The sequence below is a fragment of the Orbicella franksi genome, chromosome 9 (genome assembly GCF_964199315.1).
Source record: "Orbicella franksi chromosome 9, jaOrbFran1.1, whole genome shotgun sequence".
Taxonomy (NCBI): Eukaryota; Metazoa; Cnidaria; class Anthozoa; order Scleractinia; family Merulinidae; genus Orbicella; species Orbicella franksi.
Genome location: NC_138153.1, coordinates 27,978,790 through 28,254,694, shown reverse-complemented (window position 1 = coordinate 28,254,694; position 275,905 = coordinate 27,978,790). Strand labels below are relative to the sequence as shown.

General features: G+C 39.5%; 18 protein-coding genes and 1 pseudogene across 27 annotated transcripts in view; 14 read left to right on the top strand and 5 right to left on the bottom strand.

The window, feature by feature from the left end:
- Positions 1-619: 619 nt before the first annotated feature.
- On the bottom strand, positions 620-29,557 carry LOC145496510 (sister chromatid cohesion protein PDS5 homolog A-B-like). The gene is made up of 41 exons (XM_081476204.1): positions 28,728-29,557; positions 27,231-27,425; positions 26,396-26,482; positions 26,199-26,293; positions 25,484-25,610; positions 25,066-25,146; positions 24,735-24,875; positions 23,639-23,754; positions 22,439-22,533; positions 21,357-21,463; positions 20,914-20,952; positions 20,703-20,764; positions 20,309-20,398; positions 19,284-19,397; positions 18,713-18,745; positions 18,564-18,612; positions 18,408-18,456; positions 18,135-18,271; positions 17,224-17,451; positions 16,564-16,654; positions 16,333-16,402; positions 15,758-15,881; positions 15,011-15,166; positions 14,257-14,334; positions 13,811-13,947; positions 13,486-13,609; positions 11,580-11,714; positions 11,127-11,196; positions 10,444-10,555; positions 9,783-9,909; positions 8,918-8,965; positions 8,659-8,730; positions 7,655-7,714; positions 7,256-7,362; positions 6,377-6,505; positions 5,424-5,666; positions 4,663-4,785; positions 3,712-3,766; positions 3,192-3,224; positions 2,989-3,078; positions 620-2,261 (listed from the first exon to the last, which is right to left on the bottom strand). Exons 1-41 carry the CDS (start codon positions 28,830-28,832, stop codon positions 2,232-2,234), a joined length of 4,164 nt encoding a protein of 1,387 aa, XP_081332330.1. The 5' UTR covers positions 28,833-29,557; the 3' UTR covers positions 620-2,231.
- A 2,075-nt stretch (positions 29,558-31,632) lies between these two features.
- LOC145497285 (DCN1-like protein 4) lies at positions 31,633-39,571 on the top strand. The gene is made up of 9 exons (XM_081477111.1): positions 31,633-31,800; positions 33,198-33,318; positions 34,036-34,118; positions 35,066-35,142; positions 36,028-36,119; positions 36,330-36,438; positions 36,884-36,988; positions 37,460-37,562; positions 38,539-39,571. The coding sequence occupies exons 2-9, from the start codon at positions 33,239-33,241 to the stop codon at positions 38,607-38,609; spliced, it is 720 nt and encodes a 239-aa protein (XP_081333237.1). The 5' UTR covers positions 31,633-31,800; positions 33,198-33,238; the 3' UTR covers positions 38,610-39,571.
- A 16,718-nt stretch (positions 39,572-56,289) lies between these two features.
- On the bottom strand, positions 56,290-72,697 carry LOC145496495 (SWI/SNF-related matrix-associated actin-dependent regulator of chromatin subfamily A member 5-like). The gene is made up of 23 exons (XM_081476183.1): positions 72,581-72,697; positions 71,637-71,726; positions 70,136-70,296; positions 69,456-69,556; positions 69,266-69,366; positions 68,882-69,061; positions 68,140-68,295; positions 66,909-67,040; positions 66,555-66,623; positions 66,218-66,327; positions 64,331-64,467; positions 63,700-64,064; positions 62,299-62,431; positions 61,600-61,745; positions 61,264-61,386; positions 60,395-60,508; positions 59,992-60,105; positions 59,732-59,854; positions 59,352-59,603; positions 58,769-58,861; positions 58,304-58,423; positions 56,856-56,975; positions 56,290-56,706 (listed from the first exon to the last, which is right to left on the bottom strand). The coding sequence occupies exons 1-23, from the start codon at positions 72,635-72,637 to the stop codon at positions 56,623-56,625; spliced, it is 3,081 nt and encodes a 1,026-aa protein (XP_081332309.1). The 5' UTR covers positions 72,638-72,697; the 3' UTR covers positions 56,290-56,622.
- Positions 72,698-72,851: 154 nt separating this feature from the next.
- LOC145496494 (RNA-binding protein 26-like) lies at positions 72,852-88,150 on the top strand. 2 transcript variants are annotated; one of them, XM_081476182.1, is made up of 18 exons: positions 72,858-73,118; positions 74,021-74,139; positions 74,564-74,775; positions 75,881-76,376; positions 77,097-77,516; positions 77,931-78,110; positions 78,918-79,234; positions 79,873-80,022; positions 80,638-80,709; positions 81,118-81,252; positions 82,682-82,756; positions 83,396-83,458; positions 83,579-83,683; positions 84,305-84,409; positions 85,029-85,244; positions 85,861-85,947; positions 86,379-86,534; positions 87,265-88,150. In XM_081476182.1, exons 1-18 carry the CDS (start codon positions 73,060-73,062, stop codon positions 87,361-87,363), a joined length of 3,066 nt encoding a protein of 1,021 aa, XP_081332308.1. In that variant the 5' UTR covers positions 72,858-73,059; the 3' UTR covers positions 87,364-88,150. The 2 variants fall into 2 exon arrangements, with proteins under 2 accessions (XP_081332307.1, XP_081332308.1); XM_081476181.1 differs by lacking the exon at positions 87,265-88,150 and having other exon boundaries at positions 72,852-73,118; positions 86,379-86,774.
- Positions 88,151-88,601: 451 nt separating this feature from the next.
- Positions 88,602-95,729, bottom strand: LOC145496501 (dolichyl-diphosphooligosaccharide--protein glycosyltransferase subunit MAGT1-like). Its single transcript, XM_081476191.1, has 11 exons — positions 95,566-95,729; positions 94,242-94,411; positions 93,705-93,822; positions 92,981-93,063; positions 92,616-92,673; positions 91,961-92,101; positions 91,748-91,837; positions 91,376-91,439; positions 90,946-91,020; positions 89,484-89,574; positions 88,602-88,857 (listed from the first exon to the last, which is right to left on the bottom strand). Exons 1-11 carry the CDS (start codon positions 95,704-95,706, stop codon positions 88,842-88,844), a joined length of 1,047 nt encoding a protein of 348 aa, XP_081332317.1. The 5' UTR covers positions 95,707-95,729; the 3' UTR covers positions 88,602-88,841.
- Positions 95,730-96,481: 752 nt separating this feature from the next.
- Positions 96,482-103,756, bottom strand: LOC145496503 (zeta-sarcoglycan-like). Of its 2 annotated transcripts, none has more exons than XM_081476194.1 (6): positions 102,982-103,756; positions 101,515-101,731; positions 100,980-101,081; positions 100,104-100,311; positions 98,924-99,120; positions 96,482-98,491 (listed from the first exon to the last, which is right to left on the bottom strand). In XM_081476194.1, exons 2-6 carry the CDS (start codon positions 101,698-101,700, stop codon positions 98,324-98,326), a joined length of 861 nt encoding a protein of 286 aa, XP_081332320.1. In that variant the 5' UTR covers positions 101,701-101,731; positions 102,982-103,756; the 3' UTR covers positions 96,482-98,323. The 2 variants fall into 2 exon arrangements, with proteins under 2 accessions (XP_081332320.1, XP_081332319.1); XM_081476193.1 differs by having other exon boundaries at positions 103,635-103,756.
- Positions 103,757-109,421: 5,665 nt separating this feature from the next.
- Positions 109,422-112,102, top strand: LOC145498607 (uncharacterized; annotated as a pseudogene). Its single transcript, XR_014050874.1, has 2 exons — positions 109,422-110,136; positions 110,623-112,102. The product of XR_014050874.1 is annotated as an uncharacterized LOC145498607 (transcript).
- Positions 112,103-113,977: 1,875 nt separating this feature from the next.
- On the top strand, positions 113,978-126,668 carry LOC145496486 (uncharacterized). 3 transcript variants are annotated; one of them, XM_081476170.1, is made up of 8 exons: positions 113,978-114,064; positions 114,257-114,322; positions 116,829-117,287; positions 117,592-117,794; positions 117,864-118,194; positions 118,288-119,018; positions 119,303-119,515; positions 120,012-126,668. In XM_081476170.1, exons 3-8 carry the CDS (start codon positions 116,834-116,836, stop codon positions 123,462-123,464), a joined length of 5,385 nt encoding a protein of 1,794 aa, XP_081332296.1. In that variant the 5' UTR covers positions 113,978-114,064; positions 114,257-114,322; positions 116,829-116,833; the 3' UTR covers positions 123,465-126,668. The 3 variants fall into 3 exon arrangements, 2 of the variants coding, with proteins under 2 accessions (XP_081332296.1, XP_081332295.1); XR_014050555.1 differs by lacking the exons at positions 113,978-114,064; positions 114,257-114,322 and having other exon boundaries at positions 114,347-117,287; positions 120,012-125,594; positions 126,277-126,668; XM_081476169.1 differs by lacking the exons at positions 113,978-114,064; positions 114,257-114,322 and adding an exon at positions 114,347-115,259 and having other exon boundaries at positions 115,298-117,287.
- On the top strand, positions 126,667-137,163 carry LOC145496490 (NACHT domain- and WD repeat-containing protein 1-like). The gene is made up of 7 exons (XM_081476176.1): positions 126,667-127,111; positions 128,319-128,727; positions 129,088-129,290; positions 129,602-129,932; positions 130,309-131,036; positions 131,500-131,712; positions 132,091-137,163. Exons 1-7 carry the CDS (start codon positions 127,055-127,057, stop codon positions 135,391-135,393), a joined length of 5,244 nt encoding a protein of 1,747 aa, XP_081332302.1. The 5' UTR covers positions 126,667-127,054; the 3' UTR covers positions 135,394-137,163.
- A 1,359-nt stretch (positions 137,164-138,522) lies between these two features.
- On the top strand, positions 138,523-151,939 carry LOC145496489 (NACHT domain- and WD repeat-containing protein 1-like). 3 transcript variants are annotated; one of them, XM_081476172.1, is made up of 10 exons: positions 138,523-138,665; positions 139,875-139,957; positions 141,737-142,166; positions 142,489-142,691; positions 142,764-143,097; positions 143,661-144,385; positions 145,186-145,401; positions 145,563-147,260; positions 147,765-148,589; positions 149,048-151,939. In XM_081476172.1, the coding sequence occupies exons 2-10, from the start codon at positions 139,907-139,909 to the stop codon at positions 149,843-149,845; spliced, it is 5,280 nt and encodes a 1,759-aa protein (XP_081332298.1). In that variant the 5' UTR covers positions 138,523-138,665; positions 139,875-139,906; the 3' UTR covers positions 149,846-151,939. The 3 variants fall into 3 exon arrangements, with proteins under 3 accessions (XP_081332298.1, XP_081332300.1, XP_081332299.1); XM_081476174.1 differs by lacking the exon at positions 149,048-151,939 and having other exon boundaries at positions 147,765-148,982; XM_081476173.1 differs by lacking the exon at positions 138,523-138,665 and having other exon boundaries at positions 139,257-139,957.
- Positions 151,940-154,592: 2,653 nt separating this feature from the next.
- Positions 154,593-178,635, top strand: LOC145496493 (protein diaphanous homolog 2-like). The gene is made up of 28 exons (XM_081476180.1): positions 154,593-154,760; positions 154,895-155,086; positions 158,091-158,198; positions 158,469-158,599; positions 160,978-161,116; positions 162,012-162,136; positions 162,896-163,001; positions 163,608-163,718; positions 164,232-164,350; positions 164,699-164,815; positions 165,529-165,644; positions 165,854-165,918; positions 166,248-166,364; positions 167,160-167,187; positions 168,305-168,436; positions 169,169-169,530; positions 170,241-170,457; positions 171,111-171,238; positions 171,449-171,517; positions 172,023-172,109; positions 172,622-172,774; positions 173,148-173,277; positions 173,912-174,037; positions 174,311-174,474; positions 175,100-175,168; positions 175,914-175,989; positions 176,706-176,813; positions 177,730-178,635. The coding sequence occupies exons 1-28, from the start codon at positions 154,716-154,718 to the stop codon at positions 177,969-177,971; spliced, it is 3,582 nt and encodes a 1,193-aa protein (XP_081332306.1). The 5' UTR covers positions 154,593-154,715; the 3' UTR covers positions 177,972-178,635.
- A 2,331-nt stretch (positions 178,636-180,966) lies between these two features.
- On the top strand, positions 180,967-186,132 carry LOC145497848 (uncharacterized). Its single transcript, XM_081477707.1, has 3 exons — positions 180,967-181,611; positions 184,171-184,399; positions 185,251-186,132. The coding sequence occupies exons 2-3, from the start codon at positions 184,171-184,173 to the stop codon at positions 185,937-185,939; spliced, it is 918 nt and encodes a 305-aa protein (XP_081333833.1). The 5' UTR covers positions 180,967-181,611; the 3' UTR covers positions 185,940-186,132.
- Positions 186,133-186,471: 339 nt separating this feature from the next.
- LOC145496630 (solute carrier family 25 member 43-like) lies at positions 186,472-193,210 on the top strand. Its single transcript, XM_081476338.1, has 6 exons — positions 186,472-187,548; positions 188,673-188,919; positions 189,671-189,801; positions 190,349-190,390; positions 191,225-191,359; positions 192,211-193,210. Exons 1-6 carry the CDS (start codon positions 187,270-187,272, stop codon positions 192,388-192,390), a joined length of 1,014 nt encoding a protein of 337 aa, XP_081332464.1. The 5' UTR covers positions 186,472-187,269; the 3' UTR covers positions 192,391-193,210.
- Positions 193,211-195,633: 2,423 nt separating this feature from the next.
- Positions 195,634-200,987, bottom strand: LOC145496631 (ubiquitin-conjugating enzyme E2 A). The gene is made up of 6 exons (XM_081476339.1): positions 200,768-200,987; positions 200,536-200,616; positions 200,413-200,438; positions 200,203-200,292; positions 198,189-198,277; positions 195,634-196,176 (listed from the first exon to the last, which is right to left on the bottom strand). The coding sequence occupies exons 1-6, from the start codon at positions 200,809-200,811 to the stop codon at positions 196,048-196,050; spliced, it is 459 nt and encodes a 152-aa protein (XP_081332465.1). The 5' UTR covers positions 200,812-200,987; the 3' UTR covers positions 195,634-196,047.
- Positions 200,988-202,212: 1,225 nt separating this feature from the next.
- Positions 202,213-206,308, top strand: LOC145496629 (protein mab-21-like 2). The gene has a single exon (XM_081476336.1). The coding sequence runs from the start codon at positions 202,587-202,589 to the stop codon at positions 203,937-203,939; it is 1,353 nt and encodes a 450-aa protein (XP_081332462.1). The 5' UTR covers positions 202,213-202,586; the 3' UTR covers positions 203,940-206,308.
- A 14,042-nt stretch (positions 206,309-220,350) lies between these two features.
- Positions 220,351-226,818, top strand: LOC145498606 (uncharacterized). The gene has a single exon (XM_081478507.1). The coding sequence runs from the start codon at positions 220,450-220,452 to the stop codon at positions 226,816-226,818; it is 6,369 nt and encodes a 2,122-aa protein (XP_081334633.1). The 5' UTR covers positions 220,351-220,449.
- Positions 226,819-234,956: 8,138 nt separating this feature from the next.
- Positions 234,957-236,261, top strand: LOC145498605 (uncharacterized). The gene is made up of 2 exons (XM_081478506.1): positions 234,957-235,137; positions 236,143-236,261. The coding sequence occupies exons 1-2, from the start codon at positions 234,957-234,959 to the stop codon at positions 236,259-236,261; spliced, it is 300 nt and encodes a 99-aa protein (XP_081334632.1).
- A 16,123-nt stretch (positions 236,262-252,384) lies between these two features.
- Positions 252,385-264,230, top strand: LOC145496497 (uncharacterized). 2 transcript variants are annotated; one of them, XM_081476184.1, is made up of 8 exons: positions 252,385-253,013; positions 253,050-253,758; positions 255,641-256,561; positions 257,651-259,032; positions 259,365-259,410; positions 259,543-259,956; positions 261,481-261,558; positions 262,258-264,230. In XM_081476184.1, exons 3-8 carry the CDS (start codon positions 255,754-255,756, stop codon positions 262,449-262,451), a joined length of 2,922 nt encoding a protein of 973 aa, XP_081332310.1. In that variant the 5' UTR covers positions 252,385-253,013; positions 253,050-253,758; positions 255,641-255,753; the 3' UTR covers positions 262,452-264,230. The 2 variants fall into 2 exon arrangements, with proteins under 2 accessions (XP_081332310.1, XP_081332311.1); XM_081476185.1 differs by lacking the exons at positions 252,385-253,013; positions 253,050-253,758 and having other exon boundaries at positions 255,346-256,561.
- A 28-nt stretch (positions 264,231-264,258) lies between these two features.
- The window catches only part of LOC145496491 (uncharacterized), a 14,696-nt gene continuing 3,049 nt past the window's right edge, over positions 264,259-275,905 (top strand). Inside the window, exons 1-5 of one of the 2 annotated variants that reach the window (XM_081476178.1) lie at positions 264,259-264,799; positions 264,878-266,104; positions 270,928-270,979; positions 271,366-272,537; positions 273,087-275,905. The exon at positions 273,087-275,905 is cut by the window's right edge and continues 3,049 nt beyond it. In XM_081476178.1, coding sequence (XP_081332304.1) covers positions 271,472-272,537; positions 273,087-275,905 — 3,885 coding nt within the window. In that variant the 5' untranslated portion in view covers positions 264,259-264,799; positions 264,878-266,104; positions 270,928-270,979; positions 271,366-271,471. The other variant, XM_081476177.1, reaches the window with a different exon arrangement.

Below are 275,905 nucleotides of genomic sequence, written 5' to 3'. Positions count from 1 at the left end.
TAATGCACAAAATAGGGCTAAACGAGGAGAGATTGTTGTGTTGTGTTGCCCCATAGGGACTAAGAGCTAATTATCATTAGAGGATAAAGTATAAACAGTATTCTGCAATAAATTTCTCAAAAGTTGTAACGACTTGTATACGTTGAAAAAAAAAATGTTAGATAATTCACCTATTTCGACACATATACTGGGCCGTCGGGGCGAATGCAAAGCCCCGACGCGTAAGAGGGCGCGGTGGTCGTGACGCAGCCTTTGGCAGCCTTTTTCTCTTCCCAGTGATTGCCTTCTCACGTGTAGCAATTCAACTCCCAGATACTTCCAACCGAATGGAATAAAACTAAGCATAAGACCAGAATACGCATCGCAGACCTATTTTTGAAAAAGTTACTTGCCATCGTATTCCCATACAAACGCTGTTCTGACCCTTGGCCTACTGGTCAAGATGGTGTCGAAAACCATGATTGGGCCTATTGGACTCCTGTTAAAGTGGGTAATTAAAGCCAATCAGAAAAAGGCGCGGGAAAGGTGCCTTCAATGGTTTGTATGGAGTTTCTGATTGGTTCACTGCACTGCTTGCGTTTGCTGTCGTGCCCGCTTCACGACAAAGTAACAACGAATGAGTTAATAGTTCGTTTATTTATAATGTCGTTGCTTATAATTCAGAAGTAATTGACAAACTGCATAAATATGAGTAAGAATCAAAAAATTAGCTAAGACAAAACCTAGTTCACACCAAAACTAAGCCAAACATAAGGCAGTGGAACTGTGCAATAATTTTGTTTTTCCAGAAAGGATAAAATCTTTCCTTCTATGTCCGATAAGTTTTACTTTATCATCTCGTTAAAGGGGAAAGGTCACGTTTTGCTAGATCAAAGCCAACTGGCCAGAACAATGGGGTGTATTGAGAACCAAATTCCTCGTTTCTCATTAGTAGGTTAGAGCGAAATCAATTGAGTGTCCAATCCAGTCCTCCACAGGAAACAAAACAGGGCCACTGGTACATCTACCGATAATTCTTAACGCGCGAAAATCTTGACAACGCTGGCGAAAACATACTGGAAATTTCTATGGACCCATTCTACAGTTGAGGAATTAACTGGTGGCCAGTTACTGTTACTTATCCTAGTCTGGCCGAGCTTACAGAGGTGCGGCCAGTCAGAATACTGAGAATAGGTCATTTCCCAGTTCCCTTGTGCCTGTTTCAATTTGATTTGCATGAAATGAACCTGTGGGCGGAAATCATTCTCATATGAATGGTTTCGCAACTCGCCTTGACACAGAGGCAATCTGGAAATGGCCTATTCATAACACGTCAAAAAGCCTTTTCCCTTCCCACTGGTGACCTTGCCCCTTTCACGAACAGAACGTAATTTCTTTCCAAAAAGCTTACACGTTTAAATAAAGCACAACTTAGTTACTAAATCTCTAAAGTATATTTCAGCTCACTGGCGAGCTGAAGCTAACATGAAATACTTGTTAATTCAGACGGGATGCATCCCGTCAAATACTTTAAAGCCCGTGATGTGTTAAATTGTGTACGCCAATACTTAGAAATCTCCTAAAACGAGAGTTTTAATTGGCAGCAGCAACAATGCAAAAATAAAACCTACAAGGATGGACGAGAACGTCAGTTAAGTTCCTCTGCACTTCTCCCCTTCATATCTGCACCCTCCCCCCTTACCCCTGTAACCCTCGTCTCCCACCTCTGTATCCCTGTATCCCCTCAAGTTCCTCGCCCCTCTGTTCTCTTTGCCCTCTTCTGCTAAAACTCGGTTTTACTGCATGTTAGTTCGGAGATATTCTGCAGACTCGATTATTTCCTATATGGATGTATTTCCACACGAGAGGTCACATTGTCAAGAGTACTGAAGATTCCCGATTCCAGTGGACCAATGAAAGTTCCGTGCGAATTCCTCTCGAAGACGGCAGCGCGACCTTCGCATCACCTTGATTTAGCGAGAAGTCGTCGTGTCGCGTAGCAACGCCGCTGAGAACGGCAACGGGCTCAGTTGAGTCAGAGAGGACCGTCAAGGAAGTAAAGACGGCCAGAAACCAGTTCCCAGGATGCAACACGTCAGACTTCATTCTGAGCGCTAACTTGAAGTAGTAGCGTTCACAAGAGGCACAGCTATGTACAACAGCAATATTAGTGGCTTGGAGTCTAACGTAAGGATTTGAATTCTTGGTTTCTATGTACAGTGACTCTTTCATTATCATTATCATTCTCTGTTTTATCTTCTCTTGCTGCCCTTCCTTTTCACCTAAATCAGAATGAAGAGCAAAACAATAAAAGAGGATTAGACTAGATTACCAGCCCCTGTTCGGGAAAGGAGCCCACGCGCATATCCCCGAATTCACTTCTCGGGGAGGAAAGCAGACCGGACTCCAGAGAAGAGCCTAAACTTAGGCCTCCTGGAAATTTGCTATACAAGTTTGTTACAATACAGTGGAGTCAGGCGTTCACAACCATGCCACGGACCCCAGTTTTAGGCACTCAGAAGACAAGAATGAGAACAACAACAAGAAGACGCCAACAGTGATCAAACAACAATAACCGACAAGCAGAGAAGAAACAAAAACAGCAAGGCAACAGCAAGGAAACGAAAACACTGAAGAACTACAAAATAACATCACAACAACAAAAACAAAAATAACAGTGGAAAACTGTCATTTTCACATGAACCAAGTGCAATGCCCTCTTGTAAATACCAGCACAAATAAAATCAAATACAATACAATGCAATACAATAAAATACAATATAGAACAATACAATTGATGAGATTTCTTGAACTCGTTAATTGCCTTCATATTCAATCAAAATCTTTTAATTAATTGTAATCTACTTCAGACCAAATCAGTCTTTAACCACGTTAAAGCAGTGTGGTGAAAGGTTAATACATAAATTCTCCCAAGTGGTACCATAAGAAATAAATGCACACGAGTACAGAGAATATATATGCTGACGTAGTGTCGTCGGAAATACGTACAACCAATGCTGGTTCTTTTCGTTTCGTTGGCGACGCAGCCGACACTTTACTCTTTTTCCCTGGACTAGGTTTTGATTCGGCGGTATCTTTCTGTAAAAACAAAACCACAGACCTTTGTCAACATGAAGGCATTGAGAGCTGCTGCAGAAACAACGAAAAAGCATGATTTGCTACAGGACAATTCTCAGAAAGAGGAAACTAACCTTTCTTTTCAGCTTACTGGGACTTTTGTCCGCCTGGAAACACAAACAAAGCATTAGTGCAAATTAAAACTTAACCATAAATATTCCTGCTCTCAACCAGTCACCATGAAGTAATTTTCTCAGTGAACGATTTGAAAAGACACAAATAAGAACCTTGATTAAGTGCAGGGCTGTGACTAAGTTTTGAGTCGCCTCTAGCTTTGTTCTCCACACCCGTAGCAAACTTGTTTCTTTGTGGATGAATTCTTTCAACAACAGGCAATTTCATCCGTAACATTAAGGGAAAATCAAGCATACTGAGCCGTACCAGGTGTTACGGGTTATGGCCCTTAATGACAGCCCCGATAGTGGTAATTTAGGTCTAGCATTTTCGACAACGAATGTATTGATAAATATTGTATCAGTAAAGAATATTTTAACTGTAAGATTAAGGAAAGAGCAACACAGATGAAACAGGTAACGAGGAAGGTTATGTGACTTACTAACAATAAATACTCAGATATCAACTAGCAATACATACTATTCCATTGACTTGGCCTCCTGATTTGGTTTTGGGACTCTGGTTTGAAATTTGTCTGGATATGGGAGAGGAAAGCAAATAGTTATCAAATCATTGAGTCAAATAACTGGAGAAATCATGAAAGAAAGTTATTTCTTTGACATTACATCTCAAAATCATTGGCCACTGCATCTTCCATGATCACACACAGGACTTAAAAAGAAGGCGAAATTAAACTTGGAGCGGGAAGTTTTGGCAGAAATGTGATGAAAATACTTGTGATTCTGAGGCCATGCCTAAAAACTAAAATACTTATTTCACTCTTAAAACTGAACGCCTTCTTTCAGTAATGTTGCAAAATTGAACGATGTAAGAAGCAAAGTGTGAACGAACTAATTTGAAAAACAAACTTTGGTTCCCGAAAAAATTCTGAATTGCTTAAAATCCACCAGTCAGAAAGCTGATACCCTAAATGATGTTAGGCGCGAAAAGCTTTATCATTGTTATTGTGAATTAGTTACTTATCTTAAATTTAAAATTTAAAAAACTATTCCAAACGGTCACTTCTGAATATGTATGTCGAAATATACGAAAAGTCAAGTTAAACGACACAGTTTTATTTTTGTTTTATTGTCATGCTTATCATCACAGTTTGTGTGTTATTTCTTTTTTATTTATTTCTTTCTTTCTTTATTTAATTGCAAAAACACATAATTACTTACATTGTATTAAGCTACTTACAACAAAACGGCACAATACTTACTCTAATTACAATACAACACAATACAATACAATACAATATTTTTAGTCGACTATTTACACTATTTACCATGCGTTACTTACCTACTTACATGTGTGTTATTTCTTGTTAAGCTATGATGGCGAAAGAAAAAGAGTATTTATGATGACGTCAGGGTGACGTCATTCTGCTCAATAACATCTCTACCAATCAGAGTGTCTGTTTATGATTACCTTGTACTGAGAGGTTTCTTGGGCGACTCCAAACTGGAGGTACCGCTGTCCGGCGCGGGCTCATCTTCTGGCAGATTGTCTAATTCGGAACCCAGTCTTCTTATTGCCCGCGCTTTTCGGGGACTGTTTGTTAGAGAAGAATAAACATGACATATCTGATGGACGTAGCAAAGAAAACGTAAAGCGTGTGGTTCTGTGCTGTGCCTTACCTCGTAAGTCCTTTGATAAGCATTGAGTTTATCGTTGTCTGATGTTTGAGGGGCTTATTTTTAAAGTACGGTTATTTCGAGAAATTTAGCGCTTAAAAACTAGTCGGACTTGTATTTTGAAGTGAGTTTGAATGTGAAACATCTTTTTGGTAAACATTAAAATACTGTATTGAATATTACGAAGTGAACACAAAACAAGTTATAATAATAAAACATCAAAATCTCTGAACACACCCAGAAGGCATGAAATACGAAACACCTTAAGTACGGGCGGTTTCAAAATCGGAAGAAATTGCCTTGTTCTCTAAGAGCTCAATGCCAAGGTAAGTGACAGTCGCCTAACTATTAAAGCAGAAACACAATGAAGCTGGAATGAGACCCAAAGGGGTTCATATCGCTCGAACTTATCCCAGTTACCCTAGCACAAAACGACTAAGAGTATTCATCCAAAAACACCAAAACCATACAATACTTTTGTTCATCAACCACCCTCCGTCCTGTAAAAAAACGTTAGGTCGACAATGCGGCACCACACTTTCAAAATACACTCACCTTGGCGAGGACTTGGTAACCGAAGACAACTTCTCCGCTGACACAAAGGGTGAGCGCTTCTCAAGACTTTTCGAAGGTGATGGTGCCTTCTTTGCTTCAGGTTCTTTATCTTTACGTTTCTTTGCTGAGTTCAGTTCCTTGCCTGACTTCTTGTCCTCACACTTAGTATCTTTTTCAGGTGATTCCTGTCTTGATTTCTTTGAAGCGGATTTTTCAGACGATTTAGGAGGTCTCCCTCTTTTTCTAAAGAAAAGCGGTAAAAGTAACCCTTTGAATGAACTAAGTTAGTAACATTAGTTACGTGTGTGAAACGTTAATGTGTACAGTCAAACTACCCCTCAACGACCAACTGGAGGACAGAAGGAGGTGGCCGTTATAGAGACGTGGTCGTTATCACGAGGTAGGGATGTAATATAACACGGTTGTTTTTTCGAGACTGCAACACTATTACCATTAAAAAAATGCTTACTGGGGCATATCAATACGTAACGCAATGAAAATATATCAATAATAAAAAACCAAACAGACACAAAGACCAACGACGCGCGGTATGGATCATGTTTCGTGACCCTTAACAACAAAACATGGGGTTTTGTATACACCACTCGTCAGTCGTTGATTACCTGGCCGCTTTCGAGAGGCTATTTCAGCAGTTGGGACGACTTCTAGTGGCTCTTGCCGTTGTGGAGAGGTGGCCGTGGTAGATTAAAATAAGAGTGAATGTATGGACCGTCCGCCGGGACCAAAAAAGTGGTCGCCGTTAGTGAAGGTTCGACAGTTGTGAACACGCGTATCTACGTTCTCCTGAATTGTAATAGCCTGCCCTCCTTTCTCTTTATTCATGCTAGGCGAGCTGTTGTTTTGAGCTAGTCTGTACAGAGTGACAAAGTTGTCTACTACAGTTGCGGTAACCTAACCTGATTGTACAATAAGTGCATGCTCGTTCTTCTCACCTTGGAGATGGCTGCTCATCAGCCGGACTAGCAAACCCACTTTCTGCAGTTTCGGAGGACGATTCGTCCATTTCTGCTTGGATTTCTTTTACTTTGTCCTTGAAAGCATTCTTAGCAGCTTTTGAGCTTCTAAAAAAGAACAACGATAGCAACAAATCTAGTTTTTCTAAGAAACATAGCAAGACCTTGCTACGCACACGTAACTTAAACACAAGCAACTTGCATTTCCGTATGTAGACTCGTAGTAGTAACTAAAGATGTTAAAAGCTCTATGGCTTAACAATTAATAGGTTATCGCCCCAGCTTATTTCCAGTTTTTGGAACATAAAACACCAGCAATGTTAATACACCCCTCCCCCTTGCAAGATGGGATGTCAGCCCACTGCATCTTACTCCAAGTATTTTGCCAGGTAACCCCCCTACGTAGCCTCCCAAGCAGATGCTCTTAGGGCTCGTCACGCGTTCCCTCCACACGAAGATTGGGGAGGACGATTACGTGACGATCCCAAACAGCGTCTGCGTACGGTAGGAGGCTATTTTGCCAGATTGCTCAAACAATTCAAAAGCAATCATATATAATCCTGGGTAGAGAGGTCATCAAGTGCTCTGAGAGAGTAGCTTGTCTTGCACGTGGGCTAATCAAAAGGCATTTTTGGCTATTTTGGTGTAATGATTAGCCCATATTACAGCAGATATTTAATCTAATCAAAAACAAATATCAGTTTGTACACAAGGAAGAAATCAACTTCCTCTTATACTGTAAGTCTACTCATGGCAAGAGAGATATTTCAACAACATTGTTTACCGGTGTCCTGAAAGAATGAAACAGCTCGTAGCAGTTAAACGCCACAATAACACCAGTTTCCTAGTTTCCCTTACCTGCTTTGTGCCTTTCCTTGAGTTTTCTTATCACTCTTTGCAGAAGTTCTTGACGATGTCTTTGAAGGTGTTGACTTCGATTCTGCCGCTCCTCCTTTCCTTGGTCCCTAAAATACAAATCACAATAAAATACAAGGCACAGTAGAGTGGAAACTAAAGAAAAACAACTATAGGGCAGAGGGAAGGGCCAGACAGACTGGCCCTATTAGGTTCAGGTGGGAGGGACTGAAAAGTGGTAAATCGAGCACATTTTCTTGAGTTCTTAGTCTCAAAGCGTTCCCACAGAGTTCTACAGCATAGACGCGGCCGGTAAACTTGCCCCACGCTTCCCTTCTCCCAAAAGTTAATTATGAAAAACAAACAAACAAACAAACAGTTATAAGTTTTCACAGGTCTTACCTTTGAAGAGGTAAATTGAAATCCCTTTGGCAGATAACTCTTGGTGTTAGGACTACCTACCTAGAAATTACAATTAGACGATACTTTAACACTTGAAGGACATAAGAAGAACTTCTCAGAGTCTGTGCACTCTTAGAGGTGAGAAAAAGCATCAAAGCAATTTCATGAAAGTAAAAAAAATTAATAAGTGAAATGAAAGCGATTTTCAATAATGTACAACGCAACTGTTTTTGTCTAAGTTCGATTAATGTTCTTTTTTTTTTTTTTTTTGCTGGCAATTGCTTCTTACTTCGAAACAATATCTCCAGGCCAGTTGATGATCGGTTTCGTTATTCTCCTCACCTGTCCGCTTGATATGGTTTGGATGCTGTGAGGAGAAATGGAATGTTGATCGTTTGAAGTGGATTGGTTACAGTGCTACTCACCGTACAGTTGATACATGAGATAGTTTTTGATTCAATTTTGACATCTTTTTACAACTTTCTGAAAACTTTTTGCTGGCTTCTGTTTGAACCCGCCAATCAAAACATGGGAACTGTCGAGGGCGGAGATGTTAAAGTGTTTAATTCATCTTCACACTCATGAGAATTTCAGAAGTCACAACCTGCGAACGTTTGAAACTAGCAGAGAGTTGTCGCAGTTTGATTGGCCATTTGAAATGGAAGCCATCAGAAGTTGTCGAAAAGATGTCAAAGAGTTGTCAAAAATGAATCAAAAACTTTCATAGGTGGCAACGTTAAGGCGCGTAGCACTGTAAGCACTAACATTCCACTCAAAGAGTTTGTTCCTTTTCGCCAAATAAATATCACTGCAAAGGACTTTTCATGCACGCAGATCTTACTAGATGATCTTTTGGCGACAACAAACGTTAAAAAATCGCAATATCAAGTGTCGTGAAATGATGCTCTTCTAAAATGTTCAATTATGTTGCTGCAAAAAATTGGATGTTATAACAAAGTTGTTACAGCAACAGAAAAGAACACCAAAGTTCCAAAAATTCTCACCTCTGAAGGAACAAAGAACCTTTTAGGTAAAACAGGGTTGCCTGGAAATTCTTTTAAAACAAAGTTATGGACCTACAGGAGTAGAGATGTCAAGATCAGTGAAAATGTCACAATATATTACCACAGCAACAGGCATGGAACAAATTTTTGACATAGCTTCTCACGCAACGGACCACAACATTGAACAGAGTACTGCGTGACAGTCAATTAAACGGTATAAGGACACTGACTTGCCAGTACAAAGTGTAATAATCAGTACCTTGTTTGTGAGGAGTCCCAGAGCCAGATCACAAACGGTGTAAAGATTCTGTTTGAAAATACAACGACAGTAACAGAGATTAAACAGATTAATAATAACAACAACAACAAAACTACCAATATAACTTCATAAAAGCAACACCATCCTTGTGCCTCTGAAGGTATTTCCTCGTACCTCGAGTCCTTGCTACTTAAACTGCGCAAGCTTGACGGAGCAAGCGACTCTCGAGAGTTCCGTCACAGGATCATCGACTTTGATCAGTATTTAAAACAATAAAAGTGGTCGGAAGTAAAACATCAGGGACTTGATTGAGCCCCGTTTTGTCAGCCTGGCATGCGCAATTCAGCCGAGAAGATCGATATTTTCAGACATCTAATTGAATCTTTAAACCGCTTCCCGACTGCTAGTCAAGAGGAACGAAAACTCTGGGAACGATAATGCTTGTGTCATGATACATAAGTTATTTTTACGATGTCATGGCTCTTTAACGGAGCAAAATCTTAGGCCCTGTCCACACTACGCCGTTTTCGCTCTGAAAACGCATCAAGAAGAAATCTGAAAACGCAACAATCACCGGTCATTTTGGATTTGTGTTTGAGGAAAACTCGGGCAGGGAAATCACGTGATTATCGTGACGTCATCATGTTCGGAGAGTTCCATTTTCAAAATGTTTTCCGTGCATACTAAAGCGCAAAGCCGGCGTTTCAAATTCCAACGGTTTGAAGAGCGTTTTCCAAAAGCTCCGTTTTCGTGACGGATTAGTGTGGACGGGCCTTACATTAGTTAACATCTACTAGCAAAGCTGTAGACAACTTTCTGTAAATCAGAACTGATAACTCTGACTAATCGTATCTTTGCACTTTACCTTGTTCACTTCTTCGTCATCTGGTGCCTGGACATCTGTAGTTTCTTTAACGTTTTCTACCAGTTTTTTGAGGAAGCTGTAATTATCTGCTTTGGCTAAAATCGGCTCCATGAAGAACCAAAGGTAACTAAAGCATGGGAGGATAACAGATAATTGATTCAACTGAAACAACTGAAACAAGCTAGAAAACACTGATTGAGATGATCTAACTAAACCCAGGGGTTTCAGCAGGAGGGTGGCAGGTTTTGACAGGTGGGCGAAACTGTTTGAACTGAACTTCTTTATAAGAAAAACTTTCCTCTAGCTGGTCAAACCAGGTGGGGAAAATCGCTCTCACAGCCGGTTAATTTGCCCCATGCCCAGCCCTTAATGAAACCCCTGTAAACCAACATTCACACAACTTTTTTACACTATAAAGAGTTTACACAGCATTTGGTTTTAATCTTGTTTGAGTGTGTTGGAGGAGGGTTGCCTTTATCCGGGACGGGGGGTGGGGAGAGCTTTAGTTCAGACCTGGCTTAAATCATGGGGGGACTAGGGGCTTATGACTGGGGGAGATACAAGACCCCTGGTTCTATTTCACTTGTGCTTGCGTTCAAGCATTACAAAGTGTATAAACATCACATGAATGAACGCAACAATGATGGGAAATATTTCTCACTCTCTGAACTGTACTAGAGTCTCATGATCATCTTGTTTGAAGTCTGGATGATGAGCCAGCATGTGGATAACACAGGGCAGAGCGTACTCTGGCAAAATAGAGTGTGAACAAGCTAAAAGAAAACAAAGAAAGAACATAACTAACTTGTAAAGCCTTGAGCAGGAGAAAGATGTGTTTTAGTAGTTGTACTTCACTATATTCCAGAACAAGTTCCATATTTTTTTTTAGGGCAAGATAACTGAAGCCATTTTTTTCTCCTGTGAGGGCTACCTAGTTCACGTGGGATATTTTGATGTGTCCCGCAAGGATATGGTGCTCTTTACGCCATGGAATAAATCCTTTATTGACCATGCCGTTTCTCCTGTTCCGTCTTTAGGTATGAACGTCACCATTTTCGCATTCCGTAAATGCGCAGAAAATCAATACAATTTGGGCAACATCCCGCCATCTTGACCTTATTCTTGGTCAGGAACCCATGCATTAAACTTGAATTTAGCTGCTCAGAGCTAAGTCAGTGGAAAGTGGCATCAGAAGTAGGCTGTTTGGTGTTCGTCTAGCAGCAAACATGGAACTTAGTCATGTTAACTCAGTTGTCAGTTTAGATTTATAACATTGGGCTTTGAGCGTAAACTCTTTCTTCGTAAATTAGGCAACCTCAGCCTGCCTACGTCTGTTTAACTCACCTTGAGCTGCTGAGTGTTGCTTTAAGTAATCTCGCCTTGTCTTGACATTCTTTGTAATCATTTGTCTAACCTGCAGAGCACGTTGTTTGCAAGAAAGTCGAGTTCAGTCCAAACACCACAGCATAGTAATGACCCTACGGTATTTTGAAGATAGTTCTATATTCCTATCACCTGTCGGCTATGAAAATGCTTTACTCCATTATGAGATGTTTGTTTTGGATCATTCTTCAGTATTAAAGGCATACACGGTGTCACTTGCAGCAAATTCTCAATTCCCAGTAGCAGCTAATTGCTAACTTCTCTCCACTTTGTAAAACAATTTTCAACAAAAAATAAGTGTTTGATCCTCTGAAAAACTCAAGTCTTGATGAAAACCCAGATTTTCCCAAGATTCATTACAGAACATGTATGAAAATCTGTAATGAGAATTTGGATGTGAAGCTTGTGCTTTACCTGGTTCTTTCTTTCCTTGACAGGTTCTGGTGCTGCCAGTGCAAATATCCCCAGATATTCCAAGGGAAGTTTCAGTAAATCTTCAGCTTTGTGAAGCTTTTTTGTAAACTTGTCCCGAACTTCGTAACAAGAATCCTAAAAATACAACAACATGAAAACTATCTGAAAAAAAGCCCTCTCAGTTTATCCACGACCATTGCATGTCCTCTTTCTCTTTTGATCACCAGAATAATCAAGGTCAAGGTAAGTTTACCCTGCGTTGCAACCGGACGTGTCACAAAATCCCCGGTTTAGACTGTCTGCAGGCCAAAGCCAAAGGGTAACGCTGATAGCATTTACCATACTATACGCAGCAAGTGTCCTCACAGGAGTTGAGAGTTTTCCGCATTCTGGCTGTGGGAAAATTACGGCGAGAGAGCATGGTGGGGATGGGAAGAACAGCAACCTTGGTTATTCCAGATATCCTTAAACTCGTATCGAAGAGTAATAGTGTTCTATTAACATTCCGTTGTTTTGAAGAGGAGCTATTTTAGTGTGAGTCAATGACTAATGTAACGTTTTGCAGAAAACCATCAAAGATGTTAGCAAGATGTCTATTGTGCATCAACTTGACAAATTACTCTCCATTCTGCTAGTAGACTAGTCAATAGTCTGCTGGAAGATTAGAGAATAACCTGGTAGTAGATTAGTTTTTTCCTGTGGTATACAATATAACAGTATGAGTAGACTGTTGGCTAGACTCACTAATGGTTATGGGACAAACAGGGAGTCGCCAAGCAGAGTGAAGCAAGGCCGTACAGCACAAGTATCTCTCCGCTCGTCAGAGCTTTCCCAGAACTAAGGAGTTTGTTCAGCTACATCCTGAGGGTCTAATGACAGACTACTTGCAAAATTTTCTGTACACACATTGGCGCCTTCCTTATGCCTTGCTCAGGAGTATACACAGCACACAGAAATGTAACCCAAAGAAACTGAAGTTATTCCTTTGTCTAATCCACCTTTATAAAATTACCAACTTAGAACCAAAAGCTCACAATGTGCACCAGAGAACAGAAATAACAATTTGGAGGTCACAGGTCTCAGCCAGTCCAGGCAATTCTGACCACTGATTGATGCTTTTTGATGGTGGACAAACCTGTAAGTTCAACTCCTCAGTTTGTTTTTGTACATAGTCAAGTGGTCTACTTCCTGTCAATTGGGATTTTGAACCTTGTAATGTTAAATTTGAAATATTTGTTTATTTTTGACTGTTTGGCTCCGTAAGCACTTGTGCTAAATCAGTTATAGAGGTTAAAAGTGACTAAGACACTAGGTAATTACATGAATCTGTTCTCTTTGGGATTCTTCTCAGTCAGACCAGCTGTCTTCAACTTAACCACTCGATAGACCAATTTTGATATATTAAAATTCAGCCTAACATAGACCTGAGCACGAGGCTCTGAGGAATAAACCCCACAAACTTTGTAGTTCTTCCCCAGAGCCTCGTACTGAGGTGTTTTATTTTTACAAACTGAATTTCAAAATATCAAAATTGGTCAATTCAAGGGAGAGACTTCAGTGTACACGTCACTGTTCATTATCATAAGTCAGCACTTGGTTGACTGCAATCTTTTCAAAACACCGTTTGCTTTCTAAGACACATCAAATGCATTCAATTGAACATTCAAGTCTTATTTCAAAGATGCATCAGATAACATCATGCATCACAAACAAACCAAACTACAGGTCGAAAACTTCGCGTCTGGTACAGCTGCTCGCACAAGCATGCCTTGAATGGGATAAAAAATTCTTCAGCTCTTTCTCTAAAGCAAAACAGCATTCACCTTATCTTGTCACAATTACGTGAGATAACACTAAGGGTCTTATTATACACAGTTCAAAATATCATACTCTTGCATCACCTTACCTGCATAACCAGCGAGAGTCGCTGAAAGTTCTCCAGCTTTATACACTCAATATAATGAGGTTCTTGAGCAATCTTGATGATTCCACAAGCTGCAGCTAGACGAAGTCTTGAACAATCAGCCGAACTTGAATGGGAAGAAAATTGAGTTACTACAATTAGTCCTCTTCACTTCATTACACTGTAATAGCAAGGGTATGACTTAGAACAAGACAAAGATTGCTTGACTTTGTCTCAAGGCCATAAGCAATCCAAAAACTGTACATTTTCTCCTGTCATTTTTCACACATTCCATGACAACTAGCACAAATTACAAGTAAGCATCTACCTTACACATCCCTGCTGTTGCAGATCCCCTTTCTGAGCAAGCACACTGTCTAACAATCTGAGCACTGGCTGAGCTGAAGGCTTGTGGTTGACTTCCTGGCCCCTCAACCACTTCACTAATAGATGTATACCTTTGATCTAATAAATAGTGTGAAAGGAAACAGCATTATAAGAGTAAAGTAGCTTTGGCATTACAAAGTCTTACATTTTTAACTATGAGAAGTGGTCTCCTTAGTCTTAAAACTGCCATAGCTATGTCATATGGAGTACCCAGGGCTGTCATTAAGGGCCATAACCCGTAACACCTTGATGTTACAGGTGAACTTGCCAGTTGTTGATACAATTCAAGAATGCACAGAATAACAAGTTTGTTACGGGTGTGAAGACCAAGGCAATGGGTGACTCAAAACTTAATGATAGCCCTAGAATAATATCTTCCATGCTCACCTTTGCCTGTGTTTCTTGGGTAACATCTCTGTCTTCACACCACGCACTTTCACTTTCAGCAGAATTGACCGCCTCTCCCTATCCCAGACAAAAACAGGTCGACAACAGGTTACCTAGCTTCTCATTTCAGTATTACTCTATTGTCAAGCAGAGAAGTTATAATAATAAATAAAATTTTCATCTAAGGGAAATATATACACCTGGTTTCCTAGGTTGGTGCAGTAGACTTACAAGTGGACAAAGAAATCTTCAAAAGTTTTTTCAAAGCCCTTAAGGATTGTTTGTTGATGGAAATCAAAGTTGCCAGTGATGAAGTATTTATTCTTCATGATTGCCACACGCATTAGTTTTAAAATAAAAAAAGAATAATAAAAATAGCATTTGACTAACCAAATAACTACAAAAATCTCTAAAATGTAGTAGCGGCCTCCAGCCTCCCCTTACAGCTATCCTTTCCACCCATATATTTAGGAGACTGATACGTTTTCAACAAATTTGCCTTCTTTAAGGAAATCACAATGACTTGAAATGTTTCTTGCGACCTTCAATGGTATTTAAATTAATGGTGATGTAATTTCAATTTTCCCTGACTTTAATTCAAAATGTCAATTTGCCCTGACTCAAAGCAAAATTCATTGACCTTTCCCTGACCTTAAAGAATTTTGTTTCCTGACCATTTCCTGACCTGTGGCAAGCCTGTTCTTCACTGCAACTACTTGAATATCAAGACATCAATGTGGATGTACTGACTTACCCTGTCCTTCATCAGCAGTTCTTTGACTACAAAATCTCGCACAATGGCAGGTCTCTGAGTCTCAAACAGGGTTGGTGCCAAAAGTGCAATCTCACCAAGAGCTGTTAGTGTTGTTAGCAGAAGAGGACAATCATAGCTCAAGGAACTTACAAGGTTCTGAAAAAAAATGTGCAGTACTTTATGATCACTAACAGAAAGTCAACCTCAACTTATGGACATCTCATTGTTATGCTATATAGCTATTTTACTTTACAACATGCAATGTTAGGCCCAACTTACTGTAAAGCACACAAATTATTTTATAAATGTCATTCACCCAAGAAGCACAGCAGAGATCTGATAAACCTTTTACACAATGTTTAAGTATCAAGATCAAATAAGAATTAATTTTGTGGTTTTTGAGATCAAACACAAACCAGTCAATCTGAAGACAAAAAACACCCAGAGCAAATGGAAAAAAAAAAAATTACACTTGAACTTACTCCTAATAATCCCAGGGCTAAAAAACAAAAACTGTGAATTCCATCTTACTCTTGGGACATGTAGCTCTCAAATTTTGCTTGGCTTGGTCAAGTCTTATTAGTTTGCTCTTTTAATGTTGTAGTTGGTAAATGACTTGCCTGATCACTCGCCCATTAAGCAAGTGGGAATGAAAAGTTACTTGTCCCAGATGACCAAATTAATGACACTTTTTTCGAGCCCTGAATCCCCCTGCAAGAACTTCACGGGTACGATTACAATACTTACTGCAAAGACACGATCAAAAGGCTGAGAGGAAGCAGTGGAAATCTTTGCCATGGATCTCAGTGAGTGCTTGGCTTGACATGGAGTTCCTTTGACTGCTAATTTGGACAGCACTGGGTGATAGTAACTGGTAGATGGAAAAAAAATGCAAAAAACATGGGTTTGAAAAAAAAAAAAATGTAAATGCAAATTTAATGCCAAACACAGGGAGTGCTTGTGCAATCACCTGAGCCAGAGGCTCATGATAAAGTGCTTGACAATAATCCGGATCGAATTGGAATTTGGAAATGTTGGTTTTTGAGGAGAGGGGAAAACCGGAGTACCCGGAGAAAAACCTCTCAAGGCAAGGAAGAGAACCAACAACAAACTCAACCCACATATAACACCGGGTCCAGGAAGCGAACCCGGGACACATTGGTGGGAGGCGAGCGCTCTCACCACTGTGCCACCACGGGTTTCATTAACAGCCGGGCACCTCACCATCACAACTTTTTCAACAGACTGTAGTCATAGCCAGTGGCATGAGCAGCAATTCAGCTGTTTATAGTAGGTGCTTAAATAACATTTACTAAACTCACTTTGCTAACGATTTGTTTACTTTTTCAATGCCATCTCCGGTCAAGGCAAGCATCTTTAGTGAGTGATCAACTAAAACAAAAATAATAATTGATATTAATAAACAACAACAAACATTAAAACTACAAAATTCTTCTGAAAAATAAGGACACAGCAAAAATAACCTAAAGTCACATTTGAAAAGCACAAGAGGCATCACTGTCTGATCAAATGTTACTACATTTTGAACTCACCTATTTCTTGATCTTTGTTTTTCAGAAAGACCAACAGTTGTTGAAAAGTGTCATCATTTTGAAATTGTGATGGAAACACACCAGCCAGACTCTAAGAAAGTTCAAGAGTGACTTCTTTTACATTCAGATTGAAATTATAACTCTCCTAACTGACAGCTACATTTAAGAAATAAAAAACATGCACCCTGTTTCTACTGAGTTAAAGAAATGTGGGAGAACCAGAAATGCTGTCGGAACATGAGCTGACATGTGAGTGTTTCCACAGCTTTTTTGAGTTCTCCCAAACTTCCATGAGTGTTTCTATAACTCCATAGAAACATAGAGTTATGGACACACGAAGAACAAGTTTTCTATTTCTTTAAGAAAATTCCTACTTTGATCATCAAAATGCAAATTCTCTTTCCTGGCACCATCATTGCATCAACAGCTCACGCTAGTTCAGTGTCTCTATTGAGTTATAGAAACACGATTTTAAACCAATCAGGACACATATTTTCTTTATGCTATTTTCTAAACTTATTTTGAAATCCATTAATCCAGCACAAGGCTACTCACTGATGAATAACAGTTGATTAAATTGGATCTGGCTCTAGAATCCTTGATCCTATAAAATAAGGCCATTTGGCATGCATGCAGCAATGATTGGAAAGACAGACTCACCAACAGCAGTGCCAACCCTGTTTTTCCAACAGGACTTGAGCCAGAGCTTTCATGCCATTCATACTCATCATCCTCATCATCAGAAAGCCCCTCTACAGCATCCTTCACCAGCTTGAAGAGCTCTTTGATACATTGTTCATCTACAAGAAGAGGAGCAGCACGATCCAGCAGAGCTTTCAGTGTCTCCAGGATAGGGTTCTTTGATCCAACCTTTAATACAACATCACTCTGCCAAATAAAGATACCAGTGTCTAATGTCAGGGCAAAACATAGTTCAAAAATAATAACCAAATACAGACCAGTGCAAAACGTTAATTCTCAACTCCCTCTATGAGACACGCCTACAGGGAATCATGGTAGTTGTCTTCATCATCTTGGACTGGATATTTGTTATGATGAATACAACTACCATGATTCTCTGCATTGCACAAGCATGGAAGCATTGCAAGAAGCACTGTAGCCTAAAGGTTAAGGCAATGGACTCTGGATCAAGCAGTTCACATCTGAGCTATAGTTGAAGTCATTGCAATGTGTTCTTGGCCAAGACACTTTATTATCTCAGGACCTCTCTCCACCCAAGTCTAAAACTGGGCAACAAAGAATTTAATGGAAGGGGTACCTCTACAATGGACTAGCATCCTAACCAGGGGTAGTATAGATTCACTCCTAGTCCCTCAATGCTATAGAAACCAGAAAGAGCTCTAGCAAGATGGGAGAGTTTGTGTCACGCAAGCTTCACCTTTGTTAATTTATAGGCAGGGATAAGAAACAGGACAAAAGGCTATGACAGCCTACAACTGCCTGCTTTGTATAGACTTCCTGTTGTGGGACAAAGATGTGTCCCACTCTTTGCTTCCCATAAAACAAACCACACAATAAGTTGCCTATTCAGATATAATGAATGAACATACCACTGCCTTGAAAACCTTTGAACATCCTACATCAGGGTTGATGCATGTCTTCAGCAATTCCCTCAGTGTGGGCTCCTGAATCATCTGTCGCAGTTTCTTGAGGTTTTCTTGAAATTTATAAGCATCTGGGAAAGCTCCTAAAAAGAACAAATTTTAATGTTAAGTGGTTTTTGTCTGTAATGAGGTTGTTAGTGGCACTATCCCACAAGAATGACTGAACAATAGAAAACAGTAGAATCATGGAGTAAGAGTTATGTTGCAAGCTTAGCTTACTTGCAAGGGAAATGATCTTTGACAACACCAGCGTCTCATTGTCTTGTGCCTGAGGGAAGGAAAACATACCAATGAAAGATCAGACAAAAATACAGCTGTACTAATACCGATGAAACAAAACATGAAATCAATTACAATGTTTGTAAAGAGACTTGCCTCCTCTGCAGTTGACAACTCAATCAGATCTGCAAAGTCTGAGCGCACTCTAACAAAACAAAAGAAACATTAATAGACTAATAAGTTAGGTAAGCTCACCTTGGGCAGTTTGGTACATTGGGAAATAATGATTATAGCTCATAACTCACCTTTGTTGGCAAGTCAGAATTCCATGGAAGGCACTTAAAAGCAAGCAATAAAAAACAACATCAATATTAATATGCTAATCTCTCATTGAACAATTATTACAAAAATGGCTGTAATTGTGCCTGTAACTTAAATATCTTGCTAAAAGGTGTGCAATAGAATGAAAAATAGAGACATGTTGGCTAATGCCTTGAGCAAAGCAAGACAAGTTATACGAAGGTTGCTGGAAAGAAGAAGGTGCACCTAAGGAAGAAAGGAATGGAAAGCAACCCAGAAGGTGGGAAGACAGGCAGACAAGCAAGAAGGGAGAAAACAAGGAAAGAAAGAAACTAAGGAAGGGCTAAGCAAGGAGGGAAGAAAAGGAAGTAGGGATAGAGGGGGAAGGAAAGAAAAAAGAAGAAAGGGGAGAAAGAAGGGAAGAGAGGGGAGAGGGAGGGAGGGAGGGAGGGAGGGAGGGAGGGAAGAAGAGGGAGGCTAGGAGGAAGGGAAATAAGGGGGCAGGAAGAAGAGGAGGAACAGAGAAGGAAAGGATACAAATGGGGGGGGGGGGGGATGCGTCTATCATCACTTTACCTTACTGCTGCATCATCAAGTTTGCAGTAAATATGTAACAATCTTTTCATCTTCTGGTCAGCGTCTAAACTGACTGGTACCAAGCAACCAATCAAAATCCTTTCAACACAAAGCCTGAAAATGTCACACACCTCAAGTATTAATTTCCAATCAATTTGCCAAAATACTTACATATACATGTAGCAGCAATTTGGTAAAAACAGATTTCTTTACTTAGTACTTGGAAGAAAAATGAGAATTTCAGAAAAGACCATGGTAGTGGTTGGTAAAAACAAATTTTCAATGAGTAATTCAAAGCTTTCAGACATTATTATGTATTCTGTAAGCATTTTTAAAAGTTAAGAGGGGTTCAGAGGAAGAAAAGGTAAGTGTAGCGAGGAGTGTTTATGACTGAATTGCTTCACAATAGACAAGGTTAAGTCAAGTTCAGAATGCAAACAACTTATACATATGTTCTTTAAAACTAACAAAGCAAAACGACATCCAACTGAATTAACATTTGATAAGAGACAGTCCCTGATTATGCTGATAAAGAACATAGCGTAGCACAAAAATTGCACAAAAATTGCAAAAACAGTCTTAGAAAATTTCACGGAGTGCAAAGAAAATCAGTTTTCCAGCTAGGTGTAATTGGATTATCTGACAGGATTTTTCGCACACACTTTTTCATGTTAGACATTCTGATATACTGATGCAGCCATACTCATGCCTCATGCTGTTGTACTGTGGAGGATATAACAGGCTAGATAAAGCTCCTTGTTTCTTTCTCTGCCCTTTTTTTTTTGTGTTAGACATCCTGATATCCTGATGCTGTCATACTCATGCCTCATGCTGTTATACTGTGGAGGATATAACTGGCTAGATAAAGCTCCAAGTTTAAATGTAAAGGATAACATAAGGGAGATACATAACCTAGATATGTCACTCTACAGTTCAGTTCAATCTTCCTCATGCCCTTAGTCACATAAGGTCATTATCACTCAATACGTGGCATTTAAACAAGGACAAACGGAAAATCCATTTACCTGTTTTCTGGCGTGTTAAAGTAATAACAGTGAAGAAGCTTGCTTGGAACCCAGGATAGTTTCTTAGCTGCTGCTTTGTTGGCTGTAGCACTGCAAAAAGGAAAAGAGAAGGCAATGAAGTTTTAAAACCTTTTCTTGATTATTAGAAGACATTTAATTATAACACATCAAATAAACACTAGCTGTCTAGGAAGTGAACAAGGCTCAGCTATCAGGTTGCAAAAGGCACAGCACATTAATGCTTTGTAAGTTGGACTTCACTTAAGAAGTCAAAAATCACATAGATTTACTTGTCTTTCTATTCTATTGATTTACAAGGACAATAAGATCTTGTGTAATTATTTCCAGCTCTCTTCTAAGAACATTATGCATAGAAAGTCTTCAGAATACCGACCCTGTTGTGACCTTCTTGTACAGTTTCCCAAGACACATCATTGCTTCTCTCCTGACATGCCACTATTCATAAATAAAAAATACATATTATTATACAAGTCATGTAAAAACAGCAAGAGAAGACATGTCGAAACCATACATTGATTTTACACAGAACTGAGTTGATCAAAGCACATCATGTCAACAAAATCCTTGTGATTTAAAAAGCATACCTTCTTATCTCTCATTCTTTCACATACATCATCAAGAAGCTGACAGAGAAGCAAAAAAGATAAGTATCTTTCTCTTACATCCACAAAATGATTGTAGGAATATGCCTCCTTCTAACCTATATAAAAGTATGTGATGTAACTTATAGGCCAAGCCTGTTAAGAAAACTTGACAATAAATCACAAGACACTTTGGCATCAAAGACATGTTCAAATTGCAGAATTCTATACAGTAGAATAAGGCCCCCTAAAAAGACCAATTACAACACGCATAGTAACTAGGAGGTATATCAAAAACAACAACTTTCTGTTACATGATAACAAATCTTAATTCATCACTTTAAACCAATCAATGATTTATTAATTCAGTTTGGCCCAAGTTTTAAAGTTTTGTCGTGAACATTTTGTTAAATTCAACTGCACAAGTTGGTAGCAAGTTCTAATACCTGATCAGAAATAGAACTGATATGTTCTGATGCTGCTTCACAGATGGTCGAAACCACTTCTTGTCGCACTCTCTCATCTGGGTCACGCTGTCTCTCATGTAGTTTATCTTAAAACAAACGAAAAGCCTTCAATGTTAATAAATTTATTGACATAGCTTAAAAGTCTTTAAACAACAATCAACCAAGTATGGGGGTGTGAAACCATGGTTAAGTGGTACTTTCGGTCTAGGGTCACGACACTGGGTGTTGGCTCTTGTCTGCCACAGTATGCACAAACTAGGGTTTCTGTACTTTTTCAAAACTTTTATCAGGGAACTACTTGCAGCGTTCAACTTAGTGTACACACCGAGTTTGGCGTCCTGAAACCATGGTTAAGTGGTACATCCAGTGTGGTGCCGCGACACTGGGCATGGGCTCCCCTAATGTGCCCAAACTTGGCTTTTTGTACTTTTTCACAACTTTTGGTAGGAAACTATTGCCAGCATTCAACTTAGTGTACACACCAAGTTTGGCGCTCTAGAACCATGGTTAAGTGCTACCTTCAGTCCAGGGCTGCGACACTGGGCATGGGCTCCCCTAATATGCCCAAACTTGGCTTTTTGTACTTTTTCAAAACTTTTAGTAGGAAACTATTGGCAGTGTTCAACTTAGTGTACACACCAAGTTTTGGTGCTCTAGAACCATGGTTAAGTGGTACATGTACCTTCAGTCTAGGGCCGCGACACTGGCCGTGGGGTCCCCTAATATGCCCAAACTTGGCTTTTTGTACTTTTTCAAAACTTTTAGTAGGAAACTATTGGCAGTGTTCAACGTGTCTCTCATATAGTTTATCTCAAAACAAACAAAAAGCCTTCAGTGTCAATTCACATAGCTTAAAAGCCTTTAAACAGCAATCTGTGGTCAAATAGCTTACCAGGGCAATGCTTATCTCAGTTTCAAAAGCATATGGCAGCCAGGAGTACTTCTATTCTTCCTGCATTCAATGCTAGTCCAGCACAGGGTTGTGTCTTGCATTACATTTGCAGTACCCATTTATACAGGGTCTGTATGGGTGTGTAACCCTCTAACACTCTACAACTCACCAGTTAAATCAGCTACCAGGTCAGGGTGATATTGTAGAAACTCCTTGGCTCTCCTGATGCATTCTATACGGACATCAACACTAACATCCACAAATCTGAAAAAAAAAATATTCACTGGTGAATATTCAAACCATGTATAATTATTTAAAACAACTAATCCAGATTGTCACAAAGTTTTGTAGTAGGCAACTTGATAGGTGTAGAGTACAGTGTAGGTGACTATCGGTAATTATAATTATTTTTACATCTTTTCCTGAAGAATCAGATAAATAGCTCTGCAGAATACATCAGCAGATCATAAAGTAGCAGGACTTGACACTAACTTTTTACACCACTTTCCACATTGGAAAGTAGATTTCAAATTTTATTTTCCATCTCAAAATTTTACTTTCCAAAATGGAGGCTCAACATGATCACTATGCCATGCTGTCTGAGAAAACCCAAGTTGAAATAGATCCATTTCTTCTTGGGATCCTTCACAATATGTATCTGTCAGCATCCTAATTGGTGGATTTGATTGAACCATACCACATGTATTTATCGTACCCAGACCAACTTGACAGCTCTCTCAATACTCCAGTATGGCAGATCGGTACATGTAAGTGCTAGAATGGTGTAAAAACTCCTCCTTTTGAAGACAGAAAGTCATTGTCGGATGGTTACAGACATATTTTTCACTGAAGCCTTTTTAGCATAAAAGTTACTTTCCAGCATAGCCCAAAATTTACTTCCCACATTGGGCAAGTATTTTGTTTCAATTTCACTTTTTTTACTTTCCAAGAAGTAAGTTTACTTTCTGATAAAACTGGGTAGGCTTTAGTGTCAAGCCCTGAGTAGATGGTGATTTTCTCTAGTAGGTGGCTGATATTCATTTCTCTTGGTCAAAATGATTGCGATTAACTTTGCCTCCCTTCAAGTTCCTGTTGGGCCCCTATTTATCGTGCAAGAGGACCCTGAGACCCTTCAAAGAAAATTCCCAGTAAGGACATTGCCTCAAAGTCTGTCTTGAAATTACTCTGCTACAGGTAATATTTTCAACTCTCTTCCCAGTATTTGGACAAGTAGTATTTAACAAACATAGTATTTGATTTGTTACTTGTGATGAGCTTCTTTTGACCTGAACAATCTCAAAGAGACACAGTCGAGGGTGAATATCTTATTTTCGTGTTTACGTATACTTGAAACACAACATTCTTTTACCTTCCTAAGTATGAGTTCCACAGAGGTTTATTCTGAGTTGCTAATTCAGAGTCCTTCTCAGAAAACATCTGGCCCAGTAATTTGGTAACTGCCAGACGCTCATCCACTTCTACACTCTGCAAACAGATTTTGTAAAAAGAAACATCTCTGGTTGATTATTTTTTCATTCTTGTTAACTGCTTTCTTAACAATATGTTGATGTTGCATGAAGAAATTGTACATTACTAACAGTACAAAAAGGTAAAGTCTGCATACAAGCCAAGTGAAACATCAGGCCAGTGTTTATCCCCCGGTTTCTGTAGTATAAAGCAACTACAATCCTGGTCACAAGTGTTGGGACAGTTTATGGCAGATGAGTTCACAGACAGCCTCTACTAAGACCAAGACTGCATAAGCCCGCCTACCCCCCTCCCCCCTGTTAATGTTGATAAAAATCTTGAAAACAAAAAAAAACCCTTGATAATAGCTTCAGAATAGCTACGTTTCAAGAATTGTTTGCCTCATAGAACAGTCTTCTCCAACTAAAGTGATGATAACATAGATATTCACATCTTATTCCAATAATAACAATTTTTCAGCAGTCATGTTCGCTTTCAACGCAACTGTCTAACCACTTTCTATTGTCCCTTTTTTCTTTTTTAACACCATCTGATCTACTCTTCAGAATAGCTTCATTTTCTTTCAACATTGCTCCGGCGGAGGGGGGTCTTTTGTACTTGCAAATGTACTAAACATAAGGCCATAGCACCTCCACACATACATTTCATTCAGGGTAACAATACTGATAATATGAAATCATGTGTTATCCATTTATACAGCTAGGTGACGTGGAGAGAGGCACTGAGAGAGTAAAGCAACTTGCCCAAGAACACAAAGCGGTGAAACCTGCCAGGACTTGAACCTGGACTGCTTGATGCAGAGTCCAGTGAGCTAACCATTTGACCACCATGCCCCCACGATAATATAATAATAAAATATAAGGTAAGGTGAGGTAAGGTGAGGTAACGTGAGGTAACGTGAGGTAACGTGAGGTAACGTGAGGTAACAGAACAGAACATAATACAATATAATATAATAATATAATATTAATAATCACCTTTAATTTAAACTCCAGCTGTGGCACAACTGACAGAAGTGTACTTGGACAAATTCTGTTTAACTCCAGTATAAGGTCATAAATATTGTCAGCTAGAATACTGTCTGAAGTCTTTCCCAGTGCAATACAACTGTTGAAAAACTATGAGAAACAGAACACATATTTTTACATAACCCTTCAGTGTTTAATTAGACATAATATATTATTTATTTTGGCAATTTAAGTAAGTTCTGTTCCTCTGCAGTTTATAATAAAGCAGCTAAAAATTTCAGCTCTTGAGACAAACTATAGATTAAATATTACCAAGGATATAGAATGAAGTGCATCTTACCATTTGTAAGTAAGGTTCTATAGATGATGAAGTCCTCTTAATGAATTCACTTGCTAGTTTATAAGCCACAGGGTCTTCACTCTGAATGAAATAAGTTGTTACACTGTAATATAAGAGTCGACGAGCAATGGCCAAAAAACAGTACTGGTACAAGGTAAGCATATCTTAACTAAGTTGGCTTCACACTCAATACCTAGCTGGACATGCTGCACTTACATGTAATATAACCTCGGATAATCTAGGAAATATGTAAGAGACCTTTGCAACTGTAGCTAAAAGAGCAATTTATAACAATTTTTAATGAAAACAATGAGTTGTGCATAACAATCCTATACTGAAACTCATCTTGACTTTGAAACTTTACTTCGATTGTTATAAAAACCATGAATCAAAGGAAGGAAATGATCAGTGGAGTTACCTTCTGTGGCTCAATGATGTTGACAAGCACTGTGTCAAGAAGTTCCTGAGGTACAGATTCCCCTTCATGAATGATTGGACACATTATGTCCAACATGAAGTTTACAATCTTGTTAGAATGATTTTCACTGAAAGGTAAGTTTAAATATACCTGCATAAAAAAATCGCTCCTTTTGCAGTGAAAGTGACACGGTTTGGTTTTTCATTGGTGGTTATATAATATATAGAACATTACACGAATGCATGGCAGTATCCCTTGCATATGAGAATAAATATTTGTGTTCAACTGTACCAGTCATTGAATTATGTTAAAAGTAGGAACTTGAAAAGGCACAGAAGCACTTGTTCAAGTTTTAGAATTTGTGATGTGGCACTTATTCAAGGATTACATTTTTTCAAGGGAGGTGTCCATTTTAAAAATCCTTGTCAAAAATCACATAACAATAACAATAATAATAATAATAATAATAATAATAATGATAATGATAATGATAATGATGATAGTAATAATAATAATAATAACTATAGCCTTTTTCCTACAAATATCCCACTTGCAATGTAATGTTCTTTGTATATACACTTTTCTAAGGGACAAATAATGTCAGTCATGGGATATTTTATAGTAGACCATTTTCTCAAAAAAAAAAATTTAAGTGATTGAAAGAACATCTTATAAGGTGATAGCGACTATATTTTATGCAGAAAATCCCACTTACTTCACAACTTGGAAGAACATTTTAAATAACTGCAGTATAATGTCTTGGAAGTCCATGTCCAGGCAAATATTGAATGACTTAACTAATGCTAAACTCTAAAAACAAATAAAGCGAGGGTTAATCAAATGTAACATCTCCTCCTTACTATTATAAATGCAAGAAATCGAACCAATGTTTTTATGATCAAGACAACATACCTCTAAAAGATAGAAGTACTTTGTGGATAGGTTTGACTTCGTATTTTCAAGCCCCTTCAACTGGTTGACCATCATTGAAAACACTGACTGAAAAAATCCAATAATTTCAACATTTCAGTGTTTAGCTTTCAGCAAATAGACTTACATGTAAATACGTAGAATCTGCCAGGACTAAAAGTTGAGCTCCCTGTTACAATAAGTTAACCTGGCTTGAGCCTGCAATCCAATCAAAAACCAGTGGCAGTACCTGGGCAGCAGTCAACTTCAAAATAGCATGCGCCCGCAATGAGCTCTAAACCTGAGCCTGCAATATGGTCATGTGATGCTGGTCAGCAGATACCTTGTTCTGACAGGTGTCAACTGACCATAACATGGATGTCCAATATCAAAGATAGATGTACACTGTGAACCAAGGCTGCATGCCTTGGTCAACCTATTGGCTGGAGTATGGTGCTGTCAAGTAAAAGAAAAATAAATTGCAGAGACCTACACAATGATGGCTCAAGTCTACTACAATTATCAGTTGAGAAAGACCCGATAGAAATTTGGTGACAAAGTTTTGGATTTAAAATTAGTGTTTCCACAGGCAACTTTCCTCCTTTCCAGTGATAACACTATCATTGCCTGCAATTTTGCGTGCTTTGCTACAAATGAGATCAAAGGCTGACAAGTTGCCACTGGAAACGGAACCAGTTGCCTGTGACAACAACACAAGTTGAATGTTAAAACCTGGTCACCAAACTTTCGTCAAGCCTTATTCAACTGATAAACTTAGTATCACCTCTTGAGAAGCTAACAAAGTTAAAGAACAAGGAAAAAAGAACAGTATAATTACCTTCAACTGTTCTTCACCGTAAGGAGCTTCTGGAGCAAAAATCCTAAGAATGTCAGCAAGACAACATGCAGCGTACGCTTTGACATCTTTGTCTCTGTGTTTCAGTATGAATGGACTAACAAGAGACTGTGCGACTACTCCATACTTTGTCGCTCCATCTGTTTGGTCGCAATTGGATAGTTCATAAGCTAGGTTCTATCAAATGATAATAATTACATAAGAAATGTGAATGTAGAATAATTTTCTACTAATGGTATTATAAAGGTAGCCCTTTGTAAAACGCTGGGATAACTACCAAGTGAAAAGGTGCGGGATGCTTGTTTTCTCAATTAGGGGTGTAAATCACAAATTTTGGTCACGAAGAAATGCCACTATTTTTAGCCATCAATGTACATCTTTTAGGGTTGCAATTGAAGAAATGATAACAAAATGCTGTCTTTACATTTTAAAGTCGTATCTGTTACGGGTCAAATGAAGTTAAAAATGCACCCAGATTTAGTGGTTTAATCCAAATTTCCCAACATTTTCACATGGGAGTACCCCCAGCCATCATTCTGTTGTGGCCATGCATTTGCAGCTAGTATTAAAGTGGAAAATGATTTATGTTCATTTGCGCAGAGCAAATTAGAACGTAAGGGCAATATTCAACCATATCAACCAAACAAGCTTGATTAATAAAGGATTTACTAGATGGCATAAAGGACACCATTTTTGTGGGAAGCAAGTGGAGGCAACGCAGCCCAATCTTGCCAAGTGTCAAATTCTTTTGCAAGTATGACTGAAGAACTGAACTCTGGACTACAGAGAGCAGCACAATTTTTGAACCACTCAGTAGCGTAATGTTGCTTCTGAACCGACTCTACATAGATCTGTGTTGCATAATTTTCCTAATTACCATGAGGTTTTAATTACAAGAAAATCAAAATCACACCTACAAGCTTAAAGGCTTATGCACAGTACCGGTTTACATAACTGAATGTAAGCTTATGTTTTCAAACATACTGTAATGACTGTACGAAGTTGGACCGAATTTCTACCCCTTGACAGACAAGATATTATTAAGATGTGTTGATAGATTATTACTATTTGAACGGGTAACTGCGACATTTAAATGATGGAAAGCCATTGCTAAATATAAATGCAGATATATATATATCATAGAAGCTTATGTAGAGTAAACAAATACAGAGATGAATATAAATAAATATATAGCAGTACTCTAACTGCAAAATCCGACATAAATAAAAGACCTGGAGTCCGGCAGTATAAATTATCCATTCAGGTGTTTTCAATTTCGATATTTCGGTTGATTTTAACGAACAGTTCCTGTGCTTATCGAGTACATAAACGCTTAAATAACCAAAATTGCCTCTGAAGCCAGTTAACGTAAGAAAACAAGATTGAAACCCCATCCCATTTCAAAACAGATTCAACTAAATGTCGACATAGAAGTACTTCCCATACTTAACTGCCTTTCAAAACGTTATCTTCACTCACCTTGAGTCTTTTAATGAGCTCATCTTTGCTGAGTCTTTCATGCAAGTCCGTAGCAGCCGCTCTCTTTCTTGGAGACGAACCGGATCCGGACTCACCGCGAGGCATGTCAGCTGGCGTAACGCTTTCGCGGGCTTCAGCGCCTCTAACCGCTAAAAACCTGTTTAAAACACCTCACTGAAAACTGCCTTTTCGTTATCTGGGTTAAAGACGGTTCGCTCTACGGGAAAATGTGGATTATTTAGGGTTGTAACACAATTTTATGGTGGTGTTTTGTTCTCTTTTTCTATCGAACACTTTGAACCAATTGGCGCGAACAGCCCATAATAATCCAATCGCTGACATCTGTTTTGAGATCGCGGGCTCGCACAACTGTTCGATCCGGGCGAGGGTAGGCGGGGTTCTCCCTTGCTGGGCCTTACAGGTATGTGTGGCGCCAAAGGGTATGGTATTTGAGTCGTTTTGGTCTGATATAGGGTATAGGTTTTAGCCATTTTAGTCTGAAACAAAAGACTATCATAATCTCTTGTCTGCAAATAAGGTATGGTTTGTACACTCTGGTCTTGAATTGGGTATGTAATGATAAAGTGATAGAAGCTGTCCTGAAAAGGTATTTTGATATAAACTAAATTAAGTTCTTCGTTCTTAGCGACTGCCTTGTCATACGCTCAACCACTGATCCTATTGGATCACCAGTTACCCAGTCACCCAGTCACTCAGCCACAGCACTCAGTCACTCAGTAACCCAGGCAGGTAGGATTTATTATCGCAAGATGATATGAACCGAATTCTACGCTGTGATTGGCTACCCGAACTGGCAAGATGATGCTATCTCGCCCGCACTTGATTTACCCGCTGTGATGTTAGTGATCTTTTTCCATATAATAAATCCTTTATTGAACAACCTTGTTTGGTCAAGATGGTAGGATATTGACCTCGTTCTTTTTTTGCGAGGACCTTCACTCCGTCTCGGTCCTTAAACACGCAAAAAAAGAATTTGGGCAATACCCAGCCGCCTTATATAAAGCGATACTACACACCAAAACATCTAATAAGAGATTTATTATGCAACTGTTGTAGTCAATAAATTTATCAGTGAAATTGGGAGAGTGACCGTTCCGCGTGCGCGCGCCGACCTGTCCGGCAAACAGGTTTTCTACTGTACAAATAACCGTACAATATCGATGTATATTTGTACTGTTTTTTGGACGGTATTCGCTGCAGTTGGATAATAATTGCTCATATGACAGTATGATTTAGCCAATAAAATCTCTTGCATTATCCAATGATCCAGTTTTTAATAATTTCTAATTATCTTACTCAATTAATGACGCAGAAAAAACGTATCACCCATTTTTACGTCATAGATGAGCTGGTTCGGCGTTTTGTCGAAATGCGTGCAAAGGATCGCCTTGTACATTGGCTAACACAAGAAACATGTCAGACTGATGTGTTTCTTCATTTTTACTGCTTTGGTATTCTTTATCGAGACTAAACTTTGCGCTCTCATTTTTCACCAAAACGATCCGGCTTTAATGAAAAAATCCAATGACGAAGACGATGTCCAATGTTGCCCGTCATCTGAGATTCGTGAAAGTCTCGAAAAGATATCGATTGTGGATGATACAGTTGAAGGTAGGTTCCTCAGCTTCAGAGCAAACTGAATTTTTCTTTTGGTATGATATTAATTAAGAGTAGAAGCGTTACAATTTCTGGGCTGGGTGAGGGTGAGGCGCCTTGTAGGGGACGAAATGATCTTTTGCGTTTAGCTCAGTTACGTTGGTAGAGGGCCAAACTGCTGTGCGGGAGTTCGAGGGTTCGAGCCCCAGACTGGACCAACAATCAGGGTCTTAAAGTAACTGAGGAGAATGAGCTGCCTTTGTAATTACATCTGCAAATGGTTAGACGTCAAGTCTTCTGGGATAAGGACTATGAACCGTAGGCCCCGTCCCCTGCATCTTCAGTATTACATGGTTAGCAAGGGACGTTAAAGAACCCACACACTTATCGCAAAGAGTAGGGCACGTAGTTCCCGGTGTTGTGGTCTGGCCTTGTCTCACGGGGTGGTGCTTTACATACGGTTAACGTCATTGCACCTTTGCCCCTCGGATAGAATTTTCCAAAAAATTGGTAAGTATTGCTATGGTATCTCTCACCTGCCTTTCGGCAAATTGTTAAAATAAAAAATAAAAATAAACAATAAATCAGAGTATTTTTTCCCTACACGCACTGAATTTAGATACCAAAATGTTCTGGCAGACTTTCTTCTGAGGTATATAACTGAAAGTGTCATTTAAGATCAAAAAGAAATCAGTTTGTCATTTCTCCGCCTTTTTTTTAAATAGCGGAAACTTGCACGAAATCCAGCGTTTGTTTTGTACATATTTGTTTGAAATCTGTTACAGACGAACAGATGTAGGGAAAACTGAACATCCCTGAAATTTGATTTACAGATTTCAAATCTTATTCCAAGCTGTGATATTTTTTGAATATATATTTTTGTTTTACTTTTTAAAGAATGCGGAAATTCGTGAGTGTGGCTACTTCACAGCGAAGCAAGTGCGGGAATCGGGTTTCTAGTTCTTGCTATTAAAACTTAGCTCAAGTATTTCAAGTTTGCTTTCTAAATTCAGTCTGATTTCTCTCCTTTTTTTGCCTTTTTCTACCTCAGTTTCCTTTAGTCTAAAAGGAAGTTATTGCTTATTGCAAAACTCTCATCAGGACAGGGAGCGTAACATTTAAGGGTATGTGTTTTAAATGCCAGAATCAATTATCTTTCGTTACTTTGCGCGAAAGTCGAAATAAGACTAGTAGATGGCCAGACTTCTGGGCGAAGAAAGCAAAAAATAAATAAATAAGTAAATAAATAAATAAATAAATAAAAGCCAAAAGAAAAGAAATGAAAAGCACAAATGAATGATTTTCGAATTTTCCGTATGTTTATAAATGTCACGGCATCGAGGCCGAAGCACGTGCACAAACAAAAAGCGCGGTTACAAAGTCTACCGGGAGAAGAGTGAATAAAAGAAGGACATACTGCGTGGATATTTTGGAGGTTTTTCATGCCCTGTCCAAGGTATTTAGTTCATCTTGCGAAACTTTAAGTTAGGTTGTATATAGTTAAGGCCTGAACGTCCGTCTGGGGGTACATTTGGTGTTTTATCCCTAAAACGAGCAGCAGACTTGATGGCTATGCGCCATGTTTTGCAGGAGAGTACAGTTTTAGCCTGTTGACCCCTTCATGAGCGCGTTTCCGGCCAAGTGGAACTCGTGAAACTATGAGCGTAACTGTTAGATAAAAAGCCAGATTTAAGTGTCTACGGATAAATAGCAAAGAGTGGAAGACAGTAATTTAGTCAAAAGGAACGGGTTTTCAATGGAAGTGTTAGTACAGTGCTGTTTTCGTTCCATCCTGAGCGCTTTTGCGTTCCTCGCATAATAGATCTGACGCAGTCATCTTAGAATTGTTTTCATTAACTTCGTAGGTATGGTTTAGTGTAATTTTCCCCTTGTTTTCCCGTTTTATTTTAGTTTATAGCTTCACAAACCCACTCCTCTTCGTTGCTTATAAGCTTATATGTACATGTAGGCCTTGGCTTATCTGCTACTTTACACTTTGTACCTTCATCTAGCTATAAACTTAATATAAGCAGCTTACCATTTTACTGTAGGGTTATGCCATTAGACTTCTCATCTGTTGAAGATAAACTCTCTATATTCAACCTTTACCATTGGCAACAAATTAAAAATATGCAGCTCAGTGTTTTGGTTAAGATTTCAGACACTGTTTTATCTTCCACATCTTCCTGTAGGAATTTTTATAATCATATACCATTGCCTCCTCCAAAACCCAGGGGCAGTTAGTTGGGCCAGGAGGAAATAAATTGAGAAAAAACTGAAGTGTCTAACTGCCCCTGGGTCTTCAAGGACGATAGCATTGTTGAATATGAAAGAAACATTTTGTCATATTCTGAAATCATTATGAAGCCTATTTCATTAAAGTGTTTCAATCATAATATTTAAGAATAAATAGTAGTAATGTGAAATGAGGAGACTAGCACTTTTCTTACTGAGGCTGAGGCTATCTGAACTGCAATTCAACTGTAACACTACGTCACAATACCCTAGAACAAGCTAGCTGTTTTTTCTAACGCCAAAATGATGCAGTGGTACATTTTGTGGAGTTCAGACAATTTAGGAGAATTTAGGATTAGCCTTTCCTTGGTAGAAATTTGAGAGTTCAATATATCAAGGGACTTTGAGACTTCCTTAGCGTTGCAAAAAATTGAGACCCAGAGACAGTTTCATTCTACGACCAGTTCATTTGGTGATTGATCTCCAAGATTGCCATTTTTACCATAGGTATATAACTTCTCCTTTGTATGACAGTAATGTGTTTAGACTTTTAGTAACATTTAAGGATTCAAGTTTCAATAAACTGACTTATAGCTTTGTTGATCTTTCATTCTACAGTGAGATCTAGTAGTGCCAGTTCAGAGACCAATCTAAAAGATATGCCACCAAGGCGAAAAAGAAAAGCAGCTACAAGAGAAGAAACCAAGCTGAAGAAACAGAAGGAGGACTGTTTGACAAGGTCTTAACAATCAAATATTTGTAGGTTCAGTAGAAGGTTGATTCTTAAGTGGTTAATCCTGAAGTACTAAAAAAAGGAGCAGGAGTGATTTTTTTTTGGCAATCAGAGGGAGCCATAGGTTGTTACCTTAGATCTGCCACTGGTCTTTGTATAATACAGCTGAATTCCAATTTTTTTGAACCGAACAGAAATTGGTTTGAAAAATTAAGAGGATAAATTTCTGCTATTTTTTTTTTTTTGTAGAGGGGCCAAACAAGTGCATCAGATAAGCATAATTATGGGATTTCACTGTAATTTATCATGATCTTTAAGTAGTTTTAATCATACTTTACTTCCACTTCTCTTGGGCAAAAGAAAGTCATATCTGCTAAGATCACACCCTCAAAAGTTATGGGGTGACCCCTGATATGTATGTTCCTCTATGAGCCTTGTAAACAAAGAAAGCTGTTCACAAAAAAATTAATTTTATAGTATGGTGGGCAGGTTTTGGGGGGGTTGGTATGAAAACCCAGGGGTACTACTATGTTTGCAGTATAGCATTGACGTAGGAGAATCCAGTTGCTCACAGGGTAACCCGGGGGGGGGGGGGGGGAAGAAAAAAAGGGAGCAGGAAATAGAATTTTGAAAAAGACAGGAAGTGGGAGAGAAATACAATATATGCATAACATTAATATAATCATGCATAATATCAAATTCTGTGAATTCTTTAATTTATAGCATAAAGCAGCAAACTATAACTGATGAGCTGGGGAAACCCTTCTCACTAAGGAGATGTCGAGCATGGTTTGAACACTATGCAGGTATTTTGGTACTTTAGTATTGTTTCATAATATTCTACATGTACATGTGTATAAATGAACAAGCTTTCCCATTCAGATAGCTTGTTGGGATATTGAACCCTTTTTTGTCCTGGTTGATCTTCTGTTCACACCAAAATGCATTTCAGCCACCAACAAAAGTAACTTTTTGAACATTTTGAACAAAGTCACGCTGGATCAAGTAATGAATTCATGCCCCATCATTAAGCATTTCTGGGACTGTTTTAGCGTGGAGGGAGGCCAAACCTGGAGGAAAAAAGTTGCTTTATTTTTCAAATTTATCGCGATTACCGGTAGTGTGAACTGGGCTGGACCTCATAAGTAACTTTCAAATCAAAGGGAATATTCAAATGGTGGTATACATGAAATAGAACCTCGGGGAGGGGAGGGGGCTACTCCCTTATATGGGTTACATAGGTATGTGTGGTCCTAAAGGGTAGGGTTTTTCAGGTGTTTTGGTAATAAATAGGGTATCAGTTTTGGCCATTTTTGGTTATAAATAGGGTATGGTTTTTGCACTCTGGTCTTGAATTGGGTATGTTTCTTAGAAGAAGCTACTTTCTCATCATTATCAGTAAGACCGTCAACAAAAGCCCTTCATAACTTATGTTTAGGGCAACTGTGTCAGCTGCAACGGTCATGAATAGGCTATCAAATTTTTGGTTGGGTCATAAATAAGGTAGCAAAAAAAGGAGATTTTGGTCATAAATAGGGTAAGAGTGTTGGGAAGTGGGCCGCACACCCCCGCCCAACTTTTCTGGAAGTACCCCCCTTTCCCACCCTTCTGGGGATAGAACACACCAACATGCCAAAACAAACCAAAATTGACAAGAATACTGTTAGTTAAAAGATGGATGTGAAAGATTGATATAGATTTGATATGTAAACCGTGTTTTACGCTGCACAATGTTTCCTTGTAATGTTTACAGGTCAAGATGAACCAGATACAATTGGACCTGAGGGAGTTGAAAAACTCTGCAAGGATCTTGGGGTAGATCCAGAAGATGTAAGAATTCTTATATTAATTTGTTCATTGCATTTGGGAGAGTGTTGCATTTCATAGAATTGAAAATAATCCTGTAGTTTTTGTGTCAAATTATGAGGTTTCCAGATTTTGGGGATGGATGTCATAGTTATGTAGGATCCTTTGGATTTTTGCCATTTTCCATAAATGATAGCCTGGTTTTCACTAGCGACACAAAACAGTACAGGCCTAAAAACTTTAAGAAATGGTAGGCTTATCCCATGCAAAATTCTGAGAAGTACACCACATGGAATCAGGCAGTGATGCTAGTAAGTTCCTTTTAGCCAATTATTACTGCATACATACATTTGGTGACAGAGAAAAGTGCCACTGATGACCAACATACAAATTATTATTAACAAATAAAGAAGCCTAAGCCGTGTATTACACCGTGGTAAAACATGACGGGCATTTCAAATGTCCAGAGTGTTTTGTCACAGTGTAATACACAGCTTAGGCTTCGTCATTTGCTTTATTGTATAGATTTTACACACCGCACTAGAGACAACAAAGCACACAGATCAACAAACTGGCACAATTTAATACCACTAAAGTGCTACATGCCTCGTCTTCAAAACTCTCTGCTGCTTCGCAGAGATCTCCATCACAAATTTCTTTAAAGGAAATGTTTTTTGCCATCTCTAGAGGTAATGTGGCGAAAAACAATAAAACACGCTTTTTCTATGTTTTATACTCGAATGAAACATGGGTTTTTGACCAATCAGAGCACACGCATGGTCCTATCTATATTATCAAAACATGTAACTATGCATAAATGTAGTGGCATTGCAATGATGATTGTGTCAATGATAATGTTGTAAGCTACGCTGCGTACTACGTGTACATGTAATCGATTTTTCTTTGCAGAGCGTTATGCTTGTAATAGCATGGAAACTACAGGCAGCAACAATGGGATTTTTTACCTTTCATGAATGGAGCAAAGGGATGCTCTCAATAGAGTAAGAATTTACTTTGTGTTAAAACCAAATACATGTATGTTAATATACAATATTTTATCCATGGGACAGTGATTCCCTGATTTATAATCCCATTATTGACACTTTCGACAACTGGTTACAGCTGTTTTGTTTCTGTCTCTACATTCTATGTGTCAAATTATGTTTATAATTATCATACAGGAGACTGAAGTTCTTTATCTCTCTTTTTAGATGTGACTCAACAGCCAAGCTTAAAGCACAGTTAAATGGCCTGAAGTCGTTAACAAGTGACAGCGCAACTTTTAAAAAGATCTACCGCTATGCGTTTGACTTTTGTAGAGTAAGTTTGTACTTTTTTTGGCTTGCATAATTTTCAAAGTTAATGTTCAGATTGTAATACAAGAAAAATTATTGAAATATTACACAGTACCTTATTATCACACACTTCATGGATGAATAGAAGTCAACAATGCATTGGGAGTTGAAAGGGAGAGGTGAAGATAACCACTATTTGCTGACAGATTTTTATTTAAATGGCTGGTTTTATCTGGTTTAGAAACAAGTACTTCTGAAGATATTTTAAAGTTAACAGTTTTATAATTGTTAATTCTGGAATGCCTTCAGATTTATATAATTATTATAATTATTGTTATTCAGATGATTAATATGACAACACTGCTTCAGTTGTAACATTCATTTTTATCACCCAGAACCCTTAATCTTGGTTATGTTACATACTATCCAGAGATGCCAGCAAGTAATAAATGCAACTTTCTTTCACACAGAATCAAGACCAGCGCACTTTAGAAATGGATACAGCCATGGCAATGATGAATCTCTTACTCCATGGTTCATGGTCATTGCTAGATGACTTCTTAGAATTTTTACAGGTATGTTATCAAGGACAATGGTATAAGGGTAACTTTATTCACACAGTGTTTGTGTTCAAAGGTTACAGCCACCATCATTGAACACCCATTACCTGAACTGGACCCCCCATTAGGTTCGTGCTCAGGCAAACAACTCAAATGATAACATAATTTGCTAACAGTTGCTGGAACTTAGCACTCTGAACATTGTTAATAAATTAATATATTGTTATTATTATTATTATTACTATTACTATTACTATTACTATTACTATTACTATTACTATTACTATTACTATTACTATTACTATTACTATTACTATTACTATTACTATTACTATTACTATTACTATTACTATTATTATTATTATTTATTAATTAATATATATAATTTATGTTTGTAGTAAATGATCAGGAATTATGCCAGATCAAGGGTGGTCTGCTTCTAGTAACTCTTTCTTCGATGTGTGATTTTTTTTTCTTTATCCACAGAATTCAAAATATAAAGTTTTAAACAGAGACCAGTGGTGTAACGTCTTGGAATTTAGCCGATCAATACTCCCTGACTTATCAAATTATGATGAAGATGGTGCTTGTAAGTGTTGAATTGCTTGTTATTTTCCCAGCTTGTGACAGATCATGACTGACTTTTCTGACCACATAAAACCTTGATCAGTCACTCAGTGTTACACATGATTTATTAACCAACTGTAAGGATGGCAGGATGTTGGGTAAGGGTGTGTTTCTGTGGGAAAATTCAAGATTGGATTCTAAAATCCTGAAATGGATTTTGCATTCCTTTACTGAACAGATTAACCCAATATCACTCAGATCATGGTGCATCAAAGAAACCGAAAAATCCTTGCCCAGAGTGGATTATTCAGTTCCTTTGGTGGACCATAATCCAAGTGATCTGGAATTAATCTGTTTAGTAAAGAAATGCAAAATCCGTTTTTGGATTTAAGAATCCAATCCTGGATTTTCCCAAGGAAATGCACCTAAGTTCTTTTTACTGGTGAGTGTGTTTAGACTCAGTGGAGGTTCATAAACACAATGCCAAAAAGTTTGAAGACCATTGTCATGCCATTTTGACCAGACAACAGCAGGTAATGAAAACCTAGGTGGGCAAGACAGCCAATCTTGCCTGCTCAGGTAGCCAATCACAACACAGGATTTGGTTCATCTGGCCTACTCGCAGAGCAAGATGTAGCCATGTAATAAGTAGCATTATAGGCATGCAATACATGCAGAGTTATCTGTATTTTGGTGCAGTAGTCCTTTGCACATGTTGCAGGTGCTTGGTAGTAGGCGTACACTTGTTTTCATAACCCTCTCCTTTGCTCCAACACTTTTATTCATTCAATTTTTCCAGTTTTTTTTTTTTCATAAGTTTTGTTGATTTCCAATAGAATAACACTAGATACAACATGCAGCTTGCCCTATTAGTAGCTCTAAAAAGGCAACATTTTCATTTACTGTCATATTTTAGCTTCCTGTTTTGTTGTTCCCTCACTTAATTATTTTTGAAACTGACATGTTTTCTTCATTGTTGATCATTGATCGTTTCTCAGGGCCAGTTCTCATGGATGAATTTGTTGTGTGGTACAGACAGAAATACCCTCCCAAATCTTCGTCAGCTTGACTAACTTTGTCAGAATCAAGTTTTACTACAAAAAGTATTATGCAACATGCAGACCATGGACTTTACAAGCTATCATAGCAAGAAAGGACTTCCATTGGCTAGGAATGTTGCTTACAAAAAATGTTACGTTGAAGAGTCCTCACAGTTACTGCAAATTTTTCAACAGTGGCATGAATGAAATAACCAAACAATGCAATGAGATGGCTCGAACCATCCATTGTTTGACTTTACGTGCAATGCCCATTGCTTTGCTAGAAAGCTGGAGAAAAGACAAGCTAAAAATACTGACTAAAAGCTGTACATGCAAGAAAACGTTTTTTTTTTTGATTTACTTCACTGTGAAGTTCTGACTGAGAGAAAGCACCATTCAACTCCTGTTAATCTCTCTTCCCTGAGATTGAAATGTTAATTCTCCCTAAGGATTGCCATACATTTTTTAATGTTGCTACTGAGAATTTTGTAATGCATCAAGAGTATGTAATTGTTGTTGATTTTCATTCTTTTCATCTCCTGTTCAGTTTACAGTGTACTGATATGGTGTTTCCCCTACCTTTAAAGGAGAAACAGCTCTGCGTTATTGCAGTCCCGAAGTTGTAAAGATATGATTTCATGAAAAATAAAATGGCTAAGAAAATACTGAGATTTTTTGCAAATAATTATATTACCTTGACATTTTCGTTTTTGTAAAGATATCACTTATTTTTCTCTGAAAATTTGATAACGGATCAACAGTTTTTCCCTTGACCAGTCATGTGCATCGTCTTAAGCTGTCCTGATTTGGTTCTTCAGTTTTCCAGTGTTGTAATTTTGTTATTACAGTTCTTCTCTCCCTTTTATTGGAAAACTATTGTGGCATCATAAAAATCATTAATTTTGCGCAATATGAAGCCTCGAGGGAGTTGTTTGGTGCTTTCAGGGTATCGTAGTTCATAGTTTATTAATAAAAAGCAGTTTAAACCAAACTGTGTGGATCAAGTCTATTGCGTGTCACATTTGGATGTACTTGTTGGTTCACGAGATAGATACAACCCAATGGGACTCCCATGTTAAAATGACAGGGGTGCGCGTCGTACCTTTTAAGGGTTAAAAAAGCGGATTTGGTAACTCTTGGGGTGCTCAGCCTTAAAAGGTCCCACAGTTGGAGCTTTCGCGGCACCTTTTAGGGTATCAAGCCGTAAAAAATATGACAGGAGATAATGTGTTGTTTTTACCTCTTGGGGTGAAAAAATGTCAAGTCATGCCCACAAAACAGGATCTTGGTACCTCTTAGGGCTTCTTTTCAATGTTTCCGATGAGCAGCCCTGTCCTTTTATATGGGAGTTACCCCCCCCCCCCCCCAGGAGATTCAAAACAAGATCCAAAACATCGTAGAATTTAGGGCAAGAGAGTTAATCCCCCATACAGACCTTATTCTTAAGGTAAGGCCTCTCAAGTTACTTTTAGATCACTTCTGGTTTCCGAAATTTCTGGTTGTCATTCATATGGTTTTCATTATTTTAACCTGACTTTTGACTGGAAAAACCAACATACTATTGAACCTGCGGATGTCGCAACTTTCGCGGGGTCTCGGGATTTATTGGCGGTCACAAGGTTTTGACGTTACTTTCATGGAGTCGCTACCTTCATGGGGTCGTTACCCGGGAGGGGGAGGGTACTCCCTTATTTGGGCTATATAGGTATGTACGGCCCCAAAGGGTACGGTTTTTCAGCTGTTTTGGTCGTGAATAGGGTATCAATTTTAGCTGATTTTAGCCATTTTGGTCATAAATAGGGTATGGGTTTTGCACTCTAGCCTTGATATGGTTATGTTTTTAAGAAGAAGCCACTTTTTCGTCATTGTCGAAAAGAAAATCAACAAAAGCCCTTCACAAATTATATGTTTACGGTAATTCAACATTGGTCTGAACTAGGGAACTATAGAAGGGGTAACTTTCGTGTAATACGTCAATTTCGTCTGGGTCGTAAATTTCGTTCAAGTCGTAAATTTCCTCTAGAGGAGTAAATTTCGTCTAAGTCGTAAATTTCGTCTACGTCGTAAGTTTCGTCTAACGGGTAAATTGCATCTAAGACGTAGATTTCGTCTAAGTCAAAAATTTCGTCTAAGGGGAAAATTTCATCTGAATGGTATATTTCGTGTAAGTCGTAAATTTCGTCAAACTCGTAAATTTCGTCCAAAGGGTAAATTTCGACTAAGAGGTTTATTTAGTCTAAGTCGTAAATCTCGTCTAACGCGTAAATTTCGTCTAAGACCTAAATTGCGTCTAAGGGGTAAATTTCTTCTAAGAGGTAAATCTCGTCTAAGTCGTAAATTTCATCTAAAGGGTAAATTTCTTCTAAGTCGTAAATTTCGTTCAAGAGGTAAATTTCGTCTACGAGGTAAAATTCGTCTCAGTCGTAAATTTTGTCTCAATCGTAAATTTCGCCTATGTTGTAAATCTTGTCTTAGAAGTAAATTTCGCCTAAGTCGTAAATTTCTCCTAAGGGGTAAATTTCCTCTAAATCGTAAAATTTCGTCTAAGGGGAAAATTTCGTCTAAGTTGTAAATTTCGTCTAAGTCCTAAATTTCGTCTTAGTGGTAAAGTGTTTTTACGAGGTAAATTGCGCCTAATCGTAAATTTTGTCCAATGGGTAAATTTCGTCCAAGGGGTAAATTTTTGTGAGTCGTAAATTTCGTCTAAGGGTTAAATTTCGTGTAAGATGTAAATTTCGTGTAGGTCGTAAATTTCGTGTAAGAGTTAAATTCGTGTAAGACGTAAATTTCGTCTAGGTCGTAAATTTTGTCTAAGAGGTAAATTTCGCCTAACTCGTAAATTTCGTCTAAGTCGTAACTTTCATCTAAGGGGTAAATTTCGTCAAAGCCGTAAATTTCGTCTAAATCGTAAATTTTGTCTAAGAGGTAAATTACGTCTCAGGGGTAAATTTCGCTTAAGAGGTAAATTTCGTCTAAGTCGAAACTTTAGTCTAACTGGTAAATTTCGTCTATGTCGTAAATTTCGTCTAAAATGTAAATTTCATCCAAGGAGTAAATTTCGTCTAAGTCGTAAACTTCGTCTAAGAGGTAAATTTCGTCCAAGTAATAAATTTCACCTTAGAGGTAAATTTCGTTTCAGTCGTAAATTTCGTCTAAGAGGGAAGCTTCGACAAAGTCGTAAATTTCGTCTAATGGGTAAATTTCGTCTAAGTCGTAAATTTCGTCTGAAGGTTATATTTCGTTTAAGATGTAAATTTCTTCAAGGTCGTAAATTTCGTCTAACTCCTAAATTTAGTCTAAGTCGTAACTTTCATCTAAGGGCTGAATTTCGTGAAAGTTGAAATTTCACCTTAGGGGTAAATTTCGTCTAAGTCATAAATTTCGTCTAAGAGGGTAAATTTTGTCTGAAACGTAAATTTCATCTAACCATCGTCTATTAAAGAGGTAAATTTCGCCTAAGAGGTAAGCTTCATCCTGGCTTCATCTAATTCGTAAATTTCGTCTAAGTCGTAAATTTCATCTAAGGGGTAAATTTCGTCTAAGTCATAAATTTCGTCTGAGTGGTAAACTTCGTCTAACAGGTAAATTTCCTCTCAGAGGTGAATTTCGTCTACTAGGTAAATTTCGTCTACGAGGTAAATTTCGTCTAAGTCGTACATTTCATCTAAAGAGTAAATTTCGTCTCAGTCGTAAATTTCGTCTAAGAGGGAAACTTCGTCTAAGTCGTAAATTTCGTCTAACGGGTGAATTACGTCTAATGGGTAAATTTCGTCTAAAGCGTAGATTTCATCTAAAGGGTAAATTTCGTCTTAGTCGTAAATTTCATATAAGTGGTAAACTTCGTCTAACAGTTAAATTTCGCCTAAGTGGTAAACTTTGTCTAAGAGGTAAATTTCGTCTAAGAGGTAAATTTTGTCTTATTGGTAAATTTCGTATATGTCGTAAATTTCATCTAAGGGGTTAATTTCGTCTAAGTCGTAAATTTCGTCCAAGTGGTAAACTTCGTCTAAGAGGTAAATTTCGTGTAAGAGGTAAATTTCGTCTCATTCGTAAATTTAGGCCCGTTCCAAACGCCGCTCCATTCATGCGCCGAACCTAACTGGTGAGTTTAGTACGGCAGAAGGGCGGCGTTTGAATCAGTTTGGTTCGGCAGGTTAGGTTTGGTGCGGCAAACAACATTAACTTCGGCCGGGTCTGTCGCACTATGCGACGTTGGAGCGGCGGCTGATTCATACGGCGTTCTCCTCATGTGTCGAACCGAATGCATAAATTACTGTAATTTATTTTTCATATAACGGGACTCGTGATTGGCTCAAAATTGAGTGGCGTGATCAGTCATGCATAAAGCTCAAAGTCATCGCTAAAAATAAAGACAACAAAATACCAGTGTGCCTTCGATTTATGTGAAACGGGACTGTATAAGCGAGTTTCTTTAACGCAAATTCATTGTTTACTTTTTCTTCGTGATAATAGCCCAGCTTATTAGGTTTCCCTTTAACAAGTCGATTTAACCGGGAGAAAACCTGTCTAAATACAAACACTGAACCTTGAGGTTGAATTTGCTTCCCTAAATATTGCTATAACAGCATGACAACAGCGAAACGCTTTTCTATTTGGACAGAGTTTTAGAATTCAGAACGCATATTTTCTCGTCGAAAATTGTTACCACCGGCTTCCCGAATTAAGTTCGACGCAAGTACGCCGTCTGCACCAGCCGTCGCTCCAAAGTCGCTCTGAAGTCTAACTTAATCAAGTTTGGTTCGGCACATGAGTGGAGCGGCGTTTGGACCGGGCCTCAGTCTAAGTCGTCAATTTCACCTTAGGGGTAAATTTCGTCTAAGTCGTAAATTTCATCTCAGGGGTAAATTTCGTCTAAGTCGTAAATTTCGTCTAAGAGGGAAACTTCGTTTAAGTCGTAAATTTTACAAGGGAAAACCGGAAATTCCAGTTGGAAAATCAAATGGTTCGCGCCATTCCATTCGGGAAGCTTCAGAAATTATGGGCTGTGATTTGAGGTGATGCTATTTTTCTACTCTTTTAAGTCTCTCTAGCTGATGTGGACATACTTTATAGCGATTCCCTCTCCCGCGACGTCGCATTTAATTGTTTAATGTTTATGCCTGAAATTTCAAACCGGATGGTTTTTGTAAATGGTAAGCACCCGTAAACTGCGTCGAAGAGGTAAATTTCGTCTAAGTCGTAAATTCCACCTTAGGGGTAAATTTCGTCTAAGAGGGAAACTTCGTCTAAGTCGTAAATTTCGTCTAACTCGTAAATTTCGTCTAAATCGTAAATTTTGTCTAAGTCGTAAAGTCGTCTGAGAGGTAAATTTCGTCTAATTCGGAAATTTCGTCTAAGTCGTAAATTTCATTTAAGGGGTAAATTTCGTGTAAGTCGTAAATTTCGTCTAAGTGGTAAACTTCGTTTAAGAGGTAAATTTCGTCTAAGGGGTAAATTTTGTCAAAGCCGTGAATTTCGTCTAAATCGTAAATTTCGTCTAAGAGGTAAATTTCGTTTGAGGCGTAAATTTCGTGTTAGTCGTAAAATTCGTCTAAGTCGTACATTTCATTTAAGAGATAAATTTCATCTAAGTCGTAAATTTCGTGTAACGGGTAAATTGGGTCTAAGACGTGTATTTCACTTGTGGAAGTCTATCCATTTAGAAAGTGCTTGGGTGAGAGGTTCTTGCCCCTATCGACTTTCTTTTCTCTCGTAAGTTCTCGCGCGTTTAGAGATGCGCCACACTCGCGTTTTAGGTGCGGGGATGTCAACCAATGCTTACTTAACTTTTTAAAGATGCTACTTTCAGCCCTCCCCAAATCTGAACACGTTTATTTCTCTTGTGGAAGTCTGTCGCTTTGGACAATGCCTCCGTTAAAGATTCTCGCCCATTTATATCTTTTTTTCACTCGCGTGTTTTCGCGCGTTTAGCGATGCGGCACACTCGCGTTTTTGGTGTAAGGATCCCAAGCTATTCTTACGGGGCTCTTTACAATGTTGGTTTTGGCCCTGAACCAAATCTACACAAACGAATTTCACTTGTGGAAGTCTATCGATTTGGACAGTGTTTGGGTTGGAGACTCTCGCCCATATCAACTTTCTTTTCTCTCGTAAGTTCTCGCGCGTTTAGAGATGCGCCACACTCGCGTTTTAGGTACGGGGATCCCAACCAATGCTTACTTAACTTTTCTAAGATGCTACTTTTAGCCCTCCCCGAAATCTACACATGTGTATTTTACTTGTGGAAGTCTATTGATTTGGACAGTGCTTGGGTAAGAGATTTTCGCCTATATCAATTTTCTTTTCGCTAGTAAGTTCTCGCTGTCTGGGTTAAAGATTCTCGCCCATTTATACCTTTTTACTACTAGGGTTTTTTGTCGAATTAGTTTAGAGTCCCTGGGACTCGCAAATATCGGCCAAGTTCCTTGAAATCGACCCAAAGTTGGTAAAAATCACGCTACGCGCAGCCCGGTCTCGGCGACTTTGAGTACTGTCCAAATCGATAGACTTTCACAAGTAAAATACACATGTGTAGATTTGGTGGAGGGTTAAAAGTAGCATCTGTAAAAAAATAGGTAAACATTGGTTGGGAATGCGCGAGAACTTACGAAAGAAAAGAGAGTTGATATGGGCGAGAATATCCAACCTAAACACTGTCCAAATCGATAGGCTTTCACAAGTAAAATACACATGTGTAGATTTGAGAAAGGGCCAAATCTAGCATCTATAAAAAGTCCAGTAAGCATAGTTTTAGATGCCGACACCGAAATCGCGAGTGTGGCGAATCTCTAAACGCGCGAAAATACGCGAGAGAAAAATATAAATGGGCGAGAATCTCCAACCCAAGCATTGTCCAAAGCGACAGACTACCACCAGTGAAATACACATGTGTAGATTTGAGAAACTGCCAAACCTAACGTCTTTAAAAAGTCCAGTAAGCATACTTTGAAATCCCGACACCAAAACCGCGTGTGGCGCATCTCTAAACAAGCTAGAACTTACTAGAGAAAAGAAAGTTGATATGGGCGAGAATTTCTAACCCAAGCAATCTCCAAATCAATAGACTTCCACAAGTGAAATACATGTTTGTAGACATCGGAGAGGGGGGGGGGGGGGGCACTAAAAGTAGGATCTTTAAAAAGTTAGGTAAGCATTGGTTGTAATTCCCGCACCTAAAACGCGAGTGTGGCGCATCCCTAAACGCGCGAGAATTTACAAGATAAAAAAAAGTTGGTATCGGCAAGAATCTCTCACCCAAGCACTGTCGAAATCGATAGACTTCCACAAGTGAAATACACGTGTGTAGATTTGGGGGAGGGCTAAAAGTAGCATCTTTAAAAAGTTAGGTAAGCATAGGTGGGGATCCCCGCACCTAAAACGCGAGGATGGCGCATGTCTAAACGCGCTAGAACTTACGAGAGAAAAGAAAGTTGGTATGGGCTGGAATATCCTACCCAAACACTGTCCAAATCGGTAGACTTCGACAAGTAAAATATACGTGTGTAGATTTGAGAACGGGCCAAATCTAGCATCTTCAAAAAGTCCAGTAAGCATAGTTTGAAATGCCAACACCGAAATCGTGAGTGTGTCGCACCTCTAAAGTCGCGAAAACTTACAAGAAAAAAGAAAGTTCATAAAGGCGGGAATCTCTCACCCACGCACTGCCCAAATCGAAAGACTTCCATAAGTGAAATACAAGTGTGTAGATTTGGGGAAGGGCTGAAAGTAGCATCTTAAAAAAAATTAATTAAGCTTTGGTTAAGATCCCCTAAAACGCGAGTGTGGCGCATCTCTAAACGCGCAAGAATTTAAGAGAAAAAAGGAAGTTGATATGGGCGAGAAGCTCTCACCTAAGCACTGTCCAAATCTAAAGACTTCTACAAGTGAAATACACGTGTGTACATTTGAGAAAGGGCCAAATCTAGCAACTTCAAAAAGTCCAGTAAGCATAGTTTGACATTCCGACATCAAAATCGGGAGTGAGGCGCATTTCTAAACGCGCGAGAACTTACCACAGAAAAGAAAGTTGATATGGGTACAGAATATTCAACCCAAGCATTGTCCAAAGCGGCAAACTATTACAAGTGAAATACACGTGTGCAGATTTGAGAAAGGGCCAAATCTAGCATCTTTAAAAAGTCCAGTAAGCATAGTTTGAGATGCCGACACCGAAATCACGAGTGTGAATCTCCAACCCAAGCATTGCCCAAAGCAACAGAATATATTATATATACCACAAGTGAAATACACGTGTGCAGATTTGAGAATGGGCTAAATCTAGCATCTTTACAAAGTCGTGTAACCTTATTTTGAGATCCCGACACCAAAACCGTGAGTGGGGCGCATCTCTAAACGCACGAGAACTTACTAGAGAAATGGCGATATGGGCGAGAATCTCTCACCCAAGCACTGTCCAAAAAACAAAATTAGACTTTTACAAATGAAAAACACGTGGGTACATTTGAAGCAGGGCTAAAAGTGGCATCTTTAAAAGTTTACGTGAGCATTGGTTGGGATTCCTGCGCCTAAAACGCGAGTGTGGCGCATCTCTAAACGCGCGAGAACTTACGAGAGAAAGGAAAGTTGATATGAGCGAGAATCTCCAACCCAAACTTTGTCCAAATCGATAGACTTCACAAGTTAAATGCACGTGTGTAGATTTATGGGAGGGCTAAAAGACGCATCTTTAAAAAAATAGGTAAGTATTGGTACGGATTCCCGTACCTGAAACGCGAATGTGGCGCATCTCTAAACGCGCGAGAACTTACGAGAGAAAACAAAGTTGATATGGGCGAGAATCTCAAACCTAAACCTAAGCACTGTGCAAATCGATAGAGTTTTACAAGTGAAACACGTTTGTGTAGATTTTGGGGGAGTGCCAAAACTAGCATTTTTAAAGACTCCGTGAGCAGAGTTTGTGATCCCCACACCAAAAACGCGAGTTTGCCGCATTGCTAAACGCGCAAAAACACGCGAGTGAACAACAGATATAAATGGCGAACATCTTTAATCCAAACACTGTCCAAATCGATAGACTTCCACAAGTGAAATACATGTGTGTAGATTTGAGATAAGGCCAAATCTAAAATCTTCAAAAAGTCCACTAAGCATAGTTTGAGATGCGGACACCGAGGTCGAGACTGTAGCGCATCTCTAAACGCGCGAAAACAGGCGAGAGAAAATAATATAAATGGGCGAGAATCTCCACCCCAAGCATTGTCCAAACCGACAGACTACCACAAGTGAAATACACGTGTGTAGATTTGAGAAAGGGCCAAATCTAGCATCTTTAACAAGTCCAAAAAGCATAGTTTGAGATCCCGACACCAAAACGTCGAGTGGGACGCATCTCTAAACGCGCGAGAACTTACTAGAGAAAAGAAAGTTAATTTAGGCGAGAATCTCTTACCCAAGCACTTTCCAAATCGATAGACTTCCACAAGTGAAATACACGTGTGTAGATTCGAGGGAGGGCTAAACGGTAGCATCTTTAAAAAGCTAGGTAAGCATTGGTTGGGATCCCGGCACCTAAAACGCGAGTGTGGCGCATCTCTAAATGCGGGAGAACTTACGAGAGAAAAGAAATTTGATATGGGCGAGAATCTCTAACCCAAGCACTGTCCCAGTCGATAGACTTCCACAAGTAAAATACGCATGTGTAGATTTGGGGGAGGGTTAAAAGTAGCATTTTCAAAATGTTAGGTAAGCGTTGGTTGGGATCCACGCACCTAAATCGCGAGTGTGGCGCATCTCTAAACGCGCGAGAACTTACGAGAGAAACGAAAGTTTATATGGGCGATAATCTCCAACCCAAACACTGTCCAAATCGATAGTCTTTTTCCAAGTAAAATACACGTGTATAGATCGTAAAGAGGGTGAAGTAGCATCTTAAAAAAGTTAGGTAAACATTGGTTGGGATCCCTGCACCTAAAACGCGAGTGTGGTGCATCTCTAAACGCGCGAGAACTTACGAGAGAAAAGAAAGCTGCTATGGGCGAGAATCTCTCACCCAAGCACTGTCGAAATCGATAGACTTCCACAAGTGAAATACACGTGTGTAGATTTGGGGAAGGGCTAAAAGTAGCGTTTTTAAAACGTTAAGTAAGCATTGGTTAAGATCCTCACACCTAAAAGGCGAGTAGGGCGCATCTCTAAACGCGCAAGAATTTAGGAGAGAAAAGAAAGTTGATATGGGCAAGAAACTTTCACCCAAGTACTGTTCAAATCAAAAGACTTCTACAAGTGAAATACAAGTGCGTAAATTTGAGGGAGGGCTAAAGTAGCATGTTTAAAAAGTGAGGTAAGCATTGGTTGGGATCCACGCACCTAAAACGCGAGTGTGGCGCATCTCTAAACATGCGAGAACTTACAAGAGAAAAGAAAGTTTATATGGTCTAGAATCTCCAACCCAAACACTGTCCAAATTGATTGAGTTCCACAAGTGAAATACACGTGTGTACATTTGACAAAAGGCCAAATCTAGCATTTTGAAAAAGTCCAGTAAGCATAGTTTGAGATGCCGACACCGAAATCGCTAGTGTGGCGCATCTCTAAACGCGCGAGAACTTACGAGAGAAAGGAAAGTTGATATGGGCGAGAATCTTTCACCCAAGCACTGCCCAAATCAATAGACTTCGACAAGTGAAATACACGTGTGTAGATTTGGTAGAGGGCTAAAAGTAGCATCTTTAAAATGTCAGGTAAGCATTGGCGGGGATCTCCGCACCAATAACGCGAGTGTAGCGCATCTCTAAACGCGCGAGAACTTACTAGAGAAAAGAAAGTTGATATCGGCGACAATCTCTCACCCAAGCACTGTCCAAATCAATAGACTTCTACAAGTTAAATACACTTGTGCAGATTTAAGAAAGGGCTAAATCTAGCATCTTCAAAACGTCCAGTAAGCATATTTTAAGACGCCCACACCGAAATCACGAATGTGGCGCATCCCTAAACGCGCGAAAACACGCGAGTGAAAAAAAAATATAAATGGGCGAGAATCTCCACCCCAAGCATTGTCCAAACCGTCAGACTACCACAAGTGAAATACACGTGTGTAGATTTGAGAAAGGGCCAAATCTAGCATCTTTAACAAGTCCAAAAAGCATAGTTTGAGATCCCGACACCAAAACGGCGAGTGCGACGCATCTCTAAACGCGCGAGAACTTACTAGAGAAAAGAAAGTTAATATAGGCGAGAATCTCTTACCCAAGCACTTTCCAAATCGATAGACTTCCACAAGTGAAATACACGTGTGTAGATTTGAGAAAGGGCTAAAAGGTAGCATCTTTAAAAAGTTAGGTAAGCATTGGTTGGGATCCCGGCACCTAAAACGCGAGTGTGGCGCATCTCTAAACGCGCGAGAACTTACAACAGAAAAGAAAGTCGATGTGGGCGAGAATCTCTCACCCAAGAACTGTTCAAATCGATAGCCTTCCACAAGTGAAATACACGTGTGTAGATTTGGGGGAGGGCTAAAAGTAGCATCTTTAAAATGTTAGGTAAGCATTGGTGGGGATCTCCGCAACTATAACGCGAGTGTGGCGTAACTCTAAACGCGCGAGAACTTAGGACAGAAAAGAAAGTTTATATGGGCGAGAATCTCCAACCCAAAAACTGTCTAAATCGATAGACTTTTACATGTGAAATACACGTGTGTAAATTTGGGGGAGGGTAAAGTAGCATCTTTAAAAAGTTAGGTAAGCATTGGTTGGGATCCCTGCACCTAAAACGCGAGTGTGGTGCATCTCTAAACGCGCGAGAACTTACCAGAGAAAAGAAAGTTGATATGGGCGAGAATCTGTCACCCAAGCACTCTTCAAATCGATAGACTTCCACAAGTGAAATACACGTGTGTAGATTTGGAGGAGGGCTAAAAGTAGCATCTTTAAAAATTAGGTAAGCATTGGTTGGGATCCACGCACGTAAATCGCGAGTGTGGTGTATCTCTAAACGCGCGAGAACTTACAAGAGAAAAGAAAGTTGATATGGTCTAGAATCTCCAACCCAAACACTGTCCAAATTAATTGAGCGCCACAAGTGAAATACTCGTGTGTAGATTTGAGAAAGGGTCAAATCTAGCATCTTAAAAAAGTCCAGTAAGCATAGTTTGAGATGCCGACACCGAAATCGCGAGTGTGGCGCATCTCCAAACGCACGAGAACTTACGAGAGAAAGGAAAGTTGATATGGGCAAGAATCTCCAACCCCAGCATTGTCCAAAGCGACAGACTACAACAAGTGAAATGCAGGTGTGTAGATTTGAGAAAGGGCCAAATCTAGCATCTTAAAAAGGCACAGTAAGTATAGTTTGAGATGCAGACACCGAAATCGCGAGTGTGGTGCATCTCTAAACGCGCGTAAACGCGCGAGAGAATAAAAACATAAATGAGCGAAAATGTCCAACCCAAGCATTGCATAGAGCAACAGAATACCACAAGTGAAATACAGGTATGCAGATTTGAAAAAGGGCTAAATCTAGCATCTTTAGAAACTCGAGTAACCTTAGTTTGAGATCCAGACACCAAAACCGCGAGTGGGGCGCATCTCTAAACGCGCGAGAACTTACTAGAGAAAAGAACGTTGATATGGGTGAAATCTCTCACCCAAGCACTGTCCAAATCCATAGACTTTTACAAGTGATATACACGTGTGTAGATTTGGGGCAGGGCTAAAAGTGACATTTTTAAAAGTTTACGTGAGCATTGGTTGGGATTCCCGCACCTAAAACGTGAGTGTGGCGCATCTCTAAACGTGCGAGAACTTGCGAGAGAAAGGAAAGTTGATATGGGCGAGAATCTCCAATCCAAACACTATGGGCTAAAAGTAGTATCTTTAAAAAGTTAGTTAAGCATTGGTTCGGATTCCTGCACCTAAAACGCGAGTGTGGCGCATCTCTAAACGCGTGAGAACTTACGAGAGAAAAAAAAGTTGATATGGCCTAGATTCTCCAACCCAAACACTGTCCAAATCGATAGACTTCCACAAGTGAAATACACGCGTGTAGATTTGAAGGAGGACTAAAAGGTAGCATCTTTAAAAAGTTAGGTAAGCATTGGTTGGGATCCCGCACCTAAAACGCGAGTGTGGCGCATCTCTAAACGCGCGAGAACGTACGAGAGAAAAAGTCTTTTGTTGAAAAAGGATTGTCCAAAATTGTAAATGATTGTCGTTTCGTGCCAACGAATTTTATTTCGACAAAAATGAAAATACATTTAGAGCCAATGAATGTCAAAGGAAGGTATTGTTTATCTTTTGATGATTTTGAATGTTAATACATATGCAAATGTTATTCTTGAACGTTCCTTACGCGCAAATGAAGGTCATATTGGTGTTAATGAGAGTATATTGACCATAATGAAACAAATTTGGACACAAATGGATGGATATTTTTTGTAAATGAACAGCAAAAGGTGTATTAATATAGTGACTTCATTTTAAAGTTTGTCTCATATTCCATCGGCACTTTCGGGTTTATTTTTTATTTAATATCATCGACATGTCACTGAAACAGATTATGACGCCTTCCCTGGCCGCAAGACGAAGAACCCTAGCGAGAGTATGTAAGGAATGCTAGGAAAATTTCCTACCATTTCTCTGCGGTACTTACAGTAGAAGCCCCGTGCGTCCCGTCATAATTTCTCCTAAGAGGTCAATTTCCTCTAAGTCTTAAATTTCGTCTAAGACGAAAATTTCGTGGAAGTCGTAAATTTCGTCCAAGTCTTAAATTTCGTCTAAGAGGTAAATTTCGTCTCAGGGGTAAATTTCGTCTAAGAGGTAAATTTCGTCTAACTCGTATATTTCATCTAAGGGGTAAATATCACCTAAGTCGTCAGTTTTGTCTCCGTTGTAAATTTCGTCTAAGAGGTAAATTTCGTCTAAGTGGTAAATTTCGCCAGAGAAGTAAATTTCCTCAAAAAGGTAAATTTCGTCTTCGTCGTAAAGTTCGTGTAACTCGTAAATTTCGTCAAAGTCGTAAATTTCGTCTAACTCGTAAATTTCATCTAAGTCGCAAATTTTGTCTAAGATGTAAATTTCGTCGAAGTCGTAAATTTCGTCTTACTTTTATATTTCGTCTAAGTGGCAAATTTCGTCTAAAAGGTAAATTTCGCCCAAATCGCAAATTTCGTTTAAGGTGGTCTTATACCTAAATTTTGTTTTTTTTTTTTTTGCAAAACAACTCTGTGGAACAGTTTTGGTATCACGTTAAAGGACTTTGCACTCTGACTTCAAAAATGAGCTCTTCCAGCTCACGTGCCACGATAGTTAATGAATAACTAGCTCCTTAGTGTTAAAAAGTGGTGTTCATTATAAACACGATAACGTAATAATGAATGGTTCGAGAAGTATGGAATTAAGTTCATCCTGTCCATAAGCAAGTTGTCCAGGAGACAAACCTCAGAAAACAGTGTTTTGAGGGGGTTTTTCTCGTGAAATGTTGAAAAAGTATATTAATATTAACTAATATTAACTATATTAACTAAATAACAGGAAAAAATTTCATAAATTGCAAATTTTGGAGGTTTAAGACCTAGATAATTGTGTCCTTCATCAATGTTGAAAATTTGACAACATTCGGTTAAAACCCAGTGGAGATATCGTGTGCGAGATATTGATGATCCGTCTATTTGGTCATTTTGAGAAATAAGGCTTTAAAGTTTTACTTCGGTCTCCCAGAGCCCAGATTAGCCCTGTGAACTAGGTGGGGCGAGAGGTTAGGGGCAGGGGGAGGGGTATATTTAAAGGTTTTACATAAATGTTTCATTGAACACCCGAATACACACCAGTCATAGAATTGTTAACCAAGTATAAGGAGCGTATAAGATGGTAGAAGAAATAATGTTCAGGACCATGATGCAAAATTCTCATAACTACACATCTTTAAAGCGTTTGTGTAAAGTATCATTAAAATGTACTGAATTGAATCCATTTTGTAAGTACTTTTAGACTGTAAACAATGGTTGCTATGGGTGTTGCTATGTTGAAATATAGCTAGAAGTGTTCAGATTTCTTAATTTAAACGTAAATTCAGGAGTAATTAGAGGAAAATCGTTTTAAAATACGATTTACAAATGGACAGGGATGTTGAATCTTCATGTTCCAAAAAAATGGTTTTCTGGAGAAAAATTTATATCTGAGAGTATAAGATCCCCTTAAGTCGTAAATTTAGTCTAACTCGTAAATTTCGTCTAAGTCGTCAATTTCTTCTAAGTCGTAAATTTTTTCTATGTCGTAAATTTCGTCTAAGTCGTAAATTTCGTCTAAGTCGTGAATTTCGTCTAAGTCGTGAATTTCGTTAAAGTCGTAAATTTAGTCTAACTCGTAAGTTTCGTTTAAGTCGCAAATTTTTTTTAAGGGGTAAATTTTGTCTAAGTCGTAAATTTCTATAAGTCGTAAATTTCGTCTTAGTCGTAAATTTTGTCGAAGTCGTAAATTTTGTCGAAGTCGTAAATTTCGTCTAAGTCGTGAATTTCGTTAAAGTCGTAAGTTTAGTCTAACTCGTAAATTTCGTTTAAGTCGCAAATTTTTTTTAAGAGGTAAATTTTGTCTAACTTGTAAATTTCGTCTAAGTCGCAAATTTCTTTTAACAGGTAAATTTTGTCTAAGTCGTAAATTTCGTCTAAGTCGTAAATTTCGTCTAAGGGGTAAATTTCGTTTCACGGGTAAATTGCGTTTAAGACGTAGATTTCGTCTAAGTCGTAAATTTCGTCTAAGAGGTAAATTTCGTCTACGTTCTCAAACGTTCTCAACGTCTACGTTCTTGCTGGTTTTCAGTGTCACGCAATTCAAAATAGATCAAAATAAAAATCAAAACCGGTCAATAGAAAAAGTCCAGAATCTGGGAAATGAAAGAAGGTAAATATGCAAAGACTCGCTAAAATTCTTTTCACAGTAATTTTTCTTATGCGAGATATGCGGAGAAATTTTTTACCCAAATTTATAGAAATTTGTATGGAGACGCCATGCTGGTGCCCGACCATATGGGCACCAACATGGCGGCCGGAAACCAACAGAAACATCTGTCACTGAGTTTTGCTACAAAAGCGTGAATTTATCCCTCGAGAAACTCTAAAACATTAAAATATACTTTTTCTAAGACATGAACTGTTCAGATAGCCAAATTCCCCGAAATAAGTCACCTTTTTAACCATCATGACAGCTCTCTAGTCCGTCATGTAAATGCCGCGTCACGCAAAAGCTTAGAAATTCAAGCGTAGTGTATCACAAAACCAGGAACCCATTCGGAGCGAAAATTTGTATGAATATAAGTTTTCAGCTGCTCTTATACATCATTTAAGTAAAATCTCAGGGAGATCAATAGTTTTGTAGTTCGAATTTTAGTGACGTCATGTGAAAACCAGCTATAAGTATTGTATTGCACTTGAACGTATGCAGTTAACATGGGTATGAAATTGTAACGCAGGTCTGAAACAGGGTTTTGATTGAAGGGTCAGGTCATAAATAGAGTTTCGAATTTATGGTCAGGGCATAAATAGGGTAGGGAATGTCGCAGATTTTGGTCACCCCCGCCTAATTTTTCCAGGTGAACCCCCTCCCCGGGGATCGTTACTTTCGGACGTTTATGGTATGTTGCTAAAATAGGAGGTAATGTAAAAAAAGAGACTAGGCTGCATCATTAGCGAGAGATTTGAGCTTAAGGGGGATCCTTCTTAACTATAGATTTAAAACAATTGCTAAGGGATTGTTGAAGGCGTTATTCAAAGGACAGCTAGTTTGGAGCGTTTTGTAGTGCTAAATGGCGAATCGTTCATTTGTATTGAAAAAAATATACAGTGGAATCCCGATTTTTCGTACCTCCAAGGGAAACGAAAATTGGTTTGAAAAATCGGAGAGTTCGAGAAATCTGGGGTAAAATTAGCGTTCGACTGAGGATAGGGAAACGACTTTTGGTTCGAGTTATTGGGAGGTTCGAAATGAGGGTTTCCCGTGCGTAACTAGCGCCAGTCCCAAACCGCGCTATAGAATGTTACATCCCTAAAACTTGGAAGAAGAGGAAGAGTTCCGATTTTTCTTGTGGATCAGAAATAACTTAGCCTTGTGTATAATCATGCGTATGGAATTACGGTAACACGTTAAAGACGAAAGCCACCTTTGAAAGTCTGTTAATACGGTTGTTTACAGAAGCGGGTCCAGGATTTTTCTTTGAAGGGGTTGCACCACTATGGAATGGCGTAACTGACTGGTGAGGTAAACAAATTTTAAAAGCGAATACGAAGAAGGCCTCATCTCAGGAGGAGGTGCCCACACCCCTACACCCTCCTCTACATCCGCCCCTGGTTTATGACAATGCGAGTAGCATAAAGGACATGGACGCTCTTAATCTAATGACGCTGATTTAAATTTTCGGATTTAGATGCCTTACTAAGTTTTACGGGTTTTTTCCTATCCTTGTCACGTGAATGGTCAAATCTGGCCGTTATTTGGAACAAACCTAAGAGCTTATCTTCAAAATGACAGAACCTTCCTTAGCAACAAATTTATGACCAATTGGTAGTTAAGAAGGACACCCTTAAGTGTCAGTTTTGCATTACTTTGAAGTGAATAAGAGCGCGACGAGGGATGTATATTTCCTCTATTATTTGTACACAAAACGTCCCGAACCCAATACTGACATACGACTTACAAGTTCAGTTCAAATTTAAGGCCAACCCTAACCCCTTCAAATCAGTCAGAATTATTCGCCAGACTGTTCGCACAATAAGGCATCTTTAATATTCAATTTACCATTAAAAAACTTGGATCTACAGTACTTTTCATGAGTTATTCTGAGAAATCGGTTCGGTTCATACCAGAGTACTTTCCAAATTGCCATTTCTGCGATCGACATGGTTGATAGAAAATTATAAAACTTAAGTAAACCTAAGCCAGAGCAGGGGACTTGATACCAATAAACTTAAAACAAAGACAAATATGATTCTTATGCAGCTATAATACAAGGAAGATGGATTAATCATGATTCAAAACTGGGGAGAAAGCATAACGAGTTGATTTATTTATTAAAGCTAGTTCATTTATCTCCAGGCTACTGTTTCTTCTTCTTGCGACCGCGGCCGTCAGGAGTTCCATCAGCTTTTCTCTTCTTTTCATCCTTGCTAGGCGTCTGGGCCTGGAACGAGAAAATAAAGAAAATTATTTCCATTTAATAACGAGAGACATATTACGGAGAGAGAGACAATTAAGAGTCGGAAGTGATGTTAGGTCAGCTAAGAGTTATTGGAACCAAACAGATCAACTGTCAGGGTGGGGGAGACATACCTTGGGTGTACCCCCGGCAGACTTCCCTCGCTTCTTCCTCTCTGCCTTTTCTTTCTCCTCAAGCTCCATCATTTCTCGTTCGATTAATGTAATCAGCGTGTTACAACGGCGTTGAAGTTCCTACAACCAACAACAATGTTGACATACACTATGACTAAAGGGAATACTCTGGAAGTTTGACCATGTTTATACATTACAACTTTCAGTATTGACAAGTCAAGCATCATTTCGATTGTTGGTTCCAGCAATGCTGTGTTATTACCCAGAAGGCTTCTGATCCTGGAAATTCTAGAGAGAATTCACTTTTAAAAGAAGTCTACAGACCCTCCATTTTGATCTCCCCCTCTAGCCCCGCAGCGTTGCGTTTTAACGCTGCACATGTGTCCCACGCGCCGTTAATATTTCGCCAAGCTTGCTATCTCGACGAACTCAAAACAAAATATTGTTTTGAATTGTCTATAAGCCACTTACTCAGCTGAATTATCACATTACGGAGAAATACTAATCAAAACATTTTCACGCGATAACCCTTTCGCTTTCGCAAGTAGTTCAATATCTTAACTTTCACTTGAACTCTTGTATGTGACCATTCAAATAAGAGTCGTTAATCAGGACTTGCAAGCTACGCCTCGAGCAACTTCAACGCTCCTTTCCTGCTCTTCAAACTTCCCGCCTGCATCATAACTCGTTATGCACGCTAAAGCATGAATCAGTGGTTAAATTTAGGTCCTGTCCACACTACGCCGGAGGAATTTGAAAACGGAGGTTTAAGGTCGACACACACACGAGGGCACTAGTCCCTGCGACTAGTGCCTGCAACAAGTCGCGGGGACAAGTCCCATCGTGTCAACTGGCCATTTTTGCTTCAAAATCTAGTCGCTGGGACCAACTTTGGTCGCTGCGACCAACTTTGGTCCCTCCGACTAGTCCCACGAATTCAAACCAGTTTGAATTTTTGGGACAAGTCCCTGCGACTTGTTCCTCAAAACGCCTCGTGTGAACTGTACGGGGGACAAGTCCCTACGACCAGTCCCTTCGTGTAAACTCTTCAGGGGAATAGATGCAGGTACTAGTCGTGTGTGCCGACCTTTACTCTGAAAACGCATCAAACGTTTTCCATCCACACTACGCCAGAGGAAAAAACGCAACAATCACCGGTCAGTTTGGATTTGTGTTTGAAGAAAACTCGCTCAGGGAAATCACGTCATTATCGTGATGCCATCGTTTTCGAATCGCTCCTTTTTCAAATTGCTTTCCTTCCACATGATAAAGAAAAACCAGCTTTTTCAAATTCCTCCGGTTTAAAGAGCGTTTTCGAAAAGCTCGGTTTTCGTGACGGATTTGTTAGTTTGGACGGTAGGCCTAACCTTAGAAATAGAGCTGCGTTTTCAAATTTCTCCGGCGTACTGAGTGTGGACACTTCCTTAGAGTTACATTAAAATCCTTACCTGGGCTGTCCTGGATTTAAGAAACCAGTCAAACCGGAATTGTGGTGCACTCCTGCAAGCCATCCTTAGCTCTTCGTACACGTTCTCCTTGTCAAATCCAAGTTTGTGTAGCATGCAAATCTGACGAACAAAGAAAGTCCAGGTTTATAAACATAGCTCGTTTGTAGAGACAAGGGCTTTAAGTCTGGTTTCGCGCTTTTTCCGAATTTATACTAGAGACGAATTATCCGACGCCGAATTTTTATTAGGAGACGATTTATCCATCTGAGATGATTTATCCGTCTCAGGCAGACGAATTACCCGTCTCAGACAGCTGATTAGTCTCTGACGGATAATTCGTCCCTAGTATAAATTCGGCCGATGTGTGATCCTCTTAGAAAATGAAGGGTGTTGATTAATGACTTAATTCCTTCAAGTATAATTAGGCAAGGCACGGAAAGCAGTATCAAGATTTTTGACGCTCACCAAGAAGCGATCTTCTTCTTCAGTGTAGTTCTTTCCCTTGTTTGTTCCATACGCGATTCTCATCTGATGGAACGGAGAACGGTAACGAGCCATCTGCGAAAAAAAGAACAGCAAGTGAGGCTGTGGGAGTACAACTTACAGAGGGGATATCTTAGTGGCAAGGACAAAATTCCGCAGAGATCGATGCCGTGGCCCCTCTTGTGAACACCGCATGATGTCCCCGCTATGACATAACGCATCAACAAACCCCCTCGCGTGGATTAAACTTCAGAAGCCTGCTGTTGCAAACTTTACAGCGCCACACGGAGGGCGGCAAAATTGAGGGATAACATTCATTTCATACTCTCCACACATATTCAACGTACAAAGCGTAACTTTTCAGTAATTGTCTAGAATTTGGCTTAGGATGAATACATTTTTAACAACAATTTTTGGCGGGAAATATTGACGCAGTTTACCTGCTGACGTCACGACTTCTGGAACAAGCACATACAGAGCAACTCGCTCTGTATCTCTTTAAATCATTTTGGATTGTCACGAAAATCAAATAACTTATGATTTTAGGTGACTTTTACAATCGTACCTTAGCCTCCAGTGCCTTCTTGATGCTGATCCTTCGTTGAATCTTGGCTTCTCCTCGTTCGATCTGCGCCATAATCTTCTCAATGTCTGTCATTTCGTCTTTTCGTTCCCAGAAGACAGCGGAGTAGGCGCGTACTTCCTCAGGTGTCTTGCCTTCGACATCCTGGCAGATGTTATCCAAGTCATCACGACCGTATTTCTCGCAAGCCTTGATAAACTGGTTGAATTCACGCTTGGACCAGTTTGTGAAGCCCTGGATTTAAAGTAAAAGTCGTGAGGTCAAGGGCTACAAAGTTGGTAAAAGGGTACTTGCAGAATATGTTTGGTTTATAATACTGCGAGACTAGCCATTACTTAAATTGGTGGCAACAATGAAGATACCTCTTGTAGGAGTTGCTCTTTTTCGGCAGTTTCCTCCTCGTTAAGCGGTTCAGACTCGTCTATCAACCTCTGTTCTTCTTTCTGCCTATCAGCTCCTTGAGGGTCCTCCGGGTCCCTGGGAACCTGAACAAAAGGGGTCAAGAGGGCTTAATGTGAGAGAGCAACAAGCAAACACTACCGTAAAGGTTATTACGAACTGGACCAAGAAGAGAAAGTTAAAATGAGGGTCACGGAACGCCTGCTTACATGGTCCCTCTTACCTTGTAGCCGATGCTCTTCCTGTATGCATAAATTTCTTTGTCCAACAGTTCAAACAGCCTGGGTGGGAAAAATTGGTAGTCTTGTACATTGGGCTGCTTCGGCGGCCGAGGAGCCTAAAACGCACAAAGAAAGAAATTAATTTAAATGCGAAACAACGTCAGTTATCATTGAAATTTCCCGTCTTTACGTAACGTGCTGCGCTCAGGTTGGCTGTGATTGGAGGATTTGAATATGAAGGCCCATGTTCATCGGCTGAAATTTTGTATCACCAATGACGGTCTGAGTGGAAGACGAACACCAGGTTTGATTGTTTTTGTTTAAAGCTTTGCAGTAATTTCTCAAAACTTTGAATTTATTCGATTCTCGGCTGTGTAGAGAAATCTATCTTTACAAGAGTCTCACCTTTGGTGCTTTAGGCTCGCTAACTCTCAGCATCTCCCTGAAGTAAGCGTCCACAGCATAGTTAGCTTTACGCTCTCTCTTGGGAGGCTCAATCCAACGCGGGAGGCCGCCAGTCTGAATTATATCAATAACAGCAACATTAACATGGTCATTGACAGTAATATTAAGACTTCAGGAATGGGTAGACACAGCGGAGCAAGGGGGGGGGGGGGGGAGGGGGTTTAGCCCACCCTCGTCTTACCACCAACTTAAAAACAAAACGTTTCATAAACAATTTCCGCGTTTAAGAACACTGCCATTTTACCATCTCTCCAGACCACCTACTGAAAATTACGCTCTGCCATCCAGAGCAATAGCCTTGAAATTGTCGGCGTACACTTTTTACGTGGTCGTTCGCAATTCATCAGAATCTGCACCAATCATCGACGGGTTAATATCACGTGTTACATAGACTGCAAAACAGTCGTACAGTATTTTCTGCGAACGCGAGCGACGCGGGCGGTATGCGAACGAAAGTTTTGGAGCGTGTATAGAAACGGTGAGGGACGCTGGGGAGAGACCATACGGGCGTGTGAGGATCGCGTGCTTCACGCGCGAGGATCACGCTTACGGTGCTTTGTGCCTTCCAAATAGGAAAGAAAAAACGACTCTTTTGCAGTCTACCTGTTATGTGGTTATGTTCCATACTACTACTCTTTCCTTTTTATTTGAAGATAACTCTCTACACTGTAAAAATGGCTCCAGACAGCGTCAAAATCCGTCCGTCCGTCCGTCGTGGAAATCTTAACTTTTCTCCCCTGCTGTTCCGAGGTTTTCTTCAAGTATTGTCAAACTGGTCCTCCACTTCATTACCTTCACTAACTCCTCACCTTACGCTTCTCTTTGTAATCTTCCCCCTCAAAATGAAAGATACTCTCTGTTGGTGCATCCATGGCAAGTTTTCTCAGCGAACCCTCACCAAACTGCTTCATCTTCTCAGCCAACTCTGCAGTCTAACAACATAAAGTTAACAGAACGAGGCTCAAAAACACCAAATTCTCCTTACCTAAGGTCATAAAATTCCCTTAATGTTAGCTCTGAGATTCTGGTGGTATATCAAGTCATTATGCATTCTGGTTCACATTAGCTGTTTACTTGTCACAAAACTGATACTGCAAAGAAATTATCTGTTGATCAGGGAATGAAAGGCTTCTTTAACTCCTTACCTTCTTCTCTCCTTTCTTCAAGATGGCATCAATGTCTTCATCTGTGATTTCTTCATCTTTTGAAGCAAACACTTCATCTGCGCCGTGACGGATCATGTTTAGCATTTCATCTTTGCTGACCTTCAGGCTGGGATCAACAAGACGGCCTGAAAACAAACGTACAAGGAAATTAACTTCACAGCGATTGGCAACTACCAAATACGTCAGGACGCAAAAATCTATTGTTAAGCTTGCACCTTGATGTAAGGTGTAACTATGATACACTAGTCCGAGAGTCATTCTCACTAGCCCGTCCCCCTTCAAACAAAAAATTCTCATGAGCATAATCACCAGCCTTGTGCCAAACAAAAAATTCTCATGAGAATAATTCCTTCCAGTACTTCTGGAGTTTGAATGGCTTCAAAAAATTTCAACAAAAATTTCAATGTGCCGAAAGGCAAGTAAAGGATAGAATTCACTAGCCTTACTGCAAAATCATCAGCCTTGCGTTATCAGGCATGACTTTTCTTTGCATAATTTTAAGTAATTCTTTCTGGCATACAAAAATTCTTTCAAAAGAAAAAAGCCCCTAAATAATCTAGTTAAGAAAAATGACAGAGAACTAACAGAAGAGATGCATTAACTATGAAATGGATGCTATAATCTGCTCCGACAGATCTGTGCAGGAGAGGAGAGAGGGAAAGATTTGTATTGTCCTACCTTGTTGGATGACAATAGCATCAAGTCTGAGCTTCATCTCTGCTCGTTCCACAATCCTTTCCTCCACTGTGCTTTCTGTGATAAACCTGAACACATGTACTTGTTTCTTTTGACCAATACGATGGGCCCGATCCTGAAACACATGGCAGAGTAGATCAACTGTCAGTGAATGATTAACATTACATCTAGTCTGTCCACACAGGGCAGGAAAAAATCCAGGTCTGATTGCCCGGGGCAAGTAACGTTTGCTCTTGGGCAAGTGAAGATGGAAGTTTGGTGGTCTGGTGGGCAAGTGAAATTAGCCTCAGCAGTCTTGTTAGTGATAATTTCCAATCAAAAACAATTTCAAACTAAGACTGCAAGATGAGCAAAAAAACTGAGTTGTTATACCTCCTCCCAACTCAAATACATTTTCCAATTGGAGGAGAACGTGTCACGTGTCGTGGGTCAAAACTCACTAACTCCCTAGGGCGAACAAAACTCACTAACTCCCCAGGAAAACAACAACTTGAACTTTTGACTTGCATGTGATCAGGTCGTGCTCCTTGAAACCGTGGCAAATTTGTGAGCCAGCCCGCGTCAAGCAAATGATTTCTTCACAGTTTTTTCTATTTTTGAGTTGGGAGGTATAACAAAACACCTAATGACTGGTCCCGCTGGAAACAGTGAGTTTTCTTTCCCCTTGACCTTTTTGTTCCCCTTGGCTTCGCCTCGGGGAACATTGAAGGTCTCACGGAAACAAAGTTCACTGTTTCCCTTGGGGCCTTTCATTAAGTGCTTATTGAAAACATGGATTAATGTAAAATCCAAACATGCTTTGCTCGCATTCATCCTCCGATCGCCATAATTATTGGCTGCGATATTGGATGTTGCGTCCAACAGAAGTCTGGCACTACCAATAGAACATGCCGTAGATTTGAGATGGCAACGAAAAACACAAACATTCTGCATTTCTTTTTATCATCTGGCAAGTAATAATTATTTTAGTGGGGGCAACTGAAAACAGAAATGTAGTGGCCCACTGGGCAACTGGATTTCAAAATTTTTTTCCTGCCCTGCGGAACAGCATTTATTTTTTTGCTACGAGTTATATGTCCTACAGAGTGAAGCAGCACAAAAATTGTTTGATCTTTTCCCAGCCCCAGCCCCTGGTTTCAGCACGTGAATCCCATGCACCAAGTTAATATTTTGCTAAGCTTGCAATCTTAACGATTTCAAGACAAAGTAGTGGGTCTGTGGACAGACCACATTACTACCTGTAATGTTATCTGTTGTGAGATCATTGGCTTAGCTTCTAAAAACTTCAAAACGAAATCTGCAGCTGAGGAACCTATCTTGGAGGGTGAAATTCACCATAAACAAGATTTTTTTCCACTGAAAGGCTTGCAGTAATAAACATACCATGGCTTGGAGATCAACTTGTGGATTCCAGTCGCTGTCATACAGAATAACAATGTCTGCTGTGGCAAGATTGATTCCGAGACCACCTGCTCTGGTACTCAACATAAACACAAACTTCTCACTGCCTGGCATGTTGTAAGCATTGATTGATGCCTGTCTCTCCTCATGAGGTGTCTGTCCGTCCAGGCGGCAGTACTCAAATCCTTTCCACAGACAGTAATCTTCCAGGATGTCCAACACTCTTGTCATCTGAGAGAAAATCAGGACTCTAGAACCTTCTTGTTGGAGTCGGACAAGCAGTTTGTCCAGAACACGCAGTTTACCACTGTTGTCAACAAGATGTTGATCAGTGGTGTAAGGGGGACCTGTAACAAAATGAATAACAAAATTAGAGATCTGCAAGTGCTGGTTTTTAAATCAGCTGGATAGGAGATAAGTACCCTCAGCTGCATTTGTTTAGATTAGTAATACCAACCCGACTTGCCAGACTCAATTTCTGCCACCCACTACAGTACGGTTGACATGAATTCCTCACCAAAAGCATGGGCTCCTTTCTCAAACAGTGGCTGGTAATTGAGCCTACCAGGGTTACCAAATCACTTTTGAACAAACACAAGTGTCTTGTAAGTACCTGGTTCAGCGCCATCAAACAAGTAAGGGTGGTTGGTGCACTTGCGAAGCTGCATGAGAATGTTCAGGAGTCGCATCTTGTCTGATTTGCCAGCTCCATTAACAACATCAATGTCCTTCATGAGGATCTTGGTGTACCTACATACATTATGAAGAGAGAAACGCTAGTAAGGTACGACCATGCCAATGAAAGCACAATCAACACTCCCACATGCTGTAGTTATGCATTTGTTTTGTAAAAACATGTGAAAGGTACATGTAAGGGCCGATTTACACGGTACGACTTTGTTGCATGTGACAAGCTTACGACAGGCCTACGACATGACTTAGGAACATTTACCCACGCACAACATTTTCACTTACAAAATTAAATAAAAATAAATAATAAATAAAATTTTCAGTTAATAAAGATGGAGTCCTGATAAATTTTCTACTTTGTCTTTAGTGCAAAAAATTTTGCAACCGCAACCGCAAATCTAAAAATTTATCAAGAATAGTGAAGGTCGCATTACATGTGGCATCTGTTACCTAAAGATCAATATTTGCCGCATCACTTTCCCGCAAACCAGTGCACTTTTAGTGTAAACATGAATCGAAATCAAGCCTTCTGTATCGCTTTAGTAATATTTCTGCTTCAGAGTATCAGCATTCAACAGCAACAAATGGTTGAATTTTTCACCTTGTACATGAGATGGATAAATTTTAGTTATCAGGCAATGCTAAATATCACTATGATATGGTGAAAGAATTGGCGATTACGGCAACAATGCATAACGCTCTATGCAGGCATTCCCCGCCCAGCCGAATCCTGGTTTGAGATACACTATAATGACCCTACTGTGCCACAAGAATACTTTCGACAGCAGTTACGAGTCTACAAGAACACTCTTGATCTCATCCATAATACTCTCAACGCGAGGATTGTAAGAGAAATTCTAAATTCCGAGATTGTTTACCACCCAAGAAAGTTTTTTTTTATCGCCGTGAATGACATGTGATGACATTTCGGGTCGCGGTTTCCTTTGTTTAAGCGAAATTTTGAAAAATCTACCAGCTCCACCCATACTCTACGGTGTCTTTTGATCTTTTCAGAAATTTGAAAATTTCTGCTATCACACAAAAGTCGAGGTCGCATATGAACATGTCGTGTGTTGACAGATTTTGACCCTTATGTAAACAAAACCTCACAGAAATTTCTCATGTGCGACCTGGGCCTAATTCACCTTCACAATAAAATTTTTGCAGTGAAAGTTCTAACAAACAGTAAACAAATATCTTAGCTGTCCTGCGCTTTGAAAACCTTTCTAAGGAGATGTTTTTCACTTTAATCCATTCAGTACTTTTCAAGAAACGACTTCATGTGAATCAGTCAACAATAACTTTGTCCGCCATTTTGATGCAAAACGTCCCCTACTCAGTAGAAATTTGCTACAAAATACGACATTTTCTATCCATTTTGACTACAACTGTCGCAGCATTTTAAAACACGTTTTAAAATCCTACAACATTTTTTTGATGTACACAACAGTCACAAGTGAGTTGTAGGTTTGATTTACATGAAACTTTCATGCCATAGGCCTGTTGTAGCTTGTCGCATGCAACAAAGTCGTACCGTGTAAATCGGCCCTAACAGATTCTCTAGGTTGTAGTAAAGTTGTTTATCTTTTTATAAATTCCAAAATTGGTTTCCTTACAATTTTCCTTTATATTTGTAACAATCTGAAACTAAGAAACAAATTTAAACCACAGCAGCTCTTTGGGCGACTTTTTCCTTGCACAGCTGACAGATGTGGCAAGGATAACTGGAAAACAACATGCCTTATTTGCCTCGTTCAACAGCTTATAGCAATACAATGCCCACTTAGAGAAACATTATTGGGAAACTTACCAAAATCTCTGCATCTTTGTAAGCCCTACATAAATCTTCGTCTCCTTTTTTGGCAAAAGTTTTGTTTCAACATCGGCCTTGAGACGACGCAGAAGGAATGGTCTCAGAACCTGAGAAAACATAAAAAGAGGGCTTCAAAAAATGCCATCAAAAGTCACATCCCCTAACACCGTTATCCACCCTTTTGTCACACCAATTACCATTGTCTATGCTCTTCCAACTGTTAACGGATTGGTTGCTTTAAGCTGTAGTAGCCTACATGGACTCCTTTGGCCAGTGCAATTTCTACATTCTCTGAGATGTTGAGACCCTTAATTCAGCTTTCTGTTGTACTCACCGAGTGAAGACGTTCCACCAGCTGTTTTTCTTCAACAAGAGAGTTGGTGTTGAACCAAGCATCAAAATCCTGAAATAAAAGTTGACACAATACATTAGATATCTTTGGAAAATTAAAAGACATGTCGCAAACTATAGCATGAGAAGTGAGAAATCACTGCTGGGTTGGAACTAATGGCTGCATTAGAAGGCAGCTTGTACCAGGGCTGTTAAAGTAGCCAGCTGTCAGTGAAAATCACCATCTACATGTACAAAATGATCTGATCTACTCTGTTGAGCTACATGTATTCAAGGCATTTGATTCTTTAGAAGACGATAGCAAAATCAGCCACATACTAATTTAGTAGTAACTTACATCAGCTGAGCTGAAAACATCAGGCAGCAGAAAGTTAAGCAGTGACCACAGCTCATGAAGATTGTTCTGCAATGGAGTTCCTGTCAACAGCAGACGATTTGTCGACCTGAGTTCTCTTACAATCTCTGAGAGCTGAGAACAAACAAAAGATATATGTGGCTAAATATCATTTAGGCAAGGTTAAACTCGAGCTAATGCAGCCAGCTAGTGTGCCCATCCAGCTAATATCATTTAGGCAAGTTAAATGTGAGCTTATGCAGCCAGTGGTTTCCGCGTTTGGGAGTACGTGACCTGTGGGGCGGCCTTCAGGGGTTTTGCAGGGGTTTATGGTTCATTGCATAATATTGTTGTAGTGTATTCTGCTGATTGTTGCGGATCAGTTGCACTGCTTTGCTCGCGAATCATTGCGGATTCTTGCACCCTCTCCTCCCTCCCGTTTTGTTCTTGGTCAGGGTAAGTGTTCCCCAGGTGAGTAGATTCCACTGAATTTCTTTCAGTGTGACGGTGTCGGTTAGCGGACGCTCATTGGGTGGTTCCTGCTTTCCAGGGTTGCCATGGATACCTCCTAGCAGCTTATGGCTTTGGCACCCCGCTAACCTTTAAGGCACCAGTTCCCAAGCTTATCTATTTGCGATGAGTTTAAAAATGAATAATAAAAGACTGTAAATCCTTGAATTAGTGCCCCCCCCCCCCTCGAATAAGCACCCCCTTCAAATAAGCTCCCCACCTATCAGCCAAAATTTTAAATAAGCACCCCTCCCCTCCCCTCCCCTCCCCTCCCCTCCCCCTATTCATGGACAAGTAATGAGACAACAAAGGATGTATAATTTTCATCGTGTAGTTTTAGATTTGTACATTGTTTCAGTTTGTAAACACATTAAGTTTGGAAAACAAATTACAACTACTAACGGTCCCGCGATTTAAGTTTAGGATCAGCTTTTTATGTCGATAAACAGCTTATATGTTGCTGTTCATGCAGATATGATGTATTAAGAAATGTTCATGTCAGGCCATGATTTGGGAAAAATTTAATAAGCGCCCCCCTCCATGAAGCACCCCTTCGAATAAGCACCCCATGTCTTTTCCTAAATTTGAAATAAGCACCCCGGGTGCTAATTCAAGGATTTACGGTAATTTCAAAGTCATGAAGCGAGTAGCCTTCAAGGTACATGTAAACACTTTACTTCAACAAAAGAACTGGATGTTCTCAAACAAAATAAGCTTAATATACCTTAGACTTCTCATTCTTGATCCTGTGTGCCTCATCAATGATGATGTATCTCCAAGCAAACTTCTTAAACACAGCCTTCTCTCTTAGGACCATCTCATATGAAGTAACGCAAGTGTCCCACTCTCCTGGAAGCATGGTGTCGCGGATAAATGCTGCCTACAAATATTTAACAGAACACACTGATGGTTTTTTAGCTTTGTACTAGAGCCTTTTTCACATGAGCATCAAAAGTAATTTGCATTTTCTTTGGTTTGCTTTACTATGCTTAGCAATATTGGTTTAAAACTCATAAGCTGGTTGTATTGTGTAACTGCTAATTATCATGTGATCTGGAGGATCACATGTTCTGTAAAAGTACTTGGAGAAAAAGCCCTTGGAGAGAACAGACATGTATTTCCTTACTCGTGACACACACCACAGAGAAAGCCACATCAGCCTTCATCTATCCTAGTGGAATTGGAATTTGGAGATGTTGGTTTTTATGGAGGGCAGAAAACCAGGGTGCCTAGAGCAAAACCCTTGGAGCAAGGCGAGAACCAACAGTAAACTCAACTCATCACAAAGGCACTGGGTCAGAATCGAACCCAGGCCACATTGGTGCAAGTGCTCTCACCACTATGCCATCCCTGCTCCCTTTGAGTTTTAATGGGTTAACTGGATTTCTAGTTTCCTTTGTGATTCACGTGAGTAATTACTTAAGTTTAGAGTTATGTTGTGCTACTATTAGTCAATCTTTACTTACTCTTTGCTCCTGAGTACCTATCAGGCAGACAGCCCTTATGGTCGGACACCATCTGTTGAACTCCGACATCCAGTTAGCTAATGTGGACTTTGGAACGATTACAAGATGAGGGCCTGACATTTCTCTAAAGTGCTTCATGTAACCCAACAAAGAAATTGTCTGGAGTGTCTTGCCAAGACCCTGTCACAGAGAGTAAACAAATGAAAAGACATGGTCTTGTTGTACACTGAAACAACTTTCACTGAATTCTTCATTAGTTATTTTAACTTTAACTAAATTTCACTTCTAAGGCAATTATCACTATACAAACTTGAAAACGCAAAGATCTGCAAAGACCTGAATTTTGCATTCTAAAAATTAGCAATTAGCAACATAAATTATTACCATTTCATCAGCCAGAATTCCATTGATTCCATTCTCAAACAAAGATATCAGCCAATTTAGACCCCTCAGCTGATAATCTCTCATTTCTCCATTCTTGATATCTATTGAGTAAAAAAGACCAGGTATACATGTAATTTTGATCAAATGTAAACTTAACGAAAAATAAACATTAAACACATCAACCACTTACAGTGAGGGTTCTGATCAAAGTGGACAACAGAGGTCTGAGCATGCTTATTTTGACTAATCAACTCCTCGTCTTCTTCTTGCTCTGTACGACGATGACGATGACTAAAAACAAGAGAATATTTTTGCATCACTGCATGTAGTGCAGCTCAGGTGTAACCTACCACAAACTATCATCTCCGAGTTACATACAAAATTATTTACACCATTAAACATGATTTTCATGATTTCGAGTCTATACATACTGTGCACTCTGGAGAGTTTGTCGGGGTTTTCTGTTTTGTTTCATGCAAGACATCACAAAATGTAAACATTCTGCAACTACTTACATGAAGTAAATTCAAAGTTTCAAAACAACCGCCATTATGGATACGAAGCGGTCAAAGCTTTATGCTTTGTTCTTTCTCATATCACTTGATGAAACAACTTCGCAGCTGTAAAGATCAATGAAGCTTTGGAAAAAATTTGAAAGGTCTCAAAGATAAGGTATGTGGTTTGTACCAAATAATATCGATGCACATTCCATCAAGTGAGACTTAAAATGTTTATAAACATTAGGGTGCTGAGACTGCCCAGTACAGACTGGAAATCATTTTAAAGCTTAGTTCGACTAATATCTTGCCCTTGGTCACAATAGTGTAGTCTACATGAATGCCACCCAAAGTTTTCCTTTGTATTACTTACTCTCCACAGTCCGATAACTTCCTTGATCTGCTTGGAAACTGTGGCGCTTTTATTTTCAAAGGACTTGTTGGTTGTTTCTTGGATCTTGTGGTGTTCATAAAATGGGCAAAGATCTCTGTCCGTTTCAACAGGTAGTTAAACCTTGTGGCTTTATCTCGTTCCTACGAAACAAACACAAGGTATTGATTGTAACAATGCTGTTTCAAACCCTATATTTTAAAAAATATATGATGATAGTGGATAAGTCAGTGCAAAAGGTGACAAAAATCACTAAAACAGGGTTGTGCACAAGTTAGCAGTTAAGGTCACATTAAAGATGTCAATTTTTCTTTCTCATTTCCATTTCATTTGGAATGGCATGTAGATCTACAAATGTAGATCTAAAAATTGAAGAAGGGTTCCTTTCTGTTACCTTTGTAACTTGATGACTAGTACATGTACATGTATAATACAAATTTCTTATTCTGTTAAGGCAAAGGCAAACTTGGGAGTTCAGGAAGGTCTTCACAGGGCTCGAAATTGCGACTCACTGGTTGCCAATGCGACCAAAAATTGAGCACTAGCGACTAAATTTGTCCGATAACTAAAGAAACCCATGACACAACTTTTGTTTTTAAATCTTTATATTAGGAAATCAATGGGATATGGTAGCTAGTATACAACTCACCTTTCCCCAGTAAAATAATGTCTGAATATTACAAGATAATCGAAATAATTGAATGTGTTTCAACACGTCGATACTGCGTTCACGGCGTGCCTCAACACCATGTACTTCTCATTTGCCACGAAAATGGCGGCAGATACCAATCAGTTGAAGGAATTAAGTAAGTTTTTACGTGCGGGGAAAGAAGATTCAGCCAAAAGGTTAATCGAAACTTTTAATCCTTCATCAGTTATTGAATAAAATACGCAAATACGCAAGGACCCATGTTTGTCTCGCAATGAAAACCACAGACTTAAAACGTTTTATGCTTCACTTCATTTAAAACACTGTTTAAAATGACTATGGAGAAAACCATCACCTTCGGACCAGAGACATATCACTTGAGAACAACGGTAGCTTTATAACTAAGTGTTACTCGTGTTGTTTCTAATTGTTTTCGCTCTTCAAATCTGACTTTTCTTGCATGCAAAGTAACGTATAAAATCGTGTTCTTGTGTGAGTTATATATAAAATAAGTAGGTGACCAAAATTTACGATCTGGCGACCAAATTTTTCCGTTACTCGCCAGCTGGCTTCCAAATGGGAATTTTTAATTTCGAGCCCTGCTTCAGAGAGCAACTGTTAGACTATGTTATTAATACTTTACTCAAAGCTAAGGGAGTGGGTTGGAATGGTCATTACTCATGGAAAACCTATTAGTATATATTTGGGCTGGTCTGGAAATACTATACATGTAGTACTCACAAAAGGAGACCCATTCTTCTCGTATGACTTCATATTTTAATCTATACAAAACAGAAATGCTAGATACAGTAATGACATTTGAACAGAGCCTACCAGTTTCTCTTCATAATCCTGAGGTGCAGCCTGGAACGGCACAGATGGACCTTTTGGGGTTGGGGCTTTCTCTTCAGCTTCATCACCAGACTAAAGAGAGAAAACACATAATAAAGCTGTCCTTTGCTAAATTCTTGTGGAGATAAAGTCAAGCTGAAGTTACTGATTATTTTGCAGGGAGAGAGGAATCTTGAAAATTTACCACCCCCATCCCCCTCCCCAACCACCACATTTACAAATCATAGTGATGAAGGACTCATTTTGTCCTTAAGCCTTACACCAGTTTGATACATTTTCAAGAGTGCATTGATGGGAATACAGCAGTAGATTAAGTCATCAACCAGCTGTGAATGTTGCTTAAATATGTATAAAAAAATTCATACTTCCCTGTTCCTCGGTAATCAGGGGGGATTTTAATTTTCGACCTAATTCCCTGTTCCTCGGTAATCAGGGGGGATTTTAATTTTCGACCTAATGAATGGGTGTCAAAATTTGCGGGCGTAAATAAGCACTAAAAGAGTCGTTCCCTATGCAAGAATGAAATTTTCTGTACTAAGCATGCTACAATCGAGGTTACTAACACATAGACAAAGCATTTTGTACCGTAAGACTGAATTATAAGTTCAGCTTGTGGTCGCCATTTAGCTTATATTTTTATTCAACATGTAAAATTTGATTTGAAGCCACCCCTTTAGTTTGAAACATAATTCCGAAGTCTTCAATGTTCTCTGAAATAAAAATATCATCTCTTTGTTTCTTTTACAATCGAAAGAACTAACAGACCTTGTCTACTGGGGATAAATACAACAACAACGAGATGAAATGCACATGGCTTTCCATGGTTGTTTCGCGCTCAATCTTCAATTTACAATACAGTATTCCGCGAATTGTTCGTACAGCATGGGTTAATTTACAGCTAAAACAGACTCTACATTTAGTAATACCTCCTCTGGGGTGGTGCTTTCGCTGCTTGACGACTCTCCGTCTTCGTAATTAGGCATGTTTTCCGTGGAAAAGAAGAGCGACTTTCACCGATCGATGTAAAAAGCCGGGAAGACAATTTTGGCGGCACGCAAGAGAGTCTATTGATTAGCAGTCCGAACTGAATTCTGGGATATGTTAGGATCCAGTCTTCTCACGCGCACTTTCCAATCCTCGTGGAAGAAAAATGGCGACCGTCATTGCTGAGTTACTTTTGTGTAAATTGTGTCGCCATTCTATAACGACTCCTTTTAACTAGATAGTTAATGATCAATGCAGAGATAAACTTAACTGTTTGAAAAGATCCACTCTATCATGAAGTTTACAATTTGTGCGATGCATTTCAATAAATTGTGATAAGTTTCGGAGCAAGCTGATAAACTTTGCTGAGGTGCGCTCTTTGAAGAACAACCTACATATCAAAGGATTTCTGGAAATCAAGATGCAAATCAAAAGCGTGGAAGCCTTGAAGTCCTGGTTGACAACCCGTTTGGAATCAGTGTAAGTAAGCTTACATTAACTGAAGAATGAGAGACGTACATGTTAAAATCGTAATCGAATCTAGCCCGGGCGCTTGCTCTGTAGGTCAAGGATTCGTTTAATCTACAGTAGGTCGCTCGTTGAAATTAAGATTTATAACGTGAGGGATATTACTTGGTTGGGATCTATTTCAAAGAAGTATTTCCGTTTCGTGACGCGTATCTGCCGTTTAAGTTCAAGATCTTGAGAAAACTCTTACACGATACAGAAACAACTGTTGATTGGTTTGAGCAATCTAATTATCAAAATTAGGAATTGCTGACGGGTACAAATTGAGACTATTTGATCACTGCATTGTAACATTATATATATAAAAGTACTAGCTGTAAGCAAATTTTTTTGATCGAATTAGTACTACCATAAACATATTCCTTCAAGGTTGGATTGTTTACATGTGTTCGATTCTCGTCTATTTCTACGTCTGTTGTTTTATTATTTGCTAAATTCCTTCGGGTGTCAGTTTCAAGGGTGCATGAATATCTTTGTGGATTGGCAGATTTGGTCAAAAAAAATCGTTTTACAGTTGACGGATTATAGATTTTAATCAACATACTGTACTTAGTTTTGATAGATTTGCAGATCTTATAAATGCAGTGGATTGTGGATTTATCCATGAGCTTACATTTTTGGAACATATTTTGAAGTTTCCCAGACTAAGGAAAAATAGTTCAAATTGATAACTTGAAGAAAAATAGAAAGCATTTTGCAAATTAATGGATTCACAAACCCATAGATTCATGCATCAACAGGCTGTGGATTTTTCTGTATCAACACAATGAAAGTGGGGGTATTATATATGAAAAGCCAAATTTACAGTTTTCTGTAATCAACTGAAAGCTTGATTTCTTCTGGAATTTTTTTAGTTGTGATGCTGACCCAGCAGCTCTGGCCAAGTATGTTGTTGCATTGGTGAAAAAGGACAAGCCTGTGGAGGAACTCAAAGATATTTGTGTGGACCAGTTAGAAGTTTTTCTCTCCTCTGGTAAAATCCCCATTACAAATTAGTGATAATTATTTTAGTACCAACTTAATCCTTAAGTTGAATTTTGACTGGATTTGCCATTTAGATTGTTCATAGCTAATAGAGGGGAATGGTTAGGAAGTTACTGGGCAAAGTTCTTTGTTGTAGGTTTTTTTTTTTTTTTTTTGCTTTTTTTGGCCTTGTCCATGCACAAAACACAATAGCTGTTAACAAATGACTGAGGAACTAACCAACAGAAATGTTTTGGTTAGGTAATTCATGCATAGTGTAAAAGTGCAAAACAAAAGATCATGCACAGTCATGGACCTTCCAACATAAATCTTGTCATCTTTGTTTGCTCCTTTGATGTTTGCCGGGCTTCATAACCATTCCCCTCTAGTAACTATGGACTGCTTTATTGGTTTGTTTTTTGTTTTATTTCCAGAAACTGCCAACTTTGTGAATGTGCTATTTGAAGCGCTGACCAATTTTTCGTACATGCCTCAACCAATTGTGGAGCCAACTCCAGGAATTGCTGTTCCCACCACACCCAAAGTAATTCCCATACAGCCAACTCCTAATTCTACCACGCCACCAGAAAAACCAAGGAAATCTTCCATATCAGAGGATGTTTTAACACCAAGGGTGTTAGCAGAGGTAAACATTTTTTAGCCACGTTAATGTTTGAGTTCCAAGACTGATCAACATTGACTTATAATGACATAATAGCCCTTATGCGTGATGACATCACACAAGCAAATTTCAATACCAAGCCTCACTTTAAAATGCAAATTGTAAATTTTATCGTAGACAAATTCCCAAAGCAGCAAAGTTGAAAAGAATGCCCTCATGAAAATAACCTTAGGGTATTTGGGGTTTGACAGAATTTCTCACAAACGAGGCTTTGTGGTAAATTTTGAGTATGTGATGTAATCATGAATAAGACCTATTTGTTAAGTGGGAAGTTGACGAGGATAAAGAAAATTCTTAACCAGTTTTTTTTTTTTTTAAATTGGCTGCAAAATTGCTAGAACTATCATTGAAATTAATAAATAGTAGGAAGAATTTAATTTCTGGAGATCCAGAATCTCAAGAATATCCAGAAGACACTGAGAATTTAGCTCAGCTATTATGTAGTACACAGAGATTACTTGATGTTGTGTCATAAAAGAATCGTTTTAAACAAGTCTGTAAGCAGTAGACCATTTTACAGTTGTCTGGCCTGTTTCTCGAAAGTCCCGGAAGTGTTTTTGGGCCTGAAAAGCCATTTTTTAGTCAATCGGTATTAAAAGACAGAGAGGTGTACACGCCTGAAACTTCTTGTACAGAATGGAACCTCTGTTTATACTAAGAATATGTACAAAGAACAGCTTTGTAATCATAAGGTTTGAGATTTTGCTCCAGCTTTCCAGGTGCAAAAACTTTTCAGGACCTTCGAGAAATGGGCTCCAGGCCTTCAATGGCAGCAAGGCTGCAGGTGACCTTGTTTTGATAAAAACCCCTTGTTTTAGTTCTGTAAATCGAGTTGTTCTTATGCTAACTAGTTGGCATTTAAATAAGAAAAGCAGAGAGACCTGAATCAAAGCAACATTACCTCCAGTCTCGCTTTCATTCATAGGCCAGGTGACTAAACACACAACTATAAAATGGCCTATTGTGCAACGAAATAATATCAATGTCAGAATAGAATTGTGCAAGCAAGCACTGAGTGAAAACTATGAAAGTATAAGTTGATTTAATTTGCTGATTTCCATTGTTCTAGTCTTCCATGCTCGATGATGACGACAGAGATTTCAAAAGAACAAGAAGAGCAACTGACTCCAGTGAGAGAAGCACAAGTGGACCCAGCTCTATTGTGTCAAGCAGTGGGGATCGATCTCGCAAACGAAGGGCCGATGATGATGTTCGAGGCAGAGGTGACTTCTCAAAGTTTCCAAAAGAGGAAGCTGTTGGGATGAGGAGGGCTGATTCTGAACCTAGAGACAATGACAATGCTACTTACCCTATTCCTAGTGCGATGCTGCGAGACAGAGGTACTAACAAGTACATGGACAACCAGGACAGGCGGTCTGGTGGAATGAACTCTCATGATGACTCAAGGGGAAGGCGTGGAAGTCCATCGTGGGATCGTCGAGGTGGGAGGATGGGAAGAGGAAGGCCTTTTCGTGATAGATACAGAGATGACAGGCTACGACACGGTGGACGAGATGAACGAGAGAGGGGTGGAGCTAGAAAGTCTCGTTGCCAAGACTATGATGGTACGCACTAATAATTATTTATGCTTCACAAAGCATAATAAATACTGACATATCTGTGGAAGTTTGTCGTGTTTCTCCTTAGAATGCAAAGAAATGGAGAGAAGGTTGAAAGCGGTCCAGCATCCTTCTTTGGTTTCAGCATTTTGATAGACAAAACAATATTTTTGAAAGTCATCTTTCTTTATATTTTTTTATGTTCAGAGATTTTTCAAATTTATGAAAGCTGTGTGAAGAACAGCATGTCCTATTTAATCTGACAAATGAAAATGATAACTGAAACTGAGAGGATGGGGAAAATATGCTTTACAATTCACTTATTCTGTCTGGTAATGGAAATTATGATATGGCTAGCTTGGTGAGTGGGCAAGATGAGCCAAATTCTGCACTATGATTTGCTACCTGAGAGGGCAAGATGGCACTATCTTGCCCGCTCAGGATAACCTGCTGTATCCTGCAAGAAAAATTTCCCTGCAAGCGATATAATGAATCCCTTATTGACCAAGCGTGAGGTCAAGATGGCTGGATATTGGCGAGTTTATGGACCTTGACCAATATCCAGCCATGTTGACCTCACGCTTGGTCAATAACCCATACATATTGCTGACAGAGAAAATATTTAATGCAATTACTGTACAAAATTAATATCATTGAAATTTATATAAAAAATAATGGGTAAAAACCTTAACAAAATTTAACTAGTTTCTTATTTCCTGTTGCTAGAAAAAGGATTCTGTATGCGTGGAGAGCTGTGTCCGTTTGATCATGGAAATGACCCAGTTGTTGTCCAAGATGTCCTCCCTCCAGGGATGTTAGCCTTTCCAGGTGGCCAACCTATACCTGGAACAACATTACCAGGCAGTGCTGTTCCAATACCTGGAAATTATCCACCTCCTCCATCCTCCCAGCCCCCTCCTCCCGGTACCGTGGGGACATTACCTAACGATGCTCCAAAATCTGAGGCAAACCAGGAAAGTCCTGATACCACTGTACCTGTGAGTGGTCCTCGACCCCCAGCACCCTCTAGAATGGTTCCTCAGCACAGCCAGGCCCCTGTTATGCCACTACCCACTGTCCATATGATACAGCGACCAATGTTAGGAGGGCAGGTGCCTCGTCCTCCCTTTGCTAATCCATTTGAAGGTGAGTTATAAGTTCACTTTATTGTATGGCAAGTTAGTCTTGAGGTAAATCTGAGCATTTTGATTGGTTCTGCCAATATACCCCAGTCCAGCCCTAGCCTTTCACTCGGTTAGTAAGAGGTAAATATTTACTACGTCTTTACTATTACATGGATGTATGTTTTGACATCTAACTGACAGTTAGATTAATTAAACAAAGTTTAGACAGCATGTAAAGGTTGTGGTCTGGACACATCTGCTCTTGTTGTGCTACATCCAAGTGGTCGACTTGAACTGCAACTCTGCCAGAGTAATAATGCAATTTGCTAAATTTTTAGCAAATTTTAGCCTAGATTTCTTTGATCTGTGGCACAATATAAATAAACATCCTCAAAATACAGTTCACGCCAGTAACTCGTTGTACATTTTATGTTAGATTCCTATAATCCAGAACAGCCTCAGTTTGATAGGGCTCCTGTGTGGATGAGACTTGGCAATGGTCGTCCACCCCACCCCATTCCACGGCCCCCTCAAGGAGTGTTCCATCCTGTCATGGGTATGAGGTCAAGAGAGCTATTGCCTGTCACGCCAAATCCACCTCAGCTTACTGTACAAGGTAATTAAATTGTAATGGCCAGTATCAATTGGTCATTTGAGAATATATTAATTTATTATTTTTTTTCAATTCAGTTTGCGCTACATTTGGTACTCAAAGTGTCGAACATAACCCTGGCAAAAAATCTTTGGCAGGATTTTTGGCAGGATCTTTGAAAATCCAAAAGTCACATTGATTAACAGATAGATCTTCGAGACGTCGACAATCTTAGAAAGATCTTGGTAAAGATCTTTGCAAATGTCCTTGTAAAGGCCCTGTAAGATCCTCAAGCAGGCTGTAAAGATGACCAATTTTCAGGCTTGCCATTTGGTTAAGCTATAACTATGATTTATTTGCCAGGATTAATTCTCACTAGCCCCCCAGAAGTCCATCCATTACAATACTTCTGTACTTTGGATTTCATGGAACATTTCCCCCCAAAAAAATCCACTTACCCATTGGGCAAGTGAAGGCTAGAGAACTGTACACCCAGTCTGTTGGACCTGACTTTCTTTGCACGCTGTCAAGGATTTGATGAAAAGTTGCCAGAATGGTAGAATTTTGATTGTTTACAAGAATTTGTAAAACCCTTGATGAACCGTAAGGTCAAGAGTCTTGAAGGCCTTTGCAGAATCAATCCGAAGAACATTGACGACCTTTGAGGATTACAAATGAAGATTCTCAAGGGTACACACAACAGTAATGAACTGTACAGAATAGATGCAGAGAAAGATGAAATGCAATATATTAATGTATTAATTAACATTTTTAAATTTCCATAGACATGGGAATGTTGTCATGAGTTCTTAATCTTTTTAACTTTTTCAGTTCCTGGTATGGCTGCTCCAGGACCCAGAATGCCACCCATACCAGACAGAATAGTCATCCACTCAGATCCGCAGAAAAGTGCTCCTGTTCCACCTCAAAAACAGCCGCCACCTCCACCGCCACCCTCAGCTTTACCCCAGCAGGGTGTAACACCAGCTCCTGGCCCTACAGATCAGACTGCTCCAGTCAAGAGTCGACTAGGATTTCCAAGGAAACTCAGTGATACACTAGAGTTGAAAAAGATTCCGCGTGACATGAACAATATTGCAAAATTAAATGAGCATTTTCAGCGATTTGGTACCATCACAAACATTCAGGTACTCTTAACACCTTTATTGTGTGGTTGTGTTACTGTTGTTTGATTCAGAGCACAGTGGAAATTATGTCACTTCTGTGCCATAAGTCAGTGTTAACAACCTTAATTTGCAACAAGAAATTCCTGCATTTGCAGTCACAATTCAGGATTTACCACCATGGTATTGCAATTTTCTGAACATGTTGATTATGCTAGGTAATAGTTTACTCCCAGTGCAAAACAAGTTTAGAGAAATTGACTTTTGACTCCTCAAACCTCCCAGTTAAATTTTGTCAAACCAATTTCTGTGTTGCTAAAGAGATAAAAAAAATTTAGGCTGCACTATAATTAAAAGCACAAAATCCATTTTCATTTCATGTACATGTATGTTGGATAACTTACAAAACTATCAAATATAATATTTTGTTATTCTTGTATCTGTACATGTACATGTAAAACAAGGAACGTTTTTAGTAAAGGAATTACAATTATAGACTATTCTTATTTTCTATGTGGAATAATTGACTTGGCTTCACTTACAGGAAAGCTCACTTGTATATGAAAGTTCCATACTGTAGTTTGATGGTTTTAAGCGGTCAATGTTTTTACATCCAGTCAAATGAAATTACTTGCTTACAGCCTTATTCTGCATTGTGACAGGTGTGTGCTTTTGGAGATCCTGAAGCAGCACTGGTTCAGTTTTCACATCACCAAGAAGCTAAGGCGGCGCACTCATGTCCTGATGCTGTGCTTGGTAACCGGTTCATCAGGGTGTTTTGGCACAATCCCGACAGGCATCAAAACAATAAAGTATGTTATAAAAGATTTATTTATACATGTAATCATGATTGCATGTAATTAAATTTATTAAGCAGGCATTATTGTATGACCTGTATGGCCCTACACGCTAGTTCCTTAGAGAACCTGAAGAAAAAAGGTCCTACATGAGGGTTGTACACATTAAAGTCTGAACATTCTGACTGAATATACTTCGTCAATATCTTAAGTATGATCAATATTGGGATCTAGCCCTTGCACAGTTTAGCACAAGGTTGTATATCTGGTCAACTGGTTCTTGTTTTGCTGGATCCTTTTTTTCCCTGTTTCTCAAGCACCAATGCAAGGTTAGTATTCTTGCTTCCCTACCTAGTGGTGCACCATGTGTTGGGCTGTGTTCTGGTTACCGGTCAACCACACCCAGTTCCCCTTATCCCTACAAGGTCATGGGTCTTCCCAACCACAGGTTCACAACGTAACTAAAAAGCTCCTCATTAATTAGGTGTAAATGCAAAGCTTAAAAGAAGATTGTCTAGCCCGGCTGGCAAGTATTCAAAGGCGAGAGAGAGGAGCAAATGAGATGTGCAAGAGTGATGATATCTCTGGCTAAAATGAACTTTTGAATCTACTGTAAATTGTGTATTTCAGGATGGGAATTCAAATCAAGGTACAACAGGATCACACACACCTGGTGAACCAACACAAGAGAATTCTAACAAGGTATGACTTGGCTGAGCAAAAAGAGATTTTGTTTTTAATAATTATTTATTTCTATCAAGCAAAATTTGGGCCAGCTTCAAATTTTTAATCTATAAATCTGCGTGACTGCTGCTAATTGGTTAATAAATCAAGCATTTTGAACTGATACAACTTTACAGTAAAGCATGCATTCGTGTGACATCCTTGAAACACTGATCAGTGATCTGGGGATGTTGAAAAATAAACTTTGATTCTGCATTCAAAGATAATATTACGGGGCAGAGAGTTATAGCCAGAAACCTCCCAGAGAAAGCCATCTTGAAAGTATGACCAGCTACAACTTCTGTCAGCTAAATCAGTGCTATCACTGAATGCAATACGTTCTAAGATTTTTGATAATTCCGTTTCTAATTATCTTTTCTTTGATAGCCTGCTGAACCAAAAGCCAAACCAACCATGTTCCAAAGTGGAAAAACAACTTTCTCAAAAACTGCAAAAGCTCCTGCTATTCACATACCAACAAACCCAGCACTGACTAAGAGACAACAAGAACTTCACAAACAGGTTAGTTGATATATGAACATTTGACAGCAAACGAACCTAAGACTTTCTGGTTACTAGTTCAGATGCCCTGCCACTGAGCTACAGGAGACCCTTGGGAGCTAAGGCCATTGAAGGAGCTCAGTCATGGTATTTTTGTTTACTTTGGTCAGGTACAAAATTATCTTTAAATTGAAGATAACCTGAAAATAATAGCTTACTAATATAGGCAAACACCAAAGAGATAATAGTAGTCAAGTAACATATCAAACACAAAAGACCGTGTTTGACCACATTTCCAAACACTGAGAAGAGAGTTGAAAAGACGACGTGCAGCCAAGTATTTTTGACAAACTTCAAGGTGTTTAGAAATGTGGTCAAACACTGTCTTGAGTGTTTGATATATCTTCTCAATCGAAACTAAAACTAAGGAGAAAACAGAGAAATAAAATCATAATAATCTATGCTAATCCAAACACTGTCACAGTCATGACTTCCTTTGTCTAAACTTGATGAATTATTAATGAGTTTGAGAATAAAGGATCAAGGGTGATTAACGCCCAAGTCGCTAGTGGAGGGAAGGTGCCTACGAAGCCCAGGGGCTGCAACTGCAGTCACACCCCCAAGGCACTAGAACACCCGACTGGCCTGCCCAACCCGCAACCAAGCCACGAGCGCCCCGCGCCAAGCCCCCTACAGGCACCCGTCACACTCAAGCCAGATGGCATTTGTGGAAAAAAGAAAAAAAATGCTAAAAAAAGGGGGGGATAGGGAGGGAACGCCGAGAACCGGTAAACTATAATTCAATCCACAGCGCCACACTAACAGAGCGATGAACACACTGCGAGCACATGGGACGACAACACGTACTAACCAAAAATACCGCTGGACAATGTCAGCCCCAGGGCTCTAACGACCATATGACTGCTGCAAACGCTACAGAACACACCAAACGCTAAACAACGCTAACAGATGGCCAAGGCACTATCAAATGCCTACAAAAAAAACGCTACTGACCAGACTAGCTCCTGGTCATAAACTATGTAAAATTTCATTGAACTATATCAAACGCTACAGAACACACCAAACGCTAACCAAACGCTCACAGACGGCCAAGACACTAACAACCGCCTATAAAAACGTTACTGACCAGACTAGCTCCTAGTCATTAACTATGTTAAATTTCATTTAACTATATTTAATGGGGATTACAAACAAAGAACATAAAAATTTAGGCTTAACTTTTCAAGATGTGCAAACCGAGACATAGCTTCTTTTAAGGCACCAGGTGATAGTTTCGCCACCCTGCTAGAAGTGATCCCCGTCACCTTTCTTGCCAATTTATCATCTGGTGTGTGTCTTAGCAATATATACTTACTTCAGAATCATTTGTCATGCAAAGTGGTTAACAATGCTTTGTTATTCAGTGTTTGGTATGTTTTTTTATTTACAGGAAGCAATGAAAAAGAAGCTTGAGATTCAGAAACAGAAACAAGAACTACTCAACAAACAAATTCAAGAACAAAAGGTATCCAGTAACATACCATCATAGGCACATAACATCTGTAGAGGGCTGCAACTTTTAACTGACGACCACGCTATTGTAAATGAAACTCAGCAGACCTGGAACTATACTGTACTTTCTCTTACCAGTCACCCTCTGTCCACTATCCCTCATGGCATATCCCACACCCTTTGCCACTTAATCCTTAATCCTCGTCCCTTACTTCTCACTCCTTATCCTGTGCCTCCACCCCTTATCCAACATCTGCATGACCCCTTACCCCTGCCCTATACCCCTTGCCTCTAGCCTTGCAACCCTCACTCTTCACCCCTTATCCTTTACCTCTCACTCTCACCTTGCATCCCTCACCTCCCCCCATCCCTCACCCCTCACCCCCCCACCCCTCACCCCCCACCCCTCATCCCTCACCCCCCACCCCTCATCCCTCACCCCCCACCCCTCACCCCCCACCCCTCACCCCCCACCCCTCACCCCTCACCCCCCCACCCCTCACCCCTCACCCCTCATCCCTCACCTCTCACATATATAAGCCTTGTAGTTTCTTTTCAGTCTCCTCACTACTTTTTAAATAATTTAGTTTATTTAATATATTAATTTTGTTAATTACATGCAGTAATAATGTGTGTTTGTTTCTCTTGCCAGCTTTTAATTTCTAAACTTGAAAAGAAGAATTTAGGTACTGCAGAGAAAGAGTTGATAGTAAAGGTAATACAGTGTGCACTGCTTCTTCCCGTTACTACATTTTCTTGACATCTTTGTGACCTAAATTTAGTTGTAAGCCTTAATGTGAAAAATTAACAAACTGTTTTTCCAATAAAATTGCAGACTATAAAATCGTTAAGTTCAAATATTGAGGCACTAAAGAAAGAGGTTGAATTGGCAGCAATGGCAGCAAAATCCAAGGAAAGCCCTTCCCAGGCTAGACAGATTGTGAGTACAGACATTCCAGATCAGTAATATTACATTAATTTTGTACATACTGTAAAGAGGTTTGGACAGGAAAGTCTTTGGTGTGAAGTGACATTCTTGGTCTTCACATGGTGGGAAAACTGGAATTGTATCACTTTGACAAATGTACGTATCTCCATAGGATTGGAAAATAACATGGCGGTTGCATGTGCGTTTTATCACAAACGTACCATGTGAACCTTACACAGCCATAAAATACAAGGACAGCCATATTTTTGCTATGTTTGTCCCTGTGCTAAAAACATCGCGTATTCCAGGTTTGAAGATTTTAGATCTTTTCTGTACATTTTTATGAGCGTTGTTAAAGTTTTTGTGTGCTAAGAATTATGGGTAAATGTATCAGTTGCCATCTTTTTTCCTATGGAGGATTGTGCAGATGTTACGTAGTCAAATGCTGATATCATGTGCTAGATGTCTTTTCATGATCCACCAGAATCTCTACAGATTATTTACACAAATGAAAAACAACAACCATCGGACATACATGTAAATCCAAGAAATTTGAATTAATAAGTAATGATAAATATTGAATAACAAACTAGAATTCCGTTTGAGTAATGCTGACAACTTTATTAATTTCAGGCCCAGAAAGCAATACTCGATCAAGAACTGGATTTGATTACACATCAAAACACTGGGGAAGACACTACGGAACTGAAGAAAAAAGTTGAAGAACTCAAACAAGAGGTAACTCGGTTTTTGAAATTCATTATTAATTTTTTTTTTTTTTTTCCAGTTAAAAATGGTTACTTGTATCACAGAAGAGAGGGAGTAATTTTTCAATGCGCAGTTCCAGAATATATCCATACGCCACCACCCCCAACAACCAACCAACCATTTGTCAGGAAGTAAAGAATAAGAAAACAGTGGATAAGATTAACTTATCTTAAATGGTGACAAGTGAAATTAAGAAGTAATTTCACATGCGTTTTGTCAAAATTCTAATAATTTCTCAAGTCTTTAGGCAAGGGAAATTCTTGAATTTTGACAAAACGCAAACGAAATTTATTTCTCAATTTCACAAGTATACTATTTGATTACCTTTAATATCGTAGGTGATAAATTACACTCTTACAATCGTGGGTTTTTGACTTGTTTGTTGTATCAAGAAATTTTGCACCAAACATTGCCATGCCAACTTTGTAATTTCACTTGTGAATTATAAATTAATGCTGAAATTTCATGTCAAAATTAAGAAATAACTATGTCACCCATGATATTAGGCAAAACACACCTCAGTTTCTGGTTGAGGGTATCAGCTACAAGTGGTTTGAATGCACTTCGTTAAATGAACTTTTTGTTTCAGGCTAAATCTCTGGGGTTATTAGACCCACCAACAAAAGGGCGGGGCAGAGGTGTTGTAAGAGGACGAGGCAGAGGCACACCTCTAAGAAGCAGGCCTCTTCCAAGAATGGCACGGGTTTGGACAAGAGAAAGTGCCTCGCTGGATCACAGACCAAAACAGATTACTGTGAGTGACATCACACCAGAACAGAAGGAAGACATGGCAGAGCATTTTAAAGTGAGTACTAATCGTGACCACAACAAATATTGTTGGATCCACCATTCTAGCCTGATTGTGCTGAATGTGGTTTTTGTGTTCAGTTCTATCAGGAAAAGGTACCTCCAGTTGAGTTGAGCATCTTTTTTAGTTTTAACCGGCGTCTCAGTCAAAATGATTGATTTGGTTTAACACAAACCATGCATGTTTTGTCCCTGTCTACTCCCTCCTGTCTTCCTGTCCCCATTTTAACCCTCTCTCTCCACCCCAGGATGGGCTTTGCCCCAATTAAAGTGTGGGTCATTCAGAGCCATTAAAAAAAATTAATAATACCATCATCCAATTCACTTGCGGCCTCTAGCAAGTGACGTAAATAAGATTTTCACATTCCAATAGGAGTTCTTCTGAGCAAATTTCCTGGAGTGTGCAGTGTGATGCTTACTATCAACCAAATGAAGACTTAACCTCATAAAGATAACCTGGTGTTGACATGATTGTATGATAATATCACATCTACTACCAGGCATCAGCTTAAGTGTTACACAAGGATTAACACTTCCAGCCTCAAAGGGGAAGTCTTAGGACATTGTAGTTCACCAACTTAAATTGTACTTTCTACATTGTTTTTGTGTTTTAGGAATTTGGAATTGTTGACAATGAAGAGTACATTGAGGAAAAGAACACCCTCAACCTGACTTTTAGGACAAGAAAAGAAGCAGAAATTGTAAGAATGATCAGTTTTCTAAAACCAACTTTCTTTTTGTTGTACGTACTTGTAAACAGCTACTTTACCAGACATTGTACATATGAACGGGACTGTAGGTTCAGGGATTTTACCCAGCTGTTTTTGTTTCCAGGTGTATGAATGATGCGTGCAGAGCATCTCACTGCCTTTTTCAACTCACATTTTATGCTGTCATGGAATAATTGTGGCAGTTATTTTGTGTAAAAGAGCTTCAAATTGACCATTAGTTTATAAGTGTTTTTAATGTCCACCCTGTGGTTTTATCTGGTGAGTGGAAGCAACAAAAGTTTTTCCTTATATGATTATATTCCTTATTCCTTGAAAATCTCTGAATACAGTATTCTATCAAATGGTTGCATTGCAGCTGCCAGTTAACAGATATATTTGTATCAATTTATTGTCTTTCTCAGGCCTACAATAAAGGCAAAACATTTAAAGGAAGGGCTCTGAAGATTTCTTGGTACAGGACTCCAGCCTCTCCTTCTGGAGTCATGCCTACCACTCCCACCACTCCAACGGTACTCAAGAAAGTTGAGGAGGAGCTTGGACTGGATGTAGATGAATTGGTGAGTAATCGTGGCTGTCTCTTAGGGTCAGGGTGTGGCTGGCTGGGGATTTGCCTTTTTCAGGTTGAATTCCACTTAATATTGATACCAAAAAACAAGGCAAAGATCTGGGATAACAAACTATATCCCAAGTGTCAGTGCTATAATCCACTTTCATTACATTGAAACCTGTATTAAGGTGGCTCAAGACAGTTGCCAGCACTTAGATTTTGACGGGTTGTTATAACCACTCTTTATCACTTGATGCTACAATTATGGTATCAAGAAACTGCCCATCATTGATTGTCATCATTTTCGTGATGCAATAGGTTACCATAGCAACAGTATGATCTCCTAAAACACCCTTAATTACAGTTTTAGGGGCTCATAATTCAAAAACAGCATAGTGAAAATTTTTTTATATTATCAACTTTTGATAAGCGTGATAAGACGCAACTTTTGGCAAAGTTTAAAAAATTCTGTAGGTAGGGTTCAGAGCCACCTTAAATTTTCGAAAATTTCATGAAACCATTGATTATGCAAATTAAGGGAAAAAATAAGGGAATGAAGCAGGCTGGTTCCTTGCAGCTTCACAGCTTGCAACTTAATTGTTGTTCTTTTTCCTCATTAATTAGTTTGTGTATTTGCACACACACTGGGAAAAGGAAGAGACTGCTCAAAGTCTATAAGGGCTTGTGTTGCATTGTGTTTCAGTTTGGGAACAACATTTAAACACTTTGTAATGTTTTAGGGAAAACATGAATTTGACCCAGAGACAGAAGAGGCATTGCTTCTCGGAGAAGACTTTGATGAAGAAGAGGAAGAAGATGAACGATCATGGAAAAGATAGTCATGGACACCTCCTAAGAGAAACAAGTCAAGACTATAATAATATTTGAGTTATTGTAAAACAACCATTGATCTTTACCCTGTCATACTTTGCAGAATAATTATTTGTGAGCCAAGCTTTCTGCCACATACTGTAATAATATCTGCAATGTCATGCATGATTGTGTTAAGGAAGCGATCTGTCTTTAGATTTTTACTCTCTGTAACAGTTTATTATAATATCAACTGTTTTCATTTTATTGTATGTTATGATGAGTAGTTGTACAGCTATGAAGTCTTATGCATAAAAGAAAAAAGTGAATCCAAGGGATTCTTGAAAAAAGATGATATCCCAGAGGGAAAAAAGTGAAAAGAAGAGGTGAAAAGAAAAGAAAAAAAGAATACAAATGACTTCAGATTGACAAGAAAAAAATGTTTTTACACTTGAAAATTAAAACATACACAAAACAAAACATGTCACAAAAGTCAATGATCAACAAGAGTTATCGGCCACTCTTTGTGGTCACACATTTGTGCACTGATCACCTTCCTGGAGGACAGAGGACAAGCCACAAGCCACAGAAGCAAGCAGGTTCTGAATGGCCTGCATCACAGAGAACTAGCAATGCTGCCATTGCCTGAAGAATCATACGCTCTCTCAGGTCTGGTCCCTGAGCATTCTTCTTGTCTTCAGTGGAGGGGTGTAGGCTCCTTTCCCCAACAGCAGCCAGTAGTTGGGCCTAGAAAGATCATTTATCAAGAGGACACTCGAATACACCTGTATATGCAAGGTCAGTGTATGAATATCTTGATATTATTTTGCTTTTTTGGAAAATCTTGAGGTTGTACAGATAATACATATTAGCACCTTGTGAATGAGTGCCTGACCATGTTCACGCTGTGTGCCGCACCATTTTCACTAAAAATGGGTGCCTAGTAAAACCTTCACATGCCATAAGCTTTTTCACATAAACTATGGACATGTGCACATTCTTTTTGTAAGTGTCTCTTCAATGCAGTTAATTTCACTGAGTTGACGTAATTTTATATCCATATGACATCACAGAATTGGGAAATTAAAAGTCTGTTGAAAAACCTACAAATCTCAGGTGCCAATGAAAGTTGTTTCCGCTGTGCTAGGAGTTTTGACTAGATCTCTTCAAATTTTGACGTACTCAGTACATCATACAGGCACCTCAGGGACAAAATTCATGACATACCGAGTACGTCATATAATTATTCATTCAGGGGGTTAATAAATGAGACAATCACAAGTGGAGACCAAATGTTATTTTTATTTCACAACACAAGTTTAGAGACAAAACTGTTTAGAATAAGAAATTTCAAAAGAACCTAGGATATAGCCTACATATACTTGTTTACAGCACTATGTGTAGTTAGTGGTTACACTTAAGTTATTTAAGGGAGCAAAAAAAAATTAATTCATCCTGTACTGAAGCACTAGTTGGGTAAAATCCCTGCCAGAATGGTGTCTTGACTTCACTTGATGAGAAAACTGGCAAACAGGAAAAAAGTACAATGCAGTTGGAAGAGGATTTATAACCCAAACTCAAGGCTTAGGTTGTTCAAAGGTTGGGCATAATGGATAGCATATTATGCTTTGCTTACCGGTAATATGCGTTTGGTTCAGTGTCAACAAAACCAACCATGCTGTCAACTGGGAAGTGATTTATCCTGTGGGTAGCATTATCTAAACCTTGAACTACAGAGGCTTATATATGATGGCCATGAATGGTCAACACCTAATCTCTCAGTACAATATCAATACAATGTTATGTGATCAGGTGATGAGAATAAAGACAATTGTCAAATCCCACCATTTTATCCCGCCAAAATGTAGATTTTTTTCCCCACCAAAATGTAGATGCATTAAAATCAAAGTTGTTGAGAGAATAGCTGTTAAGCACCCACTCACCTGGGTAGCTGTACCCACATATGGCTATTCAAAGTTACAAAAAAATTCAAGGTAACTTTCTCTATCACAAAGAAAAGGTTTATAAAGGTTCTTATTTTGCTTCCTTGCTTGTTTTGTTTTGTTTGTTTCCATTGCGTGTCAGTTTTTCTTCAGCAATCTTTGCCCAGTGGTGTATGCATGAAGAAAATGAATCAACTATATTTTACCTGTATGGATATCCATGGTACTTGGAACGAAACACAGACAACAGCAAGCTAAAGAACAGCACCACCAGACCCAAACCAACCATAACTACAACTGAAAGTGGAGAGAAATGGTAATTAAACACAACTTAGACAGCTGCCTCTGTGACAATGTGCATGCAGATATCCAAGAACTGACGTTCTCATTCAGAAAATGAAGTCCCCCCGTAACACTGCATTCACAGTGGGCTACGACATATCCTAGTAATTGTCATTGTGTATTGTTCTATTATGAAAAGAGTCAAGATCAAACAGTTCAATATTACACAAATCATGATCTGAGCATAATCGAGATTCCTGCACAAGGTCGTTTTGACCAAAGCCAGCCAATACATGTTAAACACGACAACAGAGAGCAAAATGGAAGTGAAAACCTAAGAACTTGTTGTAATATATGTCAAACACAAAAGACCGTGTGTGACCACATTTCCAAACACTGAGAAGAGAGTTGAAGGCTGCATTCCTTTAGGGTGATCTGGATCAGGATCAGTTATCCAAGATCTGTCTGGATCATGGTGCATCAGTGAAAGAAACCGATGAATCCATGACCAGAATGGATTCATTGGTTCTTTTGATGCACCATGATCCAGACAGATCTTAGATCATTAATCCTGATCCAGATCACCCCAAAGGAACACACCCGAAAATACGACACGCAGCGAAGTATTTTTGACGAACTTCAGTGTTTGGAAATGTGGTCAAACACTGTCTTGAGTGTTTGATAATTATATCTTCTCAATCGAAACTAAAACTAAGGAGAAAACAGAGAAATAAAATCATAAAGATTTATGCTAATTAATATCAGATATTCAAACACCGTCATGGTCATGATTTCCTCTGTTTAAATGAGTTTAGAAGAGTGAGATAAACCCCAGATAGAAAGCAACTTTGCAGATTGTTGTCACAGTGACGTACTCAATGAGTTCTGGTTCTTATTTTCCAGTCATAAATAGCATGATCGCTCTGAGAGTACTCATGTCACCATCACCATTTTATCACACATCTCTTCTCTTTTTCATTTTTGGACACAATTTTTTTTTAGGAGAGCAGAACTTCGTACATATGACTTTCTTAACTGTTCTCTCTGATTTGTTTTTAGGGAAGATTTGGATGAACACTGGTTGATTACATGAATGCTATACCCTGCATAAAAACATTAGTCTGTCCACAGACATTTATTAATTTATTTTGCTACAAGTTATTTTTCTTTGAGTACACTGCATCGCTCACACACAAGAGTGAGTGCAGAGCGCAAGAGCAGCCGCGAAGCTGGCACAAAGACTATTTTTGCCTTTCCCCTTGGCCACCCCCTTGTGTTCATACTTTTTCAAATACCACGCAGTTAATACTTTTATTTGCAATCTTGATGAGCTCAAACAAAATAGAAGGTCTGTGGACAGACTAGAAGAAGCATATCAACACTCACTTCTACGTTTTCCAACCTCCTTGACTTCAAGTGCCTTCTCATTGAGAAGAATCATACCAGCAACATAAAGAGCATCTTTGAGTTCCAGTTAAGGAGTGATACATAAAATTTTATATAATGTCCCTTAAAACTTCACAAAGAAACCTTTCTTTTCTTTTCAAAAAGTAATGAAAGTTTCCTGAATAAAGTTTTGTATGATGACTACAACTACATTTTAATTGCCAACTATTGTTTCAATTTCAAATTCTTTTCATATATCCACTTATTGAATAAATGAGAGAGAATTTACTAGTCAGCTTTCATTTTCTCTTCTATCTTACTTTGTTATACGAAGAGAGCAAAGTGGCAAAGTGGCTTCAGTATTTTTCCCTCCTTCCTCCACTGCCTAAGTCAGCCAATATAAAAATTTTAATATGTAATAAAAGGATACTGAGAACAATGACAATGTGGGTTTCAGCCACAAATTGAGCCTGACTGCTTCCATGAATGTAACTCTGATAAAAAGCAATACATATATTAGTATCGATGGTGATGAACTCTACATTTCATTAACCAGTACATCTGCTGATGTACATTCTCACTGAAGGTTAAAATTAAAATTATTATTGGATGACAGTGACCTTTATTATTCTGGACTGAGTAGGAAAGAATGAAGTTAAAACTGTACAAAACTTTCCTGGACTGTAATTTCTGGTAAATTATAGTTATTAAATATAATTTATAAACTTCTGGTTAATCAGAATTGAATAACTGGTTTTGTTGCCAATCTTCAACATCTGTAAAACGATAATATCTGACTAACCACTTGTCCTGTTTGTGGATTTTTGTGCGCATAAGGTGGTCCGCGAATGTGGTTCCACATCTGACCAGATGTCATGGCAAACACTACACACTTGAAGGAACAAAAAAAATAAATGGTAATTGCACACTGTCATCTGATTTTGTGAACCTAATAAACTGCAATAATACAAAACTCAAAGAACAGGTTTTCAATGTTTAATCCGTCTATACATACCAGGGCTCCAATTGCCCAGTAGGTCTTGTTATACAGGAATTCCAAGTTTTTACGTCGCACATAGAGCAGTCCACCAATCAAAACAACCAGCAAGCCCATTATCACAGCGCCCATGTAATTGGGGGGACGGAATATCCTGACCTACACAAAAGATAACAAGCATTATTAACTTTGATTAACTTAGATACAGGTGTTGTTGTTTTTGATTACATCTACCAGATGCTTTTTTGGTCAGAGCAGAGTTTAAATTATATGACCAAGTTCCTTCACTCCCACATAAACTACCCGTACCACATCAAAATGAAAATATCCAGCCTGTGAATTGCTAAAGGAAAGCAAATTGTACATAGTTTAGTGACTTTTCCTAGATAGGATAATGAAATTCAATAACATGGCCCGACATTTTCAATCTGATGGTACAGCCTTGTGCATGAGTAATTCATTATTACACCACTTTTAAGTTTCAGTGTACTTGTATAGTACCTTTTACCAAAAAAAACTGTTAGGTTTCCATCAGTAAAAATACACCTTTGGCCGTTGCCATCATAAACATAACTTTGAAAAGTCTAGCTGACGATGGCACCCCCTTGATGATAAAGAACATTCATAATGTATCTCTTCTGAAGTGACTACTACATAAAAACAGTCCACATACATTAACATCAGTGCGTTCTGCAACCCATCTTGCCAACTGTTCAGCAGAGAAACCCATTCTACAAAGAAATCAAGCAAAATCGTACATGTAACAAGTTAATACAAAAACCACACAAGCTTATAATAATAAGCTTATTTCAATCAGCTCATCATAGAAAATACATTGTGTAAATTTTGTAACTGTTACCGTTTGAAAATGAAGCTTCTTGGAAATGTTTCTCCCCCCTTTGTTTTTTTATTTGCTAATATTTCTCTTCTCTATCTTTTTTTAACTAACCAGCCAACCCACTAGAGAGAGGATCATGGGGATGGCCTTGCTTGCCAAAAAAATATAATACTTAGTCTTGTAAAAGTAAAGTCTCATACCTTTGAATATCATAAGTGTCTGCCTTCTTAGGTTTTCCCTTTGGTGGGAAGTGCATGAACATTGGTGCAGAATTTAACCTCAGCTGTGAATAAACAATCACAAGAAAACAGGAGTCTAAGATAAGATCTAAAATGTAAGTCGTTTTATCATTAACAATCCCTCATTTTTGATACTCTGTGAATCCTTGAAATAATTTATCTTACAAAAGCAAGAGCAAAGCAACTGCCAAAACAGTGTTATCTGCATGTAATATTTTCCTTTAATCAGTAGTCCTGGGAGAAGGTTATTTCCCAATCAATAACTAAAGGTACCTCCCTATTTTTCTTTCCTTTATTTTCTTCTGGTTGTACAATTTTATGCATACTTCATCCTTATAATTATATAATATTAATATCATCAATTTTTTGATTTCACTATTATGTGATACAATTAAATGGCAATTTTATTAGTGCTCATTTATGATTTTGCAAATACAGTGCAGTAAATATGAATTTTGTTCCTGGTTATACAATACACCTTTTCCAATAAGTGATATTTTTTCTAAATAAAATCTATTTCATCATTTCAGATTACGATAATGCAGATGAGACAAAGGATAGCAAAAATCAGGCTGGCTGAAAACTTCCAAACCAAGAATAAAAATCAATTTAAGACAAAACCAATATTAATAGTAATAGGTGTTTCCACAAAATAAACAGTTAAGTAACACAAATATCATCTTACCGCATTAAATACATCTGGACCCTCATCAAAATCAACCACTGCAAAAAACACTTTGTTGGAGTACTGCTGCGAATACCTCCAGGAGTTGGCGAGGATTGTGAACTCATTGTTAGCTTCTCTGTAATAAAAGAGTAGAGATGGATGTGTTTTACATCGAGGATTAAGCAAATAAGAATGCAGGTCAAAGAGTTCAAACTCAGCTATACTCTTAATTAATCAGCCACTCGATCTCATGTGCTCTCGTTTACTCCTGTGTGCTGTCAACAAAATATTTGAAGAACATTCCGTGAACAGTTTGTCTCTTTCAGTCATGGGTTAGGTACATTTAGGACATTAAGGGTTTAAGAAAATATCTTCTTAAACACACAACAGTGAAACAAATGAAAAGATGATAATACTTCTCTACGGTATGCAATGATTAATGATGAAGGTGACAATAATGATGTTGGTTAATATAAGAGTACCAGTAACTTTCCATTTTTTTTTACCCCCAGCTTACATTCTTACCTTAGTTAGCAATGATTCAGTGAATCTTACCTACAAATGGTACATTGTCTGTGTGGTGCAAGAGCTGTGAGCATAAGAATAACTGAATAATTCCTTGGCGACGCTCTCAAATAGGTTCTGTATTTATCTCCATTTAATCTTATAACAGGCTTCCTTTGGTTCCAATCCATGAGCTGTTTGACTCGAGTATCCAACAGTGACTAGAATATCATGAGCAATAATTAAACTGGAATGCATGCTGATTCAGGGTTGTAAAATTAGGCCGGCTACCAATGGAAATCATCATCTACTTCATGATCTATGCCAGGTACATAAACAATAGCCTCCATTTGGTACAAAAAATATGCTAGGATATTTACTATCTGTTCCGAGAAGCAAACAGCTTTCCAAGAGTGTAGCTCAAGGAAAACTGTGATAATGTCCAAGGACAAATGTCCGAGCACATTTTTGCATCAAATGGAGGCTATCGTGTTTATTATCCTTCAAATATTTTTGCAACAGGGGCAGTTTTGAAAATTGGGGAATATCATTCAGATATTCCCCAGTTTTAGCTGGGGCATATTCAGTCATGTGACACGTTTAGACCAATCATGCACAAGTGAAAATATTTGACGGATTGTAACGCTTGATATTTGTTTGGTTCTTTCACCTGCTATGTTGTCTACTTGGACAGTTGATAGTCTACCAAAGCCCAAACATGGGATACAAAAAATGAAGAATGAAAGAAATTGTCATATAACTATTAAAAAATAGAAATTTGAAGTTGATCCTAATACACGATTATATTATTCCAGGTTTAAGATAGAGCAGCTCAAATCGGTGTATGACATTTGGAGACTGCAGACTATAGACTACATTTGGCCAAAATAGCGTTCTGGTTTAAATCCAGAATATCACTCAGATTAGCCTGTTTACCGTTAGCTCTCTGTAATGGAAATGGGAATACTTGAGAATATGATATAAAGTTAAAAAGTCTACATTCTGCGGTCTGCAGTCTGCAAATGACATACACCAAGCTCAAATAGGCAAGGAAAATTACAAAGGAAATTGAATGGGTAAGTATGAAAAGCATTCAGAAATTTGACAGTTTCACAATAGAATATTATTTGCCGAGAAACAAGGCCGTAGATTTTAACAGAGTAGCCCACTGATGAATCTAAAAACAAATTCCCGAAACTGGGAGCCAGATTGAAGAAAAGAGCTCATTGTACCTATTCAGCAGCACAAACTCTAAGCTTGACAATGAAAGTCGATTTTCTCGGTCAATCAACATTGACAACAATGTGCAGTTCAAGCAAAATTTCAGTTCTTAATAGAGTAATTTTAAAAATAATTTGAAAGAGTAGTTCTGTACCTCTTTCGTGACTTTTTTCTTTCCATGACCAAGGGAAAAGCAGAACATAAGGAGCATAAAAAACAACCAACCGCGAGCTGCCATGTTGGAGCTTCGATGGTAGTACCCAGATCCCTGTCTGATGAATACGTAAAGATCCATTTTTGTAGGGTGGGGAAGGGAGAAATGTTGTCACGCATTACGGTTAAAGAAATCCACTTTGGTGTTTAAAAGGACGAAGGCCTTTTGGGGGTTTGAAATTGACAATTTGGATTTTTTAATTGGGGAAAATTGTTTTAGTGGACCTATTTTGCATAAAAAGATCTCTTGGGTCGGTAAAAAGCGTACTGTAGTTATGCGAGAGGGGTTCCATTTTCTATGGAAGGTTGTCAAAAATGGTATATAAAACAGGGGTTTGGATCTCGTGGCTGAGCCTCCCTGCATAGAACTCTGTTGAGTTCCCCCAACCCTCCCGACTGCTGTGGGTGCCACTAAGAGAGTAGCTGGTGAACAGGTGCCAGGCTCTGACTGGAAGGGTCTGACTGTGGCTGCAAGGGCCAAAAAGGCTTCTTTCTGAGAGTGAAGTGGCCGATAAGGGAATGGGGTGGGAGCTGGCGCATCCTCTCTCTCCTGTCCTCTTCCTTCCTGCTTTCTCTTCACCCCATCCTCGACCAGAGAACCTGTTCACAGGCTACTAAGAAATGGGCAATAAAACCCAGCCCTCTTCAACCTCTCATTAATTTAGGGCATTGATGAATGGTCTCCTGGCAATGTATTCTTTTATCCCTTAACAATCCCTCTCTTTCATAGCTTTTTCATTTCAGCCACTGTGAAGAAGTTTTCCTACAATATTTGCGATGAAAGAGAAAAAAATACCCAAAGATACCAAAATATCCAACAGTTTAATGATTCGGTTATGTTACCAGAAAAATGCAGTTGTTACAAGCTTCAAAACATACTGAGTGCACATTTTCATCCCTAAATTCAGAAGTGATTTAAATCTAACTACCAAATACACTACCAAGACAGCCAGTGATCAGAGTATAAAGAAAATCACCAACTAAGCATTGACGTCTGCCTTGATAGTGTACAATCAAATTCAGGCAGCTAAGAGGAACTCACATTTTGCGTTGGCATCCTCTTAAAGGGTAGCAAAAACAGTAACATAAAACTTGCCTTGTTATCAAATTTTAAAATATATTAAACTGTCAGTAGGGTAAACATAAGCCTGTACTTACAACATTTTTTGGCCGGCTCACTTGCCTTTCTAAAGATTATGCAGAAAAAGAAAATACTTGCTGAGGCACTTAAGCCTTTCAAACTTGTAGAAGAACTATAAAGTTCTTTCTCAATATTGTCTTCTCACCAAAATCTCAATTCAACTACCCTGTCAGGCCAATATCAAGGTTCACCAAGCAAGTAAAAACTTTTTTCTCACAATATCCACATTTGACTGTCGTGTAAGACAATATAAAGTAAAAATTGTTGCTGAGAATGCTGTTCAAATTTAATGAGCCCATTAGTACAAAGTTGAATGGTCGCACAGGTATTTTCTTTAAAAAAGAGACAAGAAATTACTCGTTATCATGCAAAACATAAAATATTATTTACCACGATAAGAATTGTTACACTTTCCTCCATTTTCCCCCAGGTAAAAAATTAACAAAAAAGTAATTAGCCCAAATTAGCCCAAATCAAATATTGTCATCACTATTGCATGTATACAAATATTTATGATAACTTAAGTAAAATAAGCTAAGATATTCCAGGGTTCATACACTTTCTTGTGGACAGAATTAAAGACTTTTTCCAGACTTTTTCCAGACCACTTTTTTTATTTTCCAGACTCAAGGTAACAGTGAGATTCTTCATGGCCCGAGAAGAAATAACTGTCTTAACTATGAACACAATGAGTTAAAAAAATTCAGTTTCAGCTGTTTAATTCTTAACTTACAGTGACACAACCAAAACATAGCAGTATACTAATGTCTACCATTAAGCAAATAAAATTTATACCAAGAATCAATTCAACCAAAACCCAAAACACAAAGTATAAAAACAAGTGATAAAAATTTAGGCAAAGAATTAAACTGAATTACAACATATCATTACATTGCAATAAATCCATCAAGCCAAATAAAGAAATATTTCATCTACAGGTGGCATGAAAACTTTCCAAAAGTAGCCCCATTTAATAAACCAAACCTGCCAACTAACCTCTGTCTTGAGAATATAAAACTTCTCTTCTACTGTACTTAAATAATGACTTTCTTTTTCACTAATTAAAAGTGGAGATTTTTTATAACCCTACAGTACTGTACAAAAATGTGATACCAAAATGGCTACATATATCTTCTAAATAAGTTATAAAATAAGCTGAGAAATGTTATCAGAAATTCATCCCATTCAGGGTAAAACTACCAAATATTTGATGTGAAAATTATATTGCACTATCATCTGCAAGCATTTTGTTAAAAATAATTATTTACTAGGAAAGGAGCATGCCTCAATTTAAGAAATACAAACAACAGAGCCCACAATCTCTAAAAAATTTTTGTTGCAACAGGATTCAAATCCAAACTTGAAAAAGTGATCAAGTTTGTCTGTATAGTCCACAGCAATTCTAATTGCCGTCAATGACTGCCAACCCTTCCTAACAGATTCCTGTCAAGTTTTACAAGTAGCCCTTACTAAAAATTCAACCCATTACTGTTGGGTCTATTCCAATAATAATAATAGGTTAAGACTTAAGAGCTTTCAAAATTCATGCTGGTTCACATCAACCACAAATCTTGCTGACTTGGCAATGACTGTTAGCTGGTGCCAGAAACAATTCTCCAGTATTTTCACAAATACAGACTTCCCGGACATTTCCATCCGGAGATCCACTGTTTGAAGTACCACTTTGCAGATTTTTAAATGAAATTTGCTGTGCATCCAGCAAGACCTGAAAACATTAATCAGCAGTGAAATGGTATAAAACAATACAGGAATTCCCAAAGACAATATTCTTATTTTCTTTACTTCAAAGATGAATTACTTACATTTTCTTTACATTTAAGTGATAAGTACACAATAAAACATCTGTGAATTTCTGCATCATGAGGTCATAAAAATAAACTACAAACTAAGGTATTAGTTTCTGTAAAAATTGTTGGGCTGCACCAGCAAGCAAAACACTATTTATTATAACCAGAATTTGATAAAAGTAAATTAACTGCCATAGTGAGATAGTAAAGCTGTCATTTCAAGCATCAAACCTTTGTCAGAGGAAGTAAAACGTTAATGGCACATTTCCTATAATCAACAGAATGTACTCTAAGTTATGTATTTAGCAATTGGACTGCTATAATCCTTACAAGCTATGAAATCTTCATACCTTTCCATTCATGGACTTGATTGTCACATCCTTTAGACTTGTAATGCCCACACTTCCAGCAGCAGATTTGAAGGACATGCCATCTGGAGCATCCATGTGAAGGGACCTGGTCAGGGATGCCAATCTCAGGTCCTTCTTGGGAGGGGCCCTCAGGCTCTCTGTCTCAACTGAACCACTGAAATGAGCTCCATTGGGACCTGAAATAACAAATGTACACTGTACATTACACAGGGCTCACTGCTGTAATAACAATGCAAACATATGATTGAAAAACAAATTCTTCTTAGATAAAGGCATACAATGGTTCATCGTGTACTTCTGAGAATTTGATGATAAATCTATTGAAAACAGTAACAGCTAGCTGATAAATTTCTAGTCAATCACTTTAATTCTCTCCCAGCCAACCTGTACTCTTTGTCACATACAGTTGAACCTCCCATAAGCACTTACGGGAGGTGGTCGCTTACAAGAGCTTAGACCATATTGGGGAAAATTTTGCCTCATTAGCATATGGTAATGCAGAGACTTACCCCATGTTTTAAATGTTTTATTCATGTGAAAAGTCAATTCCAAGAAAAAACTGGGTACTATCAATTGGGAGATTTCCATCTCTTGTACTACCCAGGAATTCAATAATGTTACAACACCTTATTATTCAATTTCCGTTCTATTATCTGTCAAGTGATCACTTACAGGAGGTTAAAAACAAAAGAAAATTTCAAACTTTTAGTTCTAAAAGTGGTTGCGGTTGCTTACAACAGGTGCTCGCTTACAAGAGGTTCCAAAAATAGCAATTTGATTTGGAAACTTTTTGTATTTCAGAATTTAACTGGTCGCCAAGGAGAGGTGGTCACCTACGAGAGGTGGTTGTAACCAGAAGTTCAACTGTATTTTTAACCCCCATATCTCCTTCCAGCTCAGTCAACAACTGCCAAATATCTGAGGCCACACTTGTCAATGAATTGAATTTATGCAAATTTAATTTACTAACTCGAGGACCTGGTTGTTCTTAAGTTATCCACCGGATAAAATTTTAATTTCTATTTCATGGATAAGTCTTGAAAAAACAAACTATGCTTAGCCTATCCACTGTATAGTGATTTATTCCATGGATAGCATAATTCATCCATTGAAAAACTGGATCAGGACCAAGAAGTAAAAAAAAATTAATAATAATTACTTAAAAACTCCAACTTGTCAGCTGCAAAGTGGATTTTATCCTTGTCAGCATACAAGATGTTTTTTCCTTGGTCAGTCTTTATAGAGAACTTCTGATTTCTGGCCACAACTTCATCATTTCCTACGAAGAGCTGACCAGTAATGTTTCCTCCAGAAGAGCGTGCATTAACTGTGACATTTGCTTTGGACTGAAGCTTAAGTTCAGAGTTCTGAAAACAAAGATGAAGAATCAGGCAAATATTGTGGTAACTAATTTTACACCAATATTGTACAGAAAACTGGCCTGAAAAACGGTGGAATTTTGGCCAACCTTTTAGGGCCAGAGAAATGCAAGCATAGTTAACTTTAGCTCCTGCATTTGCTGACAATGCATGCCTAATTTATCAGCAAAGGTCTAAAAGGGTCAATGTAATGAATTAAAACTTTGTCGGACTAGTTTGCTCCATCCTTCTCAAACTCATTAATAATTTATCAAGTTTAAACAAAGGAAATTGTGACCATGACAGTGTTTGGATATCTGATCTTAATTAGCATATAGTTTTACAATTTTATTTCTTCATTTTCTCCTTACATCCAGTTTTGATTGAGAAGATATATCAAACACTCAAGACAGTGTTTGACCACATTTCCAAACACCCCAAAGTTCATCAAAAATACTCCGCTATTTTCAACTCTCTTCTCAGTGTTTGGAAATGTGGTCAAACACGGTCTTTCATGTTTGATATGTTACATGAATTGGAGACATATTGGTGTCATTCTTTTTGCATGTTCACAGAATGAGCTGAAAATGATGGCCAAGCAATACTTCGGACCTAATATGGACTAAGTGGTAACATAAGTACAGGCCTACACAATAATACATGTATAAATACCTCACCTGGCTTGGTCGTATCAAGTTTGCACGTAATTCATCAACAAATTCTGCTTCACCATAGTGCTTCAGACCTTGATCAGTTATTCTAAGTTTACCCATACCATCCTGGAAATTATACAACAGCAATGTTTAGTAAAGCCACAAATTGTAATTTTTCAAATTTGTTGTTTGTAATCCGTGTTAATCTTCTCCATCCTTAGCCATCCTTGTTCCTTTATGGTTTATCATTATGTCTTTGGTGTTTTTCTATCTTATTAAACTGTTATCTTCTGGTTTCCTACCATTTAAAGGTAATTTTTATGTAGCCAAAATAACTCAAAATACCGTGACTGAGCCCCTTTAAAGTTTACAGCTAAATAATCATTTATGTGTCCTAGACAACACAAGTTAAAACTATTTCCTTAAAACCAAGTTCAATTCTAATTAAACTAAGCAATCTTGTTTTACAAAAAAGATCACTGAGAAGTCCCAGAAGTTGCAACCCTCATTTAGCATTGTACTATTAACATTTCAATGATGGAATATCAATGATATTTACCAAATTAAAGTCCATAACTCTCATGACCCAAATAACGAGAGAAAGATTGACGATGGTGACAACCATGATGAGTAAAATAAGGAAGTAGATGCATCGCTTTCTCCAGCCATATATACCAATCTTGTAAATAACAGTCGCAGGGTCCTGGTTATTCCAGTCTACTTCATCTGTTGCTTGTGCTGGCATTTTGATCAGTCTTCAGTTTATTTTTCCCTACCTATCATAAATTATATAAAGACACACATGTTTTAGTCTATATCAGTAGCCACTAAGGAATTACAATCAGTGCAATATATTAATAATATAATTTGACATGGTAACTTTTCATGAGATTGGTGCCCTAAAACTGAGGGCACTTACATGTAACTTTATGTGGTTTCTATGAGGTAAAGCAACTAGGATGGGCAGTTAGCCCATCGCAGGTCACACAGTTAACCCATCTCCTTCCCACACCCCCTAGCCCCTTCAAGGCTTTATCATTTTATCCTTGACTGGCATTTGGTGTTACATATTTGTAAATCTGAGTGGAGAGAGATACTATGAGAGTTAGTGTCTATTGCTCAAGAACACAACACAATGAGACCAGCTGGGGCTAAAACCGAGATTCCTGTAACTGAAGTGCAACTCGCTAACCATTAAGCTGCAAGATCCACTTAAATAAACTCCCTATTAAAAAAGGATTCAGAGCACCTGACCCATATGACATTTAGACTTCACCAAAAGCAATGCTGAGCTATGTGTATAACGGAGCAGAAACACTGTCTGAAGTAATGATATGTATTAATTAGTGTCTATTTTAAGCAACTGTCAGTACAAGTAGGATACAACTACAGGTAAAAGATAGATTTTGTTGCTATGTACTGAATGTACATTAAGTATTTCCCTGTCCTACTTCAATTTTGCTTGTCTCAAACTATAGCTACTGGGCCAGAAGATAAAAGCCAAACACTGGATGAGCAATATGTTCATCACTGACTCTATATAATATAACTAATGACCATCAATGTAGTAGTTTACTAATTGGTCAAAACAATGCTTTCAGCAATAATTGAAATCTAATATACTGAGTGTAAACTGTAAGCTCTAAAATATTCATGTAAGACACCTCCGTCTTGGAAGCAACAGATACAGAATCAAATAGGCCACAAGATTCTATTCTCTTGCAACAACTCTGTTTTTGACAAATGAGCTGGTGTAAAAAATTGATTCTCGGCTGTATACAAGATACCCATGATTGAATAGACAGCAAGCATTTTTCAAATTATAAAACTGAAATGATACCCCTAAATCTATATGTACAGGGGGTTCACATATCAAGCTTACAGTCACAATCACAGCTTGAGTAGAACACACCAGAAGAAATGTTATCCTGATCAAAAATCTCCAGAAACACACTCATCTACACTTGAAAATTAATTGTGACACATGTAAACTAAAGGTAATCCAATTAGGGAGTTACTAAGTTACCTTTGCAAACAGAGCCAGAGAAAAATGTAAGGTCGCATGAGCGATGAATCCGATGGGAGTGCAACTCATACAAAGGACAAAGAAATCTGCGCGCTTTGATTTTAAGACGCATTAACTAATGGGCGTAAACGATATGGAGATATGAACGAATTCTGTCACCTTCTCCAAGCTAATATCTCCGACAGGAATTCACTATTTACAAACAGTTGATCACGACAATAATACCACGAAAGGCGTTACCTCTATCTTAAGGTTAAAATTATTAGCTAGAACAAGAAAGCCCCTCGTTATTTTGATTTTGATAAGACAGCTTTCCGGCGGTTGTAAAGTTGTCGTGTACGATGAGAGATCGTGCCAACGTCCAACAAGTACTCTGATTAACTCTCCCTGATAAAACGCAGATAAATTAGTAGATAGTATGCTCTGTTTTTTAGCTTTTTTCAAGTTTTACCTGTCTGTGCAGAGTACAGCAAAACAATTACTCCTTCAACAAACTACTCCAGTGAAATATGCGTAATTACAAATGACAGAAAAAAAAATCATTCGTGCTCCAAACTACGAAAGGAATGTCGCATGGCGAACGTAAACACACGTTTTCCGGGCGCTACACGCAAAATAAGGACAACATCACATTGAATTTGAATACTACTTACCTAAAGGCAATCTTTTCGACCAAATGCTGTCTCTCTGAGAGCTGAAGACGGAACGCACAGACGATATACTACCTGTGCAGAAACAGTAAACAGTGTTAGGGAACGAGTGAAGCGTTCATAATTTTGTGGTTTGGAGGGGAGGCTACCAAGTAATGCGTGGGATTTCTGTTTCCTTCCCGCTCATGAACTCCAACAACACCTATTTAGAAAAGAGCCCTAAGAAAATACGCGCTGATTGGTTAAAAATCGTGTTTCTATTTCTTAATTAGATTATGAGCTCGAGATTTCTATCGCGTGATAGAGTCAACTATCACGCATAGAAATTGAGAGTGAATAATCCAATTGTTTTAGTATAAATCTACTAGTCGTTCAAAACTTTATCGAAATCCTCTTCCCAGACACTTCGAAAAGGCCAAGAAGCGGCCGTTATTTTGTTAGCAAGGGCATGCTGCTACGCTACTCACTATCTATCACAGATTAGTAGAATTCTACTGGTATACTAATGCAAATGCTGTAATCTGATTGGCAGAGCCATTGAACACTATCAGCCATTAGTGTGCAGTGGCTGGAAGTCGTCTAGGAAATGGCTACGTTTTTTTTCGTTTTTCGTTTTTCACGATCTCCGGCTTTTCCCTACATCAAGGTACTACGGAAAGCCGTAAAAATCTAGAGCAAAAGTTTATCTTTCAAATCGTCACTCAACGGTATCAACGAGCGCTTTTCATTCAATTAATTTATACTTGTTTTTCACTTTGCCATGTTACCACCAATAGCCTAGCTCCATATTCTGTGTATAAACCATACACAACCCACAATTCCTCGATTCGCTGTGACGAAGGGCTAACGCTCGAAACGTCAGTTCTTATAATCTCTACACATCGGTTCATGCGTAACCACTCTATGATTCAGAAACAAGAACGTAGTTAGTTCATCAATTGGGTCCGGATAAATTAAGCTGATGGGGAGTAACGTTGCTTTACAAGTCTGCAAATGTGAAAATTTGTTCAGAAAAACATAATATACAATGAAACCTGTATTAAGCGGACACCCTTGGGATCCTTACTAGTACCCCGTAACACAGGGTGTCCATTCTAAACAGTTTCAGCATATAATAGTTAATTATGAACCCTTTCGTAACACAGTGTAAGATGAAAGACTGCCCAGGGCACAATGTCCACCAGACAGTCAATGCATCAATCTGGATTAATATACTTAGCTTAAAACGACATCGCTGAACAATTAATGTTAAAGGTGTCTGAACTGAGCTTTTAGAAGTAAAAAGCCTTAAAGTGTCCACTTATTGCAGATTTTGTGTAACAAAATGGCTTAATATTGGTGTCCGCGTTCGCTTAACAGAGGTGTCCACTGAATGCAGGTTTATTGTACAGTGAATATGGGATGAAAATTTGGGACTCAAGCCGGTGTCCACTAATAGAGGGTGTCCGCTTAATATGAGGTCCGCTTAATACAGGTTTCACTGCAGATCGTTTTCACTGTCAGGCAATAAAAAAATAAATCGAAAACCATCCAGTGGAAAAAGCTAAGAAATTGTGATGTTATAGAAGATAACTAAATAAGACACTTCTCCAAGTCTTAGGCCTATGCGTTTCCCCAAACTTCAGATATTCGTCGAAATGCTTCGCGGAAATTTACAGAGCCCAGTATGAAAACGCCATGTTGGTGTACATCCGTGGTACACCAATATGGCGGCCGGAAATCAGAGCTGGGTTGTTCAAATCTCGATTACGCTAACCCAAGATTAGCGAGAATTTCGATTTCATTTTTGGAACTTTTTAGTGAAGTTTTTTGTTTATATTGTTTGACCGACAGTTTTGAGTTTGAATAATCACAAACGACCCAAAATATAAGGTAAAGCGGTGGAAAACATTTCTATACGACAAAAATTAATACTTCGTTCAACTTTTAATCCTGTGTTAGCGTTAACCGGCTTTCGAACAACCCGGCCTTGGAATTAATATACTTTGGCTATCTAGACGACTGATTATAGGTACTGAGCAAACAAACATTTTCATAAGCACATTTCCGAATGCTCTAACTTCTAAAAACGCTCAAAATCATGAGATAAGTATATATTTTTCAACAAACTCGATCGTAGCCTTGTGTCAAGCACCTCCGTAACCCTGAAATTCAAAATGCTCAGCTGATTTCCAAACGAAGCACGCTATTGAGCTGTAAAATTGCAAACAGATTTAAATCTACCGCCTCTTATGCCTGATAAGGATAAAAACTTTGGGTGTCTGGAAAACCCGAATAGCGAATAGCGAATAGTACGAATAGTGCGAATAGTGGCGAACAGTCTCGAATAGTGGCGAATAGTGGCAAATAGTGGCAAATAGTGGCAAATAGTAGCAAATAGGGTACCCAGTATCTCGCAGTCAACCTCAAAGCAACTTAGGATGGGATTTTCCCGCTAAAAAACACAGACGCTTATCAGGACAAAAGGTGTTTCTAAACGTAATTTCATCTGTTTTAACCGCTGCAAAAGCGTAAATACGTCTTTATTAGGTTATCCTTGTGTTTTCTGTTTTCTTAATGTCGGCGATGGACAACCTACTAGCCTGAGTCCGGAGAAGAAAAGTTAATAAATTCACTGAAATTCTGTTGCTTATTTGGATAATTAATTAACGCTGGATAATTAATTAACGCTGGATATTAGACCTACTGAAAACGGTGACTATTGACGACTATATTCGTCACTATTCGCCGCTTTTCGCGATTGTTCACTACTATTCGCACTATTCGGGACTATTCGCTATTCGCGACTATTCGCTATTCGCTATTCGGGTTTTCCAGACGCCCAAAAACTTTGGGGGCTCTTCAGTTTTGGATTATAGAAAGAGATGACGTCTCGTGAAAATGATCTATGGCTGGTTTCAGCTCTTTCTATAGCTAAACTTCTGCAGTCATAACCATTGAACCACTATACTACTTGGTTTTCATTTTCGTTTAAACAGCGCGCGTTAACAGCCGGTTATAAGTGAAAGCGTACCTTGGTCTCAACTGTTACAGTACAGGTATAATTTGACGTTTCAGTCAACTTCATAAATTATGAGCAACAAGTTTCCGTTGCGCTAGACTGATTTTATAAGCCTATTAAAACTGATGTCACCGGAAGGAAGAACATAGGTGAAATAACAACATATTTAACAATTATTCACTGAAGTGGGGGTGAATAGTGATGGATATTTACCGAGCCGTGAAGCGGCGAGGAAAATATCCATCACTTTCACCGACACTGAGGTGAATAATTGTTTTAGTATATACCACACAAGCTGAATAATTAGCGGACCAAAACTTTATTTTATGTGTGAAAAGCGGTCGGAAATTTTAAAATCTCTGGCGCCGGCTGCTCGGAGGTGAATAGTACTTGCTAATCACCTCCGAGTTAACCAATCAGAGCGCGCAAAAAGCACTATTCACTTGTGTGGTATATACTAATATGGAATATCAATATTGGACTGTTCATTTAGCCACCAGTTGACTTTAGTGCACTTGGTTTATCAGAGTCGCCTGTTTAGGATCGTCTGCGAGAAAGAGTCGATCTTAAGATGAGCCATTTGAACATTAATGTTAAAACTGTAACATCAGGACAAGCAAATTCTTTCCAGGGCTGAGCACAACTACGCCATAACCATTATGCAGTTTCAATTGGAATCAACAGAAAGTTTTGAAAGTTGAAATTTGGAACTTGCGTCCGTTAACCGGCTCCTACTGCCAGTAGCCGTCTGTCGTTGGTAAGCGTCAAAACTCGCAAGCGGGTTCTAAGAAAGGACACCTTAATATAAATAAGTTGTCTCCAGACGAAGAAGAAACACTCAAGAATGTACCTCCGCCATTTTGATTACATGGAATTTCCGCATCCGAGTTCTCGTCACATTCTAACTTTCTTGTGGATATGATAATGATCCAAAAACAAACCTCAGTGCGTTCCGAATTTTTGTTACTATTTATTGTGTTCAGTCCGCTAAAGGTAACATATTCACATTTGCCGTTAAAACTTAGAACCTGCAACTTTTTTCGCCAGGCTTAGGCCCAGTTCAGACGCCGAACTTTTCATGAGCCGAACTTAATTCGACTTTGGACCGATCCAAATTATCAAAAGTACACCTGTTGATTCAGACGTCGAACTTAATTCGCCGAACTTTATTTAGTTTAAACCAAAACACATCGAAATGTCAGCGATTTTCAGGCAAAGTAAAAACTGCTTGTAAAATACGTTATAATAAGTTATGCATTAGGTTCGGCTTATGAAAAGTTCGACGTCTGAATCAAAGCCGTTCCAAAGCCGAAATTCCCGGCTGAGCTAGGCGGGAAGAACGGCTGGGCCGTTCCAAATTCAAATAGCCGTTCTTAACTGATTCAGACGCCGAACTTTTCATGTACTTAATTCAATGTATTTGGTTCGGCTCATGAAAAGTTCGGCGTCTGAACTGGGCCTTAGAGAGTCAATTAAATAAGGTACTCACTGACATCACTGTCAGATTTCTGGCTTTTTTATGGAACATTTCGATAAAGTGCGTAATCTAAGGGAAAGAATTTTACGAGAACCGGCTGGCAAGATTGAGAGATCACACGCTCCAGCGAACGAGTAAAATACACGGAATTAAATGCCTTTAGCTACTTCAAATATTTCACAGACACCTGACCAGTTAAACTTTATTTTGCCGGTATAATTTCATTTCGGGGAGGGGAGGAGGGCTAGTGAATTATTGCTGTCGTTCATGCGTTTTACAAACAGCTGTTGCTGCCACAACGAATGTTATTCTTAAGCAAAAAAAAAGAATGCAACTTTTTGTTTTACTTTTTTAGAAGAATTTAAATAACACAAAATGAGATCCGAATCAGTAACACTGCTTGCATTATTTGAATCATTCGAAGTACTGGAAAGCTTATCCAGTCGGAAATTTAGTATTAATCTACTCGCGTTCTATCACGAATGCCGTTCTCTTATTGGCTACGCTACTTGCTATCTATTCTGTACGATGGTCCACTAGGGACACGCTGCAGATTTAAAAAAATAGCTGCAAATAAAAAATGAAACGCCGCAAATAAAAAAGAATCGTTGCAAATAAGAAATGAAATGCCTCATCAGCTATCACGCAATAGAAATCTCGAGCTCGTAATCTAATTGTTAATTAGAAAGACTATCACTATGATCAAATTATCGATATCCATTTTTTTACGTTTTCGTACAGAATAGGTCTTTCTAGATTTCTTGCCAAATTTCAATCCATTACGAACATTACAACTCACGTTTTTTGGACTTTTATTTCCGAGAATTTACGGCCGCCTTTAATTTTCCTTGTTTCAAAATTGGAGAAAATGACGTCATTTTCTCAAAAATACCACACGGGTTGAAATTATGATAACAATTTAACACAGCAATTCGCATAAAAAATAACAAAAACTTTCGTTCATATATTCGTGCAATTTTCTACATTAATTGTTATTATAATTTCCACCCGTGTGCTATTTTTGAGAAAATGACATCATTTTCTCAAACTCTCAACCAAGACCTGGAACAAGGAAAATTAATGGCGGCCGTAAATTCTCGAAAATAAAGGTCCAAAAACCGCGAGGTGTAATGTTCGTAATAGATTGAAATTTGGCAAGATATCTAGGAAAGAGCTATTGTGTACGAAAATATAAGGAAATGGATATCGAAAATTTCATCATAGTGGCACTTTAAGCTAAAGGCAGTCTGATCAAATTTAATCTAACAGGAATAATGTCTTCATAGGTTGAGGTCAAACCCACGTCACTAAAATGTGTTCCGTTAATCGTTTGCGGCATCCAGTACGGCTGATCTTGGTTGCACGTCTGGACGATCAGACAACCAGATTGTTTGATCATGATGGATTTGATGCACGTGAAATATTTCGAGGATTTGAAGCATATGAGCATCTGGAGCTTGGCAAGATAAATATAAAGATGGAGGAACTAAAACTCCTTACGCTTCGAAATGGTGTAGAAATTAAGTTTGAAGAAATCATAGCGGAGATTTCTATGGTTTACCGAATCAACCAATTATCGATCCGGCTTTCAACAATGTTGACCAAGAGGATTCTGGTAGGCACCAGCGTTTCAGAGACGCCTACAACACCCTGGCACGCACACCGAAGAAGGAGTCACAGAATGAGTTAGACAAGCTGTTGGCCACGTTAGAGAAAGAACGCGAGGCTGGTGCGGCAGTTGATGCAAGCATATGGGACAAAATTACTGGCGGTGTATGGATTGCTGGTGTACCAATCAAACTAGGCAGGATGATGAAATTGGCTGAAAACAACCACGATCATTTCCTTCCTCATGCAAAAGACGCGTACCTAACTGGTCATCAGCTAGCGATTGACAAAGCGAGGGAGGCTGGTAGCTATAGCGGGGATGATAAAGACGAGCCCAAGATGCTTCTTCATGAAGCATTTTCGTTGGAGGCGTTTTCCTGCCATTTCCTCACTGATAGTTTTGCCAGTGGTCACATAAGGTAAACAGCGCCGTTTGTAATAAACGGTTTCAGCAATATAGTTTGTTCCTTGACAGAAGCGGGAATTCGCTTCTGTTCCTTCATGAACTGATAAATAAATAAATTAATTAATTAACTAACTAGTACAAATTAATTAATTAATTATTAATAGTTGTTATTATAATTATTGTTATTATTACTATCATTATTATTATTACTATTATTATTATAAAATTAAACTTGAATGATGGAGTGTTACTTCTTACCACTTACTTTTTATCTTATATAGTTTATACTTTCCGCTTCGATTTTCATACTTGTTATGACTAATTATTAAGTGGTGTCATTAGTTCTTAGTTGGTTATTTTCACTTTAAACATTTCTTTGGCAGCAATATTTACTTTGTACGTTGTTTTAAGCTGTATCCTCTCCAAGAACCAGTCAAGTCGTTTGCTTGAATCAAATTTTGATCTTCAAAAACCACTGTAAAACTTTCTTTGTTTGTAGAACGCCACGAGTTGAGTTGGGAAAGGCGACTCTGGTGGGGAAAGTTGGCCACTTGCTCTGTAAGTACATGCACGATGAGGACAACAAGCATGGTCTGCGTGTCCAAAACAAGAGGGGAGACAAGTGGATTTCATATGGCGACGGCATGCTGCGGAAAAAAGAGAGCGGAAGTAATTTTAAGATTGCACAAGAGGCTGTTGCGAAATCCAGTGACCAGGTGTACGAGGCCTACAAAAATCCCAACCAGACTCTTGACCCTGCTGAGGTGACCGATCTGATACCGTTTGTTGACCAGGAAGAAAAAAACAACTCTCCGTTGTTTCAAGTTAAAGATGGCAAGCTGCACAGGCGATCAGACATCAATAATCTTCAGGACACAGAAACAGTCACCAATTGGTGGGGGATAACGACAGCAGCGAAACTGCAGACTTACAATCCCAAAAATTCCGCCATATAGTCATCAAGAGCTTAAAAAAACCCCTGTGTGCTTTAAGTGATCTGTGAACCTGGCAACCCCCTTCAGTTGTTGGAGTGTGTGTTCCAAGTTCTACGTAGTTCATCCATCAGCGTCAGTAACGCATGCTTAAGGTAATATATAAGCTGGATAGTAGCTCAAGAGAGGAGTGAAATAACCCATGCAAAGAACTTGCGAATTACATTAGATATACGATAAGATAGCAATAATAGTGATGTCAAGAATTGATTGTGGCTTTTTAGAAATGATACGAAAATCTAAGGAAGATCAGAGCACAAACTGATCCTAGTAGACAGCATAAACAAATGTTACTTCTCACCCACAGAGGGGTAATTGATTTTAACCTAATAAGAGTTCGATAGCGTGTCGATAAGGTGTCCTTCGATTTACACGAATCTCCATTTCCTTGCTCTTTTGGTACAATGTAGGCTCCAACAATAGCGGTAGTCTAATTTCCCTTTTGGACGGATTAAACTGCATTAACAGAATTCAGTGAATGATATACACATTTACAATTGTTTACCCGGTAAAACGAGTGTTAAACTTTTCTTATGATCATTAAAGTATTATGAGTGTCAGATATGCCTCGTTTTCTTTTAAATCCTTGTTTCACAACAAAATGTATTTCACAACCTCGTCCCCGGGGTGCTTTTCCCTCTTCATACAACCCTCAGTATTTATTCCCTCGAAAAATGCTTTTGGAAATTACCTTTTAACTTCAAAGGGCATCCGTTTTCTTCCCCAACCCTCACCTTTTTTTTTTTTTTTTTTCTATTCCGCTAAAAATAGATAGGTGAGACTAAAGCCGGAAAGAACTATCTCTCCACGTTGGCCAGAGACGTAATCTTCATTTTGAGGCCATGGAGTTCACTCCTTAACACATTCTTTACAATATTAGTTTCGGGTGCGCTCTTTTAGGAGTATTACAGAATGGAATACTCGAAATAGACGGTGTTTGCGTTCGTTTAGGTATTATTCCGTTTTTGGAATGAACAGATTATTTTTCCGTTTTCTCTGCTCCCGATAGCAGAACGAAAAGAATACAGTTTACTCGATCGGAATACGCAGAATGTGCTTAATAATAATGATCATCATCATCATCATTATTATAATTATAATTATATTTTATATATATTATATATAATATTTTGTATTATTTTGTATTATAATTATATTATTATTATTAAGTGTTTTTATTTTTTGTAGTTATTATTTTGTAGACATTATTTATGCTTAATGCGATGTTTATAAAGCTTATAAAGCAAGCTTTTTTAGCCTAGTTTTTATCACATTTTCTGGAAGCTGAGCCATTATTTTGGTTTTCTTCTCATGTCATTTATAACAAAGGATTATACAGTCTTCTCATAGTTCTTAACTTTAATAATTTTTGCAATAATTTATTGTTTTGTAACTATTCGATGATTTGTAATAAAGTTATTGTTATTATTATTAAATTAAAATATTATTATTTAAAAAATTATCATTATCATCATTATTTAGTTATTATTATTATTATTATTATTATCATTATTGTTGTTGTTGTTGTTGTTGTTTTGATTAGTCACATAATGGTTTTGAAGTTTATTATTTAATGAAAACAATACATGTTTCGGATGAGACATCATCCATCGTCAGTTGTGCAGTGAAAAAATATAAAAAGAATATGCATTAAATAGTATAACAAAGTGAGATATTAACAAGAATAATTAAGGATGAAGGCGCGAACCAAAAAAAGGTAAAACTATTTAAGCTAAGAAAGGAGAATAATAAGTATGAAAGGCATAAATTAAGATGTTTGACCTGGGAATTTAAAGGCGGCTGCACCCAAAGGATGTGCATGTGCATGGCTTATTATTATTATTATTATTATTATTATTATTATTATTATTATTGGTATTAATAGTAGTATTTGCGCGGGGTGGGGGGAGGTGAAGTTTGGCGGAAAAATCGTGCGCTCCGCCAAACCAGTGACGTGGCAGCGATTTCAATGTATTCTTATTTTCTCTTGATTCTCTTAATTTCAATTAATTCGATACTTAACATATCACATTTGGTGGTATCCCTTAAAAAAACTTAATTAAGGATCGAATTAATTGAAATCAGAGAATATATTGAAATCTTGCTGCTAAGAATCGAATGCAAGTCGTTCAGCCCCAAATACGATTCCACTGGCCGACTTGGCCTCTTTTTACTCAGTAAATCATTCTTCTGGTAAATGTAAAGGGGTTGAACCCAGGTCGGAGAAGAGAGTGTCTCTCTCGTTTCACTCCTGGGTTTGACTATGAAATAGTATGAGTCAAGGGTGCAAAAAGAAGAATTCACTGAGTCTGAGACAAGTTTTATTTGGGGGCTTAACGAACGGTTAGGCTAGAATCCATTGGGTTTGCAGTTTTCAGCTCAAGTTTATCCCGAGTGCATGGTTACAATTCCAGCTGTGAGCCTTCTTCATAACCCTGGAAGTCCAAATGGCTGAAATGGTAAGCTAGGACATTATAAATTTGTCTCAGTCTAGTCTTCAGTCTCAATCATGCTTGTTCCTTTTTGCTTTAGAATGCTCTCTTTAGCAAACAACATTCTGATTATTTCGACTTCCTTCAGTTTTTATATCACGGGTAATTAACGACCTGACGTCACGTGACTTAGTTCTTAGATGAAAAAAGCAGAACTTGCATTCGGGGCTGAAAGATGTAAAAATGAATTTCCAGTTATCCATAATTCACTAAGCTTGACTGAGCAGTCTAGAAAATTTATTTAAATGTCAATTGTAAGGCTCTCTAGCGTGACAAAACTTGCGTGTTTCCTACGGCAGTCCTAAAGGCTTTAAATAAAAGGGGCTTTTAACAAATTTTAATTTGCGTAAGTCAAACGTTAGTGCCCCTTTGTAAAGCGTTACTCTTGCATAATATGTTTTGTCCGCATTCCATTTCGAAAACGCAGTTGTGGACTGGATCAGATACAGGTTGCCAGGTAATTAACCAAAGCTAAATATCCTTGACAGTTATGATATCTGTGTTAAACAGAATTCGACCATCAAGTCTTGCGAATTTTGTCTTGCGTTCGCGTGGCGCGTTCACAGTTTCTCTCAGTGTCGTCTTGGCGATACTGTAAATTTAATCTGATAATTCAGTTAGTTATTAACCGCTTACAACTTAACTACAGCACGCGGCGACAATGGAACCTATGGCAGATGAAGTGGCTCTGGTATAGTGGTTGTGTGGATACCAAGTAAGTACAGGCTTTAACGACGAAAGTAAAAAAGATTATATACCTCGCCGCAAATTATGCTCCTGCAGAAAGTGATAGACTTTCGTATGATCACGGTTGTTATTCTCGCTAATGGCAAAGATCTCGCGTTAGCCGTACAAGAGAGTAGTTTCGTGATAGCTGTGAACGTGTAAATATTTTTCCATTTTTCTGATGGATTTTATTAAACGATCTGGGGATAAAAGTAAACAGAATCAACAGCTGGCTGACATGTTGGCGCTTGTCGTATCGTTGGTTGAAGGGGAATACGTGTCATGAATATTGGATACTGGCTCAAGTAAAAATCGTTATGGAATATTGCATATTTAATTTTTAACCCGAACATAAGAGTTAACTGAAGCATGTACAGAAAAATATTTTAAAAATATTAAGCCCAAAAGTTGGCTAAGAATAATGTATTGAGATGTACACAAGGCTAGTGGATAGTGGAGTACAAATAACTAACAGTTATCAGTAAAGTATTCTGCTGCAACACTTTGGCGATTGTCGCTGACAAATTGCCAGTAATATTTAACATTCTTGTTAAATTTTGTTAAATTTTGGTTTGACTGGGCATAACGCCGAGCCGATAAAAGACTAGTGTGTTTATTGACATTAATCAGGTCAGTCAAATTTATCGAATAACCTCAAGAGGGAACCCGAGCTATCTAATTTCGATAAACTGTTTTACTGTATAGAAACTAAGACCCCAGACTTTCTCGATCTGCATTAGGAAAATAATTTGAATTAGTTACGGAAACGTTCGTACCAAGCGCCTGCAGTTTAAGCCAATGTATGATTTATAAAAGTGAAGAATGATCATCGCAGTAAATTTTCCAATTTAAGCAACTGGAAAGAGGAAGCCTTAAGAAAAATCAGGGCTTCAACAGGATTCGAACCCGTGACCTCCGCGATACGGGTGCGATGAAATAATTCATATTTGAACTGCTGTTGTAGATGCGATGCTCTACCAACTGAGCTATGAAGCCACGCATTGGGAGCGAGGTCAATTAATTGAGTTCATAATTTAAGCAATTGGAAAATTTACTGCGATGATCATTCTTCACTTTCATCTACAACCGCAGTTCAAATATGAATCATTTCATATATTCTTCACATTATGATTTATACTCGTAAAAAAATTACCCCCGAAGTTTTTTTTACTAGTTTTTAATGAGTTTAACCCTCTTATATTAGATTTATAACAAGCTTTGTACCTGAAATTAAGTTATAATTATTCCTTGTGTACATATCAGCGAATAAGGAATGCTAAACCGTGTGATAATAAAACACGTACATGATTTTTTATTCTTTTCTAAATTAAATTGACATTCTGCACCTCTAATATTTGATTCTTTAGGCAGGTTGCACGTCATTCTTTAACTACAGCTTGTTAATCAGGATAGCATAACTTCTTTATTGTTTGCTCTCTGGCACTCGAGGCCAGCCGCTATGCAAATTGTGTTAAGACATTGAGTAAATCACATTTATTAACGGTCACGCACACTGACCATACACTGATTAAATAAGCATACGATTTCCGCGGAGTCTACCCCGGGGGCAGTTACTGCCGATAATGCCCTATACGGGGAGGTCCCGCCCGAAGTGGGTACCTTTTTCAGGTTTCAGGTACATGAAAGGGTAGGGATTTTACAAGTTGAGGTATATGAAAGAAAGGAAAATCTGTCATTCTGAGATATATAAAAGGGACTTTAATTAAAATGTTTCAAACAGACGCACCTTATGGCTGTATCATTTCATTTATCTTGCACTACTTGAAAATGACAAGACGATTTCGGTTTCATCATAATGCGGACCAGTTATCAAAGCATGTGAGAGGGGTACCTCTTTTCAATTACAGCTCTATGAAAGGGTCAGCTTTCTTTTGAAAATGGTATACAAAAGGGTAAGGGGTTGGACGTCGGGGCGGAGTCTCCCCGTATAAAACTTTGTAGAGTACCCCTGGGGAGTCTACAACCTCTGCATAACAGTTGTTAATAGCCAAGGAGAATCTACCCTCGGAAAGTAGAGTTTCCGTAAACACAGCTCAGTACTGTACTTATTCACTGTTATTCAGTTAGGACAGTTAGGCATTCCAACTTCCCATTATTGCGGAGAGTATTGACTAAATTGTTGTTTTACAACAGCACAGGACTGCAAGGAGACTGGAGATCAGTTAGCTTTTTAAATACTTTAATTGTGCTTCATAAGTCGTTATAGAAATCGTCCCTCCTAGAGCGGTTTTCAATTGAGTAACGTGTCGTAAAACCAAAACCAAACCCCTGAGTTACTTACCAATTAGACGACTCAGCCAGTCTTAAACCGTAGTAAACCAAAACCAAAACCAAAGTTATTATTACCTGATTACTTTCGACACTCAATTGAAACCCGCTATATCCCACACAAAAACAAGTGATTAATTACTCCAGATTTAAATCCTATTTCCTCTTGTTTTTCCTTAAAATTTCCGTGATGATCAAACTTGAAGGAAGCATGGGCATTATTGTTTCAAGAAAAAGGAGAAGGGAAATTTCCCAGCCACCCCGACCTGAGCCCTTGCCACAGTCGCAGCCTGACAACCACGAACCCAGTACTGGAACTCAGGAAGACGCCCTCAGGTCAAATGACAACGAGAAGGAATCAGAACCTGAAGAAAAGTCAGAGGCGAGTGATGAAAGCGACTCCGAGACTCGCACAAATGACGAAGGATTTCATGAAACTGAATCTAATGAGCGCAACTCTTCGGAATCGTCTTCCGTAAAGTCCAGTGAGAGTGCAAAGGACGTTTCAGATACAGTGGTAAAAAGTGAAGCAAAAACAACGGATGACACAACCGAAGTTGATGAGTTCAACAGCGCTTGGAAGAAAGTGTTCTTGGAAGACTTGGATGTTAAAGTATCCGACAATGTTAAGATTGTCAGGATATTTACAAGTTCAACATTCACAGGTATAATATGGTCATTGAACAAGTTTTCAGATATTTCATGTATTAAGCTCGACACAATGTACTAGACAGGGTTGTACATACTTTCAGAACACGGACCTGAGCGGAATTAACATGCATGTAGAATACCCCATGGGGTGACTTCCTTGAGGTAACCATTAGAACACTAGCTTTGCATTTAACCCTCGTTAACGAAGTGGACTACTTGTTTTAGGAATTGCTTTGAGAATTTTGTTTCGAAATCGATGTTTGCAAGAGCCTGACAATTCGGTTGCAATTAAAAATGTTCTCCATATCTTTGGTTTAGATACCTTTGTGGAGCGTAACACATTGATGGAACGAGTGTACCCCAGGCTCAAGTCCTTCTGTCAAGAGAGAGGCTATGATTTTCAAGTGGTCGACATGAGATGGGGAGTCCGAGACGAGTCCACTGATGATCACATGACCACTGAGCTCTGTATGAGGGAGCTCCGCGCATGTCAGAAGTTGTCAACTGGACCCAACTTCATTGTGAGTTCAACATAAAAGCAAAATCGTGTCTTTATTTCATAATAACTAACGTCATCATTTTACTTTCAGACCTTCTTAGGGCAAAAATATGGCTACCGTCCCTTTCCGGTTAACATTTCAACAACTGAGTTTGAGGAGCTCCTTGGAGCAGTTGACAACCCAGATGACCTCCAACTGCTAAAAAATTGGTTTTGGAGAGATGACAATGCTGTTCCCGCTCAATATCTGCTGCAGCCAATCACATCACTGTTACCTCATTATCGTGACTATACGAACCAGGACTTACGTAAGAAGGCGTCTGTTGATTGGTGGACGGCGTTTGAGAGAATGCAAGTTGTTTTGAGGGCAGCCGCTTACGCTGCATTGGAGGAGGTCGACCGACATAAGTATTATATGTCAGGTATTGTTTCTCTGGAAAAAATGATGCAAATTCATTTCAAGCTATTAGTAAAATTATCTTTAAAATGACATACACTTAAATTTAATTTTCTAGTGACAGAAGACGAGATTCGCCGTGGCATAATTTCAGCCACTGCACCAGAAAAACACTGCTTTTGGTTCAAACGAGTGATTACAGATCTAATCCAAAATGTCGACAATCGTAATGCAGGCAAGTTCTTGGACAAGACCTATGGGGACGACTCAGCTTTAGATGAGTCTGCTCAGAAGCTACTTAGCAGCTTGAGAGAAAAAGAGCTACCAGCTGTATTATCAGCAAAAAATGTGGTGCAATACAATGTTCAGTGGACCAATGACGGCATCAATCCAGACGCATCTATTGAGCATGCTCAATATCTTGAAAAGCTTTGCACCGACGTCTATAATGTTTTAGCAGACATGATTCAAGAAGCAATCAAAGAGAAGGAAGCTAGCGAGAAGGAAGATTCACTAGTCGAGGAGATATTACAACATGCGCTCTTCTGTCAAAAGAAAGGGTTAGCTTGTCAAGGGCGAGACGAGTTTCTACAGTCGGTGAAAAAATCCTTACTGGACTATCGGAACCAACGGGTGGTCATACTTTACGGAGAATCGGGTTGCGGAAAGACATCAGTCATGGCCAAAATAGCAGTGGAGATCAAGAAGTGGCTGGAGGATGAGTCAGTTATCGTGGTGTTGAGATTCATTGGTACGTCCCCGGAGTCATCCAGTGTCAGATTGTTGCTGAGAAGCGTCTGCCAACAGTTATATAAGGTGTCAGAAAACGACAGCTCAGAAATACCTGAGGTAAGTTCACAAATATGTCGGTTTGCAATACATCCCTCTACATGACAGTAACTACGTTTGGTGGCCCAGAAGTATCTACATGGAGACTTGCTTTGCTGGCCTTTCTCCCTCAAAAATCTTCCCTCGACTTTCCAAAAACGGAGACAATTCATTGGTCGCCACATTAACGAATAAAATTAATTAAACACATGGATGGCCTTTTATGCTAAACCTACGTGTCCTCTTGACGTACCTTATTTATAATTATTTTGTCTGCTAAGATGTGCTTACTCGATTCATTTCAGGACCTAATGGAACTCTTGGAGTTCTTTCCAAAGTGTTTGGAGGAAGCCTGCTCGTCTCGTCCCGTGGTACTGATGCTTGATTCTTTAGACCAGCTTCCCGCTGACGAAGGAGGTAGACGTTTAGATTGGTTACCAGCAAAAATACCAGACGACTTTTACTTGATCATGTCGACCCTACCTGGCGCTGAATACGAGTGCCTACCACATTTAAAGGTAGCAAATAGTTCTTGTTTTGATATAGCCCTGGGGTAACGCCCTCTACCATTGTCGTCATCGTTCACATTCTGTGGCTGTAAGCTTATCCTCATTCTTTAGCATTGCCATTTTCAGCCACGTCCCACAATTAATTAATGTGCCGTTTTGACAATATACCCTGTTTACGAACCGCCGACCTCCCATAATTTCAGACTTCAAAATGAGCGTTCCACCATCTTGGCAAAATTGTGTTCGATCTCCGTACTTTCGACAGAAAGGTAAAAATGTGTTTCCCGTACTGGTATTTCATGTATATCTACAACTTTCATAAAGGAGACACTCGGGCGGATTCTGATGGGTTTTCCCGTACTTTAATGCCTGGTAGATACGTTGTCATTGATAGTCAAGCAGACGTCAATAATTAATGCACGTTGTACTCATGTAACACTTATGTAAAAGGAGCCTGCACATTTCAACTTTCAAATAATTCGCTAATGTTTGCTTATACTTCCAGACAATCTTTCCTGACCGATGTTTCAAAGAGATCCCTACCATCCCCGCATACGAAGCTGATGTCATTTTAGAGAGCTGGCTCAGCTCCTCTCAGCGCAGGTTGGTCCCAGCTCAGAAGGTAATGGTGTTGAAGGCCTTCGAGGAATGCCCATTGCCCTTGTACCTGAAGCTGTCCTTTGATCAAGCTTGTCGTTGGAAGTCGTACACTCCAGCAAATGAAACAGTTCTGCCTGCCGGTGTGAAAAACGTTGTCAATAGGTTTTTTGATCAAGTGGAGAGACGCCATGGGAAGATCCTGGTTAGCCATGCTTTGGCTTACATCACTGCATCGAAAAATGGCCTGACGGAGCCTGAGTTAGAAGATATCCTGTCCTTGGATGACGAGGTCCTCGATGACGTCTATCAGTACTGGACGCCCCCATTTCGAAGACTACCACCGTTGCTGTGGATTCGTATCCGTTCTGACATTGGAGACTACCTTATAGAACGCGGAGCAGATGACTCTCGAGTGATTTATTGGTACCATCGCCAGTTCATCGAAGTGGCAACCGATCGTTACTTGAGAACTCAAGCAGAAGTTCATTCAAAACTTGCTGACTACTTTCTGGGCAAGTGGGCTAACGGTGCGGGAAAACCTTATGTTGACAAAGACGGACAGACAGTGGTCAAGGATCGGTTGTTGGCCAAACAACCCTTAACGTTTCGTAACGAGAACGAAAAGAGGGACGTCTTCAACCTGCGAAAATTGAATGAGTTGCCGCATCATCTGTTGCACGCTGGTAACCTACAGAGACTCAAGGAAGAGGCACTTTGCAACTTTGAATTCCTCTTGGCTAAACTACGAGCAACGTCTTTAGAGTCAGTTCTTGATGACTTTGTCGCCTCACTCCTTGTCTTTCCAGAGGATGAAGACCTCATCGAGTTGGAGAAAACAGTGCAGTTGTCATCCGTTGCTCTCAAAAGTGACACCAATCAACTGGCTCCTCAGCTTCTTGGTAGGCTTACCGCACTTCACGGTAAAGACGAATTCAGTGGCATTAACCTCCTACTGCAACAAGCTTATTTCTCATCGGTCCCTTGCCTGATACCGAGTGACAAGTGCTTGACCTCCCCTGGTGGATCCCTGATTTCCTCGATGAAAGTCCCCGGTGAGTCTGTGTATCAATGCTGTGGCTTTAGCTGCGATGGAAAGACAGCCTATGTTACCACTACGTTCTCAGACCCACTGCATATCCAGATACTGACTATAAATTTGCGCAATGGAAAAACTCTTCGGAGAGTAACACTACCTGGATCTTTGGAAGTTGGAACGGTTTGGACTGTTGAGGGCAGCCTATTCAGTGAAGACCTTCTCCTTTTAGTAGGATCAACTGATATATTTCTCACAAATACATCCACTGGTCAAATTCTGCAGAGATTCGCAGCCCTTGTCCAAGAAAGCCAATACAATCCAATGCCACCTGTGTCCTTTGCGGACAATGAAACGTGTATCGTTGCCATTACAGATGAAGACCTCAAGATTTGGAAAGCTGAAGATGGTCAGTTGCAACACAAGATTGACATAGGCAAGATACCCGCAGATGAGGAGTACGGAACTATCGGAGCATCAGGGCATCTAGCAGCCTTCAGCGTCCATGGGACAAAGAATTTCACGGTCCTCAACACTAGAACAGGAGAGAAGGTTAGGCAAGTCAATGTGTTCAGTGAAGAGGATGCATGCTGCATTGGAGAAATCAAAGTGACCTGTAAAGAGCAGGTGGTCGTCACTTCCTCAGCGAGAAACAATCTTCGCTTGTATGATCTGCACACTGGGGATGTTATCAGGGAAGTTCCGCAGTTTAAAATCAACAAGGGCCTCCTTCGACTTCAAGTAACAACAGACGGAACGAAAGCTGTGGGTGTTGCTGACTACGAGATTCTCGTGACTAACCTCGAAGATGGAACCGTTCACAAAACCTTGAAGAGCAAATCATTTGGAACGTTGATAATTCATGTCAATTTTTACACGAGAGATGGAAAGTTTGCGATTTCTGTGGCTCACGATAACATAATTCGTCTTTACGACCTTGAGCAAGCTGTCAAAGAGAACACTGAACAGGTTTCAGACGCTTCATCGAGTAACAAGGCCGTGTCTTCAGTTGACTCAATCAACTATCTGAGTCGGGAAACAGACCACATCCACAGGCATGTCATTGCGACGGCAATGGTCAATAATTCTAATCAAATCCTCGTTTGGGACACTTTGACTGGAACAATGGTGCGAGTCCTAAAAATGACCCAAGAATTGCCGCCCACCGCAATAAAAATGTATGGAACATCTCGTGCTGTTGGTTTTATCCACGATCAAGAATTTTTCCACTTCAAAGTTTTTGACTTAAAAGCGGGCAAAGTCGAAAGACATCTGCAAGGGAAAGCCTCTAAAAGAACCGAAGCATTTGGTTTCATTGACGAGGACCGCATTATTGCCTTCTCCCGCGGACGACGCAACCTCAAAGTTTGGAGCCTCGGCGATGGAAATTTAGTCAAGCAGTACAGGTTCGGACAAAAACATCGTTTTGAAGACATGCTCATCAGCAGAAATGGGAGATCAGTTGTGTGTAGCCAGGTGAGCCAGATTGTAAATCACGATGAAGAAACCCTGCCGCTGATCTTTCTAAACACGCAAACAGGAGATCAGAAGTTCTTAGAGATTGAAACTACTCAGTTGCTGCTTTGGAATGGTTCCATAACGGATGACGGGAGTTACCTCGTTTGCCTAACCAAAGAGTTCAAAGCATTGCTGTGGGACTTGGCAAATGGAAGTCTAAAGCACAGACTCGTCGCTGATGAAGAGAACCCTACTGTAACCTCGACCGCGATATCTTCAGCCAGCAGCATGGTCCTCACTGGTCAAGGAGACGGGGGAATCAGCGTCTGGGATATTGTCAGTGGAGATCTCCGTTATGCGTTCAAGTGCGAAACAGTTGATTCCCTATTCATGACACAAGATGGCCAATTAGCATTCTCCAACTATCGTTACAGAAATAGCAGCATCGACGCTTGGGACTTGTCCACAGGTGTGACGCTTGCCTCCTTCACTTCTGACTGGAAGCCTGAACGCATGACGATATCCGGGAACCGCCTCGTGGTCGCCAAAGCTGACAAGCCAGAGTTCATGACGTTACGACCACATATCCCTGGACGTGTAGATCCTATCGCACCTGACCATTCTCCTTTTGAGAATTGTCCACTGGAAAGTAATCTACAACCAGCACAAGACCTTGCTAGCGCCAGAGGAAAAGACGAAGATGAGGATGTTGATGACGATTCAGAGGTAACCGACGTTCAAAGAACGGAGTTCACTAGGAAAGCGGTTCATGCCAGGCCTAACGTTATCATCGGCGGAGGGAGCACAGTTTTTGCGTCCAAAAACGTGTTTATTTCTGAACAGGTTTATCGAGACAATTTTATGTAAGAACTCTTAGCCGAATCAATATGCAAAATCGCAAGATATTTTCGCTTGGGCTTTTTTAGAGTAAAAATACCTTAAACGGCTATTCAAAGTAAGCAACAAATCCGTGTATTTTTTTCTGAATGTAACATCAAGGCTTTTATTATGTCTTAAGCATATAGGCCCGTTTTATTCACTTTACGTTGGTGCGAACAATACAACGATTAAAAAATGTATATCATTCATTAGTTTTACGTAGAGCAGCTCTTGCAATACAAAAAGATAATTGTATTGTAATAAAAGTTCCATTAACGGATTAGTAAATTACGTATTCATGTTCTCAGGATTTTTCGGACGATTGGAGTCATGCAATCTGTAATTATTATAGTTGCAGCCGGCAGAGTTCACTTAATCGTTTCAAGGGAAAGAAAACATCCGTTCTCCGTTTGTTGCATTGTTGGTATGTATACAAACTTGGGACTTTTATTTGCAGCTAAAATTGTGATATTTGTTTCAATGAAGAGTATTATGTGAAACAGAAATGAAGTTTCATTGTCGCATGTTTACATCCAGGGGGAAGTCAGTGACTCAGTCCATTTATTTCTATAGTAGGTGTGAAGTGAAATTGCATGTCGGAGATAAATGTGATCACATCAACTCCTGAAATATACTATCTTTAGTACAAGTCTTAGCCCATCCGTCCAAATCCGTTTTAACACTGAGAATATTGAAACGGCGATTGGTGTAATTTTAACATCACGTTAAGAATATACCCAAGGTTCAGATTTAGGGAGGAAAATTAGGTTTTCATGCTGATACAAAATAAAATACAATAGGATCAAATCGCGTGCTTTTAAATGAATTTTACTGTACCATCAAAAAGTGTGATAAATATTCTTTGCAAGGGGTAACAAAAATCTCCGTGGGTCAGTTGGTTGCATTGACAAACTTCTACAATCCATTTCAGCAGCTGTAATAAGTTATACGGTAACAAGTTCGTCCATTACACCGACACTGCATACAGTTAATGAGTCGAGCACTGACTCCGTTTCGCAAAGGAGTTAGTAACCAGTTACTTCTCACAGATAGAGGGGCTCTGGTGTAGTAAACGTAACAGCTGAGCGTTGTTATAATTACCACGACATACTATCAACTGCAAAGTAACTTTAAAATATGTTAAGGTTTTTTAAAAACATAGCTCTTGATGAGACTATCGCGTGAAATCTCCTTGCAGTATCCTCGTATATACATGGGATGGCACTGATTACAGAATTCTGCTTGCCCATTAAGACAATTTGCTGCCTGTGGTCTGTACGTCACGTCGACGTCAGCCTGTGACGCGATGACCTGCCGAATTCTCCTCATTAAATTTTGAAAGTGGAGTTGATATGTTGAAGAGAAATTAGATTTTAACTACTTTTCCGCGATGGACCTGAAAGTTTAACTGCTATAGCTGTTAGTTTTACACCTTTATGAACAAACCCAGAGACTTTCTCCTTTTCGTCTCTAACCAACTAAGTCGACTAACATTTAAAGCATCTTTGTTTCAAATTAGCATATTGCCTGATAACAACGTCACAGGTAGGTGGACAATGAAAGTAATTTGCAGTGTACGAATAATCACATAACCTGCAAGTTTCGCTTTGAACAATGGCACTGAGAAGCAGAAAAGCAGATATTGTCTTCTCTGACATTACTTCTGATCTATTAGCCAGTTGTATTATGCCACTTGATTGGTCAAGCGTACACATAACATAACTTTTATGTTACACGTAGAATTCAAATGAGGAAACATAATAATCAAGGAATAAAAGAAGTGATAAAAAAGTTAAGCAATGTCAGCTTATTGAAACGGGTAGTATAGTCTTGTGTTCGTCATATCAATTATTTTGCGCATTCTGGAAACCTTGTCCAAGATGCTTTGTTACCATGGTAATCAAACGTCAAACACAGGCTAACGTTATTTATTTAGGCATATTCTAGAAAGATTAATATTAAATTGCTTTCACCAAAAGTCTTGAGCTGCTCTGAATTACTTGGTTGCGGCGTTTATTTTTTCCATAATCCGAAAAGCTCTGGCTCGGCCGCTTATTATACACAACATCACGCATAAAAACTTCCTTCCCAAGCACGCGAAACCACTGTTTCTAACAGGTAAGTGTTAAAGAGTTGCTTGAATCACACGAGCCCGTCTGCTTAAAAGCGCTGAGCCGGCTTTCACTCATTGCATTTACTTAAAACGTTGCTTCCGAAAAGCTCATATAAAGACTCCACACACGGGTGCTTGAAAAAAAAAAAGAAATATGGTCTAGCACGGAATTAATTTTATCTCGACGACTTCGCTTGAATTGATTTTATAAGTCACGATTCCTGACAAAATTGCATGCTTGGTCGATTGACTGAATTTGTCGCGATATGTTGTTGCTTTCGCTAAGATCCCAGCTTTTAGATCGTCGCTACAAAATCATCACACATTTAGATGTTAAAAAACTTGGTGGAACTAACCTACACATCTTCATCAAATGTGGGCAAGAGTAAGAGTTTCTCGGCCTAAAATGCAGATGAGTTCTTTTGGTTTCGCAGCACGTCACCCGCTTGACGTTTGTTTGCTCATAGATAAAAAAAAATCAGAAAACACCAGTTACCTTCATTGTTGTAATTTTGTCATTACATTTTCTGCAAGGTTTTTTCGCGCAAAATTTCGCGCTCTTAATAGCAGGTTTACTGCCTGAAACAACAAAAACAGTAGCCACAGATAATTTTACTTGCTAACAATTGCACTCCAGAGAGGTTTTTCGGCATTTGTTTCTATTTGATGTTTAAATTCGTTTCCTAGGTCACGGTTTCTTGGTCAGGAGAACCCAAAGTAAATAACAACTAGCATCTTCATCAAAACGACATCAATTAGCGTAACTGGTCTTTTGACTTAACGAACTGTGTTATAGTTAAGTCACATGTTTATTGCGCCTTTCAATAACATGCGGACTCTAAAACTCAAAGCTCAACCGACAAATGCGTTTTTCCCTACCGTCAATCAAGTGTTCGGCGGCTCCTTCCAGCTTCCGACTACTGCCGAGCGCGCGGTAATCTAGTTGCTGAGCACAGTTCAGACACTGAAACAGTGCTCGGCAGTAGTCGGTAGCTGGGAGGAGCCGCCGAACATTTGATTGATGGTAGGGAAAAACGCATTTGTCGGTTGAGCTTTGAGTTTTAGAGTCCGCATGTTATTGAAAGTGTACAGTGGAATCTCGATTTTTCGAACCTCCCGATGGTTCCAATTCGAGCCAAAAGTCGTTTTTCTCCCCTCAGTTGAACCCCGTAGTTTCATCCCCCGACTTGTCAAACTACCTGATTTTTCAAACCAATTTTCATTTCACCTTGGACGTTTGAAAAATATCGGGATTCCACTTTATTTAATGCAAAATTAATCACGCATATCAACTGTAGAACTTCGTTGTGGACATTCATACGATTTCTTTCATACTCATCGGAAAATACTAAAAGCCAAAAATAGCATAATTAGATCGAGGTACCTGGTTGGCCATTGCCAATTAACGTCAGAACTTTCACTACTATTGCTTATTTTATAGCTAGAGCTGAGATCCGAGAATACAATGGGGATCGCTATTTCCCGGAAAAAGAGGTGGACGCCTAAGGTGGAACAAAATGAGGTATTTAATCTGATAATATCTTACTTGTCTTAACAAAGGCTACCTGTAACGCTCTTCGTAGCCGTTTTTTTAGTGTCACTCCACACTCCCTGCGTTAGTGGAGACAGAAGGATGAAACTTGAAAACGATTGAAAATGAAACTAAGTGTTTTTTGATAAATATAATCCTGGCTGAAAACTGACAGAATTATTACCGAAGTATGAAATGTCTTTTGTTATCTAATAAAAAGAGATAATATTTTGTAACCTTTCTTGTGGAATTACATTGTTTAAATGTTTAACATTAAATAAGTGACTGATCGATTGATTGATTGATTGATTGACTGATTGACTGATTGATTGATTGATTGATTAATTGAGTGAAAGAGTGAGTAATAGTAATAGTGAGTGAGTGAGCGAGTGATTCAGTGATAGACTGATTGATTGTTTTAGTTATTTATTTAGTGATTGACTGATTGATTCACTAATTGAATGACTAACTGATTACTGATTGATAGATTAATTGATTGATAGATTAATCTATCAAGCGATCGACTGATAGATTGATTGATTAATTCAGTGATTGACTGACTGCCTGATTGATGATTGATTGACTGAATGACTGACTGACTGACTGACTGACTAACTGACTGACTAACTGACTAACGGACGGACTGACTGATTGAATGACTGACTGACTGACTTACTAAATGACCGAATGACTGACCGACCGACTGACTGAATAACTGACTGACTGACTAACTGAATAAATGACTGGCTAACTGAATGACTGACGGACTGACTAACTGACTGACTGATTGAATGACTGACTGACTGATTGACTGACTGACTAATTGATTGACTAACTGATTGATTGATTGATTGATTGATTTAGTGACTGACTGACTGATTGATTCATTGGTTGATTGATTTATTGATAGATTGATTGATTGATCGACTGATTGACTGATTGACTGATGGAGTGATTGACTGACTGACTAACTGACTGACGAACTAACTGACGGACTTACTAACTGACTGACTGAATGAATGATTGACTGATTGACTGACTGACTGAATTCTTAACTCATTGACTGACTGATTGATTGATTGACTTACTGATTGATTGAATGAATGAATAATTGATTGACAGACTGACTGACTGACTGACTGTTCTACAGACTGACGAACTGATGATTGATTGATTAATTGATTGACTCATTGTGCAGGTGAGCCAGGTACGTGCAGAAACTGAAGCATCCTCTCAGAGACAAAACGAGGAAGAAGAGGCTTTAGAGACGAGAGAGTGTGACGATCACGAGGAAGAAATATCAGAACATGAGGATGAAAACAAAGACGACAGTGACAATGAAGACAAATCCGACGAAGGAGAGGAAAACGACGACCAGGATCAAGAAGATGAACAACAAGAGGAGGAAAATGACCCTGAAAATGAAGAAGATGATGTCGTAGATGATTCCGATGAGGAGAAAAATGGTGAAAATGATAATAACATAGATACTGGAAACGTTCCCAGTTACAGTCAGAAGCTCAAAAATGCCCTGATTGGTGATCTGGACGGTGAATTCCCAGAGAACGTGAAAGTTGTTCGAATCTTCACAAGTTCCACTTTCACTGGTAAGTATTTTACTGTAACTAACAGCTCCAACGCTGCCATCTACAGTGTAGGTCAGATGTAGCACAGAGATTTGTCAAAACAGTAGTCTCAGGAAGATCGAGATAGACACTACAGTACTCTTGCCGAAACAATAATGTGATTGTTTTTATATTAGTTCTTTTCTCAGGAACTGATGTTGAACCTCTCAAATTAACATACACACATAGTCTGCTCGCTTAACACGTATAGGTACGTCCAAATTCAGCGTAGAAGGGGGAAAGGAGTCAGTTCCACTAGTATCTGGGTGTCCCGACACCTATGACCTACACTGCAGGTACTTCCAGGTAATCTTTCACTTTTTATTCTTCCTTTTCCCTCAGACACATCCGTGGAGCGTAACACATTGATGGAGCGAGTGTACCCCCGACTCAAGTCCTACTGTCAAGAGAGGGGCTATGACTTTCAAGTGGTCGACATGAGATGGGGAGTCCGGGACGAGTCCACGGATGATCACATGACCACTGAGCTGTGCATGAGGGAGTTGCGTGCATGTCAAAGGCTCTCAACTGGACCTAACTTCATTGTGAGTTTAATAAAGTTGGTCTACTATCAATAATTGCACAAAAATTTCTACTAGATATTTAACATGATATTAATAGGGTGTCTTTAATTTCCCCGATGATATTGTTGCCGCTTTGACTAAAAGGATGGTGAAAAAGTGAAATAATTGGCTCTGTTTGTGCACCTGTGATTCAAAGTTGCAAAGTCGTCCGAAGCGATGTTCTCTTTTTTTCCCTGTTTATCTACATAAGTATTCCCGGTATACCTCTGAATAAATATGGAAAGTCAAATAAGCTTGTTGCCTTAATTGACGTAGTTTTCCATTCATTCCAGACCTTTCTAGGACAAAAGTATGGTTACAGACCCTTTCCCGCAAAGATTGTCGCCTCAGAGTTTGAAAAGCTCCTTGGAGCAGTTGAAAGCAATGACGATCTCCAACTGCTGAAACACTGGTTCTGGAGAGATGATAACTCAGTTCCCGCCGAATATATGTTGCAGCCAATCACATCACTGCTGCCTCATTACCGGGACTATGCGAACGACGAGTTACGTAAGAAGGCTTCTTCTGATTGGTGGACGGCGTTTGAAAGAATGCAAATGGTTTTGAGGTTGGCCGCTGCTAAGGCTCTGGACAAGAAAGAACGACATAAGTACTACATGTCAGGTATGACGCAAAAAACTGTACTTCAACGCCGTATCAAATTGTTCTCTATGCCTCTTGCCATTTTCTAAAACATTAAACGTCAAATTGATATCTCTTTATGAGTTACCCAGCAAAATAACTGGGATTGTTTGCAAGGCCCTTATAAAGCAAGATCCTTTAATTGGGCGTGTGAAAGCGGTCTACTGCCTAAAAAAATATGAATTACCCTCAAGCGAACAGCATATCCGGCTGTTAAGAAAAATTTCAACTAGATTTAAAGAATAGACTCAAGTAAGGAATTTAAAGCAATTTACGTTAACAGGTATGCATGCCCATTAATTTGAAATGATGGCTATACAGTACGAAAATTCCAACCATATTTTTTTTTCGTCCGTAGTAACCGAGGACGAAATCCGGCGTGGCATCATCAACGCAGCTAATCCTTCCAAACATTGCTTCTGGTTCAAACGAGTCATTTCAGATCTTTATGCAAACGTCGACAGAAAAAACGCTGGGAAATTCATAGACAAGACATGGGGAGCTAATTCATCTGTTGATGATACTGCGCAGAAACTGCTCAACGTTCTCCGAGAAGAAGACATCCCGCAAACCTTGCCGAGCGCAAACATCGTAAATTATGACATTAAATGGACTGACAATGGAATCGATCCCTCGGCGTCGCCAGAGCACGCAGACTACATAGAGCAGCTGTGCAAAGACTTTTTCGGCACCTTGACTCAAATGATTGAAAACGGCATTCAGGAGAAGGAGACATCTGATTCAAGAGATGCATTTGCAGAGGAACTTTTCCAGCATGCCTCATTTTGCCAGAAGAAGAGTAAATCATTTTACGGTCGTAAAGAGTTCCTGGAAGCCTCAAAGAATATTTTGCTAAATCATGACAAGCACGGTGTTGTGCTCCATGGAGAATCGGGCTGTGGAAAGACCTCAATCATGGCCAAAATCACAAGCGAAGTGAAAAAGTGGGTCGAAGACGAATCTGCCATTGTCGTAGTGCGATTCATTGGCACGTCACCGGATTCATCTGGCATCAGACCTCTCCTAAGTAGCATATGTCTTCAGCTGTGCAAAGCTACTGGACAGAACACTGCAGACGTTCCGGAGGTAATTTACAGTTTTAGATTTTAATTAGTTGCATGTCCAGTCGGTTCTAAGTATCATACCACTGCCACCAACTGGTAAACAGCATTTTTCGCTCGCTGCGATTGGATAGTTTATGGGGCTACTATCGTTTGTTATGGAGGTGGACAGTGAGTGCCAAAAACACATCCCTTTTAAATTCCGACTCGAGTTGTTGTGAATTACTCCTTGTAAATAAATGAAACCAGACGAGACCAAAAGTTCTTTCACCTTGGCCAGATTGAACCGACACCTCCCGGATTTCTTTCTGTTCTAATATTTTCTGTTCCAATCTCGTTTTTGTCAGATAGGTGACTATATAAATTTCGTCTTTTTGCTTTATTATCTAAAGAGAGAAACGAGACTAACTGAAAAGAGACTAACTTACACGGTTAATTAGATACTGAACTCCTTTTTTCTATTGTGCGTTATGTCATATTGTATCCAGGACATGAAATCCTTAAAAGACTACTTTCAAGAATGCCTGGAAAAATCGGCTGAAAATCAACCAGTTGTTTTGGTTTTGGATTCGTTGGACCAGCTTTCTCTCGATGACGGCGGTCGGCAGATGGACTGGTATCCAAGACAATTGCCAAGCGACGTGTACGCCATCCTTTCAACGCTACCTGGCGAGGAATATCAGGCGTTGCCTAGTTTGAGAGTAAGTTTAAAGCAGCAATCTTTAAGATACACTATGGCATGATGTGCAAAACTCGTACAAGTATCCTAACATGAAATGTCGTGTCTTGACATAGACCCTTAGCGCCGATCGTGTGCTTTTACTTCGAGCCCTCATAAGGACACTGCGTTATGTTCCTTTAGCTTTATGGCTAGTTTTAATTAATTTGATATGGAATTAACGACAATAATCTCAATCGTACTGTAACTTACCATGCAAACCAACTTACGTTGGAGACCCAAATCTTCTGCAGGTTACTCCATTCTCGCCATTCTATAGGGTGATATATGAAAAGATACCTCTGTCAAGTCAGGTCTAGTACTAAACTGAAAGTTTCCTCGCATTTTTTCTTCATTTTAGACTATCTTGCCAGATGAATGTTTCATGGAAGTACCAAGGATTCCCCTCAATGAGGCAGATGTCATCCTTGACAACTGGTTAAAGACAGCTAATCGGACCATCCTTCCAAGACAGAAAAGCTACATCATGGAAGCATTTCAAAAGTGCCCGCTTCCCCTTTACCTCAAGCTAGCCTTTGATGAAGCTCTGCGCTGGAAATCGTTCACCCCTGCCTCCGACATGTATCTTGAGCCAACTGTGCGAGAGATCATCGATGACATGTTTGGCCGACTGGAACGACGACACGGAAAAGTACTGGTGAGCCACGCATTGGCGTACGTTACTGCATCTAAGAATGGTTTGACAGAGCCCGAGTTAGAAGATCTCCTTTCATTAGACGACGACGTCCTGAATGACGTCTACCAGTACTGGACACCGCCAGTCAGAAGACTTCCACCCTTGCTGTGGATTCGCATTCGGTCTGATATCGGAGACTACTTGATCGAGCGAGGGGCAGATGGCACCCAAGTGGTATTCTGGTATCATCGTCAGTTCATCGAGGCCGCACGGGAGCGATACCTGAGCGAAGAGCAGTCCATGAAGATTCACACGAACATGAGTGAGTACTTTCTTGGCAAGTGGTCTGGGGGAGTGAAGAAGCCATTTGTTAATAAAGAAGGAAAGGAGATGTCCATGGACAGGTTGGTACCAAAGCAACCGTTGATGTTCGACTCGCGTAAAGACAAAGTGATTTACAACCTTCGCAAGTTGAGCGAACTGCCATTTCACTTGTTACATTCCGGAAAATTTGATATGATGAGAGAAGAATGTCTTTGCAACTTCGAGTTTCTTTCGGCGAAACTCCAAGGAACATCTTTACAATTGCTTATGGGTGACTTTTCATCTTATCTCGAGGTAAAACCAAACGATGGCGATGTGGAACTCCTCAACGAATGTTTGCAACTCTCCGCTCATTCGCTTTCCAAGGACAGCAGGCAACTTCCCACTCAGCTGATTGGCCGAATGTACAACTTTCTGCAGCGACAAGAACAGTATCCGGACGTTCACAACGTTTTGAGGCAGGCATTAAATTCCTCCACCCCTTGTTTTCTTCCAAACAGAAAATGTCTGACAGCACCTGGTGGAGCTTTACGTTCTGCAATTGGCTTGACCCAGTTAGGTAGTGACGTGGTAAGCATTGCTAAAGACAATCGCACTATTGCAGTATCAAGTCAGACCTCGGAAGGATTGGTCATCAGAATCATTGATTATGTCACTGGAAGAGAAGTGCGAAAGTTTACCATCACAGAACCGGTCGATATGTACTGTGTAAATTTCAACCAGATAAGTCAGAAGAGTACTGATTTGCTGTTGCTCGCTGGATCGCCCAAGATTTTCCTGCTCAACACACTGACTGGGCAAATAATTCAAGAGTTCCAAGTATCCGATGATGAATGGTTTTCATATAACCCCCAAGCCCCAGTGTCGTTTGCTGACGATGAAAGCAAACTGGTTGCTATCTGTCCTGACGCATTGAAGGTCTGGCAAGTAGAGAATGGTAAACCGCTTCACAAATTACAACTGAAAGATGTAAACACCGAAGACGAACTTGGTACGCTGGATGCACGTGGAAGCCACGCTGTTTACAATCTGAGAGGGAAAAGCACGGTGCACTTTATCGATGTGAGAATTGGGAAAGAAGTTAGGAAGATTACCATTTCCTATCCCAAAAGCAAGGATGGTCAAAAAGTCTTTATCAAGGAAATCAAAATAACCTCCTTAGACCAAGTGGCTGTGATCCCATCTTCATTTGATAATCTGCGATTGTACGATCTTTCTGGTAGTCTAATTCGTGAACTGACCAATTTCAAGATGCAGCAAGGTCTTCATCGAATGCAGATTACTGATGACGGCACGAAGGTTGTGACTGCCGATATGTTTGAAATCTGCATTTTGAATCTGGAGACCAGACAAATCGAGAGGTGCCTTAGGAGTCCAATTTTTCGATTACGTCTCTATACACGCGATGGTGTCAACATCTTGGCAATCGGGCAAGACAACATCCTTCGAGTCTACGACAAACGTCGAGAAGATGAAGATGAAAATCAGAAGGACATCGTGGTAACCGAGATTCAGGGCAACTCGATAGCAGATCAAATAACAGCTATCTCGCCTAGTTTTGATCAGCGCCACGTTCTCTCCATAGCTGTTATTCAGCTTAGAAACGAGATCCATGTATGGGATGCACTGAGTGGTAAACGAGTGCGTCGACTGATGAACATGATGATGTTCCCCAATCCCATTCGCATGTGCACCTCCACCCGTGGTGTCGGCTTCATCTTCGACCAGAACTTTCCACACTACAAAGTCTTCAACTTTGCTGAGGGAAGGATCGAGAGGAATTTGGAAGGAAAGGCATGCAAACGGATGAATGCTTTCGGATTCATCGATCAGAAGCACATGATTTCATTTTCAAGAGGGAGACGATTTGTCAAAGTGTGGGATGTTGACAGCGGAAAAGTAGTGAACGTGGTGAAGTTCAAAGAAAAGCGCCGATTTGAAGAGATGCTAATTAGCAGTAACGGTAAAATGGCCTTGTGTTCACAGGCAAGCCAAATGACCCAGCACAAGGACAAAGAACTGCATTTGGTTGCCATCGACACAACCAGCTTCAGCCATAAGATTTTGAAGTACGAAGGCGAGCAGTTGACCCTGTTCAATGCACGAATATCCGACGATGGCAAATATCTTGTGAATTTAGTTCAATATTCGCAGCCTCTTCTTTGGGATCTACATACTGGCCAGCTCATACGGAAGCTATTCGACCCAGACGCGTACGAAATAGCCAGCACGGTTGCAGTCTCTGGAGCTTCAATGATAGCTATAACTGGAACAGGCGACGAGAGCATCAAAATCTGGAGCATCGAAAGTCGACAGGTTCTGCTTACCATCTCTTCTCCACCCGTATCTGAGCTTTATCTCTCGCAAGATGGAGAGGTGATCATTTCCAGATCCGAGGACCAGAAAAGCTTTGACGCGTGGGAGACAAAGACAGGGAAGAAATTGGCCTCTTTCATGACAGATGGTTACCCAAATCACGTGAAAGCTATTGGAGACAAGCTCGCTCTGGGGTTGGGAGAAAACCCAAACCTGATGATTTTGCATTTACACCGTCCTGGAAAGAAACACAAGGTTCTTGAAGAAGATTTAAAGTCTCCATACGATGGTTTGGCCATCGAAGCAGTTGTAGAGGACTCCCCAGAGAAACTGGTTGATGATAACATGGATACTGACAAAGATGATGATGATAGTCATATAGCTTAGACATGCGCAATGTACATTTCAGTGGAAATAACGCAAAAGCATAGAACGCTACAATATTAACGAGGCATTGATCATGAATCTGCTAAGGATCCGAATCTAGTTAGTAACTAAGCAGCTTTGAAATACTGTTAGTTCGTGAAAGCTAGAATCGTGACACTGTCTTACTATTAGAGACTAAAGCTTTGACACTACTTTTACAGTTAAATTTAAAAATTGCCTATTACCAGTGATAAGAACTAACTAACTAAACAAACTGGACCAATGTTTACTTAGTGTTTTTCTAGTAAGCATTTGTTATGTCGTTTTCCGACAGTAGATAGTTTTTTTGGTTTTTACTATTACTCGTATTGCTCAATCAGTTCAAAACACGTATAAGGCAAACGGCGATGGTGAGAAGAAACTAGTTTTGGGCGCCCATACTTATAAGCTGTTTGCCTTGCTTTTACCTTTACTAATTTGTACATTTTAAAGAAAATATGATCTTTAAATCTGTATGAACTTTTCTTTGCCTTCAGTGGCTATTACCAGTTTTCTACTGGTCTGCACGTGACAGAATGGCAAAAAACGCACCAAAAATAAACATACAGTTTGATCTATCTCTTTGAGATTGTTCTTAGACTTTTCAAGAATTGAGATAATTTCCGCAAACATGTTTTCTGAAATATTTGCAGTCTGTGACCATAACATATTTGTTAGAAACCTCAGTGGTGGTGAAGTTTAAACTGACCTGCAACTGGATGGGCTGAATTGTTTTCAAATCAGTTTTCATAGGTGTGTCTGTACGAAAGTCGAATCTCCGGGCGCCTGGAAACTTACAGCTAGAAGAGTGGAAAATCGAACACAGGGACTCCGCGCCTTTTTGCTTTGAGTCATTTCTGAGAAGTCGTGGGTCTTTTGATTGCAACTAGACATTGTTTTGTTTTGGGTAAAACCCAATCTCAATTTGGTTCAGGGAAACATGTACATTGAGATTTTTGTAACATTCCTACGCAAGACCATATGCACCGTGCAAAAAGTGCCTTTTTGCCCTTGGTTAACCTGTCCCTGGCGAGTGAGAAAAGTCATTTTGACTTTTTCTACCACGCCATCTAAACTAGCTTAAGGTTTTCCAATTTGTCGATTGCGCTTTCAAGCCTTCTTGGGAGAACAAATTTCAAACAACCTTACCAAGAAGGTTTAATCAAACAAGTTACTACTTTGTTTAGTCGTGGGGTGCGCATGGTATGAACAACTGAGTTTTAACCTTTTAAAACACTTTTAAATTTGTTTAACTTTTTGGTGTGAACGTGGTATAAATCTATCATTACTTCAGACGTTCGTATGAGCGTGCTATTAGAGTCAAACCAAGTCAAGCGTACCCTTCAAGTTTACACATTAAATGAATTGATTATTTGAATATTGAACCCGCTAATCGTTTCAAGAATGCAATAATGAATTGATTATTTGAATATTGAACTCGCTAGTCATTTCCAAAATCAATATTAAATTGATTTTTTTTTGAACATTAAACCCATTAGCCGTATTCTTGGAACGACTAGTGGGTTCAATAATCAAATAATCAATTCATTAATGTAATCTTGAGGGGTACGCTTCACTTAGTTTGACTGTAACAACTCGTTCGAAGCACATTGACTCCACTGAGATACAGGCGTATTCCATATGGCTACCAAAAATAATTTTAGCGTAGAAATTTGGCATTTGCTGTTCTCAGAAGAAGGAGTGAGGACAGCATATTAGAGATATTATATTAGGGTATTTTATTGGCTCTAGTAACAGACACGCTATCTGGTATGGTTGTATTCGCGTACTTCTCAAGAGACGTACGTAACAAAGTTCCATACTCAGAGGGAGTTTCAACCAGAGATGCAAAACCGTCCCCTTATATGTGTCATTTTTAACAGAAAATGCCCTCCTTTGATATACTTCCCATAGGAAATGGTAGCCTTTCGCATACCTAGGTGGATGCTTACACACATTTTCTATACTCTTGAATTGGGCAACTTCTTAAAATAATCGGACAGGTGCTTTTGTTCATTTTGAACGGACTTTTCAAATATCAGAATGAAGTCTCCCCCTACCCCTAATATACTTGAACTCGTGAATCCCTATTCTTTTAGAAGCCTTCAACCTGGAGAAGGAACCCCTTGCAGGGAGGGCCTCACCAAATAGTCGATTGAGGGTTGTACTCACCGGTCTTATTTCAGTCTTGGCCTGAAATAGCCGGCAGTGATAATCATGACGATGACGATGACGATGACGATGACGATGACGATGACGATGACGATGACGATGACGATGACGATGACGATGACGATGACGATGACGATGACGATGACGATGACGATGATGTTGATGATGATGTTGATGATGATGATGATGATGAGGAGGAGGAGGAGGATTGATGTAAATTTGAGTTTTCTTTCAATTGCGGAAAACTTAAGCTGATTTATTAACAGCTGGAAAGAGCAATTTCGTTCTTTTTAATTGCTGTTCTGAATAAAAAAGAACTGGGAGACGGGAAAACAAATACTGGAGGCGTTGGTCTTAGCATTCCGCATTCCTTGAAAGCTTTCATTTTGTGGCGAAAGATCCACAATGACAAACGTGGGTGTTGTACTCGACAATTCTAAAGAAATAACTCGATCAAGCGTTACAAAATTATTTGTTCCTGTTATTAGAAATGAATCCACGCCGAAGCGCAATTGTTATGGCGAGTAGATCAAAACATCCCTAACATATAACGCAGAGATTTGGTGTTATTTGTAAACTGATGCGGCTATTTTTTGTAATATTCTACCGCCTGTACAAAGCTAAAATAGTCCCACCTTAAATAGTCAAGTGAAACAACGCGTGTTCATTATAGTGACTTCAGCCGAAACCGCCCACTGACTTATCTGTTGCAGTCTGTTTTGAACTACCAGTAAAAATATCGCTATTTTTAACCCAAAGCTTTCCTGCGGCAGCTAAATTTCTAACACGCCAAGGCAGAAATATAATGACAAGGCGTACAAAAAAGTATCGTATTTTTCTTGAGATTTCAAAGGTTTTAACAGGTCTGTTTCTTAACAACCGTGACGCTTCCATCATCTAAGTCTTTCGTGACAAATGTCTTTATTTAAATGACTTTAAAGTGGTTTCTTTTTATGAATTTCAATATTACAGTGCAGTTTCAGTTTTATCATTTGTCAGGTGCAGTTGTAACGCGTGAGAAACTACACAGAATCGAGAGATGCTTTGAGCTCCAGTTCGAAGGACCAAGGGCAAAACACAAGGTAGGTTTATAACCTTGCCAATGTCACCTGAAATAAAAGCATTTTTGCGATTATCACCACACCATATGGACATTGATTAGTTTGTTCTTCGAATGAGCTGAGCTACCGCCTCAAACACAACCTTCATGACGAATCAAGCGAGGATTTTGATGCTACTTCTTTATGTAAAACACCCTCTTACATCTATAAACATCCACTTATAACGTCTAAACAGACTGAGCTAAAACGATCTTTACACAGTGAAGCATATTTTTTGAATTAGTATTCATTTTCGAAAGAGCTCGCTCTTGGGGTAAATGTGTGTTCTGAATATTCGAGATTGTCACGAACGCTATTCGCGTAAGGAAGGAGTTGAGAGTTTAGTTCTTAAGTATTTTACATTAAGCCTTCTAGCAACTCTTGATTTCTCACTGATAAAATCGAAAGAAAGAAACCTTAGACGTAATTTGTCAGACCCATTTACTAATGTTTCATGTATTCGGTGAGTTTTGTGTTTATTTTCGTGTTAAATAGTAACCATGAGAAACATAATTATCATAACCTGCTTTTATTTAAAGATTTCCGCTTCAGAGGTATTGATGCAAATGACATATTTGTAGTGCATTTTAAGTAAAACGTCTTTTGGATATCCGCTGTAGAAAGGCTTTGAATCGAAGGAAACAGATTTTGCCAAGACCTTAGTACAATGGGAATGAACCGGTGATTTTCGATATTTAATTGTTTCATCGATCGCATTGCAGCAGGTGCCCTGTGTATTCACATTGCTTAAACTGTGAAGTAATGGCAAAAAAATCAGATGCGTTTTCGTCTATCGGCCATAATGATAGCCACGGATAACTTCCTTCGTTTGCAATAGAAAGTGCGAGGACGCGGCCCCCGCTTGCTTGACTTACTGGTAGTTGGCCTGAATTTTCCATCGGATCATGTTTCTTGACCACGTTTCTTGTAAAAGTGTCTAATTTTATTTATCTGTTACATCGAAAGAGGAATGTGCAAGGATCGAATGGAAGGATCGAAGTGGGCTAACAAGTTTGAAAAAGTTTGTTTCCTGTACCCAGGAAACATGAAACATTAATGTTAAATTTCCGTGTACTTGTGATTCAGATATGACTTAATATTAATAAATTACTTGAAGGTAATCTTTCAAAACCTCTTACATGATTAATGAAATAAAATTCTCACCCTCAAAGACGGTTTTTTTTTTTGCAGATTACTTGATTGATGTTTAGCTGGTGGTAGCAATGGGTGTGATCCTCTCCAGGAATAAAAAACAAAAACGACAGAGTCTCCAGGTAATACCGTAATGGGTCATTTTAGCCGTGTGAAATGACTGACTGTCATCATCTCCAGATTTCTCCTACCCTCAGTCAGTCCTTCAAGCCTGGTTTTCCCTACGACGCAAGCATAAGCATCAGCAAAAGCATAAACGTACGCATGCTTAAAATGGATGATTGCCTCACTTCCGGTTCCATACCTCCTAGGTATCATGAAAAAAATGAAAATGAAGGACGATGCTTATGCTAATGCTTACAGCGGCGCCTTCTCATTTGACACAAGCATCACGCAGCACAAACAGAAGAAGAACAAAAAGTTTTATTCTGCCTGTGCTTGCGCTTATGCTTGTGTTGTGGGAGTCCTCACTACTGTTATGCTTAAGCTTCAGCTTGTAGCTTGTAGTGCTTTAGCTTGTAGCTTGTAGTGTCTAGTGAAAACCAGGCCTTACCTAGATCACTGCACAAGGCTCCATCGCAGATAAGGAACAAATTAACTGCATGCCCGACGCCCGGAATAAAAACTATTTCCTGTAGAGATTTTACAAAAACGATCATTGGCAGTGGTCAACATGGTGTTTTCGTCTGATTCAAAGTACATCTTGATACAAACGAGAGCAAACTCATTCGTGTGAACATGTGTGCTACTCATGCTTATTTTCACGTTTAGTAAACGCATATTTGTTTGAAAGGTTTTGCATCATCAATATAGTTTTGATACAAAGGCAAAATAAAGAAATTCGAAGATGCCCATTAAAAGAGATTTTTAAAAGGCGGCTATATTGTTTGTTTGTTTTTTTAATATTTTCAAAATATTAATGTTTAAGACAAGAAGCTCAGGGAAGTCAATAAGGGTTATGTAACGGACTACCTTAAAGATACCGAAGACTTAAGAAGATAATAACTTAAAAAATACTATACAAAAGAGTAAAAATGCTGGTGTTCCCAAACATGCATCGGTATAGTTTTTACATAGGACTAATACTATACATGAAAAATTACTCGATTCTGATTGGCTGAGAGCAGTGCAGTTCAAGTGTAACACTAGTGCCAAAAATTGTAACACCAGTACAAATTACACATCGTAATTCTGGATTATGATTGGCTGAAATACAATAGGAAATTTGCTAAGCCAATGATATCACGTACGTAAAATGATAACGAAACTTTTGTGCGGAAACTTTGAAAAAAAGTTTTCTCGAATGAAAAAAAAATGGCTTCAAGAAAGATCTTCCGGCAATTCCTCCGCGCGAATTTTTTCATGTTTATATATCAATAGGTAATCATATGGTTTTTCTCGTTCAGTTTGGAATTAATTTGCACTTGTGAGTTTTTCACAAAGCTCACTCGTGCAAATTAATTCCAAATTGAACGAGAAAAACCGTACGATTACCTATACTAATGAACAGGAATTTCATTGCTTGGAACACTGGCTGCTGTCACGTATCGAGCACGAAAGACCGTGTTTATCCACATTTCCAAACACTGAGTGGAGAGTTGAAAATACGACGCGCAGCGGAGTATTTTTGACGTACTTGTGTCTAGAAATGTGGTTAAACAATGTCTTGGGTGCTTGATATGTCTTCTGAATTGAAACTAAAACTAAGGAGAAAAGGGAGCAATAAAATCGTAAAATATATGCTAAATAAGATCAGATTTTCAAACACCGTCGCGGTCGTGATCTCCTTTCTTTAAAGTTTATGAATCATTAATGAGTTTAAGCAGAAGCGTATATGTAAGCATATATGCTTTTAAAAGTCAGTTGAAAACTCACCATTGGGTGGTTGTTCTTATTTTCAGACTCTTCACCAAGACAATCAAGTTCAAGAGAACGAGAATCCTCGGCAGAGTGACCGGGAAGATCACGAAGACAATGATGACAATTCGTCTGACAGAGACGAGGGCCATGAATCAGAATCAGAGAAGAGTTCCCACGTGGAAGAAGACAACAAAAGCGATTCTGAGAAGGAAGAAAGCGATCATGACAGCAAGGAAGATAACCAGAGCAAAAGAAGTTCTTCAGCGAGCAGCAGAAAGAGCGAGTCATCAAAAGAAGAGGAACAAGAACAAGAACAAGAAAAGGAAATTGTTCAAGAGGTTGTATTGGATGAGACTGAAGATAACTTGAGCTACGAAGAGAAGGTGAAGAAAGCTTTGACCGGTGACATGGATTTTCATTACCCAGAAAAAGCCAAGATTGTTAGAATATTTACCAGTTCTACATTTACAGGTAAATTATAAAGGGGAAGTCCCCCATATAGGTCTTATTCCTCTAAGGTAATCCCTCTAGAGTTATTAATAGATCATTCCCACTTTGGAAATCCGAGGTGGTCTAGAAATAGCCAATCGTGACACGCGGAGGAAACATTGTCCGTGGGAGAACTGGGTACCGTGACTAAAAATACCTTGAAACACGATCTATGGGAGGAATTAACTCTCTTATCATTCGCCCTCTCTGCCTTGTTCATAACTGAATTCAGATGTTCATTAGTGTAATTCGTTCAGTTGCTCACACGAGAAAGGAACTGACATGAGTATGGTAAATTTCGCAGATACTTCTGTGGAGCGTAACACATTGATGGAGAGAGTGTACCCCCGGCTCAAGTCCTACTGTCAAGAGAGAGGCTATGATTTTCAAGTGGTCGACATGAGATGGGGAGTCCGAGACGAGTCCACTGATGATCACATGACTACTGAGCTATGCATGAGGGAGCTCCGCGCATGTCAGAAGTTGTCAACTGGACCCAACTTCATTGTGAGTTCAACTTGATAATCGAAGCATCTTTACTATGTTTTGAGATTACTCAAGTCTTCATTACACTTTCAGACTTTCCTGGGGCAAAAATATGGCTACCGTCCTTTTCCTGTGAAGATCGATGCCTCTGAGTTTGAGAAGCTCCTTGGAGCGGTTGACAACACAGACGATCTCCAGCTACTGAAACATTGGTTCTGGAGGGACGATAACTCAGTTCCCGCCCAATATCTGTTACAACCAATCACATCACTGCTACCCCATTATCGTGATTACGCGAACGAAGAGTTACGTAAGAAGGCTTCTGCTGATTGGTGGACTGCGTTTGAGAGAATGCAGGTCGTTTTGCGGATGGCCGCTAACAAGGCTTTGGACAAGCAAAGTGAACGGCATAAGTACTACATGTCAGGTAAGTGTTTGTACAGAGTACTTTTTCCATGCCGTGATGAAAAATATCATGACTACTTCGAAGTGTCCTCGGATAAAATAAAACTCACTCGGAGATCTAGTTGGTTCCCATTTTATTTGCATCATTAGCAGAATGTTCTCAGTAAGTAACTTTTGCTTTCTTTAGTTTACATAGACAGGAAATGACTTTCAGCCCCATTTATTACTGTTGAATAGTATAAAAGTCCATTTCTTCTGTGACACGTTCACCTAACCCAGTTTCAGGATATTAAATTGGCAAATTGCCCAAAAATAATAGGATCCGATCTAGCGGCACCTCCCTTGGTCAAAGCCTTATTGTAAAATATGATATTCATTTGTATAGACCTTTAACCAGTAGAGGCAAAAGAACAGTACAGCTAAGTAGATTACAATAGGCCATTGAACCTAGTAATGGTCGAAAACAGAAAAGGAGATTACGCTGTTAAAGCAGCTCTTTATTTCAGCTTGGCTTTTTTGAATGGATTGTGATCACCACTTTTAATTTTACAAGTGTGCTAAAATTTTTTTTTTTTTTTTATTTAGTGACAGAAGATGAAATCCGTAGAGGTATCATCAAGGCAAACGAACAAGACAAACACTGTTTCTGGTTCAAAAGGGTCATCACAGACATCAATGATAACATAGCAGACTCCAATACTGGGAAATTTATCGACAAAACGTGGGGAAATCCTTCATCGGTAGACGAATCCGCACAGCAGCTGCTGAACAAACTTCGAGAGAAAGACCTTCCTGAAGCGCTGACCAACAGCAATGTAATTCAGTATGATGTCAAGTGGCATGGTAATGGTATTGACCCAAGTGCGTCACAAGAGCATGCGCAGTACATCGAGAAGCTTTGTACTGATTTTTATGACACATTAACAAAAAGGATCAACCGAGGCATCGAGGAGGACCAATCGATCAACAGAGAAGATGAGCTGACCGAGGAAATATTTCAGCATGGGTCTTTCTGCAAAAGGAAGTGCCAGTTGTTTCACGGTCGTGACGAGTTTTTGACGACTGTGAAGGAGACAGTGAAAAAAGATCAAATTGCCGTCCTGTATGGAGAATCAGGATGCGGAAAGACTTCCTTGATGGCCAAAGTTGCCATGGAAGTAAAGAAATGGCTCGGAAAGGATTCCGCGACAGTTGTGACCCGATTTATCGGGACAACTCCAGATTCATCAGATGTAAGAAACTTAATGCGCAGTATCTGTCAACAGATTTGTAGGACCGATGAGGATTCTGAGAGTGACAAAGTGCCGCAGGTAAGTAAAATTCACTGCCGAGGAATTTGTTCTTAGCGTTTCCGTACAGAAAAGTAAGACCCATAGTTGGTGGATTGTTTAATCACTGTTAAATGGTACAACTGGTCGAGTCCAAACAATTCGATAAAGCTCCCTGTGTACTTACAACGAAAAGTTTTAAGTATGTACCAGACCAAGAGAAAAATAGGATTTGACTGAATCATTCCTTGCTAACGGCGCTGAATATTTAGCATCCTGTCACGGGAAAGATCGTGAATGATGATTATTCGCTCCATAGTTATATGGGTAAACTGTTCTTAAGGTAAATGCTTATAAAAACACATGGAGTTTTTCGCGAGTGAATGCCTAGCAAAGACCGGAGCATAGTGGTGTGATGGGTCGGAAATTTGTTTCCTTAATTCCACTGACCAGTGCATATATAAGGCTTCAGAATGCATATATTTTCCGGCTTTTAGCGAATGACACAAAAGCAGCCTATTTACCCGATTGGAATGTGAAAAATTAGCTTTTCAGGATGTCGCGAGCGTGGGACAAAGAAAACGTTTGAGTCCCCTACGGGATTCCAACCCATGACCCCCAGATAACAGTCGGTTGCTCTAACTACCGAGCTAAGGTGCTAGCTGGTCATTTTATTAGGTTAAAAAGTGAGACGTGTCCCGCATATTGGTAGGATTACAGTGTCGAAAGCGTCTTGTTTATTTCTAAACAAACGCTGTTACAGCATCAATTTCCCTGTAATGTTGCACTGTATACGTTACTGATCTGTTTATCTTTCGCCTCCTACTGTCTATTATTCATAGGATATTCGGTCCCTCCTGGAGTTTTTTCCTAAATGTCTGGAAGACCATGCATCATCTTCTCATCCTGTGGTGCTTGTCCTTGATTCGCTGGATCAACTGTCGGATGATGACGGTGGCAGAGAGCTCGAATGGGTTCCAAAGGAGCTACCAGAGAATGTCTACATTATCTTGTCAACCCTCCCAGAAAAGGAATACAATTGCTTCCCCAGACTAGAGGTAAGTAATGTTGTTGTTATCGATCAGTTTTTTGGCCCACTGGGTAGTTTGATTTCAGTTTGTCGCCGAATGTTTTGTGTGTCCTAAAAAGATGACCGGAGAGCCTTTTCAGTTCACAATAAACCCTTCAACTAATCCGTCAAATGTTGTTCATTTACCAGGAAAAGTACGAAGCCACCGTCCTCCTGGAAGTACCTGAGATGCCTGTTGACACTGCCAAACAAATACTGGACAGTTGGCTCAAATCCTCCAGACGGCTGTTACAAAGTGAACAAGAGAAGATTGTTTTGGAAGCCTTCGAAAAGTGTCCATTGCCTCTGTATCTGAAATTGTCTTTCGACGAAGCCTCTCGTTGGAAATCCTATACGTCTCCAAACGATACTAAGCTGGCACCGACAATAAAAGGGATCATCCATGACCTTCTTGATCGTGTAGAGAGACTTCATGGGAAAGTTCTTGTGAGCCAAGCTTTAGCCTACATCACTGCTTCCAGGAATGGGTTGACGGAACCCGAGCTGGAGGACATCTTATCACTGGATGATAAGGTACTCAATGACGTCTATCAATACTGGACACCACCCATTCGACGGTTACCACCTCTGTTGTGGATACGGATCCGGTCCGACATTGGAGACTACCTAATTGAAAGAGGAGCCGATGGTGCCCGGGTTATAAACTGGTATCATCGCCAGTTCATCGAAGCTGCCCGTGAACGTTATCTTGGAAGCGGGCAAGCAGTCGGGATTCATGCAAACATGAGCGACTACTTCCTCGGAAAATGGTCAGGCGGGACAAAGAAGTCTTTTGTGGACAAGAGTGGTAAAGAAATGTCTATGGATCGATTGGTACCCAAGCAACCTCTGAAGTTCGACGTAAACGAAGAGAAGCCCATTTTCAATCGGCGCATGTTGAGCGAGCTCCCTCATAACCTCCTTCTGTCACACCAAGTGGAAACGCTCAAGGAAGAAACCCTCTGCAACTTCGAGTTCCTCCTGACGAAGGTCCAAGCAAGTTCTGTGGAGGCGTTGCAACAGGATTTTAATGCTGCTCTTGCTCTTCATCCAGATGACAGAGAATTTGACCTCCTGAACAAGTGCCTCAGCTTGTCTGTACTATCACTTAGGCAGGATCCTCGTCAACTGTCCGTGCAGCTGATTGGCCGTCTATACAAGCATATGAAGAAGAAAGAATTCCCATTTCTGGCAAAGATGTTGGAAGCTGCCCATAACCCGTCTGTTGCTGCTTTTATTCCCAGCCAACAATGCCTCACACCGGCTGGAGGATCTCTGATAAACTCAGTGTCAAATGATGAGTTCCACGGTGGAATTGAGTACGTAAATTTCACGAGTGATTCCAAGACAGTCGTGACCTGCAATCGTGGTTCAGAGGGACTTTGTCTATTGTATCTAGATATAAAGAGTGGAAGGAGGCAGAGAAAGGTGTGCTTCGACGAATCGTCAACAGATGTGAATTCGTGTTGGCGGGCGATGATCAGCCCTAAGAACGACGACATCTTTGTTGCATCGGGTTCGTCGGCAAACATGTACCTCATTAATGCTAGAACAAACAAGATCTTACAGGAGTATAAGCCCATGAAGGATGACGGAAACTGGTTCAGAGGGTTCCCTTCCGTTGCGTTTGCAGATGATGATCACATGGTGGTTGCTCTCGGTGACTCCGGTGTGCGAATCTGGGAGACTGCCTCTGGGAAGCTTGTTCATGACATTCCTGTAAAAGGTATCAATGTTGAGGAAACTTTTGGTCATTTGGACGCTACCGGGGACCTTGCGGTATATTGCCTACGTAACCAAAAGACGGTTCACGTTCTCAATGTTAAAACTGGAAAGGAAATTTGTAAGGTTGGTTTGAATCGCTCTAATGTTGTTTAATATGACCATTGCTTATACGTGGGTAGTCGGTTTATGGTAAAAGTACGATTTTTCAGATCGGAAAAGCCAGAAGCGTGTTACCCCTAGTTTCCGTTTTCATAGCATGAAGGTTTTTGTAGTATTTGAGGTTCCCCAGATGAAAGTATTTTGACCAGGAGGGCTGTAAATGTATAGGGTCTAACCTAAAATCTCAGGGCAACGATCTTGGCCAGAATTACGCCCACTCATATTTTTAAAACATTCCACATTTGCTCTCGATATTTATGAGATGAACATATTAACTCTCGGTACTGACTACCATACTGTTTCTTAATGTAAGGAGAAAGGAGATTTTTAAAGATTTTTCAAACATTTATTAATACGAATCATGCTTCGCCCTCAAGTCAGTATTAGCAATGTCAGTTGTCAGTGTTTGTTGATAACCATGCATCTTTGCCTGTATAACTTTCAGTTTTGCCTCACTGTTCTATTTAGATAAACGTGGAGTTGCAAAAGGAAGAAATCCGAGGCGAGTTAAAAGACACAGAAATAACACAAGTCCACCTTACCTCCAGAAAGCAGTTGCTTGTGGTGTCAGACGGATATATTATAAAGCAGCTTAAAGTTTATGACGCTGCTACAGGCAAGCACGTTTCAGATATCCCAGAGTTCGGCATTGGGCAACGCGATCGCCTTGTTGTCGCAGAGGACGGGAAGAAAGTTATCGCTATAAGGAATAACTACGAATTAGTAAAATGGGGCCTTGACACGGGTGATGCCACCGTCGTTGCTAGATTACAACCAGGCTTTGGTACTTACGGGCGCAGGGGAGATTTTGTAGCAACTACCGGATCGGATGGGGTTCTTCGAATTTACGATGCTCGAGAGAGCGTCGATGATGATGAGACGGATGTCACTGCCACGACACAAGGCTTTGCTGATTCAATATGGATGCTTTCAGTTGCAGCAGACAATCGGCACGTGATCGCAAGCTGCACCGTCAAGATGATGCCTGAGATTGCAGTGTGGGATGCACTTACCGGTGTCAAAGTCCGCTCTATCAAAGCATATAACTTCCCCCAGCCTCTGCGTATGCTGACTGACAAGGTTGGCGTTGGACGAATCGCTGTGGGAGAACAAAAGAAAGATAACTTTGATCACTACAAGTTCATGGACTTTGACCAGGCAAAAACGCTCCGTGTTCTGCAAGGGAAGTCCAGCAAACGACTGGAGGCCGTCGGGTTTATTGACAAGAAGAATTTCATTGGATTGTCACGTGGCAGACGGAACTTGAAAGTGTGGGACGTAGACACTGGCAAGGTAATGAACAGTTCTTTTGTTTTTCAAATTAACCTAAGTAGCTTATACAGTAATTTTATTTACTTTTTTAATCCTCGGCCAATTTGAAATTGGCCACATGGCAAGATTTCTGCTATTTCTCACTTATCGTGTGCCATTCCTAGTTTGGTAAGGACTGTCAGTCCTGTTAAGGACTGCAGCATGACTTCTTTTTCTCTTTCTTGGTGTTTAATTAAGGACAGTTTTGAGAATTTCGCTCATCACGAGGCTTCTCTGGTGTGAATCATCTCCTTTACTCTCTCGTTTCATTTTCCATAGAACTACGTTTTTTGATTGACTCATGCTTGGCCAAGATGAGGCCAAAGCACCTATCTCACCTACATGTTAATATCTATTCAAAGCTATTAATGGAAAAGTTAACACGAAAAATGATTTTAAGGGTTTATGCATCCGTTCAAAGTTGTTTGCTTTACTGGCAGGTTGTAGGACAGTACAAACTTGGCCAGAAGTATCGCCTGGAAGGAATTCTAATCAGTAAAGATGGTAGCACAGTGATTTGCTCCCAAGCCAGTTTTTATGTCGAGCAAGACGCCACGACAGTTCCACTTCTGGTTTTTAATACCAAGACGCACGAACACAAGGTAATGGATCCAATTGAGGGCGAGCAGTTGGGTTTGGATGGTTCCGCCATTACGGAAGATGGTAAATACTTCATCTTACAGCTGAAAAACGATCAGGTAAGCGCCCTGTGGAACACAGAAACGGGAAAGCTGATGCATACGTTGGCTGAAGGTTCTAGTGGAAGAAACATGGTCGCTATTTCATCGAAGAGCATGCTAGCCGTGACAAGTCACGAGAGCCTTAAAGTTTGGGAGATCCAGAGTGGAAATCTGCTTCACGACCTTGTCTCCACGGACATCGACAAGATCTACCTCAACCATGACGGGACCACTGCAATAACAACAGATGCCAAAGGGTACCAACCCAGTTCCTTTGAGGCTTGGGATCTTATCAAGGGTAAAAAGCTGACGACTTTTACGGTGGACACAAACCCTTTTGCAGTCTGTCCTTTGGGTGACCAGATAGTTTTTGCAGCGCCCGCCAGTGTCACCGTTATGACCCTGAGATTGCACATACCTGGACGCGAGGAGAAAAAGCCGGGACCATCGTCTTATGGCGAGCACAAGGAAATAAGTGAATTTAAAGGAATGATGGATCCTTGTGATCCTAATGACGATGACAATGACGAAGATGATGATGATAGCGACATTCGCTAGTAGTCGTACAGCGATTGTTGTTACGCTTGGTTGTTGAATCTTTGACTGAAGGGAAAGGTCAGCCTACATAATGACCTCCATGACCTTTCATTCTGCGATTCTTTCAGTAGCATGTAAAATCATAGTTAATAGAGGGGAATGTTTATGAAGCCCGGCAAACATCCAAGGAGTAAACAAAGATGCCAAGATTTATATTAGAAGGTCCACGACCGTGCACAATTTTTTGTTTTGCGCTCATACACTCTGCATGAATTACGTAACCAAAGCATTTCTGTTGGTTAGTTTATCAGTCAGAAGTAAAGAAGTATTGTGTTTCGTGCACGGTCAAGGACAAAAACGAGACCAAAAACATACAAAAAAGAACTTTGTCGGATTTTATAATCATTTCCCTCTATTAACTTTGGTAAAATTAGAGTTCAAACTCCAAATAGTTATAAACAACGGAAAACCGTAACGCAAGATATATTGTGAAACCACATATCCATTGTACTCGAACGTACACGAATATTATACGTTGGTCTCAGCTCGACTAAGCTGTGATATATCAAAAATACTGTAACCTCTTTGATCAAAAATCTACCTCATCTTGTCAAAATTGACATACGTAGGCTTGAACAGAAATTGTACTAACCAACATAATGTATCCTATTTGCACCATACTGCGGTCAGTTTCCGGAGAACTCGTAAGAGCTCGCGATAGGGTTTGATTGAATGATACCAATCGAAAACTTTCGGAATGCTTTAACGAAGGTTTACATAAAAAAAAGCATTAGTTTCCCTGACTGAGACAGTAATCGAGACTCATTTTATATCGTTAATTATATATACAAATTAGTTAGTTAATTAAACCAGGCACAATCAGGTGTAGCGGCCCCTGGTTAAATGGTTAGTTGAAACAAAACTCCATGCCTCTATAATGATATCACAAATTAAATTTCTTGGCTTTGCAGTTATTCAAACAATACTGCAAAGCATGCAAACAACAGTAGGTATCACTTAGTTATTACAATGCGAGCGAAATGACGGAGGCCTAGGTCGGCCGAGGTTCCGAGAGGGGATACTCCCATATATGAGCTATATTTTTAACCGTTTTGGTCAGAAACAGGGTATCGCTTTTGGCCATTCTGGTCTCAGAAAGGGTATGGTTTTTGCACTCTAGTCTTGAATTGGTTTCTTTTGTAGAAAAGGCTACTTTTTTCATCATTATCGATAAGACCATCTACAAAAGAATTTTACAATCCCTTTAACATCGATCTGAACTAGGGAACTAATTAAAAGGCAGTTCTGAAACAGGGTATTAATTCAAGGGTTAGGTCTTAAATAGGGTATCGAATTTTTGGTCAGGTTATAATTTAAATAGGATACAGAAAATCGCAGATTTTGGTCACAAATAGGGTAAGGATTTTGAGAAGCGGGCCGCACACCTCTACCCAATTTTTCAAGGAGTATCCCGGGAATCTCAGCCGGACGTCACAGCTTCGCTATGAGAAGAATTGATCTGGCGAAGAAAGTCGTCTTTTTACTACCTTTTTTCTGGGAATTTAATACTAGGAATGTAAAGGTCCCAATTATTATGAAGGAGTTGTTTATAGCGAAGTATGGATTCAATCAATCAGTCACCCATGCATGGCCACCCTTTATTTGGTTACAAACAAGCGCGCGAAGAAATCTCATTAAAAACTGAGGTTTTCCATTTCAACGGGATCAAAACCGCTGGAACTCATCACTTCGTCACTACATTATGAGTAGTACCTCTTTCGCTCTGTCCTTCGTGCGTGATGCGAAAGAAAACCGGGCGAAAAAATTAGCCGAGCGAGATCCTGGCTCCGTGGCCGTTTCTCTCTCGCCGTTGTCTTTCGTGTTACCCGCGACGGACTAAGCGAAGGAAGGACTACTCGTAGTCTGTTATGTCACCTTTACAGGTCTTTACAATCGTGATCAATCACGGAAAATGCACTACTGGTAGTGGTTCATTATTCTGAGGATTAGTCAAGTGGATACCCGAGGCCATTATCGTGCTCACTCGCGCAGTCGCCCACTGGACTAACCTTGAAAAATGAGGAACTAAAGAAGCATGGCTTGAAAGGAATTACTTTTAGTCGGCTTTTAATCGAGAGGTCTTATTGTTGGTTGGAATTTTCAACAAACTTTCAGTTCTATTTACCACGTTTGTTTCTCGATTTTGGCCCAATTTGTGTTGCAATCCTAAATACCATGACACCTGACTAAAGTATTTTACTGATTAATTTTTTTTTTTTTTGGTCAGGCGACCGAGCATGCAGATGTCATCCGCTGTTTCCTTCCTGTGTCTCCTTTCCTTTCCTTTCCTTCCTGCATTAATGACCCGATAAATTCTCGGAACAACATTAAAAGAGGTGTCAATAATAAGCGGCTCTGGAGGCCCAGATGAGAGAGAAACATTGATCTGAAAATCACACATTCCTTTGTTTTCGTTCCTTGATTACTAGGCCAGGTACTTCTTTGCACATGCGGGCCAGGTGATGGCCTATTAAACGCTATAGGACTAATAGCAGAGTACTAAACAAACCTCCACAAAGACGTTCGCACACTGTAGAAAACGAGATTTGTGGTTTCTCTCTTTGCGTGCGCCTGTGGTTAGCGGGATCGGTGCTCTTGTCCCAGTGAAGCCCCTTCCAGGCGTTCAGTTAGTTGGGGGCGCAGCGCGAAAAAACGGCGGAGTGAAATTAAGGAGAGAGACTTGGTGCCTTCCCGCACCGCACTTTTCCTCTATTTTTTCTTGCGCCATTTTCACAATGCGCCCCAGCTAACTGAACGCCTGGATGAGGCTAGTCCCAGTGTTACAGAGCCAAAAAACGATTAATTGTGCGAGAACAAGAGATGATAATCTCTTGGCGAGAACCAGTAAAGTTCTTCGCACTGGTAAACATAATTAACATTAGCCTGAAAATCACATGTCCTCTCTGGTCATCTACTCGCAGCTGAAATTCAGGCTTAGGTAGCATGTCCTCGAATGAATTTTGTCTCCGACGAATAAATATGGGGACGGAGATAGCTGACCTCTTGCCTATGAACGAGCCATAAGCTTAAAGTCATCAAAATACGCAAAGGATCACTGAATATTTTCCAACACTGATTCTAACTGAAGAGGTTGAAGCCGATGTCCACTCGTAAATAAGTTAGATGTTCCGCTATTCAGAACAGCCACGACCAACGATCCTTTGTAAGAAGAGCCGGTTGGCTTCAGTAGAATGAACTCCTTAGTAAGTAGGTAAGTAAGTAACAACTTTATTTATAGAGGGCAACACATAACAGTAAAAAACTGACGAACCAGTGGCCCTCTATCCTAAGTTAGAAATTAAAAACTATTTACACTTATAAGATAATAAAAATTACAAAATAGAATACAGCTAAAATTTAAAGATATGATAAAAGATAAAAATTTAAAAAATCTAAATCTAGATATGAACAACTAAAAACTAAGCTAAGAGTTTTTGGACAAAAAATATTTTCTAACAGAAGATTTAAAGGAGCCAATGAAGTCTTTCTCGAATCTTAGACTTAAACTCTAACAGCTGTAAATACCTTAGCTTAGCAAATTGTAAGGCTGCTTTAAAGAGTTATGCCTTAAAGAGATTTTTAGATTTATTCATGTATCTATTTGTCTATATAGCTTTCACATCTATCTCTTTCACGATAATTTTTTACCAAAACATACTAAAACAGCAGTTTTCAATTATCAGATCGAGAATTACTAAAGCAATGGCTCTTTTCTACACGGTTGAAATGGTTTTAGAGGTACAGCTAAAATTGTTGCCCAGACTTTTTACACGGTGCAAATCATCGATGTGATCCGCAATGCAAAATTCGGACTGTCCAGGGGACCAATAAGAATGCTGAATTGTAACGAATATAGGACCAGTTCTATACATGGCACTCTATGGCTCTCAAGAAAAACCCACGGAGACGTCGAGCCAAATTTAAATGATTAGTCAATGCTTAAGTATTTTCAGCCCGCAATAAATCCGCATGTCATCGTCTTAAAAATTCGAAATTATTCGTGGAATGTTGCCATGGAAAAGATCATTCAGATACTTTTTCTCGCACTGTTGACCTGAATTGAAGGGCATTGAGCGTTCTGGGTTATGGTTTACTAAAGCATTGTTCGATGAAACAAATCGTGTGTGTCATAGTTGCTGTAAGCCTTATAACGGATGTTGCGTTCACGCAAAAGCACGATTTAAGGTATTTTTATTGAATGCCATTTTACCCGGAAATAATGACGTCATCGTAGCACGATTCATTTTGTGTCTGCCATCTTTCAGATCGTTATGTTTTGATTTTTATGATACAAAAGTTATGATAAAAATATTGATAATCTTAGACTGCATGAGAGTAACTTCTTCCGCCCTTTTTAACTTTTTCCAGCCTTTTGTGCTTGACGAAAAGAAGCTATTGCATGATTACCGGGCTGCGGTTAGGTCAGGCAAAACGGAATTCCATGTTGCGTGACCATCTGAAAGTAAATATTCACCACCAGTGGAACGGGTTCATTTGAATGATGAAAGCAATAAAAAACTCTAAGTTAAGAGATGCCCTAATTTTGGGGGGCATTAAAACCTGTCTTTTTGGGATACAAAACAAACTGGAGGAATAAAAAGAAAACTCTTTTCGACTTTTTTCAAGTCACGCAAACAACTGCAACCCGAAGTGATTCACGGGAGCCGCAGGCGGAAGTTTACGCATGCGTGAATTGTGGTCGTTATTCCTACTATTTTCGCTTTGCAAGCAGGGGATGTTTGGTGCTAAAGAGGCAATCAAAGACATGTAAAGCATTTATTTTTGGAAGACGTGTTGTTTTGGTCGCATTGTCGTAACACGTGAAAGCAAGATGGGTGACAAACTGAATCCTGCCCCGAAGGAAGGCGGCGGGATTGTAAGTATCAAGTACCCGATGTTGTTTTTGTTTTCGCTAACGGCTGAGTCGTCAATTATATGACTTTCGCGTTCACTAAATACAAATTTGCTGCAAAAGCTGCGATACTGACTGAGACATCTCGTTATTTTTAGCTGAATCGCATAACATCCATGCGAAAACAGACGAAAAAGAGCAAGGACAAAGATGTCAATGGGCACAAGGTGAAAGAACGATTGCGCAGCACACAAGAAGAACCTCTATTTGACCAAGACATGGAGGATGAGATCGACCGGGTTAAACATGCACCGGCTGAGGAGTTTAACAAAATGTTTGAGAAGATGTTGGTAAGTCACAGGGAGATCGTGTTTTAGGTGAGATCTTTTACAAAGTTTCGGGCTGTAAATTATCTCGATCGCGATAAAGTGCAGAAATTATCAGAGCTTCGGGCGATGTGTTATTATGAAAATGCATGCATGAAATTCTCAAATTGTTTTCGAAATTTCTGGTACGATCTTTTATGTGTCATAGCCGGTTTGAAATAGGAATGATTTAATTTTATAAAATTCGCTACAACGTGTTAAGATTCATGTCTGGACCATTTTCTCTGGTGAAGAAAAAACTATCTCTGATCTGCGCTAAGTTTAGCTGCAGGTATAATTACCATTTCTGCGTGCGGAATACAAATCTTGCCCAATTATCGATGTGTGATTAAAACAGTTGATATTAGGCGACATTGAACCAAATTCAATATTTGAAACACATTACTTAATAAATTGTATCTCTTTTCATGCAGTGTCACTGCGGGATCACTCTTTTTTTCTTAATATTCGTGCAAGTTGCATTTAATTGAGGCTCCCTTTTCCACTTTATTCGCAGTTTAAACAGTATTTTATGAAATGCTCGGAGGTGTCAGTGGGCGGGTTTCATTTGCAGAAATTAGGTAACTTTTTTGAAACTTAATGAACAATGACATTTTCGCCGCGGCTTGCGACATTAGTTCATTGTACATTAGTACATTGAATCACTTACAAAATGATGACCTTGCTTCTAGGAAGGATGAACAATAATAAAAGTATTAATTCTTGTTAACCTTATCAGCGAATACTTTATCAAGAGAAAAGGTCATTAAAAATATCTGAAGCTTTAAACAAACTTTCTGTCATGCATTATGTCATTTTCAAGTAAGACTATTAATAATGTTATTGATAATTTTCGAAACCATTTCTGACACTAGTAGTTAATGAATTGTGAACACAATTTGCATTTCTGGGGGTTGCCACAACAATTAGTACTATTAAGGTCCAGTAATACGGGCAACATTTTTCTTCAACTTGTCTCGCAACATTGTTGCATTGCAAGTTGAAACACATTGTTGCACGTATGATCACATTTGTGACCAACTTGTCTTGCAGCAAAATACAGTGTTGCAAGTCTGCGGAATTCTACATGTGTAATTGGTCAATCGTGTGTAAATAAAGATGGCTCCTTCTTTCATATAATTTAGCGTTTCGATGAACTTCCACTTCGACTTCTGGCCGACATTTTATTCTTAATTTTCAGTGCCAGCAAAGTTCTCTCAGTATGAAGCTCAGTGTCGTTTCAGATAGCAAGGCGAAAGTTGTATTTTTACGACAGTTCTTCCAAGCCTTTTGCCTTTTTTGCTGCTTGTTTTTGAAGGGACAAACGAGGTGTCCCAAAGACTATGATAGCCCTCAAGGTCTTTGTACAGGGCAAATGTATGACTTTCTGAGAGTTTCCGGTACTGGTCTACTTCGAATTCAGGCTCGTCTTCACCATCTGCCATGTCTTTTTATTTCCCGCACTTCGTGACAGCCAATTACAAGGGTTGAATTCAAATTTGTTGCGAGACAAGTTGTAGCTTCAGTGGCAATACGAGCAGCAAAACTTAAATTTGTTGCAGGAAGTAGAACTCAAGTCTACTTTGTGCAACATGTTGCCTCAACCTGCAATACTGTATTTTGCTGTGAGATAACTTAATCACAAACGTGGTAATACGTGCAATAGAGGGTTTCAGCTTGCAATGCAACAATGTTGCGAGACAAGTTGAAGAAAAATGTCGCCCGTATTACCGGACCTTTAATAACAGTTACTGTATTATTAAAAAAAATATGTTGGTTGAGCAAGTTTAGGCAGTTCTGTCTCATTTTTGCATGTTAAGTCATGTTCTATTTCTACGCCAGGCACACAAGGTGTCAAATTGATTTTTTCATGCATAAATGCATTTAATGATCTCTAGAGTACTATGACGATTATTTTTACTTGATCATGGGAGTAGTAGCCAAGCTTAGCAAGTCCTGCACTCGGGGACTAAATTAAACAGGAAATACTTTGTTCCACTTTCAATTCCTGTGCTGCTTGAGTGATGCCTTAGATTTGGATTAGAAAATTCCATATGGATAACACAGCTCTACAGGAGATCAATGCTGTGTATTGGATTAATATTAATCCTTTCAGTCTTAAGTTCAAAATGTCATTTCCTCTTATTGACTGATATACAGTTCTTTCAAAGTCAGTCCTGAGAATTTGGTTGTAGATAATGAATTTCTTTATTCTCATCATCTGTTTGGTTGATAATGTATTGGTAGTGTGATGAGAACTTATATTTTGATCACTCCTGGGATTTTAATGGTTAATTAGCAAGTATAATTTAAAAATAGCAAACAGACAGCAATCAAACAGACAACGATCAAAGAGACATGCTGCACAGATCTATATAAAGCTAGTGTAAATTGTATCATCAGCATGTACTTATAGAATTATTTTGGTCAAATATGACAGTTGCTTGAATCAGAGAGGAATTGAGTGCACAAAGGCTAAACAGTTGTCAGTTAAACATCATCATCATCATTATCGTCATTATTATTATTGTCAGTCCTTTGTTAATATTGTGCAAATGGGTTGCATAGGGCTGTTACAGTCCCTCTCTTTTAGAAGGTTCAGTGTGAGCTGCTAGTTTTCTCAGACTGGGAAATCATGGAATCTGGAAGTCTGTGTGTTCTCTTTTGTTGCAGTTGGCATACTTTTAAAATGGGGTGTTGTAGGATTTAGTAGAGTGGTAGTCAAGCTTAGCATGTATGACTTTGTTGTTATTTACAGGTTGCATTAATTCTAGAATTCTCTACATGCAATATCTTTATTTCTCAAATTAGTAATACTGAATATACATGTAACAAAAGTACATTTAGGTTCGGAATACGTACATGTAGACAGTTTAATTTAGTTATTGTAGAACTCATTTGTTTTCATCGGGACTGGAAGCTGAAAAGTGTTCAGGACTGTTTATTGACTAAGCCTTGTTTTGCCATTTTTTTTTGTTTTCATGTGCAGGAAGATATGAATTTGTCAGAAAGTCTCCGAGAACCCATTCGTAACAGAGACATGGCAACCAAGCTGGACATGCTGTGCAGTTTTAAAAGAAGACAAATGGCTTCCCAGGTAAATCAATGCTATAAGCAGGAGACTGTTAGTATGGATCTAAAGAATCCATGTGCTGTAGTGGAATGTAAGTGGAATGCATCCAGGCACTAATTATTATTTGAAGTTGACAAAGTTACATGACAAAGTTGTACATGTAACATCTAACAGCAGTCATAAGTTGCCTTCAGGCATAAATGTGCTTGTCTAATAGATATTAGTAGAAACATCTTTTTATCCAAAAATAGTCTTAACAATAATAATTATTTTTTTCTTCAATTATGTAACAAGAAAACTTCACATGCTGGTCTGACGTCACCAGATGATTACGTGAAGGAGCTACAGAGAACAGATGTGTCTGCTGAACACCTACTGAAATCACTGCAGTCAGTTCGAGTGTCTCTTACAGGCAGACCACTCAGGTAGGTTGGCCCAGTGTCTGTACTATGAAGATGTTTACAAGTATAATAGAGGTAGTGATGATTTAATACAGACACTTGCATGTCTCTTTGGTGTCCGTTTTAACCTGGTTCCACTGTAGCTTGAAAGATAAATGAGTGAAAATTCTGCAACTCTCTAACTGTAATTGAGAGTTTTCATGTTCGTAGGTCAAAAACATTGATCTCATGCCTATTAAAGTGCACCTAACCCCAAAAATTTTTTTTCGCTAGAACAAATCTACTCATTATTTGAAATAGTTCTGCGAAAAAATTTTTGGATTCCGTTAAATCCTCGATTTTCTGTGCCACGACAAAATCTCGAAAATAGCTCCAAAACACCGCCATTTTGTTTCACGACCGAGTTTGAGGAGAATGGGTCCAGCGGCTCTTGTGACGTCTACCCAGGAAGGTTGGATATCTCATTTCCTCTCATTTCCTTCAGGATGGTACAATACACATTCGAAAAGTGCGCAGAAACGCCTTCCAGAGGTGCTATCGGCTGGTGCAGCAATATTCCAGATTTAAAGAAAGATATACTGTACAATTTACTGACGATGATCGGCTAATGGTGCAATAAAGACGTAAACGATGGTTGATTTTGTTGAACCGAAACAAGCGAACTGAATCTGTGAGAACCATTGAAGAACTCTCACTGGAATTTGTTCCGCAGACTTTCGAACGCTATTTTCATAAATTTTCTGCTTAAAGCTAACCAGCAACTTGTAGAAATACCACCGACAACCTATATCTTCCAATCCCGCAGTATTTATAACATAACTGGCAAAGTTGTGTGATCCGGTCATGATCAAGAGCGTTATACGGATACGTAAATAGATCGCAACTGTACGCCGCTAACCAACACTTATTTCTCTTTCGATTTAGATGAAAGTCGAAGATTAATCCTCTAGAATTACACGATAACAAAATTGTTAGACTCACAGAGTTTTTCGAAGGTTTGGAAATCAGCAGTGTGACAAAGATTCTGTGCAATAGCGTCGAAAATATGACCGCGTAACATTATCTGCGGACCGCTTAGGGAACACATCCTTTTCGCTTATCCGACGAATTTCACTGCAAACTTTGAGAACAATTTACATTGGTTATTTGGAGTTACGACTTAAAACGTGTGACAATGTGAAATCGGTAATTGTATGAAATGTTTCCTTCCGCCTTGCTTCCCGCAGCTTCAAAAATACAGGTCCAAACAATACGATTTTCAATTGATCGAAGCCAATGTTTTGGAGGTCATCAAGTCTCAAAAACTGCAACACGTACGTCGCTCTTATAAACATGAAGCATTCAACTGAAAGTAAAACACAAACTGGATTTAACAGAACCTTGACAAAATACATTCTCGGTAAGGACAAATGTAAACGGGCTATAAACACGTGTGGGAATCTTATATTTAGTTGACGAAATTACCATCCAAAGCAGTCCTTGAGTTTTCTTTCCTGCTGTTCGTTTGCCTGCTCCTCCACTTCGTATCTAGCTTTCCTTCCTAATATACAAGCAGCTCGTCCGCAAAGACGTCTTCCCCATTGTCACTTGAAATATTGTAAATTGCTCTCAAAGCTCTAAGCAGTGAGTTCACAGTTGTCGAACGTGCTCGATCGAAGTTTATTTTGGAGCCTTCCGAATCGAAACTTAACTCTGACTCCAGTGACGAAAAGTAAATGATTCTGAGACAAAACTTGGACGTTTTAGTCCCAAAATACATCGGAACGATTAGTTTTGCATTCTATTTTCTCGAGCAAATACAGTGAGTTGACTGAGGCGCTATTGTGTTTGGTTCCTGGGTAGACGTCATCAGGTACCGCCGCCCCAGACTCCCTAAAACGCGGTCGTGAAACACTTAATCGCGACTTTGAAAGGGCATAGAAAATCGAGGATTCAACCAAATTCAAAAATTTCTTCGCCCAAATGCTTCAAATAAAGTCTAGATTTATTTTAGCAAAAAAAAAATTTGGGGGTTAGGTGCACTTTAACCAATTTCTCATTCCCAATGGAAAAAAAATGAGCTTTTAAACAGCCTTAATTGACACCCCGCCTGGCAAAAATAAATTATGGGCACACAAACCAATGCAGAGAAAGGATAATACGCTTTCTCTAGGAAAGTTCTGGCCTCAGCGTTTTGTTGGGTCTAGGACTGAAAAATGTGAAAAAAATTTCTCTGGAAACTTAGAACATCAAAGGAAATCTTTTGATGTCTTTGGGTATGTTTGAGTTTTCATAAAAAAATACTGGTACTCACAGTGTAATTATTATCTGATGCCTGTGACTTGTATTAAAATCAAGCTTGTATAACATGATACTGCTGTAAAATTCTTTTTTATCACTAACTGTTTCTTGTAAATGTTCAGTTGGATCCAGGAGTTTGGTGAAGAAGGTCTTCAGTGTTTAATTAAACACCTACGAGAATCCTGCTCCAGGGGAGGGGACATTTATAAACGAATTCAACACGAATGTGTGAGATGTTTGAAGGCCTTCATGAACAACAAGGTTTGTTTTAAAGGAATATTTAATTTATTATTGTTCAGTGTTAAACTTTCTTGCAAATGATATTTTTGCTTAAGGCTGACATAAAACTGATTGAACAAAAGTAGTCACATACATGTACCTGATTGCCGTGGCAACTTAAGTGTGTCCTCTCTGTAGTGCTAGTTCAAACGCTGCTTACAGTTGTGCCAAACTTAGTTTTTACAATGACTGTCTAATTTCTTGCATGCTGATTGGCCCAGGCGGATAAAATTTTAATTTATGCAAGCTTTCAAGTTCAACTTTCAACTGTCAAACTGTGAACTTTTTAACCAATGAGATTTTATGGACTTTTTTTAAATAGCCAATCAAGAAGCGAGAAAAGCTATTGACAATGGTCGTGTCATTTTGACCAAAATTCACTTATCTTTGTTTACAGCAAGTTTATGGTGTCTCTTCCCCTCATTTATTCTTGGCATTTGACCACTGTGGGGTCTTGTTATTGTAAAAAACAAATTGACGTCAGTTTTTTTATGCGTCTGCCCTCTTATTGATGATGAATTTTGTCATAGCATTGTCAAAGTTTACTGCAGAACCACTCACCTGCGACTTGTGGTTCCCCAGCCACTTTGAAAACGTTCTGACCCAATTTATCATCAATAAGAGGACAGATTCATAAAAAACTGATTTCGATTTGTTAAACTTTTGCATTCAGACCTGATTCTGCCAATCCACTAGATGGCTTAGGTTTTTAGTGGGACCAAAAGTCAAAAATCATTTAATTTAGCAAAATTGATACTAACATAAAGAGTTCTGTAATTATACACGTAGTATATTTTCTGCAAACCATGTGTATACATGTGCTAGATAATTATGCCATTGGTAAAATAGTTGATGTTGTCATTATTTCAATCCTTAGTATGGTCTCAATATGATGTTAAAAGGCGAGGATGGATTGACTTTGCTGGCAAGGTCAATGGATCCTAATTATGCAAGTATGATGGCAGATGTCGTCAAGCTCATGGCAGCAGTGTGCCTTGTGAAGTAAGTTGACCTTATTTTTCAAGATTGATAAAAAAATCTCATTTCTCCCTACAATTGCAATACATTCTCAAGGAGACAGGTGATGAGAATGAAGAAGATCATTGATCTAAGCCTGACAATGTCTTGTTGTACAACTCTCGATGTCTACCATGTCCACTGGTACACAAAGGACCTCCACAGCTGTCTGTCCCAAGCCAGCTTTTAGATGGAGCCCCAGCTGTGGTTCAAGCCTCTCATCTCTGTCTCTATAGTGCATCACCATGTATTTTTGGGGCTGCCCTGCTTGTGACTCCCTTCTGGTGTTCAGTGGAGTGACGTCTTAGAGTCTCTCTCCCTCCTGTTGTCATGACCTTTCCATTGCCATCATCTATACATGATGGTGATACTCATGCACCTGTTTGCACTGTATATTTATAAGCAGATACTTGTTGGAAATGGTGTGAAGCCAGAAAATACAAAGGATTTTTCGCAGATTTTTGGTGTGGAAGGCCAACAGCTTTTTCAGATCACTTCTGATGCAGGGTTGTGAAAACATTTGAAGTACATGTAGGCGGGTTTTCTGTTGAAATAGCTTGCTGAAATTATGAACTATATGGTGATTTTCACTGGCAGCCAGCTTCTTATAACAGTCCCAAGATGTGAAATGTACTTACTTGTTCTGTAGGTTTTCTGTGAGTGGAGGTTAAATGTTGTACCTAAGAGTCAGAATGAGTAATTTGTATTTAAGCTCTATTATTGATGGCTCTCTCCTCTCTTTAGTCATGATAAGGCTCTTGAAGCAATCACTGTTTGTGGAGAGCTTGAAGAAAGAGGAAGATTCAGTAAGATAGTTGTAGCATTGGATGATGATCACACCAATCTCAAGGTGAAGCTTCAGGCTCTTTAACAATGTGCATATTATTAGTAAATTATTGTACTAAAATGCCTGAGAAGAATTAAGAAGAGTTAAGAAGAATCAAGAAGGTCCCCGTGGGTAAACAACTTTGCCTTATTTAGTTATTAACAAGAGGCTTCCCGTTGTTATGGCATGTAACCTACCAGTCTTGGGAATGATTTGACCTGTTTAATAGAAGGTGAGTGAATGCTGCAGCTCCGTTGTTGACCTTCTATAAACATGTGAAAGACTGTAGGTCACTTGCTATATCAACTGCAAGCCTTTTCTACAGTGAATTCACTTTCTAGAAAAAAAAAAACAGAGCTGTTGTTAAGGGATTTCTCTGACTTTCAGCAGTCTTTAATGGGTCATTTTCGTCTAAAAGTCTGACGGCAGCTTATGCGGTGGGCCAGTTTTTGTTTCAGTACAATCATGTAGATTGACTGTTTGTGAAATTTTTACCAATCCCCTGGATTAGCAGTAAATAGATAAAATATTGCATGTGTTTGGTTTTATTTCAGGATACTAGACTCTAGATACTAGACTATTGTTCACAGGGTAGATTGCAAATTTGATCTTTGTTTATTGTTTCGGCAGGTGGCCTGTGTTCAACTCATCAATGCACTTGTCAGTACACCAGATGACTTAGATTTTAGATTACATCTGAGAAATGAATTTGTCAGAGAAGGCTTGAATGATCCTTTGCAGGTACATGTGTACATACATGTTCAGTAAATATTTACTTGTAAACATTTTTCAAAATTGAAATATTTGTCTGGGTGTATTAGTTGTAGGTCTCTCATCAAAGATAGGTGTTCATTTATCTCACATGGATGTACATCAAATCTCATTGATTGAAGAAAAAAAAATAATACAGTGGAATCCCGATTTCTCAAACCCCCAGTTTTTTTAACCTCCTGATAGCTCGAACCAAAAGTTGTTTCCCTCTTTAGTCAAACAGTGTAAATTTACCCTCGATTTCTGGACTATCTGATTTTTTGAACCAATTTTCATTCCCTCGGAGGTTCAAAAAAATCAGGATTCCACTGTAAAACTAACACTACCTGGAACAATATCAAATGATAAACTCATATGAATTCATTACTCCCTAGTCTGTTTGTCTGTCTGTCTGTTTAGCTATAAAAAGTACCAACAATTTAATCAAACAATAAAGGAATAACAAGAGTAAAAACTAATTAGTGGTTTATTTGTATCTTTTAGGATCTCAGAGATTTGGAAAATGATGATCTAAATGTCCAGTTAGACATCTTTGAAGAACATCGAGATGACGATACCACTGAGTTCCAGCAGAGATTTACTGATATAAAAATTAATTTTGAGTATCCTTGACAATGCGATATTTAAGAAACTACATAATGCATTTGCTTGGTAGAATTGCATGTATTTACAATGATAACTTTTTCACTAAGAATTACCTGGAACACTTTTTTACCCTCATTTTTACCCAAAATATGTAATCGGAGTGTCTATTTTGGGTCTGGTAGGAACAACCGGTTTTTTTCTGTTATAATCTTCAATTCAGTAGGATTTGAAACTCATGACTATTGAAATATCAGTATCTGCCATCCGTCTATGAGACCAAAAGTTTGCTTTTTGGTCCAGAAAATAATGAAAAGCAGCAACAGGAGTTCTTAAACTATGTTATTTCTTCCTTGACGACCTATCAGGGACCGAAATGAGATCTACCAGATTATAACAAACCTGATTCAGGACACCCCATCAGAACCCATGTTCCTCTCCATTCTACAGCATCTGTTACTCATCAGGGACGATGTTCATGCCAGGTAGCGTGAAAACTTAGTAGTGATTGTAGCATTACATTATTTTGTATGGAAATGGAAAGCTAGTACTTAGCCTGTCAATGTAGCTGTCTGCATCATTCCTGGCTGGTTTGGTGTTTTTGTGAGAGAGACATGCAGTAAGAGGTAGCTGTATTCACAGGCTAGGTGGTACTCAAGTTAAAGGAAGGTGGTGAGGATTTTTTTTTTAGGGTGGAGGAAAGACTGATAAACTAATAATTGAAAATATTGGTGATTAGGACTTTTTTGTGAAAGGTTGGGGGGTATGTTTATTTTAGTGGTTTCAAACTTTCATTGGTGTCATTCACTCCTCAGTGTCAGTTTGGTTTTGAGAATCTGCCTGCAAATTACTGCACGCGACAATGCTTAGGGCCTAGGAAAAGACCAAGCCCCAGTTTTGTGAAGGCTGGATAATGATATCAATTGGATAAATTACTATCCAGTGGACAAGTTAACTAAGCAAACCACACTATCAGCTGGATAGTGATTTATCCGGCAGAAAGCATTATCCACCTTTCGAACAACCCGGCCCATGGATTTGGTGTCACATTTGGAAGGCTGCAAGTTACCCCTGCCAATATCCATAAAATCCTAGATTATCCAGAAGAGTCAGCATACCTACTGTAATTACCTTTCAAGTCAAGACCAGATTTCTTCTTGTTTAGGTTCTGTTTTGCCCCTGTTACTTTTTTCCACAGACCTCAGTATTACAAGTTAATTGAAGAGTGCATATCACAGATTGTCCTTCACCGAGGTGGAATAGATCCTGACTTTGCTTCAAAAAGAATGGAAATCGATGTAGAACCCCTCATTGGTGAGTTAAGTGTTATTAACAGACTTACTGTTTATGTAGGCTTTGGACTTTCATCATATCAGTGATCCTATGGTAGTTTTGCACTGAACAAGATACTTTTCTGCTGTTAAATTAAAGGGCAGGTGATATGTTGATATGTTCTGACCTGTTAAATGTACTTTGTAAAGTCTGTTGTTTAAAATTTCACTGGGTTTCACTTCTTTTTGTAGAAACACTGGTTGAGAAAGCACAGTATGAGGAAGCAGCGGAAAAATCCATGCAGCTTGAAACCAAGGTATGTAGAGGCTACTGTCACTGTTTTACCCTTATGATAATAATTTATAATAATACCAACAGGGATCATCATCTGTTTGACGACAGTAACACATGGCACATGCATACTGTGAAGTGGACAGGTAAAAAGAATAACCCTAGAGGATATTGCGTTGATTTACATAATGTACTGTTCGTAACAACAAATTTTCAGAACTGAATGCTAAAAGAAATATTAAAGGCCAAGCTGGATTTTGTGGAGATGAATGTTCAATACCTTTGTTCAAGTCACTTTTTAAGAACTGTCCCTTACCTTCCTATTGTAAATTCCTTGTTTTCTTTATTTTTTAGTTGGAACTTGAAACAACAATGCGACAGGAATGTGAAGCTAAACTCACCTTGACTTCAACAAATTATGAAACCAAGATAGCAGGCCTGGAAAAAGAGCTGGCAGAAGCACAAGAACAGGTAAGGGATATTCAGTATGTGTGACCTAGAAATGACACATGTGTATTAATCCCAACGCTCAGCAGATTGTAGAGTTCAATGTTTCCATAACTCTCTGGCCCAAGTTTGGTGCAGTGAAACTGGAGGAAGCAAATGCTTGGAGATGAAACATTCAGTGGCTGTTAAGAAGGTTGAAAGCCTGAGAAGCCTCTTACAATTCACTTGTTTCGTATAATTAGTTTTCCAATTTTATCAAGTGGCTTTTTTGAAGATTTATCAATTGATTCTTTTGGTTATGTCCCTTAAGAAGTGCTTAACGTTTTTCTGCAGAGTGACATGATGCATAAATGTATGACAGTCCTGATACACTGATATACTCCCTATGAGCAGGATTTTCAAAATAATGTTCCATGCCTACAGTTCACAGCAACACTTGAAACATGAACACTTGACATGAAGGCTTTTCATGTACATGTAAACAAGAGTATTTAGCATATTTTCATTGTAAGAATGCTACTCTTGTACATTATATGAAGAGCCTTCATTATACAGTCACCTAAACAATGTAAAAAAAAGTATCAAGTGTTTGTAGTTTAAGTGCCCTTACCGTAAGCTCTACCATTTTTTGCCACATCTCGTTTTCAACAAAGGATGTAACTATACTTGTACATGCAAGAAATGAATCTGCAAGCTGTAAGGGTTTCTTTCTTGGCTTTGGATGCTCTCTTTCATTGCAACACAGTCTCTTCCCCTGTCAAAGTTTTAAGACTGTCCAGGCTTTTATAACTGAATACAAATGGTTTGGTTTTCTTTTAGGCCAAAAGAGGAGGTGGCGGAGGAGGAGGTAAGGATGTTCTTTATGCCATTTGCTTGTGCTTTAGAACCAGACAAATCACAAAAAGTGTACTTTTTACTAAAAGTAGATCTTCCTCGCTTTACAGTCCTTTCGTCCTGTAACAAAACCATCATTAAGACATGAGTGTTTTGCTGGACAATCCACCTCTCATAAAAATATGTCACTAGTGAGGATATTGATGATGTTACAGTATTTCTTATTTTGTGTGGTTGCTACTTTCAACATTTGCCTATTAGTGTTTTTATCTGTATTTTAGTTGAAAATTACACAGTAGCTTGAAGATATGAATTTTATTTTCTGATGTCAAAAATGATATTTCGTTCATTTGCTGTGCTTTCTTTGTCTAATATTGCCTTTAACACTGACACCACCACCAACAACAACACTTCTTTTCAGAACTACCCTCACCCGGACGATCACACTATACAAACTACTGAAAAATAATATTTATAATTATTTTGGCCATATAATATGTTATACACTTGATAAAAGTACAAGCTAATCAGAGATTCTAAGGAGTTTACAACCAGCCATTTCTGTCATAAAATTAAAGTCTCCATTCTTAATTTAATCCATGTAGTGTAATCATAAATTACCACCAAACTATTATTCGGATAATTTCCCAGCATTTAATTGTAAAGCTTCTTATGCTTTCCCAATTCTCATTTAAAGTGATGAGCATTATAGGGACAACTTTAAACTTTTGAAACTCCTCAACCTCTTCAAATAATGTAAATCCACAAGAAAAAAATCCAGCAAATTTAAATACTTTAAGGTAAAAACTAATGAAGTTATGCTAAACAGTAATTGTCATAACTGTTGAATTAAAATCTAATAATAGTTGTAAATTTGTTACCAGTGATAATAAATGGCAACTTAACTACATGCATTTACTTGAATGTATATTTCTGACATAACTTTTTTTTTTTGTTAAATTAGTTAAATTATTGTGAAATACACCTGTACCATAACCAGTGCTGACTTAAGCAAAGTTTTTAAAGCAGCTTGGCACTTCATTTTTTTTTTCACAAACCTAAATGTTTGATGGCAGTAAAATAATCATTTAATTTGAATTGTAACTGGTGCTAACATCTCTTCCTATCAGTCAGCCAATCACAGCCCAGAACTGAAGGTGTTGCTCCTCCTCGTTCTCGAGTTTGCATTATTCCTTCTCCATCTTCTGCACCTCCTCCTCCTCCTCCTCAACCTCCTCCTTCAACTGCTTTTGTTCCAGCAAGTGAGTAAAATGTAAAAGATGCTTACATACCAAACTAACCCGAGTAAACAAATTCCTTTGCACGCTTAATTCTTTCCTTGCTTGAGAGAGGCAACCTCACAAATTCTTTGCTGGAAAGTAGATAGCTTAACAGCAGATCTGTGTGGAATCTTAGAACGCCTGTAACTTGGACGCAAAATTCAAAAGGAAGCAATGAACCAGTGTAATACAAGGCACTGCACAAATCTCAGTTGGGTTGAGTCATCAGTTCAGTGGAGTTCAGGGAATGAATTAAGCGCACAAAGTTTACTCAAACTAATTCTAAACATACGTAATTTCACATCTATAAAAAGGAAATAAAAGCCAAAATAGAATAAATTACCCTTCTAAATATGAAGTTGTCATTAGACGTTGAGCCAACAGAGGTTTGCTCCATTAGGGATGAATAAAAGATTAATACTAAAATTAAAGTGTGTGGCCATGCATGCGTATTGAAAAGCAGACCGTACTGAATTATAATTTGCTGCATAACATGCAAACGTTTTAGCTAAGTAGTCTTCTGCTAACCTATTTGCAATGCAGACTGAAAAGTTTAAAAAGTCTTTCAACATCAGGAAGGTGTTTGACATCGTATACAGAGTCACCATTTTGTTCTACCATTTTATTTTTGAAAAGTATGTTTTGGGACATTTGCCACAACAGTTATTTGGACGAGAGCTAGAAATTCAAATTCATTATGTTTTTGTTTTTCAGGTGGTCCGCCCCCTCCCCCACCCCCACCAGGTGGTGCAGCACCACCCCCACCTCCACCGCCACCACCACCCCCTGGTGGTGGCCCACCACCACCACCCCCACCTCCATTTCCTGGTGGAGGCCCACCACCACCTCCCCCACCACCATTCCCGGGTGGTGGCCCACCTCCTCCCCCGCCCCCTCCTGGTGGTGGTCCTCCTCCTCCACCCCCTCCTCCAGGTGGGGCACCCCCTCCACCAGCATTCCCTGGCATGGGACCCCGCCCTCCATTTGGGTCGCCTGTGCCTGTTCTACCTCCTGGTGTTGCACCAAAGAAGAAGTACAAACAAGAAGTGCAGTTGAAACGAGCTAACTGGAATAAGGTTTGTGTCATTGACATCTAATTTCTCCTTACATTATCAGTACACTGACATATAGACAGGTGGCGAGAATAAAGAAGACCATCAACTAGGGGATATTGTCTTGATTTAGCACCAAATTTTTAAGGCCCGTCCACACTACGCCAGGGAAATTTGAAGACGCAACTTTATTTCCACGGTCAGGCCTACCGTCCACACAAATCCGTCACGAAAACGCAGCTTTTCGAAAACGCTCTTCAAACTGGAGAAATTTGAAAATGCTGGCTTTGCGTTTTAATGTAAACGGAAAACAATTTTTGAAATGGAGCTTTTCGAAAATGATGACGTTACGATAATCATGTGATTTCCCTGCCCGAGTTTTCCTCAAACACAAATCCAAAATGATCGGTGATTGTTGCGTTTTCAAATTCCTCCGGCGTGGTGTGGATGGAAAACATTTGATGTGTTTTCAGAGTGAAACCTCCGTTTTCAAATTCCTCCGGCGTAGTTTGGACGAGGCCTTAGTACACAGTGAAAGGAATTTTTAATAATCAGTTGAAACAATGATTGGAGCTAGCATCAAAGGGTAATCTACGCATGACTTTTGATGGGCTAGCATCTAATTCAGGGGATGGGTAATGCTCTTAGTTACTTCAGAACTAGTTGTTGAAATGTCATGCCGGTCAATGTAGTCTGGTGCTTGTGTCAGCTGTTTGATATTGTCTGCTTCACAGATCAACATGAAGAACTTCACTGAAAATACTTTCTGGGCAAAAACGAAGGAGGACAAGTTGGAAAAACCGGGTTTGTTTGACGAACTGACGAAAACGTTCGCTGCCAAAAGTGCTCCGAAGAAGAAAGAAGATGGAGAAGGGCTGGAGAAGAAAGCAGCTGCCAAGAAAAAGGGCAAAGATTTGAAGGTCATTGACCCAAAGAGCGCTCAAAACTTATGTAAGTACCACAAATGTTTTGGAAACATGTTATGAGGTTTCGGCGTTAGTTCAGTCTCCCTTACCGTGACTGGCAGTTCGGAATCAGTCTTGTTCTGAAGGGTTGCGGTCCAGGGCTAGGGTTAAGTTGGAAAGCTTGATCGAGAAAGAGTGCCAAAAAGTAGTAGCATTCATTTCCATGGTAACTTCAAGGATTTTTTTGAGCTACGCCGCGGGTAGCACCTCGAGTGCAGTTTAATCTTGAACTGAATCCAAAAATTGAAAGAGCTTGTGAAATTTAGTAATGAGTGCGATTTTTGGGGTATAATATTCAAGGATAAATTGGATTTCTAAAAAAATGTAAAATTTCTGGGTTGCAAAAGCGCTAATGAGTTCATACATTCTTTGTGAAATTTTGAGTCTTTAAACCCGCGTCGCAATAAAGCATTCTATACTTCGATTCAAATTCCTTGAGAATTCAGAACTGATATTTTTTTCAAGCTTGATCAGAAACTATATCGCTTATGCTAATGAGGCAAATATTGTAAATAAATGTTCCCTTATTAAGACTAGTGCTTTACCATCGCTAGCCCGGCTACGATTATGGTCAAATGTGATTTTTTTTTATACAGCAAATACTTGCTTGCTGATAATTTTGTTTTTATTTTCACACAGCAATTTTCCTCGGCTCGCTTAAATTACCACACACGGAGGTTAAGAAGTTAATCTTAAAATGTGATCAGGTGGTTTTGACAGAAAGCGCCATCAACTCCTTGCTGAAGTATCTTCCATCACCAGAACAGGTCAGATATAAACAAATAAACAAACAAACAAACAAAATTAGATGTAGAACACGTTAACTGTTTTGAATCAACGAAGCTATTTCAATCTCTGGCCAAAATATTAATTTTCCTTCCTAATTTCCATGTTTTTTCAATCTAAGTTGTGAAAATTTTTTTCATTACAATCTCAACATTTTGATCACTTGATCTCTTTTTTCCTGTCTTTCTCAGATGCAACAACTTGGCAATATGAAGGATAACTTGGATGATCTGAGTGATCCTGAACAGTTTGCCTGCATGGTAAGTTGGTGTTTACACATCAAACACAAAGATTGTGTTTGACCACATTCGAAACACTGAAAACAGAGTTGTTTGGCCATGTGGTCAAACACTGTCTTGAGTGCTTGATATATCTTATCAGTCGAAAAACTAAGGAGAAAACGAAGAAATGAAAGAGTAAAAATCCATGCTAAGATCAGAAATCCAAACACCGTCACAGTGATGATTTCCCATGTTGAAAGTGGATGAATTGTTGACGAGTTTGAAAAGTTTTCTTCAAACGACCAGTTCAATTTGTCCTCAAAATTCAAAGGGTTCTCAGCTTGAAAAGGAAGTCCAACACCAGTAAATTACATGAGAAATGGTTGAAGTTGTGGTTTTCTATAATTTTTATGTATGGAACTCGCTCAACTCGGGAAAGAACGTTCTTTTCTTAAACTTCATATTCCATTTACATATTTCATGTATATAATTGATTGGAGGTCTTCCACGTTTCATTTGATTTCTTCAACTGTTTTGTTTTCAGCTTAGTGGCATTAAAAAGTTGGAACAAAGATTAAACATGATTCTATTCAAGATGAAGTTTCCTGAAGACATGCAGGATATAAAACCAGTAAGTTCTTATTAAGCATTTCGTTTCCATCCACAGCCTTCCCAGGCAAGTTAAGCTTTCTCAGGCTACCGAATATTTGAACCCCCCACTTAAGAGATTTATCTCTTTTTTTAAGTGCGGAGATCAACTTGAAAATTCTCCTTATGTTTCCATACATTTTGGATAATCCTACTGGTGAGAATTCGTTTTCTTTACGACCTCGGCAACTTGAATTTGTGCGGATTAAATTGAACATACATGTAGGCTGGAGAGACCACTACTGAAGCGAAGAGAGATGCTGACCTAAGGCCCCGTTCACACACGCTGGAGAAATTTGAAAACGTAGCTTTATTACTGAGGTTAAGCCAGCTGTCCACACTAATCCGCCACCAAAACGTAGCTTCGAAAACGTTCTTCAAACCGGAGAAATTTGAATACGTTGGCTGTGTGATTTTGGTGTGGACCTCCTTTAGTCACTCTTAATCATGCCAGTCTGCACAATCATTGATAACGAATATCTTTCCTTTTTGCAGAACGTTGTAAATGCGACAGCGGCTTGCAGGGAAGTAAAAACCAGCCCGAAATTCTCCAAGTTCCTTGAACTTGTGCTTCTTATGGGCAATTACATGAACGCTGGCTCACGAAACGAGGGCTCAATGGGATTTGAGATGAACTATCTCACTAAAGTAAGTACTCTACTAACCTCTTGTTGAACCATGAATTTGACGCACCATTTGAAATCGTACTTTACGTTTACCGTCAAAGACACGTTTTGGTTGGATTCTTTTGTAAGGTAACAAAGCAATATGGCTTGCATTTAGTAGAGCTAGACTCCAAGCTTACTTAGCCTTTCAATGGTAACACACATGCTACTCTCGTGTGCAAGACACTTTACTCCCACATTGCAGGCATGTCATTGAGGGGAGAGCATGAGTGCTCCTAATCGCTTTTTGCTGGGAGAATTGGGAAAAAAGCTTTTGTGATGTGTGCTGCTTTGGTCCGATGCAGGCTTTTAAGCTTAACGTTTCTAAAACTACACAAACCTTGTTTACGTTGCAGCTGAGTTCAACCAAGTCCATGGACGGCCAGTTAACATTGGTTCATTTTCTTGAAGACGTCATAGAAACAAAATATCCCGAGATTTCAGGATTTGAAAACGAGTTGACTCACGTAGAGCAAGCTGCGAGAGGTAACGAGAAGTACATTCAACTGTCACGCAGTCGCTTTTGAGTAGTGTCACGTTAGTTAAAGTAATATTCGAGTTATTTTTTTCCCGTTATGTGCCTCTCTCAACCCAGCTGAAAATGGGTACTGGCAAATTTACTGCAAGGGGGTAACCCTGCGATTAGACTGTTCACAGTCCCCTATTTTTCCGTGAGATCGTAGATGTCGATCGTTGAGCTCGATGGGCCGCCATCGTGGTCTCTCGATGCGAGCGAAAGTAGGGAGAGTACAAAATGCCCGTGGGTAGTGGCGGTGGGGTTAATGCCCTCCGCCACCCCTACCCACGAGCATTTTGTACTCTATCCAGTTTCGCTCGCATCAAGAGACCGAGATGGCGGCCCATCGAACTCAACGATCGACATCTACGATCTCACGGAAAAATAGGGGACTGTGAACAGTCTACCCTGCAATTGACTACGTAAAAACCCACATATAAGAACCTACAGACTGAAATTTGGCATTTAAATGCCCAAAAATATAAGAACCTGTTCACCCTGGCAAAGAAAAATAAGGTCGTAACACTGAACTTTACTCAACTAATTCAAAGAGTGCCATGTATATTTGCCCTCACATTCTGTTTTTCTTTTTGCCATCTTTAGTGTCAGATGAAATTCTACAGAAGTCGATCAACACAATGCAGGGAAACCTGAAGAAACTTGAAAAAGAACTGGAAATATACAAACCGCTTAACGATCCTGACGATCAGTTTCTACCTGTTATGAAAATATCCTTTTAAAATACCACTCCAACTTTAAGTACCGTCTCAAAGTAGTCTTCTTCCATAGCGTTACTTTGGTTGTCACGTAACACTTCTCAGAAAACAGGGGCATTTGCGTGACCGTAGTTTGACCCGGGAAATTCGTACTGATAAGAACTTTTGAACGGGGGATAAACGGAACCGCGAAGAGAGTGTGCTCTTTCCAAAAGTTTTAAAGTCGTGGAATAGAAATATCTAGTTAAGAGAAGGGACGTAAGTTATTTCCTTGACAGCGCTCACAGTTTCTACAGCAGCGCCAAAGACCAAGTCGATGTTCTGGTCGAGATGCATAAAAACATGACCACCATGTACAAGGAACTGGTTGAGTATTTCTGCTTGGACGTCAAGAAGACCACCATGGAAGAGTTCTTTGGTGACATCAAAACTTTCCTGGACTTTTTTGAGGTGAGGGTAGATGATACATTGATAGTGACTTGCTGCGCTGTGTGAAAGTGACTGCGTAAACAGCTCTTGCTGGTTGGCTTTCAGGGAGGAAACGTTTCCAACGTCAAAGAAAAAGGCGCGAATTTTGAATTTACGTCATCGGAATCATTGTTTCTGATTGGCTTATTAGGGTATAGCAGTCGGTGATTTAGTTTGTAGGTAGTTGAATATGCGCAGACTAATGTATGGGAAAAAGTAAATTTGCACCTATCACGTGTTTTCACAGTAAGATTCTTTAACTGATATTTGCAATTTTTAGTAATTTCAATTTACGTTGCACGGTTGGAATGGCATGTCATTGGAAATTGGAATATTGCGCATGTCAGCATTAATTGAGATAAAGTATACTTATTGTGAAATCTCTTTGCGTGTTTTGAGATTAACCGTTTCAGGTTGACTGTTTGTGCGTTGTTTTGCTGACTAACTCGACTGATAGGGTCGATTTGGTTGAAGTTTCCCAATAGAGGGCTTGCTTTCTCAACCATTTTCGTTTAAAATATTTGTAAGCATTCCGTTGTAACCGAAATATAACCAAGTAGAACTTTATCCTTGAAACTGATTCTGTCCTTCTTTGTTGTCTTTGTAGAAAGCCAAAAAGGACAACGCCAAGCGGAAAGAAAAAGAAGAAAAAGATAGAAAAGCCAAGGAGCGAGCGGTAAGAGTTAGTCCAGGATTAGCGAGAACTTTGATTTCAGTTTTGTAACTTTTCGGTGGGGTTTTCTGTCTCTTTCCTTTTTGTTCTTCAGTTTTGAGTTTGAATAATCTCAAACCACACAAAGTATAAGAAGTAACTAGTGAGACAATCTCAGATAGTGCAGAGCGCAATTGATAGCTCTGGTACAGTAGTCCCATGAGTACTCACCCCTACTCGGTTCACTTCCGGTTTGTGTCTACCTTGGTAGTCTGCTACGGCTTTTCCCCTTTGCAGTGTGTATGTTTCAAGGTTGTATTTTCATTCAAGGTCCAAACATTACGCACAAATTAATTACTACTGGTGCTTTAAGTTGATTTTCGTTCATTTTAAATTCAACAATACGCTGAAGCAGCAAACGTGACAATTTAGCTCTTCACGCCAACTTTGTAACTTGATACTTTTGTTTTCCTCGCAAAGCCATGTAATATGAAACCCCTGTTTTCTCCAAAACATACGGAAGATGTCCTTGTTTTTTGGAGATAAATGAAAGAAAGTTAAATATCTGATGTAGTGATGAAGAAACGGAACAGAGACGATGTTTTACTAAAAATGCAAATTTTTACCGATGAACAAGAACTAATTTAATTATCAGATAGTCACGAAATACCACTTTCTTTTTCTGTTGCCACCTTTGTTGTTAAGTGTCCGCGAACAGTTTCTTGAAATGACCGTATTTCCTAAACAATCGAGATATTTTCAATTGCAGGAAAAGGAAAAAGAAAGAAAGAAGCGAATGGAGGCTGAAAAATCCAAACGAAAACCTGTTGTGGACATGAATGCTGGTTTGTATTCAAATTGTGGTAGTGTTTTGCCTAAAAGAGCCAAAATATTGTTTGAAAGCTGTGTCAGTCAGTGATTTACTTGTTCCTTCCCGCGCTTTTCACAGCTTGCATGTTTCCCGCCGCCTGGCATGGCTTACGTCACATGTTTTCCCGCCCTTTGTGCCACCGAGTTACTTGTTATCCCAGCTACGCGCTGGTTGCATAATTTCCCGCCCTTGGTCGTAATTATGCAGGCTTTTCCTGCGGTTACCGTTTTCCCGCCCATCACAGACTCTTGAAACTAGAAACATCTAGAATAAAGTTTTTCGGCGCCTGACATCTTTACATGTTTTTCCTTGTTGGGGTCGTAACGCTATAACAGATGGCATTGACCTGTGATAAAAATTTTGGAAAGCCTATTAGGAAACCCTATAATCCTGAAACGTATGGGATAGTCACCAACGGTCTTGGTCTGAATGTCCCACATCTCGTTAATTTTTGGCCTAATTTTTGGTCTTTGCAAAAATTTGCCTCTCGATATCCCGTTTTATCTGATCTAAATATCCCATATCCCATTAATTTTTCCCCCATTTAACCTGTATCCCGTTAATTGTTTTGCCTAAATATCCCGTTTGCCGAAAACCCCTAATAGGGCCTTACTAGACCATTTCTGATGATCTACAAAGTTGAAGCGAGTTCCTGCTGAGATCTTACATGTTTTGCTTTGTTTACTGCAGATGATGATCAAGAGGGGGTGTTAGACGGCCTCATGGAGGCGCTCAACACTGGATCAGCATTCAGGGATCCTACCAGACCCGCACGAAAAAAGGCGGGTGGCAAGAAAGGTAAGATTACGTGTGTCACGAACATTGTCACGAAATGCCACATTGTCACGCAATTTTTCACGCGCGTTTTTTGCATCGACTGACTTGCTTAAGGGCCCATTAACCGATTTATGCGCGCGCTTGCGCGCGTTGCTAAGGAGGTGAAATTTCACTTCCGGTTACTTACGTCAGCCTGAGCGCGGAAAATGAAAACAACTCAATAACTTCCAAATTCGCTTACATTTTACATGTTTTTCTCTGTGTTTCACAAAATGCAAAGTAACAAAAGTACAAGCAAAGACAAAATAAGAAAAAGACAGAAAAACCAGGGCAACAGAAAGAGAAAAACTAACTCCTCGTGGCTTTGTTTGATCTTACCGAAGTGCGCTGGTAGTGTAAACTGCGCACGCGCTGATAGGGTAACTTCCGATATATATCGGGCGCACTTCCGGTCTCTTTAAATGCTAAAGGAAACACGGTTTTTCATTAAATCCAGCCTTTTTCGACGGATTTCGATTAAAGCCAACGTTGGAAAGATAGCTATGGATTCCTTTTTCAAAATCATGCTTTTTTCAGAAAATTACGAATTTTTTAATATTTTGAAATTCTCTCAAAATCTGACCTTTTAAACATGAAAGAAAATCTATGCATAGCGTAATGAGGATTTAAATTAAAATGTTAAATCAATGAAAGAAATCCCGATAAAGTAATTTGCATGGGAGCCTTTGCGTTTTTTCAGTATTAGTCACATGGCCATGGGCGTGGCCTGATGACGTCATCACTAGTGTTACTGATCATGAAAAAGTTAAAACACATGAAATAATTCTGAACTAACTAAAAATGATGAGGTTATATGAGAATAAATTTTCCTTAGCAACGGCTCGAAAAGATCGGTTAATGGGCCCTTAACTTGTTAAATGATGTCGTTACTTTTCAGCTCGCCCTGTGGATTTGCGTCGATCACGGACTCGCACGAATATACCAATACAGAAAATAATGGAAGCGCAGAACGCGATCGATCAGCAGCATAACGCGGTAGATATCAAAATCGATGATGATGGCAATCAACCCGCCGCTCCCTCCAGGCGGAGGAGAGATGCCAAACGTGGAGGTGATAAGACCGAAGAGGAACTCGAAGACGAAGCGCAGGACATTTTGGAAAGACTAAAGAAGTTATGAGCATTACAAGACTAGGTAGTTCCCTAGCACGTGTAGTCCTGTGTATTTGTTGTGTCAATTGAAATAGAACCAATAACAACAATGGCGACACCAACAACATCAACAACAACAAAATCATGAACAACAGAAGGTGCTAACCCAAAAAGAGCTCGTTGCGTGTGATTTGGAGTAAACTGCAAATAATGACGCGCGAGTCGACCGAAATAAGAATGGATAGTTTGATCACTCAGTTTTGGGTAAAATTTGTAGTAGACACTCGTCGAAACGACTTTGGGGAAAAAAAACTTAGAGTAATAGAAATATTAAAGAAGCTCGCTAGTTCTCGTGAAAACACGAAAATATCGTTTAGACTAAAACTCGAACACCGTAGCGAAGTCGACTGCACTGCGGCAGATGAATTAATTCAATAAATAACCTGATTACAGGTAATTCACGATATGTACTATACCTCAGGCCCCATTCACACTACGCCAGAGAAATTTAAAAACGGAGCTTTTCGAAACGCTCTTCAAACCGGAGTAATTTGAAAACGCCTTTGCGTTTTAGTGTGAACGGAAGACATTTTGAAAACGGAGCTTCTTAATAACGATGACATCACGATAATCACGTGATGTCCCTGAGCGAGTTTTCCTCAAACGCAAATCCAAAATGACCTTGATTGTTGCGTTTTCAAATTTCTCCAGCGTAGCATGGACGGAAAACATTTGATGCGCTTTGAGAGTGAAAACGCCGTTTTCAAATTTCTCCGGCGTAGTGTGGGCATGGTCTCAAAGCTTACTCATTAGGCCAAGACAACATTTCGTTTTTGACGAAAATAATGCGCTGTAGAACCGTGTATTGTAAAATTGTAGGGTGGGGAGGGCATAGGAGCTATGGAAACCTTCAATGGTTTACTTCCTGATAAATTACTTGCCACGTTATTTTAGTGTACAAAAAGAGCAAGAATCGGACAACCTCGCTCCCAGGGTGAGGTTGAGAATCAGACCTTGTAATATGTTGATTTCTTTCTTACGTGCATACATAGACTCACTGTAATCTGGGTTTGCGAATTTAGAGTTTAGAGTTTTGAGTGGTTAGATAGCTTTATTTGTAGACATCTGAAAACAATTTTTTGGAATCAAAGTCGTGGTCGTTACCCCATCGAACGAGCTTTGGTATTCCAAAAAACTCTCACATCTGTGCTCGCGATTGTTAATAATGAGATGGGGCGAAATCGCATTATTTTTGCTGAGTCACAGTCGGACCTCCCCCCAATGGGAACTCGAGGCTCCTATTCCCCCCCCCCCCCCCCGCTCTTCTTTCCTATTCCTTTGACATTTCCACAGGTGTTGGCGGGGACGATCAGCCCCTACCTAAATCAAAACTCGCTGTTTTAACATCGGTTCATTATCGATTTTTATTTAATAATGTATTGTTGATAATGTGAAAATTGAGAAGCTTTGGCTAGTCGTAATTATGTACAATGCTAAGGAAAATGCAGTTACGATGCTGCTCTTTGCCACGCACGTGACACGTCGCGTTGCGCAGGTCGCAGCGCGTGATTTTAAGTCACGTGCCTCACCGCTGGTTAGATTGTCACGCCATGCTTCTCTCGAGTGTTGTGTGACGATTACTCAAACGATGGCTGCAAAGAGCAAACCCCCAACCTGTGACTCTCTCCAATTGAAATGTTTTTATCCAATGTTGTGAATATATTACGACGCTATAATTCAAAGGCTCAAAGAAGCCTTAAAGTGTTTCTTTAGGATCATGATATGAAATGATGCATTTAATAAGTGTTGGCAAGAAATAAACCTGAAGTAGGTATGGTGTTGTCTTTTTTATGTTAAGGTTTGTTCGATTTTAATTTACGTTTACCTGCTCAAGCAATAATATTGTCCCATGTCCTAATAGAGTTTGTTTACTTGTTTCAAAATATTTTCTCGCTTTTTATTATTCTCTCATTCTTTCTGTCGTTTATATCTGTCATTTTGATTGTCTGTCCATGTATGTCAGTCAGTCAGTGGTCAGTCAGTCAGTTAGTCAGTAGTCAGTCAGTCAGTAGTCAGTCAGTCAGTCAGTAAGTCGCATCAGAAGCATATTACCTAGAAGCGTTGAGGGTGGCTTATTACAATTTTTCCGAGACTCAGTAGAGCGCGCTACGATTGTCTGCCAGACGTTAGTATTGGTCGAGCGCGCAAAAATGACGCAAGTAACCCTAAGAAAAACGAAAATAACTTCAGGACTTGAAAGGCATTAAATCACTTCGGTATACGTAGCAATAGTTTCAAACTGCTTTCAAACGTGTTAAAGCCTAGGGCCAACGAAATATGACAGAAAAGGTTCATAAACAACCAGTAAAAGAGCTTTAATTTACTCTTGCTTTCTCGCACGCGATACATGGCGTCACATGAGCGCGCGCGTCAATTCTCGTCCAAGGTTGTAAAAGCCAGTCTTTGATCGAGGATTGCTCGAAAACCTACCGTACAACCCATATTGAAATTTTCACAGTTGATTTTTAGGGGTGAATCGCGTTTAGAGCCAAAATTTAAAAAAAGATTCTGTAAGACAGATTTTTAGCTATTTTTGATTTCACATTTTCTTAATTTGCGAAAAATTGGTCTTACAGATTTTTATTTTACTTTGCATGAATGTTAAATCAGAGCAAACTTCTTATTCCTGAAATTTTGAGGTGGGGTCATACGGCTGGATTTTGAGAAAGACGTGCCCAGTCTCTCCTTAGGTACTTAGTCATTCATTTTGGCCATTTGTTGACGTTTAAATTGTTCAAGTTTCACCTAGAATGACAAAGACTTTAGCAAACAGTGAATAGAGAAAGGAAAAACATCTTGGAACATTTTTCAAAAGAGTTAGAAGTTGGGCTGTTATAATCCATCAAGACGGTTGTAAGCTAGGTGATATGCTTCTGGTCGCATTTCAAGTAGTTGTTTTCACGGGTAAATATTGAAAGGAAACATACTGGGGACTCCAAATAGCCTCGTGGAGGGATGGGGGGGGGGGGTTGTAATGGGGGCTATAATAACAAGTCGCCCGTGTTATAATACTTGAATTTTTGCAAAACTGGATGAAGATGAGGGAAGAACAAAATAACAGGGCAAATGGAAGGAGGTGGGGGAGACAACGACTAATGCACCAACCCTTGGCATAAGAGCTCTTCAGCAGGGGTCGTTTTCTCTGGCTTAGAGTTCGAGTTTCGTATTATTGCCCGACAAAACGTGGCGCGCTTGAAGCCAAATGTACCATGTACAAGACAAATTCGTGATTGGGTCCCAAAAAATAGTATGGGTCTGTGGAAGTACTTCGCAGAAACGGATTCTTTTGCCAGTTGTAAAGGGCAGCAAACACGAAGCTACTGAAGCTAAAAGGTGAGGAGACATTTTTGCATAGAGAGGGCGGACGTCACGCAGAGCAACAGCATTGCATGACCACTGCGATGTCTTCATTTGTTTATAGCGGGGGATTCCCATATTAGGGTAATTTTCGTGCTGATTGGCCAATAACCTCCATGACGTCAGAAATTGCATAATTTTAAAGTATTTGATCGCGCGCTACACGTTCTTTCGTTCTCTCACGGAATTGTCGCAGAGTCGTTTCGAGGACAGTGCTTTGTCTCGATAAATTTACCGGATCTGACGAAAATGTAAGTATAAGCAGTGTAAGATTGCTTCAAAGGCTGCTTATTTCACTTAAGGGCAAAGCAGTTTGGCAGTTCAGTCATATCTCCCGTTAAAAACATACTTTGGATGTGCTGTCTCAAAACTGCAACACGTGAGTACAGTAAAATCGGTAGCACCGGGCTTCGCGAGGCAAAAGGGAGAGGAACTTTTTCACACGTGTTCGAAGCTAAGCGAATGATGTTGTTTATGTCTAATTTTCAAGAGCGAAATAATATTCTGAGAAAACGACGAGTATACATGTATTAAAAATTGCAATTTATCCAAACGATTCGATGAGGGTCTCAAAGAGGGGCGAGGTGGGGGGAGGGGTCCTGATCCCGCATTCCCGCTACTTTTTCACGAGAATCCCGCATCCCGCACTTTTTCATCACTATCCCGAATCCCGTTTTTCTTTCCCAGAAAAATACATGAAAAAGTCTAATTTCTACCAAAAGTTAATAAATGTAAGATGTAGATTGGCCCTTTTGATTTATATTTTGAATTTACACGTGTTTTTAAAGGCTCCTGCAAAAAAGAAATAGCTTTTTGTACCTTAAGGCAATTGTGACCACGGGTTTTCCCTGAAGCATTTACTCTTAGCGATTTCTGCTAAACCAGTGAAAGTTTTTTAGTGCTTCTCAAAGTTGAACAGGTCTTTGTGTTGGTCGTCACTTAGCAGAACATTGAATTTCTCTTTGTGGATCGCTGAGGTTCTGGTGCTAGAACGAGGAGTATTGTCGGTGGCCGCAAGATAAAACGAGACCAAAACTCTTACTGCAGCAGAGCTGGCATCACTATTTGTTTTATCTAAGGCCAGCTGTTGAAAAAATCGCCTCAAGATTACAATAAATGTGAACCTGTGAAGAGACTGAAGAGCTTGAGCAATTGAGTCAATTGAGCATCGAGTCAATAACTGGTATGCTATTACACCACGTGCACTTTTCTGGCATCTGGGTGAAACAAAATACTTTCTGACAGTTTCAATTAGATAACTATTAACCAGGCATACTCTATAGTTTGGCTTGAAAGGAGACACCACTTAGCACTCTCCTTGTTGATTCGCTTTGGCCGCTAGAACGTTTATTTGAGTTGTGACGATTTCCCGAATTCCCGACAGGCAGGGGAAAAAAATCCCGCATCCCGTGCCCAAATTTTGGCGAGTCCCACTTCCCGGGGAGCAGTCAAATCCCGGATCCTGTCAAGATATTTATCGTTTTCCCGATTCCCGCACCGTATTTTGATCAAATCCCAGCTCCCGCGAATACCCTTCCAGACCCTCTTCAATCAATTCAAAGATTCAAAGCTTCGGTAATTTGCTTTTTTAATTTTCAAGGGGAAATGTAAAATCTACCTTGCAAGTTAGAATTTAATAATCTTGAAACTAGCTCCTATCTCAGAATTATACTTTAATATATTAGCAAAGAGGGCATTTTGAAACTTATGAATTCTTCCAACCATTTGTAGGTAAAGGATCATGCAAGGGGATGTGTCTTTCAGGAGTACTCTTATTGTCATGAAATGATTGAAACGTTGTTTATACAGACCTGCCAACTTGTAAGAACTGGAAAACTGGGAATTTTTTTTTTTTTTCAAAATGAACAAGACAACCCAGGGATTTCTTTTAAATCCCATAGTCTGACTAAAGGCACAACCTAGCTGGGGATATTGTGTAGTATCAGAAAATATCTACCAGTATATCTCCCCCACAGAAGACCTTCCAACCCTTGGGAAATTCCAGTTAAGCTTCATACATTTCTTTATTTGTTTTTGGTCAAGCAGAATTCCCCTACCTCCAGGAAATTCTCACCCCTTCTGTGGGGGTAGCATGGATATTTTCTGGAACTGCACATTTGTGAAAAAAAATGAGTCTTTGAACTGGAACATATGGCAGTGTCTTTCTGATCATGTGACAAAACTAACGTTTTTAGAGAGATAGGCAGTGGAATCCTTCTTTTCTTACCACCAAGGGAGTTGGAAATTGGTTAAAAATTTCGAGAGATTTAGAAATCAAGGATAAATAACATGATACAGGTTAAGAGAAATTATTTTCCTGCAAAGGTAGTGTAGTCAAAAATTGTGTTGAATAATCCAGCATTTGAAACATCAAGGGTTTGAATGATTGGGCTTTCTATGTACAGTTATTTCCTAATTCAGTCACATCTCTCCTTACAGACACCTATATATATAATGGTTTGTTCATTTAGTCCCAGGGATACCAGATCATAGAAGTGATATAATTTATTCTTAAGCCTTATGATAAAGGTAAGGTCTGCATACGAGCCAAGTGGCCCATCAGGCGGGAGATTATCCCGGTTTCTGTACCCATAAAGTGACTAGGAATATTTTACTCCCCCCTGGATGGGATACTAGTCCATTGCAGAGTTACCACCAGCATTAAATATGCCGGTACTCATTTGTACACCTGGGTGAACAGAGATACAGCCACCTCCTAAATATGAACACAGAGCTTATTGTCCCTTTGCAATTGGTAGTTCAACTGAAGATGTAAATTGCTTCATTTTGCTTTTACTTTTTCTCCCTAGATGGCTGTTGCACAAAAGAAAAATCTTCACTTTGTCGAAAACTTTGGGTTGAGTGGAGCTGCAGCTATCATATCCAAGACTGCGGCTGCCCCCATTGAACGCGTGAAGCTTCTTGTTCAAAACCAGGATGAAATGATCAAGGCTGGCAGACTTGATACTCCATACAAAGGTGTCATCGATTGCACAGCCAGGACGTACAAGGCAGAAGGACTTGTTTCCTTTTGGAGGGGTAAGACAATCACATTTTTAGATGCATATTTAATGCAGCTTATAAAAACAGGAAATCTGATATTTCTTAAAACAAACCAGGGATTTCTGTTCAAACCAGAGACTCACTAAAACTTAAATCATGACTGCGATGACTGCGATACCTGCTTTAATGTGTGAATCTTCTAGGCCTTTCAAAACCATGTAAACTCTGCTCAAACAATGGTTGCATTTTTTTCTGCTGTCAGTCATCTTTGTTGGCTTCAAGAAACTCTGCAGCTCACTCGGGGGGGGGGGGTACTCCCATATATAAGTTACATATGTATATGTGTATGTGCCATTGTGGAGGGTGTGGTTTTCAGGCAGTTTAGTCATGGATACTGGAGAATGAACAGTTTTGGTTTAGACTAGGGTATAATTTAACGGAAAAGTGGCCTGTGTGTAAAAAAAATTAGTTCAAAATGGGGCTCTTTACCCGGTGTTCTATAATAGAAAACAAAACGCGGAAGTGACTTTGTAAGATGTTGGTTTAATTAGCGTATGTTGGACTATGATAGTGATAAAGTTGCTGCATTGAAAATAGCTGGTCTGGTAATAAGGGTAGGGATTTTTTGATACCTAGTATAGGATAGGGTTGTAAAATCAAGCTGATCGTGGTCTAGTACCTGTATACCTGTATGTCCCCGCAGTACACCCCTACCCAAAGGTTTACAGAGTACTCCACCCCCAGAAGCTCACTACAACAGATTCTTAAGGCCATATATCAGTTGGCTGTGATTGGTCAATGACATCCATTTAGTTTGTTTTTTTCTTCAAAGAACACTTCAGATGTAGAGATTTTAGTAATGTGTGACCTGTTTTCTTGCATTCCAGGCAATCTGGCCAACTGCATCAGATATTTCCCGACGCAAGCTCTGAACTTTGCCTTTAAAGATCAAATCAAAGCCCTGTTTAAGCCAAAGAAGTCTGACAGCTATGCCACTAAGTTCTCCAAGAACATAGCCTCTGGTGGAGCTGCAGGAGCCATGTCGTTGCTCTTTGTTTACTCCCTTGACTATGCACGAACCCGCCTGGCAAACGATGCTAAGTCAGCTGGAAAAGGTTCTGAGCGTCAATTCAATGGTCTCATTGATGTTTACCGCAAGACCCTTGCAAGTGATGGCATTGTTGGACTCTACCGAGGCTTTGTCATTTCGTGTGTGGGAATTGTTGTATACCGTGGGTTCTACTTTGGCTTGTATGACACCTTGAAGCCAATCCTGTTAGGTGATGACGCCCCCTTGGTTCTGTCCTTCATTCTGGGTTATGCAGTGACGGTGAGTTCTGGTTTGGCTTCCTACCCAATTGATACCATCCGCCGACGCATGATGATGACATCTGGCCAGGCAGTGAAGTACAAGGGCTCCATTGATTGCACTGTCCAGATTTTGAAGAATGAAGGCTTCATGTCCTTGATGAAGGGTGCTGGAGCTAACATCCTCCGTGGCATGGCTGGAGCTGGTGTCTTGGCTGGTTTTGACAAGTTCAAAGAACTGTATGTTGGCTGGCGTTTTGATGACTAAGACATCTAAAATCAAGGATTGGTGTCTTTAAGGTTATCCTGAAGCCTTTGTAAATAACATCTGACCACCCTCTGGAAGAGTTCCATTCTAAATTGGTGCAATAATATAACTGGACTGACTATGTTGGAAGATGGGAGGAAATCTCATTCTTTTGCAAATGTATATTCTCATTAAAATTCAGCTTCAAAACTGAGTTGAATCTCCAGATTTTTTTTCATAATTAACCGTCATGGGTTGTCAGTCTATTTCCAAACTATCCTATTTCTTTCAACTTCTTTGTGAGTTACTGGCATGAGATTTTTATCCTGAAAGTATCAGGATTTTTTAAGAAGACCAACCAGATCTGAGGACATCGAAAGATTTCCGATGACACTCAAAAGATTTTGGAAGATGTTTTGAGCATATCCCGCAACCAGTCTAAGGATGTGTTTCACCAAACATTAAGCCGTCTCTAGTGCTTTTTCCCTTGAAAATCGGACAATTTGGGGAGATGTATCATCATCTACATGGACTTTTCTCTTCTTGTGTTGGGTTGAGTTTCTCATATATCTTGAAAGTGTGTCAGTCAAGACTGCCATAGCCCAAAATTCTCAGCTCGGCACGAGAAATTTGTCCATAAGTATGACTGGCAGGAAATCAACCAGCGTGAAACTTAAATGATTAAGGCACGAGAGTTACCAGGTATACAATTCTGGGCCCCCACATCCATCTGTTGTAAACAGTTAATCGGTTTACAACTGTAATTTTCGACGCCTTTACATGGCAGTACATGTGGTGTCTGCCATCAAGATTATCTAAAATGCTAACATCATCCTACAAAGACAGGAAAAATCCAACACTTGATCTGATTTCCTTTTTGTAATGTTTGTGGTATTGTAACACCTCCATAATTACACGTGTTCTCAACCATCTGTTCAGTACAAAGCTGTGTACCACCCACTTTCCTGTCCTTTTTCGGGGAAAAATTGAGGAAGGATAGGTGACCATATGCTAGGAATATATTTTGCCCCTTGTAATAGCCTTACTTAAGGCGACAGTAACCGCACTGAAAAATATAGAGGCATGGCCTAGAGGCATGAGAGCTTCCCAATCCCGAGCTTAACTGTCAATAATGCCTTGTACCACGTATCATTTTCCAGGGACGTGCAGTCAGTTAGGTGCTGGTTTGCCTGTGGCCTGTGTTGTGGCCTGTGCGAAAATTATATCCCCAAGGAGACTGAACTCTAGTTACCATTGTCCCACGCCACTAACAAACAAAATGGCGGCAATTAGCGCGGCAAACGATGAGAACAAATATAATGATGCGTTTTCGAGAGTGTAGTTTTCGGTAATGGCAAAACCTGCAGAAGATGAAAGATTGACGTTTTTTCAAAGCATCATCTGTGGGGGAATTGCTGGTGTTCTCTCTAGAACTCTGACCTCGCCACTCGAAGTTGTGAAGGTGTTGGCTCAGGTTGGAACTCCCGAATCTCGCGTTGGATTTTTCAGATCTTTTAACAGGATTTATCGGAGTGAGGGTTTAAAGGCTTTCTGGAAAGGTAACGGAATCTCTTGTCTGCGACTAATTCCCTACAGTGCGATACAGCTGGCTGCATTCCACAACTTGCTGGTAAGCCATGGGGTGTTACCCAGGGTTGTTGTCAAAGTAAAGAAAATCTTTGAAGTTGACTTGGTTTATTTGAAGTGTAGTGTCAATGTGTTCTGCTTTGGCTTATCTGCATAGCATCCAGCTTATTAAAAGGAAACTGTTAAATCCTATCGTTCTACATTAGAAATCATTCAAGTAGTTTTTATTATAGGGTTAATATCATTCAGGTTTAGCCAGAATTATTTTGTAAACAAATTACCCTACAACATGTACTCTCCCTCCCCTCCCCTCCCCTACCCACAAATATCAAACTGAACGTGCACTCTGGTCGTGTCTGGTGAAGAAGGTTGTTTTCATCAGGAAATAAACTGGGACACAGCCTTTCAGCACTGAATAAGCACAATAGAATGAATTGTGCCAGTGATTCATAATATTTAATAAATCTACAAAAAATTGAGAACTTTCAAGACTTACCCTGCCTTTTGTATTTATTGGCCACTTTACTTGAAAAGTACCTGTAGGGTTTTCAGGATATCGGATATTTGGGTACAAAATTAAAGGGATACAGGATATTTTTGGGGTAAAAGAATAGAATATGGGATATTGAGATCAGACAAAAATATGCAATATCGCGTAGGAAAATCGTTAATTTTGGCAACTGGAATTAACGGGATACCGGATATTGAGGCCAAAACTTAACAGGATTTGGGATACTCACCACCCTCCCACCACCCTCCCCCCCCCCCTCCCACAAGAGCCAAAAGGTGACTAGAAACCCAACAGAATCACAGAGGACAGAAAGAAAGAGAAAATAAAATGAAAAAAGGCAAAAAAAAAATATACAAAGTGAACCAAAAAATGAGATAGGAACCCCAAAGAGGTATAACTCTTTCTGACAAAAGTTGGCCTTGCATGTTTGCTCAAGTGGAAAGCCATGCCATTTGCATCAAAATGAAAGTGAAAGTTAGTTTCTATCTTCAAGTGACATTTTACAGTGCCATTTGGCTGAACATTGCTCACTCTCAAAAAGCTGTTTGTCTATGAGAACAGAATATCCACATATAAACATCTGCCTCAGGGATACATTCACACCAAATAAAGATTGAGGTTTGTATATTTAAATGAAGTATTATCCCTCTTTCCAGGCACTATTAGAAGATGCACACATGCCAGGCAATTTGAATGCTAAAAGTTGGATGGTGGCTGGTTCAGGAAGCGCCCTTATTGCCGCACTCTTAGTCTACCCAGCAGATATGCTGAAGACAAGACTTATTGTCCAGAATGTCAAGCCTTCCTTATTGCACTATCGTGGAATAATGCATGGTTTCAGGAAAGTCTGGAAAGCAGAGGGAGTTTTGGCATTATATAAAGGAATATTACCAACATTCCTTGGTAGGTTTTTTTTACAATCATGATACACAATTTTGCCTACGAAAAAACGTCAGATTTATTGTCAAATTTAGGGACCTGTGACTAGTCAGGGCGTGATGTCAAAACAAGAATGTAGTTCTACTTATCTATGTACACCACAGCAGTGTCTAATTTATGGTATACAGTTCAACCCCTATTAAACGGGCACCCTTGGGGAAATGGATAGTGGCCGCTTAAAAGGGGCTGGCTGCTTAATAGAGGTAAAAACAATAGAAAAGCCATCATTGGGACTTTGATTACTGGCCGCCTAATAGGGGTGGCCATTTAAGAGGTGGCCACTTAATAGGGGTTTGACTGTATTTCACTTTCACATTTGTTTGGTTCAAAAGATATGTCTGCCTGTATTCTTGTCTTGATGTCTCAACCAGACTAGTCCCAGGCGTCCTCCTTGCATGGTGGAACTAGAAACTGTAATCATCCATGGAATGTTATTTTGTTTGCTAGGAGAAACTAGCAGGCATCAGATAAAGGGTGAATAAACTGTAAACCTTAAAGGTTATGATCTCTAGCTGTGGTTTGATCTAGTGATTGGCTATGTGACAAAGAGGTAGATGGTGTCTTATGATGCATTGAACTGAGCAAACCAAAGTCAAATCTTAGTGATCAGCCATTTAGGTTTTGCATTGTAAATTGAAAATGAACTAATAATTATTAAACAATATGCCATTGTGTTCGTCGTGGAGTATTTTGTTGTGTCATGTGTTCGTTTTAGGTGTTGTACCATTTGCTGGAGGTTCATATTTGGCATATGGAATTCTTGACAGCTCAATTGCAAAACCTCCCGGTGATCTCACCCCAACATATATGTTCATTAGTGGCTGTCTGGCTGCCGCTGTTGCTAAGGTGATTTTTTTTGTTGACATGGTGTTCTTGTTAAATAGTAAAAAAAGTATGAAGTGATCAAAACATATTATGTTAATTGGTACATTTTGGAAATCAGGGAGCATTCCCTTTGCAAATAAAGCTATTGTTAGTGCTATGAAGAATACCAGACCTTATGCAACCCATGGTACGACAAGGACTGATGAAGGGTACCAGACATTTAGAGTGCTTGTATATACATGCATTACATTTAATGGAGTGTGGATGACATCACAAACTAAAATTTACGTAAAAATTATTGGGATTCAGGCTATATGCAGCTGTTGGAGTCCACTATTTCAAACTCTCAGGTGAAAGAAAACAGTTGGTTAGCATGGGTTTCAAACAACCAGGCTATGATTAAATGTGGAAATAATATATTTTATTGATCGTGGTCCATATGAAGTAACATAACCGAGACTGAAATCGATAACTGAAAAACAATGCCAAATTGAAGGGAAGTAGGATTGAGTTGGGTTCAACTATATTTAGTTGGCAGTACTTGACTAAATTTTTTTTCCTTTTTCAGACATTGTCGTTTCCCTTTGACACAATCAGGAAGAAAATGCAGGTATATATTTTACTCTAAGGGGTGGACCATTTGACGTTGGGGGAGGAGTGGGTGGGTGGATGATTTTGAAAAAAGAAATACTGCAAGTATACTTGTACCAAAAAAATTCATGCATAAAATTAACCACCGTCGAAAAAAAAAGCATCATGCACATCCAGTGAGTCGAAAAAAGCATCTTGCATGGAGAAAAATGTATTGTGCATACACATGTAGCGAGAAAAGTAATTCCTAGTGCATGAAAGGGTAAACAAATTTCATGCCTGTGCCAAATCACCCACCACCCTGCCCCCTCAAAAGTCAATTGGTCCACTCCTAAATGGCTCTAGAGATTCTGATTATGGCAAGCCTGAGGGTCAGGACAATGTTTACTTGGCGGTACTTGCTGCATGTACACAGGAACTTGTTAACCTTTGAAAATTTCACTGAGACAGACAAACTTGTGTGATGATTATAAATGTCTTCTCCCAGGTATAGTTGTGACAGGGAGGGACAAGAGAGGGCAAATTCTTTGACCTTAGAAGAGTCTTAGACTAAAACATTGTCCAATGGCCTTGAAGATAACCAAGTTCTCATCCTTTAAAATATAACCTGGACTCTGCTTTTTGTGCACTTCCAAAAAACATTCTTCAACAATAACTTTAACCTTTAACCAAACAAAGGGCTCAGATTGCAAATTTCATGACCAAATAAGAGCTACACAAGTACATGTACACTTAGTAGTAGCCCCTTCCCCTTAGTGTCTGATACATTTCAAAGGTTCAAGGAAGCAGAACCTGTCCTATTTTACAAGATGTAAAATATTATGCAATTGATAATGTATTGTATTTCTGACAGGCACAAAGTAAAACTCTTCCAAATCAGGGTGGAGTTGATATCCAGTTCAAAGGAATGACAAGTGCTTTTGTTCAGACTGTGAAGGTCAATGGACTCCCTGGTTTGTGGAGAGGTCTTACCGCTAATCTTTTAAAGGTGAGAAAGTTTCTGATTTCAGGATTTTCCAGGGGATTCCTTAGCTTGCTTAAAGAACAGAGTACCTAAAGACTCTCGCCCAAAGCTTTCAGAGAAAGACTTGCAATACTTCTAATTTGGTTCAGTATACAAAGCCCTTACATCATTCATTTGAATACGGTTTTGTTCTGTTTAGTTTGTCCACGCTAAAAAACATAGTTCATTATAGCCATTATCCCAGGGGCCTTTTATAAAGGGCTCGCTGTACACTGCAAACTGTTTTGCAGTCTAGTGAACACTCGGGGTTTTCAAATAGACGATTCAACTGTGGGGTTTTGCCTGCAAGTTGTCATAGAAAATCAAATTCCATTGCATTGTGACAAACCCCCTCCTGTAAAACTGTACTTATGTGTACCTACCATAACAATGAGCCTTTCAGTGAATATCAAGTTTCAGAGATGTTTGGCAAGAAGATCTTACACAACAAAATTTCACAATCATGCAATAACAGTCATTACTAATCTTAGACTTTGTGGTAATACATTTACTAGCATTGAATTTTCTAAGTTGAGTAGGACTGTCTTTGAAGCTGGGGGTTAATATAATGGCTTGTCAGAGTTACTGTGTTGTTTTGTTGCACCCAGGAACCCCATCTTACAGCCACCCCGTTAATTGACCACCTCATTATCACAGCCACTTTGGTTTTTTTTTTCTCTTTTTTCTGGCCTAAACAAAAGCTCAGTCAGTCATTTTCTTATTTAAAGAACCCCTTTCATACAGCCACTCTGTTGATATGGCCAGATTTTTGTGGCGGGTTGGTGACTGGATTGACAGGGTCTCACTGTAACCAACTCTAACTTTCTTTCGTCTAGATTGCTCCAAATGCTGGCATCATGTTCCTGTCTTTTGAGTACAGCAAGAGAGTCTTCTTGTTCTACAATGGTTACACTGAGTCACCATTTTCACATGTTCCAAAATCTAATGTAGACCAGAGCATGTCACCAAATGAATTACGACATCATTATTCCAAAAAGAAAGGACACAGCAGATGACCAGACGAAGCGCACTTCCCTGGAGTGAATGAACATAGTTGAAAATGGACTTAATGTTCATGAGAAAGTCTAACACATATAAGAGTAGGCTTCCTGTGGCACACAACTATTTTGACATTTGTCATAAAGCTATGACTTCAGTGAGGTAAAAGAATAGTTGGTTAGACTGTGGTGACAATATGGCATTTCTTTGTCTGACACTTGTCAGATGTTTTCGAGAGTAGCTGAATTGTCACTACTTAAGAAAAATAACCATTAATGCATTTTTAAATGCATTGGCGCAAGAACTAGGCAAAAACCAGCGGGTGTACTGCACAATCTACCGTTGGAGTCAAAGTCAATAATTAAAATAATCTATTAACAATTAACTTTAAAAAGTCATATGAACATTCAACTTCATTTTTTCCTTGAATGTTCCTTAACCACATAATCACAACTTTGGGAAACAAAGTAAGATTCTCTCAACATTGCTGACCTTCATTTTTTGAGTAATTTGTCTATCAGTACATTTTAATTAATAATTTTAAAAGTATATCACACGTCAAGTTATTTTGTAGTACACCTGGCTTACTGTAAATTCAGGTTTAAAAAAGCTTTTACCACAAAGATGTATTAAAGTGAAGAGAAACAATATTTACCATTTGTCATATTTTAAGTATTGATTCAGTCTTGAAGACTGGAGAAAACTCTTCTCCAAAAATAGAAAACATGTACCATGGTTCTATGCGAGTGGAGGTCTGGGAGAATGACAAATACTATAGGAACACAAGCTGATAGGCGAGTGTTTCCACACCTTTCTTGAGTTCTCCCAGACTTTTCTGGGAGAATGACAAATGCTATAGGAACACAAGCTGATAGGCAAGTGTTTCCACACCTTTCTTGAGTTCTCCCAAACTTTCCCGAGTGTTTCTGTTAAACAATTAGATCATGTGCTTGAGTTTTCTATCGCGTGATAGTTGATCCTATCACGCAGAGAAATTAAGAGCAAATAATCTAATTGTTTTAGTATAAATCTACTAGTTGTTCAAAAGTTTATCTAAAACACCAAGAAGCGGCCATCATTTTGTTAACAAGGGTACACTGCTACTCCACTCACTATCTATCACAGAATAGATAGTGAGTAGCGTAGCCAATCAGAGAACGGCATTTGGGATAGAACACTAAAGTAGATTTACACTAAAACTTAATAGAACCAGAAAGAACATGTTTAATATTTCTTTTAGAAAATTCTGCATCAAAAAAGAAAACAATTTGTTTACTTTGATCATCAAAATGTAAATTGTCATGCCATTACTCAACAGCTCGTGCTAGCTCTGTTTCCATCGAGTTATAGAAACACAATTTTAAACCAATCAGTGCATTATCTTCTTTGGGCTATTTTCTAATAAAAATTATCATAATGTTGATCTCCCTTTACAGCCCTTGACATATTAATTAATAACCAAAAATAATCAAATTATAGGTAAAAAGAAAAATTTTTTTTGACACCGTATTGTCAGACACAATGCAGATGTTTCTGCAGTAACGTATCCTACAAGCAGATGGTTTCTCCTACAGCTAACCTTGCGCTGCAAAGGATCGCATGGGAGAAACCAACTGCTACAGGGTAGCATTATAAACATGACTGACTCTTCAAGGTGAAAATTTTTGATACCGCAAACTTCCAAAAGTAACAACCCCCCGAAAGTAACAACCTCCTGAAAGTGACAGGCCCCTAAAGGTAACATAACATAATTGTGGTCGCTAATAAATCCTGAAAGTTGCAAGCCCTCCAAAAGTAGCAATACCATCCCCATTCACCAATCCCCCTTCCTCCTACAAAAACAGTGAGACCAAGGTTCAGTAGTACAGTGTATATCTATTTTTCAATCAATAATCAGGTGAAAGTTACCATATGTTAACTTGATTTGAGGCACTCTACAACAAGGGAAGGTATCACTTATGCCACGAAGCGTTGTAAAACGGCAATTGTTTCATGGTCTACTGTGTTAAAACAAAACCCGTAGAATTTTCAAGTAACAGGAACTTTTCTTCAAACTACTCTTTCGTTCACCAAAAGTAATGAGCCCCTGAAAGTAACAACCCCTTTAAAAGTAATGAGCCCCGAAGGCTGCTAATTCTGAAAGGTTTGACAGTCGTTACTTTCAGAAGGTTACAGTAGCTCAGAAAGCACTACAAGCCCTGCTTCCAAAATGTAAAGTTTATAGATAGAATAACAGTTCACAAGTTTCACGCACAAAGAAATCATCACACTGTCATTTGAAGGTTGGACAGTAGATTCAAAATTTTAATTCAAGGCCGGTAGGAGAAATCTCTCTTCCAGTTGGCTGCGTAGGATTAATTTTCATACCAGAGTTCTTTTCTAAAGTCATTGTCATTCTACCCAAGCCCCAGGATTTCACAGTAACAATCACCTCTGATACTGTGTGTTAAGGATTTACACTGCAAGTGACATTTGAAAATTCTCTCCAAATTGCACAAGCCTTAAGGCAAGTGCAATTTGAAAGGTTTTCAAATATCACGAGTAGTATGCATGGAAATACTTAATTGCTTGAGCTTTGATACAATTACTCATTTATTATGATGGCAGACGATAATTTGTGAATGCACACGTTAGTTTGCACCGCAGTGGAAATCAGGAATTAATGATAAATTGGCCTGCTCTCAGCCAATCACAATGAAGTAATTTTCTCAGTCATATACCATAATAAAAGAAGTAACAGAACTCAAAAAAATTGCCATTAACAGTTTCCCATTCCCATTGATTCATTTCGTACAATTTTTTTCATTGTTCGCTATTTACCCACATAATTCTTGATTAGAATCAAACTGAATGAAGCATACCCCACAAGATTACATTAATAAATCGATTATTTGAATATTAAACCCTCTAGTCATTTCAAGAATGCAATAATGAATTGATTATTTGAATAATAAACCCTTTAGCCGTATTCTTGGAACTACTAGCCCGTTCAATATTCAAATAATCAATTCATTATTACATTCTCTAAACGACTAGCAGGTTCAATATTCAAAAAATCAATTTCATAATAATGTAATATTAAGGGATACACTTCACTTGGTTTGACTTTACAATTCACAAGTGAAAATAAAACACTACACAAAACCAGTGCTACAGTGCCAAACATCTGAAAAGAATACTGTAATATTATCTCATCTAAACAAGGCTTTGGGTTTATTTTAAAGAATGTATGGGACCAGTTCAAATCAATTAAGACTAAAGAGAACTTTCATTTAGTTTATTTTCTGTGTATGTACATCAAGACATTGTTGAAACAAAACCAGCTCTAACATTATAACCAAAGAAAAGGATGACTGATAAAACCATTTTGACTTTACTTTTTTACATAAACAACACTAAACACTCAAATAATAATTATGTAGCTACTATACAAAATCTCTCGATAACCCTAATGTAATGCAAAATTTACATATTAGATTACCTACACCATACGACATTGCTTCTATTTGTAGATACAATAGCCCATAGCAACTGGTCAAAGTACAGTTGACACATTCACTGTCACATTTGCCACATGAGATGCAAGTGTCGAAAAAACACAAAACTATCAAATTATCAGAAGAAGAAGCTGCAAGCAATTCACATGGCTAGCAGGCCTTAATAGAAAGTAATTATTAACTGTTCAACCAACTCTGCTCCACAATTGCAATGACTTTTTTCTCATACTCTCGTCTGTTCTCTTGATAAAGTTGAGCTGCTAAGCTGTTTGCAGGACTGTTTGGGTTTGGCTCGTCTAAGAGTGACTGCAAGGTTAAAGCAAATTGAAGCATGTTATGGTCAAAAAACTTCTTTTCTCTCAAAAGAAATCACTTTAAAATTGAGACACGATTATTCAGAGAACTTCTAGTCTTGTTTTAGCCCTGTAAGCTCAGCATCAGATGAGAATTTTAATATACCACAAAAGGCCACTTTCATACAAGTAGTCTCAGTGTTGGCCTGGACCTACATGTAGCTTACAACTGAAGCTAGTGTAAGGAGTCTTTTCCAGTGCAATGACATGAATCTCTTTTTGAGTAACAAATTATCCAGCTAAGAACGATAGCAAAAACAATGGGGCCCCGGCAACAGGAGCTGTTAGTAGTCAATGGGCAGAAATTTGATACCGGTAATTAAATTAATCTGAGCTACTTTATTAGCTAAATCACTATTGGCCTTAAATTGAAATGGTATTATAAAAATTTAGAGCACATAGAGGTCGATTGCCTGGCTACAATTAACAGGATATCTTTGTTTTCACATAACTTGGCTGCGATGTATGAAGAAATTCATATGTGAGGAGCTTTTAGTTATCTTTTTGTGAACCGCCAGACTTAACGCTCTATTCTGTCTTCCTTTTGTTATAATTGTGACATATTTATTAATAATCAACAGAATTTCATTGTCTTTTTGGCCAAAAGTGTTCGGGTAAAAAACCAAGACATTCACAGAAATGTAACCACAATTTAGTTCGGTATACAAAAGCTTACGGCAAGAAACATCTCAGAATAGATCGTCATCTGCTTCAATGTCCAAAAAAGATTACCTAGTTATCAACTAGGGAAAGTTTTGGAAAGAATCTAACAAGAAATCTGCTCATGTTGAAGCCAGGGAATAAATGCTGGCAGCAAAAACAAAATAATTATTTCGCAGGAATGTGACCTGAATGTGTTAATAAAGGAGAGAAATCTCACTTCCAGTTTCAGTCAGCAATGGATATAAATCTTCTGTTACTCTGCTTAATTTCAGTACAGGATTCATGGATTTTGATAATCTTTCACCTCAGTTGCAAGCCACAAGGCACATGATATCAAACAGATGAATCCAAACGCTTACCCGATGGCACCAACAACACGATGAGATATCACCAGAGAATAACCACCAAGATCACTATTATTGACCCTATTATTGATCATTTACAATGTTAACAATTATTCTGAAGTCGTGACTTGTTCTAGGCCATTTTTGTTCTACCATTTTAGTGAAAAATTCGTAAAAAGTGCAAAGAATTGCTGTTCACAAGATGGCTACAACAATGTGTCATACAAGATCGACGTGTTATGATATTTGTTTTATAAATAGCAGAATTCCGTATTTTAATGACTAACGCCAATTATCTGTAGTTAAAAAGGAAATTCAGCATATTCCTTTGCTGTTGGGTGCTATCACTCTTAGCTGGAGCGTTACTTAGTATTAATCCCCCACGAGCCTCCATTGCATGCTAGTTCCAGTCCAATAACAGAAATATGAAAATGGCCTATTAGACTACACTTACAGTCTGTATTTAAGGTCATTTCCCAGTATTGCATTGCGCATCCCTACTGCGCATAATTTTACGCATGATTAGCACGCGCACATTAAAAAATGGCGGCTTTTTCTTTACAGCTGGACCTCGCCATAGAGGTAAATTGTCATTTTTTCACAAACGAGTATGGTGATGTATCATTTTTTTTCTGCTGTTTTGAATTGAGTAATAAATTTCTCTGTGTAAAATAAATATGGACCAATTCTCAGTGTAGAACAAAAAGCAATTGTCGGAAACGTGAATTTAGCAAGCAATCGTAACTACAATCATGGTGCTATTGTGAGGATTTCTATGGGTTTAAACAAGGTGCTTTTGCTCCTAAACGAACATGGGGACCCCTCATTTTTATTTCAGAATTTAAGTTCCTATAATATAAACAATTGATAGGCAAAGTTTCACAAAAATCTCAGTGCAGGTTCTATTTCAGCACAATGACCTTAAAGTCTGGTTACCTTAAAGAGTAAGGGAACAAACCTGTATTGAGGTAAGAATTGCTGACACATCATAGGTAGGACTCCATCTGTTTTGGAGAATGTCTAAGCAAATCCCTCCATCAGCATAAACTGCAAAGAAGCGTCATCTCAATATTAAGCATAAATCCTCTCACGTATGTTTACTTAAAAGGAAATGCATGTGGAAATTGAGAAGCACAGGTTTGGACCTGGCCATTGTTGTTAATCTTGTAGGTGTTTATCCACCTTGGAGTATATAGAGTACATAACAATTTACACCTTACAAATTGACCAAGCTTATCTTATCGAAAAACACTGAACATGGAGAACCCACATACATGTAATGCTCTGTGCATATTACCACTGCAATAATGATGTTAATACAACAGAAAAACAAAGTACAGTGTAGGTCACACATTCTGTTTGTGACTGGCTGCTTTTAGCACATGCACAAGCAGGCAGAGGTGAATAAATGATCAATCATTGTTTGAAATAAAAAAAAGCTTCGATAGAAATGTCCGATGTTTCAAATTATGCAAAGTTGAGAGTATTAGTTGCAGCAAAAGCAATGAGGAAACAAGTTCTTCCAACAAGATATTGCATGAAAATGGTTTCACTTAGCTCCGCCTTTACAGGAATACACATGGTTTTAATGTGCTGTATGACTCACACATGATAAATGTGAAAGTAAAAACAAAACTGATGGAAAGTAAAATAGGTTCAAAACTACAGCTGTCAGTTGGAAGGTTCAAAGGAACAACACAGTTTTAGACTTCTGACTTGAAACTAAAGTTACAAATGATGTCATGAGGAAACCTTGTCATATGGAGTTCAAAACAGGCAAAATCATGTTGCATATTTTCCCAAGCAAAAATATCTACATCGAAGATCTGATGGGACAAGAGCCATCTATAACACTTTGATAACACTCTACTTGCAACCATTCATCTGAGAGCACCTAACATTATGGAGTTCACAAATGGCTTTTTCCTTTCCACATTTCTCGTGTTCTCAAATACCAATCGGCTACTTTCGATATATTAAAATTCAGCTTGACAGTGAGGCCTAGAGGACATAAACAAAAGAAATGAATAAACATGGCCATTCAATTTGCTTTGTTTGCATCCTCTAAGCCTCACTGCCAAGCTGAATTTTAATATATCAAAAGTGGTCTATTGTGTTTAATGGCATGATAACAGTGGGCTTTGTCCTAAGTCCCATTTATATGTGTTTGCGTATCAAGACAACCATCTACCCGAGTTACACTGGGTGAGTTAAATTTTCGCTATTTCGTTGTAAAACTTATGACCACTTATATGAATTTACCAAAGTTGTCTCAGGGGGTCCGTTGACCTGCATTGTCTCGGCAGGTAGGGTACCCTGTCAGACAAGATAACATTTTTGAAATTCACGGCATGCTGGGTGCTGCCCACATTTGAGGTTTTAAAACAGAAATTCACATCAAGTAGTAAAAATTAACTCAGCAAAGCCAACAGTGATCGAACCAAAACAAAGAGGGACAACTGCACATTTGAATGTTCAATTTAGGGTTGCAAATAACCATACAGGTTCAACCTTGACCCGGCCCACAAGGACAAAATTTCCTCACATAAATGCTTGATAAGGTTGCCTCAGGGGGGAGGGTTGTCTTGGGTACCGTAGATCACATAGAGTTCGTTTGTTAACGTGGCTAGTACTCATGTAAAGTCTGAATAAACTTCCGGTGAGAAACAAAATTTTCAGTTCTACCACTGCACACAACAAAATGTTAAACTAATTACGGCTCGAAACCGGTTCATTTACAAACGTGGATCTCGGCAAAATTACAAGAAGAATCTCGGTCTACCAATAAAATGATTCCTTGTCGAGTCAAAATTATCCATCCTGCTGATTACAAATGGGTAGTACCTAAAGTTCACACAACCGCTTCGACATGCAAGATTGCGATGTTCTAAAAATTGACCAGCAGGAAGCGCAATACAAAGGACTTAAGCTAGAACAAACCACTCGTGGTAAGAATCTACGGCTTAACTTACCGTTGGGGTGAAACATTTTTGATATGAACCTAACAGTCGGCGGTTTATTGGGGTATTCTTCTGTAAATTCCATCTGTAATTTAAACGTTCCTGTTGGGACAAACACAAAATACGTACCTCTAATAAACACTGCTTAGTTGATAACAACGCAACGAAATATTAGGACCACAGAGCATAATAACAAATTGAAACAACGTTGCGTAAACTTACCATCTTCAAACGGTGTATCTTGAGGACTGTGCAAAAGACCCGGGCAAAGAAAAGGAATGTGTTAGACATGCATAACTCTGCCTCTTTCAAATTTCTCGCCAAAACATCACAGCCTTCACTTACCCAAATATAACAGCATTCCATATCATAATATTATTTTCCGATGGAGCACCGCTAACCCCGGCTGGGGGATCTTCTTGAAGCCTAGAGATATCCAAAAGAAACGAAACATTGAAGGCAAGAACACATCAAAACGAAACGACGTCTCGGTGTGTGTCTTTTCACCGCTTTCGTTGCGACAATTTCCAGCATAAAACGTCCACGACCCATTTACTAGTCAGGACAATTGTCCTACCTTTTGAAATCCCTCATCAGTCGTCTTCTAGCCGGAGTAGACATGGTGAATTTTCGTGTTGAGTAACAACACAAAATCCACCGACAAACACTGCAAGTTTTCGATCGAAGTAACGAGGTGTGACGTCACTCTAATTGCGGTGTCATCGTCAGATGATGCAATTCTGTCCGCTGACCGGAATTCAAAGTAACTAAACGAACCGGAAACGATAACCACCCGAAGATTACACCTTTTGCTGTTCATTTACAGAAAACAAACATTCATTTGTGTCCAAATTTCTTTCATTATGGTCATTAAACTCTCATTAACACCAATATGGCCTTCATTTGCGCGTAAGGAACGTTCAAGAAAAACATTTACATATGCATTAACATTCAAAATCATCAAAAGGAAAACAATACCTTCATTTGACATTCATTGACTGTAAATGTATTTTCATTTTGGTGGAAAAAAAATTCGTTGTCACGAAACGACAATCATTTACACTTTACGACATTCAGTTTTCAACAAAAGACTTTCAATAACACAATTTGCATGAGAACTAACATTCAATTGCATTATTATGCAACCATATCCATGAAGGTAACAATCTTTAAAGCGGCGAGACAAACATTACAGCCATAATAACATTTATTTTTGAAAGATAGAAGATCAAATTCGCTGAACGATTTATCCTTCAATTGCCTCACTAGTAAATAGTAAATAGTCTTCGTTGACATCTTCAAAAGCCCTGACTATCCTTTCGCGGTGTTCAAATGCGATTCTATTTCTTCGTGGCATTTCTGGACAAATCGAACTGTCACTACATGTACATGTACATGTATGTCACACGGATACTGTAGTGCGCCCTCTGAGTTGTACGCAAAAAGTTTCGTAAGTGGCCGAATTTATATCTGCAAGGGGAGGATTGTGAAATTATGATTTGAAAAAAGTACATATGGTCCCTTGTTCTATAATCAAATTTTCGAGGAAAATTGGGCGAGATATCTCTGTGCAAAAGAATTACGCTAATGAGCGATTGTTTTCTCTTAACGTTAGGTGAAAACACGGTAATGTATGTCTCACCGCATTTAAGATTGTTACCTTCATGGATATGGTTGCATGATAATGCAATTGAATGTTAGTTCTCATGCAAATTGTGTTATTGAAAGTCTTTTGTTGAAAACTGAATGTCGTAAAGTGTAAATGATTGTCGTTTCGTGACAACGAATTTTTTTTCCACCAAAATGAAAATACATTTACAGTCAATGAATGTCAAATGAAGGTATTGTTTTTCTTTTGATGATTTTGAATGTTAATGCATATGTAAATGTTTTTCTTGAACGTTTCTTACGCGCAAATGAAGGTCATATTGGTGTTAATGAGAGTTTAATGACCATAATGAAAGAAATTTGGACACAAATGAAGGTTTGTTTTCTGTAAATGAACAGCAAAAGGTGTATTATAGCCAAAATATTCCATTCCGGACTGGAGGAGCCTCCCCCAACCTCCTCTCTTCCCCCAGACGAAACAAAAATCCCCGATCACGGGGAATTCTGGGCAATGGTGACCATTTGCTGAAGGAATAGGAACTCTTCTAACTTCGATACCTTTTTCAACGTCAAATTCATAATTAGCTTGCTTTTTACTTGACAAAACTAATCGCTTTGCTTATTTGTTTCTTTGCTACATTGGTTTCTACTAAAAACAACCATATCAAAAGGGAAGATCTATTTTGATACCCGCTTATGATGTCACCACAAACCGGCATCGAAAGCTGGTTAAGTCACGTGATTAATTTTCGGCAGGTGCGTTGGTTGTTTGTACAGTTGCTGTTTATATGCACAGAGTATCACGTTCTACCTTTTCATTTGAAATGTCCTTTCCAAGTTTCAGCAGAGAAATGAGCGGCTTGACGCTAAGAAAAAGGAGTATGGATGGACACAAAGACTCACGGGGTTATCTCCGCCGTTTTCCCTCAGATTCAGACCTTTATCGGAAAGTTTTGCATAAAAAAGCCATGACGCACACAAATCTGCATAAAAAATACGCATCGTGCACGCATTTAAACAAAGCTTCTTCGCCTCAACATCACAACTGCAAGGTTTTCAAATACGAAGAGAAGCTAACCAGTGAGCTTAGCAAGTTTTACTCCCTACAGGTGAGAAAGAAGAGAGTCCAGGTAATGCGAAACAAGCGTCTGGCATTTTCTGTCGTGTTTAAAGTCTTAATTAATGCACAGGTTGTAAGCGACCGGTTTACAATTGGGGAAATTCTCCGCAGTGGGGCTAGGTACGGTGATTTGGTGGAAAAAGAAAGCGATCGGTTTGAATTTGGGGTTCCTGTTTACCTCGATGATAGTGCCAACTTTTTTATCCATCGCGCCGAGGAAGATGGCTTTGTCAGATTGCAACTGGATGACTGCAAAACTTGGGAAGATTGTTTAGATCCCGATGGATTTCTCTCAGCGAGTCTTGTTCGCTCCAAGCTTCAATTAACAATGAAAAACGCTCTCAAGTCCCTTAACAATAACATAGAGCGAGGGATCGATGAGTTTCCGAGCGATGTAGAGAAAGTGGATGTATTTTGCGAAGGTTCCACTATAGTTCTGCAGATAAACAGTGGTATTCTAGTGGTCGAGTTGATACCGACAATTGTTATACCCAAGTCAAATTTGGAGTGGTGTCGTAGATTTTCCAAATCTGAACCTCCTTCTCATGTAGTCGGCAAAGCGTGTCAATTTCCTCTCAGCGATCCCGAAACCCTCTGGGAACTGTCATTTTTGTCTGCTGAAAACAGAAAGCTCCGCTCTCTTGGAACCACAAAATATCGCTTGTTGTTATCTCTGGCAGAGATAAGAGAGCGAGACAAAACGCTGTGTGAGCTGTCACTGTGTCAGTTACAAACTGTTCTTTTTCATACAGGAGATCAAATCAATAATCCCATGAAATGGTGCGCGGAAAAGCTGGGAGATCGCTTTCTGGACATATTGCGCTGCTTGGAAAAGTTTTTGGAAAACAAACATTGCCCACATTTTTTTATACCTAATGCGAACCTGTTTTCTGCGATGAATGTTGTCACAGTTTCTACTCTTAAGGACAGAGTTCGTAGAATGATAAAGCCAACGTGCGTGGCTTGTGGGGTCGCGACAATGTGCAAAAATAGGGAACAGAGAAGAGAATTGCAGGCTTAATAAGCATCAAAATTCCTCTTACTGATTTTCTAGCTTACCTCTGAGAGATTTGGTTAAAACCAAGATTTTTTAATTCCTGAGATGGTTAGGTCTTTGAAAGGTTTCCGCTCAAGCCTGTTGGCCTATCAAGATGGCGCTTATCTCTTTCACAAGCATGAATCGAAGCGACTTAAGTTCTCTACTCCCCAGGGATGGGATGCTGGTCCATCGCAGGGTTACCCCTCCCCCCTCCTCCCCCGCCGGTACCCATTTATACACCTGGATGAAGAAAGGCTCTGTAAGAATATGCAACTGTTTATTGAACACGAGACGATTACTTCGTCCTGGATTGAAACTTTAACAGCGCTCTGACCATTAAGTCCCCACTCTTCCCCTGCCTGGTCATTCATCGTTAATGAAGCTACTGCAGGCACCCGGGTTGTGATTAAAATTAAGATTCTCCGTACCCTGCCACTATCTATAGTTGTTCGCAGTTCTGTACCCATTGCCACTTATTAGCCGAACTTTGTAAATAACCAAATGATCAGCTTCCAACTAGTTGAATTTCTTGGCAAATTTCAGTCCTATTTACTTTTTTTATTTACAGTGTCCTTTACAAGCACAGTAGTACTAAAGAAATTGAAGCTTGAAGGGGCTCAGTCATGGCATGATTTTGAGTTATTTTGGCCACATTCAAAATTACCTTTAAATGGTAGGAAACCTGAAGATAACAGTTTGATAAGATAGAAAAACACCAAAGAAATAATGATAAACCATAAAGGGACAAGGATGGCTAAGGATGGAAAAGATTAACACGGATTACAAACCATGAATTTGAAAAATTGAGGCTTAAGTTTTCAATATGCGCAAACCGTGACTGAGCTCCTTTAGAAAAATCAGTCTTTTCTTAACTGAACATGAACTACTTGAAACAAAACTCTAAATGTAACCAAGGTAGTACGTACAATAAAAAAATAAAGCCAAAAAAGGAAATTGATCATTTATTTCTTCATTTATTCTTTCCTTCCTTAATTCCCTCCTTCCTTCCTTTCTTCGTTCCTTCATTCGCCTGGCCATTCATTCATTCATCCAGCTACTAATAATTTATTCCTTGCTTCACTGGTTAGTTTCCGTAAAGACTAATGATCCAGGCTTCCGCGACGGAGTCGCTTTACCAAAACAGAATTTACGAGAAACCTGCACCACGGAACAGGCTGAACAGTCTTGTGCAGCCAAACTGATACAGAAGTGTCTTTTATTTTGAGCCACCGAGAAAATCTGAAAAATGAAGCAAATGTCTCCTTAACCTGGCAGAGGTATTATTTCCTCATTCTGCCTCTAGTTACTGAAGAAAAAAACCCATCACCGCTGAGAAATAGAAAAGAGAAAACCTCTGGAACCAGAATATTCCGCTGAGGGAGTTCTGAGGGCGAAAATGAAAATGCGTTTTCAGTCTATCTGAAATTATGTGAGACAGGTTGTCGTTCCAGTGCGTCGCTTAGCCCTGTCGCGGGGTGAAGAATGGGAAGGAATTAAGGAGTGGCTTTTCAGTCCATCAAATTCCAACACATTCCACGCAGCCGACGATGCCAAAGACAGCTTCGAAGGCGACTTGAGACAAGATGATCGCACCAAGCTAAGTAGAAAGCACAAGAACGGTTAAAACTACAAACGGGGTTCACATTGGTAAGTGAAACACAGAGAGTGTCAAATCGTCCCTGTTTTCTAATTCAGCAAAAGAAATGGAATTATTAATGACGCTGCTAAAACTCTTCCGGCCGCTGCAAGTCTGGGCTTGTTGGTCAGCAAACTATCTATCCATGCTATGCAGTTATTTCATTTTCACATCATTTGCACAGTGTTGATTGTAGGTTCCATATCGTTGCACTCTACTGGGATAATGACCGCTAGTTAATTTTGAAGCTGTTGTAGTAACAGTTTATTCCTAAATCGATCACGGTTTACGGTAGTAACTTCCCGATTAACTTTGGGAGCTTTTATGATATGTGCGTTTACTTCTGACGTTTTCTAAGGAAACGTTCATAAAAAGTAAAATTTACAACAACATTTAATACTTAGAGCTGCATGTAATATTGCAGGATTTTCTTATCAACACTCCATGGCTTACTTGATGAGATGCAATTTTCACTTTCTATTTGTGTTTCGGGGAAGTTCCTTTCACCTCAGAAATTCTAGAAGTTTCTAGAAGTTTCTAGAAAGTATGTAAACAAGCGTTGGCAATCACAAAGCACCAAATAGACCAATTTGGATCAATTTTTGGAGTTTGTATTTCTAGTTTCTAAGTTAATTTGAAACTGGTTAAAGTCTAATTTATTGGGTTAAATCAATTTTGTAATCACTGGTGAAATTGATCAAGGGATTTTAATACTTCAGTGGACTGTCACTGTACGAATAATGTATGTTTAGATTTTGTTTTTCTAACTACAAATAGAATCAACTCTGGACAGGTCTAAATGGGGAAAGCTTTTTATATCATAATTTTACTTTCGTAGCGACATTAAACTGCGACTATAGTCCAAGGTGGCATTTTCGCTGTTAGCAGAAGCTGTTTATCGATGCAGGCAAACGAATATTAAACCCTGAGGGCTTTTGCAAGGCCAGTCGTCCAAAACGGCTGCCGCAAAATTAATTGAGGAACGAAACTGTTGTATAATTCTTTCAAAGGTTTTTTAAGTTCTAACGACCGCGGATAACGAGTTGCAAGTTGATACAAAGATCGTTTCTTACATATTAACATTAGTGAAAGGGATGGAAAATCGCGTGAATCGAAATAAGTTATTAGTAATGGCATTTAGCCTCATTTGTCGCTGATTTCACTTTGTCTTTGTTACTATTCAAATTGAAATTTGCTAGCATTTGAAACTCTGTCGAAAATTCTGAAAACTATGTCTGTTTTCTTTTAAAGCTACAAAATAGGTCTTAAACCTTACCTGGGATACCTTCAGTGTCATCTTTTTCTGTCTTTTTAGCACTTCAGACTTTGCCATTCGAGTGATTTAGTTTTAACGGTCTGACGCGTACTAAAACTAGGTAAGAAGCACCAGGAAAACAGCAAAATGGTTGGAGCCCGCATAGGCGTACGGGCCGGGGGCAGGGGGGGAACCTGCAGGCCCCCCCCCCAGTTTCAGGAATTTTTGAAATTTTTCGGGCAAGAGTACTCGGGAGAAAACATTCTAAAAGGTTGTCAAGGCTAGGCTTGTTGGCTACTTTCTCTGACGTTTGCTTTGCCAAAACAGAATTAAAGAGAGAGTTTCACGGTTCGACGCATGTGCAAACTGGGACTTAGACGTACCTAATTCCATTGTTTGTAAACCAATCAGTTGCGAGTGCATAACTCGCTCGTCTGGTTCAGAATAAACGGTTCGGCCCGAATAACAAATTCGATGTTCAATTCTAAATTCGCCTTTTTCTGTCTAAATCCGCTTACATCTTCTGTAAAATTTCTACATCTGAGTCATTCTGTTAGCCTTCGTGTAGCTGTGTAGCTACTCAGGGGCTATCCCCTATTACGCTTTTACAAAATTATAGTCTGTGATTTCTGAAATACATCTTGCTGATACGAAAACGAGAATGTACTGTAAATGCATGGAGTCGGAACATACTAAAGAAATTCTAGTGATAAATCTCCCCTATATCGTCAGGTTTTCGCAACCGACCGTGAAATTTTCAAAGGCAAATTTCCCGCAAAGTCATTTGCACGCCTCTGATTGTTTTATAAACAAGGAAACTGATTGATTAATGTCTGTTCCGCTACGCGACAAAACGGGTGTGGCTGGAATGCAAAGGAACAAGGCACCAGTGGCGTCCCGGAAGCCAAGGCGGAGACCCGACGGAGGGATCGGTGCTTGGACGATTGCTATGGAAACCGATGCCAAGCTGACGAGCTGGAAGAAATGAAGGCTCCAACGAGCGCGAGGGGTAGAAGACCTGGTGCCTCACCTTTTGCACTCCCCGACGAATAACGAGCGGGTGAGCGGAAAGTCCAACGGACGCGAGGGTAAACTATAAACGACTGTAATCGCAGTCAAATCGACACAACAGTGCTAACTATGGTGACGAGGCTAACTGCGAAGCTGCCTGGCGAAGAGTAACTTTAAGGGGACGCACTTAAACAGTAGGCATCGCTGGACCGGTGGCCCTAAAGTTCTGAGTATCAAGTCTGAAACGCCGGCGGCGCTCGCAGAAGTGGCTGCACCGATCCGAAAAACTGTTGCTTTGAAAATTCCCCTCGACTCCAGTCGACGCGAGGATGACACGGAGGCGCTCAGTTCCATGGCAGCAGGGAAGTGCAGTACGATCCGAGAAGACGGGCACAAGGCCGGGAAGGCTGTCACGGCGAAATAGGAAGTGGGAAGTGGGAAAGGCTGGACGCCGGACAGACCACGTGGTCGGCGCGCGGAAGGAGGAGCTGGAGTTCTGTGCAGAAAGGATCGGTCTCGTAGGCCTTGATGGAGAGCAGCACAGCAGATGGATGAAGTTGGTAGTTGACGGCCACAGCGCTGAGAGAGAGATGCCCTGCTTGGTCGAAGTCGAACGTTAGGGAGGAATTAGTCGCGCAAGAAGCCAAACCAGGCCAAACAGAAGGCCTCCCAGAGCAGAGCATTGGCAGAGTCGGCAAGGTTCATGGAAGAGCGAATCAGTATCATGTGATTCTTAGTGACGGGAATGCGAGGCGGACCGACTGGGCCCTTCAGAGATTGGGCACGTCTGACACCACGAAGCACGTGCTCACGGCGACGGATGGCGACCAGCGGGTCACCGTGACCCAAGTCAGTATACAGTGAACGAACGGCGCACAAGCAGCTCTTCACGGTGCGATAGGAGACGGATGAGGCCAGCTGTACCGCGAACATTTCCAGTGTTAACTTGGAAACGGGAAAGGGGGAGCCAGAGGTGTGGTGAAGGCCGTGTGTGACATAAAACTCAGTAAATCGGCGTTGTGGAGGGAGAGTGGACGGACACAGGCTGACAGTAAAGAAGCAATTCACATGCTGATGGAGGACAGTGAGGTCAGTTCCCCTAGTAGAGGCACTGGAAAGTGAGTTATTTCTGGAGAAGCCAGGGAGGGGGCAACGTACGACACCTCTCAACCGGTAAATGAGAGACAGCATCAGCGATGGAGTTAGGGCGCCCAGGAACGTAAGTAGCGAATGCCAAAAAGGAGTGACGAGCGGCCGCGAGGAACAAACTGCGTGGGAGATCCCGGAGCGCCCCGTCGGAGCGAAACCCGTTGGGGATAGGGTCGGGTACGCCACGGTTGTTGCAGAGGAACTTGACCCAGCGGCTAGGCCATTGATAGCCCCATACGTGCACGGCTAGGACAAGAAGATGAAGTTCCTTGAAGACAGTTTCTCGGGAAGCTAGCTGTAGGTCTGACAGGTTCGACCAGGGCGGAGAGATAGAGAAGTTGGGAATGTTCCAGTCCCGGAAGAAGGATGACCATCAGAGTAAATCAGCCCTTAGGTCGCAGCTAAGGCGAATGACCCGGGATTGAGAATGCGTGCCGCGAAGTAGATCGGTTAAGCGGCGAAGCGAGGGGAGGCCTGGGTACGTAGACTTCACTCACAGCGTGATGGAGGCGGCTAAGGGGAGACTCCAGTTCTCGACGGCAACATACGGAAGTATGATGGCGTTCAATGGCGCGAGTAATCACGCCGTCGTTACGTCGTTACGACGGTCGATCAGCGGAAACGCATGCGTGGGAATGGGAGCGGTAGCGGGTCGGACGGATGCCATGGTTATGGAGGGTGATTCAGGGCCAGAATTTCAGCACTGATATAATTTGAAGGGCTACCGAGCGAAAACCCAAGGAAGAGCCAGATCAACATAAGGCTGATAAGGGGAGGAAGCCAAGGGGCCAGCGACTTTCCAGAGCAGAAATATCCTGGCGAGAAACTGCTCAACAACACCACGGTTCAGTGGCGCGGACTTCATGTTTTGACGTAGCCTGGAGACAAGTTACGCGAGAGAGTTAGAACCAACTTTGAAGCCTCGCTCGAAACCAGAGAGGAGATACCGACGGAAGCCGGGACAGGGGTGATCGGTGAGACTGCTGTTAGTGTGGGTAGCAGTGGCGCCGTAGGCGGACCAGTGGGAGAAGAATGTGGCTTGAGGTTCGGCAAAGGTGAGGATGGACGAGAAACAGACAAAGAAGGACCGAACTAGGCGGCAGTGAAGAAACAGGCAGCGAACTGGAAAAGCCAAAATGAACGAGGGAAATGAAACTACAGAAAAGCGAGTGAAGACGATCGAACAGTGGACACGCCCGCGTGGGGGCGAGCGAGGGCGGGAACGAGAGTGGCGCTGGGTCAAGCGAGTGGAGCACATCAAGGAACTATGAGGAAACGACTGAAGGCTCAAGGAACGACGCCGTCGTTACGACTGTCGGTCAGAAGACACGCCCTCGTGATGGCGAGCGAGAAAGGGAACGGGAGCAGCGTCCAGTCGAGCGAGTGAAGCACGTCGTGGAACGACGAGGAAACGACTGAAAGCGCGAGTAACGACGCCGTAGTTGTGTCGTTACGACGATCGGTCGGCAGACAGGCCCGTGTGGGGGCGAGCATGAACGGGAGCGGCGGCGGGTCAAGCAAGTGGAGCACGTCGGGAACGATGAAGAAACAACTGAAGGCCCGACTAACGACGCCGTCCTTGTGTCGTTACGACAGTAGGTTGGCGGACACGCCCGCGTTGGGGCGAGCGAGAGCGGGAACGGGAGCGGCGGCGGGTCGCACAAGTTTAGTACGTGGTGGAACAAAATTAAACCTTCTCAGGTTTCTTCCCTAATCCGTTATTATTTGGCTGAAACAGGCCTTTAGCGTTCCATCGTTCTCTCCAAGATTTGTTTGATTTAGTATCTGGACGGAATTTGGGTCTGAAATATAATTACAGTGGAAGCTCTTATAAGCGACCACCGCGGAAATTCGAAAAAGTGGTCGTAACTAGAGCTGGTCGCTTACATGAATAAGCTCTCGTAAGCGCTTACGAGAGCTTCAGAAACTCATTAATAATTCATTAGGAAAAACCGAAATAAATTTTAAATGTTTAATGATTGTCTTTATATCTGATACGGACATGGCTAAACTTTGCGTACAAGTTTTTAGACCACAATAATCCCAAATCTAAATACTAGTGCAATGATGAGTTGATCTACATCAGAAGATATTTGAGCCGTTCAATAAACCCGCAGTTTGTGTTTTATCATGTCTAAAAGACTCTGAATTGTCGCTTACAAGACTTTAAGGACGGTGCCTACTAAATACAAAGGTTTTTGCCCCGGGTTAGGACCACGCGAAGAAAGTAGATCTCTGCAAGGGCCATTGGAATCCACAAAGAAAAATTGGGGTAGCCACGCATTTTTTCGAGATAATTAGCCTTGAATCTCAACAAAAATGTTGACATCAGCATTTTCTGAAAAAAGAAGGAAAGGATATTTCCGACACAGATTTCCTTCGAATTCCCCTTTACATACAGAAAAGCAAACTCATTTATAAAGATCTTAAAACTGCATGGTAAATGGTAACATAAAAACCATTTTTGGTATGTTTTTGATAACAAAATCGTTGCAATAGCGCTTTGAGCGTCTCGGACAGCCTTCCTCTGGTTCAGCCAAAACACAGTCTAAATACCTTCTGCTCACAACCAGAAACTAATCACGTGTTGAATAGGCTTGCCAAATCCATTTCATAACATAAAATTTGGGGGTAACCACGCGTTTTTTAAAGTTATTGATCCTTTTTGAAAACTTTTACGGTGCCTGTTACATTTTTTCCCGTCACTTCCCCAGTAAGTAAAACATTTGCGTATTTCACACTTGTTTTGCGCGCGCACTACACCATCTGCAGGTACTTGTTTACAGTTGGATTTCAGTATAATTTTCGCCAGATAACAGCTAGTTTTTCAGCTGGAAGATGTTAACAGTTAGTGGTTAGCGATATGTTGCTATTTTGGTGTTCGTGGTTTAAGTACGGCTTCATTAAACTTGATTTGGTTACAGTAAGAAAATTTTGCTTTCTTGTAGTCGTGCACTTGGTAGCGTAGTTGATTGCGTCAATGTCAACCCCAGCGCGCGCGTGGCGCTTAAACCATGCCTTGCGTGATGCGCAGAAATTATGCGCATTAACAAAAGTAGGCACCGGCCTTAAAAGCAAAGGAAAAGTCCAGTTGGATAATCCCAAAAGTGGTCGCGGTCTCCTACGAGTCGCAGTTCAAACGGGGTTTCACAAACGTGGTCGTAACTAGAGCTGGTCGCTTACGAGGGTGGTTGCCAGGAGAGCTTCGACTGTAATTGCATGTCAGAATAACGCGTGACGAAGTTTTCCAAAGCTAACAGTACCAAAGCCAAATGAACAGCGAATGTCTCTAAAGAAGCTCAAAAATTCAAAACAAGCTGAGGGGTTGGAATGAAAGGAAATTGTATCGGTCGGTTAAAACTGATATCGACTGCTAAATTTAAATGGCAGTCATGCATATTTGCTGTATCTGCGCTGCGTCTAAGAAAAAAAGGGGGCGTGTTATGGGAGAAAATTCTGGGCGCAGATTTAATGATTTCTTTTTGTAATAAACGTGATCTTGGCAGCTTATGGTAGCAGGGCGGCTTGTGTTCCAAAACTTAGGGGGAATTGTGGGATAACTTTACGAAATAAGTTACAAAAGCTACAAAATAGAGCAGCCCGTGTTTTGACCTACTCAAACTATGACGTAAAAGCTGGTCACCTGTTCAAACTTCTAGGGTGGAAAAATCTAGCTCGCCAGCAACAAAATTCAAAGAGCTACGGTAGTTTACAGGTCTCTGCAGGGGTTGGCTCCAGATTATCTCACTTCTAAATTCGAAAGGCGTGAAACCGCATATAATTTACCTAAGGTACTCTGAGAATAAACTCAAGCTTCTATTAACTCGCACAAACTAATACAAAAATAGTTTTAGCTCAAAGAAGAACAGTAACGCACGGCATTCGTGGAAAGCAGTTTTTCATTTAATGATTTTTTTATTATATTGGGTATTAGGTATAAGGTTTTAGGCATTATTTATTAGGTGTATTTTTAGCTGTCGAAATTTTACCGTGAATAAATAAAGATTAGGTATGCGTGGAAGTATGTACCTATTGTATGTATTTACCTTGCGTCTTGCCTAAAAACACTTAACTTACTTAACAAATAAAGAAGCCTAAGCCGTGTATTTCACTGTGATAAAACACGACGGGCATTTGAGAACACGAGGGAAATGTTGAAAACACGAGCCGCAGACGAGTGTTTTCTACATTTCTTGAGTGTTCTCAAATGTCCGGAGTGTTTTATCACAGTGCAATACACGGCTTAGGCTGCTTCATTTGCTTTATGATATAGAGGTAATGTGGCAAAAAACAATAAAACACGCTTTTTCTATATTTTATTTAAGAAATAGAAAACATGTAACGTGTTTCTATCGAGTTTAAGTATAAATCTACCAGCGTTCTATCACGAATGCCGTTCTCCGATTGGTTACGCTACTCACTATCTATTCTGTGATAGATAGTAGCGTAGCAGTGTGCCCTTGTTAACAAAATGACGGCCGCTTTCAGGTGTTTATGAAGAGGATTTAGATAAAGGTTTGAACGGCTAGTAGATTTATACTAAAACAATTAGATTATTTGCTCTCGATTTCTATGTTTAATAGTTGACTCGGGCTGCGCCCTCGCCCTCGTCAACTATCACGCGATAAAAATCTCTAGCTCATAATCTAATTGCTTAATAGAAACACGATTTTTAACCAATCAACCCGAGTATTTTCCTAGGAATGTTTTCTAAACTCTGATAAAACATGGGTTTTTGACCAATCAGAGCGCGCGCAGGGTCCTTTCTATACTATAATTACTAATGCGGTGTACATTAGTTGTTCTCAGAGTCTGAAGACACTTCGTATATTGTTCCTTTTTGCAGGTGCTTCAGTTGATGATTATAGGTTCAAATTACCTTGTTTTAGGATATCAACTTCACTGAAGGACCTTCAAGAATACATTTAAATACCCGACAATGACATTTTCTCCACAACAACTGAACTTTTTCAAATTTTCGTCTGTTGTGCTCGATGAGTTCCCAGTCACCTTGCGTTCCGTCTTTGTCTTCATGTGGGACAACCGTGTCGCTACTACACCTGGCGTCCCAAAATGGGACGACTCTATAACGGTTCATAGCATTTTCTTGGCAAAAGAGGGTGGTCCAAAAAAAGTACCCACTCTAAACAAATCTTACAAGGAGTGGGACTGTACAGCTTTGTTCAAAGCCACTCTCTTTGCTCAAACGTTTGCCATGCCAGACGGGACTGGAGGTGTTAGCACGTTAGACAGGCTTTACGTGAGACCACGTGGTTTATCAGCTGGGACATTTCATTCCTCTGTTAGGAGTGCCACTGGAAATCAGGCTGAGACATACGCGTTAGCTTTGGATCAACTTCGCCGGCTGCGAAACGAACTTTTCCACCAGATTAGTACACGGGAGATTGAGAAGGCCACCTTTGATAACTACATAAAACTGGCAAAAGATGCCTTTAGCGCACTTGGACAAAACACCACCAGGATCGATGAGATCGGAAAGCTGGATGAGGAAGACCTTCCCACTGCAAGGCTTAAGCAAGTGGAAGACGAGTTAAAGAGGGAAAAAGACGCTGCAATCAAGTTTAAACAGATCGACGATGACCTTGTGAAGATCGAATCACAAATGAAAGATGTCGGGTCAGACGTGAAAGATGTCAAAACTGGAGTGACAGATGTGAAGACACAAGTGGAAGATGTCGGGTCAGACGTGAAAGATATCAAAACTGGAGTAACAGATGTCAAGACACAAGTGGAAGATGTCGGGTCAGACGTGAAAGCTGTCAAAACGGAAGTAACAGATGTCAAGACACAAGTGCAAGATGTCGGGTCAGACGTGAAAGATATCAAAACTGGAGTGACAGATGTGAAGACACAAGTGGAAGATGTCGGGTCGAACGTGAAAGAATTAAAGGAAAACTTTGCCCACATACAACAACCAATGCAAGAGAATCGCTCAAAAGGTAAGCTTTTACTTTGTTTTCTTGATGGAATGTCCCTGATATTTTTTAAGTTAATATGAGTATCTTTGTTTGAGCTTTTCGGAAGGAAGTAGTTACTTCCCAAGAGAGGCAAGATAATTATTTTTTGAACTACAGTTACGAAAATTTCAGCTAGTTGCATATGAAAGACTCGACTTATACAATATCTTAATAAGCTACAGCTTTGAGAAAATTTAGGTTGAAATTCACCAGAATCGTTTTAAGTCGAATGAACTTCCGAGGCTTATTACAAACTCGTAGCGAGGCTTTTTTAATCGTGAAAAATGCGTGTACCTTAGTGCCAACTGTTTTCCTACGATGTGGGAAAACGGAATTCGGACTTCCAGTTTGGTATTTCGTTTACCCACCCCATCGAAAAAGGGAATTCGAGATTCCATTTTCGTTTTCCGTTTTCCTACTGCATTGAAAATGGAATTCCAAGTTCTCTTCTCGTTTTTAGTGCAAAGTGCACTATTGGGATGGTTATGGGAGCTGCCTGCCGCTAAGGAACTAAGGCGCTATGCGTTATGGCCCTATGGTGGTAAGGTGTAAACTTTAGTGTTTGTTTAATTAATTAATTTCAATTAATTAATTAGTCTAGAGGCAAGGAAGTAGTGGGGGTAGGGTGGGAAAGGTACATGTGTACTCTACGTAAAACACATTCCATCGCCGTCACTTAGCTTTGAACATCGCAAAGCTATATATTTGTTTCAGGTAACCCCTTGCTCTCCTTGTGATACTATTCTCCTTAGAACAAAACGAATTTGCCCTAAACGCATGCGCAGATTAGGTAGCGTTCGTGGCTTCTATATTAGGTGAAGGATACATTGCATACGGAATCACGCACAAATGTTGAGTAGTTTTCCTTATGGTAGAGCTCAACATGTAAGACGCATACGTTCTAGCATCGTTAGTGTTATACACTATCTTTCCACGCGGTATTTTATATACCATGTCATGTGACCAAGGACGGCAGTTATTTTTCAGGTAGCGCCAATTGTCCCTTTTTAGTGCAGAGTGCACTATTGGGATGGTTATGGGGGTTGCCTGCCGCTAAGGAACTAAGTCGCTATGGCGCTATGGCGCTATGGCGCTATGGCCCTATGGCGCTATGGCCCTATGGCGCTAAGGTGTAAACTTTAATGTTTGTTTAATTCATTAATTTTAATTAATTAATTAACATTACGGCAAGGGGGTCGGGTGGGTTACTTAAGTAAAACTTGTTTTACCTACCTCTATTTGCTGACAACAAAGCTATATATTTGTTTCAGAAAAGTTCTTGCTCTCCTTGTGGTACTAAAACGAAACCAATTTGCTCTAAACGCATGCACAGATAAGTTAACGTTCGCGTCGACTATACATTAGGCGGAAGATATATTTCATACGGGATCACACACAAACGTTAAGTGCTCTTCCTTGTGGTAGAACCCAATAAGTAAGACGCATGCGTCCTTACATCGTTAGGGTCCCACACTCCGTTTTCATTCCCAGAGCCACGCGGTTTTTGCCATGTGATGTGACTGAGGACGACAGTTGTTTTTCTAGTAACGCCACTTATCCCTTTTTAGTGAAAAAAAAAAAAAAAACGCTACTGTGACTACGTGTCTTTTGGAATTACCCCAAGGTTGGTTCAATAAATATCATCTGCTTTTTTCAACTTAAAATAATGTGTTTGTCAGGTTCAAATAAAGAAGGGTAACGTATTGCATCTCCTTAGCGGCTTTAGTTGTCTCTGTAAATGGCCCAAAAAAATTCCCGAGTTTGGCATCAAAACTTGTCAAATTGTACATTTTTGACAAAAGAAACCAGGAAAGTGCTCAGATATTGCTTCAGACTCCGTGGCAGCTGTGATAGCACGAATTAATTTAATCAGTCTTTAAGGGACCTCGTTCACCGATGTAGGAGATAATCTCGACCAGGTGGCGCTGTTTACGTTCAATACTTCTCGTCAATGTTCTCAGTTGTATCTAATAATCGATATCAAGGTGTATAAATTTGAATGGTTTTGGCGGCAACAAGTGGTACTTGTATTCCGTGACTATTTGATAATTAAATTAGTTCTTGTTAATCGGTGAAAAATAAAATTTGCGTTTTGAGAAAAACAAAATCGTTTCTTTTCCATTTCTTCATCAGATATTTAACTTTCCTCCATCTATCTCCAGCGATGAAAGAAAAACCAATTACATCTTCCGTGTGTTTTGGAGAAAACAAAGGTTTCATGTTACATACCTTCGCGAGGAAAACAAAAGTATCAAGTTACAAAGTTGGCGTGAAAAGCTAAATTGTCACGTATTCTTCTTCAACTTATTATTGAATTCAAAATAAAAGAAAATCAACTTAAACACTAGAGTAAAATTTAAAAGCTGTTGTGACAAACAGTAATTGTAAGAGAAAAAACCCTAGCAGACTATCAAGGTAAATACAAACCGGAAGTGAACCGAGCAGGGGTGTCCACTATTTTTTGTCTCTCGAAAGAACGTATGCTTCTCTTCAGTGGCTAGCACGTCTTGCTTTCACGGGCTTTGAGCTTTAGAATTAAGCATTATTTACAATTTAATTTTTCATTAGTCTGTATCATAAGATCTGACTTGTCAATAATTACATGTGTTGCAGACTCCGTGTCGCCTTAATCGTGGCGCCTTTTTCTCCACAATTAAAATTCAGTGACACTTAAAAGCTTTCAAGAGATGATTTGGAAATTCTTAGTTTCCTTCCAGACGACCTGAATTAAACTGGCAATGCTATCAATGCTCTTCAGCAAATATTCGTTCAGCTTTGCACGCTTCATTCTGAGAATTGAGAAACAATGCCGTGAGTAATTCAGCCATACCGCCACGGTAGTGGTTATTTCGCCAACATTTACCTTGTGGCGTCTTGATATGTCAGCAATGGACATGCCTCCGATTATTTCACAAAATTTTGCAATCCACCTGTATGCAATAACTTGTATGAAATAATAAATAAATAAATTTAAAGCGAACAAATTAATTTAACAAACTGGGCTCCTTGACTGTTTCGAATCACTGGATAATCGAATTTTGCATCAGTGACGTGAAACTTTAGCCGTGTAGCCGTGTTTAGTTCTCTCCAAGTTTTAATATCGCAATAATTTCTCAGTTACTTTGTATTTCTCGATCAAACGCGTCATTACTCAAGTAGGTATGGAAATCGAAAACAAATGTAATATGATTTCTTCTCTTTTTTGAAGGTCGTTGGAAACATGCCAGTTAACCAGATCAAAACAAGTTCATGACCCCTACTTTGATTGTCACGCACACTTTTTCCTTGCCTGATGATAGCTGTACGCTGAATGTAACCAAACGTGACTCGCAAGTGATTCTAATGGCCTGTCATTATTGTTTTTCGGTTCAAGCTCAATTTTTACCTTTGCCGAAAATTGCTTTCAAAGTCAACAAAGTAATCAAATTAAGTCGAGCAGCCAATGAAATTGAGCTGATCCCACGGTTATTAAACATTTCACCAACCGAAGCGTGAGCGCTTCAAAGTCGCGTTTGTGAGCAGTATATATCACCGAAGAAAAAATTATAACTAAATAACATGTTAAGCGTAAATTTTTCCACAGCAGGATCTGATTCGGTTCCTTTCGCACACCGGATGACGCTACTTTCGATCAGCGCTTAGATGACGTCACAATCTAATATCGTTTGACACGTGATTAAGTTGTTTACTTCTTCTTAGCGATCCTCCATTTTGGAAGTGCAAGGACCTTACGCGACTTATTAGTCTGTATAAAACGAAGCTGTAAAGAGTGTTGTAGCGTTCACGTTTATGGTGAACGCTGTCTATTGGAATCTGCGCTCACTAACTAGCAAAACAAACCGCACACACAACGCACCACACCGTTAGCAAGGGTCCAACACTAAATCGAAGCCTCGAGTACGTGAGCGTTTGTTTCGGCCGGGCCAGCTTGCTAACTGTAGTATCTGAGCACACAGCTCTTGCATAAAGCATTTGAAGTTGAACTGAGTTATTGAAAAGTTATCTTATTGTGAAGGCTGATCAATTTGACGAACTGAAGGAAGAGCTGACTTGAGTGAGAAACATTTAAAGGTAAGATAAAACTGAACTTATTAGCTTATCAATTGCAAGTTTATAGTTTAAATGATGATTTCGCTGATGCAATATCGAGCCTCCGTGGGTTTGCACAATATTTTCTTAAAAGCCAAAGAATTTTCACATTGTGTGAAGGGGCAGTTTTGGTCGACTTTGTTGTTTATGTTCTATCTGGAGGCGATATACCTACCTGTATTACAGAGACAAGTACGTTTATGGCAAATGAATTATTACGCTGTGCTTTGGTTGACCCAAATGTGGCTGTATCGCTTTTACTTTCCGCTGCTGATTAGATTGGCCAACGATGTTGAAACGAATCCTGGACCTGTCTTTTTTATGGAGTCGTCAGAAACAGTTCAAAGTAATAGAATGTCATCAGAAGTCAACCAAACGTGTGAAAGTCCGTCCATGTTAGTTTTAGCATTCAGATTAGCTCAGATGGGATTAAGACCATTAGATGTTGGTGGTGCAGGAGACTGTTTTTTTAGAGCAGTTTCACATCAGTTATATGGCACTGCAGCTTATCACTTACAGGTACGCGCAGTTGGGATTGAGCATTTGAGATATCACCCTGAATCGTTTATTGAAAGCAACATTGAATACTCATGGTTGGAATATTTAAATAACATGTCTAGACAGGGAACTTGGTGTGACAATCTCATTATACAAGCAGTTGCTAATGCATTAAACTGTACAATTTATATCACAGAAAGCGCTGAGAACTTTGCAGAGAGTAATGTGATAAATCCCGTCAACATGCAGGGAAGACCCAGAACGATTTATATAGGTCATTTAGATGAAATTCATTATGTTTCAACTACTCCAGTAGAGAATGAAGAATTAAATATACTGCAAAGACATCAGAGTGAAACACAGGAGGAAACTACATTACTAAATGATAGAAATCAAGCATGCATCACACAGATTGTCAGTCCAGTGAACCAAAAATCTCTAGACACTTCTATTGCCAGTGACCCTCTGGAAAAGCGAAGAGCGTTCATGAGGCAATATATGAAAGAGAAAAGGGCTAATAGGCAATTCAGAGTTAGCGAGAATAAGAAGAAACAACAGAAACGAAAAGAAAATCTTGAAAAATCACGGGAATGTCAAAGGCAAGCTTCAAAAACCTATAAAATAGCAAATCCTGTTAAAGTCAAGCAGATGGACAAACAAACAAAAGCGAAAAGACGGGAATGTAATCTGGAGAAAGTAAAAGAATGCCAAAGACAAGATTTTCTAAATTATAAAAAAGCAAATCCAGAGAAAGTCAAACAATTGGACAAACAAAAAAAAATAAGAAGACGAGAATGTAATCTAGAGAAAGTAAAAGAATGCCAAAGACAGGATTTTCTAAAATATAAAGAAGCAAATCCAGAGAAAGTCAAACAAATGGACAAACAAACAAAAACAAAGAGACGAGAATATAATCAAGAGAAAGTAAAAGAATGCCAAAGACAGGATTTTCTAAAATATAAAGAAGCAAATCCAGAGAAAGTCAAACAATTGGACAAACAAAAAAAAATAAGAAGACGAGAATGTAATCTAGAGAAAGTAAAAGAATGCCAAAGACAGGATTTTCTAAAATATAAAGAAGCAAATCCAGAGAAAGTCAAACAAATGGACAAACAAACAAAAACAAAGAGACGAGAATATAATCAAGAGAAAGTAAAAGAATGCCAAAGACAGGATTTTCTAAAATATAAAGAAGCAAATCCAGAGAAAGTCAAACAAATGGACAAACAAACAAAAACAAAGAGACGAGAATATAATCAAGAGAAAGTAAAAGAATGCCAAAGACAGGATTTTCTAAAATATAAAGAAGCAAATCCAGAGAAAGTCAAACAAATGGACAAACAAACAAAAACAAAAAGGCGAGAATGTAATCAAGAGAAAGTAAAAGAATGCCAAAGACAGGATTTTCTAAAATATAAAGAAGCAAATCCAGAGAAAGTCAAACAAATGGACAAACAAACAAAAACAAAAAGACGAGAATGTAATCTAGAAAAAGTGAAAGAATGCCAAAGAAGAGATTTTCTAAAACATAAAGAAGCAAATCCAGAGAAAGTCAAACATATACAGAAACAAGCAAAAACAAAAAGACGAGCAAACAATCTAGAGAAAGTGAAAGAATGCCAAAGACGAGATTTTAAAAAGTATAAACAAGCAAATCCAGACAAAGTTCAACTAAACAACAAGAGAAACAAAGCTCGGTTCCAAAATATGATGGATAGTACACAGAATGGAATTAACATTGTAAACAAGAGCCACGACCCTGGACAGAATAGAAAAAGGTCAAGAGATTCTAGTGGCATAAATCATTTCCAACAAGAGACTACATGTACAAAAAGAAAAAGAAACGATTTTCAGGAAACTAAAGAGCAGACTTGCCACAGCAGAGAATCTGTTCACATTTTGACAATGTCCGAACTGATTGAAACATTTCATAGGAATATCAAATGTGGCCCAGAATATATCTGCACTTCCTGTGATCAGTTATGGTACAGATCATCTGTGACAAAATGTAATCCAAATCTTTATAAAATATGCCCTCAAAATATTCTTAAATTATGCCTGACTGGAATTAAGAGTATAAATAACACCGAGTGGATTTGTTCAACATGTCATTCTAACCTTAAAGATGGTAAATTACCAAGTTGTGCAAAAGCCAACAAAATGATATTTCCCGATAAACCAGAAATACTAAATCTGAGTGTTCTTGAAGAAAGGCTCATATCACCACGTATACCATTTATGCAGATTAGGGAATTACCTACTGGTGGTCAGTTGAGTATTCATGGGAATGTTATCAATGTACCAGCTGATGTTAATTTGACTGTAAATGTTCTACCAAGACCAGTTAATGAATCACAGACCATTCCAATAAAGCTAAAAAGACGTCTTAGTTACAAACATTACTATCAGTTTCAGAGCATCAGACCTAGCAAAGTATTAGAAGCTGCAAAATATTTAGTTCAGACAAGCAAATTATTTCAGAATGAAGGTGTACAAGTTGCTGATAGATGGTTGAATACACTGAATGGAAATGGTGGGGAGATGTCACAATTTATTGAAGGGCAAAATGTGAAAAGCTCAAATACAGCTGAAGATGTTTATGAAAAAGGAAAGAACCAGGGTGAACAGAATATGTTTGCAGAGAAAGGCAATTCCAATGACGACAGTGAAAGTGACAGTGATGAAAACTGGTGTGAAGAAACAGAACGCCCTTCAGGAATTATGGACACTTTGCTGCAAGAACCAGACATGACTGAACATGGGGAGAACATAATGAGCTTTGCACCAGCTGAAGGCAACAGACCTTTAGGGATATTTATTGATAAAGATTCAGAATTTTTGTCATTTCCCACAATATTTTGTGGAAAACGAAGAGCTGATAATAGTGAAAGAATAGTACCAGTGCATTATAGTACAATTTGTAAGTGGGAATTGCGAAGTCAAGATAGAAGAGTAGCACAGAGCGTCCCTAACATTTTTTATAAACTGAAGAAATTGCAAATCAAACAGATTCAAGGCAGTGCATCACTTTCTCTTCGCAAGTGCAAAAGAAAAGGTAAAAAGTATACAGCCGGTGATTTGAAATCAGCTGGATCTTGGGAAAAGTTGATACACCTCGATGAAGGCTTCAGAGTATTTAGAAATCTAAGGGGGTCCCCTCCGTACTTTGAGAGATGCAAAAAGGACTTATTTGCAATGATTCGTCAACTCGGTAAGCCTACGTGGTTCTGTTCATTTTCAGCAGCAGAGACTAGATGGACACATTTGCTTCAGATATTAGGGCGGCTTGTTGATGAGAAAAATTATACTGACAACGAAATCCAATTTATGACGTGGCAAAAAAAATCAGACTTAATTAAAAGTGATCCTGTCACTTGTGCTAGAAACTTTGAACACATGGTGCAGTTGTTTCTTCGTGACATTTTGAAAAGTGCACTGAAGCCCATTGGTGAAGTAATTGATTTTTTCTATAGGGTTGAATTCCAACAACGTGGTTCTCCACACATACATTCTTTATTCTGGGTGAAAGAGGCTCCTCAATATGGAAAAAATTCAAATGATGATATTGCTAAATTCATTGATAGGTATGTTGCATGTAAGGCAGATTCAGAAAAACTGGGTGATTTGGTTAATTTACAGAGACACCAACACTCAAAAACGTGCAAAAAACAGGGTCATAAGATTTGCAGATTCAATTTTCCATTACCACCAATGCCAAGAACAATGATTTTAGAACCTCTTAGTGAAAACACTTTAAATGAAAATGAAGAGGGTTTAGTAAAGAAAAATTATGAAAAAATAAACGACTTATTAGACAATTTAAAATACGACAATGAAATGAATTTTGGAGAATTTCTCCAGAAACTGGGTTTCACAGAGCAACAATATATCACGGCCGTGAGATATTCACTGAAGCGTGACACACTTCTGCTAAAAAGATCTCCATCTGAAATAAGAATCAATAGTTACAACTCTGATTTATTGAAAGCTTGGCAAGCTAACATGGATATACAGTTTATCTTGGATCCTTATGCTTGTGCTGTTTACATTTTGTCATATATTACTAAAGGACAAAGAGGAATGAGCAAATTACTAAGAAAAGCATCTGAAGAAGCAAGCTCTGGTAATAAAGACATTATAAACAAAGTCAGACACATTGGAAACAAATTTCTCAATGCTGTTGAGATCAGTGCACAAGAAGCAGTGTATTTGGTTTTGCAAATGCCTTTAAGAAGGTCATCTCGTGAATTCCAGTTTATTAACACATCCAACCCTGAGGAAAGAACATTCCTACTAAAATCAATGGATAAGCTTCAAGAACTACCTGATAGCTCTGAAGATATTGAATCAGACAACTTTATCAAAAGATACCAAAGACGACCAAAACAATTAGAAGAATTGTGTCTGGCTGATTTTGTAGCGTGGTATAACTGTGTCAAGCAAAATAAAAGTCAGGTAGAACATGTGGGTCAAGTTAAAACGTCTACTTCTGATGATTACTTACCTGAGAATGATTTTGATGATAATGTTGATGATGATCTCACCAATGATAAGACAGAAATATGTGAAGAATATGAACTAAAAGGTGGATTGAAACTAGTTAAAAGACAAAAATCTAAAATTATTCGTTCAGTAAGATTTAACAAAAACAAGGACCCTGAGAACTATAGCAGAGAACAGTTAATGCTGTACACTCCTTGGAGGAATGAAAACAAAGATCTTATCCAAAACTGCGAAAGTTACCAAGAGAGATATGAACAACTTAAGAACACAATAGTTCAGAACAGACGGCAATATGATTGTAATGCAGAAGTGCTTGATGATGCAATAGAAAATATTGAAAATGATGAACTGAAAGAATTTGTAGATGTGGCCCCAAATACTCAACATAGAGACGAACAGGACCAAGAGATAGGAGCAAAACCAAGTCCGTTATTTGGATGCTTTGATCCAAGCACAGATAAACAACACTATCAATATGATTTAATGGATGATATCGGCATCTTTCCAAGAGCAAATGACGATGAAGATCTTGTAGTAAAACGCATGACTGATGATGATTTTCGGAAACTTGTTCGTTCACTTAATGTAAAGCAAATGGAATTCTTCTATCATGTGTTGAAATCCATCAAAACTAGTGATGAAGCACTTAGACTTTTTTTAAGTGGTGGGGCTGGTGTTGGCAAAACTACAGTTACTAATGCTTTATATGAAGCTTTGATCAGGTACTTAAATAGTGTTCCAGGTGAAAACCCTGATGACGTTAAAGTACTTAAAGTGGCACCAACAGGAAAAGCAGCATTTAATATCAGTGGTAACACTCTTCACTCTGCTTTTAAAATACCTGCTAATCGAGGTTTTGAGTATTGTACACTTGACAGAGACAGACTTAACACTATTAGAGCACAGCTGAGAAAACTTCAGGTTATTTTCATAGATGAGATTAGTATGGTAGGCAGTGGCATGTTCACGTTCTTGAATTTACGCTTACAGCAGATCATGGGTACACCAAAACCATTTGGAGGAGTTAATTTGATCACTGTTGGTGACCTGTTTCAGTTAAAGCCAGTTTTTGACAAGTGGATTTTTGAGAATTCAGGAAGTGCCTACAGTGCATTAGCCACAAATATTTGGCAAGAACATTTTAAGATGTATGAATTGTCAGAAATTATGAGACAGAAAGATGACAAAGAATTTGCAGAGCTTTTAAATCGCCTTAGAGAAGGAAAACACACAGAGCAAGGTATTGAGGTCCTAAAAGGAAGGATTTTAAAAGTAAAGCCAGGAGAAAGTGATTATCCCATGAACATCACTCACTTGTTTAGTACTAACCAAGCAGTAGACAGTCACAATGTTAAAATATTTAATAACTCCAAAAACCAAAAAGTTAATATTTGCGCAGTTGACATTGTAATTGGAGATCTGTCCGATGAACTAAAGGAAAGACTGAAACAAAAAATCCCAAATGATCCAACCAAAACCATGGGATTATTTTCTGTTTGTTCTGTCCATGTTACAGCAAAGTATGACCTAACAACAAATGTGTCTGTCCTTGATGGTATGACTAATGGAGCAGAATGTACAGTTGAAAAAATTGATTACAGAGTACCGGACTCTACTCGACCAAGTATTATATGGGTAATGTTTCAGGATCCTAAGATCGGTCATCACTGGCGAAGAGAATATTCTCATTTGTATAATGTACAAATACAAAGCACCTGGACACCAATCTTAGAAATCACAAGGCAATTTAGATTGTACAAAAGAAATCAAGTTCAAGTTCTTCGTAGACAATTCCCTTTACGACCAGCTGCGGCCAAAACAATACATCGTTGTCAAGGTGACACACTTAATGAAGCAGTTGTTGATTTACCAGCTTCAACGAGAGAACATATGCATTATGTTGGTCTAAGCAGACTTCGGAATCTTTCAAGTTTGCATATCTTAAACTTAAATGAGAAAAAGATAACTGTGAGCAAGAAAGTTGCATCTGAAATGTCTAGATTAAGATCAGAGGCATCTTTAAAACCATGCATTTCCTTTCTTTATGAAGCACCAAGTAACAAAAGCAACTTCAAAATTTTGTTCCTAAATGTGAGATCTTTACATCTCCATATTGAAGATGTAGCGTGTGATTATAGTGTACAAGCAGCACATGTGAATGTATTCGTTGAGACAGCTTTATGTTCAAGGGACAGTGATGAGGCATATGACATGGCCAACTTTCGCCTCTACAGAAATGACTATGATCCACAGAACAATACTAGAACACCGTATGGATCAGCTGTGTATATCAGAAATGATGTAGAGTGCACCTGTGACCCCTTTAGATTAAACTACAACAATACAGAAATGACTGTTGTTATTATCAATTTACCTGGTTGTAACAAGATACATGTTGTTGGGATATATCGATCTAAATCAAAAGTTGTATTTCCTAAATTAATTGAAGCGTTAGAACATTTACATCGCACTATTCTTCGAGAACCACAGACTCCAGTCATAATTTTAGGAGACTTTAATGTCAATTTTATGGAACCTACCTCTGAGCAGAAAGCTCTTGTGGGATATATGATCAAGCAAAAGGGTTACACTCAGCTGATAAAACAGTACACAACAGATTATAAAACTCAGATAGACCACATATACACTAATATTCCACAACAAGTTCAAAGTTCTGGTACATTGGAGTCATATTATAGTGATCATAAGCCCATTTTTGTTTGTCTAAATGTAAGCAGCTAGAGCACATTGTTTTCTATTGCTAGTTATTTTGTCAGGATATGTAGGAATGATTTTATTGTTGGCTAAATCTTTTTGTTTTGTTGACTTTGCTTGAGCACAAGTTTCTTATTTTCATATTTGGGTTTGATTTTTAATAGCATTAACCACATGTATACCCATGTAGTTTACAGATATACAAAAGATTAAGTAAAAATTGTAGAGGAGAAAAATATACGATGAACCAAATAAAATGTGTTGTTTCTCGGTGGAAACATGACCTCACTTCTAAGAGTGAGGTCAGTGTGTGCCGTGGTGAGGTAGTGACTCCTCACTACCTGTAGTCAAGATGCAGGCCATCAGAGTTGAAATGTAAGTTAGTCGTATGTATTTTGAGGGGTTGGGAATTTATTTGAACTTGATTTAAGTTAGTATTAGGGGAGCAAAGTATATTTTACCAATGTTAACTGCTTACTGATTGTTTTTGTTACACATTATTTTGCAGACTGCTGTTTGAGTACAATATGCCTAAATGTTCTTGATTCTGAATGGTAATACATTACCAAGACACTGAAAGCACTGAAACTACCTACAACTCTTCATTGTATCATCTCATTCAAGACACTACAAAGAACAGTTATGTGCATTTAAGTTTGTACATGATTGCATGTTCTATACATGCGTGCTCCATACAACATGCTATGGTATGCACAAGCTCAACCAACAATGGATGTTACTCTGAATATGCTGCTAACGACACCTTCCGGAAATCACTCTGCATGGTCTACATTTCTGTTGCTAAAGAGAAATGAGAAACGATTATGGATGTCACTCTATATGGTCTACATTTCTATTACTAAAGAATTTGAGAAAAAATTATGGATGTCACTTTAATACGCTGTGTAAGTCATCTGGAAAAAGATCTATGCAAATCAGAAACAACTTGCCATCATCATCTGCTTTCTCTCTAAGCAAGAACGACCACAAATGGTACTCTGAATATATATGCCCATCTACGAGTATGGAAAGTCACTTGGGTGGTCTTCTTAACGCAGTAAAAAGACACCAAAGAGGTTACTCAAAAGCAATGCAAAAGTATATATACAATGCTAAAGCTGTGCATCTCGTACACAATTCAAGATGACCAAGTTACTGTCATATATGTAGCTAAAATAAATAAATATCCTTTATTTACCGTCGGTCTGTTCATAAAGAATAAATTCAATGTCAGGAACAAATGAATCAAATCAAACAACAAGGTTAAAAACCCAAACTGGAAGAAGGCAAACCAGTTGACTATTTACGAACTTGGCCAAGGTGTTGAACTTGGGTCTGCCTGAGCTAATCAGCCATGCTGATTTATTTGAGGTAATTATTTGTTGTGGGCTGTACAGTCCAAGAAATGTTGCTGGACATAATGGTTTATGTGTCATTTGTTAACAACAAGGCATAGCATTTGTAGTATTGCAATCGGCAGAAATTGCCAATAATGGGGCCTGCTAGGAACACTGGGATGCTGAGATGCGTGAAAGCATGGCAATTGTCCATGACAGTTGTTGTTCTTGCTGTTTATCCATCAAAAGATTAAGATTAAGAAATACAAGTTTATGTTGAAAAAAGTGATGTCGAGTTATTTTTCTCTGATAAGTGCACACACTCACAATGATGACATTACATGAATGACTAAAATCAAGGTTTCTACAGTATACGCCCATCTTTGTCAAGGGGCAAAGCCCAAGATGTCTTTGGGATCACTACTCGTCACCTATGTAGATGACTGGATTACAACTGCTGTACATTACAGAGCTGACATTAACAGCCATAACCCATAAAAACCGGTGTCGTATGCTTGTTGGGCTCTTAATGTTATGGGTGAACTTGCCTGCTGTTGACACAATTCACTCAAACCAACAAGTTAAGAGTCACTAGATACAGACAAAGGATGCCTCAAAGCTTAATGACAGTCCTGCATTACACTCTGCACTATCTGAGATTGTCTCACTAGTTAGTGCAGAGTGCACTATTGGGATGGTTATGGGGGTTGCCTGCCGCTAAGGAACTAAGGCGCTATGCCGCTATGGCGCTAAGGTGTAAACTTTAATGTTTGTTTAATTAATTAATTTCAATTAATTAATTAGTCTAGAGGCAAGGAAGTAATGGGAGTAGGGTGGGAAGGTACATGTGTAATCTACGTAAAACACATTCCATCGCCGTCGCTTAACTTTGAACATCGCAAAGCTATATATTTGTTTCAGGTAACCCCTTGCTCTCCTTGTGGTACCATTCTCCTTAGAACAAAACTAATTTGCCCTAAACGCATGCGTAGATTAGTTAGGGTTCGTGGCTTCTATATTAGGTGAAGGATACATTGCATACGGAATCACGCACAAATGTTGAGTGGTTTTCCTTATGGTAGAGCTCAACATGTAAGACGCATGCGTTCTAGCATTGTTAGTGTTATACACTATCTTTACGCGCAGTATTTTATATATCGTGTCATGCGACCAAGGACGGCAGTTATTTTTCAGGTAGCGCCAGTTATCCCTTTTTATTGCAAAAGTGAAACGTTACTGTGGCTGCGTAGCTTTTAGAATTACAAACAGGTCGGTTCAACAAATATCATCTGCTGTTTTCAATCTACAATAGTGTGCTTGTCAGAGTTCAAATATATTGCTTCTCCTCAGCGACTTGTTTATTTCCTGCCTTAATTGTGTCTGTAAGAGAGACCAAAAAGTTCTCAAGTTAGTGGCGTTAATACTCCACAAATTGTGAATTTGTAACAAAAGAAACCACGAAAAATGCTCAAATATTGCTGCAGACGCCGTGGCACCTAATGAAAGCGCAAATTAATTTAATCAGTCTTTGAGGAGACTCATTCATATCGGCCAAGTAGCGCTGTTTATCTTCAATACTTTTCGTTGAAAAGCTTCTCAGCCATCAATATCGTTGTGTGTTAATTTTGAATTGTTTTATTGTTAACAACAAAGGTGGCAACAGAAAAAGAAAGTGGTATTTCGTGACTATCTGATAATTAAATTAGTTCTTGTTCATCGGTAAAAATTTGCATTTTTAGTAAAACATCGTCTCTGTTCCGTTTCTTCATCACTACATCAGATATTTAACTTTCTTTCATTTATCTCCAAAAAACAAGGACATCTTCCGTATGTTTTGGAGAAAACAAGGGTTTCATATTACATGGCTTTGCGAGGAAAACAAAAGTATCAAGTTACAAAGTTGGCGTGAAGAGCTAAATTGTCACGTTTGCTGCTTCAGCGTATTGTTGAATTTAAAATGAACGAAAATCAACTTAAAGCACCAGTAGTAATTAATTTGTGCGTAATGTTTGGACCTTGAATGAAAATACAACCTTGAAACATACACACTGCAAAGCGGAAAAGCCGTAGCAGACTACCAAGGTAGACACAAACCGGAAGTGAACCGAGTAGGGGTGAGTACTTATGGGACTACTGTACCAGAGCTATCAATTGCGCTCTGCACTATCTGAGATTGTCTCACTAGTTAGTGCAGAGTGCACTATTGGGATGGTTATGGGGGTTGCCTGCCGCTAAGGAACTAAGGCGCTATGGCGCTATGTCGCTATGGCCCTATGGCGCTAAGGTGTAAACTTTAATGTTTGTTTAATTAATTAATTTCAATTAATTAATTAATTAGTCTAGAGGCGAGGAAGTAGTGGGAGTAGGGTGGGAAAGGTACATGTGTACTCTACGTAAAACGCATTCCATCGCCGTCGCTCAACTTTGAACATCGCAAAGCTATATATTTGTTTCAGGTAACCCCTTGCTCTCCTTGTGGTACCATTCTCCTTAGAACAAAACTAATTTGCCCTAAACGCATGAGTAGATTAGTTAGGGTTCGTGGCTTCTATATTAGGTGAAGGATACATTGCATACGGAATCACGCACAAATGTTGAGTGGTTTTCCTTATGGTAGAGCTCAACATGTAAGACGCATGCGTTCTAGCATTGTTAGTGTTATACACTATCTTTACACGCAGTATTTTATATATCGTGTCATGTGACCAAGGACGGCAGTTATTTTTCAGGTAGCGCCAATTGTCCCTTTTATTGCAAAAGTGAAACGTTACTGTGACTGCGTAGCTTTTAGAATTACACACAGGTCAGTTCAACAAATATCATCTGCTGTTTTCAATCTACAATAGTGTGCTTGTCAGGGTTCAAATGTATTGCTTCTCCTTAGCGACTTGTTTATTTCTTGCCTTAATTGTGTCTGTAAGAGAGACCAAAAAGTTCTCAAGTTAGTGACTTTAATACTCCACAAATTGTGAATTTGTAACAAAAGAAACCAGGAAAATGCTCAAATATTGCTGCAGACGCCGTGGCACCCAATGAAAGCGCAAATTAATTTAATCAGTCTTTGAGGAGACTCATTCATATCGGCCAAGTAGCGCTGTTTATCTTCAATACTTTTCGTTGAAAAGCTTCTCAGCCATCAATATCGTTGTGTGTTAATTTTGAATTGTTTTATTGTTAAAAACAAAGGTGGCAACAGAAAAAGAAAGTGGTATTTCGTGACTATCTGATAATTAAATTAGTTCTTGTTCATCGGTAAAAATGTGCATTTTTAGAAAAACATCGTCTCTGTTCCGTTTCTTCATCACTACATCAGATATTTAACTTTCTTTCATTTATCTCCAAAAAACAAGGACATCTTCCGTATGTTTTGGAGAAAACAGGGGTTTCATATTACATGGCTTTGCGAGGAAAACAAAAGTATCAAGTTACAAAGTTGGCGTGAAGAGCTAAATTGTCACGTTTGCTGCTTCAGCGTATTGTTGTATTTAAAATGAACGAAAATCAACTTAAAGCACCAGTAGTAATTAATTTTTGCGTAATGTTTGGACCTTGAATGAAAATACAACCTTGAAACATACACACTGCAAAGGGGAAAAGCCGTAGCAGACTACCAAGGTAGACACAAACCGGAAGTGAACCGAGCAGGGGTGAGTACTTATGGGACTACTGTACCAGAGCTATCAATTGCGCTCTGCACTATCTGAGATTGTCTCACTAGTTAGTGCAGAGTGCACTATTGGGATGGTTATGGGGGTTGCCTGCCGCTAAGGAACTAAGTCGCTATGGCGCTATGGCGTTATGGCCCTATGGCGCTAAGGTGTAAACTTTAATGTTTGTTTAATTAATTAATTTCAATCAATTAATTAGTCTAGAGGTAAGGAAGTAATAGGAGTAGGGTGGGAAAGGTACATGTGTACTCTACGTAAAACACATTCCATCGCCGTCGCTTAACTTTGAACATCGCAAAGCTATATATTTGTTTCAGGTAACCCCTTGCTCTCCTTGTGGTACCATTCTCCTTAGAACAAAACTAATTTGCCCTAAACGCATGAGTAGATTAGTTAGGGTTCGTGGCTTTTATATTAGGTGAAGGATACATTGCATACGGAATCACGCACAAATGTTGAGTGGTTTTCCTTATGGTAGAGCTCAACATGTAAGACGCATGCGTTCTAGCATTGTTAGTGTTATACACTATCTTTACGCGCAGTATTTTATATATCGTGTCATGCGACCAAGGACGGCAGTTATTTTTCAGGTAACGCCAGTTATCCCTTTTTTTTTTTTGCAAAAGTGAAACGTTACTGTGGCTGCGTAGCTTTTAGAATTACAAACAGGTCGGTTCAACAAATATCATCTGCTGTTTTCAATCTACAATAGTGTGCTTGTCAGAGTTCAAATATATTGCTTCTCCTTAGCGACTTGTTTATTTCTTGCCTTAATTGTGTCTGTAAGAGAGACCAAAAAGTTCTCAAGTTAGTGGCGTTAATACTCCGCAAATTGTGAATTTGTAACAAAAGAAACCAGGAAAATGCTCAAATATTGCTGCAGACGCCGTGGCACCTAATGAAAGCGCAAATTAATTTAATCAGTCTTTGAGGAGACTCATTCATATCGGCCAAGTAGCGCTGTTTATCTTCAATACTTTTCGTTGAAAAGCTTCTCAGCCATCAATATCGTTGTGTGTTAATTTTGAATTGTTTTATTGTTAAAAACAAAGGTGGCAACAGAAAAAGAAAGTGGTATTTCGTGACTATCTGATAATTAAATTAGTTCTTGTTCATCGGTAAAAATTTGCATTTTTAGAAAAACATCGTCTCTGTTCCGTTTCTTCATCACTACATCAGATATTTAACTTTCTTTCATTTATCTCCAAAAAACAAGGACATCTTCCGTATGTTTTGGAGAAAACAGGGGTTTCATATTACATGGCTTTGCGAGGAAAACAAAAGTATCAAGTTACAAAGTTGGCGTGAAGAGCTAAATTGTCACGTTTGCTGCTTCAGCGTATTGTTGAATTTAAAATGAACGAAAATCAACTTAAAGCACCAGTAGTAATTAATTTGTGCGTAATGTTTGGACCTTGAATGAAAATACAACCTTGAAACATACACACTGCAAAGGGGAAAAGCCGTAGCAGACTACCAAGGTAGACACAAACCGGAAGTGAACCGAGTAGGGGTGAGTACAGTGGAACCCCACTCTACGGACACCCGCTTAATACGGACACCCCGATATTACGGACAGTTTCGTTTTCCCCGACGAAAAGCTCATATATTTTTTCTAAAATTAACCCGCTTATTACGGACACCCGTTAATACGGACAACGGACACTTTTCTGTGTCCCGAGCGACAAACTCTTATACATCGTCAACCCCGCTTTACGGACACTGTTTGTATCTGTGCATTGCCTATTGTCATTGTCATGATTATGTGCTAATTAGAGATTTTGTACCCTGGTCAAGTTATGACAGATTTCGGCGGGTTAATACAATTATATTACTAAATGAAACAATGTCAAAATAGCATGACGCATTTGACCAGTTCTTTCTTCCAGTGCATTACCCAATCTGCAGTCCTTATATAAAGTTTTCTGCCTGATACGCTTACACAAAAGTTTCACTTTCTTGGTCTTTTGCTACAGTCCTTGCTTGTAGCCTTCTTCCTCTTTGACGTCTTATGCTTGCCACTATCAGCATCGGCCTCCGTTCGTATTGCTGGGTTGTTGCCAACGTCTATTAATTGTTCAAGTAAATCCACGTGCTTCCTAGGACCATAAAAAATATAAACACACGGTATTTCCATACCAAGGCCTCCACCCCGATTAACTGCTTTTCCACATACTTCAACTGATCCTCGATTAGTAGGCTTTGAAATAAAATGGGTGACTATACCAGTGCGGTTTTTGGTGTTTGCGAGGTGATATGGAATGTGGCCGATAACTCGACTTTCCTTTAGCACGGCGACTGCGTTTTTGTCCTCACCATTTTCCGGCTCTGGTTGCAAAGGCAAAATTTCACCGAGAGTGATAGAGTTAATGATTTGTAATTTACAGTACAATTAAAACGTTTTGTTGCCTTACAAGTGTCGGCCTTAGTGTTTGTATCGATAAAACACGTGTCCCTGACTTTTTTCCGAGGACCCCGGTTAATACGGACACCCCGTTAATACGGACATTTTGGCATGTCCCCTTGGTGTCCGTATTAACGGGGTTCCACTGTACTTATGGGACTACCGTACCAGAGCTATCAATTGCGCTCTGCACTATCTGAAATTATCTCACTAGTTTTTCTTTCTTTTCCTTTCCTTTCTGTTCCTTTTCTTTTTTATCCTTTCCTTTCATTTCCTTTCCTCTCCTCTCCTTTTCTTTTTTCTTTCCTTTTCTTTCTATTCTTTTCCTTTCTTTTCTTTTCCTTTCGTTCTTGTTGCTTTTTTTTTCCTTTCCTTCCTGTTCTTTTCTTTCCTTTTTTTTGTTTTCTTTTCTTTTAATTCTATTTCTTTTGTTTTGTTTTTCTGTTTTGTTTTTCTTTTCTTTCCTATCGTTTTCTTTCCTTTCCTTTTCTTTGATTTCCTTTCTTTTGCTTTTCTTTTGTTATCTTTTTTTCTTTCCCTTTTCTTTTGTTTTCTTTTCTTAGTTTTACTTTCCTTTTCTTTCCTTTCCTTTCCTTTCCTTGTCTTTCTTTTCGTTTTCTTTCTTTTCCGTATTTTTTTTCCTTTCTTCCCGTTCCGTATGGACGGCGGATAAAAGGGGCAAAAAATAGTCTTCATTTTATTCATTTTTTTCCATTTTATTTCATTTTAGAAACAGCGGTCTTCCCAACCCCGATGATGGCGATCTTTATTCACCTCTTATGTGTTATCGGTAGAGGAGCAAGCACGATCTTTGTGGTTGTGGTGGATTTCTTGAAGTGGATGGGGATTATGACTCTACAATTCACCGGATGGATCTTTGTGGGGTTAAAAATAATCGTTGTTTGCGCTCTTGCTTGTGTGACGATATGTTTACTCGGTAAACTGCTGTGACGATAAGTTTTTCCTGCAACACTGTAAATTTCGGACTGAACGGACACTTGAACTGACAACTGGGGGAATCTAACTCTGGAGAGCACTGCTTGGCTGCGGGAACGGAAATTCGTCACGATTTCCTGGTACACGAGGATCTACTTCGATGGTCTTCACTACGGACGTCAAGGAAGAGACATAACTTGGTCCAACGGTAGTTTATTCTGCACTCTAACGTCGAGGGTGAAATTGACATACTCGGCGGAGTAGCCGCTGTAGAATCGTAACGATGTAGCCGATGTAATCGATGTAATCGAAAAAGCTTTACAAACGTACTTGCTTATATATCATCCTTTACACGTCAAGTGTTTACAATATGTTAACGTAACTTCAAGTATACAATACGAGCGGAAAGTACTTAATTAAGGTAGCGAATTCTAATCAACACCACGAGGTTTCCAAAATTAAAAATAGAGTGGTAGGATTAAAATTACACAGGCTGAGATTAAGATAGAACAAACTTAGGAAATTAAAAGTGAGATACTTAAATTTGAAATTCTGAAATGGTGTTACCGACAGCAAGGAAAAATTATCCTATGAATAGAAAACATTAAAAACTCCATTAGTGAAAAGTAGTTCAGCTGGCTAACCTCCGAGAAAACTAATAAAACTTCATTAGTGAAAAGTAGTTCAGCTGGCTAGTTTCTGAGTGAACGGAAGGTAGATTTCAATAATAAAAAGAAACTCAAATGACCCGATAACGAACTACTTGTCTTCTAAATGAAGCCAGTGAAACAGCGTTGCACACGCTCAGGTATACAAAGAATCGGCAAAGTACAATGAAGAACAAAACTTAAGACCTCTAGCTGTTAACTGAAAAGAGGCTACTGACGGTTTTTTCCTATAATTTTCCAAATAATAAAGAATTATCAGTGGAACGGCGAATTTTCTCATAACACTTGGCTGGTATCAAATGACTTACCCACTTTAATTGTTACATTCCATGTTGCAGTTGTAGGACTGGCTATCGTTTTCCTATCTGCAAACGTTTTTTCCATAGTGACAGTACTTCGGAGAAGTAGCGTCAACCGTGGCCACTCACCATCAAGTGACGGTGGGCGACAAATCTGAAATGTCCAATAAATCACTCTTACATTCAACTGTCTGACTCACAGACTGGCTAACCGACCAACCTACCGTCCGATATGATGACTGACTGACTGACCGACTGACTGACTGGCGTATGGACCGCGGATGGACTAAGCCAAAATTATTGCCATTTAATTTTATTTTATTTTATTTCCTGTCCTGTCTTGTCCTCTAATTTCATTTCAAAGACGTAAAGATTTAAATATTATTAATAATGCTTTATCACTTTTATTATGGCTGTTATTCTTGTAGTCTGATATCATTGTTATTTATTTCATTTCATTATTTCATCTCACTTCACTTCATATCTTTCCTCCTTTCCATTGTTTTCCTTTCCTTTCGTTTTCTTTCGTTTTCTTTCTTTTTCATTCCTTTCCTTTCCTTTTCCCTCTCCATTTCTTTCACTTCCCTTTCCTTTCCTTTCTTTTCCTTCTGTTTCCTTTCCTTTTCTCCCATTTCCTTTTCTTTTTTCTTTGCTTTGCTTTCCTTCTCTTTACTATTATTTCCTTTTTTTCTCTTCTTTTGTTTTCTTTCATTTCTTTTCCTTTTCTTTCTTTTTCTATTCTTTCCTTTCCCTTTTTTCTTTAATTTCCTTTTCTTTTCATTACTTTTCTTTTCTGTCTTTTTTCTTTTCCCTCTCTTTTTTCTTTCCTTTCATTTTGTTTCCTTTCCTTCCGTTTCCTTTCTTTTTTCCTTTCCCTTTCTCTCCTTCTCTTTTCTTTTTATTTCTTTTCTTTCCTTTTCGTTCCTTTCTTTTTCTCTTCTTTGCGTTTATTTTTCTTACTTTCTCTTTCTTTCCTTTCTTTTCCCTTCCTAATTTTCGTTTCTTTTTCTTTCCTCTTTTCCTCTGCTTTCCTTTCCTTCCGTTTTCTTTTCTTTTTTCTTTCTTTATCTTTCCCTTTCTTTCCTTTCCTTTTGTCCTTTCTTTTCTTCCCTTTCCTTTATTTTTCTTCCCTTTCTTTTTCTTCTCTTTCCATTTTTTACTTTTCGTTTCCTTTTTCCCTTTCCTTTTTTCTTTCCTTTTGTTTTCTTTCCTTTCTTTTCCCTTTTTTTCCTTACTTTCTTTTTCTTTTGTTTTCTTTTCTTTCCTTTCCTTTCCTTTCCTTTTTTTCCTTTTGCTTTCCTTTTTTTCTTTTCCCTTCTTTTAATTTTCAGGTTTTTCTTTCCTTTCCTTTAGATTCCTTTCCTTCCCTTTCTTTTTCTTTCCTTTTTAGTGCAGAGTGCACTATTGGGATGGTTTAGGGGGTTGCTGTTCGCTAAGACACTAATGCATGAACGCCATAAGGTGTAAACTTTAATGTTTGTTTAATTAATTAAGTTCAATTAATCAATTAGCCTTGCGGGAAGGGGGGCTGGGTGCAGTAGGTACCCGAGTGCACTACGCAAAACGTGTCATATTTACATTGCCTTCTTTGATAACGTGGCAAATATATATATATGGTTTTGCAAATCTCATGGTATCCTTGTGGTGCCAATCTCTCAAGAACAGAAGCAATTTGTTCCAAACGCATGCGCAGATTAATTAGCGTCAAAGTCGATTATATTTTAGGTGAAAGATACATTTCATAGCATATGAGACGCATGCGTTCTAGCATTGCTAGTGTGATAAACTCCGTTCTCGAGTTCAGACGCACATTTTTTATTTTATTTTTTGTAATGAGTGATATCACACTCTCGTTTTGGCTGGGGATAGCAGTTATATTTCAGTTAACGTCAGTTCTCCTTTTTTCAGTCCAAAGAACGTTACTGTGACTGCGTATCTTCTGGAATCTTCCCTAGCTCTAGTCAAGAAATGTCGTCTGCTGTTTATAACTATTGTGTGTTTGCCAGGGTTGAAATAGAGAATCGGAGCATATTGCTTCTCCTTAGCAGCTTCTTTATTTCCTCTTCTATGAAAGAGAACCCAAAGATCACATTCAACCGAAACTTTCCCGCGTTAGTTACATGTAAAAGTAGTAAATTTGTGACAAAAGAAACTTCGTTATTATTACCGCAGACTCCGTGGCACTTACTGAAACCTCCAATTAATTTCGTCAGTCGATGAGGTGACTCGCTCACCGATGTTGGATATAATTTCGGTCAAGTAAAGATCTCGACCTTCAATACTTCTCGTTGAAACGCTCCTCAGTTGAATTACTCAATAGCATTGTGTATTAGTTTGATGTGGTTTTATTGTTTACACCAACTCGGCTGGCAGCAGAATTAGAACGCACTATTCCGGGATGTTACTAAAACTGGTAACGGGGAACGGGGAACGGGGAACGGGGAACGGGGAACGGGGAACGGGGAACGGGGAACGGGGAACGGGGAACGGGGAACCGGGAACGGGAGTCTGGGAACGAGTGTACAGCGGTAACCCGCGTGAAAATTCGACATGGCGGACAAAAGAAAAGAAGAGGGAACAATTTGGGGAAATGTGAGGAAGTGTTGCGGTTGTAAACGTGAGTTTCTACCGGCTGTGCCACCAGATCATGGCCCAGTACGTTCTTGTTAGAGAAGAGTCCGATTGGTACTGGAATAGATAAAGCATGAAATGGCGCCTGGGGTGAAAGTCGAATCGGTATTATCCTATATTATCACAAGCTACGTCCATCAATCGGTCAGGCCACAGTCTTTCTTACATAGAATTTCAAGCCTTCATAGTCTACTCATATCTTCTCACTTTGTGCACGAGCTGTCATATCAATATTTAAAAATAGCAACTCGCAATATGATATCGAGGACAAGTGACATAACACATGAGCATCATTGAACGTGGGTCGTCCGCTGTCTTCGCATTCGGAAGCTAGAAAGGCGGCCTTTCGGAGATCGGCAAGTCAGCTGGCAAATCAGGTGAGCAGCAGATAAATAATCTGTGGCCTGGCCGCTTTGTTAAAGACAAAATATATGAAGAAACGAGCAAGGAATATTCCACAATAATGGTAATGTTGGTGAAAGATGACCGCGGAAAAGCGACTGCGTGATACTCGGTATGTTTTTAGATGACACGTTGTCACGTATCAGACGGAAAACAGTCTTTATTCTCTGTCTGCGTTTTTTACCTAGTCTGCAGTCTGCATTTTGTACCTAGTCTGCATTTTGTACCCGGTCTGCAGTCTGCATTTTGTACTGACCGATTGGGGTAGCATGTGATAATACCGACTCGATTTTCTCCCCAGGCGCTATTTCATGCTTTGTTTTTCTCAGTACCATATTGGACTTTGAGGCACAGCCGGTAGAAACTAAAGTTTACAACCGTAGCACTTCCTTACATTTCCCAAAATTGTTCCCTTTTCTTTTCCTTTGTCCGCCATGTTGAATTCTTAGGTGGGTTACCGCTGTACACTCGTTCCCAGACTCCCGTTCCGTGTTCCCCGTTGCCCGTTGCCCGTTGCCCGTTGCCCGTTGCCCGTTGCCCGTTACCAGTTTTAGTAACATCCACTATTCCGTGATTCGACGTGACTATTTGATAATTAGATTAATTCTTGTTTATCGGTGAAATGAAAATTTACGTTTTGAATAAAACAAAATCGTTCCTCTTCGACTTTTCAGCAGATATTTAACTTTTATATCCCATTTATCTCCAGCAGTGAGTTAAAAAAATACAAATCTTCCTTATATTTTCGTGGAAACAAAGGTATCTTGTTGCATACATTGGCGAGGAAAACAAAAGTATCAAATTACAAACGTTGACGTGAAAAGTAATGCTACAAAATGAACGAAACCCAAGATAAAATACTACAATAAATTTAAAACCGTCTTGACGAACGGTAATTGTAAGTTATTTTTGGGCCAAAGACAAACATGAAACATACACACGGCTAAGATTATGTCTTATCAAGTTTTTGTCCGCTCATATTCTGCAAAGGGGAAAAGGCCTAGGTGACTACCAAGGGAGAGAACAGCAGGGATGAGGACCTGTGTGACTACTGCATCAGAGATGTAAATTACACTCTGCACTATCTGAGATTTTCTCACTAGTTCGTATTTCCACGACTTTGGACAATAGAATTCTAATTGTCATTTCCTTTTTTCATATTTAGTTTTTGAAAGATATTGATCGTGACAATCCTTTTTGACTTTATAGTGGGACCTAAATAGCCATTTCATTCCATGATTTGTGATAGTATACGCATAATTTCATTTCCCTGCCAATATCGATATCGTGGAAACGCGCCATTAAACAAAAGGTTTTCAGTCAGTCAGCTCGGTACGGTAGCGGGCTGAAGAATTCGTAAATATTAGTTTTCTTTAAATATATCTGCACAATGCGTGTACCTTAGTGCCAATCGTTTTCCTACGACATGGGAAAGCGAAATTCGAACTTCCAGTTTCGTTTTTCATTTATCCACACCATCGGAAAAGGGCATTCGAACTTTTATTTTCGTTTTTCGTTTTCCTACTACATTGAAAACGAAATTGGAACTTCTGTTTTCGTTTTTCGTTTTCCCATGACTTCGTACAACAGAATTGTAATGGTCGTTTCCATTTTTCATCTTCTATTTTCGCAAGACATGTACATTGAAAAAGGGAATTTGAACTTCGTTTTTGTTTTTCGTTTTCGTGTTCTATTATATTATCTCAAGACAGTAGCCTGTTAAGCAGACGCTAGTGCTCTTTTTGCTTGTATATATTTTTTTCTACCTTACGATCCTCAAAATGGATATCATAGCTGACTGACATGATGTCACTGACTGTACATACGGAGTTTTGATTTCAACAAATGGCCTAAAACCGTGCAGCTATATTTATAGAAAACTAATATTTACGAATTTTTCAGCCCGGTACAAACCGTATTGAGCTGACTGTTAATAAAAGCCTTCTGTTTAATAGGACCACCACAATATCGATATCAGCAAGGAAATGAAATTATTCCTATACCATCACAATTCACGGAATTAAATGGTTAATTAGGTACCACTATAATTATAAAGTCAAAAAGTTTCAGTACAAAGGCTCGTCATGATCGATTTGAATGTGTGTACCTTAGTGCCAACCATTTTCCTACGATGTGGGAAAACGGAATTCGAATTTCCAATTTCGTTTTTCGTTTACCCACGCCATCGGAAAAAGGAATTCGAGATTCCATTTTCGTTTTGCGTTTTCCTACTACATTGAAAATGGAATTCCAACATTTATTTTCGATTTTCGTTTTCCCACAACTTTGGACAATAGAATTCTAACTGTCATTTTTTTTTTTTTCGTCTTTCGTTTTTATAAGATATTGAAAAACGGAATTTGAACTTCGATTTTGGTTTTTCGTTTCTGTGTTTTTGTCACTTTCTTACGTTACCTGAATCGGAAAAATATTGGCACTTCCTGTCGCTAACGATAGACCTGGAAAACACATCCTTGATGAAGTCTTTGTCCGCCGTTTTCTTGCTGAGGAAAATAATAGTTATGAAGACCTTCTCGAGGTAATCAAGAACCGTTACCTGAATCTAAGGGGCTGCACAGTAGTTTGCTAAATGTAAAAAGGTTTTTCAGTTGTCATGGTATCAAGAAGAGGTCACTTGCGGACTGTAGACCTTTTAACTGAGTCGTGCTACCGTTTCCATCAGTGAGACCTAACCGTAAACAGGCAAACCGGAGCGTTATTTAAGCTAACCTGAGTGATATTTAGGCTAACCGGAGCATTGCAAACTTTCACTGCGATCAGCCTGAATAACCTTGTTTCCGGTTAGAAATCGATAATAGAAATAACACCGTCGATATATACTTAAAACGTCTGTCATCTGTAGTCTGCAGTCTGCATTTACCCCAGTCTCCAGTCCGCAGTCTGCGTTTTACACCGACCGGTCGATATCGAAGGTGCCATATCGGAGGTTCGACTGTATGTTCCAAATCAATCATGACAAGCCTTTGTACAGAAACATTTTGACTTTATAATTATCGTGGTACCTAAATATCCATTTAATTCCGTGAATTGTGATGGTATACGAATAATTTCATTTCCTTGCTGATATCGGTATCGTGGTAGTCCTGTTAAACAAAAGGCTTTTATTAACAGTCAGCTTGGTACGGTTTGTAGCGAGCTGAAAAATTCGTAAATATTAGTTTTCTATAAATATAGCTGCACAGTTTTAGGCTACTTGTTGAAATCAAAACTCCGTATGTACAGTCAGTGACATCATGTACAGTCAGCTATGATGTCCATTTTGAGGATTGTAAGGTAGAAAATTTTGTGCCTTTTCGTCGCTCAGTTCTGTCCACTACGGCGAGCAGCGAGACCTTCGACGTGAGCCAAGAAGGAAAAAAAGTCTTAGTTTTCGTAACTAGAGTGGCTGACGTAACCACATGGAGACTTCCTCGAGCTTTTCAAGCGCCATATTGTAAAATATAGATTTGACTGGATTGAACTGGATTTGTAACACGTGGATTTGGAAAAAAACGTAATAGAGAACAAAATTCAGTGGCGAATTAAAACTCTACAATTTCCGTCAAACAAAACTTGTTGAGCTGAGCTAAATCCCACCCAATTTCATTGTTTATAAACCAATCAGATGTGAGTAAATAACACAAGATTAAGGTCGAGGATAAAACCGTCGGGAAAAATAGTGAATTCGATGTAGATCAACTTCGCGGTGGCCTCATGGTTAGTGCGCTCGTCTCCGGATCGAGCGGTCCGGGTTCGAGCCCTGGCCGGGGACATTGTGTTGTGTTCTTGGGCAAGACACTTTACTCTCACAGTGCCTCTCTCCACCCAGGTGTATAAGTGGGTACCGGCGAACTTAATGCTGGGAGTAACCCTGCGATGGACTAGCATCCCATCCAGGAGGGAGTAGAAATACTCCTAGTCGCTTCATGCTAGAGAAACCGGGATAAACTCCGGCCTGATGGGCCACTTGGCTCGCATGCAGACTTTTACCAACTTCGTTGGCTTTTTGAAGACCTTCGACTGTATCATCAGAGAGAGACTTTGGGTCATTGTGAGGCAGTATGGCATCCCTGACTTCTTCATCAGGGCTTTCAAGGCACTATATCATCAGAGCTCAAGCTCTGTTACAGAGCGCGAAGGAATTCTAGCTGGTTTGAAGTGAAGAGCGGCGTGCGGCAAGGGTGTGTGATGTCTGGCTTTTTATTTGTCTTGATCATGGACTTGGTTATGCGGCACACAATCGATAGAAGACGAGGCTTGAGGTGGAAGTTTACATCGTTTCTAGAGGACTTTGACTATGCCGATGGTGTAATTAATTTTTTATTTATTTAATTATTTAATCTTTATTTAAGCACGGTTCAAAAATTCGTTAGCTTAAAAACCTAATCATGATATACTTAATTCTGAATGTCTAATATATTGGGAATAATTAAATAAAAAAGCTGCTTTCCACGAATGCCGTGCCTTAGACATCTCCAGCTTTGAGTAGGCGTTCAAACTGCCTCGGGGGCCCTGCTTTCCTTAAGTCACAAGGAAGACTTTCGAAAGAACGGCGCCATTATAGCTAAAACTATTTTTATAATGGTTTGTGCGCGGCAATGGAACATCGCGTTTATTCTCAGAGTCCCTTAGGTTATATGCGGTTTCTCAACCCGTGCAGAGACTTATAAACCATCGTACTCTTTGAATTTGCTGCTGGCGTGCCAGATTTTTCCACCCGAGAAGTTTGAACAGGTGACCAGGATCTTCGTCATAGTTTGAGTACACGGGCTGCTCTGTTTTGTAGTTTTTGTAATTTATTTCGTAAAGTTATCCCACAGTTTCCCCAGACAATGTTTCAACTGAGTCGAAGTGTGGCTGTATCAGAGCTTGATATTTTAGATGTAAGGTCGCTTGAGGGACAAGATGTCTTATTGGCTTTATGAACCCAATGCCAGAATCGACTTTTCTTTGTTACTTTACTGTCGCTTGGATTAGGTAGGTAGTTTAGCTCAGTTCTCGACTTCTCGAAAACAACACTGTACTGCACATCCGTTAATTTGAAATCTGCCAAAAAAACAGACTCAAACGTCCCGCTTCCAAGTTCCATGAGAATTCTTAAAACTATACATGGCGTCTTCACTTTTACAAGTCCAATCCCTCCTTTAACAAATCCAATCCAGTCCAGTCCAGTCCAGTCCAATCCATATCTTACAATATGGCGCTTGAAAAGCTCGAGGAAGTCTCGAATGGTCACATCAGCCGCTCCAGTTACGAAAACTAAGACTTTTCTCCTTCTTGGCTGACGTCGAAGGTCTCCCTGCTCGCCGAATGGACAGAACTGAGCGACGAAAAGACACAGCATTTACAAAACGTTCCCAAACGTCGCGAAAGACCGCGAAGCGACAGTCGACGAGAGCGCGACTTACTTAACCACGGAAGGAAGTGGGGCTGTGGGGAGGGGCCTGGGGGCAAAAATTTACCATGTGAATAGACCCCTCCGCTTCCCTCTGGGGCAGTTCTGTCAATGATTTGGAATGTTTTGGTCGAAAAACAAAAACTGAAAATTGATTTCAATTTTCAATTTTCAATTTTTAGACTTCCGTCGAAAACAGAAAAACTAAGCCATGCCACAGACTGCAACATTGTCGGAGAAACAAAATAGCCGTTCAGTTTTATTCTCTTCAAATTTGACAGGATTAAAGTCAAAATATAAGTTCTGTTTCAATGTTCCGAAAGAAAAAAAAGTCAAATATTTTCTTTTTGGCACTTTCCAACTTTTTATAATAAAAAATCATGAAAATCAAAAATTGAAATCAATTTTAAATTTTTGATTTTAAACGAAAATTGAATGGACGAATGACCCACGGACCGATATGGCACCTTCGATATCGACCGGTCGGTGTAAAACGCAGACTGCGGACTGGAGACTGGGATAAAATTCAGACTGCAGACTACATATGACAGACGTTTTAAGTATATATCGACGGTGTTATTTCTATTATCGATTTCTAACCGGAAACAAGGTTATTCAGGCTGATCGCAGTGAAAGCTTGCAATGCTCCGGTTAGCCTAAATATCACTCAGGTTAGCTTAAATAACGTTCCGGTTTGCCTGTTTACGGTTAGCTCTCACTGATGGAAACGGTAGCACGACCTCAATTAAAAAGTCTACAGTCTGCATTTTACCCCAGTCCCCAGTCCTTATTTTACACTGACCGGATATCGACTGTTCCATCCGCAACTGACCTCTTCTTGATACCATGACAACTGAAAAACCTTTTTACATTTAGCAAACTACTGTGCAGCCCCTTAGATTCAGGTAACGGTTCTTGATTACCTCGAGAAGGTCTTCATAACTATTATTTTCCTCAGCAAGAAAACGGCGGACAAAGACTTCATCAAGGATGTGTTTTCCAGGTCTATCGTTAGCGACAGGAAGTGCCAATATTTTTCCGATTCAGGTAACGTAAGAAAGTGACAAAAACACAGAAACGAAAAACCAAAATCGAAGTTCAAATTCCGTTTTTCAATATCTTATAAAAACGAAAGACGAAAAAAAAAAAAATGACAGTTAAAATTCTATTGTCCAAAGTTGTGGGAAAACGAAAATCGAAAATAAATGTTGGAATTCCATTTTCAATGTAGTAGGAAAACGCAAAACGAAAATGGAATCTCGAATTCCTTTTTCCGATGGCGTGGGTAAACGAAAAACGAAATTGGAAATTCGAATTCCGTTTTCCCTCATCGTAGGAAAATGGTTGGCACTAAGGTACACGCATACTGCACAGTTATTTATGCTATTTCAGTGTTGTAATCACAACTCTATATGTACAGTCAGCTACATTGAGTGAGCTATGACGTCCATTTTGAGGATCGTAAAGGGAGGCAGTAATACAAGCCGAAAGAGCGCTAGCGTCTTCTTATTAGGCTACTGTCTTGAGATAATGTAATAGAACACGAAAACGAAAAACGAAAATCAAAGTTCAAATTCCGTTTTTCAATGTCTTACGAAAATAGAAGATGAAAAAAGAAAATTAGGTCATGAGAAAACGAAAAACGAAAATAGAAGTTCCAATTTCGCTTCTAATGTAGTAGGAAAACGAAAAACGAAAATAAAAGTTAGAATTCCCTTTTCCGATGGCGCGGATAAACGAAAAACGAAACTGGAAGTTCAAATTTCGTTTTCCTATGTCGTAGGAAAACGGTAGGCACTAAGGTACACGCATTGTGAAAGAGCTGTGATTTTTCATTTCTTCATTTAGGAATTAAAAACCATGCCTATTTTAACAGTTTCATGGCTATAACAAAAATAGCACCAAGTTTGGAAATCAACTAAACTAGTGCGCGATACCTTGTACAAATTCCTATCTTTAATGAACAGAAATCGATAATCGACCTTACATTCATTTACTTCACTTTGAATTACTACAGATTCAGTTTAGGGCATTACTTGACAGAATGGTCTAAATGAATGCTCCTTTTCCCTTGTTCAAGACCTGAATACCTGCCAACTTTTCCCAATAAGTCAAAGCCGTGCGAGATTTTTTTTTCTTGGGAGTGCCAGGATAATCGGAGATTACGCGACCGAATCCGAAGACAAGTGAAAATTAGTGATAAGAATTGAAAGAACAACGTTTCGGTGACATTGTGACACCATTTTCAAGTTCAATGGACAACTTTATGAACAGACCGATGGCGTCGCCATGGACTTTTCACTCGGGCCAATGCTCGCTAATGTCTTCATGGGATCCATTGAAGAAACTCTGGTTCATGCAGTGAAGGCAAAATACCTTCATTTTATAAGAGATACGTTGACGGCACTTCAACTATAATGCCTGACACAGCATCAGCAGCTACCTTTCTTCCAGTACTCAACAACTGCCACTCATTAGTGAAGTTCACCATGGAAAGAGAGACTAATGGTCTGCTCCCTACCTTTCTTCAAGTGTTCAACAACTGCCACTCACCAGTGAAGTTCACCGTGGAAAGAGAGAGTAATGGTCTGCTCCCTTTTCTAGGAATGCAACTGCTTAACAGAGCTCCTCAAATAGGCCCTCTGCAGGATCCGGTCACATGGTACGGAATAAATTATGCTGGGACGCAAGTTGCACAGTGGGACTTCCAAAATAAAGGAACTCGTACTAGTCCAGCCCGACTTTCCTTTGTTTTTAAAGTCCCACTGTACAACTTGCGTCCCAGCATAATTAATTCCGTACCATGTGACCGGATCTTGCAAAGGGCCTATTGAGACCAAAGTCTACATAAAACCTACTAACACGGGTCTTTTGCTCCACTACCAGAGCCATGTCGAGATACGATATAAACGAGGACTTTTGAAAACCATGGTTGACCGTGCATATCGCTTATCATCGTGCTGGTCGTATTTTTCTGAAGAATGTGATCGTTTGTCAGCAGTTTTCTCCCGGCTGAAATATCCATAACACCGAATCAACCCTACAGTCAAGTCGTTTATCGCCTCTAAAGTTGAAGACCCGCAACCAACACCTGCCCAAAAAGAGAACCCAACAGTCCGAATAGTCCTGCCCTTCAAAGACCAGGATTCTGCAGACTTAGTCCGTAAAAACCAGAAAGACCTGAGCTTGAAGATCTACACTGTCATTCAACCGGTTTTTGTTAGTGATAAGATCCATCGAGAGCTAAAAGTTCATAAGATTAAACCGCCTATTAATAACCAACAACGTGTAATTTATAAATTTCAATGTGACTTGTGCGATGCAAGTTATGTAGGCTATACTCTCAGGCACTTGCACTAACGCGTGGCTGAACAAATTAAACAGTCTTCCGTCACATTGGCGAACACTGTCTTGTACCGAAAGACCTGTACAGACATTTTTCCGTTCTCAGGAAGTGCATGACTAAGTTCGATTGTTTAGTGTATGAAATGCTGCTAATTAGAGAATTAACACCATCTCTCAATGTCCAGTCGAGCTCAATTCAAGCAAAACTATTTGCGTGGCATTGCATATGTAATTACGAGGCATGTTAATCTTGAGCGAATTTTCTGACAGTTTATCTTTCTGCATTTGAACTTGAAAATGGTGCCACGATGTCACCGAAACGTTGTTCTTTCTTATCGCTATTTACTTGTTTATGCAGTATAACAAAAAGCGATAATTTCAGTCAATGTGCAGATTGCTTTGAATGTCCCAGCTTTTCGATGGACTTAAATCCAAGAGTGCGAACTGGAGTAACATTACTTAGGTACAGAAGGAAGGATTCTGTTATTTCCCTCTTATAAAAGGCGTGCAAGTTACATGTCAGGCATTTCCCGACGAACATGAATATGGCCCTAAAAGAATTAATTAGAGCGTTTAGTTTTTCTTTTTGTCAGGTTCACCGTTTCCCGACTCATGTGTAGATGATAAAATACAACACTTTGTTGGTCGCCAAGAAGAGTGCCAAGCAATTCTGGAACATTTACATGGACACACTCGAATAGTCGCTATATATGGCCCACCGGGATATGGAAAGACGTCAGTGGTCATTGAAGTAGCACATCAATTATGAGAGATGGAGATTCCAGTCTACTTGATATCTCTTCGCGGAATGAAACGCAAAGATGAGTTAGTGTCGACGCTGCTCAGCATATTTGCAGTCACTAAACAGGTACCTCATCCTCAAATCTCGGCACCCGACTCGCTCATCGGTTGTTTACGGAAACTGCAGAATCGCTTCGTCCTAATGCTCGATGATGCTGACAACTTTTTGGAATCTGGAGATGCCAAACTGAGAGAAGAATTTCTGAGATTTGTAGAGCAGATCCTTGAACGATGCAATCGTATAAAGCTTCTTGTTGCATGTCATGAACGCCTTGACTACTTGCGTCTTAAGCATCCCGTCCACCTAGTGGGAGTTGGTGAACTGGATAGAGTTGCCTCGGGTGACTTAGTGGAGCTCCTGTTGCCAGATGTCTCAGAAACTGACCGTAATTGCATAGTACAGGTATGCGGACAAGTTCCTCTATTAATGTGTTTGATGTGCAGCTTCGTGTCAGAGCTACATGTCTCTGTTACTGAACTGTTATCGGCTTCGGAAATTTCACCACTTCTAAATAGAGCATTGGACAATGACAGTTTTTGCGATAGCGCTCGACCAAAGGTCATCGTCAGTACTTGTATTGAAAGGCTCGCAGTCCATGACAGAAACGCACTCGTGTCGCTGGGTGTTTTCCTAAAGTCTTTTGGAATAGACGAAGCCAAGATCGTTTTAAACTTGAAAACTGAAGTTGAAACCAGGGAGAAGCTTGGATCACTGAAACGAAAATCACTAATAGAATGCAGCGACGATTTCGAAACCTGCAAAATCCATTCTGTTTTCCGATCCATTATTGAAGAAAAGATTGTCACTGACCAAGAAATGGGAGCGGTATTTAATACCGCACAGCGCCGTTATCACCTGTACAAATTTGAAGCGGCTAATGAGAGAAATTTAACCGGGCGTTCTAATGAAGCGTTGGCAAATTTCCATGATAACCGAGAGGGCATCATTTCATCTCTTGTTAATGGAGCAAAAGATGACGAGCTCTTCAGCACAGTGGTAAATGTTCTGTCTAAGGCAGAACTACTTCTCTTCGCTGGATTGAGGGATGAGTTATTATTTAACTCAATTTATGACACAGTGATTGAAGAAGCACAAAGAAGGCACACCGTGGTTGCCACAAAAAAATTTATGGCCGCCAAATCGTTTGGCCATTACTGGGGATGGTTCTCTTCAGACCATTGCACCTGCGACCCATTCCTGCAGAAAGGCTTCACAGATGCTGCTGATTGTCCAGCAAAGCTCCTGTGCTATTATAGCGTTCACCAGATACTCTGTGGAGAGCTGGAGGAGGGTATGTCATTGCTTACAAGTTCAATGGATCGTCTAAGCAGCAGCTGTGACGAAAAAGTTCTGAAAGTACTTGTTAATAAAGTTCTTGCAAAATGTCATCGGAAAAAGACAGAACAGGAAATGGCATCACATTTTGAGAACCTCAGCAGTTGTGATACCACGCCAGCCACGCCCACATCAAAATCCGAAGATGACTCGCTCCAGAATAATGTAATGAGAGCCATAGACGATAGCAGTTTTTGTTGTACAGAGAAATATCTGATCTCTTTAGTTGATGGGACTCATGGGAGCCTTCACGGGGACGGAACTGCTCCAGTTATTGACGGATCGTTCCAATTCCTTCATGACTGTTCGGTAGCTATTGGTCGTTGTCATAATGGTCGTGGACAACTTGATCCATTCAGTATGCTTAAAGAATCTAAGAGACTTTTTGAACTCCGTGATAGGATCCCTTTCCTTTCTCCATTTATAAACCTGTTGCAGACGCATTTTGAGGTAGACCCGGCAGACATCAACTTCGCGCTGCTGGATGAACGTTTGTCAAGTGAGAACCCAATTGAGAGATACAATACCACTAAGCAGCTGCTCCAGTCACAGTTTTCTCTTTTGCACATGCTAACGAATGGCGATCTGAACAAAGCGGACACCGTTAGAGTACTCCTTTTTAACCCAGTTTCTTCCGCTTTCCACAAAATCTTGTTTGTAGATTCATTGAAATCATTCAAAAATGTTCCTGGCATAGACTCTGAAGACCTTGCAGGAAGTTACGACACGCTTGGTTCCATTCTGTTCCTGGTGAACGACTACAGCGGAGCAGAAGAGTCATTTCAGGAGGGCAAAAGACTGAGGGAGGTGAACGACGGCGATCCTGCGAAAATTATCTCTAGCCTGACAATGATTGGACAAGTTCATTTTAAACTGAACAATGAAGTGGAAGCTGAAAAGGCATTTCAAAGTGCTTTGAGCCTGAGGAAAACTTTGGGTGTTTATGATCACGTGGATACAGCAAACATTTACGCAACACTTGGAAACTGTCACTTTTCGCATGGTAACTTCACTAAAGCTGTTGGAGCACGGAAAGACGCTTTACAACTTAGACAGAAACATCTAGGGAAGCACACTCTCACAGCCTTAAGCTTTCACGACGTTGGAGTTGTGCTTTTCCGCATGGAAGATTACAAGTCTGCCAAAGAAGCATTTCACGAAGCAAGGCGCATGAGCAGGAAGTTGCCCGGCCAAGAAAGGAGCACTGCCCGTTATTGCCACTACGTAGCTCATACGTATTATAAATTGGGAAGCAAGCGAGATTTAATTTTAGCTCATGCGTTTTGTCAGCAAGCTTTGGCCCCGAGACTGACGTTAGGTGATCAAGAAGTGGCAAGCAGATTACACCTTTTAGGATGTATTCATTGCGCGAAGGGCGATCTTCCTTCAGCTCTTGAAGCATTGCAGAAAGCGTCAAGACTGCAAAAAGAAACTTTAGGTGATCACCCCCGTACAGCCTTAACCCTCCATGTGGCCGGACATGTTAATCACATGTTGGGTGATAACAAGTCGGCTGTCAGTGCCTTCCAGGAGGCGTCACGCATAAGATCAAATCTGCTTGGTGATCACAAAGACACGGGGCGAACCTATCACTGGCTAGGTGTAGCCCAGTATCACCTAGGAGACATCAACGGAGCAATGGAATCTCTGCAGAACGCCGCACGAATAAGGAAGGAAATCTTACCAGTGGATCACCCCGACACAGCTGAAAGCTTAAAGCTATTGAATGTTGTCTATGAAGCTTTGAGTGCAAACGAGTTAGATTGTGACTGAGAATTATTAGTGGACAAAATGCAATCGACCGACAACAGGAGGGCAAAGCGGCCTAATTTCCAGACAAGGCTGTTGTTATGAAGCACTTAGCTGAGTGAACTTGCGATGTTGTCCACGTAACTGGTCTAACAGCTTTATGAAATCTTGCCTCTACCACCACCTCGTCGTAAGGCTGGATTGCGTTTTGTCAGCAAAGAGTGGGAAAAGAGGAGCGCGGTGTTTGATTGTTAAGTTCCGAGACTGCGACTGTTCGAGTGCAACAGGCCCGCCCACAACTCCACGCGCACCGCGGACCAATCAAGGAGGGAAGCCTGGAGACGAAGCTGGCGTTGTCTTTTAGTGACAGTGAGATTGAATAAGCGACAGTTGAACAACCTTTTCATATTAAGTGAATGATCCGTCGGAATAAGGCGTATATACAGAGAACGCGTTTAAAATTGCGATAAAGGGCACTTCCAGATTCATTACTGAAACTAAACCCCCCAAGCGAAATAATAGACGGAATCTTGCCTAAATCTATTTCTTTTTCGGTGTTATTTTTATTGTTTTCTGTCGATTTAATCTTTGGTTTGTACTAAAATAAGGATTTTGATGCAATTCAGGTTATTTATACTTAACAGGACTTGCTGCTCGCATTTAGAGCTACAACCTACAGATTTCTAACGGCAATTTTCTTGCAAAATATTCTGAGTTTCTCTTCCATTTTCACTTTCACTTGCGGGGGAATTCCCTTCGGCCCTTCTCGGAAAATTCCAAAACATAGTCAAGGCACCAATAAACTTTTCATGGGCACGGAAGTTGGTTTCATTCATAGTGAAATTTGACGAAGATAATGTAAAGATTTTGTTGCAGTTCAGGTCATTCTACATTATATGGGACTGCCACGATTATCTTTATCAATCCTTTGAATTTCCGTCTGCCAAATGGCCCATCAGGAGGCGCTTATCCCCGGTTTCTGTAGCATGAATTGGAAGCAGCCAGGAGTATTTCTACCCCACCCCCTCCCCCCACCCCCTTGAATGGGATGTTAGTCCATCGGAGGGTTCCCCCAAAGTATTGAATTTGGGAGTACCCATCTATACGCCTGGATGAAGCGAGGCACTGTGAGAATAAAGTGCCTTGTCCAAGAACACAACTTAATGTCCCAGGGCCAGGGCTCGAACACGGACCGCTCGATCCGGTGTCGCGCGAGTGGACCAGACTTTTAAGGCACTCATTTTTTTGTTTGTTTGTTTAGCCGGTTCTAATAGCGAAAAAACCAAGCAGATGATGGCTACCGCTCAGCAATGCAGGAAAATGTTGGAAATAAATACATTTAGAGAGTAAAGGTTATAAATTTCATGCTAATAATTCATCGTAATGGTCACGGTGAATGGCTTTATTTCGATCATCACTCTCGCGGACCAGTGCACTGGCGGTCAGAGCGTCAACATTATTGAAAGCCATCGAAACAAACAGGAAAATGTCGTCAACATCGACAACATGGCGATCATAAGGAAAACGTTTTGAAGCGAACGAATTGCAAAAGAATATGATGCGTTGATTCGGCAAACAAGTCGAGGCAAACCTATTGTTCCTCTCTCCCGTATTATGTACTGGAGTGACGCTTATTGGCATCGAGGAACTCACTTATTAATGATTTACCCGAGCCTAATCAATTATACATATTAAGGTTTCAGTATACCCCAAATTTGACCATTTTTCAAAAAAATTCTCTTTCGCTTTGTCAGATAGATCTTATTGCGATCTTGGGCTGATGCGTTAGCTACTGGCGACAAAGGATCCTGCTTCGAGCAGGAGAAGTTGCTTGCACTGGACGAGGAAGACGTTTGACATTCTCTAAGCATCACTTCGTTGGCGCTTTCGCCGTTCGAAGCGGCAACAGTAACATCTTAGCTCAATCGGTATCTCGTGGCCGTTTCCTTAACGTTGATTACGAGTACGCTCTTTCGTTGTCTACAGCATCTCTAAGGTAAGGCGTTTTAAAGATCGAAGGGAAAAAACAGACGCGAAAATTATTTTCTTGCTAACCTGGGCGCTCGAGCAGTGCAATTCAGATCTTGCAAAGGATATTTCCCGCCGGAGGCAACATTTGAGATTCCTTTGTAAGATTTGAGACTCCTATTGTCTCAAATCATTTTGTCAGAGACTCCTATTTTCAAAGTATAATGAGCCTTCGCTTCATCGATTAACGCGTCATTAATTTTCACACGTTTTGTGTAATTATCTCATTGCACTGGAAGTATATTTTCCCAAAGTGTATTTTCCTTCGTATCTCGAAACGAAATTTTCAGGGATTGAAGCGTACATTTTGAGTTCGTTTCTAGCGAGTTTTCAATGTTTTTCACTGAAATCTGGAGAGAACGTTGCCCGATAATCACGCAAAAAAAATCTGTCGGGGAATTAATATTTTTTGCTTCTTTCAAAAGTTATGACCGTTTTAGTGAAGAGAATCCATGTTGTGATAAGTTAATAAAGATGGTGAATTTTAAGCTCGGTAATGAAATGTGAAGGTGAATTAATCAACATGACAAGAGCGTGGGACAAAGGAAAATTCTGAGTCCCCGACAGGAATCGAACCCATGACCTCCCGAACACCGGGCGGGCGCTCTATCCACTGAGCTACGAGAACTCATGGAGAGCAAAGTCATTTAACTGAGTTCATATATGATAGGTGTCCTGCATACTGCTAGGATCAACGCTATCGAATTCATCGTGAGTAGTGATAAGTTAATAAAGATGGTGAATTTTAAGCTCGGTAATGAAATGTGAAGGTGAATTAATCAACATGACACGAGCGTGGGACAAAGGAAAATTCTGAGTCCCCGACAGGAATCGAACCCATGACCTCCCGAACACCGGGCGGGCGCTCTATCCGAGCGTGGTGTTCGGGAGGTCATGGGTTCGATTCCTGTCGGGGACTCAGAATTTTCCTTTGTCCCACGCTCGTGTCATGTTGATTAATTCACCTTCACAGAATCCATGTTTTATCAACTCTCAAAGTTTAACTGCGTGCCAAAAATAAACCAGACAAGCAATCAAAATATCCCGATACCCTTTTTAGAGAAAGGTGTCAAGAGGACATAGCTTTGTTGATGGCGTCCTCTCGCTCAAATCCGATCGGAAACGAACTTGATTAGTGAACCTCTGTACTTTACTTTATTTTAATGGATATACCTTCGTAATCTACAATTCCTAAGTTTTCAGAAAATAGACTATACTTTACTGGGGTTTGTCTCAAACGTCCGACCGTAAAGCGGCGCCAACTAAAGATGGTTATTTGGGGTATACTGATACCTTAATCAAGGAAAGTTCTGATTAAATTTCTGAAACGAGGCCTAATTCCATAATCTACTGATATAACTACTAACGCAGTAACCGAAAAACTAAAAAAAAGGTATTCCTTGAGTGCAACAAAGTATAAAACGCGTGCAAAGCTTCAGTACAAAGTTTATTTCACAGCAAAGTTTCTGAGGTTGGCCGAAGAAACTCGGCTACCAATTGCCACCAGAGGTATTCCAAAAAATAAAAAAAAACGAAGACTTCCGAGCATAAGAATATAACGGGAACATTGACATATGTTTGTAACGAACGCTTTCGCGACGATTTGGGAAACAAATTACGTTTTTAAATCTTCCGAAGATGTAGTTCGAAAGTTGACACATATTCTATCTGGGTCTCCAAACATTATTTTGTGTGGTTGGCTGTTTAGTAATAATGGGGGGCTCCCAGGAAGGGGGAAGGGGGGTAAGTGGGTAACATGTTCCTTTGATGTGTTAAAAATGTCACTCTTTCTCCCTTGTTCCCTGTTAATAAATTCCATTATTTCTTGAAAAAAACTGTTTCTTTTGTAGATGGTCTGACTTTTGGTTCAACTGGACTCAAAACGAACTAATTCAGTTTGCCGTGTTTCAGAATGTTGTCTTGATTAAAGAATATTCGCCAGGATACACTCAAAGTTTTCACAATGGCATTTTCTCCTGAGCGACTGAACTTTTTCAAGTTAGCAACTGTTGTGCTTGATGAGTTCCCAGTCGCCGCGCGTCTTGCCACTACACCTGGCACTCCAATGTATGACGACCCTGAAACGGTTAAGAACAATGTTCTTGAAAAAAAGGGGGATGAAATTGGAGTTGCGCCAACACTGAACAAGTCCAACGAGGAGTGTCCAACCGCAAATTCTACAATCTCAGCTCCGGTCAAAGCCACTCACTCTGATCAAACCTTCGCCATGCAAGACGGGACTGGAGACGTGTATAACCGCATTTTGGCTGAAAGACGGTGTGTTATCAGACCTGGATTATGTCTTGTTAGCCGCCCTGAATATTTTCCCGGAAGCACTGGATACCCTGGAATATGTTTGTATTTGTTGTTGTTGCGAAATTTGCTTTTTTGCCAGAGTAGTACGGAAAATATCGACAACGACACCTTTGATGGTTACATGCAGCTGACAAAGGATGCCTTCACTGCACTTGGTCAGGACACCACCAGGATCGATGAGATTGGAAAGTTGTTTGGAGAAGACTTCCCCCCCGCAAGGATACACAAGTTGAAGGAAAAGTTAAAGAGAGGAAAAGGTGCTGCCGTCAAGTTCAAACAGATTGACAAAATCGAGTTCGAATTAGCAATTTTGAAGAGAAAACTGACAGATGTTGAATCAGGCGTTAAATGTGTTCAAGATGGGTTCACACACGTGATGACGAGTATGGAAGGTCTGCTGTCAGAGATGAAGGCACTAAACGCAGACATTGCAATGCAAGAGGAATGCTCAAAAGGTAAGGAGAAATGGTTATAGTCTGGGCACAGTTTCCACTTATATTTTTGTGTTCTTTCTTAACGTGACCCACCCTCTCTCGTCATGGCAATAACTCTAAGATCATATGCGTGTGACTGAATTTAGCAGTATAGTACTAAAAGGTGTAATTACGGCCAAAATAAGAGGTAGTATGGACCATTCTTGCCATGGCAACGAATCTCCGATTTTACCATTTAGTTTTGTCTTTCTGTTGTTGCTAAAATCTAAACTTGATGGTCTTTTTGGTCACTTTCCGGCTCTAGTGCTCTTTAGTCGCCTTAGAATACAGCCATGAATCATTGAACTTAAACTTGATGCCATCAAAATTTTAAATCTAACGCTATTGATCATACAAAGTTGTAGGACCAATGCTAGGCAATGTTTGCGTCGAGAAGGTAAAAGTGTTTTCAATTTTAAGACCGGCAGAAAGAGTGAAGTCTGTCCCCAGACATTTATTTTTCCATCGGCAAGTTATTTTTCTTCAAGCGCGCGAAAGTGACCCCGAGGCGGGCGAAAACGCCCTTGCGTTCTGGCTCATTCATATACCCCGTGGCAGAAGCATATCACCTAGACTAGGTGATATGCTTCTGCCCGTGGTTAATATTTTGCTTGCGATCTCGACGAACTCAAGACAAAATAGAGAGCCTGTGAACAGACTAGAGAGAGTGTCTCAGTTAAGTGTTCGTGAAACGGAAACCAATTTTTTGGCAAGTTAAAAACTTAATGCTTCCGCAGAGTTTTGGCCCAAAGTGCATCATAAGAGTCCCCGCGTGCATAAGGAGTTAAATGATGTCGATATGTATTAGTTTCACAGCGAGTTGTGCAAGGTTGTCTCGGCTAAGCCCGCAAGGTGTCTCACCCCGAGAGTGATTGCTGTGGTGTTGTTTGGCGTTCGAAGTTAACGAAGTAAATGTTTTTTCTTATTCTCCAGTTTTGGCGGCGTCGCCAGACGGGCCAGCGAGAGAGATATTTGATGGATTGTAGTTGTTTATCTTGAAGTTCTTCTGGTTCCCGACTCAGTTGCATATACCTGTTAATTAAAGTGCCTGTTCATTTGTTTCGCTTTAAGGTCCGCTGTTTCCATACTCCGGCATACCTGATAAGATACCACACTTTATTGGTCGCCAAGAAGAGAGCCAAGCTATCCTGGATCATTTAACAGCGGGAGACACTCGACTGGTTGATGTCTGGGGTCCACCAGGATTTGGTAAGACGTCAGTGGCCATTAACGTAGCACATCATTTGCGAGCGATGGAGATTCCAGTCTACTTAGTATCTCTTCGCGGAATGACAAGTAAAGGTGAATTAGTGTCAAAGTTGTTCAGTAAATTTGCCGTCACTAAACAGGTACCTCATCCTCAAATCTCCGCCCCCGATTCGCTCATCGGTTGTTTACGGCAGCTGCAGAATCGCCATGTCCTAATTCTGGATAATGCTGACGACGTTCTGGAATCTGGAGATGCCAAACTCAGGGAAGAGGTGCTTCGATTTACGGAGGAGATTCTCACTGAATGCAGTCACATCAAGCTTCTCTTCACTACTCGTGAACGTCTGGACTACCTGAGCCACAAGCTTCCTGTCCATCATGAAAGAGTTGGTGTACTAGATGAAGTATCCTCGGTGAATTTAGTGCAGTCCCTATTGCCAAATGTCTCTGGAGATGATTGCAGTAGCATAGTTAAGGTATGTGGACAGGTTCCTCTGGCAATACGATTGATGTGTAGCATTATCAGAGAAGAAAATGCATCGCCAGACGAACTTTTAGAAGAACTGAAGATTTTGCCCCTCGTTGAAGTTTTGGACAATGCAAGTTTTTCCGATGATACGCGACTGAAGAGGATGATAGACAAATCGTTTCAAAGACTTACAGATCAAGAGAAACGCGCATTCGTGTCACTGGCTGCTTTTCAGGGATGTTTTGGGATAACAGATGCGACGACCGTGTTACATTTGAAGACAGACCGAACAAAGAAAATTCTTCGATCACTGGAACGGAAATCTTTAATAGAATCCTGCGTCGAAGATACGGAAACTGCCTTTAGAGTCCATCCAGTCCTCCGATCTTTTGTTGAAGAAAAGAAAAGAACTGACCAAGGCTTTCTTTCCGCAAAACTCAGATTTTACTATTTAAAAATCAAACGTTTTGCAAGAGCCTTTAAAGAGTTTTTAACAGGTCGCTTGTGTGGGGCCGTTTCTAATTATTGTAAGAAAGGCTCCCGGCTTTCATCCCTTTTTAATGATGAGCTCTGCCGAAGAGTGGTAGAAGTATTGTCCAAGGCAGAGCGTTTTCTCTCTGTTGTTCGATCCTATTTTGAGAACCGCTATGAAATAGCACGAAAAGAAGCAAAGAAAAGGCAAAACATGGCTGCCAAACGGACGTCGCCTGATACCGAGGAAACCAGGGCTCAAGTGAAGAAGTTTCATTCTTGGTCTGTACCACCAAGTAAAAAGGTAAATACATTTCATATTTTCTAGGCTGCTAACAAATGAAAAGGTCCCTTTCTGAAGAGTGCAAATATTTTTCTGACTTCACTGAATAATGTCGGCACGGCCTTGCCATCGTTGTGATGCCAGAAACGGCACTGTGTCATTCGATTGACTTTGGACTCAGAGTTTTTGTTTTCCAAAAGAACAATATGATAATTATTGCAAATATAAGTCTTATAGAATATGCTATCATCTGGTTCATATACATAACGGATGACGATGAAGACAAAATTGCGAGCTACCATATGACAATTATTATTTCATATTCATTTCTTTTCCCTATTTTTGCACAACAGCAAGCTACGAACGAAAGCGAGGGAAGACCTCTGCGGATTGTGAAAGGTAACCTTCACCTCTGGCGTTGTGTTGCGCTTGTGAATACCTTAAACATTTCTCTATCAGTTTATTTACTCAGTTATTATTATCATTATAATTCTTTTTATCTTAGTTTTTGACATTTAGTGTTTATTCCAGTGCAAGAAGGGAAAGCTGAAGAACAGGCTCTCGCCTTACCTGTTGCAGATCAAGACCCTCTTCGTCCTCAAGTATGCGACCCACAAGATGTTGTTGTTCAACTACAAGACGATCTGCAGTTGGAACAAGTCTCTTCAGAAACTACAGAGCCAGATACGGAGGGCATGGAAACAAGTGAGGGGCAGGCGCTTATCTTACCTTCTTCCGTTCAAGACGCTCTTCTGTCAAAATCATGTGATGCAGACGAGGTCGTGAATCGACTGCAAGAGGAGCTGCAGAAGGGACAATCCTCTCTGGAACATCCAGACCCAGAAACTAAGAAGATGATCCGTTGTCTGGCAATAAAAGCTAAGCTTTCAAATAGGCTTGATGTGGTTAAACGTTTGAGGGACGTCACACCAGCTGGGACTACAGGTACTTGAACTAATGCATGATAGTGTCATTGTTAAACAGGAACAGTGTCCCGGCTGAGATATCGTGTATTGTATCTTGTGGTGAAAGCAAATTAAAGAAATATCAACTAAAGTGAAAACATATTTATAAGACTGAAGGATTCAAAATTTCACCAGAATGGCAATTTTGATTTCCAGTTGATGGCCTGTGATCCAATTCTATCCTTGTAATCGTTTGCTCCTTTCACATTTTCCCAAATACTTGTTCTTGTTTCTTGTTTTGCACAATTTATTTGTATCTTTGGTAGCATTTGGCAATCTAATATGAAAATTAGGACACGAAACTTTTGATAATCGCCTGGTACACTGTTCCTTTAAATTTCTGTTGAAGTATTCACATGATAACACTTAATTTCTCCATACATCAACCAAGAGTACTTCATGCGATTATTATTAACATCGCATTCTTGCATGGATTGTAAGAGAGTGTATAAAAACCGTCACGAGATGATGAGTACCTTGCTAAAAATACATATAACATGCATAAAATAAAAAACAATTTAAGTTGTAGATATGTATCTTAATACATATCCACTATTTAATCACTGACCAAACTGCTCGAGAAAACGAATTCTGAGCTCTCACAACACAATTCGATCCTATGCCCGGGTGGTAGGGGGGGAGCGGGGGAGGGCGGGGGTACTCTACAAAGTCTTGTACGGGGAGGCTCCGCCCCGAGGTCCAACCCCTTACCCTTTTGTATACCATTGTGACCAAAAAGGTCCCCCTTTCATGTACCCTTATTGAAAAAAAGTACCCCTTTCACATACCTACTTAAGAACACTGCATCACTTTTCTAAACCTTGGAATCGAAATCAATGAACAATACTACTGAGGAACTGAAGCATTACCAGAAGAGATGCTAACTAAAAAACAGGTTTCATTTACTCAGTTGCTGTTCAAGTTATATCTAAAAGACAGATTTTTGTACCCTTCCACATACCTCAACTTGTAAAATCCCAACCTTTTTGTATACCCAAAGACTGAAAAGGCACCCCTCTCGGGCGGTGCCTCTTAGTATAGGCCGTTATAGGGTGTGAAACTTGGGCGACCACGCACCGTTTACAAGGGTGTTCATGATTCGCCAAACGAAACAATAGGTATACAACACAAACAGTTCCCCTAGCCCTAAAAACAAAAGAGGTGCAGATTAACAAGAACGAATCAAAATAGAAGTTTTAAAGAGGTGCTGGTCACCTGTGAAACTTCACCATTACTCTAAAAGATGCAAAAATAACAAACCCCTCGTAGGTTAATACTGGGATTAGTTTTGTCGATATTTGAGATATGTGTCGTAGATAGAAATGGTGATATATGTTACGCTTGGTTGAGACGAGAAAAATGTCATCCAGTCATTGATACGATCTGATCCATATTTCTATCTGGATGAGAACGTTCTCTTCCCATGGTCACTTATAGTATAGAAGATATTCCTTCTATAGAGTGTAATGTATTTGTTCCATTTACATTGCATTTGTTCCGACAGGCCCCCTGCTTCCTGAAAATCTTGATGTTCAGGATATTCCTCCTGAGCAAATTAGAGAGCTGTCAGTGAATCTGTGTGGTAAGGATATGTCCTTTAGTGTCTCAGACAATGGAAATATATCGTGAAGAATGAAAGTAGTATATGTATAAGTGCCTAACTTTTATTAGAATATATCATTGTGCAATTGTATAGCGTTTTTGTGTTGGTTTAGGGGACGCGCGATGGCCTAATGGTTATCGCACTGGTAGTAGGGCTCAAGTCCTGACCAGGGTCATTGCATTGTGTTTTTAAGCAAGACACTTTACTCTCACAGTGCCTCTCTCCACCTAGGTGTATAAGTGGGTACCGAAGAATTTAATGGGGGTAACCCTGCAATGGACTCCCATTTCATCCTGGGGGGAGTAGAAATAATTCTTGCTAGTCTTACAGAAATCGGAATAAGCCCCGGTTGTATGGGTCATTGACCTGATACAGACTTTATTGTTAACTTAATTTGAATTTCACTGGTAAAATACGCCAGAAACATATGCATCGCAATTTATTATTAGTTAATAACTATGGTTTATCAGACCTCTCCGATCCTGCCACGCAGTCAAAGTGCTCTTTTCGGAGTTTTACATGGGATTTTTCTTGTTTTCGAAACGTAGCTGCACTTTTCGTCCCAGTCTGAACTTATTAACGTCAAAATGGCGGTCTCAATAAAAGAGGTCTCGAACGAAATTCAATGTGAGAGTTGAATAAAGTTGGACAATTTGTAAAGTTATGTTCATTTTATAGGCGGTGACGAGTGGATTATGGTTGCTGAGAGATTGGGTGTGACGCCATCAGAGATCCGTCTTCTGGACAAGCGACGTTTCAAGCCATTTAAGAAGGCACTAAAATACAGTCGAAGACGGCAATATTGGAACGTTGGACAGCTTTATGATGTGTTGGTCGACTGTGGATTCCCAATATTCGCTGATTTCCTATAAAAGTTGGTGTTAGGTAATTTTCATTGTGCGCCGTTCTATAGTAAACAAGGAGAAGTGACAATATATTTACTAGAGATATCATTTATTGCAAGAAAGTGGCGTTGTGCATTGATTTTCTGTGGATGATCTACTTTCACTCTTGCTCTCTTATCCAAAATCTGTTAACGATATACTTTTTATTGTCTTCAAATTACCCCATAGTATTAGGGTAATCATCTAATGATAATAATAATAATAATACTAATACTTTGTGTTAAATTGGAGAAGTTTTTATGAGCTACAAAAGGTTTGCGGTGGATGAGAAGAATGATTGTACCACGGTGAACCTTTTAAACTCTTTCCAGGGTGAATTTTTTTTTTCTATTGAGGAGAACCATCACAGTACTGAAAGTCAATAGGTAGTTTTTGTTTTGACCAGTGTTAAGTGAGGATGTTTGAACCTGCAGCAAAATTATGAACACGTGTTTATGTTCAACTATATCTTTCATAGCAGCAGGTTACTGGAAAGACCTAAGTTTACATTCAGTTTTACCAGAGTTCATAGTGTTATTACAGGAAATTTTGCGTGAATTTCTAACTTCTATTTTAAATTGTGAAATATCAGTAAATGACGTGTTTGCTGTAATTTGGGGTTTAAATGATTATGATTTAATGACTGGAGGGTGTTTCCGCATGTACCGGAAATGAGGTTTTGAAAAAATAGAATCTCAATAAAGCCCGCGTGAATGTAATGAATTGAGACTGGAATGTTGTAAAATGCATGAGAATTATAAAATAACTTAATCTAAAGTATTTTGTGATCTCCCGAGTAACGTTCCTCTTTTGTCCTTATAAGTTTAAGCTTCTTTACAAGGTTATTAGACTTCTCGATTTTTTCATAAGTTCCTAGGTTGCTCCAGTCTAAGAGGAGACTTGATATCTCCGGAGAATTACAGTATAAGAGATATGTCCCACCTCCAGATTCTTATGCGACAAGTTTGAGTAGAATGGTATATGGTTTTACTTTCTTAACAATAAATAAGCTATTAGAGGTTTGGCTTTCAATCATGAATTAGGTCTTGGGCGTGTTATACCCCTGGTCGAAAAGGTTGACTTAAAGTTGACTTAAAGTTGACATGAAGTCGACTTCTATTTTATAAATGTTTAGTTTTACTTTATAACTTACTCTAGAGATCACATCAGTCATAGCCTTGCATGCTATATGACTTACGGACAAGAAATGGCTTTGATTTATGTAATAATGTTTTCTAATCGAATCTATTCCTTATCATAGTGAAACAAATTAAATGATTGTGAAAATGATTATCATGATCGACGAAAAAAAAAACATATAAGCGAACGCGGTAAAAAAATGAGATTTTATTGAGCAGAAGTAGTATTTGTAGTAGGAGGAAGAGCAAACAACTAAAGACTGAAGACAGAACAGTCCGGAACATTATACAGGTTGCATGTGAGCAAAAGCCAAGTAAATCAAATACAATGTAATAAAAGTGTTAACTATTATCATCTCGTTTTGTGACATTGCAGTACCTCTGCTCGGAGAGCCCGACACCCCTTTTCATGGTGTTTTTTTCAAAACATCAAAATAAATTTCCTCTAGCGATGACTCTCAACATGGGTTGTGTCCTTAAATATGTTTTAAAATATTTTGAGATTATCTCAGCCCCAGCGTTGTTATAAGAAAGGTTCTTAAAAATTTTCGGTGGGCGAAATTCCCATCCGCACGGCCAAAAATCTTGTTCAAATGCCCCACTCAAGGGTCATATAAAAGGCGATCAAATTATGTTTACAATTTTTCCGCTTGTTTTACATCTAGGTAATTTCCACGACGACCATGTTGGTTTTTCACCATTCGGATTTGCTTTGTAATAGTTAGACAACAATTTCGTATCTCGCAGGGCTTGTTTCTGATGTGGACCACTAATTGCAATAAACCAGTTTTGAAAACACGTGCTCACTAAGGTGCCGGTAGCTATTTGAAAGAGCTTTCTAGCTCAGAAGAACATTTTATCTTGTGTCATCTAGCAGACTTCAATGGGAAGATTATCTGTTTCCAAATGTACCCCTTTCCCCTGTCTCTCCTTAAGTCTCGCTCGCTTCAGGCACCGTCAGAGTGACAAAGAAAGACCCTGATAAAAAAGCTCAGTTTCCCAACGGTGATCAACATCTTATTTCTCCCTACAATTTCAATACATTATCAAGAAGACAAGTGATAAGAGTAAAGAAAATCATTAACTTTCGGATATTGTCCTGATGGACTACCAAGTCCTTAGTACAGACTAAGACACAATTTCGATCTCAGCAGCGTGACGGATAGCTGCTGAGTGGCTACCAAGCAGGACAACCTCGTTCCCAGGGCCTTTTCCCTGTCTTGGGGGGCGGTATCCGCGGGGTCCCCGAGCCAGGGAAAAGGCCCTGGGAACGAGGTTCCCAGCAGGAGTTCTGCTTTCCCTTCACATGTACCCCGTCACGGGAGCAATTAACCCGACGTAGGAGCGAGAGGAGGGCTCGAAAGAAATTAGAAATTAAATTATGCATTCTCCTCACAACAACGGAAAATATATCGAGCCCCCACCGACCGAAAACGTTAAACCACACCTTCTCTGAAATGCGAGGCCTGTGACAGGACTCGTGGAAAGTGAGGGGACTGGAGTTCAATATCTGCACTGTTCTCATTCGCAGAACCGTCATCAGCCCTCTTACTTGGCGGGGGCTTGGCCTACTTGGCACGAAGTTTCTAGACCAATGATTGCCTTGATTGTTGGACAAGGATTTTCACGAATTCGACGCTCGTTTCCTTCCGGTTTGGTAACAGAACCTACAGACCGTCAAGAAGTTAAAACTGACTTATACCGAAACATTCGGCCAGACTTTAACTTCTACAGTCAAACCTCCCATAAACAACCACCCAAAACATCAAGCCTTGGTCGCTTACGAGCGCCTAGACCATATTGGGTCAAAATGTTTCCTCATTAGCATATGGTAACTGCAGAGACTTACCCCATGTTTTAAACGTTTTATTCATGTGAAAATTCAATTTTGAGAGAAAATCCGGTTCTTCCCATTGAGAAATTTTCGTCTCTTTTACTACCCAGGAATGTGATAATGTTACAACACCTTATTATCCAATTTCTGCTCTATTATCTGTCAAGTGGTCGCTTACGGAAGGTTACAAACAAAAGAAAGTTTCAAACTTTTAGTTCTAAAAGTGGTCGCAGTCGCTTACGAGAGGTGGTCGCTTACAAGAGGTTAGTTCCAAATATAGTGATTAAACGACTAGGAAACTTTTGGTAGTTTGGAAAGGAGAGGTGGTCGCAACCGGGGGTTTGACTGTAATTTAAATTCCCATTGTTAAAATCTGTTTAAAAGGTCTGTAGGCGTCAGTAATCGATCAGTTTTACTTAAAGATCAACCAGTGGATATTTTTGGGAAAGAAAAGGGCGGCGAATAACGCTAATAAGTGAAAATCAAGCCAAAAAATCTTTAGAGCCACAGTTTCCTAGCGTCAAGGCCCCTGCCGGCTGAGAGGGACAGGCGAGTCTGGGGATGAGAGTTACTTATGCCCTCGAAGCAACATCACGCGATGATCAGATGATCAGATGATCAAGACACAGCGAGCACAGGCACAGCATAGGAACTCTAGAAGTGTATAGGTAAGCAAGACACAATTTATGCCATGTTTTTGATATCCTTTGCTTTGAATTTTGTTTCACAATCGAAACTTTGATATTCAATTACAAATAACTCTCTTTTTGAACATGCTTACTTGATCAATGTGCCATACAGAATGAACAGTAGTGACGTAATAAGCTTGCGCTACGTTTAGAAACTGCACTTTTTGCTATAGTTTGGCTTATTTGCGTTGTGTTATACTAGCATTCTATTGATGCCGCTCCTGGAGAAGAGCTCTTTATGATCTTAAGCTAAACGACTTTTGGTTTTAGGAGCAATGGAATCTTTTTACGTGTGCTTGGCATTGCACTTCTAATTTTCCCGGAATGCAAAATGTTTCACTTAAGCCTCATATTTCGCAGGTCAACCCGGTATTCAATCCGCATTGCAGGATTTTCTTAGCAAGTAGTCGAAGTAAAGCGATTTTTTTTACAGGATTTACATTCCTATAGATCTGGTACCCACAGATTTCTGAAGGCAATTTTCATGCAAAATATGCCGAGTTTCTCTTTCGCTTCCGGTTTAACTTTCGGGGAATTCCCTACAGCCCTTCTCGGAAATTCGCGACGATCAAGTAATTCATAAACTATGACGGGCTAAGGAAATTGCTGTTAAGTTGTCTTTTAATAACCTATTAATTACTGCCAGCCACAACAGTCATAAATAGGGTAAGGTTTGGGAAGCGGGCCGCACACCCCCTCCCAATTTTCCTGGGAGTACCCCTCACCCCCCGGGCAAGAACTAAATAAATCTAATTATCATTGCTATTATCGGAAAGGCACGTTCTTATTCTGTGGCCACCTTTGGTGTTAACAATAAAACCGAAAAATAAAACTGAACTGAACGATAACTGTTGTCCCCGGTCAAAATGAATGTGATATCACACGACATATAAAAGACCGCGTGCCGCGTGGCTCTGGAGACGAGAACGGAGTGTATCACGCTAACAATGCTAGAACGCATGCCTGATAGATACCGTAAATCCTCTGTTAAGGCCCCCAGGGGGCTTATTTATTTTAAGCACTTTTGAGAGGGGGGGGCTTATTTAGTTCCTAGCGAAATGCATTACCTTTATCAGAAAAGAGGAAGAAACAGACTAGGGTTACGTTTACCTACTTCCTGTTTTGGACCAGGTCAATGACTGTCTAATATGGAGATTTGAGTGAAAAAGTTCAAGCACGTGAAGTTGGAGGTCATGCACCCAAAGATCAAAAACAAATTCCAACTTTCAGCACGTGAATAAACCATACCCGATCAGTCCACATGAAGTGCTACAGTCGTGATTAAATTACAAATACAGTCTATCATTTATTAACTTGATTGTGTGGAATAACGGGGGGTGGGAAGGGGGTCTGTAAAGAGAGGGGGGCTTAATAACTTTCGTCCTCGGACTGAAAAGAGGGGGCTTATTTGAGAGGGGGGCTTAATGGAGGATTTACGGTATACATACATACATAGGTTTATTTCACGATCGACTTATATCACTTCTGCCTATTCTGTCTAAAGTATGTGAGGGAGTGACTCATAATCAGGTTATGTAATACCTAACTTCAAGAGGCCGTTTATTTACATAACAAAGCGGAAACAAAGAAAACGCTCCACAGAAACCTCCGTGATTCAGAGTACCGACATGGTATTAAGTGCGATTGACAAAAAAAAACACTTGACGGCGGTAGTTTTGCTTGACATGGGCAAGGCCTTTGACAGTTTAGAACACAACTTGCTTCCTGTTAAGCTGCAAGATGTCAGTGCCTCGCCATTAGCTTTACAGTGGTTTCGTAGTTACCTAACCTCCAGTTGTCAGGTTGTCACGATTGGCAAAGCTGTATCGGAACGTCTGCAAGTGGTCAGTGGTGTACCCCAGGGGAGTATATTAGGACCACTCCTCTTATTAGGACCAAACGTCTGTGATTCAGACCACCGACATGATATTAAGTGCGAAATGATATTAAAGACCACTCCTCTTTAGCATCTACATGAATGATCTGCCATGAGTTCGACAACATTTTTCTGTCCAGTGCTACGTGGACGACACTAAGCTCCTGTTGTCTTTCCAGCTTCAAGATCAATCACGCACATTTTCGCATCCCGAAAATTTAAGGTGACTCTCAACCCTACCTACAGAAATTTTTTAAACTTTGCCAAAGGTTGCGTCTTATCATGCTTTTCAAAAGTTGATAATATAAAAAATTTCACCATGCTGTTTTTGAATTGTAAGCCTCTAAAGCTGTAATTAAGGGTTTTTTAGGAGGTCATACTGTTGCTATGAAAACCTACTGCGTCACGAAAATGATAACGTGTTCACCAATGATTGGGAAAATTTTTGATTCCATGATTGTACATGTAACCTGAGTATCAGGCCTTTCTTAGCAAGAGGGTAGGGGTAGGGGGAAATTGCAGAGAAAGTCCTGACACAAACATTTTAATTGGCTTATGTTGAACATCCAAAATCTGGATGTTACGCTGATTGGATAATACACAATGCAACATAACGTCACACTACCGGAAGTGAAAGCATTTCGATTTGCGGTAACTTCTTTTCTGCCGGGATATTCATAAGGCTAGTCATTTCATGGTCGAGCTCAGAGTATTGGTCAGAAAACAGAGCTCTCACCTGAAGGTCTTCGCTGAGCTCTGTCAGCTTCATTTTCGCAAGTGCTTTTTTTTTTTTTTTTTTGCAGCTTCGCCTTTGGCGTCACTCCAGTTGAGGATCGCTGGCCTCGAACAGGAATTGAACCTCTAGGACTGGTTCTCGAAGGAGTTCGTGTAGTGTTTTCCTTAGCCTCGTCGAGTGCCCTATCACCGGCTAATGTCTCCCGTAACTCCGTGAACATTCTGTAGCAATTCACTATTTTCCTAACGCATTTTTTGCGAACAGACCTTTTGCCGTCTTCACTATATTGAATGACAACAATTCTCAACTCGAGAAATAATTCCACGAGAATGACAAGTTTTTCACACAAAACATTAGAAAACTCTTTGTTCGAAGTTTCAGAAAACAGCGGCACTGTGGCGACATACTTTCCATACTCTGTGTAAAAATTTTCGAGGCAAATTGTGCAAATATTCTCGGAAACCATTACAAACATGGACGAAACTGGATTATTTGCTCAAATTCTCACCGTTGTGATCTGTGATGCATACAAGTAAACATGACAGCCAGAAATGATTCTGATTGCTTAATACATACACTGACGCTTGTCACGCCATGAGGAGGTGGAAGACTGCAAGACCCTTGTGTCAGGCTTTTCTTTGCCGGGTGTTTCCTCCTACCCCACGAGTAAGACAAGCCTGATACTCAGGCTACCATGATTGTAGCATCAAGTGATAAAGACTGGTTATAACGACCCATCAAAATCTAAGTGCTGGAAACTGTTTTGAGCCACCTTAAATGCGTGAATTGCCTTGTCCCGGAGTATTTATCTGATCAGTTTATTAAGCGCTTACCAATATCAACACGCACGCGCAGCTGTTAATTATTCCTTTATTTAGAACCGCAATTAGCCAAAGAACCTTTTATTAAACAAGTAAATTATGAGCTCGAGATTTCTATCGCGTGATGGTTGACGATCATGCATAGAAATCGAGAGCCAATAATCTAATTGTTTTAGTATAAATCTACTAGTCGTTCAAAACTTCACCTAAATCCTCTTCACAGACACTTCGAAAACGCCAAGAAGCGGCCGTCATTTTGCTAACAAGGGCACACTGCTACGCTACTCACTACCTATCACAGAATAGATAGTAAGTAGCATGACCAATCAGAAAACGGCATTCGTGATAGAACGCTAGTAGATTTATACTAATATAGAATAGTATCTCTCTGGAACGCTCTGCCGCAAAATATCTAGTTAATCAATCGTTAGCTCAATTTAAAACTATGAAAAGACTCTTAATGGACAGCGTACTGAATTCATAAGAATTCAGCACTCAGCTAGCTAAAATACCCAGTAAAAACCAGTTAATTATTAAGCTTCTATAATACTTGCTGTGTTCTACCACAAGGATAAACACTCATGCAACGTCAGTTTGTGATCCTGTGTGAAAAGTCAGTCTCTCACATCTTCCCCCGACTTCTCCACCGAATATAGTTGATACTATCGCTAACAAATATGCGCATGCGTTTAGAACAGATTGCTTTTGTTCTAAATAGAATAGTACCAGAAAAACAAGAGGTTTTCTCAAACAGATATATAGCTTTGTCATCATCTAAAAAAGAGTAACGTTGACGAATTACGTTTTACGTAGTGCACACAGCAACCTACCCCATCCCACCCCATTGCCGCAAGGCTACTTCATTAATTCAAATAAATTAATTGAAATAAATTAATTAATTAAACAAACAAACATTTACGTTCACATATTAGCGACTTAGCGGACAGCAACCCCCTAAACCAAATCAATTGCGCACTCTGCACTAATCACCACAAGAAAGAAATGGCCGCGCGAAATCCTGGGGGCAAGAAGAGCGCTTCTCGCCTCCATTGCCCATGATTTCGCGCGGCTATTTCTTTGTCGCGGTTTTTTTTTTTTACACGTCACGTACTACGGACTAAGCGAAAAAGGGACTACTCTTAGTCTAGAGTAAAGCGTGCTGCGCTGAACTAAGTGGTTTATCTACAACAGACCTCCATTCTCCATTTTGAACAGTCAAAGGACGTAAAATTGAGAACAGTTGAAAAGTGAGCGATTTAAAATAGCACGTGATCTGCTCTGAGAACAAGTCCCACACATACACAACTTGAAATGTCCGCCATATTTAAGAGTGACTGGACAATGAGATTCATGAATTGCTTCTTTTCAGGCCTGCTGTATATCAATTAACCTTGACACGGTTTTAGAAGCCATCTTGACAGGTAAGCAACAGCGTCAGAAATTACGATGTTTGCATGGGAATCCGGTGGCAAATAATGTTCATAAAAAAATTGAATTCTGAACAATTTATGAGCAGCAAAGTTACGATACTAGACAAAGGATAGCATTGACCAAACTGTAGGAACGTAGCTGTGCTAAAATGCGTCCAGCCGCGTTTTAAGTTTCCATACATTTTCTATGATTTTTTTCCAGCGAGGTCGTACGCGGCTTCTATGAGGGGCGGGACACTTTCTGGAAAATTAAAAATGCAACTTCTTCAAGAATACCTGGCCTAAAATTTTGAAATTGACAATTACACGCCGTCAAACTTCACGGATAGTTTACTGTTATGCTTGATTTCCTAAACAAAAACTGTTCCCTTTTGCAGATGGTTTGACTTTTGTTTCAACTACACTGTTTCAAAAAGGACGATTTTGCTGTACCTCACAATATTGTCTTGATTAAAAGGATCTTCACCTGGAGAAGGTCTCACAATGACATTTTCTCCTGAACAACTGAACTTTTTCAAGTTTTCCGCAATTGTACTTGATGAGTTCCCAGTCGCCCTCCGTCAAGTGTTTGTCTTCATGTGGGACAACCTGGTCGCTGGCCATGGCGTCCCAAAATGGGACGACTCCGTTGCGGTGAGAAACACGTTCCTTGCAAAAGAAGGTGGCAAGACAAAATATGTACCAACTGGTAAATTGATAAAGGAATGGGACTGTGCAGCTCTGTTCGAGGCCACTATCTTTGCAAAAACCTTTGCCAAAACCTTTACCATGCCAGACGGGACTAGAAAGCTTCTCACATTAAAAGAGCTCTATGCGAAATCTCTACCAGGTGGAACATTTCATCACACTGTTATCAGCTCCACAAGTAACCAAGCTGAGACGTATGCCTTAGCGTTGGATCAGCTGCGCTTGCTGCGAAACACGCTTTGTCACCAGATCAGTACAAGGACGATTGACAAGGCCACCTTTGATGGTTATGTACTGCTTGCAAAAGAGGCCTTTACCGCTCTTGGACAAAACACTACCAGGATCGATGAGATCGGAAAGTTGGCTGAAGAAGACTTTCCCACTGCAAGGCTTCAACAAGTGGAAGACGAGCTGAAGAAAGAAAAAGATGCTGCCATAAAATTTCAACAGATCGAAGATCACCTCAAGAAGATCGAGTCACAAGTAGAAGATGTCGGGTTGGACTTGAAAGATGTCACAACTGGTGTAACAGATGTGAAGGTACAAGTGGAAGATGTCGGGTCAGACGTGAAAGATGTCAAAACTCAAGTAACAGATGTCAAGACACAAGTGAAAGATGTCGGGTCAGACACGAAAGATGTCAAAACGGGAGTAACAGATGTCAAGACACAAGTGCAAGATGTCGGGTCGGACGTGAAATATGTCAAAACTGAAGTAACAGATGTGAAGACACGAGTAGAAGATGTCGGGTCAGACATGAAAGATGTCAAGACACAAGTGGAAGATGTCGGGTCTGACGTGAAAGAATTGAAGGCAGGTGTTGACCACATAAAGCAAGTAATGCAGGCGGAGAACTCAAAAGGTAATCTTCAAGTTTGAATCCTGGTAAGGTTTTCCGGTAAATTATGTTTTCGACGGGAACTTGTCACATCCTTTCCTCAGTGACCTAGCGTTGGTTTACGATTGGATCGCGGTCTCAAGCCAGGTTAACTTGTAAGGGCCGGGTTGTTCGGAAGCCGGTTAACTCAGGATTTAAAGTTAACCGAAGTATAGATTTTTCTTGTATAAAAATGTTTTTAATGCATATGTTTTGTGTAGTTTAAGATTATTCAAACTCCAAACAGAAGGCCTAACAATATAAACAGAAAAACTCACCCCAAAGTTACAAAACTCAAATCAAAATTCTCGGTTATTCTGCATGGGTTAGCTTAATCGGACTTGGAATAACCCGGCCCAGGAGCTCGCTTTTAGGCTGGGCTAAATCTATATATTTTGAAAATGACATTTGTGATGCTTATCATAAAGAGCATGCATCTCCGCATTAGCATGTCATCCTGGACGTGTGGCTTATAGGGAAGAGGGCGCTTAAGTATAATGGAATCATAACGGTACCTGTTTGTTTTTATTTTAGGGCCATTAGCTCCTGACTCGTGCATACCACAAAAAATTCCACACTTTGTGGGCCGCCAACTACAGTCTTTAAACATCGTACGTCATGTAACGAATGAATCAACTCGACTAGTTGGTATCTGGGGCCCACCGGGATTTGGAAAGACGTCAGTGGCCATTGACGTGGCGCATAAGTTACGAGCGATGAAGATTCCAGTGTACTTTATATCCCTTCGCGGAATGAAGCGAAAAGATGACCTTGTATCAAAGCTGCTCAGTATATTTACAGTCACTGAACAGGTGCCTCATCCTCAAATCTCGGCTTCTGATTGGCTCATCCAATGTTTACAGCAGCTGCAGAATCGCTTTGTCCTGATCCTGGATAATGCTGACGATTTACTGGAATCCGGAGATGCCAAAGTCAAAGATGAGGTCCTTAGGTTTGTGGAGGAAATGGTTACTCGATGCAATCACATCAAGCTTCTCTTCACCACTCGTGGCTCTCTAGATTACTTGAATCATAAGCTACCCATATATCTAGTGACAGTTGGTGTACTGAATAAATTTGCATCGGGCAGATTAGTAAGGTTACTACTGCCAGATCTCTCAGACGATGACTGCAAGAGCATTGTAAGAGTGTGCGGACAAGTTCCTCTGGCCATTCGATTGATGTGTAACACCATGATTGGAGGAAACGTTTCCCTTAATGAGCTTTTAGAAGAAATAAAGATAACACCTCTTGTTGACGTATTAGACAATGAAAGTTTTCCCGATGATGTTCGACTGAAGTCAATAATTAACACGTCTTTTCAAAGACTCACTGCTGATGAGAAAGATGCTTTCGTGTCACTAGCTGTTTTTCCTGGAAGTTTTGGAGTGGATGAAGCTACAGCCATTTTGAATTTGAAAACAGCCTTTCGAACCAAAAAAGTGTTGCAATCGCTGGAACGAAAATCCTTGATGACTAGCATCGATTTTGAATCTGTCAGTTACACAATTCATTCGCTTTTGCTTTCCTTCATTGACGAGAAGAGAATGGAAGACGAAGAAATTGAGGTCGCATTTAAAGTCGCTGAACATCGCTTTTACGACTATGATATCTCTATTTTTAGAGTAGCTAATGAGAAATTTTTAACTGGTCATTCTAATGAAGCGCTGAGAGTTTTGTTTGGACAGCGCGAGAGAATCATTTCGTCTCTTGTTAATGGAACAAGGGCCGAAGGGCTGTACCCAAAGGTGGTAGAGGTATTGTCCAAAGCAGAGCTTTTACTCCACTTTGTGTTGTCTGATGAAGAATCGTTGTTTGAGAAGATTTACGACACAGTGATAAAAGAAGCAAAGAAAAGGCAACTCTTGGTTGATGAGCGTATGTTGCTGGCTTCCAAATCCTTTCGTCACTGGGCCTGGTTCACCACAGACCATCAAACCTGGGAACATTCACTGCAGTCCGCTGGTTGCTCCAGCACCGCTGATTTTCCTACAAAGATGTTGTGTTATCATGGCATCTATCAGCTTCTCTGTGGCAAGGTTGACGAAGGATTATCGTCCCTTAGAAGTTCTATAGATCGTCTAGGGAGCTGTTGTAACGAAAAGGTTCTGCGAATACTATGTTATAAAGTTCTTGCAGAGACTTACCACGGCAAAGAGGAACGTGAAATGGCGTCTCATTTTCTGAACCTCTTCAACTGTGAGGCCAAGGCTACATCAAGCTTTGTTTTGTGGCAGGTTTCTGTGGACGGTTTACTTTCAGATGACATCAAGGACAATTGGAGGCGTATGAAAGATGATGCTGCCTTCTATGGGCTAATGGCCAAGTTAATGCTGTACTTCCGTAGAAATCCACTTCCGGTCCCTGATTATATTGTCATTAGTAGATTCATGGCAACCTTGCCAAAGTTGCATAGTGCTGAAACGGACGATTTTCGAGTCGGCGTTAGTTCATTCTTAAAGGAATTGATGAAAGCGATTCGAACAATGCTGTCCGCCGCTGAAGCTGACTCAAGAGTAGAACAGGAGACACTACAACTTCTCAAAAAGCTATTTGATTTTAATCCACTGCTCGAGTGTCTGATTCAGCTATTGCCAACACTGTCAGAAGATAGCTTAGACAGCATGGAAAGCTTCAAACCATTACCGCTGCTCATTGATTGGCTTTTGGTTGTGACAGAAACAATGGCTCAACTTCATGATCCTTGTTGGCTTGTGTTTCTTGACGCAGCAGTCTTTAAATCCCGGATTGAAAGTTTGAGAGGTTATTTAGAAAGTGAGAGAGGGGAACTTCATGATCGCGGCCCTGGTGTGGATTGGGAAGACCTTGCAAGATGTCATGACAAGATTGGTGTTATTCAACGTCGAATAGAGGATTACAGCGGGGCAATAGATTCGCATCAGCAGGCCATAAGATTGAGAGGAGAAAATCGTGGAGACCACGTCGACACAGTTTTAAGCTTGACAAACATTGGTTGTGTGTATTTTAAGATGAACAATGAAATCGAGGCTACCAAATCATTTCGAAGTGCTTTGGAGCTTAGTCAAAGAATGGGTGTTTATGATCACGAGGACACTGCGGACATTTACCACACCCTCGGTGAAAATTATCTCACCCTTGGTAACTACGAGAAAGCATCGGAGGCACACCTGCAGGCTTTGAAACTTAGACGAAAACATCTAGGAGAGCACCCTAAGACAGCAGAAAGCTTGAATGGCTTAGGAGTTGTATATTACAAAATGGGCGAACACCAGTCTGCAAGAGAGACATTTCACAATGCATTGGACGTAACGAAGAAAATGCTGGGTAAACATGAACAGACTGCCAACAGTTGTTACAATTTAGCTTTAACC

Coding starts and splice junctions, on each gene's coding strand:
- LOC145496510 (XM_081476204.1), bottom strand. CDS start 28,832: ATGCCTCGCGGTGAGTCCGGATCCGGTTCGTCTCCAAGAAAGAGAGCG. Junction 23,755..24,734: donor AGCTGGAGTTTAAATTAAAG/GTGATTATTAAT, acceptor ATCTGTTTGCAG/AGTGTAGAAGTGGATGAGCG. Junction 11,715..13,485: donor GACTCTCGCTGGTTATGCAG/GTAAGGTGATGC, acceptor TTGTATTTTTAG/GATTCTTGTTACGAAGTTCG.
- LOC145497285 (XM_081477111.1), top strand. CDS start 33,239: ATGCCACCAAGGCGAAAAAGAAAAGCAGCTACAAGAGAAGAAACCAAG. Junction 36,989..37,459: donor ACTTCTTAGAATTTTTACAG/GTATGTTATCAA, acceptor CTTTATCCACAG/AATTCAAAATATAAAGTTTT. Junction 37,563..38,538: donor TTATGATGAAGATGGTGCTT/GTAAGTGTTGAA, acceptor ATCGTTTCTCAG/GGCCAGTTCTCATGGATGAA.
- LOC145496495 (XM_081476183.1), bottom strand. CDS start 72,637: ATGCCTAATTACGAAGACGGAGAGTCGTCAAGCAGCGAAAGCACCACC. Junction 60,106..60,394: donor GCGAGCCTAAAGCACCAAAG/GTGAGACTCTTG, acceptor TGTGCGTTTTAG/GCTCCTCGGCCGCCGAAGCA. Junction 58,424..58,768: donor AAGAAGAAGATCGCTTCTTG/GTGAGCGTCAAA, acceptor TTTGTTCGTCAG/ATTTGCATGCTACACAAACT.
- LOC145496494 (XM_081476181.1), top strand. CDS start 73,060: ATGCAAATCAAAAGCGTGGAAGCCTTGAAGTCCTGGTTGACAACCCGT. Junction 76,377..77,096: donor TCGTTGCCAAGACTATGATG/GTACGCACTAAT, acceptor TCCTGTTGCTAG/AAAAAGGATTCTGTATGCGT. Junction 80,710..81,117: donor CACAAGAGAATTCTAACAAG/GTATGACTTGGC, acceptor TTTCTTTGATAG/CCTGCTGAACCAAAAGCCAA.
- LOC145496501 (XM_081476191.1), bottom strand. CDS start 95,706: ATGGATCTTTACGTATTCATCAGACAGGGATCTGGGTACTACCATCGA. Junction 91,440..91,747: donor ATCCACAAACAGGACAAGTG/GTTAGTCAGATA, acceptor GCTTTTTATCAG/AGTTACATTCATGGAAGCAG. Junction 89,575..90,945: donor GGAGGTTGGAAAACGTAGAA/GTGAGTGTTGAT, acceptor CTCCACTTTCAG/TTGTAGTTATGGTTGGTTTG.
- LOC145496503 (XM_081476194.1), bottom strand. CDS start 101,700: ATGCCAGCACAAGCAACAGATGAAGTAGACTGGAATAACCAGGACCCT. Junction 101,082..101,514: donor GAGTTATGGACTTTAATTTG/GTAAATATCATT, acceptor TATAATTTCCAG/GATGGTATGGGTAAACTTAG. Junction 99,121..100,103: donor TGACAAGTTGGAGTTTTTAA/GTAATTATTATT, acceptor TTGTTATTTCAG/GTCCCAATGGAGCTCATTTC.
- LOC145496486 (XM_081476169.1), top strand. CDS start 116,813: ATGATCAAACTTGAAGGAAGCATGGGCATTATTGTTTCAAGAAAAAGG. Junction 118,195..118,287: donor ACATAAGTATTATATGTCAG/GTATTGTTTCTC, acceptor TTAATTTTCTAG/TGACAGAAGACGAGATTCGC. Junction 119,516..120,011: donor AGTGCCTACCACATTTAAAG/GTAGCAAATAGT, acceptor TTATACTTCCAG/ACAATCTTTCCTGACCGATG.
- LOC145496490 (XM_081476176.1), top strand. CDS start 127,055: ATGGGGATCGCTATTTCCCGGAAAAAGAGGTGGACGCCTAAGGTGGAA. Junction 129,291..129,601: donor CAACTGGACCTAACTTCATT/GTGAGTTTAATA, acceptor CATTCATTCCAG/ACCTTTCTAGGACAAAAGTA. Junction 131,713..132,090: donor AGGCGTTGCCTAGTTTGAGA/GTAAGTTTAAAG, acceptor TCTTCATTTTAG/ACTATCTTGCCAGATGAATG.
- LOC145496489 (XM_081476172.1), top strand. CDS start 139,907: ATGGGTGTGATCCTCTCCAGGAATAAAAAACAAAAACGACAGAGTCTC. Junction 142,692..142,763: donor CAACTGGACCCAACTTCATT/GTGAGTTCAACT, acceptor TTACACTTTCAG/ACTTTCCTGGGGCAAAAATA. Junction 148,590..149,047: donor GGGACGTAGACACTGGCAAG/GTAATGAACAGT, acceptor CTTTACTGGCAG/GTTGTAGGACAGTACAAACT.
- LOC145496493 (XM_081476180.1), top strand. CDS start 154,716: ATGGGTGACAAACTGAATCCTGCCCCGAAGGAAGGCGGCGGGATT. Junction 172,775..173,147: donor AGATGAACTATCTCACTAAA/GTAAGTACTCTA, acceptor TTTACGTTGCAG/CTGAGTTCAACCAAGTCCAT. Junction 175,990..176,705: donor TGTTGTGGACATGAATGCTG/GTTTGTATTCAA, acceptor TGTTTACTGCAG/ATGATGATCAAGAGGGGGTG.
- LOC145497848 (XM_081477707.1), top strand. CDS start 184,171: ATGGCTGTTGCACAAAAGAAAAATCTTCACTTTGTCGAAAACTTTGGG. Junction 184,400..185,250: donor ACTTGTTTCCTTTTGGAGGG/GTAAGACAATCA, acceptor CTTGCATTCCAG/GCAATCTGGCCAACTGCATC.
- LOC145496630 (XM_081476338.1), top strand. CDS start 187,270: ATGGCAAAACCTGCAGAAGATGAAAGATTGACGTTTTTTCAAAGCATC. Junction 187,549..188,672: donor CTGCATTCCACAACTTGCTG/GTAAGCCATGGG, acceptor CCCTCTTTCCAG/GCACTATTAGAAGATGCACA. Junction 188,920..189,670: donor AATATTACCAACATTCCTTG/GTAGGTTTTTTT, acceptor TGTTCGTTTTAG/GTGTTGTACCATTTGCTGGA.
- LOC145496631 (XM_081476339.1), bottom strand. CDS start 200,811: ATGTCTACTCCGGCTAGAAGACGACTGATGAGGGATTTCAAAAG. Junction 200,617..200,767: donor CTGATGAGGGATTTCAAAAG/GTAGGACAATTG, acceptor GGATATCTCTAG/GCTTCAAGAAGATCCCCCAG. Junction 200,293..200,412: donor AGATACACCGTTTGAAGATG/GTAAGTTTACGC, acceptor TTGTCCCAACAG/GAACGTTTAAATTACAGATG.
- LOC145496629 (XM_081476336.1), top strand. CDS start 202,587: ATGCACAGAGTATCACGTTCTACCTTTTCATTTGAAATGTCCTTTCCA.
- LOC145498606 (XM_081478507.1), top strand. CDS start 220,450: ATGGACAAACAAACAAAAACAAAGAGACGAGAATATAATCAAGAGAAA.
- LOC145498605 (XM_081478506.1), top strand. CDS start 234,957: ATGGCGATCTTTATTCACCTCTTATGTGTTATCGGTAGAGGAGCAAGC. Junction 235,138..236,142: donor TGTGACGATATGTTTACTCG/GTAAACTGCTGT, acceptor TCCATGTTGCAG/TTGTAGGACTGGCTATCGTT.
- LOC145496497 (XM_081476184.1), top strand. CDS start 255,754: ATGGCATTTTCTCCTGAGCGACTGAACTTTTTCAAGTTAGCAACTGTT. Junction 259,411..259,542: donor ACCTCTGCGGATTGTGAAAG/GTAACCTTCACC, acceptor TGTTTATTCCAG/TGCAAGAAGGGAAAGCTGAA. Junction 259,957..261,480: donor CACACCAGCTGGGACTACAG/GTACTTGAACTA, acceptor TTGTTCCGACAG/GCCCCCTGCTTCCTGAAAAT.